Consider the following 288,358-nt stretch of genomic DNA (forward strand, 5'->3'; position numbering starts at 1 on the left):
GAATTAAATAAGCATGTTTCTTCTTCTGGGTGAAATAAGATTTATGCTCAAAAGTACTGTCTTAACCACAAATCACCCTGCTCTACTCAGACTAAAATTAGTATTCATAATCTTTTACTAAACCACTGATCTCTCTGAGTTATTCATTCCAAGAAGCAGGAAGGGGAACTAGAATAATTGTTTTGCAGAAGAAAATACCCTGTTCTGTTGACTGAGGATAATTCTTCCTTTGGTCATTGTAAGTGAATTAGGATGCACATAGGATATGTGAATTAGAATTCATTGCCTTTCTGAACACCAGCCCTTAGGGGGAGTTTTAAATTTAAAGCTGGGACGACAACAATACATATCCACATAAGGCTATGTAAGGCTATGTGGCTATACCCTGCATACGTCTAGACTGCTATGGTTTTAAAGTGTGGTGACTTAAATCCAGACAGCAATGACTCTATGACTTCCATTTCCCTGAGCTGATGACTAAATGTGGTAGGAGACGAGTGGGAGGCAGAATGCTGAATCAGCAAAACAATGGCCTTCCTTTACTCAGCTGCTTCTCCTCTAAAGCACAAGGAGGAGGAAAAATAATTGTTAGGGAACAATTTTTAAAACAAAACAAAACACAAAGCTGGGGGGGGGGTCTGAGGAAGATAGAGGAACAAATCTGGTAATAATTAACTGGCTACATTTTCCTGAATCTGGTATGCTTTTCTGCTTCATTAACTTCGTAAAAAAAAAAAAGTGTGACACTGAACACTGTACCAAACAACAACTTGATAGAAAACATGCTAGTTAAAACTGATAAAGCAGCTTCTTTGAAATGCAGCCTTCTCAGGTGGATTTAAACAGACAGGAGAATTTAAAAACACAGCAGTCAGGTTCAAATGTCACACTAAATCATGGCTTAATTATGGCTTAGCGTAATGATCACGAGCCTCAGCTTGCCCGATGGAATCCCCTTTCATTATTATTATTATTATTATTATTATTATTAATAATAATAATAATTTAGTACATTTATATACTGCCCCATTCAACAAAACCTCTGTGGTGGTTCACCATATAAAACTAGTAAAACATTAACATAATTAAAACAATTTAAAATACAATAAAAACACTAAAATGGAAGCTATAAAATTATAAACTAAAAGCCTGACTAAACAGGTATGTTTTTAGGTCCTTCTTAAAAACATTCAAAGCGGAAATTCTCATTTCATTAGGAAGTGCTTTCCAGAGGACTGGGGCAACTCTAGAAAAGGCCCAGTTCCGAGTTGTCAGCAACCGAGCTAGTGGCAAAAGCAACCGGACCTCCCCAGCTGATCTTAGCAGGTGGTGGGGTTGATGAAGAAGAAGCTGTTCTCTTAAATACCTCAGACCTAAGCCATTTAGAAATTTAAAAAATTAAATCTGAGTTTCATAAAACTCATGGAGCTTATTCAAAAATTGTGGTTAGAAAAAGCTGGGTTTTGCCAGACTTGAATGCAGCAACAACTCCCGACGTTCTAAGTCAGGATTGGAAGCTGTGAATGTCTTCCTTATGTGAGTAAGCTCAAGACCCACGACAGTTATGCTAAACCATGATTAAACTGTGGTTCAGTCAGTGTGTACTGTCTGAACCGGGACTATGTCACTTTAGTTTGCTGCTGCTGTCGTACACACTGTTAACACAGCTGGCTTCCTGTACAATGTCTGGCATGGACAAGATCTTATAGGCAGTAGTAGTACATATGATTACTAATCTTAAGACTTGACTTCTGTAATGCACTTTACGTGGGGCTGCTTTTGTACGTAGTCCGGAAACTTCAGTTGATTCAGAATGCGGCCGCCAGGTTGGTCTCTGGGTCATCTTGGAGAGACCACATCCTTTGTTGATGGAGTTACACTGGCTGCTGATAGGTTTCCGGGCAAAAGTGCTAGTTATAACTTATAAAGCCCTAAATGGCTTAGGTTCTGGGTATTTAAGAGAGCATCTTCTTCGCTACGAACCCCACTGCCCATTGAGGTCATCTGAGGAGGTCCGTCTCCAGTTACCGCCAACTCGTTTGGTGGTCACACAGAGATGGGCCTTCTTGGCTGCTGCCCCGAGATTGTGGAATGCGCTCCCTGCTGAGTTACGATCCTCCCCATCTCTGGCTATTTTTTTTTTTTTGAAAACCCTTTTTTTTACCCAAGCCTTCTCAGGTTTTTAAAATACTGTTTGTTAATGTTATGGTTTTTAAATTATTGTATTGTTTTAACTTTTATATGTGTTATGTGTTGAACAGTTTTAGCTTGTATATGTGTTTTAATTGTTGTTAGCCACAAATAACTAACTAACTAACTAACTAACTAAATTAAAACAATCCTGTAACTTCTGTCTGCCTTTTTCCATTTGCCTTAAAAGAGTGGGCAGGTTCACACAGACGGCAGCATCTGAGGTCTACGTGAGCTCCCACAGCCTCACAATCACACACACCCTCCCAACCCTGTGTGAGCCTCTGTTTCTGCTCCAGCTTCTGATCTGCCAAGACTGGTCACAATGTTGTCCACTCCAAACCCAACAGTTTGGGCATATCCTGCCCTACGTCCATCAGGGAACCCGAAATTTGTAACTGAGATTTGAAATAAGGTACAAATGTTGGGTTCCCTGATGGAAATATGGCAGGATATACTGAGATTGGTGGGTTTGGACATCATGACCAGTCTTGGCATTTCAGAAGTTGGAGTGGAAGTAGAGGATGGCTTGGGGACGGGGAGAGTGCCCATTCCTGGGGTTGCAGGAGCTCACATGAACCTCAGGTGCTGCCGTACCTGCTCAACGTGTCCTATGAGGAAGGCCACTACATGGCTCAGAGATAATGCTAGGAGGGCCCCTAATACAGTAACCCTGGAAGCAAAGCAGATCTAGTCAGTACCTGGATGGGCGATTACCCCCAAAGTCTCCGTATGTGCTACCTTGAGCTCCTGGGAGAAAAGGCAGGATATAAATAGAGAATAGTCAAGGCTTGATTCTCTGCAGTTGGCAGGTGGAGGGCTGTAATGGAATTTCTCTGTCCACATTCATGTCAATGAAGAAGGCAGCCTTCTTCATTGGGATGGGTCTGGGAAGGCATCCTGCACTGAATGGAGAAGCTCTTTCTCTTGCTGGTGGAGGAACTCTGTGTGAACATCTGACATTTTCATTTTTCTTTATTACAGAAGCAGGAAGATAGAAAAGTACTGGGTCAGTTTAGAGACGAAGTTGTTTATTCTTGCCCAAACTTCTGAATGTAAAAGTACGGAGCACAAAGAGTCAGTAAGGAGTTTACCACTCAGTGGCTGCATCATGAGGCAATTATTTATTACATTTCTAACCCTTGCTTCAGTGGAGCTTGCTTCAGAGCAAGTATAGTTAAGAGAAAACTCAACAGCACTTTTTATTTTCCAGACTATACCTGCCAACCTTTTCACTATCTCATTTTCATTTTCCAATTTGAAAATAGTTTTACCACAAATATAGAAAGCACCTGATCATAATTGGACCTCTAGGGCAAATTATGCCTAATAAATAAGAAAGCAGAAAGCAGTGTTATCAGCTTCTTGATCAATCGTGATACCATTTATGGACATTCGCAGAGCTGGATTTTGTAAATATTTAAGCTTTTTAAGGAGACATACGTGAGTCATACTTTGTACAAAAGTTTTAAAGTTAAGCACTGGAATTTGGCAGAGATCGGATTGGACCCTGAGTGGCTGGGCCACAAAGCTCTACGAAACCAGCATCAGCTGTATTTTCTGCAGGCATCATCTGCTCAAATTTCTAGCTTCTTCATCACATATAGGCAGGCAGGCACGGCGTTCAGTAGGGCTTTCTCCTTTCTCTGAAGGAAGTGTGCCTCGCATCGTTCGCAGCCCCGATTTAATTGCCCCGTGTCATCTGAAAACGCTTGTTCCTTCACTTCCGTGTCCAGAAGGGGTCTTGCAGTGTTTGTTTACAATATGCCCAGGAAAATGATTCGCAATATGGTTCACAACTCAAAAAATTAAAAATTAAAAACGCATACAAAGCAACACAAAGCAAAATCGCCGTTTTAAAGAACATCTCGTTCTCATAGGAAAGCCCTATGAAGGAGATTACAAGTATTACTCCCATTTTACAGAGGGGCCACTGAGGCTACTCAACCAGAATCGGGAATCTTAATCTACGAGATCCCAATGCCAACAACGCGACCACGCTGCTTACAAAAAAACCACACTGAAGGCTCCTTGTCCAGTCCTCCTGGCCGCTGACCCCAGTGCCTCCTGGTGTGAACGGCCAAAGCCGAAGACACCTCCTCAGTGCGGATCAAGGAGGAATGCAGCTTCCGAGGTCGGCTGGCCCTCCCGGCCTTCCCCTCTGCTCTGCTTAGGCGGACGCTCCTCCTCTTCGGGCTGTCTGTATCGTGAAAGCTGATGGCGATGGGGGCGGTTCTAAAGCGCAAGGCTGGCGGCGGCTGCGATCTCCCCGCCCACGTCCCAGTACTACCCGTCCCGGGGAACAAAACAAAAAGGAAGTGAGATCGCCGGGTTAGGGGAGTCCTTTGCCGCCCGGTAGAGAAGAGCGCCGTCTTTTCTTCCCCCGTCCCCGCTGGAATCCTGCCACACTTTCTTTGCTGCGCATCAGGTTGGGGGGCAGTGGCCGAAAATCCCGAGGGGAACTTAGACGGACGTTTTCGGGGGGCAGCATCAGCTGGGCATCGCTTTGTGCATTCGCTGGCTATGGCTAGGCTCTGCTTGCTTTTATTCGTGGGCCGCCTATTGGCGCCGGGCAGCGCCTTCAATCTGGATGTGGAGAGCCCTACTGTTTACTCCGGTTCAGAGGGGAGTTACTTCGGTTTCGCTGTGGATTTCTTCGCTCCGGATGCTTCCTCGTAAGTATCTGCCAGATGCATCCCCCGAGCAGAGAATCGCTCCTTCTCAGACGCGGGAGCCTGAAATCTCTGCAGGCTTCCGCCGCTTCCAAAAAGTTCATTATTAGATGCCAGCGACTGTTGGATATGTCCCAGGAAAGTTGTTGATGGAGCCTTGGTTGGAAGGGAAACTGAAACGCGCCTGTTCTGATCTCTATTCTGAACACAGCCCCGCTTTTGAAGTAAGATTCATTGACATGAATGGAACTTGACTTCCGAGTAAATGTGTCCAGAATTGGGATGTAGGTCTTCCCTTCCCCTGCGCAGCTGCGCTTGGATCATATTCCCGCTCCTAGCGATATTATTTTGATCTGTTTCAGCCAGATGATGATCCATAGCAAAATCTCATTGATTTCCGTGGAACGCCCTTCGGTCCTGAGGAGATCTGTAGCCCGATCGTATATACCTGTTCACTCAAAACTAAGTCCCACGCTGCTTTCAGCTCTGTGGATAGGACTGCCTTCCTGATTTCAGAAGAAATTCTGTTGAAATCATTGAGAGATGGACGCACATATAAGAGGTATTTAGGAAGCAACCTGCCTAGAGAGCAGGAGGAGGCTGTTGGTTCGAATCCCTGCTGGTGTGTTTCCCAGAATATGGGAAACTCCTATATTGGGCAGCAGCAATATAGGAAGGTGCTGAAAGGCATCATCTCATACTGTGCAGGAGAGGCAATGGTAAACCCCTCCTGTATTCTACCAAAGACAACCTCAGTGCTCTGTGGTCTCCAGGAGTTGACACCAACTTGATGGCACAACTTTATCACAGGCAGCTTACCAAACCATAGGGATGTTGTTGGGTATCATTGAAATATAATGGTGCTTTGTGGGGAGCTTTTCTAATGATGTAAATAAGGAAGAGGATTATTATTATTATTATTAATAACAATAACAATAATAATTTTATATTCCCCTCTTCCTCCAAGGAGCCCAGAGCGGTGTACTACATACTTAAGTTTCTCCTCACAACAACCTTGTGAAGTAGATTAGGCTGAGAGAGAAGTGACTGGCCCAGAGTCACCCAGCAAGTACCGTGGCTGAATGGGGATTTGAACTCAGGTTTCCCCGGTCCTAGTCCAGCACTCTAACCACTACCACCACTATTTATTTTAAATTCTGTTCATACTTTATGTTCATCACATGTATAGTTTTGTACATGTATGCAAGCAGATATGCGGACTTATTCATATCATAGTACTCTTCCTGTATGTAACCTGCATATACCTTCACGTTTCAAATGAACAGCCTTTCACACAAAGACAAATACATGTCCATTTTTAAAATTTATTTTTGCATTTATATCCCACTCTTCCTCTGAGGAGCTCAGAGTGGTATATGTGGTTATGTTTATCCTCACAACAACCCTAGGAGGTAGGGTAGGTTGAGAGATAAGTGACTGGGCCAGTATCGTGATTCCATTGAAATCAACCACTGTGTTTCTTGGCTGAATGGGGATTTGAACTCAGGTCTCCCCAGTGCTAGTCCAACACTCTAACCACAACACCACACTGACGTATACGCTGAGGTAATTCACACAAGCAAAAACTGTGTCCTGCACAGGTTTGGGAGCTGTGTGTTTCCCCAATTTTCAGTTGTGCGGGTGCAAACATCTAGGCAGGAGGAGGGAGGAGGGATTGTGTGGAAGCAAAGTAAGAGGAAAAGCTACCCAGGTTTTCCTCCTCCCTTGCTTCCACACAATCCCTTCTCCCTCCTCCCACCTAGATGTTTGCACCTACAGCTCCCAAACCTGGGTAGAACACAGTTTTCACTTGTGGGAATGACCTCACTGTGTACAGACAGAAACCTGAATACACATAACAGCATAATGCTTGAATAGGGCTACAAACACACACATATATGGTACAGACGCCTATACACTCATACAAATAAATCTGATAGATAGATAGATACAGCGCAATGCCTGAAGAGGGCTTATTTCATTATGTGCATTGTTACCATCTTTTCTTGAATGCGAGGGGGGCAGTTTGGGCCATACGTCATCCATCAGCCTGACTCCATGAGATAAGAACATGTGTGCGCCATAAGTGCACACGTCCTTTCCCCCTCTTGGTATGCAGGGGTGCCATTCATTAATCATATCGGGGGCGGTTTGTCCAAACAGTTCCTCTGCAGATGACCCTGGGCTGTGGTTTGCATGTATTGTCCCTCCCTGTGATTAGGGAATGGTGCCCCTGTGGAATGGGAGGAAAGGAGGATGTGCAGGCTCACACTGCACATGTCTTTATCCTGTGGAGTTGGGCTGGTGCCTCAAGTATGGTCTGAATTGGCCCAGGGTAATCTGACGTGGCTAATAATAGAATATATTTTTGGATCCTGTGTTTTGGAGGACCCTCAAAACATACTTATATAAACAGAATGATATGTACAAATGCTGTGTGTACTGGTTATATAATAATATTAACAAAATTCCTGAACATAAAATGATAGATGTCTCTTAAACTACAAATGCCCTCATAATCCAAACCCTAAGCAATACCTGCAGGAATATCTGGCCTGTTTTTCGGAGTGACACAAACTGTGTCAGAGAATATTTTCAGCCCACAAGCCAATATTGTAGTGTGGCTTGGCTACTTAACATTGATCCAGTTAAAAGAATGTTTGTCTTAAGTGCTTTAATTTGTTCTGGCAATTCTTCACTTTGATCGGGTGGGGGGGCAGGATCATTAGGATTGTAGGCTCTTTGTATTAGGTCTCACAGAAGAAAGCAGAAAGCCTGCTAATGAGAGATTACTAGCCTCAGGCATGTTTGTTTCTGTAATTGCTCAACTTACTACTCTGAAGTGCATTCCACTGATTTTGACGGGATTTTCTTCTTAGTGAAGTATGTATGATAGCGAGTGGATATAGCTCAGAGGCAAATTTTGAATTTGCCATGCACTGACGTGCTCTTTGCAAGATAGAACAAGTGGGTGAGATCACAGAGTCCGGCTGTCACCAGCAATACCCAGGGCAGTTCCAGGCATAGTTCTGCTTCACAGTTCTGTTTCCCAGAACACTTTTTTACAATTAAAAAGTGAAACTCTTAGAATGGAAGTATGACACGCACAAGGGCTTTTAAGAATAAGAACACAGGAGTTGCCTTTTCGAATCAAAGCATAGGCCCACCATAGCTAGCGCTCTGCCCACAGATGGCCAAAGACCTTTTGGTGACTAGAGCAGGAAATCCAAACACCCCTGATGGTATAAATATAATAATAAAATAACAGAGCAATCCTAATTGGGTTTCCTCAAAAGTGAATCCTGTGGTGCTTATTCCCAGGCAATTGTGTTTAGGATTGCAGCCTAAATAACTGGTAACTTGCTGCTCTTTAATGGCATTCCAAAATCAGGTGTCTGAAGTGGTTTGTGTCCACCTAATCCTGTTTAATGCTTTGAATCTGGCTTTAGTAGTGCCCAGTCCGTTCCCCTAGGAAACTCACAAGCAGGGCATTATGGACATAGCCACCCCCTACTGTTTGTCTTCAGTATTTGATAGTCAGAGGTATACTGCCCCTGGACATGGGGGCTTCATGCCTAGCTATCATTGCTAATAGCATGTCATCATAATTTCTCTCTGAAAAGTTTAAAACAAAAAGGAGTAATCCATCCCCACTGCATAGGTTCCTTCCCCTTGCAACTGGAACCCCAAAACTCAGCCTGCCTAGTGTGACGGTACTGCCATGTAACAAAAAGGAAGATGGTAGGGATCTATCCATCTAACTGGCTGGCCTTTAATTAAAGAAATCTTTGTTGAGGTAACTGTGAATTTTAATGGATAAATTAATTAAATTAAATTTGCATATCTTTAAAACCAATCATTCTGAAGGAAAAAAAGACTAGGTTTTCTCTACTGGGCTGCTTGCAAGCCTCATTGGTTTCATTGGGACTTATTCGCAAGGAGATCTGTGGAAGGCCAGCCTTAAAGCCTAAGCAGAAGTGCCTGTTGTAAGGTCTTGCTTTGGTAGTGAGGTGGGCTGTTTTCCTTTGTCAAGCTGACTCCTACACAGGGACAGCCCAAGGTATTGTGGTGCCCAGGGGTGTAGCTAGGAGAGAGGGGGCCCCAGTGTTCACCCCTCTCTCTGGCGGCCCCTGAGAGTGAGGGAGATGATAAAGAAAATAGGGAGGGGTGGAGCTGGGGGGCCCTCAGGTAGGCCTGGGTTCTTTGAACCCTTTCATTTAATTATAGCAGGGCTGCACAACTCCAATGCCCTGGTGGGCCGGAACCATCCACAACTTGGAGTGCAGGGGCCGAGGTCAACTTTTTAGCACATTATTACATTAAAATTAAAAATATTATTAGTTACTTGTGGATCTATTCTCTCTGTCAATGGACCCATAGTTTTAACCAAGGATAGTGTCCAGAGAATTGGTCCTGTCCCTGCTCCATCAGTGGGGCCCCTAGAGTGCATGCTAGCCCCAAACAAATGCCAAGTCCTCTCCTCTCCCTAAATTGTTGTTGCTAGTTTCAGGCTGCAGTGCTAGGCATGCTTACATGGGAGTAAGCCTCACTGGGCACATTTCTGTGCATGGAGCATATTTCTGAGAAAGCATGCACAGGATGAGGCTATAAGGCAGTTTCCAGCACCTGTGTTGCTGCAGGATTCCTGGGGGCCAGTAAAATAGTCCCTGCGGGCCAAATCCGGCCCCCGGGCCCTATGTTGTGCAGGCCTGAATTATAGCTACACCCCTGGTGGTGCCTGAAGCAAGGCTCCAAATGCTGCCTTGCCTCACGCCCCAGGTGGGGGCCAGCCTCTTTTCACAATGGACCTTTGCAAGTTTTGAAAGTGGCTAGGAGGAGGGGGGAAGGTTGCCAGCCTGCCTGCTCCTCTTTCCTCATGCTTCTGGCAAGCCTTGCTAGGAATGTGAAAGGCCCTCCTTGCAAAGCTTGCAGACTTCAAAGAGCTGCTCTGATGGCGGCAGTAGGGGGCTTCTTGCTGCCCTGCTGCTGCCCCAGTGATCTGCTGCTGGAGGCCTCGCCTCGCCTCATGAAAGGGCCACCCCTGCTCCTGCATGAGGGAAGGTGAGGGCTACTATGCCGAGAGAGCTCCCAAACTGCCCCTGACTCTTCCTCCTTGTCCAGTTGCCTAAGCAGGGGCAGAGAAGAGAAATGGCAAGCATCAGTTTAGAGTGAGGAGGAGGAAAGAAAAGGGAATACTTCTGAAACAGCTGATTAACCAGGGGCGCTTTTGAAAGATCATTTAGTAAGTCTGAGTTATCAGTCCTCTTAATCAGTGTTACAGCACTACATTCCTTCCTTACGAGGCAAGGCTACCACACCTGGGGCTTTTAGTTTAAGTGACTGAGGGGAGACATGATAAAAGTAAAGATAAAGTGTGCTGCCGGGTCGGTGTCGACTCCTGGCGACCACAGAGCCCTGTGGTTTTCTTTGGTAGAATACAGGAGGGGTTTACCATTGCCTCCTCCCTGGCAGTATGAGATGATGCCTCTCAGCATCTTCCTGTATCGCTGCTGCCTGATGTAGGTGTTTCCCATAGTCTGGGAAACATATCAGTGAGGATTCGAACCAGCAACCTCTGGCTTGCTAGTTAAGTCATTTCCCCACTGTGCCATTAGGTGGCTAGAGATGTGATAGAGGTTTATACAGAGGTTTATAAAATTATGCATGGTGTGGAGAGAGAATTTTTTTCTCCCTCCTGCATAACACTAAAAACAGGGGTCATCCCATGAACTGATTTCCAAGAAATTTAGGACCAACGAAAGGAAGTACTTTTGACACAACACATAATTAACCTATGGAATACTCTGCGACAAGATGTGGTGACAGCCAACAGCCTGGATAGCTTTAAGAAGGGTTTAGATAAATTCATGGAGGAAGGTCTATCAATGGCTACTAGTCTGAGGGCTATAGGCCACCTCCAGCCTCAGAGGCAAGATGCCTCTAAATACCAGTTGCAGGGGAGCAGCAGCCTCAGCTCCTGCCTGTGGGCTTCCCAGAGGCATCTGGTGGGCCACTATGTGAAACAGGATGCTGGACTTTTCCAGCAGGGCTGTTTTTATATTCTTATGTTCATTCATTCCCTCATTCTCTGTCTTCTTCCATTGATCTGGCTAATTCTCACACTGCTTTTTTCCACCTATGGGATGACTCAAGCCTGCCATTCCCACACTTGCACACAGGTGTGCACCACTTGTGTGGATGAATGATACACATAAGCTTTCCCCTGTCATACAGTTGCTGTGTGTGTGTGTGTGTGTATAAAATTTTGTTCCCATCAAAGACCATAAGCCTGTAGTATTCTGTCGATATTTCCTTCCTCAACGTAAATTCTCCAGCACCAAAACGCTTATATTTGTTCAGATGTGTCATAAATAGATTTACCCTCCTACAAGTGTCAGCTAGTAGTTTCTAAATATTTCACCAAGCAAAACTATCAAAGGAATTTTGTATTAATTTGGGACCAACCTATCTCCCTTTCCATCTTCCAATGCCCTGTGTTGCTATTCCACTTACAAGTCTTGTGTGACCAATTAGTGATGCGTGACCACTTGTTTGATTTCCCAAGAGGGGGCATCACACTGTAACCTAAACCCTATTCCGACATTATGTTGAACACTCATACAACGAGTGTATAGTGTACACAGGCACAAATCAATTGAACTATTTGCGTTATGTTGAATGTAGAACAGCAGTACACTTCCTGTTTGTATCTGTGTTTGAGAAAGTCTGTACCCAGGTTCACTTTAAACATGAATGCAGGCACAGTCATTCACACAAAAACATATACGCGTATACAGACATAATGGGCTCTGCTGAAAAGACTTTCTGCATCTCATTGGCTTGCTAGCATCCCATCTGATGCTAACATACAAGAATTAGTTTCACTGGCTGATATCCACACTAGAATTATGCTGATGCAACAGTGCTGACATCCAGACTAACATTATGCTGTTGTGAGGGGGGAAAGGGGTGATTTTTGCAAATTTCGCCTTCCCTCTGAAGCCCACTGTCTCCTGAAAATATGTCCCTGAGGGCTGTGCTGCCCTCAGGGACATATTTTTGAGAGGCACAGTTGGCTTCAGAGGGAAAGGAAGATTTGTAAAAAGTTGCAACAGCACATTATTAGGCTAGATGTCAGCACTGTTACATTAGCACAGTGCTAGTCTGGATATGAGCCTATTTTATTTTATTTCATTTCATTTTTTTATTTTTAAAAAATATTTATACGCCGCCCTTCCAGTGCACTACTGCTCGGGGTGGCAATTTAAACAATGTAATCAGTTTAATCTGTCATTTAAATCCATATGTAGGAGAGGTGTATGTCTATGTGTGCATACACCTATTTATATATTTGTGTGCTGTCAAATACACTCAAAGGGTAGTGGTTAGAGCGTTGGACTAGGGAGGCCTGAGTTCAAATCCCCATTCAGCCATAAAACTCACGGGGTGATTCTGGGACAATCATTTATCTCTCAGTCTAACCTACTTCACAGGATTGTTGTGAGAATAAACATAACTGTGTACACTGCTCTGGACTTCTTAGAAGAAGAGTGGAAAATAAATGTAGTAAATACGTATTTATTTATTGTTTATATTTATTGTTAAATTTATATACCGCCTTTCATTAAAAACAATCCCAAGGCAGTTTACAAAAGTTAAAAAAACATATAATAAAAATGACAGTTAAAAGTATTAAGCTAAAAATATGAACAAATCTGATTTAAAATATATAAAATACACAAAGTGTCAGTCAAACTATAATAAAATAGCCAGCTAAAGCTTAAGTAACTCATATCTATAAGTAACTAACTAAAAGGAACCGCAGCAGTCTAAAATGCATCCAGGCAACCAGCAAGAAACAAGAAACTCAAGTTTTTAGCTTGTGGTGGAAGATCATATGTTCCATATCGTGGATCAGGCAATTCTGACTAAGGTCATTCCACAATATGGGCACAACAACCAAAGATAACTTTTTGTTGAAATGAAATAGCATAACACAAGTAAAAATTATAACAATATCTCATTATAAATGTGTCTAAAATTTGAAAAACATATCTAAAATGGTAAATTTTAATACTGCATGCAGCATGGATAGAATTGCATGCTTGGATTGAAATGCATGTTACAGAGCACAGCACTCTTTTGCTTTGTAACATTCCAAGTCAACTGGAAATGATACAGCTCCTCTTTTGTGCTTTAATTCCCTTGCATCAAGAGTGAAAGCTTAGTTTTATGTTATTCTTGAATACCAGCAAACACCAGTCCTCTGCCTGCTGCTGTTAAGTTACCTAATAGTCACATATAATAGGTGGAGATATGTGTGTATATGACTGCACCTATATCATTAAAATGCATATTATTCTTATAATATGTTGGCTAACTAAAAGGAATATGGTGGCTGAAAACACTTCCTGAGTTAGTCTGATATACTGGTTCAGGAGACAGACATGTCTGAAGAACACGAGCTGCCTACTCTTGAGGAGCTGCCCCCAATCCCCTCCATTAACATGTGGGGGCCGAACCAAGATTCCCTCTAATGGGTTCCCAGATGTTGACTACAACTCCCAGAATTCCCAGCTACAATGGTTTTTGCTTGGGGATTATGGGAGTTGTAGTCAACAACATCTGGGAATCCCTGTTAGAGGGAAAACTGGGCCCAACTCTCACCCCTCTGCACTGCCCCCTGTCTTGGCTTGACTTGCGGCTGACTTCTCCTGCCCACCTCATGGCAGCTTCTGCCGGCGAGAGGATGGATTGCTTGTTTCCTCTCTCATGTGAGTGAGAGAAGAAGGAACCAGTTTGCCCACTCACCAGCAGGAACTGGTGCAGAGAGACAGGTAGGCAGCAGAGGCCGGAGGAGGAGGCTGCAGGGAAGGTGGCTGGTTGGCGGCAGCAGTGGTGATGAAAGAGGAGGTGGCAAAAGAGGAGGCAGCAAGGCAGGGGGCAGTGCAGAGGACCAGCTCTGGGCCCCCACATAATGATAGAGGGGAGCGGGGTGTTTGATGGGGCAATGCAGTGGGGTTGGGCTCATGCGGTCTGGAATGCTGGCTGCTTTAGGGCTTCCCACACCACTGTCCTGGTTTGCTGACTAACTTTCGTTTGCACAAACCACAGCTTCACACATGTGGATGAAACATAAAATCATGGCTGGTTTGTTATGAACCATACTACACATGCTCAAAGGAGGAAGCAAAGGGAGGTGTGTGTGTGTGTGTGCGTGCGCGCCTGAGGCTTGCTCTGGTGTGTTTTTGAAACACTCAATGAATCTTTAGCATGGTTTAGGTGTGATTTAGCCTTCATCTCCAGCTTGTGACCTTTACAGAGGGACCTTATGGACCACTGTTGGAAACAGGATGCTGGACTAGAAAGGTGTTAGGCCTGATCCAGCAGGCTCTTAAAAAAAATAATTTTATATATCTCTGTCTCTATCTCTCTATCTCTCTATCTCTCTATCTATCTATCTATCTATCTATCTGAAATGTGTGCACCAGGCCTTTGTGAATGTTGTTATGGTTATAGTTAAATTGCTTTAGTTATATAGCATTATTTGTTGCTTTAGTTGCATAACATGATTTAGGAATGGGGCCGTAGTTGGGGATGGGGCTGTAGCTCAGTGGTGGAGCATCTGCTTTGCATGCAGAAAGTCCCTGGCATCTCCAGGCATCTCCCTGGCCTCCATCCCTGGCATCTCCAGGAAAGGCTGGAAGAGACTCCTCCCTGAAACCCTGCAGAGCTGTTGCCAGTTTGCGTAGACAGTGCTGAGCTGAGTAGACCAGTGGTCTGCCTCGGTATAAGGCAGCTTCCTATGTCCCGATGCCTAGTTTTTTGTGGAGAATAATAGGGGATTCTTCACACGTGCTGAAATTCTTCTTGGAAAAGAATAGCAATGGACCCAAGTCTAGGAATGGACCCAAGTGTTTTCAACGCCTGTTTAATTCACTGTGATCTGGGAAGCTGTCATAGGTCATGGCTTTTCATCATGTTGTACACACAGTGAGAGAAGCAGCACATCTTAACAAGCTTGGGGAGGAGATGCCAAAGGAGGCACAGCTGCCTCTTCTTCTTGGAGCTCTGGAGCTCTGTTTGCTCTTCTCTCTCCCATCCCACCCTGCCCCAACATTAATGAGAGCCGAATTGCCTGCAGGCCAGCCATTCGTCAATGATTAACCAATTTGTGGGCTCTGTCGCCCAGAGAGCAATTTGTTATGGGGTGGCTAACAAATAAAGTTTGTTTATTCATTATCATTATCACCACCACCAGTCTATTGGCCAGTCTATAGGCAGCAGGGCGCTCATGAATGCTTGTTTCCACCAAACCAAACGTTGCTCCACAACATAACAGACTTTTTTTTTTTTTTGGGTGCTGCCAGGCACTTGGCAACTTGCCATGACAGACAACAAAACCTGGAGGCTTATTGAACCACTAGTGGGCTGCCTTATGTTGCACACTGGGAAAAGTGGGGAAATAGTAATCAAAAAGATAATGAGAGAATGCAAAACCATCACTATAAAGAAGCACTCTATATAACTAGATTATAAACCAGCATATAAGCTTGTGTTATTTTTAAAAAATAATAAGTGTGGCACCTAGCAGTTTCAGGCAACTTTGTAAACAATAATGATAGAAAAATAATTATATGAAGTGAACAGCTGCCTTTATATATAATCAAGCAATCACTGAGTCAGACCATTGGTCCTTTCAGCCCAGTATTGCCTATACTGAGTACACTTGGGTAGTATTATATCTGTTTCTCATAGGGATGTGCATGAAATGGATTTTGCTTTTTTTTTTTGAGCTTGAGCCAAAATGTTTTGTCGAAACAGTGGTCAGACTGGTTGTTTCGATGGATCAAACCTTGAAATGGTTTGAGTGTTTCGGCCATAGGGAACAATGGGGAAAGTTGAAGCTCAAATGGGGAAGTTGAAGCACCCCTTTGTTTCCCATGGGTAGCTCTTAGAGACACCAAAGTGGGTTGGGTGGTAGGGCATGATGAGTGCTACCTACCACTTAACCTACAAAAGAAATGGGCACACAGGCAATTTGTAACTATTTTAACCTTTCCCCCAAACCACCATAGGATGCAGCCACATTTTAGAAACTCTCCAGGATTTTAGACAGGGGGGGCCTTTCCCAGCCCTACGTGAGGATTCCAGGATCAGACATATTCCCTTCCATTATGTTCATTCCAAAGTCAAACTGAGGAAACTGAAATTCTAATTAGGATTCAAGTACTGATATGGGCGGGGGGGGGGGAATCAAGTTATCATTCTATGATATGCCTCTCTCTCTCTCGAGGGAAAACACAATAGATTGCTTTATTTACAGGAATTATTATTATTATCATTATTATTACATTTATATCCCGCTCTTCCTCCAAGGAGCCCAGAGCGATGTACTACATACTTGAGTTTCTCTTTCACAACAACCCTGTGAAGTAGGCTAGGCTGAGAGAGAAGTGACTGGCCCAGAGTCACCCAGCTAGTTTCATGGCTGAATGGGGATTTGAACTCAGGTCTCCCCAGTCCTAGTCCAGCACTCTAATCACTACACCACGCTGGCTCTTCCTGTGCTGAGGAAGGGGTTTGCTGAGCAATCTATCCAGGCTGTCAGCATTTCTTGGTATAATCCTGATTTCCCGCAAATATATCTGTGGAAGTGTCACCATAGAGGATATCCTGTGCTGATTTCAGAAAGAAATTATTGCCTCACCTAATTTGACAATGGAGTGGTTTTATAGAGGATGAAATAATCATAAAATGCTTGGCAGACAAGACTCTTACGTCACTTGACAAACTGCAAAGTTTGATATGGCTGCTAGAAAACAATGTGTTGGGTTGTTTGACTAAGATCACAGTGGTCCGTAAAGGTGATGTTCAAATACCATTTAGTTTTTCTCTCCTGCTTCTGAACCAGGGTGTCTTGAGCTTGGTGGGTTACCAGTTGTTCAGGTCTATCTTGGGTAAACTTTGGAACCTAGTCTATATATATATTTCAAAACAACCCTAAAAATGTGGATCTGGAAAGAACTGTGGACTTGATGACTCTTTGAGAAATAACAGTTACAAAATGTTAACCAGCTGGTATGTTGTCTAGTTGTAAATAAGATGAACAAAGCTTATAGCAATAATTGTTCGAGACACGACAATAATTATAGTAATTTTTTCCTAATTGGTGGAATTGTCATTTGGCTGAACAGCATTGTAGAAAACTAAGAATTCTGAAGGGGAAGAAATAATCTATGGTATGCAATCCAATTAAATCTATTATTGTTCCAGCAAACATATTTTAATATATTAGTTCTTGATAAATATGGAAAATTAACCTTCTATATGATTATCACTACTGCTAGTGTGTTGTATATTAAATATTGAAGGCAGACCTTAGTTCTGAATATGGAAGGATGGTCTTTGAAACATGGGACTTCATTCTGATGGCCATGTAAGAATTATGGTAAAAAGACAAAGATGGGATGTGTTTATTAATAACTGGGCTCCATTTATTCTTATTTTCAATTTTTTTTAAAAAGGGAGGAAATGCAACAAGTCTTTCACTTTTGGTATGGAATAAGTCATTGTAGTAAAGAGAAGCAAGAGTGCAGAGAGAGAGGCTCCTCTGTGACTGAGCCATGTGTGAGAAATGTCTACAAAGTAGATTGGATGCCTACAAAGTGGATATTTCTCAAGTGATCTTTTGGTTCAAGCCCTATCACACTATGGTGTAAAGTCATAGTAGCATAGTACAGGTGCAGCTACAGCTGGACCTTGACTGAACTGTTGTTCCGCCTTCATTGACTTTGGAACACTGATTTTTCACCCTGGTACATTACTCTCTCAAGGTGCTTGACCCCCCCCCCCCAGTCTACAGAACTTGTGACCTGCCCACTAAGGAGAATACACAGAGAACCCATATATGCAGCCCACCAGAGGCTCAATAAAGCTCCTGTGTTTCCTGCTTATGCTAGGAAAACAGGATGGTTGTCAAGTATCTGATGGCGGCCCACAGTACATATGGACTGTGTTTGACTCGAGAAGTTGTGCAAGCCGGCTTTATATGTAATCAGAACCACTCCCACTTTTTGAAACTACCAGATATAGTAATTTTATCATCTCTTTGACAAGCTAACCACCCATCTTCACCATCATCTTGAGCTGTATGAATCATTCAACAAGAACGGAGCTCTTAAGAGATGTTATTTCTCTTTCCCACAGTTCTTTTGGCTTGCTAAACAGTGATTGTCGGTTTTGCTCCTGTTTCCCATTTGTAGATGTTCGTGCTCCCATTAGCTGTGTGGCTCTTCAGATTAATTTTGCTGCAGTCAAAGCTGAATCATTGCTCTTAGAACTGTTGACTCTTCTCTTTATTTTTAGTACAGCGTGACTCATTTCATATATCATTTCTCTTGATTCTTATGTATTTGATTCTGATGCCAGGAGTCAAAGGTTGGGAAGTAAATTCTGTTAAAATAATTGGGAGTAATTTAAAAAGAAATCTGCTAGGAAGGAGGTGCCAGTTTTAGGCAATGGAAGTCAAGGGTAAATCCAGACCTTTTGGTGTGTCAGATTGAAAATTAAAGTGGCACTCCCCTTTGCTAATTAACATTAGCATGAGTAATTAATGTTATCATGTTCTTGTGCAATCCTGCACAGTTCAATACTAAAGTCTGAGCAATTGAACTTCCTAGTACAGTGTTTCTCAACCACCGGTCCATGGACCGGTGCCGGTCCATGAGGAGTTGAGTCCTGGTCCATGAGGAATTAATCCCCCCACCAAACAATTTCAAGCCGGTGTGGGCCACTGCTGCTGGGAGCTCTCCGGAGCTCATTTCTAGGCTTGCAGGCCTCATTGTTGGGATAACGTTCATTCCGAGGAACCTAAATTAGTATTGTTGCAGCAGCGAGGGCTGCCTGCCTAGAAATGAGCTCTGGAGAGCTCCCAGCAGTGGTGCCCCCCCGCTTGAAATTTTTTTGGGGGGTGCCTCGGGGTGGGGGCAAGGGCGGGGCGACCCCTTTACTAACTGCTGGTCCTGGAAACTGCGCACAGAGGATGTACCAGTCCATGACTCCAAAAACGTTGAGAAACACTTTCCTAGTAGATTGTGCCTTGTGAATCAGATCTGTCTGCCTCCCACCCTGTTGCTCATAATGGCACCAAAAATCCATCACATGAGGCACCTCACCTTGCCTCATAGTAAGGCCACCTCTGACAGCAATAAAAAGGATGCTGATATCTCCCTTTCCCTTCCCCCACTCTCAACCTGAAAAAAATTATCTCTTTATGGACCTTTAACTTTCTTTCCTTTTTATTCCATCCTTCCTCTGAGGAGCTCAGGGTGATGTACATGGTTCTCTTTCCCATTCTATTTTTGCAACAACCACATACAGTTCACTAGACTGAGAGAGGGTGCCTGGCCCAAGATCACCCAGTGAGCTTCATGGGTGAGTGAGAATTCGAACCCACATCTCTTAGTCCTAATATGACCCTAAACTTCACACATTTTTAATTTTATGTATTTTTTAAAAAAATGGTATTTTGAGCTAATTCCATTGTCCGTTGTTTTGAGCCACTTTGAAGACTTGGGAGCAGAGTGCAAACATTTTAAATAAATAAATAGACAGGCCTGGTGAAATGCTTCAGGTTTATTCCAATATCACCTGAACAATCTTGCAGTAATGACTATGGACTCGTCCATTCCAAGACAGGGACATAACTTAACATTAGTGTTAAGTTATACACTCCAGTTGCAGATAAAACAAGCAATGACTGCAGCTGTCTGAAACTGGATTTCTTTTTTCTATAGCAGTTTCCATAGCCATGGGTTCAGTTGCACAAGAAGCAGCATAGAAGCATACAAAGATTAATTCTGGGGCAAATATAAAACAACATGAAATCTGGTAGGAGCACAGGTGTAGACCTCGTTTTCCAGGTGCATTTCTTTGCACAACTATCACATGGTGATAAGTAAGGTGTACCTGTGAGACTTCTGTCTTCCTCCCACCACTAAGGGAGACAAAAGCGTTGCTCATTTTTTGAATTCGGTAATCTGTGTTGGCCACACCACACCCTTCGGCTTACTATTGCAGCAGTCATATCTGTAGGATCAACATATAACACTTCAATCCTAAACATTTGTGTTGGCCAGCATCAATGTCCCTGGCAGAATGTTGTGCTTGAGATGCAGTATCGGTGGAGCAGTTGATACACCATATGTTTTGCATTTATTTTCTGGCATCGCAGGTATTAGAATCAGGATATTATGTTTTTTGCTTGGCTGTTCCTTTTCTTTTCTTTGCTGAACTGTCACTTAAATCCTGACAGGGCCAGGATTTGTCAAATCAAAGCCTCAAAATTAAGTGAAACTGAAGAGCTGGGTTATCTGTTCTATGGAGTTTAATGGAATGATGATGTTGTGAATTTGCAGCGCTGAATTGCTCTGGTGGGGAAAGGGGACCTCCCTTAGTAAAAGGAATATGATATAAGGAAATGACTGCCAAAGGCCATTTATTTTATTTTTGGAGGAGATTTGTTTGCACATAGGCATGTTTGCTGGGTGAGGAGCTGAAGGCCAAAATAGCTTTATAATATGTTGAATGAAATGGAATTTAAAGACTAATTCCCATAGGGTTAGACAGTTACTAACCCTCACATGCAGCTTTTTTGGCTCTGGCACTAAATATACTGCTGGTTACTCAAACACGACACATGGAAACATCTGAGTTTCTGGAAGATGCAACTGTCATGCTGAGTTCTGCCTTGTGTTTTCTGTCCCCTCCCCGCCTCCCCGGTCTTGCAGCCCAACAGCTCTATAAAATTCAGTGGTTTCCCAACCTGGGGGCCTCCAGATGTTGCTGAACTACAACTCCACCCCCCCCCCCAGCTAAAATGTATTATAGCTGGGGATGATGGGAGTTGTAGTTCAGCAACATTTGGAGGCTCCCAGGTTGAGAACCACTGTTATAGATTGATGCTAGTTTAAGTGATGTGCAAGTGGCAGCTTTTGCCATTCCAGCTGAATTTAATCCTAGGCCAGCAGAGCTGGCAAGTTGTGAAGAGTCAAAAAACTAAATCAGGCTTCACAGTCTAGAGACCAGCCAGCCTTTGCTTGCCCATCAGCCTCTCACTTCCCGTATTTACTACCCAATATTACTGGCAAAAGGTTATAGTGGCTTCTACAACTTCTATAGATACATATTTATTCATAAATGATCTAGAAGTTGGGGTAAGCAGTGAGGTGGCCAAATTTGCAGATGACACCAAACTATTTAGGGTAATGAAATCCAAAACAGATTGTGAGGAGCTCCAAAAGGATCTCTCCAAACTGAGGGAGTGGGTGACAAAATGGCAAATGTGGTTCAGTGTAAGCAAGTGCAAAGTGATGTATATTGGGGCAAAAAACCCCAACCTCACATATATGCTGATGGGATCTGAGCTGTTGGTGACTGAACAGGAGAGGGATATTGGGGTCATTGTGGACAGCTCATTGCAAGTGTCGACTCAGTGAGCAGCAGCTGTGAAAAAGGTCAATTCCATGCTAGGGATCATTAGGAAGGAGATTGGAAATAAAACTGCTAATATTATAATGCCCTTCTACAAAACTATGATGTGGCCAAACTTGGAGTACTGCATACAATTCTGGTGACCATACCTGGAAAAGGGCATTGTAGAACTGGAAAAGTTGCAGAAGAGGTAAACCAAGATGATCAGGGGCCTAGAGTACTTTCCTTATGATAGAGGTCTATGAAATCATGCATGGTGTGGAGAGAGTGGAGAGAGAGAAATTTTTCTCCCTCTCGCATAACACTAGAACTAGGGGTCACCCTATGAAATTAATTGCCAAGAAATTTACGACCAACAAAAGGAAGTACTTTTTCACACAAGACATAATCAACTTGTGAAATTCTATAGCCAGTAATCTGGATGGCATTAAGAGGGGTTTGGATAACTTCATGGAGGAGAGGTCTGTCAACGGCTACTAGTCAGAGGGCTATAGGCCACCTCCAGCCTCAGAGGCAGGATGCCTCTGAATACCAGTTGCAGGGGAGTAACAGCAGGAGAGACGGCATGCCCTCAACTCCTGCCTGTGGGCTTCCCAGAGGCATCTCATGGGCCACTGTGTAAAACAGGATGCTGGACTAGATGGGCCTTGGGCCTGATTCAGCAGGGCTGTTCTTATATTCTTATGTCCTTATATGTTCTGTATGGCTAGAACAAGGGTGGCCAACCTGAGGCTCTCCAGCTGTTGTTGAGCTACAGCTCCCATCATTCCCAGGCACAATAAGTTGCAACTAGGGATGATGGAAGTTGTAGTCCAATGACAGCTGGAGACCCTCAGGTTGGCCACTTTTGGACTAGACAAACTCATGGGACAGTTGAAAGCAGCCCATTACCCATCTGTTGTTGTGGGACCCTTTATTTACTCTAAGTCCTCTAGCACTGCACGGCCCAACAACAAGGCAGCCCCAGGAAAACGGACACAGACACCAGCTGGTTTTAGTCAATCAGTTATTCATGTTTATTATAGTCAGTTAAACAGCAAGCTAGCTCCTAATTCACACACACAAACACACTCACTCATACTCACCAGCCCCACTCCAAAGATGATCAGTCTTTGAAAGGGGTGTTGGAAGAAGCATGGAGGCCTCACTCTGGGTGGTGATGCTTCTCAGGGATCTTCTGGTTTCCTGCCTGACTTATAAAGGGATGTTTCCACTCCGGCTGGTACATCTGCAGTCCACTTCCATTTCCGTGATCACAAGATGTACTCATCTTATCTTTTTGTTCTATTCCCAGTTCTTTCTCCTTTACAATGTCTTTGGCAGTTCTCCCCAGTTTTCACCAATTTTCCCTGGTTTTCTCCCCGGTTTTCACAGAGCAGAGGTAGGAATTGTATACAGCAGCAAGTAAGTAGCAGCATAAAACAGAAAGCTAAGAAGCCCAGTAGGAGCGAGCAAAACCAAGTGGGACTAGGGAGCCAAGAGGTCAGCCATGACCACCAGTTACCAGGTCCCTCGATATTATGTTGAATTGAAACATCCAGCTAATGCAATTGAGACTCTAAAGTTGCATTCAAATCATGAAATACAAGTTTACAACCATTTTTAATCACTTTACAATAACCCCCCTCTCTGGCTAAGAGGTAGTCCAAAGCCACACGGTGTTGCATCAGTTCTTGATTCAATTCTTCGACCTCTGCTTGGATGGAACGAACAATGATGCCAGTAGCATTAACCATTTTTTCTACACGACAATTCAAACCCAAAATGCTCTTTCTGTTTTTCTGGGTAAGGACCCCAGGGTAGGTTCCCAAGGTCAGAAGACTAGTAAATACACCTCCCGCCACCCTGGAACCCTCAGAGGCAGACAATTGCTTTCCCACAATAACCTCATCATTACAATTAGAACCCATATAGTGTCCACAAATTGGGATCCCGCATCTGCCAACCACCACAAATGGAACCCTCACCCAAATAAGGGAAGAGCAAGGGATAGGTGGGATACAAATCTATAAATGAGGTTTCATTGAATAAGACATCATAAACATGAGAAGCATTCTGAGAACCCCACAGCCAGAAATAGTTAGAGCAGTAAGTGTAGTTCCCCAACTTATCCAACAGAGGCTTAGCCTCCATGTAACCCTGTATTTTGGAATTCCAAGCACCAGTACTGTGACAACAAAAACATAGGCCTTTGGTATCAGTGTTAAAGCGCATACGGCGCCACGGGACACTATTAAGTTTAGCTGGAGTTTCACTGAAGAGGGTGCCTTCATGAGTCAATCCACCAACGATCGCTGAAGGCTCTGAAAACAAAGAAGGGATGAAAGCAAAAGAGGAGACAGAAAGAAGAGATTCATAATAAATCTCAGCAGTAGGTCCATAAAGATCAAACAAGGTCTGTGCATGTCGAAGCCACCAATTGCTGAGCATTGTGTTCTTATCATGCATAATATAAAGCAAAGCGGGATCATCTTTCTCGGGTTCATCTGAAAAATAAATCACAAGGTTTTGCATGCGCATAGATCACACAATTGATCTGGGGGAGTTCATTCTCTTTGCAGGGTATCCATATGCCTTGGCTTTTATAGATACTCCCTCTTGCTCATTACCTTATCAATAACCAAAAAGTCTGATGACATCATCACAGATAAGACAATACCAAAACCCAAAATAAACAAGAGATCAATTTAAACGGGTTCAGCTGTGTTACATTGGGACCTTAGAATCCTTTCCTAATTTTCTACTACTATTATAAATAAACACTGAGATATGCAACATCTTTATACATGAACATTGCTAATCCAGTATTCCTGGTTCTACTTGTAGACTGTTCAAGGGTTAATTCACCCTATTTCAACTTTAAGAGAAGCACAATCATTTACAGAAGAATTATTCAGTATATGACAAAGTGTTACCCATCTTCAGAACATAAAAGCTCCCTTTTGCTTCCTAATGAAAGTGCTTCCAAAGAAACAACCTCATACAAAAAATTACAAACAAAAATCCTGAGTGTTTACAGAAAATGGCCATAAACATACACTGCATGGTATTAAACTATTTTCAGCAGCTAGTTATCTTACATTTAATCTTAATAGTAAAATATGCTTTAAATCTCTTGATAAAAAGTTCAGTGAATTAGAATAGGTTGCAAACTGGAGTTCTCAATTAGCTATTCCTCTGACTGGCTGATATCTAACTAGAAGTTTTGGCTGGGTTCCCAGCAGATTTTTTATTGAAAAGGGGGGAGAGGAAAAGACTCCTACTTTCCCCAAGACTCACATACCATGGTTAAAGCACAGGAATTACACTTTTTACATTTAGCTACAATAAGAAAAAAAAACATAGTGGTCAAAGATCCCTTTTCTTTCCAATTTCCAAAATCAAATACACCTTAAACGTGTCTAAAACCCATATTCAGGAGTTAATGGAATAAACAGCTACCCATTATAAACTGCATGTGGTACGCAAGGCAAAGGGTGCCCATGTTTGCTCACAAGCACGCTTAAGTCTTAGCACAGGGTATCAGCCTATGAGCAAACAACTAAATTCTACAGGCTTTTTCTCAACTGCCTTTTTCCTCTGCCTGTCTGAGACCATTTTAACTCTTTCTTTGCGCTTAACACTTCATAGAAGCTATTTTTTTCCCCAGATCTGGTTTCCCTCTCTCTCTCTCTCTCTCTCTCTCTCTCTCTCTCTCTCTCCCAATCTTTTCTTCAACTTGCCAAGTTTCCTTCCTTTCCACATACTGTCTCTCCTTCCATTTAAATTTATTCCACATAAAAACCACTGTTACATTTCTCATACTTTTATCTGCTAAATTTCCCAGGACTCCTAAGACATCTTTTAGGGCTGTATGTAATAAAGCTACTAGCACAGTCTTCTGCTGGACTAACTTGGCTCCTGTGATCTCTGGCTTTGCAAAATGTGCCCAAATGTCCTGCAGGAGGAGTATGCCTTACTCAGTTCCTCCTGGATCAATCGGTTTTTTATTTACACTACAGTTACTTCCTCCAAAAATCTCTGGAATGGATCTTCCAGGTTTGTTTCCCTTCTCTGCTAATTTAGTGAATTCATTTCTCTGACATAACTCTCTTGGGCAAAGCATAATCTGACTACTGCTGTGTCTGAGAGGTTCTGCCTGTACTTTTGTATTTCTCAAATAGCTGTGTTCTGCGGGGGTGTCCAATTGAACCCCTACCACCTTATCAACCTCCTTTTGCGATTAGGCCTGGACCAATTGGTCTTCTTCAAGCTTCTGGATTCCTGCCAGTCTGTCAACTGGGGATTCCTGTCACCAAATTGTTGTGTGTACCCACAAGATTTAGCTGATCTGTCTAACTCCAATACTGGCAACACTCTTTGCTGCAAACATTCCACAGTGGCAAGTGCTGCCTCTGCCTCTTGCAGAAGCCAGTTTGCAGTTCAACTCTGAACTGACCTCAAAAACCTGACTTTTACAGGATTCCTCTTCCTCTGCTCACAGGGCAGAGACACCTTAGCTGGTGTGCCAATCTATAAATTTCTGCTCTGATTCCCTACTGTCTTTCCTGCCAACTCTACACTATACCAGTCTATGGCTTTTTCCAAGGACTCAATTTCTTCCTGTAAACTCTTGCAAACAGAGTCCTCAGTTTCTTTTATTTATCTTTATGCCAGTAACTGTCAAATTACTGAACATTCTACATCCATCCTCCATATCCTTTGGAGGAGGAAAGTCTTCTAGGAGACTCAATGTCGGAGTTCCCTCCCATATGTGCAACTCAATTCAAAACCAGCGGGTTCCCCCACTTTCTCTTGGATCCTAGTCCGTCTGTTTAATTTTGACTGTGTACCCCACCAATTTTTCCCCTTTCTCAATCAAATCCTGTCTCATAAGCAAGTTTCCCTGTGCTGTTGCAAAACTTTCACATATCCTGCATTCTTCTCTACTAAGCTCCCCAAAATTTCCATCACATCTTTCAAAGTAGAATGCATCAAGGCTATTTAAACAGATTTCTGCTGTGACGTAGTCTCTAGGTTATGTCCTATAACCATTTCCCTGTACCCCTCATAGATACGGGAATCTACAGCCTGCTGAGCGACATCCAAGCTACAGGCGTCCAAAGTACACTGGAGGGTTTCTAATTCATCTTTTATACCCTTACAGACAGCGTCTCTCGTATCTTTCATCTCACGCTTCACAAGAAGCTCCTTCTCCAGCAAGAAGGTCAAGTCACCAAGCATTTTGTGGCCATCCGCTTTGTCCCTGGGAGCAGGATAGTGCTCCCGCAAAGAAAGCGATGGTGTGTCCTCTTTCTTGTTAAAGAAAGTCATAATGGGTACCCACAGTCAAGTCTGTTCCGTAAGCCCTGCTAACACTTGCTTGGTCAGCGCAGTCGCACAAGGACAGATTAGAGTGCCCGCATTTCTCCACCAAATATGTGGGACCCTTTATTTACTCTAAGTCCTCTAGCACTGCACGGCCCAACAACAAGGCAGCCCCAGGAAAACGGACACAGACACCAGCTGGTTTTAGTCAATCAATGATTCATGTTTATTATAGTCAGTTAAACAGCAAGCTAGCTCCTAATTCACACACACAAACACACTCACTCATACTCACCAGCCCCACTCCAAAGATGATCAGTCTTTGAAAGGGGTGTTGGAAGAAGCGTGGAGGCCTCACTCTGGGTGGTGATGCTTCTCAGGGATCTTCTGGTTTCCCGCCTGACTTATAAAGGGATGTTTCCACTCCGGCTGGTACATCTGCAGTCCAGTTCCATTTCCGTGATCACAAGATGTACTCATCTTATCTTTTTGTTCTATTCCCAGTTCTTTCTCCTTTACAATGTCTTTGGCAGTTCTCCCCGGTTTTCACCGATTCTTCAGGCCTTTGGCATCTTTCCCAACATGGTTTGTGTTCGAGAGAAAGTGGGGCTGGGGCACACTTGATGTTGCTCACTCATGCATTCCTCCATACATACTGTTTGTAAGCACTACCTACGTTTCTTAATTTGTCAAGATCACATGGCTCATAGGGTTACAGAAATGAGCTATTACAAATTAGTATATTGTTTCTTATCTCTAGATCATTATAAGCTTGCGATTCAGCCAAGTATTTCACTGTTACAAATTAATATATTGTTTCTTATTTCTGGATCTTTATAAACTTGCGAGTTAGCCAAGTACTTTATGCATCACTACGATCACAAAGCTAGCATAATTCTACATTGTGTCCTGTTAGATGCTTAACATGCCATCCCCACTTTTGCAGTCAGTCAAAATCTGGAAGATTTTCACACCCAGTTTTTAGTTCACCATCTTTTCAAGAATGGAGGTGTGCATTCACATATTGGCCAAAGTCCCTGAGAGCTATCAGGGAGCACTTGACACACAATTTGGGTTTTTCATTGTGCATTAGAGTGTAGCCTGATTTATATCCAGGGTAAAAAAAATCCACTTTTTGCATCAGTTTTTTTTGGGGGGGGGGCAACTTTGAACTCTCAGTAAAGTCTCGCAGAAAGCCCGCGGTAAAGCCTGCTGTCTGGGAAATCTCCTGGGCCCTCATGACTGGTCATGGGCTCTATCTGGCCTCTTGAGTCACAGGTTATGCAGGACTAAGCTATGCAGCAAATTTAACTATAGAAAATGTATGGGGGCCTCCAATAATATTACCTCAGTGATAAGAACCAGGCTGTCAGTCTCTTGGCTGTTACACTTCAGTAGCTCTTATTCTACGACAAGATTCTACTGCACGTCATATTGCTTTATCCAGTTTTGCCATTTGTGCACTTAACCTCTTGCCTTCAGTGAAATAATCCACATTCTTGAACTTCTTTTGTTGTGGTTCCTTTTGTTTTCTGCAGGATGTTTCTCCTTGTGGGTGCTCCTAAGGCAAACACAACACAACCTGGCATTGTACAAGGAGGCCAGGTTCTCAAGTGTAATTGGAATTCCAGAAGAAACTGCCAGCCCATCATATTTGACTCTACAGGTAATGTCTGATATCATGCTGGTGTTTTCCTTCCCATAAAGTCTGAAGAGATGGCCAAGGTGAAAGCAAATCAATATACCTGTTAAAGGTTTGAGCTGATATGAACCACCATAACCCATGGCTTTATTATGCTGGCCTGTCCGAATGCCATAGACATTTGGCCAGGAGGCCCAAATTTATATTTATGTTGTGGGCTACTTTGAGGGTCTTGGTAGTACAGTGATGCCTTGAGGCTGTTCTCACATGCAGCCTAACCCATGCTAGGGAAGTCCAGCCTGGATTAGGCTGTGCGTGAGAACTGCCGGGGTTGGGCCCGATCCCAGTGGGACAGTGCCACCTAGCCTGGCTTTTTAGCTGGAGTTAAAGGGGCCAACGTGCCATTAACCCCTGCTCCCTGATTGTGTGCGAGCTTGGGCTGCTTCCAGTCTCACCGCACACCTGTTGAGAGTCTCTCAATACACTGCACTTGGTGCATGGTGTATTGTGGGATACCTGGAGGTCGGTATGCATCATACACAGTGGCACAGCGCTGCTCATCACTCCCGGTAACATATGTGTGATCATCTGGGGGAAAGGTAATATGTGCACAGCCTTACTCCCGTCTACCCACTTCCCTGCCCACCCAGTCATGTGAATAGCCTTCTTGTGTGGTAGGCCTGCATGCATCCAGGGATACTGAATGTGTCCGAATGATTGTGAGGTATAATTATGCCAGGCAGTTAACCAGTAAAGTGAGAGCAAGTGATGGTTAGAGTGTCAGACTAGGAGGCCCAGGTTCAAATCTCCACTCAGCCATAAAAATTCACTGGGTGACCCTGGTCTAATCACTTTTGCCCTCAGCCTAATCTACTTTATAGGATTGTTGTGAGGATAAAAAGTTGGGTGACCACATATTTATTTATTTATTTATTTATTTATTTATTTATTTATTTATTTATTTATTTAAGATATTTCTATACCACCCAAAACTTGCGTCTCTGGGCGGTTTACAATAAAAACAATTTAAAACATCAAATCAATTAACAATTGAAATCATTTAAAACATTAAAAACATTTAAAACCCAGTACTAAATATTAGAACTATAAATCTGATTAAAAGCCTGGGTGAATAAATGTGTCTTCAGTGCCTTTTTAAAAGCTGCCGGAGATGGGGAGGCTCTTATTTCAACAGGGAGCCCATTCCAAAGTCCAGGGGCAGCAACAGAGAAGGCCCACTCCTGAGTAGCTGAGTAGCTTGTCTGAGTAGCCAGACAAGTTGGTGGCAACGACAGATTAATCTCTCCCGATGATCTTAACAGGAAGTGGGGCTCATGGCAGAGAAGATGTTCTCTTAAATACCCAGGGCCTCAGCTGTTTACGGCTTTATAGGTAATAACCAGCATATGTACCACTGTTTTGAGGTTGTTCATCTCAAGAAACAGACGAAGCTGGTGTATCAGCCGAAGCCGATAAAAAGCGCCTCCAGCCACTGCCTCAACCTGGGATACCAGGAAGAAGTTCAGATCCAGAAGCACCCCCAGACTGTGTACCTGTTCCTTCTGGGGGAGTGTGACACCATCCAGAACAAGCAGATCAAAATGGTCTTCCAAGTTCCATCCCCACACAATAAGTACCTCCATTTTGTCTGGATTCAGCCTCACTTTCTTATCTCTCATCCAGCCCATTACCACCTCTAGGCAGGCATTTAGGGAGGTTATGCCTTCTTCCAATGATGTTGACATGGAGAAGTAGATTTGGGTGTCATCAGCATACTGATAACACCCTGCACCAAATCTGATGATCTCTCTCAGCAGTTTCATGTAGATGTTAAACAATATCGGAGACAATATGAAGCCCTGAGGGACACCATACGAAAGTTCAGATTTTGAAGAACAGCAGTCTCCAAAGGACACCATCTGGAATCTGCCCATGAGGTAGGAGCGGAACCACTGCAAAGCAGTGCCTTCCACCTCCAGTCCCCTCAGACGTTCCAGAAGTCAATAGTATCAAAAGCCGCCGAGAGATCCAAAAGGACCAACAGAGTCACACTCTCTGTCAATTCCCAATTGAAGATCATCCATCAAAGGCAGTCTCCACCACATAGCCCAACCAAAAGCCAGTTTGAAATGGGTCTAGATAATCAGTTTCCTACAAGACCGCCTGGAGCTGGGAGGCCGCCACCTTCTCAATCACCTTGCCCAGCCATGGAAGATTGGAGACAGGCCTGTAATTGCTTAACTCTGAGGGATCCAAGGCAGGCTTCTTCAGAAGCGGTCTAATGATTGCCTCCTTAAACAAGGAGGCTCCCTGCCCTCCCTCAGAGAAGAATTTTATGATTGCTACCAGGCCCTCTACAACAGCCTCCCTGCCAGATATTATAAGCCATGTCGGGCAAGGATCAAGAGGGCAGGTGGTAGGCTGCACCATTCCAAGCAACTTGTCCACATCCTCAGGAGTCACGAACTGAAACTGATCCAGGGTCATCACATAAGAGGAGCTGCTGGACACCTCGGCATCAGACTCTGTAACAATTGTGGAGTTTGAATCTAAGTTGGCCCTAATATGAGAGATTTTGTCCACAAAAAACTCATTAAACAGGGCACAGTGAGTAATTGTTGGTTCCAAGTACGATTGAAGGGGGAAGGGGCGCACATTAGCCCCTTCATGACCCTGAACAACTCCACCGGATGTGAACTTGCAGACGCGATACGGGAGGAAGAGAATCGCTTCTTTGCCACACGTATCGCCTGAGCATAGATCTTCAAATGCTCTCTATGTAATAATCTGTCAAATTTGAGTCGAGTCTTTCTCCACTTGTGCTCTAGTCGTCTACCTTGCTGCTTCAGCCCCCATAGTTCTTCTGTATACCAAGGGGCCAGTTTCGAAGCAGGTCAAAGAGGATGCTTAGGAGCGATCGTGTCCACTGCCCGGGTGAGTTGATTATTCCAATTCTCCATCAGAGTGTCGACACGGTCACCAGCAGAGCAAACACTAAATCCCTCCAAGGCTTTCTGGAATCCTATTGGATTCAATCACCTTCTTGGGCAGACCATCCTAATGGGCCGTCTGCCCCTGCAGAGGTGGGGCGTGGTCTTGAGTCCAACCTTAACCAGATAGTGGTCCATCCATGACAATGGGGAAATCACTGGAGTCCCCACCCATGGAACGCCACCCTGTTCAGAGTGAAAGACCAGCTCAAGCATGTGACCAGCAATATGCGTTGGTCATATTGTCATGACCGCTATGAACTCCTGAGCTGCCCTGGACAAATTGATCCCAAAGTGAACTTTGAAGTGTCTGAGCACCACAAGCCTGGGAGACTCCAACGCCAAGCCCGAGACCAAGTCTGTCAGCTCAGTTAGGGACTCCATCAGGCAGATAAGCGATCGGTACACCAACAGAAGTCCAAATCTATCCCTGTTTCCCAAACTTAGGTACACACATTCAATATGATCAGACACTTCAACAGGGATCCTTGCAAGGGAGATATTGTTCTTATAGACCACAGCCACTCCACCTCCCTGCCCACATCCCCTCCCCTGCTCTTCAACAGAGTACCCTGGAGGGAGAAGCTGGGACCAGACTGAGCCACCAGCCTCCCCTAACCAACTCTCTGTAATACATACCAGATCGGCCTCTTCATCCAGAATCATATCAGGGATGATTTCAGGTTTATTCTGGATCAACCTGGCATTACAAAGGAGCAAGATGAGGTTTTATGGGTGGTTGGCATTGCTTCCCAAGGTCAAAGAGCTGGCAGGACAGCCAGAAGGGGAAACAGCAATTAAGTTTCTGATCTCCCTTTCCCTGCAACGGCCTGCTGACCTGTCAACATTACTTCTTCTATTCCCCACCACCACTGGAATAGTTGCTCCATAATCAGTGGATGCACCCGCTCTCTCCCCATCTCCAGACAGACCCAGACACATTAAAACTAAACTCACCCAGGATTTTAGACAGAAGCCGAATTAAAATACCCCCCACCTTCACACACCACAAGGGCTCCTGAGTCAGCCTGGCCCTCATCCTTGTTATCCCCCCAAAGTGGCTCCCCCAAAGGGGTTACTGGCAGTGTTCCTATAAAGGTCCAGAGCTGGGCAGCTGACCCCAGGAACTGCTGAGTCACCCACTCCTGGCCCCAGTCCTGCACACACTCCCCAGATGTTATCCAGAGGCAGCAGGCTGCAGTCTCACGGGGGAAGCAGAAGCAGGCAGGCAGTAGCAGAAGGAGCTAACAGCACACACACTTGGTCTCTCACCATTCCCCGAGTAGCACTGAAGGGGAAACAGATGGGCTCTTCCTCTCTCCTCTGCTGGGCTTCTGTCTGTCTGTGTGTGTGTGTGTGTGTATATATATATATATATATTTTTTTTTTTTCTTGGAGAAAGGGTAGGATAAAAATAAATGCAGTAACTATGGTAAGCAATGTGGGTTTTGGTGCAACTATCAGCGCAATGGAATGGTGTGGCCTTCTGGAATCTTGTAATGTCTGGAACCCATTTCTGCCATCTTCTAATCTGGGATTTGATTCTGGTAGCCTCTAAAGGAAATTGCAATCCCCATAGATAAGTTTTCTGTCTTAGAGGAAGCACAGAGAAATAATGTTGTGTAAAGAAGTTGTGATATAAGCCAATTACACCTTAACCATTTAATGTTCTCTGTGAAAAACTGGGGGCATCTCCATACCTTGTGTGGCAAACATGGTCTCTGCATACAGTATATGCTGGTGTTAACAACAGCAACAACAAATATTTATATACCGCTTTTAAACAAAAGTGCCCAAAGCAGTTTACCTAGAGAAATAATAAATAAATAAGATGGATCCCTGTCCCTAAAGGGCTCACAGTCTAAAAAGAAACATAAGATAGACACCAGCAGCAGTCACTGGAGGGCTGTCTTTAAATATTCATATTCATGCATCTGAGAATCTTGATCAGCTGGGGTTCTCGGACATGGACATATTTAAGGACACCTGTATGGCATCCACACTTTATGTGTTGTCTGAGGCTTTCTGCAGGCACTCAGAAATTTGGTACATTGTACCCAGATACAGGGAAGAACAAGAACATGCAGGCTTGCCATGCCCCAAGTGCTGATGCACTCCATAGGCATGTCCCCTGCTGGCTCTGTGATCAGCATTTGTCTGTAGGCAAGCACTCAACTTGTGAAGAGCTTCTCCCCATTGTTTTAGGATGGGAGGCAGCCAACATTCCAGATCACAGGAAACAGCTCTACCTAGGTTCAGCAAGGGGTGTGGCTACAAAGCATATCAGTCCTGGGGGTGTGACTAGCCAGCATGTTCCCACTCCCCCTGTAGCTCATTGTACTGTACCCAGTTTTTGAAAGCCTGAAGAGGGCTTGGGGGCAATGGTGACATAAATCTAGTAGATACACTGCAATTGGGTGTGGGTGTGGGGAGTACCTTTTCTTGAGAATAAGAGGACTTTTCCAGACAATTGCACAGATCCGAAGGGCTCCTTGCATGAGCAGATGACATGTCCCTTTGTGCAAGAGAGAGTCTCAGGTTTCTGCCAGCTCTCCTGGGATGGCCCCCCAACTCTTAGAAGTGGCTTTATGGGGAACACAAAGGGCTGCAGTGGGAAGAAGACAGGAAAGCCACATTGTGTGATCAGAATTCTTCCTGTAGTTCCTAGCATGCAAACTAGTGAGGTACATTTTAAATTCAATGAGCTTCATTGGTTACTTGGGAAGGACATATTTACATGGATCTTCATTCTGTCTGTTCAATTTTATAAGAAGTTTTATTGTAATGTTGTTTTAATACAATTAAATATTCACATTATAGTTTGTATATTGAGCTGTGTTGCATATTTTGATATTTCTGGGATTCTTTGTTTTGTTTGGTTAAATTGGTGGAGCCCTATAGGACTTTGTGTTGTGTGTTTTTACGGTGTGGTCGTCATTATAATTCTATCACTTATTCTTATTTATTCCTAAGAATTGCATTTCTGCCCTGCCTTTGTGCTGCATGTTGCAAAATCCACTTGTTAGCTGTTCAATGGTGAGCAATAATCTGCTGCATGTGTCTCCAGACTGGGGTCCATCTTGGTGTTGCTGAATCCCATCTCTCACAGCTTGGTTTTAGGAGCACATGGAGAAGTCTTTGTATGTCATGTGGAGATTAACGTTGCAAGGTCTTAGTGAGCTCAACCATTGCTTTTGTTTTGAGTCGTGACCTCTCTCTCTCTTTAAAAGCTGGAACATAGCTGAATAGTGAAATTATGAACGGTACAAAACCATTCAAAAAGTGGATTTAGAGGCCTGGCCAGGATCCAAAGCTCTTTGTGCATGTGCTTAATAGGGTTGCCAGGCCAAGATGGTGAAAAAAGTTTATATCCATCACCAAAATGTGGAAATAGAGGATGCTTCTCACCCACAAAGTATCCAAAACGTCTCCAATTTGCATAAAATTTGTGTGTGTTGGTATATATGCATATTTTGATAAAAATTGGATACTTTGAGAATAAATACAGCTCACCACTGTAAAGCTGATGACCAAGTGATCTGTATGTCTACTCAGTGTGCTGTCTAGTTATAGAGTTCTCAAGGCCCCTGCTTCTCAGCTATAAATTCCTCCCCTGGTTAGGTTTGCCCCCCCCACACACACACACAGATGCATCTCCTTCCCCACAGGGCACCCACTCTGCTCTCCCCAGCCCAGCCAGCAACTTCACCCCTTGGTTAAAGGCAGGGCAGGCAGCTAGATACCGAGCCAGCCTCTTTACATGCTGGCACAGCGGTGCATGCACGGTCTCCCACTCGCTTGCTGTTCTCTACGACTGCAAACATTTATATACCGCTTTTCAAAAGAAGGTTTCACAGTGGTTTTCAAAGAAAAAATAAATAATAAGATGCTGCCCTGTCTCCAAAGGGCTCACAATCTAAAAAGAAACGCAAAATAACACCAGCATCAGCTATTGAAGGAATGCTGTGCTGGGGCTGGATAGGACCAGTTGCCCGCCCCCCCCCGTGATAAATAGAAGAGATTCACCACTTTAAAAGGTGCCAGGGTAACTGCTAAGTGAGTAAAGTGCACCTGGCAAGGTGCACTTGCCAGGCCCAACTATCCGTGCTCCTGCATCATATGGATCTGTAACCTGCCACTGCAGCATAGGGATGTGCACAAAACCAGTTTGTCTGGTTTGGTTTGAATTCGAACTGGGTTCAAACTGGGGTGGGGAGGTTCCGTTTTGGTTTTACTCGAACCCCCCTTTGGTTCGGTTTGAATTCGTAACGGGTTTGAGCCTCCAAAACTGGATTGGGTGGTAGGCACTCATGAGTGCCAACTACCACCCAAACCCCAAAGCAATCAGACACTCCTATGATTTTTAATGAATTTTTGAATTTATTATTGTTATTGCCCATTATTCTCTATGTGGAGTACCTAGGGGCAAAAAACGGGGGTGGGTGGTAGGCACCGAACAGCAAAGCAATTGGAGACTCCTGCAGTAATTTGTGAAATTTTGAAGTTTTTTTTAGTTTTTTTATTCCTCCCATAGGGAATAATGGGGGTTCCAGCAAATGTATTGCTTCACGTTGGGGGGAAAGGGGTGGCCCAGAGTGGCGTATGGTGGGTGGTAGTGCCCAAGGGGGGCAAGGAAGCTACCAGAATTATTTCAAAGGAATTTGGCAAAGGGCTGATTTTTTTGTGTGATTTGTTGAAGTTTACGTGTATGCGATTGAGTCTCAGGCTCATGGACCTCTTCTCTCCCATACTTCGAAGGCAGAACTTGAGCCTGAATATTCTGTATTTATTTGAACAAGTTGCTTCTCCTTGTCTGTGATATAGGAAAATATTCATCCAAGAGCTGTTCCCAGCCTCATCATGTGTAGATGTTAGTATGGAGAGAAAGACTGTACAGATATGAGCAATTTTTTTTTTTTTATGGAAAAGAAACAGCACTGCTTCCACAGAAATCACATGCCACTTCCTTGCACATCTGTTGCCCCATAGTAGTGAGAATAATCCTCTTGAATTAGGAATTCTGCTGACCTTTTTTTTTTAACCATCAATTGTATCCCTTTCGGGATCCGTAAATCAATATTTTGCATAAAGTAAATACAAATTCTGCACCAGGAAAAAAATATATATATTTCTGAGATTAATACAATTTGTCAAGGTTTTCCTTTTCTGGAAAAGCATTCGCACATTGCAAACTTTATTTGTGAACCTTATGTTTGAGTTTTTACAGAATTCAAAAAGGAGTGGCATGCTAGCAAATTAGGAACATATCAAGGTGCCGAATATTGAGTCAGAACATTGGTCCATCAAGGTCAGTAATTGTCTCTGCACTGACTGTCAGTGACAAGAGGGGTCTTGCCCAGTCCTACCTAGTGATGCCAGATCTGGAACCTTTTGCGTGTAAAGCATGTGCTCTTCCTTTGAACTATTACCACTCTGTAGGACAAGGAAGGGTGGTTTGTATCACCACTGTGAAATGGTGGTTGCACCCCACTTATGGAAAAGCCTCCCTCACTTTGTTCTTTTAGAAGCCAGATAAAGACCTTTTTGTTCACTCAGGTGGAAAAAATTTGATTTTTTTAAATTGATCTGATTGTAACTGATTTTTTAAAAAATGGAATTATTTTTATATTGTATTTTGTATTCCCCCCCCTTTTTTTTTTGGTCTGTTATGATTTATTGTGTGTTTTTATCTCATGTTTTAATGTTGTGCTGTAAGCCGCCCAGAGGACAATTTGTTATGGGGAGGCTAACAAATAAAGATGATGAAGATGATTATAGTGCTTGTGGTGAGAAATCCTGTAGGCAGACTGGTGTGAATTTGACTGTGTGGGTTTGTCCCATCTCTGCCGGGAGATGGAGGCTAAGGAGGTATATAAAGCAGCAAGTAAGTGGGCCAAAGGGGACTCAGCCAACAATAAATTTATATTGCCACAGGTGTTGCTCAGAAAAGTGAAGTAGTTTGTTGCTCTCACCTCCATAGTGAAGATCCACATGACAGAGATACATGGGGGTGGGTGTGTAGGTGGGAAGCAGTATGGATTTCAGACTGTGTCCTTTGCTCCTAGCAGAAGGTGAATGAAAGTATGGGAGCATGAGCTAAGATGATAAGAGGAAAGACAGATTGCCATGCAGGCTACAGTCTCCTGTCCCTTATCTCACTCCAGACCCTTGAACCCTTTACAGACAGTGGGGTCATTCACACAACCTTCTGGGCAGAGGGCAGGTGGCGGGGGAGAGACTTCGCAAACCTTGCTTTCCCCCCAAATGAGCATTGTTTGCTTGGTGGGAGTGTCCCAGCCTCTGGGTATCCTACAGTGCACTGTTTGCTGAGCACGGTGCACTGGCGGATTCCCCCAGGGGACGGGTGCTCTAGGCCCCCATCTCTGTGTAAGCACGAGCTGCAAGCAGCCCATGATGATGCATGATGCCAGCAGCTGGTATAAGGGCATGCTTGGGTGTGGTTCCCGGCGGTTCTTAGGGGCAGCTAAGCCTGGGCTTGAGTGCTTATGAGAACAGCCTCAGCGTGATTCAGCAGCACTTTGCGCATTACCAGATTTCTACAGGCAATGCTCTTCTGTGTAGGAATTTGCAGGAAATGTCAAGTACAGTATAGATAGGAACACAGGAAGCTGCCTTACAATGAGTCAGACCACTGCCATTGCCACTGCTGGCAATGTCTACACCAGGGGTCCTCAACAACCTGTTCTTTGTGTATGTTCTGCAAAACTCCTGAATTCTCTTATCTTTCGGATATAAATCAATTTTTGTGAACAGAGTTTTTTGTAGCTAGTGTAGCATACAACGTTTTATGACTTTTACAGTCATAAAAGTATATTAGCTTCTCTGGCTGTACAGGAGTGAGTTATTGGCTTACTGGGTTGTTATACGTTTTTATTCATATTAATTTACATTTGTTATTTCATAAATCTGGATTCTGCACTGATTGGCAGCAGCCACAACTCTCCAAGGTTACCTGGAGATGTCAGAGATTGAATCTGGGACCTTCTGCATGCAAAGCAGATGCTCTGCCACTGACCTATGGCCTCACCATGTGGCAACTAATACTTGCATGGGTGATCATGACGCATTATTGTTTTCGCATCGTACATGGAAGTGCTTTCTGTAATATCGCTCTATATTAGTGCAACTGCTGCGAAGGCAAGAACATTCCTGTTTAAAAGTTCCCCACCCAAGGAATTGGATTCTGTATAGAATTCCACATATAGAGAATCATAGGATGGGACCACCTCACTGCATAAAGCTTGCCGCTGCCAGGAGAGAGAAGAAAGTGGCAAAACTTCCTTCTTTGTTTGAAAGCATGTTATCCGCTAGTAGCTGCTGCCATGAAGAAGGCTAAATGGAGAAATATAGTTGTTTAGATTGTGCAAGTCCTTGTGTGATGCAAGGAGCTTGCAAAAATACTTCCTTTGGATTAATTCTTCGGATTCCATCCTGGTCAAATGCTTAGAACAGTGTGACAAAAGGCAAGAGGTTCCAGAGGGTCTGAGAAGTCAGATCTGCTCATGAAACTAGACGTGAATTCCTGTGCTTATGAGTTACAGATTTCTCTTTTGCAGTGCCCCAAACCAAAGCACTGCGCATAGAACTGTCTTCCCTTCCCTCTCCTGAACAGATGAGTGGCCAGACGTTTGCTGTTTTGGAAGTGTGTGCAGCACTTCATCAGAAAGTGTTCTTATAATGCCCCCATAGGTGGGATCTTCATCTCCCAGTGGGGGTTGGACACCCACACAGCCAAATCCTCTGGAATGAGCTGCTCCTTTCCTTCTAGGTTACGCAGCACACTAATTGCTGACTAATCAGTGTGTTTGCGTGTGTGTTTATGTAAGCTTACAGCCCCAGTACTTTGATAGCTGGATTGATTAGGGCTTCAGGCTTTACTGTTTCATTTATTAGTTTACCTGATTAATCAGGTAAGATTCTATTTGATGTAGGGACTGAGAGTTAAGGGCTTTCTTGCCTGCATATTTGTTTTTGAGGCTGTTTTATATCAGATCCATTACTCTAACATGGATTGAAAAAGAAATGGTTAAAGACAGCCTTTTCCTCCTCACAATGAGTGTGAGTGTTAGTTTATTAAATTGTAAAGCCTCTCAAGAAGGCACCTTTTGGCAATATGTAGGTTTATGATGATTAATCCCCTAAAATTATTTAAATGGCTGACAGGCCCAACTATGCAGCATATGAGGGGGATCCCAAGAGTTCCTGGTCCCAAGATTATGGCACATGCAAGGAGCTTAGGAACCTTCCCTGGCCTCCCCCCTTTAAACTGCAGAGCTCACTTCCATACCATCAACTATCTTTGAAACTCCTCACTTCCAGGGAGTTTGGTAGGTGATGTCAGGCTGGGGCAGCTCCTATTTCTGAAACACAAGCTCAAAGTAGAATTGGGTCTATGGAATATTTCATCATTTCCCTTTTTTAGTTGTTGTTTTTTTTGCAAACACAAACATTATTTTTACACTTCAGTTTTCATGTCAATGTCGGGTTTTAATTCATTTTTCCAGAAAAAAGAGTGTCTTTGGACCCTTTCCTTTTCATATCACCTCCATCCTGAAACCGGGAAATGATGCAGTTACAGAAACAGTTAATAAGGAATCAAGGCTAAAATTCCTGTCCCGCTTCAAAGAAACATGTCATCTAACCCCAGCGTTATCCTGGCAGCTCCGAAAAGCATTGTATAGGCTGAGGGGCAGGGGGCACAAGTCCAATTGGTTCCACTTCTCTTGATCTGAGTTTTGATTTATATGGAAAGAGCAATTTTGTAGCTCAGTTTCCATTTCTAATCAGAGTTAACTGGGGAAAATGGCTTTAAAAGGATTTCCTCCTTAGTGCAACGCATAGTCACAGTCCCTTCTGGCTGCTGTGTGAGCGGCCTCTGAGCCAACAATAGAAAGCTTTGTTTGAGAGCCCACGCTATCAGTCTGGCATGGACGCTTCTGTGACCCATTTAATGCCTGGCATATTTGGAGCTCATGCAGCTCCATGTAGCTCCATCCTTTCAGCATTCTCCAGCCCAGAAGCTGCTGCTGCTGCTGCTGCTATTGAGAAGTCATGCAGAAAATGTGTGTCAGGGGTTCTGGGAAAAGGAGAATGGGTGAGGAGCTGTGCTCAGACTTCCCTCATCATATGGTGGAATAAGCTGGCAAAAAGGAAGCTGAGAAAATCAAGTGTGTCATTCTTTAAAAGACTGTGTTTGGGGTCACTTGAAGGTCCTTTTCTATTTATAGTTTTTTTAAAAAATTATCCTGCCAACCAGCCCACCAAATGTTTTTGTGGTGACTAACAGCAATCTAACATATAAAAACCCAGTGATAAAATCTACAACATTAAAGCACAAGAAATGTAAAGAGCAAGCCAATTGAACCAGCCCAGTCATAATAAAATAATAATGAGATTTGTTTATTAGCCGCCCCATAACAAATTGTTCTCTGAGAGGCTCACAACACAACATTAAAACATGAAATAAAAACACACAACAAATTGAATCATAACAGACCAAAAGGGAAAACTAGAAAATACAAAATACAATATAAAGTAATTTAAGAAGTCTTTAAAAATCAGTTAAAAACTAAATGTAAAAATCAAAATTTAAAAGGCCTGAGTGAACAAAAAGGTCTTTACCTGGCATCTAAAAGAACAAAGTGAGGAAGCCAGGCGAACTTCACTGGGGAGACTATTCCAGTAATGGGGTGCAACCACTGAAAAGGCTTTCTCCCCGTTTGGCAAGGGCACTCGGAAGAGGGACTCTGAAGAAGATCTTAAGGTCCAGGTTGGGACATATGCGCCTAGATGCTCTCTCAGGTAAACCGGTCCCAAGCCATTTAGGGCTTCAGATGTTAAAACCAGCACTTTGAACTGGGCCCGGAAACAGACTGGGAGCCAGAGCAGCTGACATTTTCAATTGAAATAATATCAACAATATCCACTTCAACCAAAAGCCTCCTAAAATAGAAAAGTGTCTGTTTCCTTCCTGAAGGCATCTGGTGAGCCTAGAGAAATCTAGTTAACTCTATAGGGCCTCCAAGGAGAAAGCTCTGTCCCTCATTATCATCCACCTTAGACAGTGGTAGCACCCAAAACAAAACCTCTTCTGAAGATCTGAAAGCCTGGAAGGACACACCAAGAATGAGGTGTTCCTTCAAGTATCTTGGAATCAGACTGTTTATTTACCATAGCAGAATTAATAATCTTTATTATGTAGAAGGCAGGGCAGGTACAGTGTTGCCTTTAATAGTGTGACTTATAATTTCTTCATTGTGAAGAAACAGTTTTTATTTTTTCCCAAATTCCTGCCAAAAATTCTGCTGACAAAAATATGTAAGAAAACAGAAATTATTGTTAAGATCGAAATTTCCAGAAACAAGAATAAACAGGATATGGTAGGAGGAATCCAGATGGAGTCTGTATAGTGAACATGTCTCTTGCAAAATTCTCAGAATATATTGTGTTACTAATGATGAAATGCATAATGGGCAGCATCCATACTAATAGGTGAAGATTAAGCACCCTCCCTCACTTGATGAATGGATGTGTCAGGAGGGTGTTGAGATGGATGGCCATCCGCTTGGTGCATCCTCTTCCTAATTGCATGGGCAGGGACAATATTGTCCAAACTGGCCTAGTGGTATCCTTTAGTGCTCTCGATACTTAGATTCCCCCCACCTCCAAGTCCTGCCATGCTGCCTCATTGTTGCAGGGGGGTGTTCCTGGGAGGGATGAGCGAATTACGCCAGGATATATACTCCCAGTAGGGTCACCCAAAGTACGAAGGTCATCCCAGCAGCCCAGCTAAAGCAAGCAGGCACCTATATTGAGCAGCAGTGATATAGGAAGGTATTGGAGGTGGACGTTCATTTCAGTGACAACAACAAAGGCATCATTTCATACTGCGCAGGAGAAGGCAATGGTAAACCACTCCTGTATTTTACCAAGAAAACCACATGGATAGAAAATAGGAATGATTGTCAATGTAGTGCTGGATGATGGGCCCATCAGGTTGGATGGTACTCAACATGCTACTGAGGAAGAGCTGAGGATCTCTCAGAGTACCAATGGTATTTATGACTCGGTTAGACTACGCCTTTTGGATGTCTAACAGCTGATGTTGTTGTGCGGGAAAAGAAAATCCGAAGCTGCAAAGACAGTATTACAATGAGAATGTGGAATGTAAGAAGCATGAATATGGTGAAGTTGGAGGAAGAAACATCAATAACCTGCGCTATGCTGATGACACTAGGGATGTGCACAGAACTGGTTTGATTCAAATAGAATCTTACCTGATTAATCAGGTAAACTAATAAATGAAACAGTAAAGCCTGAAGCCGTAATCAATCCAGCTATCAAAGTACTGGGGCTGTAAGCTTACATAAACACACTCGCAAACACAATTAGCCAGCAATTGGTGTGCTATGTAACCTGGAAGGAAAGGAGCAGCTCATTCCAGAGGATTTGGCTGTGTGGGTGTCCAACCCCCACCGTTTCGAATTCGAACCGGATTCGAACCAGGAGGGGGAGGTTCAGTTTTAGTTTTGCTTGGAACCACCCACCCCCCGTTCGGTTCGAACCGGTGCCAGCTACCACGCCACTCACTTTTGGAGGTTCAAACTAGTTCGAACTGGTTCGAATCAAACCATTCTCAGTTTGGTTTGAATTCAAATCTGCAGTTTGAACCTGATGGCTGGTTCTGGTTCGAACTTGAACCATTGAACTGGTTTGCGCATCTCTAGATGACACCACTCTATAACTGAGAATGTGGATGATCTGCAAGTTCTGGTAATGAAGGTTGAGGGGCACAGTGAAAAAATGGTACTACAATTAAATGTAAAGAAGACTAAACGAATGACAATGACTACAGCAACCAGCCTCAGTTTTGACAATGAAGACATTGAAGTGGTGGGTAGCTTCTGCCTTTTGAGACTGACTGTCAACAGTAAAGAATCCAGCAGTCAAGAAGTACGCTACAGACTAACACTTGGTAAGGTTGCAATGAAGACCTTGGAAAGGATATTTAGATGCCGTGACATGCCTACACCTACAAAGATTAGAATTGTTCGGACCATGGTTTTTCCCATGACACTGTATGGATGTGAATGCTGGACTTTGAAAAAGCAAGATAGAAAAATATTGAGTCTTTTGAACTATGGTGCTGGAGAAGACTTTTGAGGATACCATGGACAGCCAGGAAAACAAACAAATGGATCATAGAACAAATCAATCCAGAATTTTCACTCAAGGCACAAATGACCAGGCTCAAACTATCATACCTTGGAAACACTATGTGAAGACCCAGATCCCTTGAGAAGTCCATAATCCTGGGAAAAGTTGAAGGAATGAGAAGCGGAAGACCAGCAGCAAGGTGGATGGACTTGATCACGACAGCAATGAATGCACCACTGAGAGACCTCAAAGGCCAAGTTGAAGACAGATCATCCTGGAGAGAATCTGTCTATGTGGTCGCTAAGAGTTGACACTGACTTGATAGCACTTAATCAATCAAGCAAAAATATGTAGATGAGAGACATATAACTGATCATTGTCAGAAGCAGAATACAAGAAAATGACAGATCTGGAGTGACCCAGTAAATCTGTTCTTTTGTTTAAAATTCCTAAAAAACGAAAACAGTGGGCAGCTAATTGGGCAGCTAATTCATCATGATTAAGCAGCATTGGAATCAATGAGGCAAGTTAGTCATGACTAACTGAAGTCCCATTGATTTGAATGGCACTTATTCATGACTAATGTAGTCTGGATGCTTCCCAATAATTTGATATATTTCATTCTCTGGCGTGTTTCAGTAGAAAAACATCCTGGGTTCATTTGGGTTCAAACAAGCAGTGATTTATACAGGTGCATTTATGATTTATACTGATGTAAACAGATTTTCAATCAGACTCTAGTTAAATCTAGTGTAGCTAAGCAAAGTTGCAATGACATAAAGTCTGCCTCTCCTTCTTCCCCACCACAATGTGCAATTCCGAGCACTGGTAGCATTAATCATTGAACATGCGGTTAGGTAAATTCTTGTGTGGATAGTTTTAACTGGTTTTATGTGGGCCATAACTAGATGGAGGATAAATTGCTTTGCTGACACAGGAGAGGATATAATCCCTTTAAAAGAAACATCTTGCTGGAGAAAGCAAGTTTGCCTTGTCCTCCCAATGAGAGCTGATTTTCACATTAGTTGCTGCTGGAAAATCCTGCATGTGACATCTCCCTGCACATGGTCAGCTGGTTATATGTAGCTTAGAGCCATTCTGGCAGTAATCGAAAGATGTGTGATAATTTCCAAGCCTTCAGATAAGTCTTTGGATTTCAAATAATGAAAAAGTGTCACCGGTGGGCAGCATCCCAACTAGTACTTCTGCAAGAGGAAGATGTGCTAACCCCTGCTAACTGAGCAATGAGACTCCTTTTAAAGTGGTGATTCTAGTATATTTAGCAGGGGAAGAACAACTGACCCTATCCAACCACAGCACAGCATCCCTCCAGTGGCTGTTGTTGGTGTCTACCTTATGTTTCTTTTAAAGTTGTGAGCTCTTCGGGGACAACGATCCATCTTTATTAATGTATTCTTTATTTTTCTATGTAAACTGCTTTGAGAACTTTGGTTGAAGAGCGGTATATTAATAGTATTCATAGTAGTATTAGTGTAAAGGTGGGAAGGGGTGACTTTTTTGGTGCCCCCCCCACCTCTGCACTCCACTTAAAATATATGCTTCTGAAGCTCCTTCAGCCTTCAGGGACATATTTTCAGGGAGCACAGAAGTCTGCAGAGAGGAGGAGGAGATTGGTACAATTAGGTCCCCCGCTTGCATAAGCAGAGCTAGTCAGGATGTTGTCCTCTGGATATAATGATAAGTCATAGCTTGCGGTGTATTTAATATGGGGAAGACTTTCTAAAAAGGTTTGATCTTAAGGCAGGTCCAGTCAATGTGAAATATATCTGCTCTCATCTTTAAATGTGGCTGTAAATATTCAATATGTCTTTAAATGTGGGTCTGGCCCAATCATGTCTAAACCAGAGGGTGCAACTTAAAGCACAAAAAGAGGCGGGGGAGCATGCTGAATTCTCTTCCTGCTTGTGGAGCCCCTCTTTAGCTGCTCTTCTCCTCAGCGTACTTTCTTCCATTATTGGAGGGGAAATTATCTTGGGAGATGGACTGAGTGGGTAGCAGACAGGAGGAGGGCTAAGAAAAGAGGTCTCTTCATGGTCTTGTGAAACTGTGCTATTTCTTAATCCTCTTTCCCTGTGGAAGATCACATGGCTCAAAATGTGCTGGGATGTTACAATGAGTGTATACATCTATTTTGTGCCGGTCAATCTCTTCATTTTCTGGTTCAGCTTTCCCTGCTCACTCACCCTTTCAAATGGAAACTCCATCCCTGATTCACATTTGACCGTGGGCAGACCCATGTTTAAAGGCTCAGATCTGCCACGTCACATGCAGTTTTGACCCTGAAGACTGGCATTTGCTTCAGTTTAGTTTGTGTACATTGTGGCTACTCCTACTCTAAACAATGTGCTCTGGAAACATTAACATTTGGAGCACTCTGAAGAAAGTGCTAAGGAGGCCATTGCAATGCTGTTCTTGCTCTCAACACTAAAGCAGATGAAGCATCTGTGCAAATAAATGATCCAGATTGAATGTAGTCTACCTGTAATTTATCTCTGGCCAGGCTTCTTGTACCACACTGCCTATTTCTTTTTTATTTCCCATCCAACCTGCTTGCTCCCATTTCCTCTCTATTTGTTCCCTCCCATGGGAGCTTTAAACTGTCATGATTTGTGGTTTTTGTTTTTTTTTTAAAATAGTGAAATAAGTCCTTTGGATTATATTTAATACATCTCCTGGTGTATGAAATTTTAACCATCATTATGTATTTTCTCCCAAGTCTTTCTGCTGTAGTCGCAAAGGCAGTAAACATAGCATTTTACAAAATTTATTCTCTTTAAGTCTTTAGAGGAGACTTATGTCCGCTAATGGTGCAGCAGGGAAATGCTTGACTAACAAGCAGAAGGTTGCTGGTTCGAATCCTTGCTGGTGTGTTTCCCAGACTATGGGAAACACCTATATTGGGCAGCAGCAATATAGGAAGATGCTGAAAGGCATCATCTCATACTGCATGGAAGATGGCAATGGTAAACCCTTCTTCTATTCTACCAGAGAAAACCACAGGGCTCTGTAGGCTCCAGGAGTTGAAATCGACTTGACAACACACTTTACCTTTACCTTTACAGTAAGTCAGATAATCAAAAGGCTTAAATTCCCTCCTCCCCCAAATAATCTTGATTCAAATGGCTTCCCCACATGGCTGGGTTTTTTTTTTTTAAATGAAAAATCTATCTAGAGTTCCCATCATAGATCTCCCTTGTCATGTTTACTTTGTCCCTTAGTGTGTCTTATAAAAACTCTTTTCCACAGGCAACTTAGGTTTCTTTAATGTGGTCTGACCTGCCTAAGAGCTGCTTCGCAGTTTACATGTCACATTTGCTGCAACTATACTGGTGTTAGCGGTAGTATTTCTGATGGTAAACATCTGGAGCAGAGCCTAGTCATCTGGTCCACTTGCTTCCCAAAGTATTTAAAAGTAAACATGAAAGGTGCGAAGTGCAGTTACCCTTAAATACTCAGGGACCACCTGCACTAGGGAGTACAGCGTAGTTGGTTGCAGCAGCGCCCAAGTTGGTGTCTACTGCCCAGTTAGGGACATGCATGCACCAGCCCTCATACTCTGCATGTTTACTGCAGTCACGCCCAGTGTTGTCACAGCATGCAAAATCGGAAACAACCATTTTCAAAGCCATGGGAGAGAACTGATTTGAACCCAGTTATTTTTACATGTGAACCTCCATACTCAAAAGCCAGATAGATTAGATTAGATATAGTGTTGGAGACCACTGTACGAAACAATGTGGTATGAATATTTTAATCTTTGAAGCACTTTTAATGTTGCGATGGAGGCAGTTCCAATGCATGCCATTCTCCTTTCCCAGCTGTGGAGCAGATGAAAGGTTTTTACTTGAGAAGACAGGTCAAGTCTTGTTTTCCCTTTAGCGGATCTGCTGCCTATAAAGGAGCACTTCTGTTGTTGCTCAATAATTTTCCAAAGTGCTGCTCCAGGGAACCTTGGAGTTCCTCAAAAACGTGTTGGGGGCTCTTCACTGAGAAGGCGAATGGTGGAAAAGTTTCCCTAAAAGGCAGATTACACGCCACTACTAATCATCCTTGAGATATGTGGCCACAGGAGAGTGTGTTATGGGATATACAAGGCAACAGTGACGCCTCAGGGGCATGAGACTAGTGTTCCATGCAAACGGAATGCTTATGCTGCCGAATATGCTTAAGAATCCTCTGCAACATGCCCAGAGTTTCCATGACAGGGCTGCAAGGGTTGAAAGGGTTCTCTGAAGGTTTAGCTTCCACAGCTTTCAACATGTTTCTGTTGCACTTCCTGTTAACTCCTGGTCTGAGGCCCAGAGTAAAAAGTAATAAGATCTTAAAAGTGAAGGCTAATGTGGGGCGGGGTGGGGGGGCAACCTTTAAAGACTAAGGGATGCTGCTTCGAGTCCTGACATGTAGAAGAGGCATGGAAATCTTATGGTAGCATATATGCATCTGTTAAGTAGCTGCACAACTGGCTGTGATTTCCCAGTGTGTTTATATAATCGACTAGCAAGCGAGAGGTTGCCGGTTCTAATCCCCACTGGTACTGTATATTTCCCAGACTGTGAGAAACACCTATATTGGGCAGCAGCGATACAGGAAGAGGCTGAAAGGCATCATCTCATACTGTGTGGGAGATGGCAATGGTAAACCCCTCCTGTATTCTATCAAAGACAGCCACAGGGCTCTGTGGTTGCCAGGAGTCGACAATGACTCGACGACACACTTTACCTTTACCTTTACATGTGCCGTTGTCTCACTTGTCAGTCTGCATGAGGTTTTCATGTGTTTTCCTTTACAGGAATGTAGGATGTGTAGTATAGTGTAGTGGTGTAGTGGCTAGAGTGCCAGACTAGGACCAAGGAGACCCGAGTTCAAATCCCCATTCAGCCACAATACTTGCTGGGTGACTCTGGGCCAGTCACTTCTCTCTCAGCCTAACCTACTTCACAGGGTTGTTGTGAGGAGAAACCTAAGTATGTAGTACACCGCTCTGGGCTCCTTGAAGGAAGGGTGGGATATACAATGTAAAAATAAAATAAAATAAAAAAATGTGTCACTCTTGCAGTGGGGATGGCTGCACCAAGTGAATTTCATTGTTAACTGCACAAAAGCCTTTCCATAAGATGGCAGCTGTAGCCATATTTTGGACTTCAGTAGCCTTTAGTTTGTAACAAGAAAGGGAATATTTTTTTCGTTGGAATTTTGCATATTAATCATATTTTTGCTATTTGCCCACAGTTAATGAAGTAGATTGTTCTCTTTTATTTTATTTCAGGCTATCGGGATATTATTTAAATTTAGAAAAAAGGTCAGCTATGGTGTTGTGTTAGTTTATTTCTGCAACCAAGTCCTGGACTAAAACCGAAATAGTTAGGCAGGCAGTCAAATCCTACTGTATTGGGTGCTCAAAGCCATCACATATCCAGGCAAAACAGTCAGGGACATGTATCAGGGAAACAATAATAAGGAATATCCTGGCCTGTGCCAGATCATACCAACACATTACCCTTGCAATTTAACAAATTAAGACCTGCAGGTTCTTTTCTGATCTTTGCAGTTTGTACAATAAATTGTGCAACCTTAGAAGGAACTTATTAACCCATTTTAAAAGAATCAAACCTTTGATGAGCCCTGTATCCTTTGAGAAGTGAGGGGCAGGGAGGGGCTAACTTCAAAATCCTTCTAGAGATTTTGTACAAATGATAGTGTAGAACATACTGCAGGAATATACAGTGTAAATCTTCAGTCTCTGCTATGCCACATGGGCATAAATTCAAAGCGATGCTTTCAACTAGTTGTTCTTTGTTTTGACTGCAGGCAGGGACAGGAATCTGCTTCTTTAGGATTTCCCAAACAGGAAGCAATAATGTGACTAAAGAGGCAGAGATTTCCTTCCAAGGTGGATAGCATACAAAGAGGTTTAGATTATACAGAAGCAGCATCCTGAATAACAAAGGAGCTGCTGATTCGCAAGAATGGTTATTTTTCTGGACTCGCAAAAGAAAGGGTATTTTCTGCTGTCTGTAATTGTCCTCTGCTTAAGAAGAGCAATATTTTGCAGTGTTTGTATAATCTTTGGAATTGGCCTTGCCATACATACTGTACCAAGAACCTGTTCTACAAATAATCTAAAGTTGTGAAGCCCTATAACATTTACTGACTTAATTCAGTGGCTTGGATCCAGAGAAGTGTGTGTGTGGAGAACGATTCATGCAATGGGGCTTTCTTGCTTTCTTCTTCTTGCTCCTTGCACACCTCCAAAAGCTGCTTCTGAGAATCAGGGGACCCCTCAGAGCAGTGTGCAATACGCTACAGCTAGAGGGGGACATCTGCAGAATTGGGGACGCCATGTGCAAATGTTCATGCAATGGAATCACTGGTTCTCACTTAACATGATTTATTTATTTATTTATTTATCTAACCCAAGGTCTCAGGGCGGTTGACAACAACAAATACTAAAAACAATTTAAAACAAATAATAAACAATCAAAAGTTTAAAAATTTAAAAGTTAAAAGTTAAAGCTAAAAAGTTAAAAAGCTTGGGTAAAAAGATGAGTCTTTAAATCTCTTTTAAAAGCCACTAGAGATGGGGAGACTCTTATTCTCACGGGAAGTGCGTTCCAAAGTCTCGGGGCGACAACAGAGAAGGCCCGTCCCTGGGTGGCCACCAAACGACATGAAGGTAGCCACAGACGAGCCTCCCCTGATGAACGTAGTGGACGATGGGGATCATGCAGAAGACGATGCTCTCTTAAATACCGTGGGCCTAAGCTGTTTAGGGCTTTATAGGTTATAACCAGCACTTTGTATTTTGCCTGGAAACCTATCGGCAGCCAGTGCAACTCCTGTAATATAGGCGTAATATGGTCTCTTCGAGATGACCCGGAGACCAACCTGGCTGCCGCATTTTGTACTAATTGTAGTTTCCGGACTACGTACAAAGGCAGCCCCACATAGAGCGCATTGCAGTAATCAAGTCTGGAGGTTACCAGCAAGTGTACTACTGTTTTAAGATCATGAACTTCAAGAAACGGACGCAGCTGGCGTATCAACCGAAACTGATGGAAAGCGCTTCTGGCCACTGCCTCAACCTGGGAAACCAGGGAGAGGTGTGGATCCAGAAGCACTCCCAGACTGCGTACCTGTTCCTTCTGAGGAAGTGTGACCCCATCTAGAACAGGTAGATCAATATCGCTTCCCGAGTGACGACCGCGCACAATAAGTACCTCCGTCTTGTCTGGATTCAGTCTCAGTTTGTTATCCCTCATCCATCCCATTACTGCTTCCAAGCAGGCATTCAGGGAGGATATGCCTTCTCCTGATGATGTTGACATGGAGAAATAGATTTGGGTGTCATCAGCATACTGATAACACCCAGCACCAAATCTCCGGATGATCTCTCCCAACGGTTTCATGTAGATATTAAAGAGCATTGGAGACAATATGGAGCCCTGAGGGGCTCCATATAAAAGCTCAGATTTTGAAGAGCAACAGTCTCCAAGCGACACCATCTGGAATCTGCCAGAAAGGTAGGAGCAGAACCACTGCAAAGCAGTGCCTCCCACCCCCAACACGCTCAGACGTTCCAGAAGGATACTATGGTCGATAGTATCGAAAGCCACCGAGAGATCCAAAAGGACCAACAGAGTCACACTTCCTCTGTCCATTCCCAATTGGAGATCATCCATCAGGCCGACCAAGGCAGTCTCCACCCCATAGCCCGCCCGAAAACCAGTTTGAAATGGGTCTAGATAATCAGTTTCCTCCAAGACCGCCTGGAGCTGGGAGGCCACCACCCTCTCAATCACCTTGCCCAACCATGGGAGGTTGGAGATAGACCTGTAGCTATTAAACTCTGAGGGGTCCAAGGCAGGCTTTTTAAGAATAGGTCTAATAATTGCCTCCTTTAAACAAGGAGACATCCTGCCCTCCCCCAGAGAGGCATTTATAATTGCCACCAGGCTCTCCACAACAACCCCCTTGCCAGATAGTATAAGCCACGTCGGGCAAGGATCAAGCAGACAGGTGGTAGAACGTACCATTCCGAGCAGCTTGTCCACATCCTCAGGAGTCACAAACTGAAATTGATCCAGTCTAACCACACAAGAGGAGTTGCTGGATACCTCTGCATCTGACACTGCGATAACTGTGGAGTCTAAATCGACCCGAATACGAGAGACTTTGTCCACAAAAAACTCATTAAAAGCATCACAGCGGGCAACTGATGGTTCCAAAGATGGATTCAGGGGAGTAGGGGGCCCTACTAGACCCCTCACAACCCTGAATAGCTCCGCCGGACGAGAGCCTGCGGAAGCAATACGGGCAGAAAAGAAACCGCTCTAGTCGCCTACCTTGCCGCTTCAGCTCCCGTAGATCTTCCGTATACCAAGGAGCCATTTTTGAAGCGGGTCGGAGAGGACACTTAGGAGCGATCATGTCTACTGCCCTGGTGAGCTGATTATTCCAATTCTCCACCAGGGCATCAACCGGATCGCCGGCAGGGCCAACATTAAATCCTTCCAAGGCTTCTTGGAATCCTATTGGATCCAATAACCTTTTTGGACGGACCATTCTAATAGGTCCCTCACCCCTGCAGAGGTGGGACGCAAGTGTGAGTCCGACCTTAACCAGATGGTGGTCCGTCCATGACGATGGGGAGATCACAGGAGTCCCCACCCACGGAACACCACCCTGATCAGAATGAAAGATCAGATCAAGAGTATGACCAGCAACATGTGTCGGTCCAGAGACCACTTGGGATAGGCCCATAGTTGTCATGGCCGCTATGAACTCCTGAGCTGCACCAGACAACCCAATCCCAAAGTGGATATTGAAGTCCCCCAGCACCATAAGCCTGGGGGACTCCAACACCAAACCCGAGATCAAGTCCGTGAGCTCAGTTAGGGACTCTGTTGGGCAGCGGGGTGATCGGTATACCAACAGAAGTCCCAATCTATCCCTGGTCCCCAAACGTACATACACACATTCAATATGATCAGACACTCTGATAGGGATCCTGGTAAGGGAGATATTATCCTTAAAGACCACAGCTACTCCACCTCCCCACCCACACTCCCTTACCTGCTCCTCTACAGAGTACCCTGGAGGGAGAAGCTGGGCCCAAACTGGGCCCCCAGCCTCCCCCAACCAAGTCTCTGTGATACACACCAGGTCAGCCCCTTCATCCCTGATCAAATCATTTACTTCTGAGTAAACAAAGAATCTTAACTATTCAATCCATAACACATTTTCTTGGAAACCAGTTGCATTGATTCCAGCCTGTTCACTCAGAATTAAGCCCCATTTTTTCCCCAATGGGCTTATTTCCATATAAGTATACTTAATAATTATGGCCGAAATTTCATACGTCTGTATGAAAGTTGGAGGATCACTAAAGTATGGAATTAAGGCAGGAACCTGGCCAAAAAAGGAAGTGACAAACCTATCTTGGAGGAAAGCGGAGGAAAGCAACCCTATTAGGGCAAATAAGTTTACTCAAAATGCACCTTGGCCACCTCTGGGCAGTTGTGTCAGCAACCACTTGCATTCATGGTTAAAGGATGCACATGTGCGCATAAGCCCCCATATATCATACCAGGTTCCTGTGCCTTGAACAGCAGCATAATACGTAGAAATTAACTCTGATGCAGAGATATGGAAAGCTCTGGCCTGCCAGAAAAAAGGTAGCAACCCTACTCCAAGAGCATGACATGGAGAAGGGCATGGAAGGGATCATAAAGGGGCTTGTGCATATGCATTTGCCAGGTATAGCTTTGCCCATGGGGGGGGGACATTATTCAAGTGAATCCTTTAATCAAAGAAAAGGTGCTTGTGTTTTTTTGCCATGTAGTCCTCTCTCCACCTCACATGTTTCCATTGCTTACAACCACAATATGGATCTATTATCAGGATTCTTTTGACACAGTAAACTCTAGGAATGTACTTAATAATGGACAAGTATTAGGCCCATCTATTTTTCTCCAAATGTTGCAATTGCATAAGTGAAATTCAGTTTTTTAGTTGGTACTCAGCAAACTTATCCTCCTTTTTTGTCATTGTCATAGATGTCATTTTGTCATTGTCATAGATGTTGAGAGTGTATGTGTGTGGGGGGGGCAGGTCTTGCATGGGTACCTTGGGCTTGCCAACAAAATACATGGTTTCACTTAATCTGGGGGCAAGCACATGCATGCATGTTTAATGAATAGTTACTTTGAATATATGAATGAACCATCACTAATCAAACACAAACAGAAGTTTCATATAATCTCACATCACCTCAAACAGCACTTTTCAGGAGCAATATTTCACATACTCATCTTGCAAGCCCTCAGATGTTCAGATGGTGTGGCATTAAGATATAATCTCTATATATAATTCTTTAAGGCATACCCGTGGCTAATCCTTTGTGTGGCAGCTCTCGTGAGAGTTCTGGTGAGAGAGAGTTGCCGGAAGGGCAGCTGCTGCCAAGGAGGGAGAGAGGTTGAGGAGGAGGCGAAGAAAGAAAGAAGACACATTGAGCAACAGCATCCGCTGCCATCAAGTCTCCTCATGAGGAGGACTGCAGAGCCGAGGTGTAGGAGGGCTATCTGTGCAGACTGGAAGGGAAGCCCCAGCTTGACTTGGCGGTGACGGATGCTGTTGCTCAATGTCTATGGGGAGATGACTGGGTGAGGTGAGACTGGCTGAGGGGAGATGGGCTGAGGGGGTCAGAGGAGACTGGCTAAGGGGAGATGACTGGCTGAGGGGGTGTGGGGAGACTGGCTGAGGGAAGACTGGCTGAGGGGAGATGATTGGCTGAGGGGAGACTGGCTGAGGGGGTGAGTGAGCAATAAATTCCTAGAGCACAGATGCTCTGCATGGGATAAGCTAGTTATTATAGTTTCCTGACTGTATTATTTGTCATCTTCTAGGCAACAGAGATTTTTTGCCCAATGATCCATTGGAATTCAAATCACATCAATGGTTTGGAGCATCTGTGAAATCCAAAAATGACAAAATTCTGGTAAGCTTTCACTTGTAATCCTGAGGACACAACATCATATTTAAATTTTATGAATTCTGACCCAAACAGTAGTGTATGGAGAAAAAACATCTCTTGAAGATTGCATGCAGTGACATGGCCGCCATTGGACAAGGGGAAACAAATGTCCCTGGGGCACCAGGGTCGGGAGGGCCTCCACATAACCCTATTGTCCCTACCTCAGGGCACCTTTCTCTTCCTTCTGCATGGAAGTACTTGCCAGGTGGTAGTATGAGGCATGACCCCTCGTCCATTCTTTCCCAACGGGTGTACGAAGAGCTCGTTGGGTGCTTTCTTTCTCTCCCTTGTTCCGAGCAAGGGAGAAGAAGCAAGCACCCAGATGACCCTTTGCTTACTGGCTAAGAAGAAGTGGCAGAGGGGACGTGTGGCCATCTCCCAGAAGCAGACCAACACAGCCTGTCTCTTGCTCTTTCCCAGCCACTGCTTTGTTGCTGGTTGGGTGCTTTTTCTCTCCCTTGATCCAAATGAAAGAATGAAAGCACCCAGCCAGCAATGACGTGCTAGCTGGTAAAGAGCAGGAGAAAGGCTGTGCAGCCTCTTCCAGGAGCTGGCCGGCCACACCCTTTGTGTGTGATGTCAGGTGCAAGTAGGGTTGCCAACATTCCATTGCCCAAATAAGGGACACAAGTGTGTGTGTGTGTGGGGGGGGTCCTCAGGGGCCATCTCAGGGGCCATTCATACAAACCAAGAGCAACACACAGCATTTTTAGAGGGGGGGGTATTTACACCACACACCTGGACCATTCACACACACACCAAGTGCAACACAGAGCATTTCCAGGGAAATAACTGCACAATCCCCAATGAATCCACACACCTTTTTGATCTTTCACCACAAACCCACAGGTCTGGGAGAGAGTGCATTTGTTTAAAAACAAACAAAAAAACTCAGTTTCCCATAGCCTTTTACTGAGTCAGACCATTGGTCCATCTAGCTCCAAGGTTTTGGAAAGAAGACCTGCCTAGAGATGCCAGGGATTGAACCTGGGGCCTTGCCTTTTACATGCATGGCTCCACCTTGTTCTACCATCCCCAAAGGTCAGTTCAAAAGCATTCTGGTCATACGAAATATACAAATACTGTAGTTAAGCATGATATTCAGAGGTAGAGTTGTTTAATAATATCTTTATTTGCCCCAGGCAGTTCTAAGTATGTTACATTCTGTTCTAAGTATGTTACATTGTAGTGGAAATTCCCCGGGTTCTGAGACAGAGATTGACACCAAAGGTGAGAGAACGCAGATTTATTTATTTGCCGGCAAATGGACCCAGCGGAATAATTTCCAAAGGCTGAGACCCTGATCACACTGCGGCCTCACCTTTTATACACATAACAATTTACATATAGTGGGTACAATTCTCATTGGTAAGCATCACTTAATCATCATCTTAACAATTCTACCAATCAGACAATTTCTCTACTAAACTATAACTTAAGCATCCCCCCCCCTTCTCCCTGCATATCACTACAACTATTTCACTCCCTACAGCTGTGGCCTTGAGCAAGTGTCTACCAGCAGTTTGTCATCTACAGATAGGAAGGGGCCCCCTGCCTGCATACCAACAGTGGACAGGAGTTTATTATGCTGCCGGCAAGTTGCAATTAGAGCAGCTTGGTTTATGCAGACCTTCTTTAACCATTTCTTGACCATAAAACTGAGTCTGCCTCAACATGTCAAGGGGAAAACGAGAAGCCCATTTCCTCTTCCCCTCCATATTGTCTGTTACTAAGTCCAGTAGGTTTGTCAAGTGTCCATTGTTTGGCTCCCAAATTCTTGAGCTGCCTCCTAGATCCAAAGAAAAATTTGTTAAGGTCTAATGGAATCATAGGAAGGATAGCTCTTTGGTCCTTGTAAAATCTTGAAGCTAAAATGTTCTGTGGAATTCTGCAATAACAGCAACATTCTGTGAGAACTTCAAACTTGGCAACAGAGCTTGTTTTATCCGGGGGTTAGATCAGCAGTGAAGGGCCCAAAGTCAAATGCAGGCCTCTGAGATGTACTGTCTGCCCCTCCCCCCACTCCAGTTTCCCAATTCGGAGGTAAGCAAATGGTGTGGAACATCTTATGGGTGTGGAACAGGAGACCATGATTGCCCACAGTGAGGCTATAGTCCTCCATCCTCACCCCTCACGCAAAGTGACTTTCTGATTAAAAAACTAGTTGCAGACCATGCAGGACTAATGGCCGTGGGTGCCCTGACTGAAATCCTATCATTGACACAACTGGCTGGCCTTGAGCAATGCACGGCCTTTTATCCTGTGTTCCTGATAACAGTTGTATTGACCTAACGCAGGGTTTCTTAACCTTGGGCCCCCAGATGTTGTTGGACTACAACTCCCAGAATCCCCAGCCACAAAGGCCATGTCTGGGGATTCTGGGAGTTGTAGTCCAACATCTGGGGGCCCAAGGTTAAGAAACCCTGAGCTAGCGCATAAATTTGGTATAAGGACAAGTGAGATAAAGATGAGTGATTTGCTTTTAGCCTTTGGGTGTTTCTGCACTTCTAGTGGCTCGTGCATTGACCTGACAAGAACGGGAGTCATCTGGCCTCATGATTGCATCTTTGAAGGCAGAAATGCTGCAGTGCATCAGGAACTTAATATTACAAATACTTTGGGACCTGTGGAGATTTCAGTGGCATGATTGCAACAACAAACATGACAGTCTGGTGTGGTGTAGTATGTGCTGTGAACTCCCCATTTCAAGTCTTACCTCAGCCATAAACTTGCCAGGTGACACCCAGGAGCCAGCCCAAGTATTAAGAGCTGCTGGAAAGGCTTCGCTCCACATGCCACCAACATCTGATGTACATTTGGCTGGAGTATGGAGGAGGGCCTTCTCTGTGGCCACACCTGGGCTGTGGAATTCCTGCCTTATCTGGGGCCATGGAATTCCTTTCCTAAAGAAAGAACTCCTGGAAAGTATGCCTTGCTCCCTCTTTTGTGGCTTTTTACCACCAGGTTATGGCTTTTCCTGTTCCAGCAGGCTTTTAATGTATCAATTGTTTGACTGCCATTATGATTTCTGTAGCGCTTGAACATCTCTTGGTTTTTTAAATATGTTATAAGCCATCTTGGGCATTTTAACAAAATGGAAGGGCAGGGTTTAAATATTTCTAAAAAGTAAATTCAATAAATATCGCCCATACATGGTGCAGATGTAACACTAACTAATCTCCACCATGCTTATGTACTCCTTTCACTTCCATTCTCCCCTCCGCACATGCTCATGTATTCCTTTCCCCTTTCTCCTCCTCCCCTCTTATGCATGAATCCGCCCCCTTTTCATTTTCTGAGCAAAGCCTGGGGAAGTTCTAGATATACGCTGCTGTTTTCATTAACTGTGGTTTGCTAAAACCGCAATATGCAAACCCATTTCAAACCATAATTGGAAACTAGTTTGGAGTTGACTATGGTTGTGTGTTGGTGTTTTTGTTTTGTTTTTTGTTTTATGTGCTACAGTATGATGGAATGTTGGGAACTGACTTCTAGATATTCCTGGTGGCACTGCACGTTTTTACGTATTTGTTGCACATGCACTCCTCTGTGAGATATAAAGTGCTTGGAGCATTTATATACTAACATGTAGTAGCTGCTCAGCTGAGCTGCAGATTAAAAGCAGTTGCTGACACAGGCTTGGTGGTTGGGTGGTGCCAACAAGTTAATTAATAGAGTGCACTGAAAATCAGCTGACATTAGGAATTTTACTTGTGTGTATGGCGGGTATTTTGTTTGTTTGGGTTTTTTTGGAACTTCCAGCCCAATTCCTTTATAAAGCAATAATTTATGAGAGCTTTCACCAAGCTAAGTAACTTTTCTCAAATTGCAAACAATGCAAAGCATGTTCTCTCTCTCTCTCTCTCTCTCTGCATAGTTGCTCTCTATATAGATAAAGTAAAGGCACAGTGTTGGGTGCCGCCCTGCCCCCTTCCTGTCTATCTCATAACCATCATTTTCTGTGAAGACTGTAATACTTCTGAGGAGCTTTCTAAATGCTGCCATTTTGCTTCATCCACAGGCGTGTGCACCATTGTATCACTGGAGAACTGAACAGAAAGCAGAGAGAGAACCTGTGGGAACTTGTTATCTTCATGACGGGTCTAAAGTTGTTGAATATGCTCCCTGCAGGTCAAGTATGTGGAGAATGTCTTGCTCTTGTAATTACAGCTCTGACTCTGTTTTCTGCCTCCCATCACATTTTATGTACCACATGAAGAGATGTATCTCCTATTCCCCCTCTTTCCTGCAACAGTGGTTTATCCATTGAGTCACAATGGGAAAGGTTGTCCTATTAGCCAAGCATAGAATATTGCTGTAACTGTTGCTATAGTAAAGCCCGTATGCTGCATCACTACTGTTCATACAAACTGGACCTTGCTATTCACATAGGAGCAATAACAAGGGCAGATTTTACTTGTGGGTCCATACAGCAGAGTCCCCAGGTTCTGAACCCTGTTGTTGTGACCCTAACTGGCTATGGGTCTCATACACAAGTGGGTCATATACATAAGTGGGAACAGATCTTTGCTAGCTTTCAGAATGCCTTGCTTATAAAAAGGCTGTTCCATAAGGTTTTAAAATTCTGCTTTAAAGAGGTGGAAACACATCATTGGTCTTTACAAACCCTTCTCAAGAAGGCTTATGAAGAGGGATGGAGCTAAACAGAGAGACGTTATGGATGATGATTATATTCTTTGACCTGGCTTCTTTAAAAGCAATGTGCTGTCATTATTTTGCCTAAGGGGCTGAAGGATCTCGCACATGGCATCTTCTTGCCAGCCCAGTTGCACCCCTCAAGTGTGTCGGAGAATAAAGACATTTTTTCAAAATGCACCCATAGGCTTTTTATCCACTCACTGATGGTTGAAGGGACTGACGTATTTGTGACTGAGCTCCTAAGACAACTGTCCTCACTGTCAGAAATCAGGGAGGCCCATAAAGGCATTGAGAGAGCGAGTAGGGGGATATAATGGCTAGAGCACTGGATTTGAGGACATTTTACAACTTGAGAGGCTGGAGCTTTTTTGCTTTTTTCCTGCTGCCATCTTCTGGAATGTAATTGGGAAATCTGCACTGTCTAGAATGTGCAATTGCATTATTTGCTTTGTTTCCTCCTACAACAACTACCACATCTGATGGAAATATCATGCAAGAGGCCCAACTGCGTTTTTGTTTGCATCCAAAAATGCTCTCAGACTGAGGAGACCTGGGTTCAGTTCTCCATTCAGCTCACTGTATAGTCTTAGGCAAGTTACTTTCTCTCACCCTAACTTGCTCCACAGATTTGTTGTAAGATGAAACAAATCATAATTAAATCAGAGGAAGAATGGGGAAATAATGTATGTCAGATTTTGCTCCTTGGGAAAAGGGCAATATAAAAATGAGCTAAAAACATTAAAAAGTAGAAATAAACAAGAGGGCAACTAACAGCACTATGTAGAAGATACCCGACTGGACTGGAAAGCTGAGAGAAACAGGCTTTATAGGTGAAGTGTCAGATGTGTGAGTGCACTCATACCACCTCATTTTGTAATCTAGAAAAAAGGAACTATTGCTTGGTCCCAGGGGCGTAGCAAGGTTGGAGGGGGCCCAGAGACAAGATTTTAAAATGGGCCCCTCACTGATATACACACACAAACACACTTCACAATATATAGTGCACTCACACTCACATCCCCATTATGAATACGGTGAAAATCTAGTTCACATTTAATCTAGTTTTTTCTCTCTCTGCTCCTGCCGATCTCCAAGAGACTCAACATAATTCATAGGGGGGTGCAACATGAGCTGGTGTTGCTTGGAGACTGCTGTTCTGTTAAGCGAAAACTGAAGTGTGGAGTTCCACAAGGCTCCATACTGTCCCCAATGTTCTTTAATATCTATATGAAACCACTGGAAGAGATTCATCATCATACATAATCATGATTGTTTCTGGCCCACTGGGACATCTGAGTTGTTCACCTCTGATATAGACCACGGCTGAACAATTTTATTTTGTGACTTTATGTTGCACAAACAAATTCACAAACTGGTTGGGGACATCACTTTTGTATCTGTGGCTTGAAAACCTCACTTAGTTAACTAACTAACTAACTAACTAACTAACTAACTAACTAATTGCCTGACACGAGAGGCTGCAGGTGGTTCACAAAAACAAAACAAAATAACAGTTATTAAAACAAGAATTAAAAATCTAACACATTCAAAAATTTCAGGGATTGAAAAATCCAAATAGCTTTTTTTTTTTTTAAGATTCAAACATGACAGCAATTACATCTAAAATGGAGCTAGGCAGCTGTTTTGTACATATTTCTCCTATAGCAGCCTTTTCACAAGAGAGGACTAGGAGCTCGTTTAGTTTTTGGAGCTGTTGCTTTAACTTTCACATTGTAACAGATAAGGAAGTTTGTGTGTATTGGGTGGTTGCTCCTTGCATTTCTCCCTGTTTTCTCCTCTTGGCCCTGACAAGACTGCAGGTTCTGCATCGGGCACTGAGTATGCTGCTGGAGAGAAGGGGCCCCCCAAGAATGTTCCTAAAGAAATGGGGGCTCTTTGTCCAAGCTTCACTACTAGACCCAGAGGCTCGCTTCCACCCTTGCTAACGCTAGAAAGGAGGGAGAGGGGTGTAGTGAGCTCTATGGAGAAAGCCAACCTGGCCAGTCAGCAGCTCAGGTGGTGCCCGAGAAAGGGGGAGGATGTGAGGCTTTTGCACTTTGACACCATGTAGCTGCGATGCCTGTAGAGAAAGGTGGGTAAAGATCTTTAAAGCAATCTTCCTGCTCAGCTTCCTGAATGTTTCATAGCCAGGATGACACTCTTCCTACATCCTGGGCAGGACGTCCAATTCCCGAACTGTCCAGGCCAATCCTGGACATGTAACCACTCTGGACATCTGACCAGGGCCAGCCCAAGGCTCAAGGGTACCCCCTGGGGAAGTCTGCGTGGGGCGGGGCGTGCACACTTTCCCAGGCATGGAGAAGCTGGGAGCGCCAGCCAGCCAATAGTAAAATACTAATTTGCATGGCACTCAAAACCTTTGGGGAACAGGGGGTGGTCTGCGCGGGCGGGCGGGAGAGACACTGTATTTCTTTCGTTTCACAGTCACCTGTTCTGTTTCTCCCGTGTTTTTCTTTGCAGTAGCAATTTAGGAGTCAGTCATAGCCTAGGTTAGACGTACACTTCCAGCAGCACCCCGATGATACTCCCTTGCAATCGCCTTTACTGCTGAGAGGGAGTGCCCGAGGCTGCCCGGCTGGCGGCAAGTGAGGGGGGGAAGTGTGGCTCAGAAAGCTGATTTCCCTCCCAGTGGTTGAGAACGAGTGGCTTAAAATGGACAAGCAGAAAAGAGCGCACAGACTTAACAAAGTAAAGTGTATACTTTATTTTTACTTGGTAAGTGCCTGTGCGCAGAGTTAGTCAGAGGTAAAGGACCATTTCCAGATGTGTGTGTCCCTGAACAGCTGAGGAGGAACACAAAACGATGATGACCATCCAGTCCGGAGTTGGCGGAGCGCCTGCAGACAACGCGGATGGGGCGCGCACACAACCACAGCCCCAAGTGTTTGAAGGCTCGAGCCCAGGCTCTACCTTCATTGGTTCTTCGCAATCAGAACCAGCGCTTGTTGCTTCCATTGGTTCTTCTTGATCCGCGGCTGGCACAGAGGCAGAGCTGTCCTTTTCCCGAGGAAGGGGGTTCTTCACTCTCCTCCTCCGCAGCCTCCTCAGGAAGGGTTGGGAGGGCAGAAGCCGATCGGTGCTTCGCACGCCAACCTGGCGGTGGCTTATGTTTCTGTACCTCCCGGGTAGAGCAAGGGACTGGACGCGCTTAGCAGGGGGGTGCTGCTTTTTCTCAATCGGCACATGAGGATTGTTTTTTTTATATATAAAAAAATCAAATAATTCAAATTGAAGGAGCTGCGGCAGGCGCTGGGTGGGGGGAGGCACGTGACATGTCTCTGGAGGGCCCCCCCAGAGGCCAGGGCCCCTAGACAGCTGCCTCCCCTTGCCCGATCATAGTTACGCCCCTGCTTGGTCCTTCTGAGGAGAGATGCAAATTCCCACAAAACATTCCCACAAGCAACAACAACAAAATGTGTGCACTCACACAACCATTTGTTGGCATTTCTTAGTGTGTAATGATGGACCACTGAGAGGAGTTCTGGCAGGGACCAGAAAATAGGTTGCCATGATCTCCTTTGAAAGCGAGAGATATAAACATAAGCCCTCACATCCACATAGAAGTGGCATATGCTGAAGATACAAAGCAGTGTTGAATTAGAACAGAGAAATCACTAGGGAAAGATCAGGCTACTCAGAAGAAACTATCTGTTTTGCCTTTACGTGAAATAGCTCTGCCTACATTCGAGACAGACCTGGAGAATTGTTGTTTGCTTTGAAAAGGATGGATATTTGAGACAAAACATATTGGCTGCTATCCTCACTAAGGAAGTGGCTATATGCCAGGAAGATGTGCCCACGCTGTAGGGAGCTTTCTTAGCTACCCAGCATGGAAGGCAAGGAACAGTAGCAGCCTGTACTAACAAGCTGGAGGGGGCAGAAAGTGAACCACAGCTGCTTGGGTACCAGCAGCCACTCTCTTGCTACTTTCTGGTCCCACCCTGGCTGTAATTGAGCCATGTGGCTGCTCATTCACCCAGTGGGATGGGGAAATCTCCAACCCTGGCCATTCACTTGGTTGGGGATTTCTCTCCCCTATGGGGAGAATGACCAACCTACAGGGCTCAATTAAGCCAGGGCGGGGCCAGAAGGGAGTGAGAGAGTGACTGTCAGTACCAGAACAGCCGTGGCTTGTTTTCTGTCCTTCCAGCTTGTTAGTACAGGTTGATGCTGGTAAGGAGCTGATTTTCTCCCATCTCTGTTTCCCCTGGAAATGCCCTGCACCACCTGAAAACATGCCCCTGAGGGTTGCACAGCCTTCAGGGACATATGTTCATGTTCACATGGCATTTCTGGAGTAAGCAGAGATTGGAGATAATCATCGGTCCCTTCATATCGAAGCATAGAGTGGGAGGGGTCCTGACAGGCCATCTAGTCCAAACCCCTGCTTGATGCAGGAAATCCAGAGCTATAGATGAAAACAAGCATATCATGGGAAAGGTTAGGTTTTAAAAGTTCTTCCTGACATGCTATCCTGACAGGCATATAGAAGATGCTTTTTCTATATGCTATAGAGAGCATTCAAGTAACTGCTCCCCCCATTTGCAGTTTGATATGTTCCAGTAATAAATACACTGACTCTTCCTAACTGCAGATACCTATGGCTTTTGCATCATGCCCACTTTCTCTATTCTCCTGCTGTTTTGCTTAACATCCAGCCTGAAGAAGAGTTCCTATTTAACAATTTTTACAAAATCTACTGGATGTCCAGTTTGTTATTCCAGCTTATAACTTTGCTATCTAAACCGATTTGAGAATTTTTTTTCTGCTGAAAAGCAGTATATAAATATGCTCAATGATGGTGATTATAACATGGCAACCTCCATTTATTTTTAATCATGAAAGATCTCAGATAATCTAACTTGACTCCAACAGCCAAGCTGCATTATCGTTTTCTGTTCAACTTGCTAGAACCTCTGTGACCAAGTAGAATCAGAGTCTTGTTTTCCTCAAGCTGAGCTGGAATAACAAACTGGACATCCAGCAGATTTTATTTTAAAAAACCAGTACAGTAAGTCTGAATTTGTGAACGACAACAGACAGATTTCCCCCATTATTAATAGGGAGTTAAAAAGAGGGAGTCAAAGATCCATTTTGGAACGACTGGCCTGTTTTCCCCACCCTCTCTATTTAAATAGCAAAACTGGGAGTGCATTCCAGAATCATCCCCAGGGGCCTAAAAATGTACTGAACTAAATGGCCATTTCATTGTATGCAGTAATAACGCTAAGACACTGTTAGCATTTCTGTCCTAAAGCTCTGTATTCAGAGGATTAACCACATCATAAAAAGCCTTCTTGGACTCACTTATGGCATGCGAGGCATCAGCACTGGAATGCCCTTTCCCTTCCTGTTTTAAAGACAAGCAATGTCACTGAGCTGTGTGTGGCTTGTTGGCCTGCAAATGCAGAAAAACGGGAATGCATCTGGACCCATGTGTGCCAGTGCCACGCTTTGTAATGGTCTGCACTGGCATACTGCCATCCCGCCTTGCCTTATGAGCATCCAGTCCTTTCTTCCCCTGCCCTGCCCCACACCTACGGTTTCTCATCCATTCACATTGGTTGGTTTGTGTTGCATTTGTGGAGTGGTGCGGGGGGAGGGGTGGAAAGAGACATAAAAAGCCAATGTAACTAGATTTTTTTTTTTTTAAGGGAGGAGTAGACACTTTCCTTTTTAGATTTTCCACTTCCATATTTCAAAGCAGGCAATAAGTCAGTAGTGTTATTTGCAGTACAAAAACCAAAAGAAAATAGCTGTCTATTTTCACCAGCATAATGTCCCCCATTGCTTAAAGTCTACACAACTTGTAACCCATGAAGCCCCTCAGCCAAATATGGCCGCCTACTAGGACAATATTCTTTATTGCAAGGCTTCCATCAACTCCTCAGTGTGGCTGTGTAATTTCAGCTTTGCCTGAAGGTTATGATTGTGTGAAGTTTCTGCCAAAGTGGAATAATCAGCCCCCCAGCACCGAGCAGAGATGGCTGTTCTCACTGCACAGTGCTGTGCTTTGCTCAGCACCAGTGGGTCTCCTTTAAGAGAAACAAAGCTCTCTCTCAGTGCCACTTTGAAAGTCATACACAGAGCATTGGTAAATTAGTCCATCCTCAAATACTCCTGCTAACTTGGCAGAGGCACCTTTTAACGTGGCGATTCTCTTTATTTAGCAGGGGGAGAGTAACTGGCCCTATCCACCCCCAGCACAGGACCTCCAGTGGCTGCTGCTGGTGTCTTTCTTATGTTTCTTTTTTGATTGTGAGCCCTTTGGGGATAGGGAGCCATCTTATTTATTTATTTCTCTGTGTAAACCACCCTGAGCCATTTTTGGAAAGGCAGTTTATAAATTGAATGAATGAGTGAATGAATAAATAAAGTAAATAGAATAAATACTTTCCCCATAGATCTCTACAGAGAAAGCACTAGGAGGGGCTACACTTCCCAGAGCTCCAATCATGCCTTCCAAGGTGGTGCTGGGGTTGACAGGGGTCTTTTTCTCTTAAAGGGTCTCTTGGCACTGGGAAAAGTGCAGTAGTATGAAAGTGCAATAGGAAATAGCTCGTATATTGAAGGATTTTTGCCAAGGGGAATTGGCAAAAATCCCCCAATTCAAAAATAGTGGATTACTGCACTAGAGGCTTATCAAGCCTCCTGTTTTGGCTGCCTACCTGGCACTGCAAAACAGAAAGATTTTTAAGTACCTGGCAAGCTTCAGTGCATGACTTGGAGGTCATATTCCCATAGGTGGATTACAAGTTGAATAGGTCTGTTGCGGTTGTAGTATGCAGTAGGGCCCTGTAGCACTAGCATGAGGCTGCACTGAGACTGAGTTCTCACAGAGAGCAGATGAAGTGGGAAACCTACTTGAGGGTTGTGCCACTTCTGACTGCAGGGTGTTTTTCACATAGCAGGCTTTACCATGAGATCATTGCGAGGCTTTACTGTGAGTTCAAAGTTGCCCCCCCAAACCCATGCAAAAAGTGGGTTTTTTACACTGGATATAAATCAGGCTACACTCTAATGTGCAATTAAAAACCTGAATCATGTGTGAAGTGCTCCCCAATAGCTCGCAGGGACTTTGGGGTAAATCTGGCCAATATGTGAATGCACACCCTCATTCTGGAGGAGATACGAGCTAAAAGCCCTCTCTGAAAAATGCCAAGGTGAGGGCTAACATGACTGGATATTCCTCCATACAAAAAATTCCCTGCACATGGAAAATTGGCATCTCAGAGAGAAAGAGATGCTATGCTAAATTAATGGCTGCTTCCCTCTTGCACATTGTTAGGAAGCAGAGTGGGAAAGGCTTAGGTTTTTGCAAGAGAGCAAAGACGAGGGAATCTTGCAGAGATTAGTCATGAGGGACAGCCGTTAGGCCTGGGTCATTGCTGCCGGAAGTGAGAAACTGCTGAGGAACATCACAGCTCTGTTCCTTGAAGGTACTTTTGAGGTAAAGTGGCTTATGGTGCTATTGTAGGAGAGATTAAGACTGGATTCCCCCGCCCTTCTCTGTCTCTACCTTCCCCAAGTACAAAAGCTCTGTTCAGAAACTAAAAATGTTGAGGCTGTGATAACAACGTTTGAGAATGATCTGTCAACACTTAAAAGGCTTCCGTTATCATTTCCGCCACAATGCCCCCTGGCACCCTGTTTCAAAGAGCACATATGCAGTTTCCCCACAGAACAGCTTTTAACAATGCCCCCCCTTCTCCACACACAAGGGGGCTGTTTACACCACTGTGTGTGTGGACGGATGGTGGGGGGAAGGCAGGGTTCAACCTACCTCCCGTAGTCGATCTGATCTTGGTCCTTTTGGCCCGCATGCCATGCACCCACACTACCCGCACTGCCAGGATCAACAGAGGCTGGGACATGTTTCCCCAGTCTCCACATATCCTACAAGGCACCATGTGACTAGCACAGTGCCTGGGGGGATTCCCCCATCAGACGGGTGCTCTAGGTGTCCTCTTCTATGTACAGAGACACACAAGTCTAGCAGCCAGGTTACGGGTTCAGAAACGAAAAACGTTGCTCCCTCGCTTAACTTTGGCTAAGAGCCGGGCTTAGGAGTGGGGTTAAGTTGGGCAGGAGTGCCGGGATCCACACGGAGCCCAGGCTAGGCTTCCCTAGGCTGTCTAGGCTGCTCGTGAGAACAGCCTCCAAGGCTTTATACCATTTCCCTGGAGTTTGCATTATGCATCCTTACAACTGATTTTTCACTTTCCTCTTGTTTCCCTAGCAAACATTGATGCCGAAGGACAGGGCTTTTGTCAAGGTGGATTCAGCATTGACTTTACTCAGGTATGGAAAGCTATGACAGTGTGTCTTCCTTTCACAGAGAGAGAAATAAAAGCACATAGAAATCAGTTCTATGAGGGTTTGTCTGTCAGAGCAGCTTTGCAAAGATCTTCTTATCACTTTGCTTCTGTTGTTTTATATTTATACTTTTGGAAGTAGCTGCTAAACTGAAAAGATTTATTCAGTTCAGAATTTAAAAGAGGGGAAACGAAGGAAGAAAATAAATTAATAAAAAGGAGACATTATCTCCTCTGCTCGTTAATCCAATTATAGAAGATAAAAGCACGTTTCAAGAATTTCCTTTTGCTTTTGTCTTTTAAAAAGCCTGATTAAACTAAAATTGTAATTAAAAAATGCTGTGGCAAAAAAGTATGTTGGTCACTGTAATAATTTGACAGTACCACAAAACGTACATGTTCTTAACTATGATAGCTGAGTATGGAACCTCCCTGTCCAGAAGCAGTGTACCTCTGATTACCAGATGCTGGAGACAAACAGGGAAAGGCTGTTTCCATCATGACCTGCTTGTGAGATGCTCAGGGACATTTGACTGGGCTGCTGCTGAAGACAAAGTGCTGAACCTGATGGCCTTTTGGTCTGAGCACAACAATTCTTACATTTTTGTGTTGGAACATCCATAGTATTGTATTATTTTGTTGTAAATTTGCTTTCATACTTCACAACTGTTGACAGTGGCTAAATGTGGAGTTTGGTCAGCAAGGAAACTCACTGGTAGCCTTGAGGAGGTGACCCTCTCTTTGCCTAGCCTCCCTTCCTTGACTCTTGTAAAGATACTCTAGAAATGGTTACTGATAACAGTGCCTTTAGCTTATCTTTAGGGAGCTCAAACTGCTTCAAATATATATTGTGTAATCCTCACAATCATGTAAACCTTACAATAAACCTGTAAGGCAGACCTGCTCAACTTTGGCCCCCTCAGCTGTTTTTGGACTACAACTCCCATAATCCCCAGCCATAGTGGCCAATAGCCAAGGATTGTGGGAGTTGTAGGCCAACATCTGCAGGAGGGCTGAAGTTGAGCAGGCCTGCTGTAAGGTATATCAGAATCATTATCCCCCTCCCCCATTGCAGCTGGAGGGATGAGGCTAACTCACTTACTTGCCTCAGGCCACCTACTTTACAGAGCTAAGATTTGACCCATGAATTTCCTGGTTCACAGCTCACCCTCTTGGCCACTAATCTACATATATATGAACTTTTAAGTATTTTATCCTTTCTTAAGCTTTCTCTCAAGTCAAATCGTTCAAAGAGCAGCAATATGACAACAAGTAAAAGTAGCATATAATATATTCAGGTAGCTAGTAATTTGCTTTAATACAATATTTTTTATCTGCCTTCAAAAAATATGCTGGACTCTGCTGGGATTCTCTTTGGGGGGAATTCTCCAAAATTGAGACTGAGGTTAAGGAGGCTCTGCCCTGAGCCCCAGTGGTGCTAAACATAAAGATGTAATCCAAAAGAATAAATTGGGCCTCAATGATCTCAACAGGCAAGAGGGCTTATGCTGAGATACATGCTCATTAATATATTACAACACTTTCTCTCTCTCCATAGGGAGACAGAGTACTTCTTGGAGGACCTGGAAGTTTTTATTGGCAAGGTGAGACAAAACTGGCAAAATAATGAAAATCTAGGGGCAGTTTCCCCATGAGGCAAGGTGAGGCAATGACCTCAGATGGCAAATGTGCTACAGGGGGGCAAATATTGACATCTTGCCCCCACCTTTCCCTGCCACAGGCATCGCCCACCTGCCTGAGGTCACTGTCCCAACCTCATCTCCACTGCCCCCCTCCCTGTAATTTGCCCCCCCTCACACAGGGCCAGCGTTGACATCATCCCAGCCCCTCACTGTCCCTGCCTCCTGCTTCAGTAGCCTAGCCACCACCCCTCTTCCCCCTGTGCCAGCTTCCCTTTCTGGGTATCATCTGCCCTCCAGCACACCAACATTTGTTTGCTGGTCCCACTGGCCCTTCCCAATTCTTGCTGCAGCTGCTGCTCCTAACATTGGTACTATCTTTCTCTCCTGCTCTGTCTCTTTAGCAACTTTGGTGCTGAAGAAACCGCGGAACTCTCTTTCCCACTGAAGCTGTTCTCACGACCACAGGAAAGCAGGTTAAGAGAGCTCAGCCCGCTATCCTGTGGTCATGGGAACCACCAGGAGCTGTGCAGCTCCCAGCGGCTAGCCTGCTTAGGCTCCCCCACTTAAATTAGGAACATAGGAAGCTGCCATATACTGAGTGAGAACATAGGTCCATCTAGCTCAGTATTGTCTTCACAGACTGGCAGCGGCTTCTCCAAGGTTGCAGGCAGGAATCTCTCTCAGCCCTGTCTTGGAGATGCTGCCAGGGAGGGAACCTGAAACCTTCTGCTCTTCCCAGAGCGGCTCCATCCCCTAAGAGGAATATCTTACAGTGCTCACACATCAAGTCTCCCATTCATATGCAACCAGGGCAGACGAGCGCTCCACTAACCCCATTTTTACTGAGCGTGTGCTGCCATGGTGTCGCTTCGAGCCATGACGACACATGAGTAGACCCCCGAACGGGAGGCTACAAGCAGCCTCCCGGCCTCAGGGGTCTCCAGAATGCTCCACGCACTTGCACAGGACATCCTGGAACTTCCGGCCCCTGATGGTGGCCCCTGATCCCCGCCTTCCCTACTGGCTCTGTGATGGAGCCGGTAGTCACGTGGGCGGCCGATCCGGCTGCCCAGGGATGGCTCCCTACTTGTCTGTGGGGAGAGTGGGCTTAGCTCTCACTGCTCATGTGGAGAGCCACACTGCCGCTTAAGAAGCAAAGCTGGTACTGAAGAGACAGAGCAGGATTGAAAGCAAGCACCAGTGTTTGAAGCAGCAGTTGTAGCAACAACTGGGAGAGGCCAGTGGGACTCTGCAGCAACAAAGGGTGATGCGCCAGAGGGCAGAGTGTGCCTGGAAGGCAAGACTGGCGTAGTGGGGAAGATGGTGGCATCTGGGCAGCTGAGGAGGGTGGGGCAACATAAGCTCTGGCTCTAGGTGAGAGGGGTGGGCCTGGTTAGACAGCTAGCCCTTCTAAACCTCTTCTTAGTGCTTAGCTAAATCTGACAAGTACATCTACATCAGAGCTATATTACTAGATTTTTTTTCTAGAAAATGTGTCTCAAGACAGGGCAACTTTGGACAGAGAAGCGGCAGATGGCTGTTTTCCCACTGGCTTCAAGGTTTCTTTTATTTGATATGGATTGTAAATTTGATCAAAGATCACAATAAAACTGAACTGATTTTCCCACTGGCTAGTTATCAGATTTTCCCCTCCAAGCCTCTCCACTCCACATAGCACTGGAGCGGAGAAGCCATGAGTGGGAAAAGAGTTAGGTTATACATGTTATACAAGACTTAGTTATACGTGTTTGCATGTGACATGAAGTTAGGCTCTTGACCTTCATGCAGCTAATAAACAGAATCCTTGCCAATGAATTTTATGAATTTTTAAAGTGCCACTCAGCTCTCTATTGCTTTTGTTGCCAGAGATTAGTATGGCTACTTTTCTAGAATCTTACCCACCAATACCTATCCAGTTTCCTGTCACAAAGTGAGGCTATTCACACACGTGTGCAAAACCAGGCCAAGGGACCCCAGCCCAGTTGTGCACATGCGTGCAAACCACTGGGATCGGGCTCGATCCCCGCGGCACCATGGTGGCAAACTCACCGCCCTTCAAAAGGAGGTCAAGGGAGCGAGCACTTCCTTAACCTCGGGGTTTTTTGGGGGGGGGGGGTTGCTTGTGCGTCAGCCACGGCTGCAAGCAGCTGTGGCTGGCAGACTCAGGGAGGGGGAGGGGGAATACCCATAATGCACCGTGCACTCATGCAGTGCATTATTGGAGCTCCGAGGGGCGGGGTGATGCGTCCTGGTACCCCGACCCTCGGAGCTACCGGCAGCAGCTAATGTTCATGTGGGCAGGTGATCCGCATGCCCAGGGATGGCAGAATGATAATCTGAGAGGAGCTAAGCTGTTTAGGGCTTCCTTCTCGCAAACCTGGTAGCCCTTTATCACTGCTTGTGAGAAAGGGCTCAGTATTTCTTTAAGCTCTGAAATCATTACTTTTACTCTAGCCCCAGCATAATAATAAAGAAGACATATTAGGGAGTTATTTGAGCTCTTGTTCCCATCTTAATTTTTATTTCTTTTATTATTGTTATTGTTATTGTTATTACTAATTCAGTTTCTATACCGCCCTTCCAAAAATGGTTAAGGGCGGTTTACACAGAGAAATAACAAACAAATAAGATGGAACCCTGTCCCCAAAGGGCTCACAATCTAAAAAGAAACATAAGATAGACACCAGCAGCAGTCACTGGAGGTACTGTGCTGGGGGTGGATAGGGCCAGTTACTCTCCCCCTGCTAAATAAAGAGAATCACCACATTAAAAGGTGCCTCTTTGCCAAGTTAGCAGGGGTCAATTAAACAACTGAGGAGACTTTTCTCATCTGTGTTTCTATATCCTTCCCTCCACTTCTCTCCAGGTCAACTCATTTCTGATCAAGTGGCTGAGATTGTGTCCAAATACAAACCCACGGTCTACACCACCAAGTATGACAACCAGTTAACAACGCGGCCAGCAAGTCCTGCTTTCGACGACAGCTACTTGGGTGGGTTGCTTGAAAATAAAACATTAGCCATTTGCATTAAATGTAAAATCAAACTTTGAGTTCTTCATCCCACATCCAATGACATGTATGAAACAAGTTATACTTGTTCATGGATTTCTTATAATAGTTTGTGTGCACCGAGTACAAAAATTGATACATTTTAACCATGATTTACATTTTTTGTGTCTGATTAACAGGTTACTCAGTAGCTGTGGGGGATTTCAATGGTGATGGCACAGAAGGTAAGATGTATTAATTTTTATATAAAATAACTTTCAGGAATTACAACTTCTGTTCAGCATGGAGCAGATTTGAGGAAGCACATACTCAAGTTCACCCAGGCTAGCATTTTGTATCCAGTTTTGTATATTTGGTCCTACAGTATTTATTTCAGTGGAATTATGTGTATAAGTGGGTGCAAGATTTCCACTTTATTGTGTATGTTTATATATCTTATTGTAGACACATTGGTACTCATCTGGGTTGTTAAATAGTAATAACTGAATAAAAATTTCCAGCTCTTTGCAGGAGTGGACTTTAGGTTCACATCCATGGTGATTACAGAATTCAGTCAAATTTGGACACTAAAGCTTCAGTTGTGAGCTGAACAATTCAGATTGCAGGCAGTGTTCCCTCTAAGGTGTGCATGCATGTTCACATGTTTTTTGATGTCCATTCAGTTAATTTTAGATCCCACTCAGGTCGAATCAGGAAGGCCCCACTCTGAATGCATGTGCTCACACACTGTCTTGATACTGCCAACCATAACAAAATTCATTCTGCACACAGATGGAAAAAATTAGACAGAACACAGATTGCAGGTACAGCCCAAATGGAAGCAACATGGCCAAACAGGGCTGATTCACTTCCTAATGTATTTGGTCACTTTTGCCCTTCCTCTGCTGACTCCCGTAGGTGTTTTCTGGGCACATGGAAGGAGACAGGCTGAATAAATCTTTATTTTCATCCTAGTACAGTGAGGTAGCAGCATTGTGTCATTTTAGAAGACCTTCAGAAATGCCAGCTTCTTCTCCTGCAGTCCTAGAAATATGTAGCCTCTTCCAGGAGGAGAGTTGGTCTTGTAATAGCAAGCATGTATTGTCTGCTTTGCTAAGCAGTGTTTGCCCTGGTTTGCATTTGAATGGGAGACTACATGTGTGAGCACTGTAAGATATTCCCCTTAGGGGATGGGGCCACTCTGGGAAGAGCACCTGCATGCTTGTATGCAGAAGGTCCAAAGTTCCCTCCCTGTCATCACCAGATAGGGCTGAGAGAGCTCCCAACTGTAACCTTGGAGAAGCCATTGCCTGTCTGTGCAGAAAATACTGAACTAGATGGACCAATGGTCTGATTCAATATAAGGCAGTTTCTTACGTTCCTAACCAGGGCTACAATTCCCAGTATTCGCATTTGCAGCACAACTGGTTCTCTAGGGAAGAGGGACTCTGATATGGAATGGGAACTTCCCACTCAATTCACCTGTTCATTATGCTTCTGTTAGTAAAATATTATTTGAACAACATAAAATCCAACAATTGAGAAATGAGAATTGTACCTCTGGTAACATATTAATTTGGCTAACAGACTAAAACTGATCCTAAAGCCACATCTAGTAATACTTTTTTAGGATGAAGCAAAATGTTGCTCAGTCTTAAAGAAGCGTTTGAGTTCTCTAGGACTCTTTCTCAGGCTGGATAGAGAAAGGCAAAGCCAAAAGGAAGTGGTAGAACTGAGCATGTTGTAGGAGTCCTGAAGTCTCCAGTTTAATGGCCTTAAGATAGAGTGTACGAGAAGCTATGTAGGTTTAATTGGATTAGCCTGACAAGGTGCCAGAAGCTGAATTCAGGATGTACACTAGTCTTCTGGGACCACTCCCCCCCCCATTTTTAGAATATATACAATCTAGCAGTTACTCTGATTTTGTCTCTAGCACTAATCAACAATGCCAGTGCAAGACTGCAGGAGTGAGGATTTTATGGCTGAGGCACAGCCCTGGCCTGGGCTCACAGATGGCACTTCCCCCTGCTCCCAGCACACACCTCCTGGTGTTCTCCCCAGTGTGTCCATTTCAAGTTTTCCAGCAAACAGGAATGGCAACATGGTGACAGACAAGGGTTCCTGCTGCCCTGTGAATGTGGGGAGGTGAATGTACGGAGCAGAGGTGGGGAGGTGAATGTGGGGAGGTGAATGTACGGAGCGAATGTGGGGAGGTGAATGTACATAGGGATATGCACAAAATCAGCTGGCCTGGTTCAGTTCGAGTCAGAACTGGATCTGAACTAGACTGGGCCAGTTTGATTTTGCCCCCAATCAAACCCTCCCGGTTCTGTTTGGGGGTGGTGGTTGGCCAACATTTTTTGTTTTAAAAAAAGTTTTTGTGTATGTGTGTACTTACCCCCTCCAAGGGGCTTCTCTGAGGATGCAGGGGGTCCACTGAAGTTCCCCCTCCCCCTGCCAGCCTTCTGAATGTCAAAAAGTGCCTAGTTAGAGTGACCTTTGGCCGGTTCTGGGCCTTCCTCCCTCACCGTGGCCATTTTGGAGGCTGCCGCACGTGCGCAATGGGCCTCTGTGTGGCCTGGGTCATTACCTGGCCGTGCAGGGGCCCAGTGCACATGCACGGTGGCCTGCAAAATGGCCGCTGCGATGGGTGAAATGCCTGGAATGGGTCAAAGAATGTCTGGATGGAGACCGGAGTGGGCAGGGGAACATCCGCGGACCACCACCCCCATGGCCTCAGAGAAGCCCCCTGGAGGGGCTAAGTACTAACCCACCCCCCAAACCACTTGTGAACCCTTCGAATGGCTGGGGAGGGGTTCGGTCTGGGGTCGAGCCGAACCGGGGATGGTTCAGCTCAACCCCGAACTGTAGAATCGAACCAGCTTGCACATCCCTAGTGGGACATGCTGCTGGCATGTGCTGACGGGGGAAGAAACCACAGGGGATTCTGGGAAGAAGAAGAAGGCAGGAGGGTAGGAGACTCACTGCCCTCCTTCTACCTCCTGGCACCTCTCTGGAGACTTGGCTGTGAGCAAGGGTGCCCACTTTGGCTGACCCCTGATGCTGATCCTGCTAAGCAAGGCACGTAGGCCCTTTATAAGTCAGAGAACAGAAATAAGAGAAAAGGATGGTAGCCTTTCTATTAGCAAAGCTGGGGATTAATTTTAGGTGATGCACCAGGAGGGTTTATGTGAAATTCCTGGTTCTCAAACCTAAAAAAGTACTGAGGCGGATATGTTAGCAAATCTAACTGCAAAGGTTAGTGGAAACATGTTGCACTTGTTTCACAGGGCCTTCCCTGAATGCTGATCCTTAACTTTCAGTTTGCTTTCTTTCTCATTAGTAAGATTCTCCCTTCTCCATTGCCACACATGGATTGCCATTGTCTGACCTCTGGCCCCATTGCTACTTTGTGTGTCTGTTGTAAATCATAAGCAATCTAGGTAGCAAATGTGAAACTTCTGTCAAGTGCTTCCTGTTAGAGCTAGTAAAGGCTACAGTCTTAGAGCTCATTATTAATGTATAAATTCTACTGAAATCAGCAGGATGTACTCCTGTGTAACTAATGGCAGGCATATGGCCTAAGGCTGCAAACATACGTACACCTACCTGGTACTAACCCCCACGTCCCGCCACATAAATATGCATAGGATTGTTTTGCAAATGGGAAAGCCATCTGGATGGCATTTGCTCCTATCCAGACAGATAACGGAAGACAACATCCCTTTTATTTTCAGATTTTGTCTCTGGAGTCCCAAGAGCAGCAAGAACTTTGGGCATGGTAGGAGACTTTAAATGAGATTTAAATATGCCCAAGAGTGGATTTTTCAAACAGTCACTAACATTTGCAACAACACATTTCTCAATATCTTTGTGTAGGTGTCAATTTACAATGGAAAAACGATGGCATCCATGTATAACTTTACCGGAGAACAGGTATGTTTTTCTCTGTGTAAGAGGACAAAGTTTTGGCATGCATGTCTGTCTTTCAGCAACCTAGAATGTAGGTATTACGATCACAGAAAAGAACCTAAAGCCAAATGGGAGTGGGTAGATAACACTGCAGTCCTAAACACACTGGGTCTCATGTTCTGCAGCATTAGCAGTGTGGAATGGGAGATGTGGAATAGGAGATGCATCGGTGCAAGAGGCTGTTTTGTTGTTTAGCGAGGTTGTTGCTGAGCAACCTAATGTGCATGGAAGGGGAGGGAGGAGCAATTTTTACTTATCTCTCCTCCCTCTAAAAGTGCAATTTGGCTGCCAGGAATATGTCCCTGAGGGCTGCAAGACACCAGCAACAGCCACTGGGAGGAACACTATGCTCAGCTGAATAGGGACAGTTATTCTCCCCCCACCCTGCTAATACAAGAGAGCACAAGGTACCACTCTGAAGAGTATTTTCACTTAGTTAGCAGGGGTAATATGGAACGGTACTCCACATGGGCTAATTCAGAAAATACATCCAAGCACTTCAGCAGCCCCACTGAATCATATGGGGATGCATATGGGTGCATGCACTTCCTCCCTACTCAGCACATAATCTTCCTATCAGATAATTGCGGTGTGGGTGTGGACCATCCAGAGCTCCCCTGATTATGTTATTTTAATACTTTGTGTAGTGTGGTGAAAGGAGATTTAGATATTCCACCCACACACAATTATATGTAGATGGGGCAACACACTCATTGGGGAGGAAATGTGCATACCCACATTTCTCTCCACATGATTCAGTGGTCAGACATACCATCCAAACCAGCCCAGTGTGAATCAGAACCATCACATAGTAAGTTTCTTTTACCTTGCTCCATGTTAACAGCAGCTGGTGGTGCTGGTGAGTAAGCTCTTACTACTTGATGGTCCCGAACAAGAAAGCGAATGCTGTTCTTGCACCAACTTGCGATGTTGGTGTGGCTTTCTGTGGCATCATACGGTCAGAACCGTGGCTATACAAAACCTTATAGGGTCTCAGTAAGAATATACTGAACTAAAAGAGCCCCCCTAAAATCCAATATATATTCTATACCTTTATCTATATTAGTTTTAATCCATGATGTAAATATATGGAACTGTCAGGATCCACAATCTATATTCTTGCTTTGTAAAAGAGAAGTACCATCCGGACATAAAAGTAATCTAATCAAAACCAGTCTGTTTTTAGGGGAGTTCTTTTCATTCACCATTGTATGGTGAGAGTAATAGGAGATTGGCTGTCAGTGGTCTGAGAGCTAACAGCTTATAACGCACTCAACAGAGAAGTCCCTCTAAGAGTTTCCTAATGAGCTTCTGTAAATCCAGAAATTAGATACTGAAGCCTCTCCCCACTATGACTGAGGAGGTAGACTTATGTTTTATGAATATTCAATACTACATTTAGAACTACATCCTGTACCTAGTTGGAAAACTCACTGGCACCCACCTATGTCCTTTAGACCAACTTGTTATATACTACTGCTTTTCAATACATATGCCCCCAAAGCAGTTTACGTAGAAACATATATGAAGATGGTTTCTTGTTCCCAAAGAGCTCACAATCTTCCTCTTCTTCCTCTTCCTCCTCCTCCTCCTCCTCCTCCTCCTCTTCTTCTTCTTCTTCTTCTTCTTCTTCTTCTTCTTCTTCTTCTTGAGAGGAGAGGAGAGCTGGTCTTGTGGTAGCAAGCATGACTTGTCCCCATAGCTAAGCAGGGTCTGCCCTGGTTGCATCTGAATGGGAGACTTGATGTGTGAGCACTGCAAGATATTCCCCTCAGGGGATGAAGCTGCTCTGGGAAGAGCAGAAGGTTTCAAGTTCCCTCCCTGGCTTCTCCAAGATAGGGCTGAGAGAGATTCCTCCCTGCAACCTTGGAGACGCCGCTGCCAGTCTGTGAAGACAATATTGAGCTAGATAGACCAATGGTCTGACTCAGTATATGGCAGTTTCCTATGTTCCTATGTTACTACTACGTATATTTATATACCACTCTTCAACCAAAGTTGGAACCAAACTGGGCAAACCGGTATTGTGCACACCCCTACTGAAGGGTCACTTTGCTGGGGCTAAATAGTGCCAGTTGCGATCCCCACACTCAAATATAAAGAGAATCACCACCGTGGAAAGTGCCTCTTTGTCCAGTTAGCATGGGTTATTATATAGGAATGAATGGTGCAGGATGCACTTTCATTTCACTAGGAGGAAATTTTGACTTGTTCTTGTTGTCACACAAAAGTAACAGATTTTGCACAGGAAGTAAGAAAGAGAAAAGGGAAAGTTATTGGTTTAGCAACCCTAAACCTTTGAATTATGCATGTCAAGGCAGCTTTTACTGCCTTGACAAAAATGAATGTCTTTACTGTAGTCTTTATATAAAATGCAACATTTTTTTTGTTTCCTCCTTTCTCCCAGATGGCTGCATATTTTGGATATTCTGTAGCTGCCACAGATATCAATGGAGATTAGTAAGTAATGCTTTTTAATTCTGGATGAGCTGTATGCTTTTTTTACATCTTGGCTAGGATAAAAATAGAACCTTTGAAAAAGAAAGAGAAACTGAAAGCCAGTGCCATTCATGTTTAGCTTCTTCTGCTGCTGGTTTGTTTTCTGCTGTGGTTCATACACAACATCTTATTCAAAATGTTTTGAAGAAATCCTTGAACATGTCACACGTTTCTTATTTGTCTTCTGAAGACATCATATACAAGGAACTGGAGTTCATTTATTTGTTTGTACGTTCAGAGGTTCTCAAATACTAATCTTCTTTCATTATCTATTTCTCTGATCTAATGCCATAATTCTCATCATCTTTTAGTGTCCTGCTTCCTACCAACTCCCCATTCCCTGAATCAGATGCATCTGACAGCTGCAGTTTCCTGGCTAAATGATAGCTTGTTTCATTAGAGATGTCAGTTGATGTCATATTGTGATTCCATGAGGGTTGCGATGGAGGAAAAGCAGGATGCACTTGTAAATAAATAAAATAATTACTGACTGGCAACTAAAGGGCCACATACCTCAAGAAACCATCCCTGGGAGAAAAACCCCAGAGTGGCATTTGTGAAGCATGAGGGCCTGCAGCCCTCCCCAACCTGTATGTGTTTTGCACATTGAACATTTTGGATCCCAGCTATTATAAATAATCAATCACTCATTAATTAAGCAATTAATTGCTTAACTGATATCACTAAATTGTATCCATACACTTGAGATTGTACTCTATATAGAGAGAGAGTGAAATTTTTTATATATATAGAGAGAGAGAGGGCTCCTTGGAGGAAGAGTGAATTTTTTTATATATATATATATAAAAACTATGTATGCCACTCTGGGCTCCTTGGAGGAAGAGTGAAATTTTTTTATATATATATATATATATATATATATATATATATATATATATATATATATAAAAAAAATAAAAATTTCACTCTTCCTCCAAGGAGCCCAGAGTGGCATACATAGTTATGTTTATCATCACAACCCCCGTTGTGAGGATACATTAGGCTTAGAGAGAAGTGAATGGCCCAGAGTCATCCAGTGTGTTTCATAGTTAAACAGGGATTTGACTCATACTCATACACATATTTTTATTTCTTGAACTTAAAGCATAAAACAGAAACCTTTCCTCATAAAAATAAGTAAGTAAGTTGTAACCACAGGTCACAGCATAACTATTAAAGCTTAATAAATAATATGTATGATCCTGTCAGGGTTAAGTGTTTTGAAGCTCCATAGAATTCAATGTTCTAGTAAGAAAAATCTGCCTACTTTCCTTTCACTATCTCTGCAACTGTACTAAATTTGGTCCAAGTTGGTTAGGTAGTTCACAAGTTAGCCAACTTGCACCTCAAATGTTCATGCATCCGCCATCTTGAATTGGGGTAGGTGACATCATCACAAACTGGGTGTTTGAGGTGTCCCTACAACTGTACCAAATTTGGTCCAAAGCAGTTCCCAATTGCACCTCAGACATTCACATGTCCTGAATCAGGGTGGAAGACATCATTATAAACTATGCCCTTGAGCAGTCCACATGTGTTCCTACCACTGTAGCAAATTTGGTTTAAATTGGTTCGGCGGGCCACAAGTTAGCTTTCTTGTGCCTAAAACGTTCACTCATCTGCCATCTTGGATCAGGGTGGATGAAATCATCACAAACTATGCCACTGAGCTGTCCCTATGTGTCATTCACTACAGCTGTACCCAATTTGATGCAAATCAGTTAGACGGTCCACAAGTTAGCCCACTTGCACATCAAATATTTATGTGCCCGCCATTGTGAATCATGGTGGATGGCGTCATCACATACTATGCCATTGAGGTGTCCCTGTGCGACCCTACAGCTGCACGAAATTTGATTCAAATTGGTTAAATGGTTCACAAGTTAGGTCACTTGTGCTTCAAGTGTTTACGCATCCACCATCTTGGATCAGGGTGGATGACATCATCACAAACTACGCTGATGAGGTATCCCTGTGTGTCACTCAATATAACTATACCAAATTTGGCTCAAATTGGTTAGACCAGGCGTGGAGCCAGCTGAACGGTGACCTGTGTCTGGCCCCTCTCAGCAGCACCTCTAGAGATGCCCCATGTGCATGATGTCACGTGCATGGGGGCGTGGCCCAGGCTCCAGAGAGCCCAAGCGAGCTCTCCCACTTCCATTTCAGGCAGAATTTGCTGTATGACAGCATTTATTTCTCTTTCGCTCCCTCACTGGAGGTTGCAAAAACAGGAGTTGTTGAAATACCTTTTTTTCATCTTGCTTTACAGTTATATGGATTTGCTTATAGGAGCCCCACTCTTTATGGATCGTGGCTCTGATGGCAAACTTCTAGAAGTGGGCCAGGTGTCTGTTTATTTTCAACAAGCCTCTGGAGGCTTTCAGGGTCAGAGCATGAAGCTGAATGGCTTTGAGGTCTTTGCAAGATTCAGCAGTTCTATTGCACCTTTGGGAGATCTTGACCAGGATGGCTTCAATGGTAAGGCATCAAATCATTATGTTTGCACTGATTTTAAATGTTCACTATTGTAGAAAATGTGAGCATTGTAGTTGTTTCTTTGTTATACTGTAGAGTTCAGGCTGGCTGCTGCTATCTGCTCTGGTAAATAGAATGGCAGAATAGTTGGATCTTGTTCTGAACCATCAAGGCAGTTGTTATGTTACTATTTCAGGGCCAGACTGGGGGCAGTGAGACAGCTGTAGAATGTATGTGGGGAGGTCACTGGGTTTTGAGCAGAATGGGTACTTAAGGGTGGGAGTATTCACTGCTGCTGAGTGTGGCGGGACGCAGGGGCGCCCCACGGGTGGAGCACACCAGGAATATGTCCTGTTGCCCTGTGGGCCAGTCCAAGCCTGTACTATTTAAAACACTTTGTTTATAATGTTGATAAACACTGGCCATGTACAAATTTTGAAACCCCGTTCCAAGCTTATAGGACATCAGAGAAAAACATCCGTATAGCAAGGCAGTCTTGATTTTAAGCACTAAGTGAGCAAATTGCTGTACTAGTCTGTTCAGGCACCTTTTAAAAGAAACATTGCTTATCTAATTGACAGAGCTCCAGATTAAGCCCTTTACACTTGCAAATATTCTTTAAAGCATATTCTGTTTGCCTGATGAGGGCTTCTAAGACAAGCTGAGACTTACTGAGAAAGTTCAAACTCTCATTGACGAATACTGTATTTTGTTTCTCATTTTCCCCCAAGTCCATTGAAATCAACAAAGTTGCTATTTTGGTTTCCAAACCAAGCTGGCAGCTCTCCACACTCAGGAGAGCCAATGTTTCCTGTAACAGGGATTCCCAGATCTTGTTGACTATAACTCCCATAATTCCCAGCCAAAGAATTCCCAGCCATTGTAGCTGCAGGAGATGGGAATTGTAGTCAACATCATATGGTAATCCCTGTTGCACTGGAACCTAGGGATGTGAATAAGTTACGGAGCTCCCACTGATACAAATGAGTTGCTAGAGAATCACTTTGTTTTGTTCCACACTTATATTTGTTTTATTTTTGTTTGTGATCTCCAAATATTCTCCTTTCATCTTTTAGACATTGCAGTTGCTGCTCCTTATGGTGGAGAAGATAAGAAAGGGCTTGTTTACATCTACAATGGAAGAGCCACAGGCTTGAATGGAGTGCCATCTCAGGTCCTTGAAGGACAGTGGGCCTCTGAGACAATGCCACCAAGCTTTGGATACTCACTGAAAGGAGCTACAGATGTGGACAAAAATGGCTACCCAGGTGATGATTCAGTAATGACAATGTGTCAATGACTTGTCAATTGATACAGCATGTTATTCCATAGAGGGTTTGATACCAAGTTGCATAGCAAAAGAAAGAGTACAGTGGGTTTGGATCTTCACTTTTTCACACTCAATTTAAATATTGATCAGCATACTATTTACAGTGAAAAGCACCTGTTTACTTCATGCAAGGGAGACCTGTTGGATGATCAGAATAGTGCACTTTAAGATTCAGTAAAATCTATATTATTGTACTCTGTTTCCAGACTTGATCGTAGGAGCTTTTGGCGTTGACAGAGTTGTCTTGTACAGGTAAGGGCTCCAGAAACGTAAGCGTGAAAGGCCTAGTGGTCTTCATTTAAACAAAAGCAGCAATGCATTCTTCACTCTGACAGACAATGCCCTAGCATGTGAGAAAAGCAAGGAGGCCCTCGCCATGCCAGGCTGCTTTACTTGTTGCCACAGGAAGATTATGGTGGGGCTGGTTTTCTCTCTTGCTTCTTCCGCCACAGCAGTATTGCAGCCAATAGTGACTGCAGGTATGGGAGGCAATGAGGGCATGAACATGAGCAGCCCTACCTGGGCTTCTTGCACAGCCCTATTCTAGTAGGTCTGCTCGTGTGGAGTGCCAGGGTCCAGCCCAATCCCACCCCTGCCCTGCCCTGCTGGGTAGCCCGCATTATCTACCCGGGCTTTTACTGAGGTAGAAGGGTACAAACGCCTTTCTGGGCACAATCCCAGTCCCTGGTTAAGTGGCTGGAGCGCCCAGCAGCAGGGAAATCCCTCAATGCACCATGCTCCTTGCACAGTGCATTGTGGGATTTGGGAGGCCACAGTCTGCTCTCCCCCCTCCCACTCACTGCTTATTGATCACTTGCACCCCGGTTGTGTAGGCGTGCGGTACGAGTGATCACATAGCACTGTGGACTGTGTGGGAGGAAGGTAGGTTGTATCCTGCCATCCTCCACTACGCTCCCCAGCTCTGCCCAGAATGGTCATGAGAATGACCTAATGTGTCTCTGGGCAACTGTTATATCCTTTGTCTTTCATACGGCTGGCTCATTATGTGTATGCTTCATACAGTAGTTAGAAGCTACTGTTCTGAGGTGCATCCATGAGCATCAGTTCTTACTCACAAGGTGTGAGTTTGTTTTGGAAGAGCAGCTCTGAGCCTTGTAGTACTTGGCAGTTGTGGGAGTGCATGCTGCAGAAGTGGGAAAGTCAAGGAGGGCACAGTGGGGAACTTTAGGGCTCAAATGAGCAAGGAAAGAACTCTTAACAGTCTGAAAGAGCTGTTCAGACAGTACAAGAATCATAGAAAGAAGTCCAACCAGTGTTCCCTCTAAGAGGGAATCCAGATGCTGTTGACTACAACTCCCATAATCCCCAAGCAGAGGCTCTTGCAGCTGGGGATGCTGGGAATTGTAGTCGACAACATCTGGGAATCCCTGTTAGAGGGAACACTGAGTCCAACCATGTATAAGTGCTCTTGAGTTTCATGAGGCTTTCCCCCAAATTCTTATGCTTAGTATTGTGCCCCAAATGTCGTCTTCTGCACTGCTTCTGTACTTTCTCCACTTGTTAATTTCTTCTCCATATTTGATAGGACATGACTGACTAGCTTCTGAAGCTGTTCTCATGACCAGCAGGGACAGGGCTTAAGGAGCCCAGTTTCTGCAGCTTGTGAAAACCAACAGGCTTGAGGGCAAGCCTGGCGGCTCCACGGTGGCAAGCCCGCTTGTGTAACCACCCTCTTAAACGAGATTAACGGAGTGAGCGCTCCATTAACCTCACATTTTTGGTTGTCTGTCTGCCGCGGCTGCTTGCAGCCACGGCAGACACACTTGTGGGGGTGGGGGTGGGGTGTGTTCCAGGAACTCATGTGGTGCATTACAGGGGCTCCGGGGGGCGGAGTGCTGCGCAGCGGCGCTTTCCTTTACCTGACCCCCAGAGCTGTCGGGCGAGATGTGGTGAGGTGCGGAGGCACTGGAGTCCAGCCGCCACTCGTCTCAACTGGTACGTGGTTGTCTGCGGGGAGAGCGGGTCAAAGCCACTCACCCCGCACACCTCCTCCCAGCGCTTCACACTGCTTAAGGTCATCCTGCTTTCAGTGATACAACTATTTTGAGGTAAACTGCATAGAGGAGAGGAGAGTAAGAATCCTTTATGCAGGCTTTATGTCCCTGTACTCATTGTTTGTTCTTTTTTAAAGGGCACGGCCTGTTATTACTGTACACGCTGAACTAGAAGTTACCCCAACCATTTTAAATCCAGAGAACAAAACTTGTAAACTGAATGAAAACAGCCAGAAAGTTTCGTGGTAAGAAGACTTGTTATTTTAAAATTGATATGAAAGACTATCAAATGGATTGGAAGCCTCTTCAGGTGGTTAAGAGAAGCAATGAGAGAGGAAGTGCAGGTGGCCTGTTCTTCTCCTTCCCACTCTCCCTGTCCATATACAAAGCGGGGAAATGCATACTTCTCTCATGGAGATATGCATGCTCGGTCTATTTCTTGGGAGTAGAGATGCTTCTAAATTTCCCTCCCTCTGAATTTCCCACCAGCATTTCACAGTCCTGATTTACTTGTCCTGTATTTACAGTACAATCCTGATTTTCTTGTCCTGGTTGTGGAACAGCACACGTATATAGAAATCCTTCTTCATTTTCTAAACCTGTAAAAGACTGTTCAAGGGAGTCTTTAGCTTAATTGTACACAAGGCTGGACTCCCTTAAAGGCTCATCAGCTGACTAGCACTTCAGGCCCTGTCCGGAAGACGTGGATCAGAATGCAGGGCAGAACCAACTTGTGGAGAAATTATGAAATTGAATGGGAGAAATCCATCTACTCCTACTTGGGAGGGTATGCATCTCACATGGGGAAAATACTGTATTCATCTTTTTCCAGAGTGGAGATAAAACCTTTACAATTAAGGAACAGATGTAAGAGTCCCGCCTCTCTTTCCCCACATCTCCAACATTTATCAGCCCACATTCATGGAGTCTAATAATTCATGGAGTCCAATAAGAATGAAAGACTATATTTTGTTGAACTAATGTAAGGCTCATATCATAAGCTACTTTGGCAATTTCAGCCAAAATCACATTATTATTATTATTATTATTATTATTATTATTATTATTATTATTATTATTCATTTTATATCCTGCTCTTCCTCCAAGAAGCCCAGAGCAGTGTACTACATACTTAAGTTTCTCCTCACAACAACCCCCTGAAGTAGGTTAGGCTGAGAGAGAAGTGACAGGCCCAGAGTCACCCAGCTAGTATCATGGCTGAATGGGGATTTGAACTCGGGTCTCCCCGGTCCTAGTCCAACACTTTCGCCACTACACCATGCTGGCTCCCATGGATGCTGTGAAATTGGAACATTCAATTCCAAGCTCCATTTAAAGATTTCTGATAATTCATGAGTTTGCAATGTGGAGTATATATGTTTTGAATTATTATAGCAATGGTAGATTTGTATAGCTAATATGAACCGTGCAGACTGGTAAGCGGGAAGTCAATATTTACTTAATTAAATGTAATATTGTAATAATGTAATAATTAAATGTGATGTTAAGATATTGTAAAAACCAATAAAATTTTAAAATGCAAAAATAATTCACTGTATAGCCTGATAAGGTCCCAAACTTAGACATTAAAGCAGTCAAGGGAGGCAGGGATGTTATAGGATTAGACCAAAAAAAAGCAAGGCATCATCTGCATATAAAGCAAGTTTGAGTTCCTCACCACCCATCTGAATACCGGAAATCGTTTGGTCTTGCCTAATAGCAATAACTAAAGGTTCAAGAGATAAGTTAAAGAGCAGAGGAGAAAGAGGACAACCTTGTCTAGTACCACTAAGTAAATTAAAACTAGAAGATAAAACCCCATTAATTAATACTCTTGACTTAGGCAACTTATAGAAAATATCAATCCATTTGATAAAAGTTTGAGGAAAATCAAAATACTGGAGAGATAATTTAAGAAGACGAATCTTCACTTTATCAAAAGCTTTCTCCGCATCCAAGGACAAAAGTAGATGGTAGTGGGGAGACATACCCTCTGAGGATGCCACTGCATTTGGGGCCAACCTAAGATGTTCTGATTCCTTTCGACCTCTAATAAAACCAGCCTGAGAGGGATGAATAATTGTAGAAATGCATAGGTTACGCCGTTGTGCCAAGATGGATGAAAGTACCTTGGCATCAACATTGATCAGAGAAACAGGTCTATAATTGCAACATAATTGGTGATCTCTATCTGGTTTTGGAAAAGTTAAAATTGTTGCTTCCTACATTGACTGAATGGAACCACATTTGAAAGAGGTTTATAAAACTTCCCATAGCAATGGATCCAGTCCCTCTGAAAATGTTTGATACCACTTTCAAGAGTAGCCATTCGGCCCTTATCATTGTAAATGCTAGCAATGTTTACATAATACCTATTTTTAATTGTTCTGGCCTGGTGTGATTGGATTTAGAATTGTCACTATAATTTAGAAAAGGAATCCACCTTTCCAGAAAGTAACATTTGTAATTTACACTCAAAAGGAGCTTGAAATCCCATTACACGGATCCAGCAACCTGCACATGTATGTATGCATGCATGTATTTAGCAAATTTCTATACTGCCCAAAACTCTGGGTGGTTTACAATAAAAAATACAATTAAAATATTAAAAATTTAAGACACGTTAAAAGACATTCAGTAGGGTCTTGTTGATCATTATGAAGGGCAAGATGTGGGAGCATACAAGCCACTCCAATAGTGGCAGAGTCCCTGGTGTGCTTGCAGTAATCGGTGCTTGCATCTTGGATCTTCTTCACTAAAATGTGTTATTCATTTTGTTAACTGTTCTTTAATTCTCCCCAACAGCTTTGAAGTAAAATTCTGCTTAAAAGCTGATGGCAAAGGAAGTCTCCCCAGGGACCTCAGTAAGTTTTGTTGACTTGCTTCCTCGACATTTCTGCTCATATTGCCAGCAGGCCTGCAAGTGCCAGTCATGTAATGATTAAGCTTCTTTGACTTCAGTCCTGTTCACACTTGTGTATGCTCAGCTTAAAGCTTCACTAATATGTGCACACCCTTTAAACCTCCCTTTTCAGAACTCACACCAGTCTTGTCCTCAGATCATGGGAGAAAGCTTTGTGTTGCTCTCCTGACTTTAAAAAAACTCCACTACAACTCTGAGGAATCAATCAAAGAATGCTGGGAAGTAGTGCCCTACTAGATTCACATGGTGTCAGTGTGGGAAAGGATGTATCATGGACCCCAGCATTGCGTGACTGGCTAGCAGAGTTGTTGGAACTGGTGCAGAGGTGGGCATGAGGGGACAGGAGCAGGTGGAGTTGAAGAAGGCCAAGTAATATTATGAGTGGTTGCCAGTCGTAGCTGCTATAATTCACACACAAACAGCAGATGAGATGGTAAACCTGTGTCTTGGTTGTGCCACCTCAGACTGCTCACATGGCTGAACAGACAAAATATTTTCTGAATGTAGAAAATTGGTGTGTTATAAAAGACTATGCTGGAGCCCTCCTCCCTGAGCTGCTGAGAAACAGGTTTACAGCCTCCTCTGCTATTTGTGAGAACAAGGCCTAAGAGTAGCCACCATTAAAATTCCTGTCACACAAGACCGGGAGGTAATTCAGAGGTAGGAAGCTGCCCCTGCTGAGTGACGGCAGAGGGGGAGGTGGACCTGATAACCACCTCACTGGTGGGAAACATGAGGTGGCAGAGGGCAACCGGAGTTAGCACTGTGCTAGGAACTCTGGAGGCAAGGTGTAAGCAGCTTGTGCAGGCATGTTTAGCTAGTCAGCAGCCACACACTTACATTGTACTTGTACTTCACTGGCCACCACTGTAGGGCAACACAGACGTCAAGGTTGCCTAACTAAAACGCTTTTGCATTCGGTGATAGTTTTCCATGTGGAGCTGCTGTTGGACAAACTGAAACAAAAAGGCGCCATAAGGAGAGCCCTGTTTCTCCACAACAGACAACCTGTTCACTCTAAGAACATGACTGTCTCAAAAGGGGGCCGAGTGAGTTGTGAAGAACTTCAAGCTTTCTTAAGGGTAAGAAAGACAACCTCCTCCTCCTCCTCCTCCTCCTCCTCATATATATGGGCTTAACCAGGGACCAGGAACGTAAGGCTTATAGTTCAGGTTTGGCTTGCAAAGGCTTTTACCTAGCCTTTGCAAATACTAGAAGAGTATTTCCGCATTTAAACCTGATGGCCTAAACCTGAAGAATCCAGCTGTAAATGAGGTTGGAAAATGAGGGAAGTCAGACAACTGAAAGTAATTTTGATTTCTTTGCTATCTCATGTACTGGATCGAGATGTGCAAATTGGCTCAGTCTCATGCTACTTTGAGCTTGAGCGAGTTCAGCTTGAGGTAGAGGTTGAGCCAAACCCCCTGGGCCGGTTCGGGCCCAATACTGGGTGCTGTTAAATTGTCTTTAAAAAAAGTTTGACATGACTGCTGAGGACTTCAGAGGCCTCGGGGGGTGCCATGGAAGGTGTGTCTCTCTGGCAGCTCCTCCTCCCCCCACCGGCCTCCCCCCAAGTCTCCCTGAGACAGTTTGGCCCTGTTTGTGTGCACGGCAGCCATTTTTGCAATCTGATTGAGGATGGGGGATAGCAACTGATTGAGGATCGCAACCAGTTTTGTGCACATCCCTAATACTGGAGGCCATGAAAACAGATTTTTCTTCACCAAATGGCTTGGGACATGGCTTTGAATTCGAGCTTGTCACTGTGGGCTTACAGTTTTGGATTGCTAGTGGTAATCCACCAAATAAATGTTAGCACTTCACTTGAAAATATAATTGCCCTTCACATACTTTCTTGCAGTTTATATATTTTTTTCAGATGCAATCTAGGGAGAGCTAAATGTTATAGTGGTCAACATCCATGCTCCAAAATGCCAGCATTGGGGACCTGCCAGAGTTGCTCTGCCATGTGAAAGGCATGGTGTTGCAGAGTGGTTGGTGTTGGTGTTGCAGAGGCAGGCAGTTGTGTGACCTAAAACAGAGCACAGACACTTCTGCAGCATTACTTCCTTTGGAAAGTAATTTTACTGCATTCTGTAGGCCACTGAAAACACATACTTAAACATACTGTATGCTTTTAGCACATACTTACATGTGTGCCATACTGATGTTGAAAAGACAGAAGTATGGCTAATTTTTTGTGCATTCTCATATCTCTTTTTTCTTAAAAAATATCTTAATCTTAAATAATAAAACGACTGACTTCTATTCTGTTTATTTCATCCTTTAAAATAGTTACCATTCCCCTTTCCAATGTTGTGTCCGTTAAAATTGTGGGTAGTTCTAAGGAGCATATTTACGAATATGTTGAATATTTATATACTGCTTTTCAACAAAAGATCCCAAGGCGGTTCACATAGATATGAATAAATAAATTAATAGAATGGCTCCCTGTCCCCAAAGAGCTCACAATCTAAAAAAGAAACATAAAATAAGCACCAGCAACAGCCACTAGAGGGACACTGTGCTGGGGATAGATAGGGCCAGTTGCTCTCCCCCTGCTAAATAAAGAGAATCACCATTTTTAAAAGGTGCCTTTTTGCTCAGTTAGCAGATGTATCTAGGAGCAGCAGTATAATGTTTTGACAGAATGTCTAAATTGGCTATCACTGTGCAATTCTGATTCTTCTATTGTAAAAATAACCTCATTTGTATTCTTTTTTAGGATGAATCTGAATTTAGAGACAAGCTTACTCCAATCACCATATTCATGGAATATCAGCTGGATTATAAAACAGCATCAGATTCTACTGGTTTACAGCCCATTCTCAATCAGTTTACTCCTGCAAACATTAGCAGACAGGTACAATAATGACAGATTTAATGACAAAATTACTGGCTTGCACTTGGCACCAGCAAGTTCTCCTAAAGTTAATTCTAATTTCTTAGAAAGTTGACGATTTTGTCTGAATCATAGGGTCGAAACAAAATTTCTTGTTTCTTGGATGTAATATTGGGGTGAAGATAGACATCTTGGAAGAAGGTGATCCTTAACAAATCCCAGTAAGGATTTCCACAAATCCTTACTGTATAACCTTATAAACCCCAAAGTATGCTGCCATAACTTCCTTGGAAGTTATGGCAGTGTGAGATAGGTTCCCTCCTCTTGTCTTCTCAACAACTTCAAAAACCAAAACCAAAACAGAGGTTTCTGGTTGAGCACTGTAGCACTGAAAGGAAGAGTGCACATGTACACTGTTATTTAAAACAAGCAAGCTGTAAATTGGCATATTGTTATTTCTTCCTTCTGTAAGGCTCCTTCCCTCCCATGGCAAAAAGGTTTCCCATGGCAAAAAGTCCTTCCCTCCCATGGCAAAAAGTCCTAACTTCAAATGTGGGTAAAAAAGAGAGGTTTTACATCATTCAGCCTATTAAATCCTCAAGCACTTTTTCCCCTTCTTCCTCTAAATCTAGGCTCATATTCTTCTGGACTGTGGTGAAGACAACGTCTGCAGTCCCGATTTGCGAGTGACAGTTGCCAGGTAACACTAATAATTGCATGCAGAAAATTGTGATTGTGACTGTGAAGAGAATAGAGACTGAATTTGGTAATAACATTTGCTGTGTCTGTGTAAACACACTGTGATGCTGTGTTAGCTAAGCCTGTGATACAAGTGCAGGGGGAGCGGGGACTGAATTTGGGATATCGCATTCCAATGCATTAGGGGCAGAGTACATATTGTTTACTAATATATACAATATGTACATGTTAGGAAGAATCAGTCCCTCCCTCCCTCCCTCCCTCCCTCCTTCCTTCCTTCCTTCCTTCCTTCCTTCCTTCCTTCCTTCCTTCCTTCCTTCCCTGCCATTTCTCCACTCTAAATTCCACTCTCCCAAAGTGTCTTTGTTATGGGGCACTGTTATATACATTTGCATGTGACATGTAAAGTTGTGCCGTTGAGTCGGTGTCGACTCCTGATGCCTACAAAGCCCTGTGGTTTTCTTTGGTAGAATACAGGAGGGGTTTACCATTGCCATCTCTCGCGCAGTATGAGATAATGCCTTCCAGGATCTTCCTATATTGCTACTGCCCGATATAGTACCAGCAGGAATTCGAACCAGCAACCTCTTGCTCGCTAGGCAAGTTACTTCCCCGCTGTGCCATTAGGTCCTATGTGACATGTAAAGTAAAGTACAGTGTGCCGTCAATTCGATTTCGACTCCTGGCGCCCACAGAGCCCTGTGGTTTTCTTTTGGTAGTATACAGGAGGGGTTTACCATTGCTTCCTTCCGCACAGTATGAGATGATGATGCCTTTCAGCATCTTCCTGTGTCGCTGCTGCCCGATATAGTATCAACAGGGATACTAACAGGCAACCTTCTGCTCGTTAGTCAAGCATTTCCCTGCTGCGCCATTAGGTGGCTATGTGACACATAGTATCCCCTTATACCATAGCTTCATTCCTTACTTTATACTGCTATTAAATATGGGATGGTGCATAATTTTATCCAGTAGAGGGCAGTGCTGTTTGCATGTGTATGTTTTATTATTCTTTCTAAGCACTTTAAACCTAGGCTGCTATACAAGTAAGAGCTCCTGTTCTTTGACAAGCTGCATTTACCTACATTCCCTCTTCTACACAGGCAAAGTCCATCATTTTTATGCCCAGTGTGGGCTCTCCCAGGGACATCTGGCTGCTTGCTGTTGGATTCAGAAAGCTAGGCCTTGGTGTGGCTGTAGCCTAGATAAGCAAGGCAGTTTTCTGGTTGTTATTGAAATGTACAGCTGCATTTAGACATCACACTGTTTTGTGAATTGCTGTGATGTGTAAAGTCACCTGAAGTTTGCATATGGAGTTATTTCTGGGATCCTCTAGGGTAAAAATTGCCACTGTGTACTCAGCATGTAGACCCTCTAGTATGGCAAGGATTTTCTCCTTCAGTACATTCCCTTATACCTTGACTATCTGCTGAGGGAAGAAGCTGTCACTCTTCACGCAGAAATAAGGCCTATTGAATTAGGGTGCAAGACTGTCAGTTTTCTCTTAGAAATTTTTGGACAAATGCCATGGCCTTCTGTCATATCTTACTAGGAGCTCCTTTCCTGTTCTTTCTCCCCCCCCCACCCCCCACTTCATACCTATGTATGTAGAACCCACCAAAGAGGGCTTGCCTCAAAGAGAGAGAAAACAATTCATTGCCAAGAATATATTTGCTCTCCATGCCTGGTGTGATCACTACTTGCACAGCAGCTTCCTTGCATAGTCAGTTTCTTGTATTCTTTCTTGAAGTCCTGTATGTCTCATTTATGGGGGAGTGCCGTGTTGCGACATTACCAAAGCATTCCTCCTTACCTGCTGTGTTATGTGGGGTTCCCTGTCAAAGCAATGTGTTTCTGTTTTAATGGAAGAATGGGTCTTTCAAGATGGCATATAGCATTCAGTTTAACATTGTTTCCGATTTCTCTGTCTGTCTTGACGTACATCCATTCTGCTCCTGAGCTTCAAACTACTCCTGAAAGGAAATTACATGATCTAGTGCCTTTAACAGGCCTCCGCTTCCCTTCTGGTGGCTAAATGCATTATTCTACAAAATTGGAAATGTACCTTCCAGATATTGAAAAATGGATCTTTGATTTACTTACTTTAGCAGCCCATGAACGTTCTTTGTTAAAGACTAGATCTTGTTTTTCTCAGTATGAGGGGATTTGGTCTGAGTTTTTGGCACTATTTGCATTGTAAGTGCAATTTATGTAATTTAATAAAAACTTTAAAAAAAAAACACAAAAAAACCCCCAGGCCCTGCCACTGTTGTTGGACTTCAGCTCCCATCATCACTGCCGCAGTGGTCAATAGTTAGGGATGATGAGAGTTGTAGTCCAACAACAATTGGAGGGCCAAAGTTCTGCAAACCCCTGCAAAGTTCAGCACCCTGTAATCCCAGGGTGATGCTAAGATATGAGTTTAATATAACAATGGAAACACATCAGCCTAGACTGCAGTGGACACAAACTAGATCAGGGTCTACTGGTAGATCTCTAGGAGATTTTCAGTAGGTTAGGAGGGGTTCTGACTCAGTTGTTTGACAATAGCAACAGCAAAAAGGCTTAAAAATAAAATCAGATTGATGAATGAAAAGTTTGTGGGTGGGGGTGGGGGACAGGAGCAGGTTTTTGTGCGAAAGGACGGTGAGCTTTTTTCTAGTCCTGAAAACAAATTCCAGGGTTGAGCATCTGGAATTAAGGAACCAGTTGCTCGGAGGTACCTGACCCCTTAATTATAAAGTCTATGTGTGCTCTATTGAGACACTATTTGACACATGCCTCCAGTCAGGGGACCTTACAGTTCTAGTTAAAAAAAAACCAACCTGAAGTGGATCTTGCAAGCCCAAAGGCTGCTGCCCCTTAATCTAGAGGGCTCAGTTTTGTTCCATGTTGTCCTTGTGCAGCAATCAGAAGCAGATCTATATTGGGGATGACAATCCTTTAACCCTGATCGTCAATGCCCAGAATGTGGGAGAGGGAGCCTACGAAGCTGAACTCTTTGTGACTCTTCCACCTCAAGCAGACTTCATTGGCATTGTCCGTAACAATGAGGTAAGTCTCAGAAATGCCAAATACGTAAGCTAATGGTCAGCATCCAGATCTTCAACAAAGTGATGCTCTGTGGGAGAAAGCCCTTTTCTCGAGTAGAAGGAGAGCTGCTTTCACACGAGGGGTCCTTCTGTTGGGTGGGAAAAGAGGAAGCCTCCTTCTGTTCATGGAAAAAGCTTCCATCTAGTATTCAGAGGCATCCTGCCTACAGTGTGTGGGAGAGCACACTACCTGTGAACTTGCAAAGGCATCTGAAGGGGCCACTGTAGAAAACAGCATGTTGGGCTAAATAAGCCCTGGCCCTGATCCAGCAGGGTTCTTCTTATGTCCACCAGTAGTGAACCAGTCTTGAGCATTGTCTTGAGCATTTCAGTCTAAAGGCTGAAGTTTGGGATGCTACCCAATAATATTTTCTATTTCAATTACTTTGCTTATATGACATTTAAGGGAAGGAGATTGTGACGGCAAAGTGAATCAATGCTCCTTAAAGTGTCACTAGTTCTGCCTTCAGCTGTCACAGCTATTTTGCTTCATCCCTTTAGTTGGTCATATGGTGTCCATGACTAGTATGAAGCTGCCAGCTGGAACAATAAAGCTGGATGATCCGCACCCTAAACTGGGAGAGAGGTGTCTGTCTAGCAACAAAGAACAGCCTGCCTAGACCAAGCCAAGCTGCTAAGACAAAGCTATTTCTGTTGAGGAGCTTAGAATCACACATTTGGTAATTAAATTAATTCAGGCTCATCCTCTTACAGTTTGGAAAATGAGCAACGCAGTCCAAAGAGACTGGCACCAGTGTCTCGTAATGGCTGTTCTCTGCCATCCATGGCAATAATTAATGTTGCTTTTAAAACCCAGTGAATTCCGCAGAAAATGTTACCACTGTAGAGGCTCCTCCCCATGATGCATTCAGAGTTAATGATTGACCATATGACTGTGTTAAACATGTTAAACCCCCGGACTCAGGAACTCTCTCCCTAGGGAAGCTCATCTTGTTCTCTTCTTGTTTATCTTCCACTGTTGTCTGAAAACATTTTGTTATTGTTAAAATATTTTACCCTGCCAAAGAATTCAATCTCTACTGTTGCTGTTTTAACTGTCTTTGAAGTAATGTTCTCAACTGTGGTTTATTTTGTTTTAATATTTTCTTGTGCAGACAGGTGAGGCATATAAATATGTATTGTAAATAACAGGAAAATACATGAGATTTAGGAAATAACTTTATGTATGATATAATCAGCATATTCTTTTCTCTGTGATGTTGGCAATACTGTTGCCTGATTCATGGAACTGAGCTGTTGTTATATGAAATGTCTTTGTCATAAAAAGGATTGGGCGGTTTATGAACTTGGTTACGGTCAGCAAACTCATGCATCAGGTGAAGCTTTTAAATTGCATGACATTTTATGCAAGTGACATTTTATGAACCAGATGGTGGATTTGGCTTATTCACACTCCTCTGGTAGCCCATTTGAGGGTGGTGACAATGCTGGGTTTCAATCTGGGTCCAAATCCCTTCTTAGTCATATGTACAATATATAGCCTTAGGCAAATCTCTCCTCTATCTCTTAGCATCAGCCCTCCATCTGTAAAATAAAGATAACTAGCAACCCGCCATACAGGGGATGGATGGATGAGATAAGAATAAGTGCTCTGTAATACTTGGCACTCTAGAAGAAGACTTAAGACAGAGAAATCATTTATTAGTCAAGAGACCAGATATAAAACAAGACAAAAACAGAGGTATCCAGACAGAAAACTTGACAGAGTTCAATTCTGATCACAAATAGTTGCATAGATAACCCAATCCTGGAATGCCCCAAAAATGCATTACTTACACAATCATATTGCCTTTCTGACATCACACTTAAAGGGCTATAGCAATGATGAATTACAATATTTTTTATTCTTTTTTTTTTTACTTGTGGCTATGAAGCCTTGCTACAAATAGCACTTACATCAAGGAGGAAGGGAAGAAAGAAAGACCAGCAGCTCTCTGATTGGCTGGACTCTCCTCTTCCTCCGCTTTTTCTCTCCACTGTCAGTGCTGCCACTGCCTCCTACTTTCAGTGTTTTTGCTGTGGGCACATATAGGCAAGCCAGCCGCCTCAGAGTCTGTACCACCACATCCCTATTCCATGTCCATCTGCAGCCACAGGCTTTGTTGTTGCTGCTTCCTCCTTCTCAAGCTCAGAGTCTGGGTTGTTCTGGTTTAATGCCTGTCTCACGCAAGATAAAGGTGGTTGTGCTGGGGACCAAGAAGAAGAGCTTTTGCTGTTTGTGGAGCCCCCTCCTGTCCGGGCCCCACTGGATGCCCCTCAGCTGCCTCAGGGCTTGGCCTCAGAAGCTATGCGCTGGAGAGGGGAGGTCACTTCACCTCTGGCCCCCTTCTCCTCCACAGCTTGGTCACCTCTAGTTCCCTGGGCGATCCTCACCCTTCGCCCTCCTCGGGGGTCTGCCCCCCATCATTGGCCAGCACTCCTTTATATAGCCAGGCCCAGCCTTTGTAAGTCTTGTGGGACCCGAGACTTCACCCAGATCCCAATCTTGGGCCTCACAAGAGCAGTGAGGCTTGTCACTCTTCTTCCTTCCAACCTGGTTCCCTTGGAAGCAGGGCCGTCATGTCCATGCCGATCCCCTGTGCAGGGTATCGGAAGGGTGCCTGAGGCGCGCATGGGTGGCAGTGGGCCTGGCTGCCAATCAGGACACCTGCCACCACCGCCTCTATACCGGTAGCATTCATGCCCTGACACTGTCATTCCCCAATGGATCCTACAGCCACCACCATAGCTCAGTGGCGACTGGGCGTCAGCTCAGTGGTAGAACATATGCCTTGCATGCAGAAAATCCCAGGTTCAATCCCTGGCATCTCTAAGTAGGGCTGGGAAAGACTCTTGCCTGGAACCTTGGAGAGCTGCTAACAATCAGTATAGACAATACTGAGCTAAATGGACCAATGGTCTGACTTGGTATAAGGCAGCTTCCTATGTTGTCCCTTAACAATTGACCTTAGCCCAATGAGAGTTGAGGTGGAAAATGAATGCAATCATCTGATGCAATCATAGTGGTCTCTATCCCGACCCACAGCGCCTCAGCAGCAAGGTAACCAGCCAGAAGGGATCTACATTGACTGGGCTGTGCATGGGTAACTATGAGGGGAAGAAAGAGACTGATTTCTTCCAAACTTTGGGGTTGAGGGCCATACCGCCCATTACTTTAAATTAGTATTTTGCCCGTCCATGTGTGTTTTTTTCTTTTAAAACAGCAGCTATTGGAAGGTCCACTTGGAATCACGCATTGAAGAGATTGTAATCATTTGCCCTGCACTGCAGTCCTTACCACACACACACACACACACACACACACACACACACCTACTTGCTCTTTGCTCCAAGAAGGAAGTGCCATTGGCACTAATGTTTCACAGAGGACCATTCATAAATATTCAGAAGTATTGAAATTGCTTGAGAATTTAGTTTCTCGAAAATATGTTACTATATTTATACTATTATAGTGGCTTCTACAACTTTATTTATGTCTGCAGAGATCATTTTGTATCCAGACTGGGCAATAACAAGGTTGAAAATTTCTGAGTGGAGGGTGTATACTTAGAACTCCTTGGTGATGGAAAGTATCGAATGCTCTTTGAAAAGATTCAACTTTGTTTCCCTCCAGGCTTTAGCAAGGCTCTCGTGTGCATTCAAAACTGAAAATCAAACTCGGCTGGTTGTCTGTGACCTTGGAAATCCTATGAAAGGGGGAACAAAAGTAAGAACTTGTGAGCTCCTTGTTTGCTTCTAGTAACAGAATAAAGGAAAACCTTGTGCATATGTAGGGGCTTGCTAGACTGGGGCCAGTATCAAGTAAAGAGAGACAGCATCATATACTGAGGATAAGCTACACACTTGGTTTAAGCTGGCCTCTCTTGGCCTATGAGATATTAAATCTTGAACATCTTCTTTTGTGTTAAAGCTTTCAGCTGGTCTTCATTTCAGCGTTCATCAAGAGTCTGAGATGGACACCTTTGTGAAGTTTGATCTACAGATACGTAGGTAGGGAGCACTTCTGTTGTCTAGCTATCTGCTTCTTAACTATGAATTAGCAAGGGGGGAGAAATGGAGGATTGGTGGTGGTGGTGGGAAACATTAACCTGATGAATGGATAACATAGAGAATTTAAAGATGCAACAAAGTAATGCTTTGAAGTTAATATTTTACTTTTAAAGAAGAGTAGTATCATATTTTGAATTTAGTACCTTTGACTTCACTTTGCTGCCATTCCCCCCCCCAAACTGAGATAATTTTAAAGCATTTTCTTGTACCCATAGACTTTGATGGCCTTTGGGTTTGAAGGTTTGGCAGCTGTACCTCTTCTAAAGCCGTAATAACTAAACTGACACTTTACTGCCCTTTTGATGGTAGCTCTAAATCTGATGCCTGAGACAGGCCACCTCACTCTGCCTAGTGGTAGGTCTAGCTCTGCTTGACACATGGAGGCTGCTTTAAATGACCCTACATGAGATCTGTCTTCATGCAGCAAACTGTCATTGTATAGCATATCTCCATGGGGTCCAATATTTTCTCCACACCACTCTAAATGTTTTGGGGAAATGTTTGAAGTTGTGTGAAGAGGCTTCTGGTTCCTTTGCAGCTGCTGTGCACAGATTACTTGCCGTGTAAGACCACAGAGGAACAATTTATAGAGGCCGCCATATTGTAGTGATTTCATGAGGACCAGTATTCCCTGTAACAGGGATTCCCAGATGTTGTTGACTACAGCTCCCAGCATTCCCAGATGTTGTTGACTACAGCTCCCAGGCCATTGCAGCTGGGACTCTGGGAGTTGTAGTCAACAACATCTGGGAATCCCTATGCAGGGATCATTGATGAGGACCCTAACGATCATGAAGCAAAAAACCCCACACAAACTGCCTGAAGGCCTACCTGCACATTGCATTAAGGAGCAGACCTGCATGTTTCCAAGAGGTATCTGCTTCACATAATATCTAACATAATTTGGAGAACCTCTGCTTTGCATTCAGAAGTTCTCAGGTTCAATCCCTGACTTCTCTAGTTGGATCTGTGAAAGACCCCTGTGTGAAACCTTGGAAAGTCACTGCCTGTCAGAGTAGACAGTCCTGAGCTGGATGGACCAATGTCTAACTCGATGTAAGCAGCTTCCTATGTATCTATTTGATCCCTGTCCACACTACAGTCAGTGGAGTATGAGGCAGGATATGATGGTTGGATTCTCATAAAACAATAATGGTATAAAGGAAAGAATTTTTCAGAAATGAGCCTTTCTTCAGGCATCACAGGAATAATAACTCCCTTGAAACACCTGAGATACTCGTAGGCTGTTAGAGCACACCCTTTATAGGTAAATAACTGCTTCTTCCTTTTGATGACAGTTGAGTACATGATGGGAGACTTGATGTGTGAGCACTGTAAGATATTCCCCTCAGGGGATGGAGCCTCTCTGGGAAGAGCCGAAGGTTCCAAGTTCCCTCCCTGGCATCTCCAAGATAGGGTTGAGAGAGATTCCTGCCTGCAACCTTGGAGAAGCCACTGCCAGTCTGTGAAGACAATACTGAGCTATATGGACCTATAGTCTGACTCCAGTATATGGCAGGTTCCTATGTGAATCTTAAAGCTCTCTCTGTGTCATTGCCTTCTTTTACAGCTCTAACCTGTTTAACAATCTAAGCCCAATGGCATCTTATCAAGTGGACTTAGCCATCCTAGCAGCTGTTGAAATCAGAGGGTGAGTGCTGAGCCTGATATCATTTCAGCCAGTGCCTTTTCTTATTCTTTTAAATGTTGTAACTTTATCTTACCTTGAATCTTCAGTGTCTGATCATTCCTGTGTGCTCCACCCACAATTTAGGGTCTCTTCTCCTGATCACATCTTTCTCCCAATACCTAACTGGGAACCCAAGGAAAATCCTGAAACAGAAGATGACATAGGGCCTCTAGTGCAACACATCTATGAGGTAAATCTGTGCTCCAAGCAATACATGTAAGCAATAAATGATGCCTGCTAGAAAGGCAGAAGGGTTTTCTCTTTCCTTTTGTAACAGCACTGAGGGGTGCAGATTACTTTGTAAGTTGAAATCCTGCCTTTCAAGGCTATGCAGACATAGCAAGGCCCACTAGGCATTTACCCCTCTTCCTACTGTGTGTTGCAGCATCATAGCGTGCTGTCATTGTGCCCTTAAGGTTCAGAGGTCACCCTTCTGCCCTTCATTCTCTCCCCCAAAGGGAACAGGGAGCCTTAAAACTCTTAAAGCAGGCCTGCTATAATTTGTGACCTGCCAAGCCAGTGTATTATGGGTTGTGGCTTTCCAGGTGTTAGCAACCTGCATGTTTCTGCTTTCCCAGACAGGCCATTAAAACAAGAGGCCTATCAAGCCTCTGCTGGTCTGCCATGCAGAGCTGTTGGTCTTTTAAATACTATTTTGGAACCCCTTCCCCTTACTTTTTTTTTAACCCTTTCCAGAAAAATATTTAGGAAACTGATAAACTGATAACTTTGATTTTCATTTATTGTGATGCACAGTTTATGGTGTGTGTGTGTGTGTGTGTGTGTGTGTGTGTGTGTGTGTGTGTGTGAGAGAGAGAGAGAGAGAATGTTGACACAAGTACTGGTTGCATTGACAATGAGAAATATTTCCTTTTCACATCCCTCAGGTTCCTCAGAGCACCAGACTCCCCAGAGAGCCACTAAAACCCACCTGTATGCTTTGCACAACAATATGGTCTCCTAGCATATCTGAGTGGGACCCTTCACCTTAAGCACCTGTTAATCTGGGAAGGCAATGGGAGCCATACAGAAGCAGCAGCCATTCGTCCGGGCAGGGATCAGTTTGAGCCATCAAAGTGCTATGCAGGAACTTTTGCACAGGGGATGGACATGGGAAGAATCCCCCTTTCTATGGCCTCTAGAGTTGGGAGAGCAGAACTTTTAATGCCACGCAGCCTTGTATTAGCTAGGAGCTACAGCAAGAGAGCTTTCCTCTTGCTTTTAGAGGTAAACAGGGCAGCACTGGCCAGCTGCATACACAGACAAGCTGTTGGGACATAAGAAAAGACTTGTGCCACAACGGCCATAGGATGGTTCTGATGCAAGAGTGAAAAGAGAATCATCCTTAATGGTTATTTTGTTTTTTCTTCTTTTCACTAGCTCAGAAACAATGGCCCAAGTGCCTTCAGCAAGGTGATGCTTAATCTTCAGTGGCCTTATAAATATAACAATAACACACTGTTGTATATTGTCAAATATGAAATTGAAGGTCCTATGAACTGCACTTCTGATATGGAGATTAACCCACTAAAAATTAAGGTAAGAGGATTCTCTCTCCAGGCTGATGCTGTATTGAGCAGTCTGTTTTCCCCATATGTCTAGAACAATTACACATATTATTACACAGAATACAAAACATACATACCCATCACAGAATGAAAAATGTAGACATTTTTATGGGGTGTCAATTTGTGCAGCTCTAGCACCGAGTTCCCTGATCATGTTCCCATGTGAATAAATGAATGAATGAATGAATGTGCATTCTTCATCCATTAGTACCAAGTGACTGAGGGAAGCAGAAGATGTATTCCATCTTCCCCTGATTGGTTGGGATCTTGGGCTGCACTTTTCATTTCCATGCACTCCACTTGCTTCCTTTCACCTCCTCATAGTAGGTGGTCCAAACCTAATGGGATGGAGGATAAACTTCAGTGGAGTACAAGCTGGACTGAGAATATTGAAAAATAAATACCAAAATATGGCAACCCTACCCTTTAGCAAGCAACTTCAAAATGATGTTGCATGTGAATGAAATTGCACGATGTTTCAGTTTCAAATGATGATGTTGATGTTACATGATGATGTTGATTGTTATTCGTATGCTGCTCATCACTTCACAAAGAGTTGTAAGCTAACTATTTTCCACGAATGGAAGGCCGTTCTGTTTGCACAAGAGGGATTATTTTGGCTGCTCTTTCTCAGGCCCAGTGGCGGCCCATGAACGCACCTCTGGGGGGCAGTGGGAGCTACCTTTAAGAGTAAATGAATTCTGTGCTTACCTCCACTCCCGCCACACCTGAATACTGTTCGGCGAAGCAGCGTGCCGCCCAGCAACCCCTGCGGCGGGGAATCGCCTCCGCCACTCACCTGGCTGCTGGCGGGGGCTCCGCTTCGTGGAAGCCAGGTGAGTGGCGGAGGCGATTCCCTTCGCAGGGGCTGCTGGGCGGCACATTGCAGCTCCGAACAGTGTCCAGGTGCCGCGGCGGCAGAGGTGAGCACCAAATTAATTTACTCTTAAAGGTGTCTCCTGCTGCCCCACCCCCCACCCTGGAGGTGTGTTCATGGGCTGCCACTGCCTTACATTTAGGTCCAAGCGTTTGTCTCTAGAGTTGCTTCAGGATGAATACGAAAAACTGAATGTTTCTTGATGCTACCCATAGATGGCGACTCCTCAGCAAGATGAAAAGAATGAAACAATTACAGAAGATAACCGTGATCACCATATCAACCGGAGGGACCTAACTCTTGCTGGAGGAGATGTACAAACTTTGGTACAGTCTTTCTGCTGATTTCTTTGCAAATATTTATTTTAGGAAAGGCTTGAGAATTTTAGACATATTTACAGTTTCACAAGGAATTGCTTTATAAATAATGTACTGGTACAGAATTGTTGGCCTGGTTGACTGAGAGATGGGTTAGAGAAGTTATGAAAACAAGTAGGAGGACTGGATGGAGGAGAGCTGGTCTTGTGGTAGCACACATGAATTGTCTGCTTTGCTAAGCAGGGTCTGCCCTGCTTGGCATTTGAATGGGAGACTACATGTGTAAGCACTGTAAGCTATTCCCCTCAGGGGATGGGGCCACTCTGGGAAGAGCATCTGCATGCTTGCATGCAGAAGGTTCCAAGTTCCCTTCCTCCCTGGCATCTCCAAGATAGGGCTGAGAGAGACTCCTGCCTGCAACCTTGGTGAAACTGCTACCAGTCTGTGTAGACAATACTGAGCTAGATGGACCAATGGTCTCCCTCGGTACAAGGCAGCTTCCTATGTTCTGTTGTGGCAGAGCAAGCTACTGGAATGACTGTCCAAGCCTCGGGAATGACTGTCTGTCTCTTTGAGGGCCAGACTAGATATGACAGGCTTCATGTTTAGAACTTCCAGCCTATTTTTCTTTTTTCAAAAAGTGGTCCCAGGAATGAGGGTGATATGAATCAAAGTAGGGTGGGGTGAGGGGGAATCTAACCCCTTTCCCCATTACATGGCCCCAATTCAAATCAAACCCCAAAGTTGCTGTTTGTCATAGAGGGGGGAAACTTATGGCCAAAAAAATTGTTCCTATACATTCTCCCACCTGCAGCTAGTAAAAACATTGAGAGGGAGTGTCTCTGTGTACATGATTTTTATTTGGAGAAGTACTGAGGAGGAGAAAGCAAAGGGTTAAACCTCCTCCACTGGGCCATGGCCCCACTCCCCCCACCAGCTGATAATTTGAGAAAGTGGGGTGGGGGAGCATTTGGAGCTTCAAACATGGAACTGGCTGTCACGTGTGCCCCCCTTTTTTCCGTTTAAGCCAGCTAGATAGCTAGCTGACTCACTTTCTCACACACAGGAGATTGAAATTGTGAAGGTAGTTGCCAAAGAGTGAGAACTCTGACATTTGATCCATATATTGTCCAATATCCTCTGACTGCTAAAATAAAAAATAATTTAAAAAGAGAGATTTCTGAGGGCCCGTTTGTAGTGATGTTAACATATATTGCCTACTATGCTGCATTTCTCCAGCTCAAAATCCCTTCAGCCCTGAAGTGCTCCTACTAGTGATCACATGACACAAAACAAGCTTTTGCAGAATAATTTATAACCAAGTCTACTTTCTGAGTTAAACTGGACATGCTAAGCCGCTTTTGACTTCTCAGGGGGGAAAAACCCAGTGTACTTTATGATTCTACGTGTTTGTGAATACTTTGCACAGTACAAATTTCATCATACAAAGGACTGAATATGTGTGAACAACAGCAGCCACATCCTAATGACACATGTTTGTCATCCAGTTCTAGAGCACATTGTCTCCTTAGTCTCTGGCATGTCCTCCTTTCTCTCTGTATTCTGGGTGACAACTATGGCAATTTGGAATGCCATATGCATGCCTGTCTCACTGCAGCTACCTCAGCGTTTCTCCCTGATCAGGAGGAGGAGGAGGAGGAATGACATTGCCTCAGCCAGTGCAGTGTAGCAAGTATTGGGCTTTAATAGCCCTTGCTAGAGATGATTTAATGTCACATGTTGATTGCACTTCAGATGCCTGTGATATATGATGCGCAAGCTACTACCACTGATTTGCCAGTTTGACAAATAACTCATTGTTCCAAGCATTTACCGAAATGGAATAGCCACGGATGCTGGGATTCTAAAAGAATGTGCTGATGACTTCTCATTTCTGCTCTCTTAATTCAAGGGTAATGCCTCCTGGGTTCAAAAACGGCTTTATTACTGTAGAAGTGATTAAAGGGAAAGCGCAGGACAGAGGCAGCCTTATTTCTCTCTCTCCCCTCTCTTTTAATTTTGTTGGGGGGAAATGTAATGCATAATGTCTCAGAGCATGCATGCTAACTTAGGGTGGAAAAGGGACACAATCAATCTGTATTCTCAACAGTCACAGTATCTCTTGCAAGCATTGTTTGACTCTGTACAAAACACACATAAGCATGGGTGAGTTGTGCTTCATCTTCCTGTGTTTCAAGGTCTTATCCAAAGTGAGGAGTTCTGTCCTTGTATAATTAGATACTCCCTGGAATCACAGGGAGAGGAAGTGCAACTAATTTGCTGTAAACCACTCAGAGATGGAAGTATATAACAAACAACAAACAAATAAATATATAAATAAAGCACATGTCGTCTCCAACTCCTTCCTTGAAATATCCAGAGCCGCTCTGAAAGAACATCAGGCAGAAATGTTGTTTGATGCTAGTCAATTTGTCTAGAAACAACTGAGGCCTTGCAAAAATGAACTGATTTTGTCCCTAGATGTTTTGGTCTCTCCATTATGGAATTGTAGGTAAATTTCCTATAGTTGCAGAGATTCCAACCCTAAAAATGGTTCAGTAATTTTCCTGTTCTCAGGCCACTGTTTCTGCTTTTCACCAGGCCTTTTCCCTTGAAGCCGCTGTCATCTGAGGGGAGTACATTAGTCCTCCTCCTCCTAATACACATATTACTCATTCAATCAGGCCTAAATAATTTTTTTTATTTACTCATTTGATCTATAGCCTGCTTTGTACCATAGGCTCAGCGTGGCTTATAGTGTTTTTTTCCTAAATGTTACTATTCCTGTCCCTAAGTGCTCACAATCCACATGGGATGCACATTTTTCTTTTGGAGATCCCACTCATTTACCACATATGACTGATTTCTGCTGGAGAAACTGGCTTCCGTCTGATATCAACATACACACGTCATGCTTCCAAATTATTGTTTAGAAGATGGTGCTGTACAAGGAGCTGAATTTGTAGAATGCACAAAATCTGGTAGCTCTCCATATCATAGATCTGATCTTAACCTACCCATCATAAATATGGATGGAAGTCATTTCAGAAGTCATTTAATGTGTGGGATTCTGTGTTGCCAGACTTGCCAGGAGATGAAATGTGAAAATTAATGTGTAACCATTCCTCTCTTATTTTTAATCTTAGGGCTGTGGAACTGCAGAATGTTTAAAGATATTCTGTCAAGTCGGTCGCCTGGAGAGGGGGAAAAGTGCAATTCTGTATTTAAAATCTCGACTTTGGACTCAGACCTTCATGAATGTGAGCATCCATTTACTAGTTCACAACTTCTGCTTGCTTGTGAGGCAAAAGGGTTCTGCTCTGACATGCCTTCCCTATTCTTCCCATCACAGAAAGAAAACCAAAACCATTCATATTCTCTCAAATCCTCGGCTTCCTTCAGCGTTATAGAGTTCCCTTACAAGAACCTTTCCTTTCCTGAAGACGTCCACAATTCTACAATAGTAAGCTGTTTCACATTCAAAATCAGTTTGACCCAGGGCAGCATAATTAAGCTGAAAAGAGTAGTCAACATGAAATGCTCATGTGATTAGCTTCCATCATTTTTAGCAGGCACTAATAAATAGTTGATGTTTCAGCTTATTCAGTTTTGATTGCATGCTTCTTAAGCTTTTAATTAAATGTTAGCCTTCAATTAAAAGCTTTAGATGTAGAGCTTGGTCTTCCAACTGCTGCACTACATAGGAGTCGGTTGCTTCGGCAGGACCTGTGCACAGAATAGCATTGATACAGAGTTCTGACAGCCAGACAATGCTATCTGCAAATCACATGCTGCCCAATCCTATGCCAGAGTATGGGGCTTTAAGTGGCTTCTGGGTGATCTTTCTCATGCCAATGTAGCGACAGCACCATCTTGTACTTGACAAACAAGGCAGGGCCATCTTATGTTGCAGGGATTCTCAATGTTGGGTCCCTAGATGTTATTGGACTCCCATAATCCCCAACCAAAGGCTACCGGGGCAGGGAATTATGGGAGTTGAAGCCCAATAACTTTTGGAGACCCAGCGTTGAGAACCCCTGTTATGTTGCATGCCAAAATTTGCTTTTATGTAATGATCCACAACAGGCAAAACATGTGGTGTCTTGGCAAGTGGTAAAGCCTTGTTCTGAATGCATCCTAATGCAGACCTGAGGAAAGTTTCAGGGTTACCATTAGAATTTTCTAGCATCTGACAGACCAATGTTCCTGAATCTCCTGTAGTATTATGCTTTGTACACAAACCTTTTTTAGCAGACACAAATCTAGTTTGGCTTTGAAGATCAACTTTTTAGGGCTTCAGTTCTGTGGACACTTACCTGGGAATAAGCCCATTGAACACAGTGAGATATATCTCTGCATAGGCTTGCACTGCAGCAGCTATACATTGAGATACTATTTATCCTGAACCTGTAAAAGTCTATAATACAGATCGGGGGCTTATTTCTTGGGAAATAAAAACGGACAAAGTTTAGGTCTTATTTTAATGCAGTGAAGTAAATGGAGAAGTATTTATTTTTAATTCTTCTCTGCCCATTTTGCTAGTTAACTTCTACCTGGATTGCTTCTAACCTATCAAATCCTAGGTAGACTACCTTTAAAGTTCATTTCAGAATGATATTCTTTAAAGTTCCTTTCCGTAGGTATATGGGTTATTCATTTTATTTATTGTACAAACGTTTCTATACACTTAAATCCTGCACCAAGGCAATCCAAGTCCTGTGTCAAAAAAGCAGAAATCTGCAACCCATACAGAGCATATCTTCCATTTTTGCCTAATTTATTTGATCATTCGTAGTGTTTCACGTAATGCTGATATTGCATTATTCAGATACATGGAAAGGGGCAAGGAGTGATGCAGAGCTGAGAAGTCAGCAGGTATAGCCCATAGCCTTCCGGGTGCATCTTCACAACCATAGAAGCCAGAAGAATGAGGGCTTTTAAAACCTGAAAGCGGAAATTCTCAGAAAATGGAATTCTTTGTCAGTACCAGATTCTGCAAGTTTCCTGTGCTCCAGTAGAACACACAACCTTAAACATAGGCAGGGCCTGCTCTGGGATTCAGGAGGTCATTGATAAGCTGCCCCTATGGGCTTCCTCCTGCCTAGATGACTACTAGTGACTCCTGAGAGAGTCACTCCACTCTCAGCACATGAAGGGATGCCTCAGGGATCAACAGTGGGCCTGTCCAAGTGTCCAGAGGCTCTGGCAGCTACAATGATGCTGACTCCTGAAGCTGCTACTGGGGGTGGCACAGTGAAAACTTCTTCCTTCTCTTTCATTATAGAATTTTGTTTTTACCTCCTAATACACCCTAACCAATAAATCTTGCACTGGGTTGTGATGAAACTTCAGAACTTGTCAGTGATAGAAGAATACACTTACATTGCTACTTTCTAGCCTGTGTTTTCGTTTTTCCTTCAGGTGACTACAAATATCCTGTGGGGTATTCAACCAGCACCTATGCAAGTTCAAGTATGGGTCATTATAGCAGCTGTCCTAGCAGGATTATTACTTTTGGGTTTTCTAGTCTTTGTCATGCACAGGGTAAGTGCTGTGTTAGTGCTGTGTATAGTGTGTGTGTGTGAAAAATCACAGTATGGATGTACTAGTAAAAAAAGGTAGTGGGGTGGGGTGGGGGTGGGAATCCCTCAACCCCCAAATCAAACCAGGGGCTGGGGGGTTGGGGTGAATTGCCAGGGCAACCCCTGAATTAAATGGGGAAGGCTTCACATAGCCCTAGTAGGGTCCCTATTGAAGGTCAATTGGTAGTCTGTGTATGTGACTGTTGTGCTATACTAACAATATCCCCCCAGATCACTATATTCCCTCTTCCAGTTATGTAGCAATGAAGTGTTCAGGTTTAGGGCTATCAGGTGAGTGGGAGATAACAGTATCCTCTGTGAGCCTCCAAAAGCACTGGGTGGAGGCATTTGGAACTCAGAATGGGGCTGTGCAACTGTCCTTTCAGGGCCAACTAGGCATGCTCTCCTCTGCTGTGCTGGCCACAATGGTGAGACAGGCTTCCTGTCCTGACTTTTGAGAGAGTGTAGTAAAAACGTCCCCGACAGTTTTGAACTGAGATTATTGAATTCTGTACATGCATACCAAATTTCAGATTTCTAACTATGATGAAAGTGCCTTAGATATTCTAATATTCCTGTTAGTGAGGCCCAGGTGTATTAACATAAAGAGATATTTAACTTTTGGAGATGACATGTTCTTCTCAATAAGAACTGTGAGGTTTGTTTCCTCCCCCACCCCTTCTCTTTCTATGATACAGATGGGTTTCTTCAAACGCGTGCGGCCACCTCAGGAAGAACAAGAAAGGGAACAGCTGCAGCCTCATGAAAACGGGGAAGGGACATCAGATGCTTAAGCAGTGTTTTAGCTGTGTCACTTACCCAAAGGTTTAGAATTGCCAGAATCTTCCTTTAAAGATGTATATTTCTCTCTTGAGAGACAGACAATCCAGAACCTCACTGCTAATGTATTTTGGCATTGGGAATTGTCTTAAGGTAACTACAGAATGAGAGCAATACATTTTAGCTTCCCTCATATTAACCATGTTCACATATGTGACTGATACATGTGCACTGATGAGCATATTTAAGTCCCACAATTCACTAATCACAGCTCCAAAAGACAAACATTTTTTATTTTTATTTGGTACAACCTGATCTGCTACAGAGATAGCATTTAAAGTCTGTAAACCTACAGCTACTGCATTTGTTTAATGAACTACATGGACACTAACTGAGGACCTCCCATTGAATTTTTCCAGCTGGACTTTCCTAAGGTACTCACCCGTTATTTGAAGTACTGTACGGTACTCACTTTCCACTACATTTTATTTTCAAACTAGAAAGCTCTAACTCTAAGAAACATACAATGGATTACTGCACAGGTCTACTTCAGTTGTCTCTTTGCTGATGATTCCACAATAGAAGAGGACTAGTGTATCTCAGTAGTATGTGATCAGTTCCGGGAGTTACTTTCTACTTCTTTGTGTGCCAAGTCTTTAACATGGAAGATGCACTTTAGTTTCCTGATTTTGAAAGGAGATCATTACACTCTTTTCTAGATAATAATATCCCCATTTTCTGGGGCAATGGGGGATTGGTATATTAATGGGATAATTTTCTGATAACTTTCTAGATTCCGTAGGGCATTTTCCATAGGTCAGTATGTAGGAAGAAGTGTTTTCTGCATTTTAAAAATGTAAATTCTATCTGAGGAGATCCAAATTCTGTGTTCAGAGTAAATTATACAAATTAAATATAGTGGCCCACATTTTCTGCAACACTATAGGTGTGGAAGAAGGGCTCTGCCCTCACAGAACAGCTGGAGAATAGTTATGTTGAAGTTTTGTTTTGCAGCCCAGTGTGGGCAGAGGGGGAGGGGGAAAGCTATTTTAACTTCTCTTCTCAAACCCCATTTTTTGCTTTCAAGATTATGTCCCTGAGGGCTATACGACCCTCAGGGGTATATTCTCTGCAGAAGAAAGGGCTCCTTGAGGGAGGGGAAAGAAACAAAACTTGCTTCTCCCTCTCCCACCCCCACCTGCTGTGGAGCAAGGCTTCAGTGCAGCTAGGCTCTGTCACTCTGTGGGGCAGAGCCCTTTTTCTGCTTTTGTAGTGCTGTGGAAGATGTGGACCACTGTTTACTTTGTATAATTAAATTCTGCTTTCAAAAGCCAGGTTTTCAAATAAAACACAATTAAAAAATAGATTGTCAGGGGACAAGCAAAAGGAGGACGTTAGAGAACATGGTCTATAGGATTAGAGAATTGTTACTATGGAAAATGTTAGAAAGCTGTACAGAGCAATAATACCCTACCAAGTACCCACTTAACAGCTCAAAGGCCAACCAGATCCAACTTATGAGCCTTCCCACAATGTTCACAGCTTTTCTCCACAACCATGAGGGTAGAAAACTTTCTTCTTCTTCTAGGAAGGAAGGAAGGAAGGAAGGAATGTGAGTTATCTGGCAGGGACAAATCCAGTATAAGACAACCAGATTTTGCATTCAAAGAACAAAATGTGCAGCATCCCATTTGTAGACTTTGTGGGAAAAGTGAGTAGACTGTGGTGGTCATATGGCCTCATCCTCTAACAGAGCCCTGCTCTGTTCTGTCATGACTACACACTGGCTCTGCTCCTAGATTTCCCAACAGGTCCTCACTAGTGAGATCATAATGTAGAGCCCAACTATGCATTACAAAGAATATGTTATTAAGAGGTATGCTTAAGACCAGAAATGCCTCTTATTTAAGAAAAAACAATTCAGTTTGTGTGTGGAGTGGAGAGGAATCCAGATGGCTAACTGAGGGAGACACTCATCACTATTTTCCTGCCAGAAACATACCCCCTTGCAGCCGCAAAGGTGCTAGTTGCTTCTAAAGTTCTATTTGCTGCAAATAGCTGTTTTTTTTGGGGGGGGGGGAATGGGAGAATGGTGCAAGTGGAGAATTGCACTTGCTGGGAGAATGGTGCAAGTGGAAAGCGTTAACCTCCCCTCCTGACATGCTACAGTCCCAACCTAGTACCCACGGCTGCTTTTTGTTAATTAACACACATACAAAAAGAAAAAGTGGGGGATGGGGTGGGGTTTCTGGTCTTAAGCATGCTTGTTAATAATGCATTCCTCATAACATAAAGTTTGCTCCATAGAGTTTAGGCAAAATACTGATGGTTCTTCACAAAGTTTTAAAATCTTCAATAGCTGAATGCAGTGGAGATATTGGAGTGATGGAGGAAAAGGGCTCCCCCTACCAGCACCTCAATACTTGCTGGATGCATATAGATGTGAAGCTCATTTGACTGCTACCAACAAAGAGTGTTAAAGATTGATTTATAATCATTACACTGACTGGGAGTATTGCCACTGACCAGAGGGATATACATTGTAGTCTTGAGGCTTCTTAGATCATTGCCAGAATTTACTGTATGTAAGGAAGCCTGTGGTCACCTAATGGCGCAGAGGGGAAGTAACCTGCCTAGAGAGCAGGAGGCTGTTGGTTCAAATCCCCACTGGTGTGTTTCCCAAACTATGGGAAACTCCTATATCAAGCAGCAGTGATATAGGAAGATGCTGAAAGGCATCATCTTATACTGCATGGGAGAAGGCAATGGTAAACCCCTCCTGTATTCTACCAAGCAAACCACATGGCTCTGTGGTCGCCAGGAGTTGACACCGACTCGATGGCACAACCGTTCCTTTCCTTTATTGAAGCCTGCACCTGAGTAGAGATAGTTTACCAGGAATTTGAGCGCTTTCATGAAACGTTTGTCTGTGGAAAGAGGACATGAGGCCAGGCCCATAAGGGTGAATTTTAATGCTTGGTGTTAGGCACTTGATCTTTTCATCCAGTTGTAATACTGCTATAAAATTGTAAGGATATGCATTTCTATAGAACTAGAACAATGATTAAGGGAACGATAAAAACAGTTGAGCGCCAAGTAAATGAGGATATGGTTTTGGCATTGTTAAAATTCACAAGGCCTTCTTATAAAGGTTGTGTGATTTTGAATCATTGAATCATTTAACCTGCTTTCTTAATATTCTTAAGAGGAAAGCACAAGGAAGCTGAGCTGCTGTGCTTATCTTCTGCCTGGTTCACACACGTAAATACGTCACTTGATTTTTCTGCTATTAATTACTAGATATACCAGCAGCTGAATATGTGAATTAACACCAGTGAAAAGCATTGGGTTTGATATGGAGGTTCTGTTTGTGGTATCAGTTCTGTGATATTTGCAAGTCATCTTGATATTGATTCGCTGATGAACGTGCGTGTATGAAACAGCCATAAAGCAATAAGGAGAACTGTTCACTTCTGTGAGGTTCAACCTTTCCTATAAAAAGCGTACTGATGATATTATCATACTAATCTTCATTACGGATATTTATATATTGCTTTTCAACAACAACAATAACAACAACACAGTTCTCAAGATAATTTATGTAGCAAAAGGAATGAGAAGATAGTTTCCTGTCCCAAAAGGGGTTCACAGGTTAAAATTAAACACAAGGGAGACTCCACATCAGCCACTGGGAGGAATGTTGCGCTAGCTGAATTGGGACATTTGTTATTCCTCTGTTTTATTGTAAATTTTCTATAAAATAATTGTAAGCCCCTCTGCATTTTGAAGAATAGCTGGATACAAATTCATTAAACGAATTAGTGAATACGAGAGCCACCACATATTGGTGGCTCTTTGTCCAAATAGTAGCCTGTTTGGTAGTAGCTTATACTTCAACTGCAGAATGCAGTGGAGCCCACTATTTGAGTTCCTTGGTTGTCTGATACTTTTGGTAGGTCACATTCACACTGTATCCTTCCATATAGGCCAATGACACTGTAACTTTATGTAAATAGTATGTAAATAATTTTGAGAAGTAAAAAAGGTAGGTACCATTGAAAATATTGTCTTTTATACTTATTTTTAATAAAGAATATATATATTGTACACCATATAAGCCAGCCTACCAACAGATACAAAGAACACCATTCCTCCAAAAACAAAACAAAACCCATCCCTAAATTTCTTACTTGGAAGGAAAGTACAAGCAAATAGGATCAGGATGGAAGTATTCTTTTGCCTCATAACTCCTTCAGTCTGTATCTGAATAAAGGCGTCAGTGAAGTTACCATTTTAAGAATGAGTTATCAGTCAAATCAGAAGTTATTAAATGTGCACAGCATTATGTAGTCTATTTCAAAAAGAATATGTGTATACATTTTCAGAATGGTTTATCTAATAGCCCTATTGTATTAGTCACAATTAGGTGTTTTTCTAGAGATGTAAATTTATTTTTACAGTTACATTCTTGTACTCAATGGATAGTTGCCCATCTACAAGATAATTCTCCAGTCATTCAACCAGTGCAAATGCTGTTTCTTTAAGTCTATTTTCTGGGAGATGTTAAAGCAGTAGGATAAATAAGTACTATATAGTATTGTCTGGCAGGTGCCCCTGCCGGCCTTACCAGCTCTGACATTCATTCATTCAGCAGCCAAGGTCAGAGGCAGGGCCACGAGATGAGCAGCCAGCCAGAGATGAGCAGCTAGCCATGATGCTGTGAGATCAAGGAGCTGGGCTAAAGGGGCCAGGGGAAGAGCTGGGGTGAGGGAGGGAGGAGGCAGCAGCAGCAGACCAAGGCACAGCTGAGAGGGATAAGGGTGAGAGCAGCCTGACATGGCAGGGCAGAGGTCCAATTAGCGGGGGCGTGGGATGCATCAGTTGTCAGGAGGGATTTAAGGCAGGCTTGGCTAGTGATGAGAGTTTTGGAGAGTGAGCAGTGGAGGTCTCCGGAGAGAGACCACCACAGCAACCCCAAGGAGCCTGGAGGAGGACGGCTCGGGTGAACCAAACCTCCTCCCCTAAAAAAAACTGAGGCACTGCCTGGGGGAGGCAAGAGGGAGAGGTAAAACAGCTGCGGAGAGACCAGTGGCAAGACCAGTATGAATAAGTATATCAGCATTATAATAATGTAGTAATACATAATACCTTCCATAAATTTTATAGAATGAATATGAGAAATAGTTCACATTCCACATCTATTCAGTTTCCATAAAAGTCAGATACTGAGATGTGAAACTATTTGCCACTTCTTCAGTGACATATATGAGCATGTCACTACATGAAGAGATGCCTCCATTCAATATGAATGTTTTCTTATGGAATTAGGCCAAAATTGAGAGAGCTATTCTAGGTGTGCCAAGAGGAGCATTTGACAGTTTCCTGGGAACAGGAGGCCCTCAAACCATACCAAGAGATGCATTTGACACTCTTCCAATTCTGCAGTGGGAGTGATCATGGCCTTGAGTTGATTCCCCACCACCACCTTCTTTAAAAGATCTAAGGAGGTTTTAAGCTCTTGGTAGTTTGGAAATATTTATGCAAGTTTATCTATCTATCTTTCTATCTTCCTGCTTTACAAAATAGTTTTCATATGAAGGTTAAATAGAAGAGAAACACTTCAGCATTTGTGCTAAATCTCTGTGACCATTGACATGAAGTCTCACTGATTTCTAAGACTAGTCCTTACAGCTGTAATCCATAGGGGCTGGAGTTTTCCAGTTTTCATTTGCCCTGGAAATAATGCAATTTAGGAAGCCCAACAAAAGTTATATCAGAGTCATAAATGCTGCTGCACTGTGACTTCACTGCAGGGTTTTGAACATTTGAAGCTGCCTTATAGTGTCAGACCATGTATCTAGCCCTGTTTCACTGGCAGTGGCTCCCTAAGGTCTCAGGCTGAGGTCTTTCCCATCTCTGGAGATACTTTTAACTGGAGATGCCAGGGACTGACATTGGGACCTTAGGCATGCAAAACATGTGCTCTGTCATTGATCTGTGATGGCCTCTCTCTGTTAAGATGGTGTGTAAAAGAGATTTTGCCATTCGGGAATGCATGATGTTGTAAAATCAATATAGCTGTCGCTAGTGAGAGACTCACAGATGCTCCAAGGAACTGGGTATGGGTAGTAGATTTTCAGAAACATGGCAGTATGATAGATTCATTGTTGCTGCAGAACTTTTTTTGTTGGTGGTGGTAGTCCTCCTGTCATCTTTGGCTAAACAAGTTTAACTGGTTTTTGAAGCACTATAAAAGCCTAAAAATCTGTATGACAAGAGACCATAGCAGAAATGTTTTCTGTAGGTATCTGTGGCTCTATCAGTCCACTTTCAAATCACTGAGGAGCTACTGTCTGTACAGTTAGATCATACCAAGGCAAATGTGTGAGCTTTCCACAAAAGTGCCCTAGCTAATCCATAAGACATTAACATGCAAACTGCAGATATGAGTGTTGTCTGTCTGTTGATAATTAGTTTTTATTTTAATGTAAGTGCACCATTGCTTCATTTTCATAGAATAGTCTGAGAGGTACTGAGTTAATTCAATTCCCATTGACCCCAACAGAATTTAATATTATTGGAACTGAATCAACGGATAGGAAAAGGTCAACTTCCTGAGGTTTTATGAAAAGTGCAGTACATCTTTTATAGGCAATTCTAACTAATTACTTGTGAAATTACCATTAACACTCTCAAGCCTAACTAAGGAACAGTGAGTTCCTATCATTCTGCTGGGGCACTTTCTCCCAGAGAGGCAGCAATTCTGCATAGCCTCCAGTCACTTAAAGTTGAATCAGATATGCAGTTGAATTGTATAATTTCACAGGGTATCCATTTTAAAAGCATTTTTTGGTGAGGTGAGATGAAAACCTGTCTGTCATGTATTATCTATGGCAGGCATTTCAAAGGCAATACCAAGTCATTGCTTAATATTGATGTTGCATGTATGAACTTGCTGTAGAATGTGTATATGTGGATACATCTGAGGGGCATATGTGAACTCTGGATGTATGAACTGCCTCAGTTGAAAATTACTGGGTAGAAGTGTTAAGAAAGCTCTGTTCTGTCTGTGTGTGGTGTCTGCTTTGGTAATGTAACTCACCACTGATGCTGAACATGCATGTTTGAAGTCACACTATGAAGGGTTGTGAGGGCATAAAGAGTTCTAGGGTCCCAGAGGAAATCATACACTTCAGTGCTCCTCATGGAGTCCTAGATAACTTTATGCTGCTGGAAGCACTTTTGACTGTCAATCTATCTTGCCCACATAGCCTTTCTCCTATTCCTCCCTGCCACAGAATACTTTTGAGTGGGGAAACATTTACCAGTGCTAGAGTTTTAACTTTCTAATTCAATGCTGGTGTGACATGATGCCAAAGCCAAGCCCAGGAAAAGCATGAAATGCGGTACAGCCTACTGAGTTTGGCCTGACACTGATGTAGAATTTATTATCTCCTGGAGGCCAATACCTCTAAGGATAGTGAGCAAAAATACTAAACTGATTTTCTGTGCAATAGCTGTTGAAAGTGTTAAGATCACCCATATTGGGTGAGACACAATGTATGTTAAAAGTTTAACTGATTTATATTGCAGTGCTACTTTTGTGTCAAAATGTATTCCCATAATGTATTTTTGTAAAAAATTAGGTTCCATGTCATTCAGCTTAAATTAAGGCCATCATTAAAAGCAATAGAACAAGCCTTTTCTAACCTGCAGTGGTCAAAGATCTGTTCAACTAGTGCACTGTGGGTTTTTTTACTTGTATGTTTCAATCAGCAAACTTTCCTCCCACCCCATAATGCTGCATGGCTAAAAACTTTTCAAATTTAACGATTAACGAGAAATAGAGCTGTTACCTCTCTTCCTCTTAACATCTCAATAAACACAACAGATTTCAGGACGTTATCATGCTATGAGGTGTAGGATCACTGTGAGCAAAAGCCAGTGATATGAGTAATAGACGGGACAACACATAAAGATTGTGCCCATGACTCGTTTACATGGGTGTCAGGAGGGCATGCGGGGAGGCAGGCTCCTCCCTGCAGATTCCTCGAAACTCCACTGCTCATGCACCCATACGAGCATCAGGCGGTGAGCAGCAGAGCGCCTGCAGGAGGGAGAAAGTTTGCACTGGGGACTTCCAGAATGCAGTGCTCGAGCAGCAGAGTGGCTGCACTCAGTATTGCAGCTGCTCCACTCCACTTTGCATGGTCTCTCCTTCCCCCTGGTTCACTGCCTAATACAGCAGCAGTCTGATCGGGAGCCCATCTACCTGGGCATTCGTTCACACAATCGCCTACCAAGGCCGAACGAATGGTAGATTTGTTCTACCTTGGTAAAGACCTGGATAGAGGACCTGGGCTACCCAGCTCTGGAGCAGTGTTCCAGACGACACAAGATGTTATTCATGTTGAGTGAATAACGTCATAGTGTGATAAAGTCATGTAGTGCATTGTGTTTACCAAGACATCATGATGAAAAGAAGGAAAGAGACACCAGACAGCACTCAGACTAAGGTATAACTATCCCATTTAGATGAATGAGACTTATGACTGACTAGTCTCATTTATTTCAGTGGTGCTTAGTCATGACTATGACTAACTAGTCTGGATGCTGTCCTTAGAGTCCTCTTAGAAAGGAACAATATATTTAAACATCAAGCTTAAACATTGGCTTTTATTTTGCATAAACAGAACAGTATAATGGTAATGCTCTGGATTAAAAAAATCACATAGGGAAAGCAGTGACCCAAATCCACCAGCACTTAAACTTACCATTTAAATTGTGTGAATAGTCTTTTAATTGATGATAGCAAATAACATAAACCTATGTTGTAGCACACACAGCAGTGGTCAAGATAGCCTACTGAAATAGATGAGCTTCATCAATTGTCTTTTTAAATTGGTCATTCCTTTAATCTCACAAATCCATCAATGTTAAAACTTCTATGCTGGGCAAGAAAGTCAAATATATTTTTTAACTGTTCATGTAAATCAATTAAGCAATCTTTATTGTAAATAGTAGAATAACTAATATTTAAAGTTGTGAATAAAATACCTTTCACACACAGTTCTTTGGAGTTATTTGTTGGGCATGTATTACAAAGGTCAACATTTCAGGATAAATACGATGAAGTTCACAAGGTCACTGGCTATCATTCTGATTAAAGAAGCACCGGTGCTTCTGCAAAGTTCAGCTAGCTCAGCTAAACTGCTGGCTTGTGGTACGGGACAATTTAGATGACCTTCCCTTCCACAGAAAGTGCTCTGTGCCTCTCAGAAATATGTCCCTGAGGAGATTGTAGATTATGTAACATCACCTGCCTCCACACCTCCACCTTACTGTTTGTGGGATCCATTGCCTCTTGTCACAGCTCACTACAATGAACAAGTATTCCCCCAAATTTATGTAGGTGAATACAGATGAGCATCTACTGAGCATTAACTTGCTACATTTGTTAAGTCAGCTGTTTGTGCTGTCCTAAATTGTAAGTGGCAAAGAAAACATCAGATAGAGAAGTGTGATAAAATTAGGTCACTGTTTGCGGGGATGATACAGATGTAGAAATCTTTATCCAAGGGAGGCTGTGCCTGTGTGCCTCTCATTTGCATTCTGTCCAAAACCTGTACCCTAAAACTGTCAGAGTATATCTCCCTTTTCTGTGTCTGAGGTTTAAAACATCTGTGCTTGCTTTGCGGGAAGAATGTTGTTGCCTCCTTAAACTTAAAGCTGCACTCTTGAAAAACTCTAATTACTTGAGTTCTAAAAAAGCATCACTCAAAATACTTAACGCGAATGGCTGGGTTATGGGGCCATTAGTGGCCAACAGACAGATGGCTTAAAGGATGCAGACTAATGCTCAGGGTATCCTTAACCTCTAAGTGCCAATCAAAAAGAATTGAACAACCTAAGTGCTTATGTCTTCATCACTGCATAATTGCCAAGTCCATTCTGATACAGTCTCAGGGAAGAGTCTTAATACTGACCAGGTCTGGGGCAGTACCTTAAACCAGAGGAATCACCTAGCCCCATTCACGTGTTATGTTCAACAAGTGTACAAGAGTACAGTTACACGGGTACAGATCTGTACACAGGCACAGTTCTTCACGTGTTATATTGAACACAGGCACAGCCGTACACCTCTCTGTACCATGCATTTGAAGAGCCTGTACTCGGGTTCACTTTTAATATGAGCGCAGGTACAGTCATTCACACAAACACATGTACGAGATGAGTATACACAGACATCTGCGCGCACACACACACTCTCCTAAAACACAATATCTGAACAGGGCTCCTGATTGTTCTGTAAGATGTTTTGCGGGGTTCCATTGTCGTTCGCCAGCGCTTCCTACAATAGTCGAAGAGGCCTGTGCGCCACCAAAAATGTCGGCTGCAGAGCAGACCCCACCGTGCCACTGTCGGAGGAGGAGCCATCCTGTCAGCCCCGCCCAACCGTCGCGCCACTCTCGTCCCTGAAACTTCATGCCACAGTACACTGGTTAGTTTTTTAAGGTACCGCCAGACACTGGGCCAGGTGGGGTGGTGGTGGTGTCGGGACGGGGAGCTTGATCGCTATTGCAGGCGAAGGAGCTCAGCCAGAGCAAAGCGCCACCCCCCCCCCCCAGCCTCCGACCACCCAGGCCATCTCTGGCTTTGGAATTGGAAAGGCGGAGAGGGGCGGCGGCACACTGTTGGGAGCGCACGCCCGGAAGGGAGTCTCCGTGTGTCCTCTGCGCTGGTGGGCATCTCCAGGGAAAGTAGTGTAGCCAGGTGAGGGAAGACTGGAGCTGTGGGTTGGCGGCTCCCTCCTCCCCCTCTCGAATCACGTGGGCGTGTGGGGGCCGCCTCCTGCTGCCCCACCGTGTGTGTGGGTGAGAGCGGGCGAGAGAGACCTGCTTGCTGCCGTGAAGGCTCAGCTGCTGCTGCTGGGAGCCGCCGGCCTGGGCGTCCGCGCTCCCTCCTCCTTGCCGCTCTTCCTGGCCCGCAATATGCCTCCGCTGCCCTCTGGCTGGTCGCCATGCCGGGGATTTGCGGGCGCTTGCCGTTCTCCTGGCTGCGAGGAGGACTAGCCGCCGCGTTACTTTGGCTGCTGCTGTTGCTGAAGAGCCTCCCGGGCTCCGCAGCCTCCACCAGCGCCGTCGACGTGAGCTTCGGCAGCCGCCCTCAACAGCAGCCCCAGCAGCAGCAGCAGCAGCAAGCCGCGCTGCTTGGGACTTCCTCCTCCTCCTCTGCTGCGCCAGGTACGTCTCCTCTTTCTGCGCTGCACGGCTTGCAAACTGACACCGAGACCCAAATGCACCCTCAAATTATCTCTGTTTCTTATTGCACCGCACTTCATTTCTCCCCTACTTGGGGTGCACTTTTAGACCTCTTTGGTGGTTGTAATGGGGGGGGGGGCTCACACTCCTTCCAGGGAGGCAAACAAACTGTTCTCTTTTCCTTCTGATCTAGTTGTTGTTGATGATGATGATGATTATTATGCAACGTGCTTTACCGTCCTGATTTCAGTCATCCGTCCTATTCACTTTCACATGGAGGACTTGCGCTGTTAGAGCCTCCATCGATTGCTACTGCATCTTTTAGCATTGGGAAGGTTTGTCGCGGCAGAGCCCGTACTGTACTATGTGGCGTGCATATAGCCCTGTTTCCCTTGGAAAGCTTTCAAGTTGTATCGAGAGGCTGCCCAATTGTGTACTGCCTCATTTCTCACAGAGTTAATAGCAACCACAGATCTGTTTCCTTCCCGGCTGCACCACCACTGTCTATTTTTATTTTTATTTTTGATTTATTTCTCCTTTCACGACTTCCTATCATTCGATCCATCTCTTCTGTTCCATCCAGATGGCTGAGTGCCATCAGGATGGTGAAACATATTTGCGTGAACTAAACAGGCAATATAAAAGCCTGATGACTATGGTTCAGGAGGAGGGCTGTGTTTTCTCTCCAAGGAAAACGCGGGTCCGGTTGCAGTGGGAGGGATCTAAACGTGCGCTTGCACAATCCCTTCAAATATTGCCTCACGCTCGATGCAGTCTATTACTTCTTCATCTAGCCTGCCGCATTAATGTCCTAATTCAGTTTCCCCTCTGCCTGCATCATCACCCCATTCCTCTCAAAGCTGCACCTGGACACTGATGCTTCCCTCTGTTTTTATCAGTTGGTAGACTCCCTTATTGCTTTGAACGCCTTGTGGCTTCATACACTTTCCCTTTAAATCCTGCAGTTTCCCCTTTTCCCAGAGGACTGCCCCAGACAGGCATGTGCTGCTTGTTATTTATGGGTAGTGTTGCTGGGGAAGGGTCTTGGATACTGTGTGTTTAATGAAGTGGGTTTCATGCCTCTTGGGGATGTGAATTAGCTCTCCAGTTGCTCTTCTTTTCCCACTGTGGGATTTAATAGCTCCCCTAGAGTAGCAGCTGTTAGACTTCAGAGCTGATATGAAAGCAGCTCCTTTGGAATAATGTGCATAGATTTCCCCTTCTATCCACAGAAAAGAAAATACCTTATTTTATTCATGGCAGCCACATCTGGATTGAAAAAGGCAGACATGCTATTTTAGCAGGGAGAGGAAAGAATCCTTAATTTCCTGCAGCTCAACCTGCATTGTGCATGATTTTGCCCCCCACCCCACCTCTGGCCAAACATTCTTAGCATTTTACATTGGGTAAAATATTGCCACAGTTTAAATTCAACATGGTTGTCTTACGGCTTGTGTTTTGACATCTATCCAGATATACGTAGTGTATGACGCATCCAACAAGGAACGTGCACATCGGGTGATTTGTGACACATCATTGGTGATCTAATTTGAAAAATGAAGCTCTAGCTTCTAACAGATCTGCTTGTATTTTCTAAAGCCAAATTCATGCTTTGTTTTGATTTCTAATAGAATTCATGTCTTAATGCACTGCTGGCTGTCTTTTTACTATACAGATGCTGCAGTGTTTATTGGGGAAAATAGGTCAAGACCTGGAGGGACTTGCTATAGGTCAGTTGGAGGGTGGTTCATAGCTTGCAGGATAACACTATCTAGTAAGCATGGCTCAGCACATCCATGAATGTAATCACTAGGTGACTGTAATGGCTAGTGCACGTCTAAATCCCTTCGATGACTGGCAAAATGTATGAGCTCACTTGTTTTTCAGTGTGCTGAGCAAGGAAATTTGTCTTCCTCTCTCCCCGTGATAATATATACAGAAATGTTTCAAGATTGAATCAGTCTTGCACTGCAAATGCCCCACATTAGAGAAGTGGTGCATAAGCTGTTTGAAATAATCTAGTTTTAGATTGCTTCAAATTCAAAAATTACAATTCTCCTAATGTTTTGCAACAGGAATAGCTAAGTCAATATCAAAACGCTTTGCAGTGCATTTGGAGTGTTTACTTATTTAAGCTTTGAAGCACTTTAGCCCTAATTCAACAAAGCATGTAAGCCAAGTCTTAATTCCATCCCCTTCACAAGAGGCTCAAAGCGGTGCTTTTGCCCCCTGCTAAAGTCATGGCTGCATCCTTAAGCAAGTGCGTGGAGAAAATGGTACCCTTGTGAAAGATATAATTGTATGACTAAATGTGGCCAGGTACTCAATGATGATACATTGCTTTACATAGTGGAAAGCTTCCCCTTCCCTTTTTAAAAAAACAGATATTTGGAAAATTTAGATAAAATAGAGGACCAAAACTGTTTACTCTTGATATCATGCTTGACACCCTATAAGTCAAATAGCTGACAACCACCAATTAAGCAGAGGTTATTTAAAGGCTTTTTTCAACACGTATGGCTTTGTTTATAGTCTGTCATCCTCATAAATTATGTTGTTGTTTTATTGTTACCAACCTTATGTGTGGGACATAAAAAGTGGTGCTCTTCAGGGTGCTTGGGGATTATTTAAAATAGTGATTATGGAGCTGAGAATGTATGCCACTGATTAGGAAAGATGTAAACAAACTCAAGAAGATGCCGACATGGTTAGTGAGAACGGTCAAGGAAACTCTAAAATGCGAACATAGAAGACTTAGCTAAATGAGAAGGATAAAAGAGGAGTACCAGTTATGGAAAAAGATGTAAACCAAAAATACAAAAAGTGATCAAATATGAGGAACATTATTGCAAAAATCATAGACAATAGCAGTGTTTTTAAATACATTAAAAGCTGGAAATCAGCTAGGCAGGCTGGTTGATGGTTGAACAACAAAGGTTAGTGAAAGAAGATAGAAAGATGGAGGAGAAGCTGAATTAATTATTTGAGTCTGTCTTCATTGTGGGAGATGCTGGACAGTTACATATGCCTCAGCCACTTTTTTTTCAGGGAGGGCATCCAAGGAAGTAAGTCAAATAGAAGTGACCAGACAATATTTCAGTTAACCCTGGAACTCTAAAAAAATTCCTGTTTCCTCATAAAATTTTTGATCTTCTAACAAAAGAATGCAACTTGTTACTAGAGTCAAACTCCTGGAAGATTCTCCATATAATACTAGTTTAAAATAAAAAGATTGGGGAAGCACCAGGAAATTAACATGCCCACTAACCTTATGTCTGATCCAGGTAAATGATGGAAAGCATTAGTAAATGCATAGAAGGAGGGCGGGGGGAACCTAATTTGAGGACATATCAGCATGGTTTCTGCAAAGGGAACTTCTGCTAGTGGTGAGTCCGAACCGGTCCGGCGGCCATTCTAAGGAATGGCCGAACTGCCGGACCGGTTCGGCTCTTGGTGGTTCGGGTCCGGGTGGGGGGTATGACTTTAAGGGCGGGAGGGCTTGCTTACCCCTCCCGCCTCTTCGGCCCCCTCCAGCGCCCGTATTTAACTTAAAAGCGGGGCGCTGGAAACCAGCCGCCCCCGCCGCCGCCCCCCCCGAGCAGATTAGCAATTAAGGGTGCCCCTGCCGGTCTACCCGGCCCTTTCCCGGCGGGTAGACCGGGCCTCCGGCGTCCTTTGCGGCGTGCGCATGCGCGCGCGCAAAGCGCCTTCAGTCTTCTGGAGGCCTTGCTAACGAGAGGAGCTCCGTTCGGTAGCTCCTCTCGTTTACTTAAAGCATTAGGTAAGGACACACTCGGGCGGGCGGGCAGCTGGGAGGGAGGGCTGGCGGGCTGGCTGGCGGGCGGGCGACGGCAGGGGCACCCTTAATTGCTAATCTGCTCGGGGGGGGCGGCGGTAGCGGCGGCGGAGGCGGCTGGTTTCCAGTGCCCCGCTTTTAAGTTAAATACGGGCGCTGGAGGGGGCCGAAGAGGCGGGAGGGGTAAGCAAGCCCTCCCGCCCTAAAAGAAAGGGCCCCCCGTCGGTGCCGGTCCGGACTGGGCCGGACCGTGCACATCCCTAACTTCTGCCACATCTAGAATTATTTGAGAGTTGTCAACCATAGGGATGATCTAGTAGACATTGAAGCTATTCCCATGAGCCTAGGCCTCTTTCTACTGATCATGGGAACCACCAGACGGGCCCACTTTCCCGGGCAGGCCCAGTGGTTCTAAGGCGGCTAGCCTGCCTAATTCCCCCTCCACTTAAATGAGGTTAACAAGAGTGAGCGCTCTGTTAACCTCATTTCATTGCTTGTGTGCCGCTGCAGTGCACGGCAACACACGAGTAGACCACCCAAAAAGGAGGCTGCAGCCACCCTCCTGGTTATGGGGGTCCCCCCAGAATGGGACTTCCGGGGGCCATGAGGCCCCCAATCCCCACAGCCTCCACCTACCAGAGCGGTAGTAAACTGAGTGCCACCCAGGGCTGCAGGCATAATCATCTGCGGAGAGTGGGCTACACCCGCTCTCCCCGCAGACCCACCAGAAGCTCTTCTAACTGATTGTGAGAAGAACTTCTGTTGAGTCTGTTCTCACAAGCAGCCAAGCCCGGGCTTAGGCAGCCAAGAGCTCGGGCTTGGCTGCCTGTGAGAATTAGCACGATCCCAATGGATCCTGGTGGTGCCTTGGTGGCAGACCCTGCGCCAATGCCTGGCTCTTAGCCGAGGTTAAGGGCACCCTTAACCTGGCTGCCCAGATCGTGTGTCAGTGCAAGCTGCTTTCAGCTCGTGCTGACACAGAGATGGGTGCCTATAGTGCTTGTCCCCTGGTGGGAATCTCCCAGTGTACTGTGCTTGGCACATGGTGCACTGTGGGATATCCAGTGGCTGGGACAATGAGTCCCAGCCTCAGAGTGATCCACCCTGCTCTGTGCTGCACAGAGCACTGGGGATCATGTGGGAGAGCAGAGTGCTCTCCCACCCAGCAAACAGTGCTCATTGAGGGGAAGGCAAGGATTGCAAAGCATTCCCACTGCCTTATAGATCATGTGAATGGCCCCATTATATACTTGGTCTTCCAAAAAGCTTTTGACAAGGCTTCTCACCAGAAGCTCATGAATAAATCGAACAAGTTATGGGGTTGTGGATAACTCCTAAAAAGCCAACTCTCTGTGCAGCAGCTATGAAAAGGGTAAGTTCAGTGCTAGAGATGATTAGGATAGGGGCTGAAAATGAAACTGCCACTGTTGTAAAGCTTTTGTCCAGATACAGGGTGCAGCCACATTTATAATACTGTGTACAGATCTGCTCACCCCTCATCAAAAAGGATATCGCAGAGCTGGAAAAGGTGCAGAAGAGAACAGTCGAAGCAATCAAGTGGTTGTGGCACCTTCCTTGCAAGGAAAGGTTAAAGTGTGTGGGGCTCCTTAATTTAGACAAAAGACAAACAGGGACATTATTTTATTTCATTGGTAACATTTTTATTCTGTCTTTCTCTTAAGGAGCTCAGACTGGTGTATGTATTTCTGTCTCTCCCCCTCATCTTATCCTTACAACAATACTGTGAAGTAGATTAGGCTGAGATACCTACATGCCCAAGGTAACCCATTGAGATTTTTGGATGAGGCAGTTTTTGAACCCAGACTATGGGTCTCCCCTCCTGCCCCAACTATGTTTAGGGAAGCCCCCCATTACTGGTAAAGGGGAATCCTTACCAGATTCCCCTTTATCAGTAGGTTTCCAAGCCGGCTTGGCTCGAACTGGGTCCGGTTCAGTTATAATCGAGCCCTTTAAGCTGAGCTGGTTTGATCCAATCCAGCTCGCACACCTCTACTAGTTGTTCTCAGCTGTGAGAAAAGGTTCTTTCCCCTCTCTGGAACATTTATTGAGCCTTGTATGTTTCTCTTTGTTTTGCTTCTTGGTTCTTATTTTGGAGTAGTTTGAAAATGTAATAAATATGTAACTAAAGCCTGGGTGCCTAATTGTTGGACAATAATCCCAATGGGTAGTGTCATATTTTTTCTTGTTATACAGTATACAGTAGTAGTTTGTTGTCATTCCAAGGGAAAACAGTTACAGGCCTCAAGGTAAGGTGGGGGGAGGGGCAAGATTGCCTGGCTCTTTGTGGCCAGCTGGCTTTTAGGGAAATCACATGAAAGCAGATAGAAACCTGTCTTGTCCTTGTAAAATGCCTAGTGGGAGCATTTTAGCCATGCTGGTCCATCTGGAACACAGGACAGGTGCATACACTCTACTGGAAGCCCAGTGTGACCAAGGAACAGAAGTCATGAGGTTAAATATGTGTGATTTTTAAAAAAGTAGCTTGTGTCATGGCCTTAGCCCATCTACAATACAGAGGGAACCTTCAACTATCTTACATGATCTTTATAAGGATCACAACATAATTATGCGAAGCACTTTGAACACTTGCATAAGTGCATAAGAGATTCACATTTAAGAGAACGTCTTTTTCGCCATGAGCCCCACTGCCTGTTAAGATCTTCTGGAGAGGTTCATCTGTGGTTGCTGCCAATTCATCTGGCTGCTACTCAGGAGCGGGCCTTCTCCTTTGCTGTCCTTGAACTTTGGAATGTGGTCCCTGTTGAAATAAGAGCCTCTCCATCTCTGGCCATTTTTTAAAAGGCACTGAAGACACATTTATTCACCCAGGCTTTTAATTAGATTTATAGTTCTAGAATTTTTAATACTGGGTTTTAAATGTTTTTAATGTTTTAAATGATTCTGTTTGTTAATGGATTTGATGTTTTAAATGATTTTAATTGTAAACTGCCCAAAGATAAAAGTTTTGGGCGGTATAGAGAAATTTTAAATAAATAAATAAGTGCTATGGATTATTTTATGCAGAAGCCACAGTATCTATGATACAGCCAATTACTTATTCAAGAATTAATATTAAGAATGCAAGTTGTTCCTCACTTATTAGAATGTGAGTTGTTCCTCACTAAAATCAGTGGATCTCTTCAGTGTCTTACTCATGTGTACATCTGACACCATAGGAATCTGGAAAATATAACTTTAGATCGCTCCTCCCATAAACTTGATGCTTCTAAAGGGAGGGATCCTAAGCCTATTTTGTTTCAAATGCAACTTGATGCATTTCTTCTCACTCTAATAAGACAGAGGCTTTGGAGCAATGTTGTATTGTGAAAGTTGACTCTCTCTGTAAAAACTGTAACTGTGGATTTTTATACTGTTCAGCTTTCTGGATTGTTACAGCAGAGATTTTAGTGGTGGTTTTTGGGTGACCTTGCTGATAATTTAAACCAGTTTAAAGAGTGCTTCAGTGTTAGAAATATCAAGAGAAGATAAGGTGACCCATTCATTGAAAATTGCTACAAGGTAGTGTATGACTGGGAAAGGAACACTAAAGCTTGGTGAAGATAGGAAGCTAGCGCAATAAAGTAAGATACAGTATTATGAAACTCAGATAAAGGGAGAGAAATTGTGCGGTAATGTTGCCCAGTGGAATAATAGAGAGAAATTGGAATCTAATAATAATAGAGAGAATTTGGAATAGTTGAGTATTATGCCATGCAGGTGTATGTGTTGCTTTTTTTTTAGAAGTAAGCACTTGCCTTTCAAAACCTTCTTGATGGTAAGAATGTTAATCTATGCAATCCCATGAATGTATAACATTTTAAAATTATTTCTTGTTTTCATTGTGGATTCATAAGCTTATGTTTCTTCTCAACATAGGCACAGGTAGACAAGATCCTCCTTTTGTAGAAGGCTGGAATCCTATGTATACTTACAAGAAAGTAAATCCCATTGAACACAGTGGAACTTACTTTCAAGGATACATTATAAATTATTTTTTAAAACCGTATATTATTCATTTCAACAACAACAAAGATCTGAATGTAGCTTACATAGTGAAATATTTTAAGAAAATAATTCCCTGATCCAAAAAGGCTCACAATCTAAACATCCAGACAGGAGACACCAGCAAAAGCCAATGAAGAGATGCTACGTTGGGCTGAATAGGGATATTGTAGTTTTTCTCCCCAGCAAGAGATGAGAGTCACCACTTTAAAATGTGTCTCGTTGTACACTTAGCATAGGATTGCAATCATGTCAATCTGTTTGGAAATCCATAGGCTATGCACCACACCAGCTAGTTTTTTATGTCCTGTCCAGATAAACACGCTCGAAGACATAACCTAGTCAATAACACTTGTTTTTGTCAAAGACAAATAGAACCTGTGAAACCTGTGTCATCTCATAATGTCATTTGACAATTTATGGAAGGGGATGGGCTCAAGTTCAACACTTGAATTGTTCCGTGTAAATGTTAAGTACGAGTAATCTAGTACTGGAGCATAGAACTGGGTGTCATGGGACCATTATTTTTCCTTGGCCTTCACTTCTTGCTTCACCTTCCTTCTAGAGATGCTGCACTTATCTCACCCTGCCTCTGTGCAGATCACTGCAGTGACTAACAATACTCTTCAGCAGCTTGACCCGAGAGTCTAAAAAGAGCACCTCCACTGTGTCCCTTTCCTTCAGATTCTAAATTGGCGGCTTCCATGCATGCTGTTGAAATCTGAGGCTAAACTAAGGGCTGGTTCACGTTGCCAGAAGTCCCAGTGCAAGTGCCTTGCAAGTGCATAGGACTGTTCCTAAGGCTTAGCCTGCTCTCTCCGCAGACAAGCAGCTGCTCATAGCTGGGTGACCAGATTGGCTGCCCACACGACTGCCGGCTCTGTCATGGAGCCAACAGGGGCAGTGGGGATCGGGGGCCATATGGCCCCCAGAAGTTCCAGGATGCCCCGTGAGCACGCAGGGCTTCCTGGAGAGACCTCCCAACCTGGGAGGCTGCTTGTAGCCTCCTGGCAGGGGTCTTCTCATGTGTCGCCATGGCGCGGAGCCACGCAGTGGCAGCACATGATCAGAAAACCCAGGTTAGTGGAGCACTCGCTCCGCTAACCTGGGCTAAAGGGAGGGCTGCTTTGGCGAGCTAGCCACCAGGGAACCACCAGGCTCACCCACAAGCCCACTGGTTCTCACGATGGGGAAAAACCGGGCTGGGCTTCTTTAGCCCGGTTTCCCCCCATCATGAGAATAGCCTCAAAGTTAACATCCTTAAAGAATTTGAAAGAATAACCTTGACATTGTTTTATTGAGCTTAAGACAAAGTATTTTAATATTCTTTTTCTTTCTTCCTCTTTGTCTCATCTTCATCACTAAATGATTTTAAGGGCAATTGCTTCAAAACTAAGCAATATATATTTGTAATAGCAGATTTGAAGAGAGCTAAGATATGAATTTTCTGTTTAAAACCTTCAGTGTCTGCAGTTAAGGTTCAGATGCATTTATTTTCAATAGATTTCACAAATTCTAATATCAAACTTTGCTCACTAAATAATCTCAGCTGCCCAGCTATGAAATTAACCTGTCTAGCAAACAAATATGCTGTCTTCACTGGTATTAATGCAATACTGTAAACTGCTGGCTTCAGAAATCATTTAAGGTAACAGAATATGTTCTGCGCTCTAAATAAATTAATCCTATGACAGAGCTTAAAGTTCCATGAGTTGATATTTCACTCTTGCCCTTTGACTTATGGTTTTTGTTCTTAGGAATGAGAATCTTTTGGCTGTCACACCCAAGATTGTTGATCATCGTTCACCTCACTATCCAACAGTTGAATTTTAGAATTGTATCCAGAGTTGCTATGACATAAGAACATTGCTGTATTCTAACTAGTTAACTTTATTGTTTTGTTGTTTGGATGTTTGTACCAATGGGGATCCTGTAGAATGTGTGTGTGGGGGACAGAGGGCCTGGGGAGTGGAGTCAAAAAGGAAAAGGGAGGGAGACAGAATTTATTTATTTTATTGCTAATTTTGTATATCGCCTTTCATCAAAACAATCTCAAGGTGGTTCACACAGAAAAATTAAAACAAGACTATAAAAAATACACAATTGAAATATTAAGCTAGAATATAAAAACATAGATCTGACTAAAAAGATTTAAAATACAAGCACAATATAACCATACAAAATACAAAGAAGCAGCAGCAGAGAAAATTGAGTTGTTGCTGAATAAACCTTTAATTAAATCTATCTAGTTTTCTTTATGTGCATGAGGGAAGTGGCTATAAAACATTTGGTGATGAGATTTTGAACCAGCTAAGCATGTGTGCCTGCATATCTTAAGAATGTTCCTTCCACCTCCTTTTATTGCATTACTGGGCCTACATTTCTGAACAGCTTTCTATGGTCACTGCTGATGCTTGTTTCTCCAGCTTCCTGACTTGCACAACCCCTGAAGGTTATTTTTCCTTATCCATCCTGAACTCTGTTGTTCACTGGATGCCCACTACAGCATAGCTCAGATCCCACCACCATCTTTTTTTTCTTGTCCACCACAGGAGAACCTGCTCTTCCCTAGAAACAATGGAGGTCCTATTTCTGCAATTACTTCCTCCCTATACAGAGCCCTGATTTTGCTCCAGCAAAGCAGAAGGCTATGTTGCTTCACTTCCTGGGCCCTGAACAACAGATAATATATAATCATTTGCTCTTTCCTGCCACCTTGGAAGGGGATGCCAATTCTCATGAAGCTGCTCTTTAAGCCTTGGATGATAATTTCAAGTTAAAAGTTATATTTTAGATCCCAACTGCCTGGTGAATTTATCAATCAGTATGTCACAGCATTGTGTGTCTTAAGTGTAACCTGTGAGTTGGCCAGCTTTACTGATGAAATGATCAGGGATCAGATTGTTATGAAAATAAACTGTTCCAAACTGCATGAAGAACTGCTATTGCAGCAGAAACTTACCTTGGAAAAGGTAGTAGCTAGAAGGGTGGAAAATACTCTTCACTGTGCTAGAGCGCTATTTTTTCTACCCCAAAACCAACTTCCTGAAATCCAGGCTGTTCAGTCTAAATGCTTCCAAACCTAATCTTCTCATATGGTACTGCCCTAAAAAGCGGCATCACAGGAAAAGAGGAGCTAACACTGCTACTGATGTGGAGACTCTGCCCACAAAGCCAATTTTGCTCACTGTCCTGCACAAAAGGTCACTTGCAACTGGAGTGAGAAAAGGGGACACTTTGCTCAGGTTTGCAGGTCTGCTGCCCACTCCATTACTAATTCACTATATGATATGGATGAGGCAGATGAACTGCTTCCTGCTGCTTACTCTTAAGGATGTGCACAAACCAAAGTTCAGCACAGTGGGGAGGGGAGCAGGAGTTTTAAGAAAGAGGAGAGCAGGTTTTTACCTGCTCTCAGCCACCCCATTCAGCTTCCTGCTAGGGTGGTGCTCGTCCCAAGAAACCACACATGGCACCAGCACATACATGGGGCCCGCAATTTGCGGATGCCTTGTGCATGCTGGTGCCGCGTGTGGGTTCTTTGAATGAGCTGGTGTGGGTTCTTTGGATGAGCACCACCCCAACCGGAAGCTGGAGACCTGCTCTCCTCTTAAATCTCCTGCTCCCATTCCCTGCTCTCCTCTTTCTTAAAGCTCCTGCTTCTCTCCCTGCAGCACCGAACCGGTTCAGACCTCGTCCTTTGGCACCAAACCATGCACATGTTCATGCACATCCTTACTTCCTCTGAAAGAGGCCTCAGTGTTCACAGCTTTGGATTTGTCTTTGGCCTATCATCAAATTCCTCTGCTCAAAAGCTTTTGCAAATGCACAGCCTTCATTACCCCAGAGGGTCTGTTTCAATAAAAAAAGACTGCCCTTTGGATTAGCCTCGGCAGCTTTGGTATTTAAATAAATGATGCATGCCGTTTTTGAGACTATGGATGGCATCACTTACTTTCAGGATGACATTTTAGTGTATGGCAAAACCATTGAGAAGCATGATGCTAAACTGACAGGAATCATTAAAAACAACAACCCTTAAACACTTATTTGCTTATTGTACTACTCCTCATTCTGCTACTGGAAAATCACCTTTTGAACTGCTGAGGATGCAAAGCTATCACCAAACTTAAACAATGGCAATAATTGATAGGGCTTTATGTGCCATCTCACCCTGTGGATACAGAGATTCATAATTGGGTAAGGGAGAAGCATCAAAAATATAAACTGTATGTAGATAAGAAATGGGGTGCAAAACAGTGAACATTTCAGGTGGGGGACTTTGTTTGAATATGGCTGCCTTTATAAAATGAGAAAGGGATGTTCCCAATATTCTGGACCAAAACAAATAATCAAAATCCAAGGAGATTCTGTCATATTGGATGATGGAAAGATATGGAACAGTTTGAGACTTTCCAGCATGCTTACTGATCTCAAAAGAAGAAGAGAGTCTTATCTCAAGAGAAGAACTGAAGAGGAATATGATCTTGCCTCTAGTTTTGACCTCACAGATGAGGCAGATGAAAGTGATGGACAATCCTCAGTACCAGAAGAACAAACAGCTCCTGTGCCAGAGAACTCAAGAGTTAGGAGAGGTGTGCATGTCAGGAGACATCCTAAAAAACTTCAATATTTTGTTACTACATTTTAAATCAATTCAGTTTTGGTTGTTATAAAGGGGAGGGATGTGTTCTATCTAGTTATCTTTTATGTTTTGTTTGGATGTTTGTCCCAGTGGGGATCCTGTAGAGACTGAGAGGGTGGGGAGTGGAGTCAGAAAGGAAAATGGAGGGAAAGGGAAGTAGAAAATGGAGGTGTTGCTGAAAAAAACCTTTAGTTAAATCTATCTAGTTTTCTTTATGTGTATGAAGGAAGCAGTTACAAAACAAACATAAGAAGAGCCCTGCTGGATCAGGCCAAAGGCCTATCTAGTCCAGCATCCTGTTCCACACAGTAGCCCACCAGATGCCTCTGAGAAGCCCACAGGCAAGAGGTGAAGGCATGGCAGCTAGGATACTTGGGATACAGTGATTTTTATTGCCCAAGTACATATATTTTCACAAGATTCCTACTCTCATTGACAATGGACATTTGGCAGAATTACTGGTCTTAGCAAGGGGCATTGCAAGTGTGGTGGCAGTAGTGAATGGGCTTATCTTTATTGTCTTTACAAGTAACGCAATTGGGACAGAAACAGGCCTGCCTGGGACAATTAAATATTTTATTCAATAATTCTACATAGTCTAGTCTTGGCACTATGGTTAAATTTTTAGGTACCATGGTTCCCTAGTGCCTGGGATTTGTCAAACCCTGATGTGAGAAAATACAGCTTGTAGTGTAAGCTTGTAGTGACCAGTCTCCCCTCCCTAAAGAGTTAACTGGAAGTGAACCCTTGTCTTGACTGATAGGCTGGTGTCCTCCAGAGATCACCCAATCAGTCTACCAGGGTGGTGGCACCTAGACAGCTTTTGCTGGGAATTCAGGGAACAAGAAAGGAAGTTATGTGCTGGAGGACGAGGAGAACATGTGACAATGGAGTTTGCTGCAACAGGATGACTGAAGCTCTTAGAAGATAGAACTGCAGGGGCTTGATTCTCATCGGGAGTTTGGTGAGTTCAAGGATAGGAAGCCTGGGCTTTGGCTTTGGGAAGATTAATTTAGGGAAAAGTCTGTTTAGTCAGACTTTGTGTTAGAAACTTATATTTCTTTGTGTGTGTGCTTTGTATATCCCTGATACTGTTCTGTTATTATTGTTTACCTGCAACATAATTAAAATAAGAAACACTAGCCTATGCTTAACCCACCTAGGGCATTGCAAAAGACTGTAAACATCTAAGCATGCCTAAATGCAACCTAAAACTGAAGCCTAAGACAACCTATTTTTGTAACCTACTAAGTATTTCTGCGTGTATCTAAAGCTAAAAGCCTCAGATGGAAGCAGACTGTAGTAATTGAATAAAATTGTTTTTTGTTGTGTTATTTTTACAAGCTTCTCAGAGTTGGCTTTTAACTTAGGAAAAGGGGATTTCTCTGGTGCAAAAGCATCCTCAACTGCTCAGCAGCTATCAGTTTCCTCATCCCATGTAGGCATACATGTGGAAGGTTTTATTTGTACTTGTCAAATAGCAAAATTAAGATTATGTTATTCCACCCCAAATCTCAGGGAAGTTCAGGCTCTGTCAATAATGGGGTGGTGGCATCATTTTAAATCTACCGGAAATACAGAATTGATTCATGAGAAGCCCACCCAGGCAGCTCAGCAGGAATGACTTGCCATTTTCTTTCCCTCATGTGAGCTAGCTCTGAGACAAGGGCTGCTTAAGCTTGGTTACAGCTACAAATGAGGATGAAGAGGTTGAAGCCCCCCTCCCCCCATAAGAAGTGGATTTTGAAGTGGGATGCAGAGGAATAGAGAAAAGTAGCACTGCATATATATTAAGGGAGGAAATTCCATGCATAAAGGGGAATGCTAATTGAGCAAACAGACACCTTTTCAAAGTGGTGATTACTGGACTTGTCCAATCCCTGCACAGCATCCCTCCAGTGGCTGTTGCTGGTATCTACTGTCTTATGTTTCTTTTTAGATTGTGAGCCCTTTGGAGTCAGGGGACCATCTTATTTAAGAATTTATTTTTCTATGTAAACCACTTTGAGAATTTTGGTTGAAGATTGGTATATAAATATTTTTAAGAGTTATAGTAGAATGGGTAGAGATATATTTGTAAGCATAACATTTTTGGACAGTTGAGTAGTTGAGTTAGAGTAACAAAATTAACAGGCAGGGACATAGCAGGAGATGACCAAAAATAAAGCCAGTTTGGATGGTCCTAGATGGGGTAGGACAAGTGTCCTACCCAACTTTGGAAGCTGTGCACACTCTTGATTTTTCGATCATGTGCTTGTAAAAAACCTAGGTTGGAGGAGGGAGGAGTGATTGTCTGAGGCAGGAGCTGGGGAGACCTCCTGTCTCATTAGAATGCTGGGTACAGGTGGTAAGTAGGACAGTGCCATCCTACCCAGCTCGAGGTTCACAAATGATCACTTTCCCCTCCTCCTACCTAGGTTTTTACAAGCACATGATTGAAAATCGGGTGTGTGCATAGCTTCCAAAACTGAGGAGGATACTTGTCCTACCCTATCTAGAATTATGTGAACTGGCTTATAGTGTAGTAATACCATAATGTTTGCTTGTTTAATTGTTTTTAAAGATGTTTTTAAATTGGTGTTTATATTTGTATTTCTGTTTTAATTGTTTTTAATGATTTCTGTTTTTTAATTGTAAACCGCCCTGAGCCAGCTTGGCAGGGCGGTATAAAAATCGAATGAATAAATGAATAAATAAATAAATAATAAAGTTCATGTCCACAAGTTCATGTCCAGTTGAGTTGTTCAAGGTTGTGAGAGGCTAATAAGTGCCCCTCCTCCCTTGAATCAGAACTTGGAACCATCTGTTACCCTCTGTGACATGTTTATTGATTCTTTGTGGCAGGGTGGATTTGATTTAAATCAAACTGATTTAAATCACGATTTAAATCACGATTTAAATCACTAGCAGGGTGGATAAAAATAAAAAAAATCCGATTTAAATCAAAAAAATCCAATTTAAATAAAAAAAATCCGATTTTTTGATTAAAATCGGATTTTTTTTATTTCAATTGGATTTTTTTGATTTTTATCCACCCTGCTAGTGATTTAAATCGTGATTTAAATCAGTTTGATTTAAATCAAATCCACCCTGCTTTGTGGATAAAATCTCTTGTATTCGGGCCGACTTGGATTTAGACCCAACAGTTACTTCAGTATCTGAATTGGAGGTGTCCAGTGACTCCTCCGATGTGGTCAGGATGGATCAGTTTCAGTTTGTGACTCATGAGGATGGGGACAAGCTACTTGGAGCAGTGCAGCCTACCACCTGTTCTATTGACCCTTGCCTGACATGGCTTATACTTTCTTGCAGGGAAGTTGTTGTAGGAGGCCTAGTAGAGATCATAAATGCTTCTCTGAGGGAGGGCAGGGTGCCTTATTACCTTAAGGAAGCAATTATTAGACCTCTTTTGAAGAAGCCTGCATTGGATCCCTCCAAGTTAAGCAACTATAGGCCTGTCTCCAACCTTCCGTGGTTGGACAAGGTAATTCAGAGGGTGGTGGCCTCCCAACTCCAGGCAGTCTTGGATGAAACTGATTATCTAAATCCATTTGTGACCGGCTTTCAGGTGGGTTCTAGGGTGGACACTGCCTAGGTCAGCCTGATGGATGATCTCCAGTTGGGAATTGACAGAGGGATTGTGACTCTGTTGGTCCTTTTGGACCTCTTGGCGGCTTTTGATACTATTGACAATAGTATCTTTCTGGAGCGTCTGAAGGGGTTGTAGGTAGGAGGCACTGCTTTGCTATGGTTCCACTCTTACCTCTTGGGCAGATTCCAGATGGTATCCCTTGGGGACTGTTGTTCTTCAAAATCTGAACTTTGTATTCCTCAGGGCTCCGTATTGTCTCCAATGTTGTTTAACATCTATATGAAACCGCTGGGAGAGATCATCAGGAGATTTGGTGCAGGGTGTTATCAGTATGCTGATGACACCCAAATCTTTTTCTCCATGTCAATATCATCGGGAGAAGGCATAATCTCCCTAAATGCCTGCCTAGAGGCAGTGATGGGCTGGATGAGAGATAACAAGCTGAGGCTGAATCCTGATAAATTGGAGGTACTTATTGTGCGGGGTCAGAACTCGGGAGATGATTTTGATCTGCCAGTTCTGGATGTGATCACACTTCCCCAGAAGGAAGAGGTACACAGCCTGGGGGTGCTTCTGGATCCAAACCTCTCCCTGGTGTCCCAGGTTGAGGCAGTGGCCAGAGGTGCCTTTTATCAGCTTCGGCTGATACACCAGCTGTGTCCGTTTCTTGAGATAAAGGACCTCAGAACAGTAGTACATCTGCTAGTCACCTCCAGACTTGACTACTGCAATGCGCTCTATGTGGGGTTGCCTTTGTATGTAGTCCAGAAACTGCAGTTGGTCCAGAATGTGGGAGTCAAGTTGGTCTCAGGGTCATCTCGGAGAGACCATATCACTCCTGTCTTAAAAGATCTACACTGGTTGCCGATAAGTTTCCGAGCAAAATACAAGGTCTTGGTTATAACCTATAAAGCCCTAAATAGTTTGGGCCCTGGGTATTTAAGAGAACATTTTCTTCACTATGAACCCCACCACCCATTGAGATAATCAGGAAAGGCTTGTCTGCAGTTGCCACCAGCTCGTCTGTTGGCTACTCGGGGATGGGCCTTCTCCTTTGCTGCCCCTAGGCTTTGGAATGCACTTCCTGTTGAGATAAGAGCCTCCCCATCTCTTACAAGTTTTTAAAAGGTAGTCAAGACAAACTTGTTCACCCAGGCTTTTAATTAGATACTGTTTTAATTGTGTTTTGCTTTAACATTTTAAATTTTAAATTCTTGTAACCTTTTTATTTGCTTTTATTGTTTGGTTGTAAACCACCCAGAGACTTGCATTTTAGGTGGTATACAAATGTGAGTGAGAAAGAAAGAAAGAAAGAGGAAAAGAGAGGGAGAGAGAGAAAGATTCTGCTCTCTGGCAGGGAGTTTGTGTGTGACATGGAAAGTTATGGGAAACTAAGGGAAGGGATTTGCGGAAGAGATGTCGTGGTCTGAGCACAAGAAGAGGTGAACAATGCATTTTTGATAGAGAGCATAAGAAATGCCCTGCTGGATTGGGCCCATGGCCCATCTAGTCCAGCATCCTGTTTCACACAGTGGCCCAACAGATGCCACTTGAAACCTACAGCAGGAGTTGAGGGCATGCCCCCTCTCCTGCTATTACTCCCCTGCAACTGGTACTCGGAGGCATCCTGTCTTTGAGGCTGGAGGTTGTCTATAGCCCTCTGACTAGTAGCCGTTGATAGACCTCTCCTCCATGAAGTTATCCAAGCTCCACTTAAAGCCATCCAGGTTGTTGGCTGTTACCACATCTTGTGGCAGAGAATTCCACAAGTTGATTATGTGTTATGTGAAAAAATACTTCCTTTTCCTGGCAATCAATTTCATGAGATGACCCCTGGTTCTAGTGTTATGTGAGAGGGAGAAGAATTTATCTCTGTTAGCTTTCTCCACTCCATGCATGATTTTATAGAGCTCTATCATGTCTCCCCGCAGTCGTCTTTTTTTCTCAAATCAATAGCCCCAGGTGTTGAGTTGTTTAATGATGACTTGAGGGAGGGAGGGAAGGCCTCAGTTCATGCTTTTTGGCAAATGTTGTTCTCCATTGGTAACCAGGGTTCAGTTCCAGAAATCTGGCAAGTACCTAACAGCAATAAACAAATACAGCCCATTTTATCCTCCAACAACCCTGAGAGATAATATGTGTCCATATAGTACGTTTCATAGTTAAAGAGGGTTTTGAACCCAGGTCTCCCTGACAAAGCCCAGCACTAACTGCTACATTGTACTGGCTCTTGCTTTTCTGCAGGTACAAAATACAAAACTTTAGATGGTCAGAAAATTTGCTATCTTGTGGATGGAAGTGCACAATGGAAGATATCTCCATGGAAGATATCTGGAGCTTTCAGAACAAATAAGTAATAGCTAACAATTGTGTGGGAAAGCCCTTGGTTTCTTGATTGTTTATCTGATGTCATTACAATCCTCTGCTAGGAATTGTTTTTAAAATATTTTTATGTGTTCAGATAATATTTACTGTATTTAAGGCAGCCTCCAAAGGTTCATGAGTTTAATTCATCATTTTCCTCGAATTATTTTTTTAAATGCCCATTTCACAATTATGCTAAAGAAGGAGAAATGGCAATGAATTATCTCTGCTAGTTCTGAGAAGCTTATTGGTCACTTGCCCTTTCTGTTTGCCTCCGTTGATTATTCTTCTATAAAAAATTTAGTGAACAATGTTGAAAGAAAACACTGTTTCCACAAATTAGCCCGCTTTCATGTAAATATCAACTTTGGCCTCTAAATATTTTATTAGAGATCTATTATTTATTGTAATGGATGTAGCTTTTAAGTTCCATGGGCAGTGTCTGAATTAATTTGACAGTGGGTATCTCACACATAACATTCCTGAAACAGAAAAAGGAATGTCAAGAAATAGCAAATATTTCTTAGAGATTTGCAGTTTTCATGCAGTTTTCATTGTCTAATTTCTGCTACAGCCTCTTTGTTCTGTGCTGGCCACCCAAGCTTGTCATATTGCTAAAAATAAAGCAACCCGTTGCTTCGTAGGCCATTAACCTGATGCCAAGAGATAAAAGCTCCTTTATGGAGCCATGATTGAGGGCTGAGTGTCTTGGGTATATGTGGATGTTCAATACCATTCTGGAGTTGCTGATGTGTTAATGGTACATATAGATATTCCATGGTAATTCTTAACTCTGGGGAGGCTATTTAATTTCTCCTGAATAAATTACATCAGAAGGCATATTATGCAAGCACTCTAGTTATTATAATGACTGAGATGGAAATACTTAAAAAATGGCAGTACTTTATTCCATTGTTACATAGTGACCTCTACTCACATGCAGTCTGCACCACTGCAACTGGATTGGAGTCTGTGTGTGCATGCATATATGCACACTGACTCATGAATGAGATGTGAAAGTGACCAAGGAAGCCCCATGTTCCTGGGCATTGTCCAAAGATTGGGTGTGTGAGAGTGAAAATAGAGGCCTACATCCCCTGCAATGAGATGTGCATTTTGCCCACACAGATATATTGTCACAGGGGATATACACATCACTTCCCTGCCTCTCCCTTTATAGATTCTGTTCAAGACTTTAAATTCATAGAATCCGCTCCAGAGCAGCAGTGCCCAAAATGAATCTGAAATTAGGCTGAGAAGTAATGTTGACATAAATACTTCTGGCATATCATCATCTGTTGGGTAGGCATTTGACTATGTTTAAGCTTCCAGTAACTGTTATCTTTTTGTTTTTGGAGTGTGACTATTTAAGTAAAAACATTTAAAAAGCCCTTCATACATGTGCTTGAATTTAATTAATTAGGGGACCCAAGATATCTTTAGTATGTGTGTTCCTCATCATATAAATGTAGATAAATCTCTCAGGTGGCAATCTGAAACATGGCTACTGGGGAGTAAGTCTCATATATCCAAGTAAAGATGCATAGGATTGTGTTGCATGTCATAGATACTGAAGTAGTGTACACAAATGGATCAGTGTTGTTGGAATAATGAAGGGCCATGTGCTAGCACAAAGCTGTTGTGCTAAGTCTGGCACTTGCCTTCTAGACTAGTGTTTGTACCCATGGCACATCTCATTTGTTTTAATGTGAACTTTTCTGCAAGAGTGCTATAGTATATTTTATTTGTTTATTTTTTTAGTACATTTCTGCAAATCCTCAGTTTTTAGCATAGCTTAAGCCAGCCTCTTCCAGTGGCACAGGTTTGCTTGTTCTGCATGTGATTTGTTGCTCTGGGAGTCAGCAAGCAATTTTTAGATTGGCTAATGCTCAAACACAGAGAAGGTTTTGCTATACCTGGCTGTGAAAAAAAAGTTTTGTTTTTCTTTTATAGTTATGCCACAAAATTGTATTGCCCATATCAACTGGGCAGTTGTCAAATGTGCCTTAGAGAGGAGGATAATTGAAATTTGTGAATGTCTGTTTTCTTCTACACTTACGCCACCTCCCAAGTCAAGCTCCTTACACAATAGGAGTCAAAGTGGCATTTTTCTCAGTGGCCTGAATGGCATGACATTTGGGGAATTGGAAGACAAAAGAAGCTATCTGAAACATAGACTTTCATATTGACATCCATTTCCTTGTATTTGTGTTCTTGTTCTTAGAACACCCAATTCTAACTGCTGAACACTGTATCTCTTCTAATTAACCATGTACCATTACTGGATGTAATTTAATGTTCAGACTTGCGTTTTCAAATGCTTAGCAGCTTCTACTATAGTGTAAGGTCTAATCTGACCATTCACTTTTAGCCAGATCAAAATCTGATTAACTCCTGATTATTTCCCCTCTGTGTGTGTGTGTGTGTGTGTGTGTGTGTGTATTGGTGCAAATATCTACTGGGTGACTAATTTGTCTGTTGAATGGTGTTTTATGTGAATGGTGTTTATATAATTCACGGGAGGCATGGTCAGTTGGGAGTGGGTGGTGGGGAATATGGGTTTGTCAATTTTTCAATCCTTCAATGAAGAATGAACATTCTTCAATGTTGGTTGAGATACTAGTAAAAAACAACCCTCAATAAATAACATGGAGGGAGTCTGTTAATAGGTTAGTCTTTATGACCGTAAAAACTTATGATGCATAAATGTCATCCAGTGGTCCCTCTTAATTTTTTTAATCTCTGTGCGGAATGAGTTTTGTTTTGGGCAGCAGTATCAAGGCACTGTGTGCACACATGCATTCAGAGTGGTGCCTTCATAATTCAGCCTGAGTGGGATCTAAAATAAACTGAGCGGACATCAGAAAACTTGTGAATGCACACTTGTGTGCACGCCGATGTCATCTAGTAATGTGTAAACCTGGAAAATGTGTTCAGACTTGGGGGGGGAAATGTGGTAAACTTCTTACTGCTGCATCTGCTTGAATTAGTGATGAAATTATGCAGTTTCTTTTATTCACATATCTAGTTTTCTGTATTATCATATGTTCCCTTCCCCCAAATTTAACTAAAAGATTGAGTCCCTATTTGCTATTCAGCTTATACTGGTATTGTTATGTACTTCACATGTACCATCTGTCAGGCAGAATCTTCTTTGCTTCCTGCTTTTGCAGTGGAAGCTGAAAGTAGCTGCCTCAGTGTGTGTAAACTAGGGATGGACAGAACATTTTGCCGGCAAAACGTTCTGACTTGAAACAGGCTGTTCTGAGTATTTCAAGCTTGAAACAGAACACCCTCTTTTAAAAGGGCCTGTTTCGAGCTTGGAGCAGAATAGCCCCAATTTCGATCGAAACTTGTTGACTTTCCAAGCGCCACTTTGGAGGTCTGTTTTCCCCTCGCTGGTTGGTTTTCTGACATTGGCTTTTGATTGGTTTCTGATCTCCTGGCATCTTGGTTGGCTTGTGCAGCTAGTGTGCAGAGGAGTGCATCTGCCATATTAAAAAATGTTCACCCTAGAAGGGGCCATTTCATTCTGGTGGCTGTCAAGCTATACAAGGCCAGAGTATCAGCACAAATGCTATACGGAGTCCAGATTTGTTCCATTTGCAACTACAAACCTATGCAAGTGGTCCTATCTGGATTCCTTTGTGCAATATTTCAGGGACCCAGATATGTTTGAAATGCCACTTTACTCCTGGAGGTGGATTTAACCAGAGTTGAAGCCCAGGGGTGGTGTCACACATTTAGCTACTGGCTCAAATTACACTTTTGCCACCAGGGCCTTGCCTCCCTGCTACTGAAATATGAGTTCCAATGCAACTGGGGTAAGGACCTTCATGATAAACCAGCTGGGCCAGGCACAGAGCATCTGCACCTCTAGTTCTCTCCCCTCTTCCCTCCCCCTCTTGGTTTTCCTTCTATTCTCAGCCCCCACCTCCACCATTTTCTATTCCCCTGCCACTGTTTTCTTTCCCCCCTCGCCCACAAACCTGTCCATCGGCACCGCCACTTTCCTCTGCCCCTGCCGGCAGCTCACTCACAAGCTCTCGCGAGAACTACCACACATGGGATTAGCTACGGGTACACCTTAGGGAAACAGATAGATTGATAGATTGGGCAGATATGGCCTCTCACCACAATATTTATTTTCATTGGGATATGATGCCAGCAAAGAGACTATCAACTTACGCATTGTGGATATAGAGAAGCAATCTGATTTGAGTCTTGTTACCCTTCGTAGTCTTTCAGGTGGCTTCTCAAACTACCCTCCTCCGGCTGTGTACCTTATGAATTTAACTACCTTAAATCGGAGGAGAGCTTTTTTGTTGGCGTGGGTCAATGCCTGGCCTTCTGCCATTCTGGAAGGCAGATTCAAGAGAATACCTCTCAGGAACTGGTAATGTCCATGGAATTCAGGCAAATATTGAGTCGATTTATTTATTTATTTATTTTATTCGATTTCTATACTGCCCTTCCAAAAATGGGTCAGGGCGGTTTACACAGAGAAATAATAAATAAATAAGATGGATCCTTGTCCCCAAACGGCTCATAATCTATTACACATGTTCGTTTATATTGTTTATATTGTATAGATATTTGCACTATGATTGAACCGCTTCTAAAGAATATGCGAGGCAGGTCAGATGAGCACTATGTTTCTTTCCTTCTGGCAGACAATCACAGCTGGATTGGCAAGATTTTGTGCCGTAGCATGGAAGCTGAGATGGGAGTTAGTGGACTAATTGTAATTGAGATTGAGAGCCCTTCAGGGACAGGGTTCCATCTTATCTGTTTGTTATTTCTCCGTGTAAACTGCCCTGAGCCATTTTTGGAAGGGTGGTATAGAAATTGAATGAATGAATGAATGATTTCTGCATGTATATGTTGTGATACTCTACTACCCAGCCCTGTTGTTTTTAATTTTTATTTTTAATTGTTGGTCGCTGACTGTAATAAAGTTTCATTCATTGGTATCATAGAAATCAAGTGTTGACATGGGCAACTGTGGCCCCATTGGCTGCAGGGAGGGACGGGGAAACACTTTTGAAAGGAATTCCAAAATGTATTCAAAGGGACTGGGAGACAGAGAAAGCCCTTATGCCCCTCTTGAAGAGGATACATCAGGAGCAGTCTTTCCTCTAACAGGGATTCCCAGATGTTGTTGACTAAAACTCCCAGAATCCCCAGCCGCAATGACATTTGCTTGGGGATTATGTGTGTTGTAGTCAACAACATCTGGGAATCCCTGTTAGAGGGAACACTGATCAGGAGTGGAGGAAGGTAGGTTTTATTTTTTGGTTTACTTTTGCAGCACTGAGTATAAAATGTTGAGCTATTGCTGCTATAACTCTCTCTGGTTTGGCTGGATCTCAGATTGACAAAGACAGAACTTGGGTGCCTGCTTTGAACATTCCTTGAGTTGTGGTTTGTGGTTTTGTGAAATAGTGTTTTGATGAGAAATGGACAGTGGCAACCCTCCCCCGCCCCCTCTGAGATATTTCTTGGTGATTGCTGTGATGAGCACCATGTCTGGTCTTGAGACTGACTTGAGTTTCTGCTCTGCAATTTGCATTGCAAGGTGTACTCAGTGAAAATGTGGCTGAAGTTGCCCTAGCTGAGCTTGTGGCTAATTTGCATTGCAAGATGTACTCAGTGAAAATGTGGCTGAAGTTGCCCTAGCTGAGCTTGTGGCTATGCTTGCTGCTAGGTAAGGGTGCTGCTGTGGGAGCAGTTGCAATGCTAGGAAGTAACATAAGGAGTCTAAATTGTGTGTGAGAGAGCAACTTGAGTCAGTTATGTTACTGCAGCATAGGGACTGTGGCTGGCAGTGGATTATGTGTCAGTGATTCTTCTTTGTCATTTTTGGACTGGTTTTTTTTAAATAGTGTGTTCTGTGTTGGGAGGGCCAGATTCCCTTGTACTGTGTGCTTCTGCAGTGTCTTTTTCAAGACAGGGTTGCAAAATGCATTGCAAATTGCAATGCAAAATTTGTGTCCAGTGCACTCTGTGAGTGCAGCTTGTTCTGGCCATAGGGAATAATGGGGAAATTGAAACACCATAGGACCATAGGAGAAAGGTTAAAAATTTGTTCAAAATTGCTCATTTGCCCATTTCTTTTGTGGGTTGGGTGGTAGGTAGCACCCATCATGCCCTACCACCCAACCCACACTGGTGTCCCTAGCAGCTACCCATGGAGAACAATGGGGTATTTCTAGTTCCCCATTGTTCCCTATGGCCAAAACATTTGAAACGTTTTGAGTTTGTTCCGTTGAAACAGCCAGCTTGACTGCAGTTTCAACAGAATGTTTTGGGCATTTTAATTTTGTTTCAAGCTCAAAACAGAATGCTAAATGTGCTTCGTGCACATACCTTGTGTAAAGCACATTAGTTCAGATGCCTGATACTTGAAAGCCATGCAGGGGCTCCTGTGTTGACCTCTGTTGGACCCCAAGCCTACCATTTGGGATGTTAGATTTAGCAAAGGAGACACAGCCCAAAACAGAGTTTGTGGTAAAGATGTAATAGTACTTACTATTGGATCCAATAGTATTTGTCAATAGCTACTATTGGATCCAGTAACCTTCTCAGGCAGACCATTCTCAGCACTGCAGAGGTGGGACATGATTGTGAGTCCAACCTTAACCAGACAGTGGTCCATCCATGACAGAGGGGAAATCACAGGAGTCCCCACCCATGGAATGCCACTCTGATCAGAGAAAAATAACAGATCAAGCATGTGACCAGCAACATGTATTGTTCCCAAGACCACTTGGGGTAGGCCCATAGTTGTCATGGCCACTCTGAACTAGTGAGCCACCATGGACAAACTGGTCTCAAAGGGAACATTGAATCCCCCCACTACCATAAGCCTGGGAGACTCCAATGCCAAACCCAACACCAAGTCTGTTAGCTCAGTTAGGGACTCTGTTGGGCAGCAAGGTAATTGGCACACCAACAGAAGTCCCAGTGTATCCCTGGTCCCCAATCTATCCATTTGATATATTCAGATACTTCGACAGGGATCCAGTAAGAGAGATGTTATTCTTGTAGACCACAGCCACTCCACCTCCCTGCCCATGTCCTCTCACCTGCTCCTGATCAGAGTATGATGGGTCCTTCCCTTGTTCTTCAGCCCCCCCATCTGTTATAGGGGGGGAAGAGTACCCTGGAGGGAGAAGCTGGGACCAGACTGGGCCATCAGCCTCCCCCAACCAAGTCTCTGTGAAACATACCAGGTCGGCCCCTCATCCATAATCAGATCATGGATGATTTCTGATTTTTTTCTGGCCCAACCTGGCCCAACCAAGGAGTAGGTTGAGGCTCTGTGGATGGTTGGCACTGCTCCCCAAGGTCAAAGAGCTGGCAGGACAGCCAGAAGGGAAAAACAGCTATTAGATTTCTGATTTCCCTTCCCCTGTAATAGCCTGCTGACCTGCCAACATTACTACTTCTATTCCCCACCACAACCAGAATAGCTGCCCCATAATCAGTGGACACACACTGTGTCTCCCCATCTGCAGACAAGCCTAGGCACATGGTAGACTAAGCTCACCCAAGACTCAGGCAACAGAAGCTTTCTAAACAACAGCTTCAGTTCCTAAAGCAAGCATACAAGAAAGTATTCTGCCCCAGCCCTCAGTCCCACACCGAAGGCCGGGCACCAAAGTCTGGCCCCTTTTGGCAGCCGCCTACAGACTGGTTGCACCCTCCTTCCTTATAAGCCCCAGAAACCTACAGCCTCCTCTCTCATGAGAGTGTCTGAGACTTGGCTGGTAGTAAGTAACAACCGCCGGTGCAGCTAATCAGGGAAGAAGGCCACAGCTCCAACAAAAAAGTCAAGCAAGAGCAGAGCAAAGCCAGTCCTCTGGCCGGGCAGGAGGGGTGGGAGGCAGCAACCAATCTCCCAGTCTGAATGAAGGAGACTAGCTGGCAAAGTTCAAGACTCTTTCCTTGCCCTCTCCAGTCAAGCAAGGGACAAAGTAAGAGGCTTGACTGATTGATTGATTAAGTGCCGTCAAGTTGGTGTCGACTCTTAGCGACCACATAGATAGATTCTCTCCAGCATGATCTGTCTTCAACTTGGCCTTTAAGGTCTCTCAATGGTGCATTCATTGCTGTCATAATTGAGTCCATCCACCTTGCTGCTGGTTGTTCTCTTCTTCTCTTTTCTCCAACTTTTCCCAGCATTATGGATTTCTCAAGGGAGCTGAGTCTTCACCTAATGTGTCCGAATTATGATAGTTTGAGCCTGGTCATTTGTACTTCGAGTAAAAATTCAGGAAATGATTTGATCTATGATCCATTTGTTTGTTTTCCTGACTGTCCATGGTATCCACAAAAGCCTTCTCCAGGACCAAAATTCAAAAGGGTTAATACTCTTTCTCTCTTGCTTCTTCAAATTCCAGCATTCTCATCCATAGAGTGTCAAGGGAAAAACCATTGTCCAAACGATTCTAATCTTTGTAGGTACAGACATGTCACAGCATCTAAATATCCTTTTCAAGGCCTTCATTGCAACCCTACCAAGTGCTAGTCTGTGGCGTATTTCTTGACTGCTGGATCCTTTACTGTTGATGGTCTATCCTTAAAGGCAGAAGCTATCCAACACTTCAGTGTTTTCATTGTCAATTCTGAGGCTGGTTGCTGTACCCGTTGTCATTAGTTTAGTCTTCTTTACATTTAATTGTAGTCTCAGTTTTTCACTCTGCTCCTTGACTTTCATTACTAGAGCTTGCAGATCACCCACATTCTCAGCTGTCAGAGTGGTGTCATCAGCATAGCACAGGTTATTGATTTTTCTTCCTCCAACTTTAAAACCACACTCGTCTTCTTCCAATCCATCTTCTCTCAGTATATGTTCAGAATATAAGTTGAATAAATAAGGAAAATGTATACAGCCTTGTCTTACTCTCTTTCCAATCTGGAACCAGTCTGTTTCACCATGTTCTGTCTTGACTGTGGCTTCCTGTCCTGTGTATAGGTTTCTCATGAGAACAGTGAGATGTTCTTCGATGCCCATTTTCCTAAGGATATTCCACAACTTGACATGGTTGATGCAATCAATGGCTTTTCTGTAGTCAATAAAGCACATATTGACTACTTTTTGGTATTCTTTTGCTTTCTCAGTTATCCAGCATGCATCGGCAATGATGTCTCTTGTTCATTGGCCTTTTCTGAAACCAGCTTGAACATCTGGCATTTCACTTTCCATGTAGGCCTCTAATCTGCGTTAGATGATCCTGAGCATTATTTTGCTAGCATGTGAAATTAAGGATATCGTGTGGTGGTTTGAGCAGTGTGTTAGGTCTCCTTTCTTTGGAAGAGGCTTACCTCTTGTTAAATCCATATTTATTTATTTTTAAATAAAATAAAGTCAGGCAACTCACCAGAATATAATTTGGTTGAAAAGCGGTATATAGATATTTGTCATATTCGTATAAATGTGAGAACCCCTACCCTAAATTTTGAATGTAATCACAGGGGAGGGCATTCTGTGATCCACATCTTGACACAGCTTGACATTTTAGCTTTCCATGGTGCTTTGGCCCTGGGCTAGTATTTTGGCAGGAAAAGACCTTGGTATGACAGGTTGCATCTGTCTCCTACTGTTGGTTAAAAACAGGGTAAATGTAACGTAATGTTCAAATTGCCCAGTATCTTCAAGATTTCCATATTTTATCTTATTTTTATTTTATTTTTTGGGCGGTATACATTTGTATACCGCCCAAAACTGACTTCTCAGGCTGGTTTACAACAAAACAATACAAATTAAAACAAAATAAAAAGGTTAAAACTGCAGGGTTTTTTTGCAATTAAATGCAAAAACAGATTCAGAACTCTATCTCAGAATGTTTATTGTATCATTACAATATGTTTGTTGAAAGACTGTGTCATTACAATATAAATTGCAAATTTTGCTACTGCAAAAGTCTCATACTTTCACACACTATCCTCATAACAGTTAGTAATTTTATATTCCTTTACTTCTGAGTTGACTTGACATTGAATAATCTAATTCTTATTTATAAACATGACAATTAAAATAGCTCCCCCTAAAATGTGGTAGCAAACACCAGTATAATAGAACAACTCCTTTTACAATGGAAACATTAATTTGGTTCACTCATCTAACATCATCATTATTATTATTATTATTATTAATAAAGCAAGCTAAAGAATACAGGATGGCAGGTGGTTAGCAATGTATTGTCATGTCTGAGCTGGTTAACTGTTTGGTTTAAATCCACACCATCAGTTAACTTGCATGTTGAATTTGAGTATTTTCTACTTTGTTGCCTCCACATGATATTATACTTGCCAGATTAATGCATAGGAAGGCCTGATATCCTCAGAACAACTGATGTTTTCTTCATAGGTCAGTGCACCTTTCATCTCTCTAATAAGCCTGAACAGGAAATAGCATGTTCTACTAAGGCAAGACTGAACTGTGGAAAATGATGGTTGTTCATTCAGCTAAGACCAAACAAATCACCCAGCATGGGTGCTCACAGCTGCTTAGCATGTGAGATGGAAATATATGTTGGAGACAGCCTCTGGAAAATAAATCTTAAGTATATGCCTGGTATTTTCAAAATCAGGTATAATAATAATCATCATCATCATCTAATAAGCCACCTTAAGTGACGCAGTGGGGAAATGCTTGACTAAGAAACAGAAAGTTGCAGGTTCGAATCCCCGCTGCTACTATATCGGACAGCAGCGATATAGGAAGATGTTGAAAGACATCATCTCATACTGAGTGGGAGGAGGAAATGGTAAACTCCTCCTGTATTCTACCAAAGACAACCACAGGGCTCTGTGGTTGCCAGGAGTCGACACCGACTCAACGACACACCTTTGCCCCCAGTTTTGCATGCCATGTGAATAGCCTCATAGCATATGTAATCTGATAGGTGTTGGGCTGTCATTATGGGTGCTATTGCATCCCACTTAATTTATATTACTATTTCAAGGAAGATTATAACACAGACATGCAAGGGAACCAGTGAACAACTCAAGGAAGCTACTGATGCAAGGGAACAGCATGTCTTAAAGAGCACAGCACTGTTAGTAAATTACTACGAAATGATGTTTTTGGAGGCAAATCTAACAGTGGTTGACACCCTGACTAAACCATCATCGGTGTGCTGAGCAGCTGAACCCACACTGTGGAGAATTATCTTAGCTCCGTAGCTCAGAGCACAGGAAGGGGGTACAATGTTTGTCAATCTCTGCTTTCTTTGGAGGTGTGCTGCGCCACGGAAAAAAACTTGTTTGTGAGGGTTACATATATTTTTGGGTGGTGCAATGCATTTTTGGGAGAAGCAGAGATTGATCAATTCCCACCCCATCCCACTGTGTGCTCTGTGCTACAAAATTGTGGAAGCCTTCCACAACATGGGTATGGTTTCCTAGTGCACTGATGCTGACTTAGGATGTCAGCCACTGTCAGTGTATAGCAGCTATGTATGAGCCATAAGAGAGTTCACATTGGCTGACATCTAGACTAACAAAGTGTTGATGCATTGAACATGCAGTAGGACTGTGGAGAGCGTTCTGAGCTTGGAACATTCCAAACTTGGAATGAGCCGTTTTGAGTGTTCTGAGCTCAGAACAGAATGCCGTCCAAATGAAGGGCCTGTTCTGAGCTCAGAACACAACAACCCCATTCCGAGTCAGAATGTTTTGAGCATTCCAATCACGATTGATTGATTGATTGATTGGATTCCAAAATGGTGCTCAGAACATTTCAAGTATTCCGAGCTTGTTCCATCAGAACAATGGGCTTGACTGGTTCCAACGGAACATTCCAGGCATTTACAGTCTGTTCTGAGCTCGGAACAGAACACAAATGGTGTTCTGTGCATATCCCTGGCATGCAGTATCGGGGAAGGGCAATTTTAATCAGTCTCTCCTTCCCTCTGAAGTCCACTGTGACTTCTGAAAATATGTCCCTGAAGGCTGCACAGCCCGTAGGGACATATTTTCAGAAGCCACCATGGGCTTTAGTGTACATGCTGCACATTTGCTGCACCACCACTTAGTTACTATTATGAATATTTATATAGCACTTTTCAACTAAGTTATTAAGTGGTTTACATAGAAAAATAAATAAGATGCCTCCTTGTCCCATAAAGGCTTGCATCAGTAGACATCATCAAAACTACTGAAGGAATTCTCTGCTGGGGTTGGGTAGGGACAGTTGCTCTCACATTGCTGAATAAGATAATCATTACTTTAAAAGTTGCCTCTTTGCTCATTTAGCAGTTAGCTCACTATGGTGAGCACATTGATGGCTGTGAGATGGAGTCATTCATAGACAATGAAGTGAATGGCTCAGTCTTCACTTATAGGAACCCTATGGTGAATGCATCTCTATGTGCTGAACATTCAGAGATCCATTGCTCTTCCCAAAGTTCACTGAAAAATATGTCTTCAGTATATATTCACACACACACATACTTACTTTAATGAGTGTTTAATTTATAAGTAAAGAACACCTGAATTATCTAACAGTCACTAACTTTCCTGGTGTTCTCTGCTCCATGAGACAGTCTTGTTGGGAACCTCTAAATTTATAATTGCGGGTACCACATGTTCCTTATATCCTACTTCCTGTTGTAGCTAACTGGACCTTGCTTCCAAAAATGGTGTTGGGGAAACTTGCAGTCCAAGGTCTATTCAGTCAACCTAGATGACTGCTGCCATCGTGGTCTCAAATGATCTTTAAAAGTAACTAATGTTCTAGACAAGTTAACACAACAGACTCATCCCCAGCAAAGGAAGCAGATAATAGATCACTTCATGGATCTATTAGCTTTATGACTTGAGTTAAATCAAACAAATATAAACTATACATTAAGTATTCTAAATAAATATATATATACATACACACACACACACACCCCTGAAATTTTTAACCTTAAAAGGGTGAGATATGGGGAATGAGAGGAATTTATTTTATTACTGTTATTGAAGGGTGTGGTTGGTTTGTTTTAAGAAAAATACCTGCAGAAATTTAAAAAATAATTAAAAAGTAGCTAATGGTCATGTGGAATGTTCAGTAATAACCAGAACAGAAATCTGACCCAACTTGAAATTTAGTCTAGCCGTTTGTTCAAAGTTGTAATGCATTAAGTCAGCATTTCAGAATTAAAGCTTAGCTTTGCCCTTTAAGAACAATTGAATATTAAGCCTACACGTAAGCTTTTTGAAACTGTGTCCCTGGTCAAGAACATATTGTTGCCACCCCCACCCCCAGGTTCAGATGAAGTATTATCTGGCTGAACTGATCTCTTACAAACATTGTTTCTCCTGACTGCCTGTTGGGAAAGCCAAGATTGTCTTCATCCTTGAATATGCTGAGCTAGAATATCTCCTCTTGCTGTCTTTCAATAGGAGTTGGTAGAATTATGAAGGAAGTGAAATGAATCTGCTAAACTGGCGTATCTTTGTACACATGGGACTACTGTCCACTTTGTTTAGTGCTGAAATGAACAGGACAAGGAAACTGTTCTAAGAATTTTAAAGTATTATGACAAGCTGGGGCAATTGTTTTTTGTAAATTCCAAATGACTCTTCAATAATAGTTCACTGAAGGCCTTTCTGTTTTGGAGGATCATATTGGATATAATTCATATGTATGTATTGTAACGGAATGTAACAGCGGAAACAGGCTTGTAGAGTTAATTGAATAAAGTTACTAAGATTTATTACTTAACTATTACCAAATCATAAACAGCAGCCCTTCTCTGAGTGAAAGATCACCCGAACAGGAAACTAACAGTCTCAAGTGTCCAGTAAGAATTACAACTGACCAATCAGTCTACAGAACTGATGATTGACACGAGCATTCTACACTATACACAGATATACCTACATCAGTGGGCAAGAGCAAAGACAATGTATGGAAACATACATTCCAGCAGTCCCCTTCTCATTGTTTTGTTCCTTAGTTTATGAGCCCAATTGCCATCCACAGATTTTGAAACTGTTCCCTAACTGTTAATGGTTTTTTCATTATGTCTGCAACTGTTTCTTCTGAAGCACAATATTTTTCATTTATTTATTTATTTATTTATTTATTTATTTACATATTTTTATACCCCCCAAAACTTGTCTCTGGGCGGTTTACAACAGATAAAAACAACATTAAAACATTAGTTAAAAACAAAAACATGAAATTTAAAACACAATTTAAAAACAATTAAAACAATGCTCCAAAACAGGAGTGTCAAACTGTGGCCCTCTAGCTGCTGTTGGCCTACAACTCCCATCATCCCCAGTCACAGTGGCTAGTAGCCAGGGATGATGGGAGTTGTAGGCCAATAGCAGCTGGAGGGCCACAGTTTGACACCCCTGCTCTAAAACAACATTAAAACAATCAAAACAATATCAGTTAAAAGCCTGGGTGAGGAAACCTTGATAGGAGTGAGTGACAAGTGCGCTGGGTCGCGACTCGCAGCTGTTTCGCATCCCATCCTCGGTTTTGCAGGCACTGACAATGGGAGACATTGAGAAGGGCGAGAAGATCTTTGTCCAGAAGTGTGCACAATGCTACACAGTTGAAAAGGGAGGCAAACACAAGACTGGCCCTAATCTGCACGGTCTCTTTGGCCGAAAGACTGGTCAAGGTGCTGGTTTCTCTTGCACAGAAGCTAACAAAAGCAAAGGTATAATCTGGGGAGAAGATACACTGATGGAATACTTGGAAAACCCTAAGAAGTATATACCAGGAACTAAGATGATCTTTGCTGGCATTAAGAAGAAGGGGGAAAGAGCAGACTTAATAGCATCCACTTCTAATTAATGGCTTTCTGCTGCCTTATTTATTTTACCAAACAAATAGAAATGACTCTCTGTGATAAGATTGGGTTTTAAACTTTCTATTTTTACATACATGATATTTAACACTTCAAAAATCTTTCTCATCAGTCAGAAAACTTTGATCATAGATGGTTGTTAAACACCTGTACTTGTGTGTTAATTTATAGAAATGTGTAATTGGACTTCAGTGAATACAACCAGGATGACTGTAGTGTTTCCTGATCATGTAATTAAAAAAACCACCCTCAAAAAAAAATAAGAATAAAATTAAAGCCTGGGTGAACAGATGCATCTTTAAAGACCTTTTAAAAGCTGAGCTGGGGCTTCTGCCACTATATAGGGCAGGCTGGCCCAGGGGCTTGGAGAAGAAGGAAGAAGGGAACAGCTTGGGTTGGGCACTGACTGTCTTTTTGCTTCTGCCCCACCTCTTCTCCAGGTGTGTAACATCTCCTGGGCTGTTGCTGAGCTGGGGCTTCTGCCACTATATAGGGCAGGCTGGCCCAGGGGCGCGAGCCTCTTGGCGTGAGCCGAAGGGCGAGAGCACAAGGGCTCTCGTCCTTGTGGCTCTCAGCCGTGGGGCAAGCTGCCTGGGGACCCAGAAGATCTCTCTCCTTCCGCCTGAAGATCTGTCTTCCCGTAATCAAGAAGCTAGCAGGAGTTTATATAAGCCTGGTTATGGTTTTATTAAGCCAAGAGGCCGTGGTGGGTTAGTCTGGGGAGATGTGTCTGGGAGAGCCAAAAAGTAGGTCTGGAGTGGGGGCAGCAATATCACGGGTAGCGGGCAGAGGGAGGTATGGCGGTGAGAGTTGGGCGGGCCGTTACAGGGGAAATCGGTCCAGGCAATTGAGGCCTGTTCCTTTTTCCGGCCCTTCTCCCAACCCTCTGACCCTAGGGAGCTCTGAGAACACTCCTTCGAGGATTAGGGTGCTGCTGCTGAATGCCAGGTCAGTTAACGCAAAAACCTCTCTCATCCACGATTTGATTGTGGATGAGCATGCTGACCTGGTATGTGTGACGGAGACCTGGTTGGATGCGCTGGGCAGGGTTGGTCTCTCTCAGCTTTGTCCTCCAGGTTTCCAGATCGTGCAGCAGCCCCGCCTCGAGGGTCGGGGAGGAGGCGTTGCAGTCATCTTTCAAGAGACTCTCCCCGTTTCCAGCTGCCCGGTCAGGCAATCTCAGAATTTCGAGTGTTTGTCCTTGAGGGTGGGCCTCCGAGATAGGCTGGGGATTCTGCTGGTGTACCGACCACCCCGCTGCACTTCAGTCTCCCTACCTGAGCTGGCGGGGGTGGTCTCTGAGGTGGCCTTGGGTTCCCCAAGGCTTATTGTTTTGGGGGATTTCAATGTCCACGCTGAGGCCCCCCTAGTGGGTGCGGCTCAGGACTTCATGGCCTCCATGGCAACCATGGGCCTGTCTCAATTGGTATCGGGCCCTACCCACGTGGCGGGACACACTCTGGATCTGGTTTTTGCCGACCGGGAAATAAGTGATCTGGAGGTGGGGGAATTTGAGACCACTCCCTTGTCATGGACAGATCATCACCTGGTGGGGTCTAGTTTGACTGCTCCGTCTGCCCTCTGCAGGGGTGGTGGGCCGATTAAGATGGTCTGCCCCCGGAGGCTTATGGATCCGCTTGGATTTCAGACGGCCCTTGGGGAGTTTCCAGTGTCCAGAGCTGGTGACCCTGTTGAGGCCTTGGTTGATCTCTGGAATGGAGAGATGGCCCGGGCTGTTGACACGGTTGCCCCCAAGCGCCCTCTCCGGCTTGGTGGAGCCCATTCTGCTCCTTGGTTTTCCTCGGAGCTTAGGGTGATGAAGCAACTCGGGCGACGGCTGGAGCGACGCTGGAGGAAGAGTCGTCACGAATCCGACCGAACACGGGCTAGAGCCCATTTTAGGGACTACGCCGTGGCGGTGGGGGCGGCGAAGAAATGCTTTTTCTCCGCCTCCATTGTGTCTGCTCAGTGCAGACAAACAGAGCTGTTTCATGTGGTGAAAACCTTGCTCCACACATCCCCCCGGACAATGGGGGAGGAGTCATCTACGGCTCTTTGTGATCAGTTTGCGTGTCACTTTGCAGATAAAGTTGCTTGCATCCGTGCTGACCTGGACTCCAGAGTTTTGGCAGTTCCGGCAGATGTGCCTTTGGTACCATCTGGTCCCGTTGTGTTGGATTCTTTTCGGTTGGTGCGGCCTGAGGATGTGGACAAGATCCTGGGCAGTGTGCAGGCGACTTCGTGCGCTCTTGACCCTTGCCCTTCATTGCTAATAAAAGCTGCCAAGGAGGGGACAGGCAGATGGCTGGAGGTGATCGTTAATGCTTCATTGAGGGAGGGCAGGATGCCATCGTGCCTCAAGGAGGTGGTGGTAAGACCACTATTAAAAAAGCCCTCCCTTGATCCCTCCAACATGGACAACTATAGACCTGTGTCTAACCTTCCCTTTCTGGGCAAGGTGATGGAGCGTTTGGTGGCGTCCCAGCTGCAGAGGGTCTTGGATGATACGGATTATCTGGACCCTTTTCAATCTGGCTTCCGCCCCGGGTATGGGACTGAGACTGCCTTGGTCGCTCTAGTGGATGACCTACGCCGGGAACTAGACAGGGGGAGTGCGTCCCTGTTGGTTCTGCTGGACCTCTTGGTGGCGTTCGATACCATCGACCATGGTATCCTCCTGGGCCACCTCTCGAGTATGGGGATCGGAGGCACTGCGTTGCAGTGGTTCCGGTCCTTTCTTGAGGGGAGGGTCCAGAAGGTGGTGCTGGGGGACTACTGCTCGGCCCCGTGGCTGTTGGCCTGTGGGGTCCCGCAGGGATCGGTCTTGTCCCCCATGCTGTTTAACATCTACATGAAGCCGCTGGGAGAGGTCATCTGGGGATTTGGACTGAGTTGTCAGCAATATGTGGATGACACTCATCTCTATCTCTCCTCGTCATCTGATCCTAGGGAGGCGGTGGATGTCCTGAATCGGGGACTGGAGGCCGTGATGGGTTGGATGTGGGCTAACAAACTGAAATTGAATCCGGATAAGACGGAGGTACTGTTGGTCAGTAGGAGAGCCGATCGGGATGAGGCGATTCTACCGTTCTGGATGGGGTTGCACTCCCCTTGAAAGAGCAAGTACGCAGCTTGGGGGTACTGCTGGACCCGGCTCTGCTTTTGGAAGCTCAGGTGGAGGCGATGGCCAAGGGTGCCTTTGCACGGCTTCGGCTGGTGCGCCAGCTGTGTCCCTTTCTCGAGAAGGTAGATCTGGCCACAGTTATCCACGCCTTAGTCATGTCGCGGCTGGATTACTGTAACGCGCTCTACGTGGGGCTGCCCTTGAAGAATATCCAGAAACTGCAGCTAGTGCAAAACGCGGCAGCGAGGGTGTTATCCGGAGCTGCCCGTTGGGAACATATCACCCCCATTTTGAAAGAGCTGCACTGGCTGCCGGTTCGTTTCCAGGTCCAATTCAAGGTGCTGGTTTTGGCCTTTAAAGCCCTTAACGGTTTGGGCCCGGTGTATTTGAGGGACCGCCTGCTCCCAAGGGTTGCTGCCCGCTTGACAAGGACATCTGAGGGGGCCCTGCTCCGGGTGCTGACAATGAGGGAGGCCCGGCTGTCGTGCACTCGGGACAGGGCCTTCTCTGTTGCTGCCCCCAGACTCTGGAATGCTCTCCCAGTGGCCATTCGTTCCTCAGACGCCATCATGGCTTTTAGAAAGCTTTTAAAGACTTGGCTTTTTACCCAGGCTTTTACATAATCGTTTTTACTGCAGCTTCTCTGTGTTTTTATCTGTTATTTGCTGTTCTATTTTTATGCTTGTTTTATATGTTTTTAGCTTGATGTTTTTATTGCTTTTATTGTATGTTTTAATTTTTGTAAACCGCCTTGGGGTTTTCTTTTAACGAAAGGCGGTATAGAAATATAAAAATAAATAAATAAATAAATAAAATAAAAAATAAAAGCTGCCAGAGATGGGAAGGCTCTTATTTCACTAGGGAGCGCATTCTAAAGCCTCGGGGCAGCAATAGAGAAGGTCCGTCCCTGAGTAGCCACCAGATGAGGTGGTGGCAAATGCAGACAGACCTCTCCTGATGATCTCAATAATATTATATCAATAATATTTTTCTCTTTTATTTACAAAATGATATTTCACATAAATATGCTTACCACTCTGTGTAACCTCTCACATTGTGACAAAATAATGCAGCTTTGATTGCATGTATACATTATAGTAGGCTTCAATGCAACTACAGGTGGACCTTGCGATACGCAGATTCACCACCTGCGGTTTCATGTATCTGTGGCCGGGTGTTTGACACCCGACTTTGGCATATGCATTTTAAAAACCAGCCCACAAGTGGTTAATTCCACGTATGCATGGGTGAGAGGCAGATGGAAATTACCATGCAGGTTATTTCCAGCCACCATTTTGTGAAACGTAGGCATTTTATGGCTCATTTACTTGAAAATTCCCACAATGAATCATGGGGAAATGCTAAAAGAAGAGGACTATTTCCGACTTCTGGGGGGCATTGCTGAATTGTTGGGGGGCATTGCTGAATGGTAGGGCACTATTTTACTTTTTAAAAATTCTCCCCCCATTTTTTTGGCAATTTGAAAGCTTTTGGTAACCTTACCCCTGCGATCCCATTGCCCAAATGACTCCATATTCAGTTTCCATATCAGCAGTAATTGTAGAAAATTGAAACCCCAGGAATACCGAGATTCTCCTGTACTAAAAAAATGTTCTAGAAGTTTATGCAACCAAATGACCTCTTGACAAGCTTGTGCCATGGATATATACTCAGCTTTGGTTGAAGATAAAGTTACAATAGATTGTTTCTTGCCCAGCCATGAGATTGCTCCTCCTCCATAGGAAAAATTCATTACCACTAGTTGACTTCCTGTCATCTCTGTCTTCAGCCCAGTTGGCATCCATGATTCTTACCAACTTGGGTTACTCACATGCTGGCAGTGCTAATTCCAGATCTGTTGTGCCCTTTAAATACTGTGCAATTCTTTAAAGTACAATCCAGCCCTTCTTTGTTAGTGAATTCATTTTCCTACACAATATTCCAACTGCTGCTGCAATATGTAATGAATAGTAACTTTCCAATTTCCATTCTGTAGTTTTCATTGCTTTGCAGAGACTCATTGGATTCCTTCTCCTAAGAAACTGACTTCCATTGGAGTACTCATCTCCTTTGCCTCTGTTAAACAAAAATACTCAATTAATTTTATTATTATTTGCCTCTGACTGAGTGCAAAACTTCCATCATCTAATCTTTTTATTTGTATCCCAAGATAAGATATTTCACCCAAATCTTTAATTTATGTTCATAGTTTTGCTGGTTGCATTTCAAAAACAACCAAGGAACCTTGCTAGGAATACTGTGACGTCCACACTCGGGTTGATGGTGTGGTGAAAGTTATTGAAGTTCTGAAGGAATTTCGCAAGGGCTCATGTGTCCAAATGATGAAGATGTCATTGATGTATCTTGGGTAGAGTAGTGGCTTTTGGGGACAGGAGCTGGCTTGTTCTAAGTCAGCTATGAATAAGTTTGCTAAAATATATGCTTTCAGTTTATCTGTTGCCTACTCTTTCCCTAGGGAAAAAGAAAGAGGGAAGAGGATAGTGAAAAACTGCCTTTTCCATAGACAGATAATGTGGAGAATTGCTATAGCTTCTTTCAATAGATGTGAAACTGTGAAAAATAAATCACAGTTCTATATCCTGCATTTTTTATTTCCCACTTGGTGTTACAAGGATGCCATCTTTGATGTCAGGCGTCTACCTATAATCTTTATCGGCTGCTCTTATATTGTAATGTGATGAAGTCTGCCTGTTGAGGGGAGGAGAGAGATAAAAGAGAAATGTTCTCCCTCTCTAAGTTTACCTTCTTGACACTTGATGTTCTTTTAACTTGGAAAAGAATGAAAGGAAAGTGAACCCCTCCTCTTCCAATGTAATTATTCCAGTGTTTACTTTCTCCTATCTTCTGGATTCTGCTTTTGATCTACAGGCAGCCCTTTAAATCTTGTAAGCCTATTGACATTTAAAATGGGCTGGAATTTTTTAGGTTGGTAAGAACGTTTTCACCACATACCGCACAACCATTTTTTAAAATTATTATTATTATTATTATTATTATTATTATTATTATTATTATTAATATTATTAATATTATTAATATTATTATTAATATTATTATTAATATTATTATTAATATTATTATTATTATTATTATTATTATTATTATTATTATTATTATTAATATTAATATTATTATTATTTCGATTTCTATACCGCCCTTCCAAAAATGGCTCAGGGCGGTTTACAAAGAGAAATAAAACAAATAAGATGGCTCCCTGTCCCCAAAGGGCTCACATTCTAAAAAGAAACATAGGACACACACCAGCAACAGTCACTGGAAGTACTGTGCTGGGGGGTGGATAGGGCCAGTTACTCTCCCCCTGCTAAATAAAGAGAATCACCATGGTAAAAGGTGCCTCTTTGCCCAGTTAGCAGTTACCAAGTGTCTACTTGGCATACACTGTCCTGTTGCAAAGAGCTTCATCCGTTCCATTCAGAGCAAAACACTAGAGATAAAAGGCCCGTAGGAGGGCCTTTTCGGTGGCCGCCCCTCTTCTTTGGAATACTCCCTCCCTCAATTCATTCAGCCCCCTCCCTGGCTGCTTTTTGGCCCTTCTTAGACCCACCTGTTTCACCAGGCATTTGCCCTATCATCTTCTTCTTCTTCTTCTTCTTCTTCTTCTTGTTGTTATTGTTATTGTTGTTGTTATTGTTGTTGTTATTGTTATTATTTTACACAGTCAGACAGGTGTTATTCACTGGTTTGTTTTATCCAGACATCGAGTCCTTCCCAAGGACCTGGGATGGCTGAATTTCATTGTCAATGTTGTTGCTGTTGTTATAGATATCGTCGCAAAATATAGGCTGTTCCCAGTAAAGCTGCTTTTAGTAATTGGCTGATGGTGATTTCTGTGGCCCCTATGGTGTTGAGGTGCTCTTCAAGGTCTTTTGGAACTGCACCCAGGGCGCCAATTACCACTGGGATTATTTTGGTCTTTTTCTGCCACAGCCTTTCAATTTCAATTTGTAGATCTTTGTATTTGGTGATTTTTTCTATTTCTTTTTCTTCTGTTCTGCTATCCCCTGGTATTGCTATGTCGATTATTTTGACTTGTTTTTCTTTCTTCTCGACTACAGTGATATCTGGTGTATTGTGTGGCAGATGTTTGTCTGTTTGTAGTCGGAAGTCCCATAATATTTTTACATCTTCATTTTCTTCAACTTCTTCAATTGTATGGTCCCACCAATTTTTGGCTACAGGTAGCTTGTATTTTTTGCAGATGTTCCAGTGTATCATCCCTGCTACTTTGTCATGCCTTTAGTATTATTATTTTTTTCTTGTTTACACAGTCAGACAGGTGTTATTGACTGGTTTGTTTTATCCAGACATCGAGTCCTTCCCAAGGACCTGGGATGGCTGAATTTTATTGTCAGTTGTTATAGATATTGTCGCAGAATATAGACTAAGAGAGTCACACTTCCTCTGTCAATTCCCAATTGGAGATCATCCATCAGGCCAACCAAGGCAGTCTCCACCTCATAGCCTGCCTGAAAGCCAGTTTGAAATGGGTCAGGATAATCAGTTTTCTCCAAGACTGTCTGGAGCTGGGAGGCCACCACCCTCTCAATCACCTTGCCCAACCACTTGGAAGGTTGGAGACAGGCCTGTAATTATTTAACTCTGAGGGATCCAGGGCAGGCTTCTTCAGAAGTGGTCTAATAATTGCCTCCTTAAGGCATGGAAGCATCCTGCCCTCCCTCAGAGAAGCATTTATAATCTCTACCAGGCCTTCTACAACAACCCCCCTGCCAGATAGTATAAGCCATGTCAGGCAAGGGTCAAGAGGACAGGTGGTGGGCTGCACCATTCTGATCAGCTTGTCCACATCCTCAGGAGTCACAAACTGGAACTGCTCCAACCTAACCACATGAGGAGTTGCTGGACATCTCCACATCAGACACTGAAGTAATTGTGTATGCATGCAGAGGCCCATTAGGCATCCATGGCGGCCTCCAAAATGGCCACCGCAATGGGAGTGAGGCCCAGAATGGACAGAAGAGCGCCTGGAATGCGGGGGGGGGGGATTTGGAGGAGGCACCTCTAAAGGTCCCCTGCAGCCATGCTAGTGACCCCCGGAGGGGATACGTAACTAAAAAACAAAACAGCTTTTTAAATTCATGAACAACCTTGAACAGCCGGGGGTGTTTGATCCAGTGCTGAACCAAACCTGGGGGTGCTTGGTCCGGCACCAGACTGTAGAACTGCGCAGGCAGCCTGTTTTAAAGAGCAATCCAGCAGCAATTGGGATATATTAGAAAGCAGTGAGCCAATAAGAACTAGGGATCTGCGAACAATTCGAGGGGGGTTCGGTTCTATGTCAAACTGGTTCAGTTCAATGGTTTGACGGTTCCAGGGTAGAACCAAAACACACACACACCCTGCTTGGTCTGACCTTGGACTGAACCACCCCCCAACAGTTTGGGGGGTTTTGTGGTTTTTTGGGGGGGGGAATGTGTGTGTGTGTGTGTGTGTGTGTGTACACACACACACACACACCCGTGGGGGGGGGATCTGTGACATCACTGCCACGGCCCGTTCGGCCGTATGGTGGTGCGGCTGCCATTTGGTCCACTTCACACATGCACAAGTGTTTTTAAAAAAATAAAATGGCCACCGCACATGCATGAATGGACTCTGTGAGGCCCTGGGCCATGCCAAGTCTTGCAGAGGCCATTTGTGCATGCGTGGCGGCAGGCAAAATGGTCACCGCGCCACCATATGGAGGCCCAAACAGGTCAGAAAGTGTGGCCAAATGGGCCATGGTGGTGATGTCCAAGGCCACCAGGGGAGGGGGAACCTTTGTGGACACCCCCATGGCCTAGAGGAAGCCCCCCCGAAGGGGCTAAAGGTAAAAAATAAAAATAAAATTTTTTAACCTAGCTGGGGGGCGGGGTTCTAAGCAGTGCTGGACCAAACTGGTCTAGTCAGATTCGAGACCAGTCCAGACTCGAACTGAATCGGGCCAGCTGGTTCTGTGCACATTCCTAGTAAGAACCTTAGAGAAGCAAAAAGGAGACCAAGTCTCACGGTGCTGTGAATCATTTATTGAAGCCCAACGTGTTTCAGACTCAGAGGCCTTCTTCGGGGCAATAATTTGTAATATTTCAAAGAGACCTTGAGCAAGTAGTTTTTGCATTCTTACAAGCAGTGTGTTTTAATTGTTCTAGCAGCCAGCAAGTATGCATAATTCTTCAGGAAATTTATGAATTACAAAATAGAAAGCTTGACTGAAATCAGTTCCTTTTGCATGTGATAGAGTGGGCATGTGCCTTCCCTTCTCCCTCTTGTGTTGTGTGAAATAAAATGCCGATTATTACAGATGGTATGTGGTGGGAAGGAAGGTTATGTGCCTCATAAGAAGCGACATGACACCCCAGGAATGTGTGGATGGTACCTTTCTTTTTTTAGGGCAGTTTCACATAATCGCTGTCAAGTCAGTAAGCTAGGAACCAGAATGCCAAGGACCTTTACACACAGCAGGGTTTACCATGAGTTTACTGGGAGGCTTTACTGCAAACTTAAAGTTGTCCCCCAAAAAGACACTGGATATAAATTGGGCTACACTCTCAACGCACAGTGAAAAACCTGGATTGTGTGTGAACTACTCCTTGATAACTCACAGGGACTTTGGGGTAAATCTGGCTGATGTGTGTATGCACTCCCTCCATTCTGGAGGATATGCAAGTTAAAGGGCTTTAAAAGTCCCATGTAAAAAACTTCCTGGTGAATTTGGTACAGGAACCAGACTTGAACAGGTTCAGACATTACACCTCCTGGGCTTACTGACTTGGTCGTATTTGTGTGAAGCTTCCCTTAGTTAAACAATTCTATCGAGGGTTTAAGCCATTTTTCCTGTTGAATTAGGGAAGCCTTCCACTAACAAGTTAGATATCCACTAAAGCATATGTTTCAATATAACTAAAACAATTGCAATGTTGTGATGTTTCTCTCCCTCCTCCCTTACAGGATCTATGTTTACTCTTAAAGTGCAAGTCAATGATATCATCAGTCATCAATATCTACGCCAAGCAGTTGTGGAAGTCTTCGTCAACTACACAAAAACAAATTCCACTCTAACTGGAAATAATGGAGCAGTATTGATTCAGGTTCCCTATCAACTAGGTCTAAGTTTAACAATTGCATCTTATAAAGATGGTTATATGTTAACACCTTTGCCTTGGAAGACAGGAAGAATGCCAAGTAAGTAAGCCTTCTTTTAAAAAAAATCGATAGTTGAACAATTGCACTTGAACTTTCTCCTTTCCTTGACTAATCCATCAAAAGAATGTGACTTAATGAAGCTATTCAAAGTAGGTCATGCCTGTACAGGAGTGTAAAGTTGAATGCAAGATGTTTTGAAATTGAAATAAAGTTATCTCAAATGAAACTCAGAAAATGTTTTAATTATTGAGATCTACAGTGAGTATATGCAAATTATCTTGAAAGAGGCCTGAAAAGCTACTGCAGCATCTAAGAATCAAAATGAATGATGTAATATCTTAAATTGTGATCATGTTTTCCATGGTTCAGGAAAGTTACAGTTCTTGTCCTGTACTCCTGCTAAGAATATTGGCTTTAGCCCCTTATTTGTTGTTATCTTAAACTTTGTAGATCTTATTTTTGAATAAATGAAAAACATATGTATGCCTTATTTCTCTTCCGTTTCTATGGCTTTTCAACATAACAAGGTAAGTAAGCTAAAATAAAAATCCATAACATAAATTGATACATAAGAAAGAGCAACTCGGAGGGGGGATGGGTAAGGGGGCACAAACATACAATTCTGATATGTAGGCTTCCAAGAATTTAACAAAATCCACACCAGTGTTGCCACATTGCTAATATCTATCCAGAGTTCTCTGATAATTGTTCTTAATTGAGGCATGTACACAACTATAGATAAAAACTATACAAACTGAAGTTGAAAAATTTGTAAACTGTGTTTTCAATAGTGTCCCACTAGCCATGAAACACCTCAAAGTGGGTTCTGAAAAGTTTGTTTGTGTATTATTGCATTTCTATACTGCCTAAATGTTTGGTGTCTAGGCAGAGTACAAAATAAACAATAAAAAAAAGTTATAGAAGTAGCAGAATAATAGTCCCCAGAACACCATCCCACCAGTGGCTGTTGCTGGTGCCTATCTTATGTTTCTTTTTCAGATTGTGAGCCCTTTGGGGACAGGAGGCCATTTTATTTCTTTTTCTTTTTTTGTTACTTTGTTAATTTGTTTATATCTATGTAAACTACTTTGGAACGTTTTATTGAAAAGCAGTATATTAGTTGCATTAGACATAATAGTAATGTGTGCAAGGATTCAGCTCTCTAATGATTCAAATAATAGAGAGTGAAAGAAATGGAATATCATCCACACTGAATCCAAATATGTAAAATTGATTCTTTTTCCAGATAAAATACTTGGTTCACCTTTGTTTCCACCTGTTTTCCTTCTGTGCCTAAAATTACCACTCTCCCAAATAGTAGCCTTGTTCCTAGCTTTTTTCCTTGCGATATGTACCTGTATAGTAATATATCTTTTGTTTTATCTCCCACAGTATATTCATCTGTCACACTTTCACTGTTCCCCCAAAGCCAAGCAAATATATGGCTATTTGATGATACAATTTTAATAACTGGGAAACTATCTGGTAAGTAGCAAGAGTAAATAGATTGTAAATCATTTTCTCTTAAGGCAATGTGTGGTGGTTGTTTGGATGCATACAGTTTCATCTTTGTGTCATTGTGAGTAGTACCAAGAGTTACTGGGTATTTTGTAAGAGACTTTTCAATCTAACACAAAATAACTGAGATGCTATTGGGGATGCACAGACTGGATTCTGATGCTGAAGATAAATTTTGCACAAGTTGGCTGTCAGAATTAAAAGTGGTCATAGTACCAAAAACAGATTAAATTATTTCCCATACAGTAGTTCCTTAAGTTAATTTGTCATATTCTAGATTCTGACTCCCCCCCCCATTAAATTCACTTCATGTATAGCAACAGTACCTGAATATTCCAAAATATAAATGACTCATAGGTGGTGGGAGGTTGTGTTTCTTGTTTGAACATGAGTTTCTCAAGGATGCTGCCAAGCAAAAGTGCTAATTATCTGAATGATTTAACTTCTTCAGCTAAATCGCAGACTTAGTATTTTTCCTCTCTTTCAGATGCCAAATCTCAACCAAGTGTTCAGTTTCCAAAATATTTAATTAAACTTCCTCTGAACCATCATATTACAAATGTAACAGCCTACCTTACAGTGCCACAACAGTTTTTGAAAGTGGACCATTTTCTCTATACAACAGGAATTCTTCTAAATAAGTCAGGTATGTTTGATTTACCACTAGCTTATGAGGATGCATAATTCTTACTTGGTGTGCCTAGAAAAGACCTGCTGCACCTGGGATGCAAGAATTCACCTTAGCACGAATCCCTCAAATGGGTCCTTTGAAGCATGTGTGCCAGGTGTTGCTCATTTTTTATGGGAGTCTTAAGTGACTCCCATCAAAAATGAGCAACACCTGGCACACATGCTTCAAATAATATAATATATATATATTCACATATAATCTTGTTTGTAGCTGAGCAATGCTTGAGTGAGATGTTCAGCAGAGTGTAATGTGCCATTCTCCATGGGACTTGGTACCACGTCAGATATTCTCCGTTTGTGAACACATGTGTGACTGCTCTCCACATTGTAGTCTCTTTGCACCTGTAAATTGGAATCATTCTCTCTGATTTGCTAGCAAACATGTGAAGGGACATGCAAATATGGCATCTGTGTAGGGCACATAGAAATCAGGGAGCCAGTGTGGGCTAGTGGTTAGGCCACCAGACTAAGACCAGGAAGACCCAAGTTCAAATCCCCATTCAGCCATGACAGTAAACTTAATCATGGGCTTAATCTGGGCTCTTAGATGTGCATGAACTGTGGTTCGATCTGCAGTTCAAGCACTTTAAGCAAAATTGGGCTGGGAACTTTGAGAAAAAGGAGAGCAGCTCATGCATATTCCTGCTGGGGTGGCGTGCATCCCAGTAACCCGCCACCCCCCGCATGCGCTGTTCACGCAGGCGCCATTTGCATGATCAGCAACAGTGTGTGCTGGCATCATGTGGGGGGTTATTGGGATGCACACCACCCTAGCAGGAATATGCATGAAGAGGACCTGCTCTCCTTTTTCTTAAAGTTCCCGGCCCAATTTTCCTAAAAGAGCTCAAACCGCAGTTTGTGCACATCCCTACTCAGAGGAGGAGCAGGATATAAATCAAGTAAATAAATGAATATCTGACGCAGGACTGTGCATGAAAGCTCTGCCAGTTGCCCTTCTGTGCATTCCGCTGAGTACGCCATCTCTTTCGGAAAGCCCGTCTGGGCTACCCATGCCCGTCTGCCTCTGCATCCCCCACCAAAGTGTCCTGGGAATGGTCCTTTGAGGGAGGTGGTCAGAATTTTGTATTGGAGAGCCCAGTGCCCCTTACAGAACATTGTTTCCGGAATCCCTTGGGAAGAAGGGATGCCAGTTAAACCACTTCAAGACTCTGCTTTAGATGTGCCCAGTGAGCACTCCCTCACTGATACAAAACCGCTGTGGTTTTTGCTTAATTTGCTACAGGATGCAAGTCCTTGAGTTTCTTCAGCTGCCCAGCTGTATATCAAACCCAGGCCAGGGCATTGTCATCTTAGATGTGTTGATATGAAGACTTCAAGTGATAATTTCTCCATCTCCTTATTTACTGGTCTGAACCAGTTGTTAATCCTTAGTTCCATGGGTGGTGGTGGTGGTGTTAGTAGTAGTAATAATAATGTCGATTGAGGCCTTTGGAATAAATATTATTTTACGGTAATGAGTCTTTGAGTATGGTCAGAAACGGCACCTGCAACATTGCCTGACATAGAGGAGGCACTGCAGCCGTCCACTAGCATGTCTTGGAGAGCCAGGGGCCCAGTATGCAGCACTGGAGACCAACCGTTGCCACTAGATTAAAGGATCTTGAGTTTTCAGCAGTTGGAATAAACTATGCCCTGGAACCATGTTACGAGGTGTGACTGCAGTCCTACAGAATTGTAGTTGCCTGAGGTTGTCCTTTGTCAACTCTAAAGGCATAGGGGAAGCATGTTGACCCCCATCTCTTTTGCCTTCTCCTAAACTGGGCATTATAGAATAGACTTTCAAAGATTTGCCTTTAGCATTAGCTACAGGGCCATTGTATACAATCTTATGCTAAAAATTCAAGATCCCAGAATAATTGTAAAGTGAAAGAAGAGTAGTACTGATACAGAGCATAAGAAGTTGCCATATACTGAGTCAAACCATTAGCCCATCTCGCTCAGTATTGTCTAGACTGAATGGCAGCGGCTTGTCCAAGGTTGCAGGCAGGAATCTCTCTCAGCCCTATCTTGGAGAAGCTGCCAGGGAGGGAACTTGCTCTTCCCAGAGTGGCTCCATCCCCTAATGGGACTATCTTACAGTGCTCACACTTCTTTCTAGTCTCCCATTCAGATGCAACCAGGGCAAACCCTGCTTAGCTAAGAGGACAAGTCATGCTTGCTACTACAAGACCAGCTCTCCTCCATCAAAGCAGATCAGCTTTGTTCTTGGTATTCTGGAACGCCATAACAAATGTTTCAGACTGCATTCTCCCTTGTCCTCAATCAGTCTGCTTGCCACAATATCCAGGGAAATATGATTTTGCTAATGAGTAATACTCATATGTTCACTGAAGCATTGGTGTCATTAGAATGGAACATTTTTCGTTTGTTTAAATACAGCTGTCCCCGCTCCTCCTTTTCCATCTCTTGCACGGACCAGCGCCATATTAACATTCAGGCAGTTTAACACACTGCGAGACCGAGAGATTAATAATGTATGCCCGCACCTTTTGCATTTGAAGAATCAGCAAATAAAGCAGCTTTCTATCTCCCCCCCGCCCCACCGAGATTTTCTTGAAATCTCTCTGATGTGTTCTTCAATTATGTATGTGTTCCTGAGAAAACAGCTTCTATCCTAGGGCAGGTGGAAATTAATTGGTACATGATTCTTGACAGATGTCTAGCAACCAACATCTGTCTGCAAAAGTTGAGTAGGATTAATAATTCTGTTTTAGTCTTTCTTTGGTGACCTCTCAGACAAGCATTAGCCCTGTGGCACAGGTGCTGAAAGCTTGTAGAAAAGGAGGACGTCTGTGTGGCAGTTTGGTAACACGACACCATAAATCACAGCATGTTCACAACATGTTGGTAAGGCATATGAGTTAGGGTTTTTTTATGGTTAAGCACAGAAGCCGTGTGTGTGTGTGTGTGTGTGTGTGTGTGTGTGTGTGGCTAATGAATATTTTAATGGATATAGTTACAATTTTTTAAATTGCATTCAGAATGTTGGGAAGGGGATGCATATTACCAAAGTGTTGTTTGGGTGTTTTACTCAACAAAATTGAAATGAGGGGTTATTTTTGCTGTTTGTAGGTCATCTCGTGTCTAAAACTTAACTGTGCAAAATGTGACCACAAATGTGAGAGAAAGATATGGGACTGTGGGTGATGCTCAGCCTCTCTAAGACCTGTGTGCATGTGTGTATGCATGCTAACCTTGTTTCATTGATCCACCCTTCCCACTTAGTGTTTCAGACAAAAATGGTAATAGTGTGGTCATTTCTGTGTTGCCAGCTTTCGAAGGTGGAAAGCCTTCTCTTTTGCATCAACAGTGCTTTCCAAGATCTTTACAATTAGTTTTTAGTGGTCCTCTGTGTCCTCTATATTGGATTTGTTTGGGAAACTGTTTCTTAATATTGTTCAGTGTGCTGTTGATCATGCACTTACCATGTTGTGTGTTCTAAAACACAAGAACAGACACCACACTGTCTTTATATAGGGATGTGTACAGTTGTATCCTGTGATTTTTCTAACATATCTTTGCCTTTGACAAATGCTGCTGCACTATTCAATTACTAAAATGTAGAGCTTGTTTTGGGTGCCTCATACCACCATCTAGTGGTGCATTTCTGTATTGCATTCACTGCTAATTGCTCTTTCTATTAGAGGCTCTGAACTTGTGGTGCAGTGACATCATGTTTGTTGAGTTATTTCTCCATTACTGTTTGTTTATAGTGGTGATTATAGTACCAGTCTGTATCAGTAGCTGGATAGTCAGAAAAATGTAATGATTTTGAAAAGCTAATTGTATCTGGATCTATGTTTGCCAGGCATTTCATCCTTTCTATATGTTTCTTTACTTGCACTTATAATTGGAGTGCTCTCCTAACCACCTTTATATCCATAATGAAAGAGAAATTTTCTTTGAAACTTCTTAATTTTCAAATTGAGCCATACACATCTTTAAAACAATGAGGTTGGATTTTTAAAGGGGGGGGGAAATAAAAGGAAAATGTAATTAAGGGATATTCAATGGAATACTGTATAAGCTGCAGTATTGATTGTAGCTGCAGGGAGGAATGTGTATGTGCTCCTTAAAAAAAAATATCTTAGAAGTCTAGAGATTTTAGTTCTGTTGAGGGAGAATGCATCTGTTTAGTGCAGGCAATAAATTGTGGCTTGGGATGCTGGGAGTTGTAGTTCAGCAACATCTGGAGGGCCGCAGTTTGAGGAAGCCTGGTTTAGTGAAACGTGATTTCTTAAAAACCATCTTGAACATTGTAGAGCATTGCTGTAGGGATGGAGGAGGACAAAGATATCTGGCACTATTTTTTTTTTTAAAGAGCCTTCTGTGTATTGATGTGCAAGTGCAACTATTATTCACCTTTTACTGTTATGCACTAGGCTTCACTCTCCACTCTTCCATTTACCAAATAGCTGCTTCCCGCTGGGTTACCTTGACTGTCTGCCACCTGTCTGTCATGGTTGGACTGCCACCACTCTGTCTTCTTGGGCTGTAGCCAGAGGCTGTAAAAGCCCACAAGAATTGTGCAGCTTCCAAGGACTTCAGAGATGCCCAGTTAAACCATAAGGCTCTAGACCAATGGATGTGGGATTGAAGATGTGAGGGTTTGATGAGAAGATGGGGTGTTTGATGCTGGGGTGCGGGGATGCTGCAACATAGGAGAGGGAGAAGATGCATGTTCTGGACCTGCCCTCTGAGAGTTGGGTCTGGAGCCTGCTGGTTTTATATTCTTCTTAGTCCTTGACTGCTCTTGGTCAGTCTTCACATCCATCAAAACTTACGTTTATAACAACCACCACCTGTCTGGGCTTGAGCCTTCAGATGTTCTCCTTTCATCCTCCCATCCTTTCAGGAGACACAGCCACTTATTTTCTGCATCCCAGGACGTTCAGATAAGTGGTTGTCACCTTTCTCTTAAGTCTTCGGGCTTGGTGGTTAGACACTTAATTGTGGAACAGCCATCACTTTTCCTTTCTGGTCTTTTGGTCACAAAGTCTGTATCAGTCTTTCGGTTTGAGGAAGGAGGGGGTCTGGGACAAGATTACAATTCTGCCGAATTGCTATATGGAACACATATGCCAGGTGTCCTGAGAAAAATGCAGTAATACATCTATCATAAGTACAAGGTTTCAGACTTCAGCTCATTATTTATCTCCATGGGGCTAATACATAAAAGTGGCTAACAAGATATCTGGAACCCTGCTAATCGAGCACTCTCATCAGGGCTTTTCACCCAGCAAAGCGATTCATAAATGTGTCAGCACGTTCAGCATCTGGTGTCCGTCATGTAGCGTAGTTGCTGAAACAGTAGTTCTGCTTTTCTCCTTTGGCATACACATTCCTCTATTCACATTTAGCATGGATAGAAGAGAGCTGTAGTCAGAGAAATGATGAAAATAAAGCTGCAAAAACTTGTGAAACCTGGGGTAGAGCATACAACGGTGGCAGCATAGCCATGAAGCCTGGGCTATGCCTAAGATTACCTTTTTAAAAAAAATCAAAAGCAAGGCATTTCATACATATCTGCAATATTAGCTTTTGTCTCCCTTCCGGGAAGAGGAAGACAAATTGGATTTTCCCAAGATCACCTTGAAAACCAGTTATGAGTACCTCCCATGGCAGGACAGAAGAACCACAGACAGCAATGGTAGTCTCAGACTGTTCCCATGTATCTGTACACAGTCTCTATAGTCTATTTTGGTGGCCCAGAGGCAGTTCAGCAAGCCATGTACCCGAGAGGGATGTGGGCTCTCTTGCACCATGGCTCTCCATCTCAGCAGCCCATCTGCCCTTCTAGCGCTGGTTAGGGAGGCTGGGGCTGAGAGTCGGGTGCAGTAGCAGCCCCATAAATCCCCATTCCCATTGAGCCTCTCTTCCTGGCGCTAGAAGCACCGATGGGCTGCAGAGAGCCATGGAGCCAGCGAGCCCAGAGCCCTCTTGGTTGTGCAGCGTGCTGTGCTGCATCTAGCCCAGCATCTTTCATTGTGTTTACTACCAATAAAGCGGAAATCCTCTCTCCCGTCTGTGTGTTAGGTTTTAAAAGTATTGAATTGACCCCTCTCGCTGCGATATGTGTCAACCTCTTCTCGGCTGGGAAAGAACTGAAGGTGGATGGCTCCATTCATATCACGCTGCCTCTTCTACCCACAAGAGCGGTAAAAGCAGGAGACCCTCTCCCAGCGTGGACCTTTGATATGAAAACTGGTAGGTGTTCTCTCTCCTGCAACAACCCAGTCAGAAGGCAAAGCAGCTTTAAGACCAGCTGAGCACAAAAACAAAAAAGGACTCTGGCCCTTTGGGGGTCTGCAGCCTGACCCTTCATGTTTGCTCAGAAGAGAGTGCCAAATAAGTGTGCATAGGATTGCCGCTTAATTGGCTAATGGTGGTATAAACCTCTCTGAGTTAGAGCTTGCTTCTTGCCTGCAAAATAAAAGGATAAAATAGCATTGCCAGCGTTTACGCCATAAGGAGTCCCCAGTTATAAACTGCTCACTTCAGTAGGCTTTATGTGCATTTAAAGTTGCTAGAATTAAAGGTAAATTTTGTCCTAAAGGAACACAGACTCTTGTGCCAAGTAACTAATTTGATGCTAGGAAATCTGTACTTTCCCATTCAAGAGCCCCACGGTGGATTTGGATTAGTCATAGTCCTAGGAGCTAAATTCCAGTTGGCATACTCCATGGTGCATGCTCTTCCCACCAACTGCCTTTTCACATTATATCTCTGAAGTGCCCGTGGTGCTTCTATGCAGAAAAGAGTTTCTCCCCTCATTGTAGTGTCTGAGATGCCTTCACATGCACTTCCCATTTTGCTGCCACCCAAACTGAGGTGGAAGAGAAACCTCTTTCACCTAAATGTGGCCGTAGCCACAAGCTTAGTTGACTGTCGAGAACGGATCAGACACATTGATGGTGGCTGTTAATCAAGACTAGGGGTGTGCACGGAACCAGTTTGGCTGGTTCAGTTTGAACTGGAACTGGCCTGGTCCGGTTCTGGCAATGCCAGTGGGGTGGGCTGGGCCAGTGAGGATTCCCCTTTGCAAGCACAAGGGGTGGGGGCCCTTCAGGAAGTAAGGGGTGGCAGGGTGGGGGCGGAGAGAGACGTAAAGAGCTGCTTACCCTGCGGCATCACTGCTGGCCACCCCAAGCGTGCTCCCTCCTCCTTTTATCAAGCTGCTGGCTCGGCGGCAGCTCGGTTCTGGCCTCTGTGCATGCGTAGAGGCCATTTGCATGGCCACACAAATGGCCTCCGCGCATGCATGGAGGCTAGAACCAAGCCAATGTGGCTTGGTAAAAGGAGGGAGGCGCATGCTTGGGGCGGCCAGCAGCTGCACCAGCAGGGTAAGCAGCTCTATATCTCTCGCCACTCCTACCCGACCGCCCCTTACCTTGCAGAACATCTCTTGCCCGATTATAACCTGGCCTACTTCAGCAAGGCAATTGTTCAGTTCTTTAAAGCACTGGCCCACGTGAAGCACAATGCAACACTGGCATTGCCGACTGGTGGCTGCAGCTCTGCATGTGCAGGCAGTGCCAATGATGTTGCACAAGAGGGCAGTTGTGCAGTAGCTTAAATACAGTGCACCCACAGTTGCCCAGCACAATTTTCAATGTAAGTGTTGCTACGCAACTGCAGGTGCCCTCTTTCAAGTTCCTGCACAACTTGCCGCCTTCTGTGATGCTACCAGGACGGCCTACAGTGTGCCCAGCAGCGCCTGCCAATCAGCCATGTCAGCACATCATGTGGGCCACCATGTGATTACGGGAGAACTTTGGACCTGCTTGTGCTTAAAGGGTATTTGTCTCTCTGAAAGATTCTATGGTTTATCTTTCTCCCCAGGTGCCTGGGTCAATCGTGGGTTAGGCATGGTAAAGGATGCAGGTGATCATCTAGTGTGGACGTATACTGCTCCAAGTCTAGGGTATTGGATAGCAGCCCCCCTGCCTGGAACAAGAGGTATACCATGGAAACATGATTTTTGAATGCAACTTGTTTTCGGGGCAATAGTTATTGTGTTGGAAGTCAGAATGTGGAGGGGAAATGTGCTCCCCACCCCACCCCCGGCAACTTTGAAATGGAATTTTGAGCAGCTGCCTGCTCATTTGCGCAATGGAGATGTATATATTTTTTCAGCCAAGAGAAATGTTGCACAGAACTTTATAGCATCAGAAATAGGATATATAAAAATCTGTACTTGTATATGTAATTAAATTAAGTTGTGGTAGCTTCTGGGTGGGGGCACAGAATGAATCTAGGAGACACAAGGATGTGGGCACCATTGTGTGGTTCCCGGGAAAACGGTACCTTCAGAAGGAGCCTTACAGTAGGAGGAAAATACCCTTGTACCATTCATCCTACAAAACATATTGGGGCTATTCTGACGATCTGCAAAAATCGGGCTAGGAGAGCCCAACCCAATTTTTGCAGATCGTCAGAACCACCGGGCTCGGCTGTGAGCCCGGTGGTTCTAGAGCGGGTAACCTGCTCAAGAACCTCTGCCCCCAAACCAGGTTTGCGGAGCGAGCGCTCCGCAAACCTGGTTTTCAAAATTGTCAGTCACTCACGCAGGGCATACTGGGGCTTCCGGGGGCCGCATGGTCCCCGAGCTCCCCAGCCCCTGCCGGCTCCGTCTCGGAGCTGGCAATCATGTGGGCAGCCGATCCGGCCGCCCAGGGCTTCCTTCCCGCTCACCACCCCAAACCGGGTCTCACGGATCGTGAGACCGGTCCATTGTGTAATACTATTCACTACTTTTCTCTAATTAAATGCTGTAAATGTTTCCTACTATTACATGCCACCTTCACTTTGGAATGGGTGCTGTTTTGTGGTGGGATTCATTGCTGCTGAAAAGGCACATTTCTTTCCGCCTCGCCCCCCCCCCAATCATTTTTTTCCCCAGTCAAGGATACTTATATACCACTTTTCAACAAAAAGTGCAACAACCTTTTTTGTTGTGGAACCCAGAGACTCTAGATAGGGTGGTATAAAAATGTAAGAAATAATAAAATAAATAGATAAACTGAATAAAACAAAGCAGTTGGCATTGCAAAAGGGAATGGAAGAATGAGAAAATGTCTTCCCAACCCAAAAGGGTTCACAATCTGAAAGGAGTACAAGGGAGACACCAGCCGTAACCACCAAGTGCGGCGGGGGGAGGCTCCCAGTGTGTTGGGCTGAATAGGAACAGTTATTCTGTCCCTGGGCACTTTCCAGATTAGACCCTGCATTGGGGTCGCGTCGTATCTCGGAAGTGTCCTTCCACACTTCCTGCATTGTGACACCACAGTCCCTGCGCTGACAGCAGGGTGCCGTTCACATTTCCAGTGCCTTGTTTTGAATCTAATCGCTGCGTTATAGAGTTAGGACATTGTATATCCGGTGTAAAAAAGTTGCTTTTTTTCCGGGTTGTTAGTTTCCACGAGACTGTTCCCCCTGCTGTTTACGTTTCGAATGCGACTTACATTCAAAAGGAGGCATTTTCCTGCTGTTGAGCAAGTAGGCTGGAAAGCGCCCTGGTAAATGTAAGGGCCACTGCTTGGAAAGGGCCCTCGGTTGGCAGTGTCATGCTTCAAGAGAGTTTTTTTCTTTTCTTCGTGTTGCCATTCACTTCCCTTTCTTGTACTTGTCCACCTTTGCCTATCCAGGCATCTTTTAGATGGGCTTGGTTGAAAGGTGTCCCGTGAATATTGTTGGAATAAACAATATTTGGACCATGAACCCTAGGTTTATGTGCAGCCGACAGCCATGCCTAAGTCCCATTGCAAAGCATTTAAAACATTTCTAGCGTAGGGCAGTTGGAAACTGTAGACACTGTCCCCACCCATGTGAGCCACCACTGTTTCACTGGAATTGGAAAAATACTTCTGCAGATCCCCTTTCTCTGAAATATCTAACAACAAAATGTAAAGGAGGATGCAGCAGAGTGACAGAAAGAAGGGAAGCCACAATACTGGAAAACATTTTTGTATAAGAAATCAATCAATCTCTCTCTCATATTCAAAATGCAGATTCCATCTTCGCAACAGTTACAAATGATATAACTGCATACCACACAGTGTTCCTCACAGCCATCTTGGGAGGTACCATCATAATTATCATTGGGTTCTTTGCAGTTCTCATTTGCTACTGCAGGTAAGGAAGTAAAACCTAGCACAAAGTATTTGATCTTGTATTTTGTAGATTTTGATGTTTGATTAATTTAAACAGGGTGGATAAAAGTTGATTTTTTTAAAAAATATTTATTTTTGTTTAAATCAGATTTTTAAAATTAAATCAAATTTTTAATTTTTTAAACTAAATTTTATATTATCATGTAAAAAATAACACAGCTAAAACTCAATATCACAAGCATTCCACTACACCAACACTTAGAGTCTCCTAAAAATGAATTAATGACTTTCTATCACACACATTGAGTTACCTACCAATCAAACACGGGCATTGATTTCAGTTTCATCTCATGAAAAGAATTCTGATCTGCCCAGCAACTACACGCTTTTGGAAATTTCTAGACTTTCATTTCTGTTTCTAAGCAAACTAAGGTCACATGTGCAAAGACACAAGCTGGATAGCATAATGGTGGGGCTGAGCCAAGGTAGAGGAAATAAGGCAAAGAAGAAAAACAGTGGAAAGAAGAAGGGAAGGCATTATTCAGTATACAGCCTTTTATATTGCACCACACTTTGCGACAGAAAAACTGCCATAGCTTCTAGGCATAAGAGCCCTCCCCTTGCCCCTCCCAATCTGGGAATATTTGAAGAAATGCTTTTCCTGGGCAAAAAGGAAAATGTGTCAAGTGTATGCAAGGCAACCAGAAGATGCAGGGCAGCTGGAGGAAGTCATGATTCAAGGTATCCATACCAGAGGCGTAACTACGATTAGGCAAGGGGAGGCAGTCGTCTTGGGGCCCCCCCAGAGGCACGTCACATGACTCCCCACCCGCCCATGTTGCACCCCCTATGAATTATGTTGAGTCTCTTGGAGATCGGCAGGAGCAGAGAGTAAAAAAAACTAGATTCAGTGTGAACTAGATATTCACCGTATTCATAATGGGATGTGAGTGTGAGCGCACTATATATTGTGAAGTGTGTTAGTGTGTCTATATCAGTGAGGTTGTCTCTGGGCCCACTCCAACCTTGCTACGCCCCTGATCCACACCATTAAAAACTAAGTATTACATACTGTTTTGTCAATGAATAAACATCAAGTTATCGTAACAAATTATACAAAGTATACCCTCCTAGATGTTGTAAATGCTATACTGAGCTGTAAATTAACATGTTTTAATGGCTGAATTTGTTCTATAGTTTAAGAAATATGTGAGGTATCAGTGGGAAACTTGATTTAAATTAATGATTTAAACTGAGGTTTTCTCTTGGTGATTTAAATCACCTTGATTTAAATAAATCTGCCCTGAGTTGAAATAATCTTTCTTGGTAACAGCCTTTTTACTTTGCCTTTCAAAATCAGGGAAACATTTTAAAAATGCCAGAGGTGCCAGAGAATACATCTCCATGGGATGCATGTATCTTGAAGGTTGCATGTTCCAGTCTTAAACTATTCAACATTCTTACCAATTGGCTTGAGATGCCTTGTACTTTTTGAGCCTCTTCTTAAGTGTTAGGAGATTACTCTAAAGTTTCAAAGGAAAGAGTTGCATTCAGTACAGCAGTCTTGGCGATTAGGCACAAGCTGCTTCAAGGTAGTGGTGATGTGCAATTTAAACACAACTGATGAATGTGTGTGTTTCTAACCAATTGGAGTTTTGAAATTCCTGTTCAGTTTTGTTTTCAAAAGGTTGATTAAGCTATGGGTTATGCACATGCATATGTAATAAACCACTCACTAGATGTAAGATAGTCTAGGTTTGTTCCTTGATATTTGGTTTTCTAAGCAATCTGATTTATAAATAGATAAAGGGTACATGCCTCTCTCTCTCACTCACACACACCCCACCCCATTTGGTAGCACCCAAAACAAAATGGATGCTATATATCTATGGGGTGCTTACAAAATCCACTGCTATCAGATTCCAATCCAGATTTCATTGTCCCTGTATTCTGCATTAGAACTCTGCCAGTTGGAACCAATTTTTGATTTGGAGTTAGAGGACATATTTCCTGAATTTATTCTTGCTCCAAAAGTGTTCACAGGGTATCCTAAGAGGGGCTTTTTGGAGTGCAGATTCTTTCTCCCTATGCAATATAATAAGGGCATTAATTTCTCTATTTCATCAATTTTTTTGAAGTTATTTTCTGAAAAACCCTCATGGTACATCAGTTTCCCCCAGTGAAGACCCCAGGGCAATAAAGTTTTCACTGTGGGGTGAGACCATGTACAAGAAAAAAGGAAGGGAACCTCCAAAGTGCTATGGAAGTAATTGCAAAATGTATTCTTTCGAGAATCCATTCATTTAAGAATCTTGCCTTGTACATTTCAAGTTAAAAGCTTGGAGGCAAAAAAACCCCAAACCCCTTGAATTAATATCCTTTTAAAATAATATATCTCTCTTGTCAATGGAAGACAATTTTTCATTGAATTTATTTATCACATTTATATACTGTCCCACATAAAATATCTGAGTGGTTTACTAATTAGAACACAGCAAGAATTAAAACCTTAAATCATATAAAACAAATTAAAATAGCGATCAATAAAACTTTATAAACTGAAAGCCTGATAGAATAGGTGTGTCTTTAAGGGTCACTTAAAAACAACCAGAGATGGGGAGGTTCTGATTTCATTGGGTGTGTCTTCCAGAGCCCTGGGGCAACCCTAGAGAAGGCCCATGTTCGGGTCATGACCAAACAAGCTGGTGGTAACTGCAACTAGACTTCCCTTCATGATCTTAATAGGCAGCGGGGTTCATGAAGCCTCTGAGGAAGCTCAAAATATGTTAAGCAAGATTCAAAATGAATGGATTCACAAACAAATGAATAAACTTGGCAGTTAATTCCATAGCTCCTTGGTTTTCCCCCTGGTTATTTTTTAAATTGGGTTTATTGGGTTTACTGGTAATTCCCCCATATCTGTTTGTGAGCACATGCCCCCCCCCGAAGGATTTTCAGTAGGATTTGCATGGAACCGGGTGTGTGTGTGAGGGGGGGTTGCATCTTTAAGGGCAAGGGAGGATGCACTTATCCCTCCCTCTGCTTTCCCCCCACCGGTGCTCCAGTTTAAAAAGTCCATCGGGGCAATAGCGTACCTCCCTGCCGCCCCATTGCTCCCTTTACTAGAAGTCTCCAATGAGCCTGCACCCACTGTATGCGCACCGGCACGCCGGATACTTCCGGTAAAGGGGGCAATGGGGCGGCAGGGAGTTACGCTGCCGCCCTGATAGACTTTTTAAAAAATGGAGTGCTTGCGGAGGGAGGGGTAAGTGCACTCTTCCCCACCCTTAAAGATGCACCCCCCACCTTTGAACCAGTTGAACTGCCTGCTGTTCGAACCGGTTCAGAGGTCCATAAAGGGCCTCCAAACCAGTTCTGTGCACATCCCTAATTTTCAGAGCTGCTGTTTCTTTCTCTCCCTCCACCCTGGCCATTGCAACCCAGTGAAGATGGAGTGAAATAGGAGGTTCCCCTGAAAACCTTTAGTTGGGGGGGACCCTCTCCACTGAGCTGCTCTCCCTTGCAGCCAAAGTTAGTGGAGCTTGGAGCCTCGCGGTCTTTGGCTGCAAGTGACAGCTGCACACAGCCCAGCAAAGGCCTGGTTAGACCTCTCCTGATGCACAGAGCTGGGACTGGCTGAATCTGAGTTATTCTGCCACCAGCATTCCGAAATCTGTATTCCATGCTAGAATTTAACTGGAGATGAAGCAAAGGGATGTTGGAAACTCTGATTACAAAAAATGGGACTAAAGGAATAGACTCATCCCTAGTATTTAGGCTGCAATCCCAAATCCAGACAGCTTAGACCCCAGTGATGCCAGCCCAACTGTAGTTTAGGATTGCAACTCTAAATATCTTTCCATCTTCTTCTGTGTGAGGTTCAGCTCTGAAGTCCTTCCCCCCTGCCCTCTTTTTCTTTTTGGTAGGGATAAATGTGGTCAGTCAAACAGACGAAGAAATGTGACTAAACTGGACATCTTAAAAAAAGATCAGACGACGTCAACATCAACATCTCACATCAATCACCTTGGTATTGTCAAGGGGTCACTAAAGCCTGAGGAGAAATCTCAGTTGTATTCGCCCGGGATGTCATCTTATAGCCCCCAGAGAGGGGCTTCAGCAGAAGTGGAAGAGAGGAAATCCCGTGACAGTTTTAAAATATACACAGAAGGTGGATCATACCAATCCTCCAGCAACACCACTCACTGTAGGAGCTCACCTCAATCCTTGGGACCTAGTATGGGAATGAGACATTTACAGCCAACCCAACATATCAGCGGAACTATTTCCCCTTCCAGAGACTCACAAGAACAGAACCAGTATCTCTCCATGGGTGAGAAAATGTATGGGCTCTCTCCCCTTCCAGAGCAGTTGATGCATCTCTATAGTCAGCCTATTGCTATCCTTCAAACATCTGACCTTTTCCATTCTCCAGAGCAAATGCATGCTGCCAAGTCAGCTACTTTGCCACGAAAGGGACAATTAGTCTACAGCCCAATGATGGAACCTATGAGTCGGGAAAGTTATACCCAGACATTACCCAAAATGCCAATGCACTCTCACCTGCAGCCACCCACTTCCAGAGATGAAACCACTGCATTAGATGGCCAACAAGGCTTATCTCCTCAAACTGCAAACTGGGGGTGCTACACCAATAGCCTGCTTGAGTCTGTTTCTGTCCCTGGAACACTAAACGAAGCTGTAGTCATGACACCATTTTCGTCTGAACTTCAAGGCATTTCAGAGCAAACATTATTGGAGCTTTCAAAAGGCAAACAGTCTCCACACCCAAGAGCATGGTTTGTGTCACTGGATGGCAAGCCAATAGCTCAAGTGAGGCATTCATTCATAGATCTCAAGAAGGGCAGGAAGACCGAGAGCAATGATACTAGCTTGGACTCTGGCGTGGACATGAATGAGCATAACCTCAGTCGAAAACTGGAGAGGGAGAAGACCTTCATCAAAAGCATGCAGCACTCCAAGATCCTGTATCTGGAAGACTTAGATCTCAGTAGCAGTGAAAGTGGGACCACTGTTTGCACCCCTGAAGATCAGACTGTGAAGCAGATGCCGGATGGAGGGAGTGATCTGGTCATAGAAGAGCACACTGAGGAAAGTCTGCCCAGGAGGAAAAACACCACAGAAGAGCATGAGGCGAGCCCTCCTCCAGCTAAGAAACGAGGGAGGCCACCTCTGACAAAGAAAGACAGCAAAACCAATATCTGGAAGAAGAGAGAAGAGAGGCCACTCATTCCCATAAATTAAATTGCAGCTATGGCTGTCTTTTGGTCTGCCTTTTGTCCTGTATACTTCCCCCCCGCCCCCTCTCTGATTCTTATTTGTAAACTTGCAGTGTTCACTTACTATGAGACAATTTGAATCGGGTAATGGTTCTTAAATCTCAGAGCAGATTACACTTTCATCAGTGATGTCTATCTGAGCAAAGGGAATCTCTATGATGTGCCAGAGGGTGTACCTAGCGTGTCTTTTGAGACCAGCTCTTGTTTTCAGCAGTTGCTTGAGCAACACTTCTGCTTTTCTTAAATGTGCGAAACAATTCTGGGATTCATCTATGGGGATGTATATATGTCTTCTAAAAGAAGCCAGAATGTAACCTAGTTTATCTGGTGTGGAAGGCAAGGAAGCACTGTTCATACTGGATTGCATTGCCATGGGGATGGGAGTACACTGTAGAGGGAACGTTTCTAGTTTTTGCTTCTAACTACTAGCTTCCAGGAATGGAGATCCGGCCATATAGGGTTTGATGTAGATGTCTAAGTAGCAGGATGGAGACTGGCATTTTTCATCTAAAATGCGAGACCAGAAGTATCTCATTTCACAGACATTGCTTCCTGGTGCTCTGTCCTTTCTCTTGGCTATCTTGTATTACATTATACTATGTTGTTCTTTGTATATTCTTGGAGGCGGGGGTGGGGGAATATCAGGGATTTCTTATCTATTCCAGATGGTAGCTCAAGTGTGCAGACTTCTCCTTGTCATGTGTGACTCCAGTATGTATTGAGCCAAATTGTGCTCCGTTTTTAGGATAACGAGATTTATACTAATGTAATGAGGGCAGTGTTTGGCCCTCAAAGTCAAAGATATATATTATTGCAAATGTGGCCAAAAGGATGGCTTTATAGAAAGGATTCCCTGCAGAAACCTTTTGCTTTGCTGTTGTATAGCCTTTTAAAAACAAACTGTAATACTTAAGCAATGTGACTCTGTGCCTCCTTTTTTGCTAGCTTTGAATGACTTTAGCCCCCGTCTTCAAGTCCATCATTGCTTATGAGAAATTCCATATGAAGTCTGTGGGACTTAACTGTGATTCAAAATAAGCTTAGCCATCGCCACAAAGGTACTTTTTGCATGGGCAAACTGGCCTTAAGGGACCACTCCAGAGATGATTTTGTAGCACGTGTATTCCCTGTCCCAGTAGCAAACCTGTCAAATGGTGACATGATTTACATAACCTTTTGGCACAGAATTGATATTGGAGGGAAACCATATTTGGCTCATTTGATGTTGACCTGTCTCTGTAGAAGTATCTGACACCGTAATTAAAGTCTAAGGGTGCATACAGACTTACCTGAAACCAAGAGTCACAGCTTTCTCCCTACATGGCAATTTTGGCTTTCTACTGCCTTCACGATGCAAACGACAGTTGTACTTTATCAGCAGTTTGAATACTGATACATGTGTCTTTGCCCCTTCTCCTTGTGTTCCAGACAAGCTGTCTTTCCCCCCCCCACTGTAGCATGAACATTCATTCTCTCGAACATTTGCCTTATTTTTTAAAAAAATGCAATTTGAAAGAGTTGAAAAACTGCTCTAGGAACCCAGAGCAGGGGAAATAAGCTTGTGATATCACAGAGACTAACAAATTGGCATTCAGCATAGCCAGTTACTGCTGCAAACAAGAAGAAACTTGAAGAAGGGGGATTCCTCTAAGCTCACTCCTAGATGTACAAAACATGATGAATGAATTTCCACAGTGGACTCACCGTTTACATTCTGTATGTCTGTACGCACCCTAAGTGTGTCCTAAAGCAAGTTGTGCACTATGAACATGTTCATCAGTCATTCAGGGACTGTCGATTGATACTTCCAATTATGAAGAAGGTAAGCTGTGAGCCTGGCCTATAGGACAACAGCCATCCTTGGGAACAGAATATATTGTAGAGTTGAAAACAGTTACCAAAAGAAATGATTGCATGAAATGTAACTAAGAAAATATATAAAGGAAAGGAAAGTCCATAAAGGCACTTTTTCTGTTTTAAATTGTCATTTTGTCAAAATGTTGGATCTTGTTTTGGCTAACAGAAACGTGGATATATGAGAGAAGCATGTTGTTCTCACCTTAAAATCTTATGTCGCAGCTCTTTTATTTCAGCAATTTGATTAGAACGTAATGGTGCTATCATTTCTGTTTTCAGAAGAGCTATTTAGACTCAAGGCAGCATTAAAGCCATGCTATAGAGACTATGAAGTTTCCCTTATTGTCCCTTTCACCAGTCCGGTTCTGTCATTTGGGCACTGGACTCTTTGGAGTCCTCTTTAAATTACCAAACATATTTACAATGAAACTCCCTCTTTGTGACAGTGAAGCACCAAAAAAGCAGGACACTGGCTCTTGTTGCCCAAGTGCCTTAGCACTGCCTGCTGGAAGCACCCTGTACTATTGGGGCGATTCTGCTGACCCTCAGCGACACATTTCCAGGACACACTTCCGGAGCTCAGGCAGTGCTTGGAAGTATTTGCCTTTGCTCCCAGCACCACGTGTGCAGGACTGAGGGAGTTGCACGGGGGCAAATGGATGTCAGCCACAGCTAGGTTTTAGAAGTACAAGATGGAAGTCTGACGTGGGAAAATATTATCTTTGACAAACATACCCTGAACTGTAGAAAAGCAATGGGCTTGAAAACTTAAATAACTTCTCTTGTTAAATAGTTTACATGCCAAAGATTGGATATTTTAGCTTTGCAAATTATATAGACAATTGCCCTGCATCTGCAATGACTAGGATCAGCAAGATTATTCTTTTTCACACTATTTGGTATGTATGTGGCATACCAAAAATGAATAAGAAATAGCAATTTGTCTTCATAATTTTGTAGCTGTTGCAAATTTTTGAGGAAGCAGCATATTCTTATATGTTTAAAACGGGGGTGGGGGTGGGGCGGGTTACACACATTTTCTGTTAGCCAAACAGGATTGTTGCTAAGATTTCTTACTTCTCTCTTCTTTTTTGGAAACAAACAACAACAACAAAACCCAAATCCAGGTCATCTAGTTTCATTGTTGGAATATTGCATGCAGGTAATATTTCAATTGTTAAAATATTTTTTAAAAAAACCTTTTAACCACTGGCAAAAATTTGCCAGAAGAAAGATCTCTCAACCACAACAAATAGTGTATTAATTTATTGTAAACTGCCCATAGCTGCTAGATGGAGTGTTAAAATGTGATAAGTAAATAAAACAAATATATATGACAGCGTTATGGCCAGGATCCAGAGAACTGTGTGCCCATGGCAGCATATTTTGTGGTAATATTTTTCAAACATCCACCATGGGAACCCTCTTTTGAGATGGAGAGCAGCTTTGAAAACAGCATATGATGTGGCCTGGGGATCTACCATTCAAATGGCGGGGGTGGGAGGGGGGGGAGATTCTGAGTCTGCCTCAAGCCCTGGGACCCGCCAAAAGCAGCTCTTTGGATCATGGCCCAGATGCAGTAAATCAGGAGAAAATTAGATATAATATATGCAGAGATTTATTTCTGTGCATGCGTTACCTTTGTTGGACTAGGATAGTGGCTTATAAATCAAAATCTGGAATTATATGTTTAGTATCTCAAGGAAATGTGCATGTACTTACAGAACAGAACTTAGTCTATATAGGGATTCTCTTTTGGGTTCTGGGATAAAATGGGCCAAACACTAGTTGGCAGCATAGTAATAGGAAGCTCATAGCTTATTACCCCATTCTTGGGTTTGATTCTATAGTGCTAGTATACTCAAAGGCTTCCTTTTTGATTTCACAGAAGCAGTTTATACATTTAGCAGAATGAAATGATAAAATAATTTCTGGGCTGCACCACTTTGGGCTACATACAGGTGGTTGCATTTTTGCAAAAACTGCATTTTTTAATCCCTACTCCACCATTATAAACCCCCCTGAAGATAGAAAAATAGCATGACAGGAAGATTTGGGTGAACATTTTCTCTTTGATGTGCTAATTTTTCAACATAAATGGGTGTGTGCAAACACACTAACACATGCAGTCTGAAGTAGTACAGTCCAAGGAAAACTTCACCACTTGATCACTGAATGCATAAATTAGCCCTCAATCACTGAGTTTTGAATATGTACAAAAGTTAAGACAAGGCACTCTCAACCTTATCCTAAACACGTTTCAGTGGGAAACAATTCCAGTGATTTAAATGGAATTTATAGCCAAATAATTTTAGGATTCAGCCTTAGTATGAATGCCTTCCCTAAAATTGCATGAAATTTGGATGTGTTGGATTCAGTTCTATTGAGCATTCTGAATAGTTGAGATGCTAAAAAACCTTTTCAAAAACATTTAAACTGCCGTTTTATATCGTTTAGATCTTTAAAGCCTTTGAAGCCATCCTATCCCTTTATAGTAAGTTATTTCATAATCAACATTTTCTGAAATAATTCTGATTGTTCTTAGCATTTTGAAATTTTATATCCATTTTACCAGCTGAAGCATAGAATAACTTTACAAATAATAGATTTGTCAAATATTTGTACATTTTCCACTTGCTGATACAATATTCCTCAACTGAACTTTAAAGCACAACAGTTTATTGTACTTCAGCAAATTCAGAGTATTTGTATAAAAGTATTTTTGTGTTAGCAGTTTGGTTGGGAAGTCTCTATTCTGTGCACACGAAAAGCACACATTGAATCAAGAACCCAGTTCTAGGAGCTGCAGTTTTGGGAACGGAGGCTGGAACGGGACATTAGCGAAGCAGTGTGGCTACCAATAAAAGTCTCAGGCCTTGCATCACCTCCTCTCCCCTAAGATCTAGTACTACAAAATGTGTGGTCAGATGATGTCATCTGGGATAGGATGTAGCTTCCCGTTCAACTGCCACACACCTACATGGTGCTGCCCCACCTGGCCCCTGCCTATATTACCTCCCAGTAATGCCCATGTCTGCTGCTCATCAGCAACAGCTCAGCACCAAGTTCCACCCACATGAACCACCACTGTTTGTACTGCCGGATGTCGGGAGGCAATGCAGAGCTTTGCCATACAGCTCCTATGATGTCTGTTTCCAGCCTGTGTTCTCAAGGTATTATGGGGCACCGCTTTCTGATTAAGCTGTAAATATTGAGAACAAGCACTCCATTGCCACAGTGTCGATGATTTGAGAGACACTTATAATTCATTTTAGTTTTCATTCCAGTTTTATGACATTCTGTAGTTCACCCACTCTTTTACAAAGTGTTTCTACATTTTCTATTTTTCTGTCGGGATGGTTTACCACGTCTGTGTAACTGTTAGGATACCAATGGATCAACTGCTATAGTGTATCTTAAAATTTATAAAATGTTTAAAGATTCATGCAATATAATAAAATAGTTTTTAAAACTTACTGCTAGCTTTTATGATTCTTGATCCCCTTTAAAAAAAAAATTCTGGATTGTCATGAATGTCTTTCATTCCACTTTCATTAGCAATGGGCTCTCCTGTTCTTCTACAATATCAATGTCATTTGTTTAAATATACTAATAGCATAATTCCATATATTCTTACACTGAAGTCCCCCAGATCAATGGGGCTTATTCCCACCTAAGGGGTGCATAATTGCAGCCTCTGTGTGTGTGTGTGTGTGTGTGTGTGTGTGTGTGTGTGTGTGTGTGTGTGTGTGTCATCCAGAGTTATGTGCTGGCACACAAGGAGGATAGTAGTAATTTTAGCTGAGCTCCCCTCTCCTCTGAAGCCCACTGTCTTCCAAAAATGACCCTGAGAATTACACAGCCCTCTGGGACATATTTTTGGGAGGTACAATGGACTTCAGAGAGAACAAGGTTGACAAAAACCACTCCTTTTCCATGCAGTGACTCAGCACTACTCTGGATGCCCACACTCTTGCACTAGCACAGTTCCAGGCTGGAAGTCATTCATAAAAAGCAAAAATGTATTATGTCCATGTCTTTATTGATATTTCAAGAGAAAACTGGATTCTTGAAATTCATGAACAGAAAAATTGGGTTTTTATGCTTCACCGACTAAATAAAATGTATGGCTTTGGAAACTGAACACATGTGAATCTTAAGTATTTGATGTTGAACTTATTTGGTAACTCCTTTTCAACAAACATGCACTATCCTTATGAGCATTTAAAAAACCTAATAATTTGGCAACATGAAGCATGCTTCTAGTATTTATTTCAGTAGATGCATAATGAATACTTGTACCTCAGGACCAGTCCATATTGCCAAATCCCTCTACTTGATTGTGTACATAAATAGGTTAGGGTGAACTGGACATACAGGAAGCTGGCAGCTAATTCCATGCCCTGTCTGCAGTTTTCCTGGCATCTGCAGTCAGATGTTAACTTTCCTCCAGACAGTTGTTTACCTGGATATGGTACAATTGTGTCCCATGGTGGAATGTGGCAGCGTGAATTGACTCTCACAACACATTTCTTTGGCTCTGAAGCAACATGGCATGTATAAGGTGCTCCAGGAGCAGGGATGGGATTTAGGGCAAAAGCTCTCCTATAAATTGAACTACTATTTCAAAGTATTTGATGTTGATGTAACTTGTGAAAGACAAGTCTTCAGTGCCAAGGCTCACAAGGGAGTCTTCACTTGTTGAAACACTAGCCTACCTTTCTGGTTTACATCTTGTGTTACATTTATGGATACCTTTTCTCCAGAGTAAAGTGTGACATGAAGCAATTAATCAAATGTGATATGGGAATTGGTACCCTGTGATCACCTGTTGCGATGGAAATAAGTCAGGAAATCATGACAAGAGATCAAACTCAAATGGTGGAACAGCTGCTTCTGCTCACAACTGCTTTTCTGAAACCAGCAACAGTATATACCTTAGAACTCATACAAAAAAACAACACAGCACTGGTAGTGATAAGGAAGAATACTGGTGGTAGCTCTTCAGTGTCCTATTCAGAGGTATTGTTTTACTCATTTGGGCAGCAGCGATATAGGAAGATGCTGAAAGGCATCATCTCATACTGTGTGGGAGGAGGCAATCGTAAACCCCTCCTGTATTCTACCAAAGAAAGCCACAGGGATCTGTGGGCTCCTGGAGTCGAAATCAACTTGATGGCACACTTTACCTTTAATGTCAATAAATTGGACATAACAATATGGAGATACTTGTCTTGCACAGAAGTCTCCCATATATATGTTGAATACCTCTGCAAGTCTGGATGTTTATAATACTTTTGCGTCTGAAGGAAAGAGCTAATCTTGTTGACACAGGAAGCTGCCACATACTGAGTCAGACCATTGGTCTATCTAGCTCAGCATTGTCTTCACAGACTGGCAGTGGCTTCTCCAAGGCTGCAGGCAGGGGTCTCTCTCAGCCCTATCTCGGAGAAGCCAGGGAGGGAGCTTGAAACCTGCTCTTCCCAGAGCAGCTCCATTCCCCTATGAGAAATATCTTACAGTGCTCACACTTCTAGTCTCCCATTCATATGCAACCAGGGCAGACCCTGCTTAGCTAAGGGGACAAGGCATGCTTGTTACCACAAGTACATCTAAATTTAGATATCTATACAGAATTTGCTATTGATTGCTCAAGCTGGCTAAGCTGATATCAAAACAGGAAGGTTTCAAGTGTGTTGCATTTCTCTGGTTCATACAAAGACTATCATCCATAATTCAATACAATGCATTCCTTTTACTACTCCAGTGCCATTAAATCTGACTATAAATTAGAATTGCTGCTTCTCTCTTTGCAGGAGATAAAATTTTAATTCATTTTATATCCACTTGTTTGAACAAAAGAGACTTGTGATTTTCTGAAGAGATTTTATATCATTTCATGGACTGCATTTACGGGTAGAAATACATGCACATGCAGTTTGGTGTAAACGTTTAAAATTAACATTGCTGAATAAATGAGTTGCATCAGTAAAACACTATAACAAGAAATATATTTATCAGCTAAGCTTGACCCCAGTTCCCAGAAATGGTGTCCAGCAGCTCATGTACCTAAAACAATCATACAAGTTTAGAAATTAATCACACCTACTACCATTCAGGTAAGGGGATCAAGTATAAATGCATCCTACTTCAGTAATCTTTTCTTATGCAATAACGGATTCTCTGTGATGAGCTCTGCATCTTTGCTGGAAATATCTTGGCTTTCATCCAACTCAGTTCATTCAGCCACAACACATTACATGTTTTGTATTAGTATTTATTTACAGAGAAATGCTGTTTAAGCAGCGGCTCCAATTCAGCGGAGCGCACACACATCCTTTTGGAATAGCTGAAGATACCTGTTCCTTTTTTGTAGGCACAATGACTCCAGCTCCCTACTCCTCATGGACATCTGCTCTGTGAGATTTCTGATTTATTTTTTTTAAACCCAGGTACAGCACCAGCTGCTAGAAGAGGCTGCAGCTGGCATCAGATCAGGCTGGGGTTACATATGCATAGCAGCCATTCCTTTCCCTCCAGCTCAGAACTGGATCAAACAGATTTAATATAATGCGTAAGATCTGAAATGCCAAATCGATTTGTTTCTTACCATGTTTATATATCAATGGAAATAAGTTAAACATTCCAGAATTGTATCTGCATAGTGTAGACTGACATAATTTCTATACAAATAACATGTATATTAAAATAAAAGCAACTAGTAGTGGGGAGGTTTTTAACATGTTGAAAAACATTCAAGGAGTATCCCCACATTTTAATCTCCCTTGAGATATCCAAAAATAATTAGAAACTGAACCAAGAGTTGCATGGTGATCCCATGCACATTTCCCCAGAACTTGCACCGAGTGCAACAGGATTTATGCCTAAATGTGTTCAGCACTTCAAACCTAATTTGCACTTCTGTTTACAGATACACCTCTTAAGTCAGTGATAGCGGCCTTCTGTGTAACCATATGAGCACGAGACTTTGGAACAAGAGTGAGACCTTTGCAATACCTAGAAAACTTCAGATTTCTGGTATTGGGTGTGCTGTTCTGGCTAGAGTCAGTGCCTCTCATATGAATGTAGTTGAAACTTTTCAGAGTTAAATTCTGCTGAAACTCCAAAGGACTTGTCGTCTTGTTACAAAACCTCTGAAGACTACTTTGAGGTTTCTCAAGGAGACAGCCAGGTTTCATTTGCTTGACTATCAGTCCAGTTCCTGGTATAAAAAGCTCCTGTTCAATCTGCTTTGTAAGCATATTCTTTGCTAGAGACTCTAACAGATTTACTTTGCCTTTTTTCGGGGCATCCTCCCAGGTTAATGGATTATACACAACGTGTCCATCAATAGGGCATGCATTTTCTTTGTGCAACCAATGGTCAATGCATTTCCTGTGGAACTAAAAGATAATGCCATGTAAGGGACTCTGTTCTGAACTCCCCACCAAAAGACTATTCATTTCTCAACTGAATCTAATCTTACTAAACAGGCAACAGCAACAACAAATTATTTGCAAAGTGGCCAGATTAACTTCCCAGATTAGAGAAAATGAGAAATTTAAATGGTCTTATTAGACTTTATACTGATCCAAATCTACTTATCTCAAGAGTATTAAGCCCAAGCACACTAATTTACCATAAAAAATGCATTATCTTAAATGGGATTGACTGTTGTAAATCAATACACTTAAATACCCATGACGTTCTTAACACAGAGAGATCCCATGACTGTACAAATGCTCTCTGAAATCCACTACCGCCATCCACATGCTATTTTGGCTTACAGGCCAATACTTTCCCATCTACTCTATTCTCCATCCTTTCAAGTAAACTATTGCATGTTTTTATGCTTGAGTATGAGTTTGCTCGAGAGGGCAGTGCAAACTGATATGAAACAAAAGTTAAAGCTGGAGTGTAATGCTACATCGGGGCTTGACAAATCTCCGGCTCCAGGGAGCCGTGGCGCCTACACTAGGGCAGCCAGAGAGGCAGAGTTACTTAAAATCTTTATTTGTCTTGTGGAGGCCTGTTTCTGTTCCAACTATGTTACTTGAGCAAAGTATAAAGAGAAGCCCATTTACCCTTCCTGGGAGCTATCTACGCTCAACTACTGTAGCTCTGATGCCCATGGATACTACAGCAAACATTGAGTGGGGGGTGGGCGGGGGGGAGGAAGCGCTCTGCTATGGCACCTGCTAGTCTTTAGGTTGTACATATATATCTGCTTTTTCACAACTCGAGACAACACTTGATGGTCCACAGCTTAATATGTGACGGACTCTGAGAAGCATTTTGTTTCAGCTGACATGAGTGATTGTGAGAGGAAGATGTTTTTTTGGCGGCGGGGGTGGGGGTGGGGATGGCAGCTGCTCAGCCAGACGTATCTTAGTTACCTTGTGATTACATGGCAAGAACCTTGCAACCTGACCCAGATGAAAGGTCTTCAAACAGAGTCTACATTGCAAACCTGGATCAAGTAAACTGCTACATTTTCTAACCAGGACAGTTGCTAATGTGTTCATTACGTGCTTTGGGATGCAAATGAACCTGAAAAGCAAATGACATAATACATTATACCTGGCTTATCAGTTTTGTTTTTCCTTTCCTAAACTCTTTCTAAATGGTGCAAACAATGTTATAGTTTCAAGAAGAGGTCTTAAAACAGAAGGTAATATTTATAATGGAACTCTTGTTCATTCCACAGTCTTGCAGTGAAGACTGGATACCAACCAAATAGTGTAAGTCGTAATACTATAGTGGTCATTTCAGCAAGACCTCAGAACTGATCAGTATCCCTTTTAAACAATGTATATAAATGACAATCCCTATTATTAAAGTTAAATGCATTAAATCACTCATCTTACTTCTCCTTGTCCTTTCCCTCTTTAGAATTCTCTTCTGGATTAATGCTCTTCAGGTTTTCTCCTGAACTTGATAGTTGTACTACCTGTTCAACTGATCTCCATCTCTGATTTCTTTTCTAAAGAATGGGCAAAGAGCTAATGAAAAGTAAGCAACAGTAGTAATTGCTAGAAGAGAATTGCCAGGATATTTAATTTCAAATTTGGTGGCTGACATCCTAATGAGGTGTGCACACTTTGAGGGCTGCAGGGCACAATGGGAGCCCTTGTGCAACTCCCCCTTTCCCCCTGCACACACGCTGTTGAGCCAGAGCCATTATTTTATTTATTTATTTTTACATTTATATCCCGCTCTTCCTCCAAGGAGCCCAGAGCGGTGTACTACATACTTAGGTTTCTCCTCACAACAACCCTCTGAAGTAGGTTAGGCTGAGAGAGAGAAGTGACTGGCCCAGAGTCACCCAGCTAGTATCATGGCTGAATGGGGATTTGAACTCGGGTCTCCCCGGTCCTAGTCCAGCACTCTAACCACTACACCACACTGGCTCTCATTCGCCTTCTGAGCACTGCTCACACTCCAGAAGGGCTCTGCAGGATCACTGCTGACCCTGAAGTGCCCCTATGTTCCCTCAAGGTATGCATGGGATACCAGCCACTGCCAAGAGATCTTTAGCCCTAAAAAACAAATAGATCAAATTGTCGTAAAAGCAATAAGGCTGGGGTGTGGAGGCCTAAACCCAAGAGAAAGAAAGATTTCCCTATTAGATGCAAAGAACTTTGAAGAAACTTTAGCTCAGACTGTGGTCTTAAAACACAACACAACACCTTGATGAACATGTGAGATCACAAGGCAGTGCCTAGTCTGTACAAACAAACCTGGTTCGGAATAAGTAGCTGTAGGTTACAAATGGAGTTGAGCCCAACAACCTGGGCTCAGGTGGGTCTCATTATTTTGATGACCTGCAAAACGATTACTCTAAGCTCATGGACAATTATTTTTCAGAGGTTGCTGCAAACAAAGGTTATCAGAATGACAAGCAAGTGACATTCATAGCAAAGGTAAAGTATGACCTGGCTTCATTTGGCAATCACCTTAGGCAAAGCCCAAGAGAGACACAAGATTTGATCTTTGGGATGTCCCAAACTGCCACTTCTACAGAAGTGCCTTTTACAGATTTTGGAGGTGCTGCATTTCTCAAAGCTGTTTCCAGATGCTTCTCAAGTCCATTTCTCCGAAATACATCAAGCTACTACCAGAACAGCAAGTAGTCAAAAGGTTTACTGAAAGGAAAAATCACACTACTGAAAAGCAAAGCAATGGAGGGCAGAGACATTCAAGGCACTCATGCTCTTTGATTCTGTTTTGATCCCAGGTTCATCTTTAGGATAATCTTTCCCCATGTCAAAATAAGACATGAGAAAAATATACCACAGATTTTTCTGCCATGGGTATGATTTGAAGGTGGACCCATTTTAGGATGACTTACCTGTTCCCTGTATAAGTGTCTGCTTGTTTAATTTTTGTGTTAAAATTTCAAATCAACTTTTTAAACTGTACCTCTCGGAAAACGAAAGTATGTGCAGAATGACAAAAGCTCCTAAAGCACTGATGGCAGAGGTGGTATTCGCTGCACTCGGTACACCTTGAAACAAGAAGGATTGTGAAGTTAGAGTATCCTAATTTTAGTAAATTATTTTATTTGGGTATAAACAAGCTTTCAATCTTAGATTAAAACTGACTGATATAGTCCTCTCAGCATTCTCGTCAAACACCTTTCTCACATTCTTTCTGTGTGCTATAGTCAAGTCCGCAGCATGCACCACATTTGTCAGTGAAAGAGTTAAGCATCTTCAACTGGCTGGAAACTCTGCTACCTATCCATAAAAGATTAAGCAGTCACAGTGGGAGCGTGTGCATTTGCTTTTCAAAGCTGAAGGACTCTTACACTGTTTTCTCAGTGTTCAAAACCAGTAGTTCTCAAAGGCTTTCTGTGATACAAATCTGCTTGTCACTGGAAATAGTGTTGGCCATGTAAAGTGAAAAGATTCTGGGTAAGGTCAGACAAAGCACACAAGACTGATAATTCAAAATACAACACACTGTCTAAGGCATTATATTAGGCCTCCTTAATGTGGGGGAAAGTGCAACTTGTCCTTGTTTACATGCAAAGAGCAGAGGGGGGAAAATTCCTCACCTCAAATGAACACAAGATGGAGAAAGCAGTTCCCCACCCCCACCCCCGCCCACTGCCTTAGCAGTTCACTGAAATAATGAAACAGATAGTTAGGCTATTCAGAACCAGGCTAAGAGAATCCAGTCCAGTTTTGCACACTCATGTGAACCACTGGGATCAAGCCCGATCCTGGTGGCTGCACAGCAGCAAACCCGCCTGTGAAGTCTCCTGCTCAAATGAGGTTAAGGGAGCAAGAGCTCTCTTGACATCATTTGTTTTAATTGTGTGTCTGACGTGGCTGATTGCAGGCACACTCAGGGTGGGGGTGGTGGATCCAGAGGCGTAACTGGGGAAAACGGCGCCCAGGGCAAGCTCTGCCACTGAAATTGCGCTCCCCCCCCCAACCCTAGGGTGCTTATACCTATGCCCTGGCCGCCGATGGAGTCGTCTTGTGCCCCCTGGGATGGCTTGTGGGGAGTGTGAGCGCGGCGGTGGCGGGTGGCGGCGGATCGCCTGCTCAGCCATGGCGCCCAGCGGAGGAGGCGGCCGCGGGGAGCGAGAAGACGACGGCAGTGCGGACGACGAGGAGAGCTGTGGGTGGCAGAGTCAGTCCCCTGTGGGTGGGAGAGAGCAGCCCGGCTGCTACCAGAGCCACCCAAGGGCAGGAGGCGGCGGCAATCCCGCCCGGGATGGCCCGGGAGTGAGCGCGGTGGTGGCGGCCGGCGGCGCGGCGGATCGCCCAGTACAGAGCAACGCCGAGGCCTGCCGTCTGGCCCGGCGTCGCTTCCCAACTGCGAGGCGCACCTGCGCAGTTGGGAAGCGACGCCGGGCCAGACAGCAGGCCTCGGCGTCGCTCTGTACTCGGCTCGGCGATCCGCCGCACCGCCGCCCACCACCGCCGCGCTCACTCCCGGGCCATCCTGGGTGGGACTGCCGCCGCCTCCTGCCCTTGGGTGGCTCTGGTAGCAGCTGGGCTGCTCTCTCCCACCCACAGCGCTCCTCGTCGTCCGCACTACCGTCGTCTTCTCGCTCCCCGCGGCTGCCTCCTCCGCTGGTCGCCATGGTTGAGCAGGCAATCCGCCGCCGCCTGCCACCGCCGCGCTCACACTCCCCACAAGCCATCCCAGGGGGCACCAGACGACTCCGTCGTCCTGAAAAAACATTTTTTTGTGGGGAAGGGGGGGATCGGGTGGGGGGGTCATGGCACTTTTTGGCGCCCCCCCACGTGACCCACCAGAGTGGTGCCCAGGGCACGTGCCCCGCCTGCCCCCCATATAGTTACGCATCTGGGTGGATCCCAGTAATGCACTGTGCACTTGCCCGGTGCATTATAGTGACTCCTGGTGGCAGGGTGACACGTGGCAGCACGTCCCTGCACCCCCAACTCCCAGAGCTGCCGGGCGAACCACAGAACCGCTGCTCGACTAGGTGGGGAATCCGCCTGCCCAAGGACTGATCGAAGATCGTCTGTGGGGAAGGTAAGTTTAACCCTCCTTCCCCACAGACAGCCCGCAAGCTCTTCTCACTGATCGTGAGAAGAGCTCTAGTGCCTCCCTCTTCCTTCCAAGATAACTAACCAAATTTCATTGAGGAAATTCGAAAGAATGAAACTACCATCACAGGTAATTTAGAAGAAAACCTAATGGCTTATCACACAAATAACTGACATATACTAACAATATATTAATCTCGCATTGTATTAATGTGCCTTATGATGTGTAAAGTTCATTTTAACTTTTCTTCAGAAATGAAAATGCTTCAAATATCTCAGTAGGGAAGTAAACGTTGCGTTGCTTTAAAGGCTTACTTGTAGCAATTTCCCTCAATGGGGTATATTCTGCAATTATTGCAAGGGATTCCAAGGTGTTTGTCGAGATGTTCTCTCTCTGCTGAAGTCATGAGTCTTTTGCAGTTTCTGTATTCCTCCAAAATGAGCTTCAGCGGTGCAAAATCTTCCCTACACAGGGGACACTTCACCAAAGAATCTTTCTCTAGCTCTTTCTGGTGATCCGCCCAAATCTTCATACACACTATGTGTATGTTGTTACCACAACCAAACCTATCAAAAATTGTATCGGTTATATCTTCACTTCTCAAATAAATTCATAGACAAAATGTTCTATAAAACTGTAAAAACTGTAACCATACAGCCGTCTAGACTCAAACCCACAAGAGCAAGCAAGAATTTCAAACCTTTATAGTGCCTATCCTGTTGGCACACAGGGCCTCCTTAGTTTATAGGCAGTACCAAAATAAACAGTAATGTGGTTTACCTGTAACTAGTAATCCTTGAGTGATCCACTGGAATTCAGTGTGCCTGCATCTTTCAGTCTAGCAGGACTCACCTAAAGTCCACATGACACTCTGATATCACCCACACACAGGTAGTGTTTCTGTTGTGCTTGACGGTTAGTGTGTCCAACCCTTAGTTCCAGGACGACCACCGAGATCAAGATGATCATCCATCAACTAAGGTAGATAAGGTAAGTGAGAGAGTAATTTCACAGATATGCACACGCAGTGGGGTAGCTAGGCAGGTAGAATGAATTCAAGAGGATCACTCAAGAATCACTAATTACAGGTAAGCAACTTGTTTATCCTTGTTGTGATCCTCTGAGAATCCATACATAATGGAGAGTACCCCAAAGGATGGTGGGTGCAGGTACCTCACAGAAGCACTTGTTTCAAGATTGACCTACCAAATGCTGCATCCTCTGCCAAGCTAATGTCCAGTGCATAATGCTTTACAAATAGAATCTCAGAGGACCAAGTGGCTGCTTTGCAGATATCAGTGATGTTTACACCTGCTAAGTAGGCCGCTGAAGAGCCAATGGACCTCGCAGAGTGTGCCTTAATTAACTCAGGTACTTTTAGGTTCTGTTTCTCATATGATAATGGAATAGTCTCTACCAGCCAGTGTAATAACTTTCCCCCTGTTATTCCTCATAAGGAGATGAAGAGGTTTTTGTCTGCTTTGAAGCTTTTCGTTCTATCCAAATAGAAGGCCAATGCCCTCTTGACATCCAAGGTATGTGATGCTATCTCCAATGGCGTCTTTGCCTCACAGGGGGGAAACTGGTAGTACAACGTTCTGATCTATATGATAATCTGTTGTGATTTGGGGGTGGAATCACATCTGTTCACAGAACAACTTTTTCTCTACGAAATCTAACGTAACACAGATCATATCTCAGTGCTGCCATTTCACTTATCCCTCTTGCTGTTGTTATTGCGACTAGAAATAATGCTTTAAGTGACAGCATTTTGAGATGTGCCGCAGCCATGGTACAAGGGGAACCCTTTGTCGAGGGGAAACACTCAATGAAGCTCTTCTCACAATCAGTGATAAAAGCTTCCTCAAGGTTTGTGTGGAGAGCGGGTTTGCCCGACCCTCCCCGCAGATGATCTCTTACCCTGCGCTGGGTGGGCGGAGTGCACAGTGCATTACTGGGAGTCCCCTTTCTCCCACTACTAGTGTGTCCGCCGTGGCTGCAAGCAGCCATGGCAGACACACGATCCCATAGCCCGGTTTTGGGACGCACTCACACTCCAAACCTTGGTTAAGTGGCAGGTTACTTTAGAGGGCTTGCCTAACCGCCACCGCCGCCAGGAGTCACATGCCTCCCAGTAATTCTCACGTGCAACAAAAAACAGGCTGGGCCTCCCTAGCCCAGTTTTTCTCTGCTAGTGAGAATAATTTCAGTGTCTCAGACTTCTTTTTCTTTTTTAGCCTACTTTCCAGGAGGGTTATGAGTTCACTCATCATTATGTGTGTACCCCGCCATCAACTTTCTAATGCCTGGACCAATATGAACCAAATCGGGTACAGTTGTAGGGACTCTCAGGGACACCTTAATGGCGTAGTTTGTGATGATGTCATCCATTCCAATTCAAGATGGCCGACACGTAAACTTTTGAGGCACAAGTAGCCTCAATTGTGGACCACCTACCGTATTTTACGGACTATAAGACGCTACGGACTATAAGACGCACCTTAATTTTAATCCGGTTTTTCAGAGTTTTAACATATTAAACTGTTAAAACATATAAGACGCACCTGAATTTTGGCGGATATTTTTTGAGGAAAAAAGTGAGTCTTATAGTCCATAAAATACGACCGATTTGAACCAAATTTGCTACAACTGAAGTGAGTGACACATAGGGACTCACTACACTGAGGGACACCTCAATGGTGTAGTTTGTAATAATGTCATCCACCCTAATCCAAAATGGCAGACATGTGGACATTTGAGTTGCAAGAGGTCTAACTTGTGGACCGCCTAACTGTTTTGAACCAAATTTAGTTCTTGTGGAGACAGTGAAAGGAAATTAGGCAGATTAATTCTTACTAGAACAACTTGTTATCTTTTCAGTTTGCTTGTGTTTATGTGTTATTTTCCTTGAACACTTCTGAAAAACACAGTGATCTTCATGAGTCTAGTCAATGTTGATGGCATCGGCTTAGAATGCTGTGCATCTGATGTTGTGTCCTCCGCTGATCATACAGGAGTTCAGCTCAGACTATTGTCTTGTAAGACTTTTTCTGGTAATACTTCTGCTGATACCAAAATCTCAGATATTGAAGATGTAGTCGCTGTTGACATTGTAGGTGTTGTTTCTGATATAGGTGCTAAATTTGAGGAGCAGAGAGCCTGGTTGTATAGGGCAACTTTTAATCTTAGTTTCTGGCATTTCCCTACCTGCTTTAAAAAGTGTTGGCAGATATTACAATTACTTTATGCTGTTCACTAAGACAGGATAAGTACAGTTCATGCTTATTGGAAGTCAGTAGCTTAACCCCGAAACTTAAACACTTTTTGAAGGACTTGGTAGTCCTCATGAATATTTTAATTTTACTAACGCTTCTCTCACTTGTTCTTCTAGCTTTGTTGCTCTCAGTCTGGAGCAATAAGAATCCCAATATGTCTGGTAGACAGTCGAAGAACTAAGGGTTGAATGCTCTAGCCATCAATCATAACAGACATGCTGCCCCCGTGTAGTGATGTCAGAGCATCACATGGAGCTTTAGAAGAGTGCAGAGAGCCTTAAAGGTATAGTCATATTCCATTATGAATGGGTTCTCAAAGGATCATGACAAGGATCCAAAATCAACATATTGCAACTTTAACCTCTATTCATCTTACTAAACGGCATACCATGATCTAACACAATTAGCTGTAGTCATTGTAAGAGGCCTAATGAAGTTTGTTTCAAAATTAAACTTATTATATATGCAAGGAAAGAAACGACATGCTGCTGTGGTGGTGATGTGGTTTATCTAATGGCATGGGGATCTTCCTAATAACCATGTTGTAGAAGGTTATCTTTAGTGCAAAGAAGCTTAAGATCTGGAGTTCAGATAAAGCGGGAGACTTTCTTATAGAGCAGGGCTGCACAACTTCAGCCCTCCTGCAGGTTTTGGACTACAATTCATTAATGACAGACTGTGGGAGTGTTCACAAGACTGTGCATGTGATCAGGCGGAGGGTTGTGGGGGGAGAGAGAAAGAAGAGGGAAGGGAAGGAAGGGTTCAACCTACCGAAGGCGTGCAAGCCATGCACCCACACGACCCGTGCTGTCAGCAGCAGCATGAATGAATCTCTGCATTGCTCCTGGCAGCATGGGTTAACGGAGGCTGGGACTCGTTGTCCTGCCCTCTGGAGATCACACAATGCACCATGCATCACACGCGATGCGTTGGAGGATTCCCTCAAGAGACGAGCACTCTAGGCCAGGCTGGAAGCAGCCCGGCTCACACACGAGCAATTAGCCCAGGTTAAAGGAGCACTCTCTCCCTTAACCTTGGCTAGCAGCCGGGCGAAAAAGCCGGGCTAGGCTGCACTGGCCCATCGGAATCAAAGCTGGGCATCCCCAGTCTGGGTTAGGTAGTGCATGAGAACAGCTTTTATTCATAGGTAAGGATGAAACGCATCCTTACCCATGAGGCAGTCATAATACAGCTTTAAGCACTCCTCCAGAAACCTCCAGAACCTCTTTGAACAGAGACCATTGCCAAAAATATGATGATGTCACTATAGAATTTGAAGGTTCTGCCATACTGCTTCCAGGCTGTCATCTCTAAGTACCATTAAACAGATATGAGCTAGAGATTCACATTATTGTAAAAATCCTATAAATCAAATATTAAGGACAGGAACTTCTTATTAACCTTTGTCTCTGACTACTTAAAAATAAAAACACTTATGAAAATGCACATAACAGTTTTCTCTTCCCAACCAACATACATGACTCACCTGCAGTAAGTCACAGGAAGCATTTTCTTGAGCAGTATGTCCTGACAAATAGGGCATATATCTTCATTGTCAATTTCTTTTTGTTTAATGTATGCATCATCACCTGTCTGCCACTCCTTAGTTAAAGTGGTAACTACTCTTGGTTGTGAAGCAATGTGTCGACCCTGAAGCACATAGTTAATTTCTCTTTCCACAAGACCCAGCTTTAATGCATCTATAGAAAAAATCCAAATTGAAACTCTCTGAGAAAATATTCTAATAGGTTTAAAATGGAAATAAATGTAGTAAAATAAACAGCAACTTACCCCCATACTCTTTAATATTAAACTCATGCTCATTAGGAAGCAGTTTCCCAGACAATAGATGTACATGGAAGTATGACCTAGATTTGGTGAGCCACAAACTACTACTATGAATATTTATATACCACTTTTTAACCAAGTATTTATATACCGCTTTTCAACAAAAAGTTTTCTAATAATAAGATTGTTTCCTGTCCCCAAAGGGTTCACACACCGCCTAAGAAGAAATATAAGGGAGACACAAGCAACAATTACTGCAGGGATGCTGTGCTAGGACTGAACAGGACCAGTTGTTCTCCCCCTGCTAAACAGAAGAGAATCACTACTTTGAAGGATGTCTTTTTGCCTAGTTAGCAGGGGGGCGTCATTTGAGGTGAATATAGTGAGCCAATCACTAGAATAGATTCCATGCAAATCTCAGCTTTAAAATGGCCATCAAAGTGATCTTGTGTGGAAAAAATGGGGGGAAATGATATTTTCTTACTTACTATTCAATCCATCACAAGGAAACAAAAGCATGAGACTAGTCAGTACTTACATTCATTATAGAGCTAAAGCCAGCTCCATATTTAAATAGTGACTTGATACCAAAGTTCAGGTGAGCCCTTACCCTCGCCTGACTAAATGCTCTACCTACAGCGGTCCTATTTGGAAGATTCGCAGGCACGTCAAGTGTATCTAGAGTGTGTCCATGTGGATCTGGCCATATTGAAACAACCGCTCATGTCCTGTTGTATTGCGATTATTATAGAGGAGCAAGATGTAAATTAATAGCCCCGCTTTTGAATAATTTCCCTGGTCATCAAGATGAATTTTATTTAAATTACTTGCTTACCAATCCAAATTCTGATGTTGTATATACGGTGGTTAAATTTTGCTATATAATATGTCAAATGTGGAATCACATGGTGTAATGAACTTTTATTGCTGTTTTTATCCTATTATTTATTTATTTATTTATCTATCTATCTATCTGTTTTTATCTTATTGAACTGGTCTATGACCGAAATAAATAAATAAATAGATTGATTGATTGATACTTACATTCATGGTCTCTTGGAAGTTTGAATTTTTTCAGCAATAACCTAATAATAGCAAAAAGGATATAGTGATTCAGTAACTGATAATCTAGCAAAACTTCACTCTTCAATTTCACATTTGTAGGAAAGTGAGTGCAAATATTTTTTGCTATAGCAAGTTCTGTATTAGGAACATAGGAACCTGTCCTGTACAGAGTCAGACCATTGATCCATCTAGCTCAGTATTATCTACACTGACCGGCAATGACTCTCCAAGGGTTCATGCCAAGCATTGAACCTGGAACTTTCTGCATGCAAAGCAGATGCTCTACCACTAAGCTACGAACCTATGTTTTGATTATGAAAAAATAACACATCTCTTTAAGGCTGCAGTGCTATACTTGTATGTAGTGGTATGCATGGAACTGGTCCAGCACTGGGGAGGGGGGCTCTTTAACAGCGGGCGATGGTGTACTTACCCCTCCTGCTGCTTTCCCCCTCCAGCGCTCCCCGCTTTGTAAGCATTTGGGGTGGCAGGGTACCTTCCTGCTGCCCCTACCCCCATTCCTCGTCAAAAGGCTTCAAAAGCCTCACTGCACGTGTGCACGGCGCACGCGACGCAGGATGTGATGCGCGCACACGACGTGTGCGCGCACAGTGAGGCTTTTGAAGCCTTTTGACAAGGAACGGGGGTAGGGACGGCAGGAAGGTACCCTGCCGCCTCAAATGTTTACAAAGTGGGGAGCGCTGGAGGGGGGAAAGCGGCAAAAGGGATTATACCCTCCCCCACCCTTAAAGATCCACCACCCCCGGCGTCAAACCACCCCCAGGTCCAGACCAGTCCAGAGGCCCTTAGAATGGGCTCCGGACCGGTCTGTGCACATCCGTACTTGTATATCTCATTTTTTTAAAAAATCGGTTTTGATTCTGTAGAACTCATAGTTTGCTGTCTGATCACCAATCACTCTCCTTCATCCTCAAATAAATGGCACCTGATTCTGAAGGCATTAACTTGAAAGTAATTAGCTTTAATTTCAGTGTCACCTACCCTCTTAGATACAGTATGTTCAGGATTGCAGCCCCTACTCATATTTTGGATCTTTCCCTCCTCTTTAACTCTATAGACTTTGCCTCCTTTCCTAAGTTCTCCTACTATCCTTCCTTCTTGGGTCACTCTGCCTGTCCAGCCCCTCTGTGACAACAGAAAGGTACCCAATTTTGTTTTGTTTAAGCTGAATAGTGTGTCCTTGAGAGAGACTGCACTAAGATGCTGTACACCAAATTTAGCATAATATAATACTTTTATGACTTGATATGAGAACACCAATTTACCAGCAGATATGTTTGCAGAGGTCCTTCTCTTTCACGAATACTAAACAGCTGCACGAGTGAGGGTTCCCCAAGGAAACCTTATACCAAAGTAATAGAAAACAATTTAATAAATTACGACGGGTCATAAAACAAAGGAGAGAAATGACGCTTAAGGCAGGATGGGATACATATGTAACTAGAGTGTCTGCTAAAATCGTGCTATTCTGCCTTTCATTTTACTGTCACAACATCTCTAAAGCACAGCCCCAGCTTACAAACCCTCATTCATTCATTTATTGGCCAAATGTATATTCTGCCTTTCCACTCACAGCATTCAAAACAACTTGCAATGTACATAAAAATAATAAATACATAAAATACATAAAATCGTGGAAATTAAATGACAAAAAAGTAGAAAAGAAAACAAATAAACAACTCAGGGGATTAAGCCATGAACCCAAATCAAAAGATTAATAAAACCAAGAGATTAATCCATAGAACCAGCACAACAACAAAACATGGCAGAAAATAATAAACCCAGGAAACTCGTCCATCAGAGAAGGCAAGCCGAATGCTTGTCTCAACAGCAATTATTTAACTTGGTGGGATGTCAAGTGGTGGAGGGGACCCAACATTAGCAATATGGTGGGTTTGGACAACATGGGAAAAGTCGGAAGTAGATGCTTGCCCTGGGAGGACACACACTCTACTTGCATCAGGTCATCTGAACCCACCCACAATCTAAGTGCCACTATGGAGAAGACCCACCCATTTCCTTGTTCCTAACCATGCCTCGGTGGTATCCACAGCAGCAACTCTCCAGCTGACCACAGAGGACGGGCAGGATCATATAGAGGGAGATGGTCTTTCACATTAAACCGTTTAGGGCTTTTGTGTAACAGCTGTGCAGAAGGATCTCTGCATGTGTAGCCACAGACGATATGACTGTGGATATATATGTAGAAGAGCGGGATATAAATGTAAAAATAATAACAAAGATAATAATAATAATTAATAATGACTGATGTTCTCAACTCTGATAGTGCTAATCACCTTTGGGACAGGATCAAGAAAATGGGGTGGGTGGGTATGTATGGATTCAGGTGATCAGCAGTATTGAACAGCAGTAAAATTCTGTCAAAAGATGGACACAAGGACCTGATTTAAAGATGACTATCCCCACAGAACTTTAGGTACTGGAAGCATCAGGGGTTTGCTCTGCTCCAAGCCTTGACAAGTTTTCTTTGGATTTAGGAGCCGGACAATGAAGCCATTCACACACAGAGGCAAAACTGGGCTAAGGAAGCGCAGCCCGGTTTTGCCTGCATGTGTACTGCCGGAATTGGGCCCAAATCCAGCAGCACCTCAATGGCAAATCCACCTCCACAGCCACCCTGTAAAACAAAGTTAGGAGAGCGAGCACCAAGCAATCGCAATCGTGTAATGCATTATGGGCGCTCTGGGGTGTGGGGCAACGCATCCAGGAAACCTCACACACACACACACACACACACACACACACACACACACACACACACAAGCTACCAGCAGCAGCCAGTAATCATCTGAGCAGGCACTGCACCTGCTGAAGATAGAGCCCTTGAGTGTCTGTGGGGGGGTGAGGGCAGGGTAAGCTTTTAAGGCTTCCTCCCTGCAAACCCTCTTGCCCTTTCTCACTGCTCATGAGAAAGGGCTCAGTGGGTATTTAACAAAGTAACTGGATTTAGTGACATTGTGACAGGATGGGGGTGGGGGTAAATGGGCTTCTCTTTATTCCCTTTGCAAGTAACATACTCAGAGCAGAAACAGAACTGCCTGGAACAAATAAAGATTTAATTAAATAACTGTATTGCACAGCTTTGGCGCCCAGACTAAGATAAATTTCTAGGTATCATGGCTCCCTGGCACCTGTGATTTGTTAAGCCCTGCTCTGTACAGTACTCTTTTGTGTGAATGAATGGAGCACAATCAGCATGATAATCCGTGCGTACATTTCCCACAGGAAGATTTTCCTTTCTGGATTGGGCACCTTAATGAAATGTCATACAAACACAACTTCCAGTTGAAAAGCAGTGCTCCTTACATCCTTGTCTTGCTCTGTAGGCACAGAATACAACCATCTCTCCTTTTCTTGGAAGCACTACATCCTATAATTCTACAGTTATGGAACTTATTTCATGCTTGTGGCTAAGCTTTTATCTAATATTCAAAAGGCTTCAAAAAGGGGCTTGAGCTTATTCAAGTTCTAGGAACCCAGAAGATGACTAATGGAAAAATACAAATGCTTTTTATTTTATTTTGGAAACTCTTTAAGTCAGCCATATGCCTCTACTTGAGAAGTCTGATTTATGACTGGAATTTACAATACAAGATTTGTGGCTTAACCCCTTTGTGGGTATGGGGGGTGGGGGTCACTGTGTAATAAAGATGTTGTGTCTGAAGAGGGGAAAAAGAGTTGGCAGTGTATATTTACTACAGTGGGGAAAGGATCTTTAGAAACCATATTGAAACAGGGTCCTAATGTGGTCTTTGAGTGTTGCATGGATAGGAGAACTGCATGCATTTAGGAGGGAAAAAGAATTCTGAAATGAGCTCAGCTGAGTAGTATTGTTGGAGAACAAGCCACAGATTTAGAGCATAAATACAAGAGGAAGTTTTATATGTGCAAGCAGCAATTCCAAGTAGCTTACTACACACAAACCTCTGTCACCTACAGCTGAATGTGGGCATGTAGGCAAGTAAACTATAGTGTTGCTGGTAAAGTTTGACTAGGATCCTAAAGGAAAGACTCATTTTTTAGGATGCGTGTGAGTTAGTGTCACAGGACACAGGTCTGGTTATGGGGGGGTGGTGGTGGTGGTGGCATAGAGGGGTGAAAAGGAAAGGCTTTGTGGGAAAGGACTCCGTATATCAGCAGAATGGCAGTAGATGGTCAGTTGCATTCTGAAGAGAGATAGATGTGAAGTAAAGCTGTAAGGTTGGATCTAGGGACAAATAGCAGGACGGCAACAAGCTCAGTTTGTTGGCAATGGGGAAGCCCACAGACTGTTACACTTTAATAGACTAAGAATGTTTTCACATCTGGAAGTTTTTCACACAGAGCTTTTAAAGCCCTTTAGCTCGCATCTAGATCCTCCAGTATGGAGGGTATGTGTTATCATATCGGCCAGATTTACCCTGAAGTCCCTGCAAGCTATTGGGAAGCACTTCACACACAATTTGGGTTTTTCACTGCGCGTTAAAGTGCAGCCCGATTTATATTCAGGGTAAAAATAATCCATGTTTTGTGTCTGGTTTTTGGGGAAACTTTGAGTTTGCAGTAAAGCCTTGCAGAAATCTCGCAGTAAAGCCTGCCATCTGGAAAACTTCATGAGGTTTAAATTTGTTCTTGCTATGTGTAATGTGTATTATATTTATAATGTACATGTAAGATCTGCATTGGGCATCTGCATTATAAATGCCTCTATTCAGTGGAGAAAGCAATCAAGAAAGCTTTCAAAAATATTTCAGATAAAAATGTAAAATCAAATGGACATTCACATAGTGGCTGATGTCCTGGACTTGGCTACTCAATAGTACTACTCATGAGTTACTTTAAAGAACTACTAAATTAATTAGGACTTCCTCTAGTAAATTAGTCAGGATGTCAGCCAGTGTGAGAGGCTCAAAAATTATTTCACTCTCACACATGAAGATGCTCCAATTTGTTCACTGTAGCATGAGGTTTCAGAGAGCATACCATACTTCAACAGAAACATGAAATGGACTGCAGTACACTGGAGCTAGGCCTGACTGTGCTGTGCCTGTTCTCCAGGGCAGTGACAGCCTTACTGTGCCGAGATTTAAGAAATATATAGCAACAGAATCGTGTTAGCTAGGACTTTGGCTTTCCACAACAAATAGGAATGTACAGCCTTCTATGTGAAAGGAAAGTAGGGAAACGGAAAGGAAGTATTTGAAGGATGTGTGTACTGGAATAGAGGTCAATGTTTAATTTCTAATCTGATCAGAAACCATCACACTTTGACCTAGAAACATTGAATTTGAATGGGGAGGGTTGTAAAGGTTACATTCAATTGTGAGAGAAATGCATTTTGCACATGTTCAGAAGCATTTCTCTTTATTATTTATTTCCAACCCATTTACCTTGTCTTTCCATATAATAATATAAAATCAAGGCTAATCAGAGGATATTGCAGAACTGGAAAAGGTGCAGAAAACCAAAATAATCAGGAAGCCAGAACACCTTCCTTACAAGGTAAGGCTACAACATTTGGGTCTTTTTAATTTAGAAAAAAGATAACTAAGGGAAGGCAGGATAAAAGATTATAAAATTATGCATGGTGTGGAGAGCAGGGGCAGAACTATAATAGAGGTTACAGTTGTCTGTCAGTTGTACAGTTGTTATAATAGGGGAGACAGTTATCTGAGGGCCCATTGCCTTGGCAGGGCCTTCAGAGGCAAGTCACATAACTGACTCCCTCAGCCACACGCCCGCCCAGGCTTCTTTCAGTTGTATTCATTCTCCAAAACTTATGTGAGTGTTAAGACCTGGAGCTACCAGAACAGCATGTCTTTCTCTAGTACCATTAAATGACTTGCATCATCCACAACATACAAAACCTTTTAAAAAATAGTTTAGGATGGTGTTCTATTGTGGCACATAGTAGATAGATAGATAGACTATGCTTTTTGTTATCACTATTCAGCCTCATGTAAGATTTCTTTACTTCATGAGCTGAGCTTCAGTGAGGGGGGGGCATTTTAAAATCTTGTCTCTGGGCCCACTCCAACCTTGCTACGTCCCTGGTGGAGAGAGTGGATAGGGAGAGGTTTTTCCTTCTCTCAACACTAGCACCAGGGATCATCCCATAAAACCTATGGCCAGGAAATCTAGGACCAACAAAAGAAAGTAATTTTTCAGACAGTGCCTAATTAATCTATGCAGTTCTCTGCCATGAGATGTGGTGATGGTCACCAGCTTGGATGGCTTTAAATGGGGTCTAGACAAATCCATGGAGGGCAGATCTGTCATCGATGGCTACTAGTCTTGATGGGTGCAGCCTACTAGTTGCAGGGGAACAACAGCAAGAGAAGGGATGTGCCTTCATCTTCTGCTTGTGGCTGATGGAGCTGGTGGGCATCGCGCGGAGCATAGGGCAGTGGTTAGATTGTTGGACTAGGACCGGGAAGACTGGCGTTAGATTCCTCATTCAACCACAAAACTCACTGGGTGACTTTGGGTTGGTCATGTATCTCTCAGCCTAACCTACCTCACAGGGTTGTTGTGAGGATAAACATAACCATGTATGTTTATCTGAGCTCTGAGCTCCTAGGAGGAAAAAGCGGGATATAAATGTTTTGTGTTTTTTTTTAAAGTCTTTATATGTTCCAACAACGCAGTTTGAAGAGAGACTTCTAATCAAAGCATATAACCCCAAACAGTTTTTAAAAAGGCAACCTCACTTAAAACAGCAGCCGATTAAAAGATTACTCAGAGACATGGTCCTCTTCACTGCCCATCATGTAAAGGCAGCAGGCAATGACGGGGGCAGACACTTCTTTGGGAGGAGGCCATCCCACAACATGTCGTGGCAGCCACAACACTATGGAATAGCGAAGGTTCTGGACTGTCTTCTAGGCCGCCCTACCAACAGGAATCCCGTCCAGAGGAGCCGCTGCCTGTGGCGTGGTGCACCAGAGACAGCAGGCGTCATCGCGAAGAGGGAGGCGGCGTGATGAGCCAAGGCAGGCCAACCATTCAGCACGGGGAGAGGGGGCGTGCCCACGGCTGTCCTGAAAGGCGGAGTGGAGACGCCTGCCCGCCTTCCTCACAATCAGGAGCAACGAGGGCGCTCCAGGGGAATCCGCGCCACGCGTGACTCGGCTTGGGATCTCCCACCACCACCCACCACCACTCCCGCGTCATTTTTAGGCGAGAGCGTGGCGAGGGGTGGGTGGGTGGGAGAAAAAGGAGCAGCTCTTCCCTCTAGCCCGGCCCGCCCGTCTCCTACCCTGTGCTCGGCAGCCCGCTGCTCCTCCTCCTCCTCCTCCTGCAGGACGAAAGCGGTGGGCCCCAGTTCCCGCACGATGCGCATGGTAGTGCCCAACGCTTGGTCCTGTCGCCAGCTCAGCGCCGGGTTGGCCACGCACCGCCCCAGCCCCAGCCGCCAGCGCCTCCACCCCGACATGGAGGCTGTTGCTGGCTCCGACCAACTGTCAACCGCCTCTCCTGCCACGAACCCCGGGCTGGAGCCGGAGCGCCTTCGGACTCGGAGGACTCAGCTCGGTTTCCATGGAGAAGAAATAAGGAGCCTATGAGGGAGACCTCGGAGGAAGGAGGCGGCGCCCGAGTGGTTTCCATGGAGACAGCAGTGCGCGCGGGGATGCAAGTGCGTTCGCAGCGTCCCGCTCCGCCTCGGGGATTGTGTAGGGTCTGCCTCGCAGTTCTGCTTTGCGCCTCTTGCAAGGAAAATGCCTACACTTGTTTATATCTGGCGGGTGTGAGGGCATGATCTTCTGGGTCGTCGTCCCCCCCCCCCCACGCACCCACTACATTTATTTTTAAGGGTTGTGTTGGCGAAGAACACAAAACCAAGCTTAGTTACTTGGGGAAAGTCTCGGATTTCTTCATCGATCAGTAGCTGTCAGTTTTGCCCCGAGGGAGAACGGGCCCGGGGGACGTGGAGTCAACAGTAAGCAGGCAGGAAATCCCGGCTGCAAATCATGAAAGGGGGAGGAATGGATTTGGAAGACAGCGCAGATTAGCTGGCAGCTGTAATGGGCTGTGGTGGGGGCGGGGGCGGGTTGAGACTGTCTTGGTCAGCCTGATGGATGATCTCCAATTGGCTTTTGAGAGGGAGTGTGACTTTGCTGATCCCTTTGGATCTCTTGGCAGCTTCCGATACCATTGACCATGGTGTCCTGCCGGGTCATTTGAAGGAGATGGGGTTGGGTGCACACATGCTGGTTTTACAGTGGTTCCATTCCTATCTCTGGCAGATTCCAGATGGTGTCACTTGGAGACTGCTGTTCTGCAAAGTGTGAGCTAAAGTGTGGAGTTCTGTGCTGACTCCAAAGTTTTTTAACATAGGAAACTGCCACATACTGAGTCAGACCATTGGTCTATCTAACTCAGTATCGTCTTCACAGACTGGCAGCGGCTTCTCCAAGGTTGCAGGCAGGAATCTCTCTCAGCCCTATCTTGGAGAAGCTGCCAGGGAGGGAACTTGAAACCTTCTGCTCTTCCCAGAGAGCGGCTTCATCCCCTGAGGGGCATATCTTGCAGTGCTCACACATCAAGTCTCCCATTCAGATGCAACCAGGGCAGACCCTGCTTAGCTATGGGGACAAGTCATGCTTGCTACCACAAGACCAGCTCTCCTCTCCTCTCATAACATCTTTATGAAACTGATGGGAAGGATAATCTCGGGGTTTACCCGAAGAGACCACATAACACCAGTTTTGAAAGAACTGTACTGGCTGTGGATATGTTTCCAAATGAAATACAAAGTGCTGGTTATTACCCATAAAGCCCTCAACAGCTTGGGTCCAGAGTACTTAAGAGAGCGCCTTCTCTGTCGTGAACCTTATTGCCTATTATCTGGACTGGAGAGGTCCAGTCCAGATAATAATGTTCACGACAGAGAAGGCGCTCTCTTAAGTACCCTGGACCCAAGCCGTTGAGGGCTTTATGGGTAATTACTGCTGAATCGTTTGGTGGGACTGGGTCTTCTCTGTGGCTGCCCCTGGGGCTTTGGAATACATTCCCTGCTGAAATAATAGAATCTCCTTCTCTGTTTGCTTTTAGGAAGATCCTGAAGACGTACCTATTTTCCCAGACTTTTAATTGAAATTGAAATTTTGTATGTTTTTATTCATTGATATTTTTATCTGATTTATGAATTTTAACTGTTTTATATTGTTTTTATATAATGTTTTAACTTGTACACTGCCTGGAGATTTTTCTATCAGGTAGGATAGAAATTTGATAGATAAATAAATAATAGTGCTGTGATGTTCTGAGGACTATTGCCAAATTGGCCAAGTTTCCTTAGAACCACTAGACAATGTTTCCATGACTCTGATGCAGTAAATTGTCAAAGCCCCTGTGTTGTAGTAGCTAAATCTGATGTTACATTTGCTGCACACTAAGGGGGGAAAAGTATAGGATTATACATAGATTATCCTGAGGAATGCATGAGGATCACAGACTTTGGTAGTGGAGACAACCAGTTCTGCATGGGCAAGGGCAGAGGAGTAGCAGGATTGGAGTGGGTCTTGGGGCAAAGCCAGCGTGGTGTAGTGGTTAGAGTGCTGGACTAGGACCGGGGAGACCCGAGTTCAAATCCCCATTCAGCCTTGATACTAGCTGGGTGACTCTGGGCCAGTCACTTCTCTCTCAGCTTAGCCTACTTCACAGGGTTGTTGTGAGGAGAAACCTAAGTATGCAGTACACCGCTCTGGGCTCCTTGGAGGAAGAGCGGGATATAAAATGTAAAAATAAATTAATAAATAAATAAAAATTTAAAAAGATGAGCTCCTGCTTCACCCTTCCCCTTCTTCTTTAGAGACGCAGGAGGGGGAGAGGGAAGAATAAGCTGTCACTAAGTTGGTGGGACCCCTCTCCATGAAGGGCCCAGGAACATCCCCCCCCCCCGCCGCAACCTTGTTCAATTATAGCTACGACCCCAAAACGGGATTGCATACTCGAAGCAAGAGTACTCCCTTTTCTTTTGGTAAGCCCCTTCACAAGTCTCACTGAAAATGTCCTGAACTGTAATCCTGGTTTGCAGTGCAAAGAAGCTGCACATGCTGATAGACACATCTATATTTTAGGTTCATGCTCCTTTAGTCTACTGGACAGTCCTCCTTTTTATCTACCTCTCTGTAGATAGATAGCATAATAACCCCTCATTTTTTAGCACCTGAAGTCTTCTCTCTAACAGTATCTTGTAAGTTACTAGCATATTATTGATACAGTTACCATAATATAAAAAATAACTACTGCAAACTCAATCAATATGATCTAAATATGTATGTTCCTTTAGTGCATATCTTGTGTTTTCTTTTTGCTATATACTTGATTTATCTACAAACTGGATATTTATGTGGTTAGCATAACAAATAACATTATATTTATAGTGGTTACTATAATATAGTATAATATAGTGGTTACTATGGAAATGCGAAGTTTCACTGGGACAGTGTTTGCAAAATTTATTAGCGCTTTTGCATATTAGCATATGGAAGAATGTTAGCAGCTTTATAGTCCACACAAATACATAAAATCTCTCATTTAGCTTCATACTGCAAATCGATGGATTTTCAACTCAATGTTATTACCAGTATTGCTCCAGTGTTGCCCATCTATCTTACATCTTGTAAGCCATTGTAGCCTACTGCCTATCAAATATGTGCTAAAGCTGTCAATGTACGCATTCCTGCTATGTTGAACAACTCACACTCTCTAATTGGGTGGATCATATAACATGATCTTTGGAGACAGTAGTCGTGTCCACTATCTTTTTAAAAAAATGGAAGAGAACTAAGATAATTTCAGCTGTAATTGACAGCATGTCCCTAGGCAGATAAGTTCAGAATTTTACTCAAGTATGGGGAAGCAACCTGCCTGGAGAGCAGGAGGCTGTTGGTTCAAATCCTCGCTGGTGTTTCCCATAGTTTCCCAGACTATGGGAAACTCCTATATTGGGCAGCAGCTATATAGGAAGTTGCTGAAAGGCATCATCTCATACTGCTTGGGAGAAGGCAATGGTAAACCCCTCCAGTATTCTACCAAGAAAAACCACATGGCTCTGTGGTCGCCAGGAGTTGACCACAGCACAACCACAGCACGGACGACGGCACAACCTTTACCTTTACTACTTTTATAAGGTTGCGCACACACACACCCCGGATAAAAGAAACCTACATTTCAGTGATGTAACAAGTTCTGAAGAGACCTCTGTGCAAGAATTGAATGTGGACCCAATCAGATAATTTCCCCATAGGGATCAATGGGAAATACAAAGAGATTCATACCTCCTGAATGACTGGGCAGAAAGCTAAAACTCCCAGGACAGGACTGGTATAAAACACATATATGTTTGTAGTGTAGACAGGTGTCCACCAGCTACATCTCCCCCCAGTGCTGAAGGATGACCCACCTTTGATCCCACCTTTGCATGTGGCAATTATGACATCATCTGTAGTTTCTCTGTTTTGAAGTATTCTTTGTCTCCTTGGTGATGGTTAAAGCTCCAAAGTCAAGCTCACTTCTGTGGATGATGCAGCAGAAACAGCAGCATTTTACAGGGGCAGCACAGTTATCCTGAGAACAGATGGGATAATCATAGCAAAGCAGTTGTGCTCCTTTTAAATATACAAATGAATAGTAAGAAGCTGTCAGGTAAGATGTATCTTTCTGTTCTAGAACAGGAATTTGTAATGGATCAAGGCAGTTTAGGAACATAGGAAGCTGCCATATACTGAGTCAGACTATTGTTCTATCTAGCTCAGTATTGTCTACACAGACTGGCAGCGGCTTCTCCAAAGCTGCAGGCAGGAATCAGTCCTATCTTGGAGAAGCTGCCAGGGAGGGAACTTGAAACCTTCTGCTCTACCCAGAGAAGCTCCATTTCCTAAGGGGAATATGCTGCAGTGCTCACACATCAAAGTCTCCCATTCATATGCAACCAGAGTGGGCCCTGCTTAGCTAAGGGGATAAGTCAAGTTTGCTACCACAAGACCAGCTCTCCTCTTGGTTTGAAACCAAGCAATCCAGCAGGTGAGGCAAGTATTTCAGCATCTCTAAATACCAAATTCTTTTATTTCCTTCCTTTCTTTGCATCTGAAAATAATCTGCCAAGGCTTAATTCTGGAGATGGTAGGGGAAAAGATACTACATTGACTGGATAATAGACCAACTTGAATAGGAAACTACAGACAAATGGAGAACAATAAGACAACTTTCATTTTGGGAATCATCTGGAAAAGCTAAAAATAAACAGATTCCGGCAAGTTTAACAAAATAAAATAATTTTAAAAATTGTTACTCAAGGTAAGGAATGATGCAAGGTAAGGAACATAAATTGTTGCACTGTTTCAGAAAAAGGGGAGTGAAGAAACTTCATATACTAACATCAGCAACACAGAGGTAAGTGCTTTACTACTAAAGAAAGCAACTATTTGGTTTCTTTCCTAGAGAATGAGAGGCAACACCATCACAACAGGTTTTATTAGCAGTTTGCAAGACGTTAGTAAATGGTGTGGCTTGAACTCCATGTTTTCCAATCAGTTTAAGAAAGCATCAAACATAAGAACAAGTCCAGTGATACACATAGTTGTTTCACACATTTTTTTAAGTTTCTAAAACTGATTAAAAGTGTCATAACTGCTTTGTTTCATGGCAAAAAGTTACAAAAAGTTCTGGAGTTTAATCACCCACTCTGTTCATCATCCAAGACTCGTTTGAAGGAAACTGCTCCCTGCCTTGATATAAAAGCAGTAATACCCAATTTTTTGCACCCCATTTCATAACTCCAGAATGGCTCGGTAGAACATTAACAGCATTCATATGGGAGTAGCACATGATGGTAGTATTAAATATATGGAAGTTCAAGGACATCCATCTATTAGTTGATTTTTAATGCATTTTAAAAAAAGTTTTTTAAAAAAAAAATCATTAAAAATCAATGGGTGGCTTGATCTCCCTGAACATCCACACATTCAGTGTTATAATCATGTAGGAACACCACGTGAAATTTCAGGGCTAGTGCCCCTAGTGATGGCCCATGTTCATTGCACACATTTGCACAACTGGAGATCTGTTCCTCCTACATTTCAAATTGTTTTAATTAGTATTTAACTTTTCCCCTTTTTTCTACATCTTGTTTAGCATCAAAAGAACCACCTTTGTAGTGCAGCTTATTGAGTTATGTGTAGATATTTGATCCCCCCCCCGCCCAAAGTTATGGATAGTGATAAAAAAGTTCCAAGATTCCATGTTAATGTCCCCTCATATTAATCTTCCTTGTAGTAGTGCTTCACTTGTCCAGTACTTCACAAGTGCTGCACTTGAGGCATGGCTGCAGTCCTGCATACAGAAGTTCCTTAAATATCACTGAAGTCTATGGTTTGCATTCACAATTTCCTTTCCTCTGGAACAAGGATTCTTCCTCCAGAATTGTCATGTTCTCTTAGGAATGTACACAAAACTGGAAAACCCAATTTGGTACAAGTCAAAATGGACTCAGACCAAACCTAATGAAGTCTGGTTCCATGCACATTCTAACCAGGCCATTTTGGCTTAGATTCAAGCCTAGGGTGGTTGTTGTTGGGGTTTTTTTTGGGGGGGGGGGTGTTAGGGACTGTACTAGTAAAGGGAAATCTGGTAAGGATCTGGGAAGTGGGCGGCTGGGTGCCTAAAACAGAAGAGCTGGTGTGGGAGGGAAGGGTGGTCAGGGGTAGCAGTGGGGACCCTCCCCCACCGCTGGAATGGCAAGGCCCAGTTTGGGCCCCATTTTTGTAAACCACTGTGCAAGTGCAGAGGCCCAATCAGGGCTTGGCCACTCAGTCAGTCATGAGGGGGAGCCCCCACTGCCACTCCAACTCCCCCTGAGACCGCTGCAGCAGCAGCCGCCACCAGTGGCAGATCTAAGGTAATTTGGAACTTCCCTCCCACCCCAGCTCATTTGTTTTGAGCCCTCAGACACCCCCTGCTCCCCCCTTCACTGATAAATGGGAATCCCCTGGTCCCCTCTTCGCTGATAAAGGGGAATCCTTACCAGATTCCCTTTTACCAGTGTTTTTCGAGTGGAACAGGGCCTGGTTTGGCTTGACCCAAACCTTGTAGAGCCGAACAGCTTGAAGTCAAGCTGGTTGAAAATCAAGCCAGCTTGCACACCCCTATGCTTGATCTTGAGGGAGATTTCTTATTCTAGAGGAAGGGAAACTGTGGATGCGGGTGGGTGGAAGGTTTCCCAAGGCTTGCTTTCCCCTCAGATGATCATTGCTGTCCTAATGGGAGCATGCTTTGCACTCTCACATAATCAACCCTGCTTCGTGCAGTGCAGAGCAGAGCGGATCACTCTGAGGGTGGGAATAGGGACCCGTCCTGGCCCCTGGAACTCCCACAATGTACCACACAAGTGTGTGGTGCATTGTGGAGATCCCCCCCAATCGACACACCATCAGTGTTTCAGCACTGGCTGAAAGCAGCCAGCACCGAAACGCAGCCATTTGAACAAGGTTAACTCAACCTTGTTTAAGACCCGGCTTTTAGCCCGGCTCGCTGCCAAGGTGCTGCTAGCAGGGCCATCCTTAGGGCAGGGCAACCGGGGTGATTGCCCTGAGCCCCACGCTGGCACAAGTACCACTCTGGGCACACTACAGTGCCCTCCGCTCTCCCCCAGTCTCAGCTCCAGCCACTTATTTTCCCCTGTGCGTAGCCCAGCTGGAGACAATCTTTTGTGTGTATGTGTAGCACAGGCTTGAAAGGCTCCCAGGCAAGCTGGTAGAGCTCCTTCCCTCTCCACCTCTCAGCTGTTTGGCGGGTGGGCGGGGCTTCCAGAGAGGTCTCCATGCAGGCCTCGCTGAAGCCTGAAGCTCAGGAAGAAAGCAGGCAGGCAGGCAGGCAGGCAGGGTGTCCAGCCCTGGCTGCCCTTGACCTCCACAGCTCTCTGCAGACCCTCTGCCCAGCCCAGCCTTTGCCTGCTTAGTAATGGAAGTATGATGCAATTCCCTTTTTGTGGTTATCCCCACCACCACTTGAATAGTTACGTAATGACTTGGCATAGGGCTTTGGGATTGAGCAGAGATGTAGGGCAGGGTGGGAGGGATATGTATTTTTAAACTGAAGTGGATTGGACAAATTGTTTTGTTTTGTCTTTAATTGAATTTTTAAAAATCAAGAAGTCCTATAAGTGGCTTGTTTCATGGCAGAAAACTACAAAAACGTCTGGAACAAGCAAGATATAATTATATGTATTTATAAATGCGCTATGTCTTGCCTTTTATTTTTATTTTTATTTCTTTGGAATAATGCACTATATGTCCAAGTTGGTTGGACATGTCCAAAAACCTCACTCACACTACACTGTATGTCATCAAGCAGTATGTTTCTGTAATGATATGAAATCTTAAGGAGGCCCCACACATGCTGATTCGCCCCCCAGCCCCGCACCCCGCTAGGGACAGCCCTGGCTGCCGGGCTCCCAGCAGTTCGCACAGGCAGCCAAGCCCAGGCTTAGCTTCCCTAGCCTGGTCTTGGCTGCTTCCGAAAAAAACAGCCTCACTGGTTTTTAAATAACTTAACCATGCAGGATGAGCTCTCAAATACATAATCCTTTTCCTCATTTGCATTACAAAGTACCTTATCTGAGAACGTTGAAAAAGAATAATGGCAATGGCCTTGCATTTTTTAAAACTGCAAAATCCTTTTACTTTAAATCTATACTGTGTCACTTACTTAGGGTGATGCTAAATCCTGTATTTCATTGAAGATTTAAAAAATACTCCCTAAAGAGCCACCTTTTCAGGTGCTGACTTTGCTATATTTAGTGCTGGGAGCACAAGTGCGTCCCTGCTGAACCCAGCAGAGTATCTCTCCAGTGGGTGTTGCTGCTGTTTTCTTTTGGATTGTAAGCCCTGTTGTTTCATCAACCAGTTTGATAACTTTTGGTTGAAAAGTGGTATTTAAATATTACAAATAACATTTTTAAAGGGAGAGAGAAACTAAGAGGAAGATATGAAAGGGAGGTTATGCTCAGATGGACCCCATTCCAAGGAGCTGAAATGAGAAGGTGAGTAGGTAGCAAATTTATTCAGTGCTCTGCTTCCCATGAACTGAGGAAGGGGAGTGAGAGGAGCTTACTGAGATTTGGGGGGGGGGGAGGAAGCACACTCAATGGGCTCTTCTAGAGACTGTGCAACAGGGAGCCAGCAGAACCTTTCTTTCATTATGAAGGGAGGCAAAGAGGTTGCTAGGCTGGCAGAAAGTTGCCTCTTACCATGCCAAGGGAAAGACAAGCATTAGCATCAGACCTCTGCTGCCCCAATTCAACTTCACCTAATTGTCTGTTGGGCTCATAGGTAGTGCCAATGTAACATTGACTTTTAAAAAGGGATCCAGGGGAGAGCCAGGGAATTACAGACCAGTTCTGGGTACAATGGTAGCCAGCACAATTAAATATTGAACATACAGGCAGACCTCAATATTCAAGGATTCATTATCCACGGATTCGCGTATCCTCAGAATGGCTCTTTTTTTAAAAAATGAGGAAAACTATTCCAATGATTTTTGGCCTATTGGGGGGCATTCTGGGGCACAGCATGACTCAGGAGGAGCAGCAAAGCATGGTAAGGAGCTTTCCCCTGCACCCCCCCCCCACAAATTTAGCTGATTTTTTTTGGCAATTTTGACCATTTCCCTGACGACTGGGAACTTAATCCCCACAATCCCATAGTCACCAATGCCTCGATATTTGCAGCTTCTGCATTCATGGTTGCAGCCAGGAACAGAATCCCCGTGAATATTGAGGTCCTCCTGTACTGAAAAATAAGCCTTGCTGAGAAAGAATTAGCATGACTTCTGCAAATACCTTGAGAGTGTTGTAGCATCGGAGGATCTGCATTGGGACTGATGCTCATTAACAATCAGCAATCAGGGATGATCACTAGTAGTAGTAGCCAAGTTTGCAGATACCAAATTAATCAGGATGCTTGCCCAAGTGGACTCGTGCAAAGAGCTCCAAAAGCTTAAAAAAAAAAGCTTCGTGCAAAGAGCTCCAAACTGGGTAAAATGGCAACCAAATGGCTGATAAGTTTCATTGTAATTAGGTATAGTAAAGTGATACATATTGGGACAAAAAATCCTAACTTCAGCCCCCAGTAATGCACCTTTTGATTGGAATGTTTTGATTTAACAGATGTACCCCCTGCCTTTCTACCGTTTAAATCATTGGAGAAGATAGGGCTTCCACAAACTTCCTCACCCTACATCTGATGTCTGCTTAGGTTCTGCCTGTGTCTTTACTTCAGCAGTGGGGTAAAGAGCAAGCTGTCCCCAGAAGCACCTCCTCCCAAATCTGGGAGCAAAACTGGTAATAATATTTGGGTTGGGAACACCAGGTTGCTTCTATGAATGAATACAAGGCGTGGGAGCACGATGCAGTAGGCTTTTTAAAAAATAAACAGAATTGCAGTTTCACCTAACTATATTTATGACATTGAAGCTCTTCTCATGATCAGTGAGAAGAGCTTTGGGGCTAACTGCGGGAAGGGTTAACCTTCCCTTCCCACAGACAATCCTCCGTTGGTCTCTGCGCAGGCAGATCGCCTACCCAGATGAGCAGTAGCTTCCTTGAGGTGCTCCCACGCCTTGTGTGGGTGCTCTGGGGGTTGGGTTCTGGGAAGCACCACTGTGCGGTGCTCCCTGCCCCCGAGCACCAATAATGTACCGCACAAGAGTGCAGTGCATTACTGGGAGCCCCCCCCCCCCCCGAGTATGCCTACCACTTAGCCCGTTTTTTGAATGAACTCACGCCCCAAACCCGGATTAAGCAGCAGGCTTCTTAAGAGGGCTTGCTGCCACTCCCGGAAGTAGTGATGAGTCCGAACCGATTCGGAGGCCATTCTAAAGGCCTCCGAACTGTCCGGACCGGACCGGACCTGGCTGGTTTGGTTCGGGTGGAGGGGGTAGCTTTAAGGGCGGGGAGGGTTTACTTACCCCTCCCGCCGCTTTGCCCCCTCCAGCGCCCGTATTGCTTGTAAGAATTGGGGCAGCAGGATACCTCCCCGCCGCCCCTTCCTCCTCCTCCTCCTCAATGACGCCCGCCTCCAGGACGGGGTGGGCACGCGCTCAGCTTCCCTTTGAAAAGATCCAGAAGATGCTGAGGGACTCACGGTTTAATAATGCTGCCAATGTATTAAGCTGGAACAGAAGCTGGCACAGCACCGAGCTGGCCTCCGCTCCGGCGGCTCCCCCATCCTGAGCAGCAGCCACTGAAAAAAGCTCCATCAGTGAGGACGCGCCGCAGCGCCCAGGCAATCCTCACTTCCGGCTGCCACTCTGTATGCGGGGGGAAGTCGCATGGAGGAAGGGGCGGCGGGGAGGTATCCTGCTGCCCCAATTCTTACAAGCAATACGGGCGCTGGAGGGGGCAAAGCGGCGGGAGGGGTAAGTAAACCCTCCACGCCCTTAAAGGGAGACCCCCCTTCGGTGCCGGTCCGGACCGCTCTGGACCATGCACATCCCTACCCAGAAGTTCTCATGCACAGAAAAAACCAGGCTGGGCTTCCCTAGCCCGGTTTTTGCTGTTCGTGAGAATAGGCTTACTGTTTGTGTTTTCTAATTAATTCTTAAATGCTTTCATTGTAACACTATTAATATTGTATGTGGTAAGAGAATTCAGACTGTGCTTCCAATTAAAATCTAAACTGGTAAATTTACTCTTGAACACTGCAACACAAAATGGATGATTTTCTATTTTTGCCACAACTCATAAACATTTCCAGTTACTTTAAAAGATCTCCATTCAAAAGAAGACCTAACTTTTCCCTGTGGTCAGCATGTTTCCCATTTCCTTAATACAATCACCTTTGACTGTTGGCAAATAACGTTGAACATTAATTATGATGTTGTATTTGCTAAGTTCACTTTGCGTTCAGCTTTGGATGCATTACACACACGCACACACACACACGGCACTTTGGGAGCTCCTGTCTTTTTGTCCTATGGTTATTGTGTGTCTTTCTGGTTCTTGTGTCCAAAACATGAACTTTTCATGTGGCGTGCGACAGTAGTTCCAGCTGTTTTAAAGGCAGATATTCAAGTTATTGGAACCTTTCACATTTAGTCCCAGAAATGAAACAGACAACAGAATGCAGAATGACACAATGCAAAAAGAAAAAAGGGTAAAGTAGATTTACATTAATTTGCCTTATATGAACAGCAGAAAGCACATACTTAAAGATCTGGCAATAAACAAGCTAGGAAGCATGTTTTAAATCAATGAAGAATTTATAAATATATGCTATGCCATCATTCAATTGTCCTCTGGATCAAATGATATGTTATAGAGATGTTGGAAATTCATGGTGAGAGGAGGCAGGGAAATGGTTAAATACAGGAGAAATTGCAGAAACACGTAGGATTATTGAGAACACTTAAATTGCACTGACATTTTAAAAGTACTTTCCCAGCTTGTATTGCTGCAGGGTGTCCTGGTGCTTATTTCCAATGTCAAGTTCTAGATTTCTGGCATGACCAATGTCAGGTCTGATTATTTAAATTAGATCCAGTTCACTGCATGGTCAGAAATATCATGAGCTAACAGCCACATCAGATTGGGGACGGCATATTGATAATTACTATGTATACTTGAATGCACCTCCTTGCATATAGAAAACTAGCATCTCCTTGCATATAAAAACTCTCAATGAGGCGGTTCCCACGATCAGTGGGAGCTGCCTGAAGAGGGTTTGCAGGGAGAGCAGGCTAAGCCCGCTCTCCCTGCAGACGAGCAGACAGTCTGCTCCGGGCGGCTGCAGCGGCCACCCACACAACTGCCGGCTGTGTCAGGGAGCTGGCGGGGGCTTGGGAGTTCGGGGGCTGCGCAGGGCATGCTGGTGGCTTTTTGCCTCCCCTCTGGAGGTCTCCTTGTGAGTTGTTGTGGTGCGGAGCCGTACCGCAGCAACTCATGATCAGAAAAACCGGGTTTGCGGAGCGCTCGCTCTGCAAACCTGTTTTAAGTGCTGGGCTACTTAAGTGGGTGACCCGCTTAAGAACCACCAGGCTTGCAGCTGAGCCCAGTGGTTCTCACGATGGGAGAACCATCGTGTGAATAGCCTCAAAGTCTCGCAATGATGTGGGTCTGATATCCTGACACATCTTTGCTTATGACCTTCATTTCTCCAGATCTACTAACTTCAGCCATATCAAGGTATCCTTCTCCCTCAAACGACTCCATCCTTTCTCCCCTGCTTCCCCTTATGTCTGAATCTGCCTCACAGCAAACCTCTGTGATATCACCTCCCATTTTTCCTTTATATCTCTCTCCAAACTTACATTTTCCATGAAGTCTTTGGTTCAATTCCCTAGTTCCCATTAGGGATGTGCATGGAACCAGTTTGAAGGCCCTTTTATGGACCTCCAAACCGGTCCAAACATCCACCAGTTCTGCTGGTTTGAAGGTGGGGGCAATAGCTTTAAGGATTGGGGAGGATCCCCCCCCCTGCATTTCCCCTGCTGGCACTGTGTGCAAAATCGGTCCCACAGGGTGGTAGCATACCTCCTTGCCACCCCAGTGTGCCGCAGACCGGAAGTGCTTGGTGGTCCACGATGCACCAGGGTGGCAAGTGTTGGAAGTTAAAGGACTTTGCGCTGTCTCTTGTCTCAGACAGTGGAGGACAGACTAGTAAGTCAGAGGGCTAGAGGGTCAAGACATTGGTCATCCCTTCTCTACTGCTCTGACACTATCCCTTTGGATATGTAGATTGCTACTGTTAGGGATTAACTTCCTTCCTCTCTCTCTCTTTCCTACCTGCCCTTCTACCTTGCAACATGGCAAGCCTCTCTCCCTGCACCATGTGTGCAGAGAAGATTCAGAATCCGTCTGCATCCAGCTAGATAGATAGATTAAAGATCCTAACTCCTCACTTTCCTATCTAGAATGGAGTTCCTTAATAAATGCCTTATATATTGATTTGAAACTATGAATTGGCTCCAAGTTACTTTACTCTCAGCATACACGCATGCCTAACTAAATTCCGCTGTGTTGTGTCTCTGTGCACTCTGCTATAATTAGAAAGGGATTCTCTCACCACAGAGAATTTCCAACAGGTTATAGGCCCAGTATTTTGAGCTGCGTGTACTGCAACTAGGGAGTTAGGTTTGTTCCAGGAGATCCAGTGAGATCTAGCGTGGACACTTTGAACTGCTAACCTGCAGCAACTGCCTTTTGGAGCCAGTGAGGATGGCTACTTACCTAGAGGGAAAACTCAGGCTGACTATCCTGAATGCAGACAATTATTTGGAATAGAAAACCAGACTGAGGCTTGCATTGCGTGCTGAAGGACTTGAAAAAGTTACTAAGGAAGAGCCCCCCGCAGATGGAACCACAGCTGCTGAGAAAACTGCCAAAGAAAATTGGGTGCTCAAAGATGCTCAAGCTGGAGCTTTGATCGCAGCTTCTGTGAGTAAAAATTATCTTCACACGATATGTGATCTTGGAACCTCAAAGGAAATGCTAAGCAAGCTAGATTCCTTGCATATGAAGAAGGGGTGGGCATACACCTTTGACTTCAGCAAGAAAATGCAGGATCTTCAGTATAAAGATGGGGACTGTTTTTCTACATTTGTAGGATTTTTGGAAGATTTCTTTTTTCAATTTAGAGAGGCAGGGGAACAATTTACACAGAGTCAGAAGCTGGAAGCTCTGTTCCTAAGCATGCCCCCCAGCTATATCAGTATAATCGGCCAATTGGAAACCCACACCAATCTAAGCTTTGAGGAAGCAGTACAAACATTATCTTCTGAAGCAAACAGAAGGAAAGCTTTGAATTCATGCTATGAAAGTGAATTGGCAAGTAACTTTGCTCTTAAAGCAACAATTTATCATTCCAGAGGAAACCCAAGGTGGGGAGGGAATGCTGCAAGAGGAAATCGCATGGGGCCCCCACATTTACATACAAAGAGTTCTGGCTTTGTTGCCAAGGAAACTCAGTCCAGAGAGAGAGGTCACATGACCGCCAGCAGGGAGACTGCTCCTGAAATGAGGCCAACTGGGACTAATGCCTTTAGATGTTTTCTGTGTAACCAATTTGGCCACAAGGTGGCGAACTGTCCCAAGAATCAGACAAGAAGGACTGTTTTTACTGAGGGAAATTTAAATCAGGATTTTAAGTTTACAGAAAGACATTTGAACAAAAGCCTTAAGGTTTGCCTCATGCAAAGCGATGAAAAGTTCATTTTTTTGGATTCTGATTCTTCTGTTCATATATCAAATAATTTGGATTTCTATACTGAACTGTTTGATATTCCTGAAGAGACTGTTTATTTGGGCAATAATACTACAATTAAAGCCAAGAAGAAAGGCAAAGGAATTTTGTATTGTAAGTTACTGGATGGATCTGTTAAACCATTTTTTCTTAAAGATGTTTTGTATATCCCCGACTTCTCAAGCTCCTTGATTTCAATATCCAAGCTAGAGAAACAAGGCTGTGAACTGTATATTAAAAATGGACAATGTGTTGTTACCCAGAATGGAGAAGTTTGCCTTGTAGGCTCTAAATCCAAAGGTCTTTATCGTGTGGAGGAGCAATCTGTATTGAAGACACACAGAGAAAGACCAGCCCAGTCCAAACCTGAGGCATACCAGCCTAATGAAGTGAACCTTGCTAAGTCATGCCTGCATGAAAACTGCTTGCAACTGTGGCATAGATGCCTAGGACATAGGACCTATGAGTCAATCCAGAACATGAAGGAAAAGGGATTAGCTAATGGGATTGATTTTGTACCACGTGACATTTTAACTAACTGTGTTTGTTGTCTTGAGACCAAAGCAGTTAACAAGCCATTTCCTAAGCAGAGTGAAAGGAAGACCGGAAGACCCCTAGAGCTGATCCACAGCGATATATCTGGACCACTACGAGCAACCATAGGTGATCAAAAATATTTTCTAACAATAACAGATGATTTCTCATGATACAGGTGTGTATTTCTACTAAAGGAGAAATCACAGATGCTGGAGAAACTCCAGGACTATGTGGCCATGGCAAGCAACAAATTTGGCTGGAAGCCAAAGATCCTGCGCACAGACAATGGAGGAGAATATATGTCCAATGCCACACAGCAGTTCCTGAGAGAACATGGAATCGTGCATCAAACCACGGTGCCTTACTGCCCGTCCCAAAATGGAATCTCAGAAAGAAAGAACAAAAGTCTACTGGACATGATAAGATGCATGCTTGCTGACGCACACCTCCCACAGAAATTCTGGGGAGAAGGCATCATGACTGCTACATACATACAAAACAGAATGCACACAAAGCCTATAGGAACAACACCATATGAACTTTGGCATGGTCATAAGCCATCCATGATGCATCTGCATGTCTTTGGAAGCACAGCTTACTCATACATCCCAAAGGGGAAAAAGGACTAAGGGGCTAGGGCCATAAAAGGGATTTTTGTAGGCTACTCAGCACAATCCAAAGGCTACAGAATTCTGGATCCTGACACCAACAAGATAACCATAAGCAGAGTGGTGTATTTTGATGAGAATGAAAGAGCTACACCTTCAGAGGGGGCCTACACCGAAGCAAGCAACCAGACCAAACACCCTGATGACTGGATTATGCTTCCTGATCTCAGAGGAATTGAGGAGGAGGAGACAGCAGATCCAGAACCAACCACAGTTGACACAGAGACCCCCAGCGATCCACCAGATGCACCTGAGGTAATGGAAGAGACCACAGAGGGTGAGGTGAGGCGATCAACGCACTCAAACAGAGGTGTTCAAGCTCCATGACTGTCCTACCTCGCAAGAACGGCGGAACAACCAGAACCTTCATCATGGGAGGAAATATCCCAGCTACCACAACCAGAAGCCCAGAAGTGGGAAAAAAGCTGCAGTTGAAGAGCTTGAGGCTCTACAGAAAAATAAAACCTGGACTCTTACTAAGTTACCTCAAGGAAGGAAAGTTATAGGCTGCAAATGGGTTTTCAAACTCAAACATGATGCTGATGGTGAGATTCAGCGCTATAAAGCCAGATTATTAGCAAAAGGATATTTGCAGAAATATGGAGAAGATTATGATGAAACCTTTGCACCAGTAGTTAAACATACCACAGTAAGGACTCTGTTGAGTATTGCTGCTAGCAAAGGAATGCATGTTGAACACCTAGACGTGAAAACTGCATTCTTGCATGGCGAACTGGAAGAGGACATTTACATGCAACAACCACCAGGTTTCTTAGAGAAAGGCAAAGAGGACTATGTATGCAAACTTCAAAAGAGCATTTATGGTTTAAAACAGGCTGCCAGAGCAAGGAACATAAAACTAAATGATATGCTGCTTCAAACAAACTTCAAAAGAAGCAATGAGGATCCCTGTCTATACACGAGATGCATAGATTGCAAGTGGACTTACATTTTGGTGTATGTTGATGATTTGATTCTTGCCTATGAAAATCCAGATGACAGCAAGGAAATAATGCATCATCTGAACAGAGATGTGGAAGTCAAGCGACTTGGCAACATTGCACACTACTTGGGCATTCAAGTACAAAGCAAGACATAGTGGCATCATCAATCACTGAAGCGGAATATGTATCAGCTGCACAGGGCAGTCACGAGATACTGTGGCTGTGTCAACTACTGAAGGACCTAGGTACAGATGTACCACAGCCCTTACCAGTGTATGAAGACAACCAAAGCTGCATTCAACTCTCCAAACAAGAAGATGTAAAGGGGCGTACCAAACATATTGATGTGAAGTACCATGTAGTGAGAAGTCTGCAGAAGGATGGACTAATCAAGCTGATCTACTGCCCAACAAATGAAATGCTTGCAGACACACTCACTAAGCCACTACCAAGACCCTGCTTTGAAAAGCTGAGAGAGAAAATGAATCTTGTGAACTGAGTCACGAGACATTGAGAGGGGGTGTCGGAAGCAAGGAGGTACGCTGCCACCCCGCAGAGCTGATTTTGCACACAGCGCTGGCAGGGGAAACATGGGGGAGGGAAGCACCCTCTCCAGTCCTTATGGCTATTCCCTCACCAAAAAACTGGCAGTTGCTGGTTCTGTGCACATCCCTAGTCCCCACACTTTATTATAAGTAATCCTAAGTAAGTGCAAATGAAAGAACTGCATTTTCTTCCCCAGTTTATCCCTTCTTCCATTTCCTTCTCCTTCCCTATTTCCTTGTATCGGTTTTAGATTGTGAGCCTCCTGGGACAGGGATCTGTCTTCTTTGTAAAGTGCCATGCACATGCACATCAATGATATCATATAAATAACTAGTGATTTTAGGCCCGTTAAATAACGGGCGCTAGTAGAGTTGTGCGCTCCGGGCCCCCCGCCGCCATTCCCCCTCCCGCTGCCGCCAGCCTCCATGCTGCGGCCGGTCTCCCCGGCCTGGAAAGGGCCCCAAAGTCTCCCCCCCCACGCGGCTTCGGCGGCGCCACCAGGCCTCGGCGGCGGATCTGCCACCACCTCGGCCAGCTTCCCCTGCCGCCTCTTCCCCCTGCCCGGTTTCGGCGCCGCCGCCAGGCCTTGGCCATGGCTCCGCCGCCGCCTCGGCCGCGCCTCGGCCAGTTTGCCCCACCGCCTCTTCCCTGGCTTCCCTGGGTAACATTCTGGTACCCAGAATGTTGGGGGCAATATGCTAAATCATTGTAAACCGCTTAGAGAGCTCCGGCTATAGAGCGGTATATAAATGTAAGTGCTATTGCTATATTGCTATTGCTATTCCCCGGCTTCGCGGGGCTTCCCCGGCTTCACCTCTTCCCCGGCTTCGCGGCGGCCGCTTCTGGCCTTTCCGCAGCCGAGCAAACAACCGCCCAACATGGCCGCCTGGTGCTGGCGGTCGTGTCTCCCTCGGCGTGTTCTGGGCATGTGCTCCACGCATGCCCAGAACAGCCGAGGGAGACACGGACGCACGCCAGGCATTTGACACGGGCGCACACTTAACCTTTTATTATAAAGGATAATAACCGGGGAGAAGGCTGAAATAAATCATTTTTCATGTACTACATTTTAACATGGGGTGGGGTGACTCTAGAACAACTAGTTTGGGGTAGCACTGGGGTAGCAAAGAACATTATCAGGGGAGTGAGGATTTTGTTATACATTAAATACATGTAGTGGTAATGTAATTCATGTTCATTTATTTACTTTATTAATGAGGTTTGTGTGATATTTTCAGACTCATTCAGAAAATGGGCCAGATTCCCCTGTGTCTTTTTGGAACAGGCCAAACCTTCTAGTCTGCTTTCCAGGCTAGTATCATCTTCTTGGAATGAGCAAGTAGGGAGAGGCACTGATGTTGAATCATTAACATGATAAGAGGGATACACTCTGTTAGGAATGCAGATATAGGCTTTAGAAATCTATCTCCCCCCAACCCCGGTGGCTAGAAGGAAAACATGGAGGCATGAGATGTGAACCTGCACCAAAAGAAAACCCAAAAGCAGAGGGGAGGGGCTGCACTCCTCAATGCCACAAGTGTAATTCAAAGTGGCTTCACTCAACATTTACCTCGCAGCATGGAGCCATGTGTGAATAACTCCCAGCTGTAGAACATTTGGTCCCTACAACTGTACCTGATTTGGTTCATATTGGTCCAAGCATTGCGACATTGATGGGGGCAGGGAACACACATACGGACACACGGAATGCCGGGTGACCTCATAACGTGAGTTTTGGGTGGTATAGAAATGTGTTAAATAAATAAAATAATAAACAAACCTACTGGAAAGTAGGCTAAAATGTATAAAATATGCTGAGCATTTGAAGCCTTTGCTTATACAAACTATATTGTCTAGAAAGACTAGGGTCAAGTGTACAAAAGTGCTTATCTAATGGCATTATAATACTGAAGTGTGTGTATTATGTGGGGGTGCGTGTGGGTGCGTGCGTGCGTGCGTGTGTGTGTGTGTGTGTGTAAACACACATAACAGAGTAACTGAAGAAGGCAGATGCTGAAAGATATTTCTGTTTCTTAATATATTTCCTAGTTAAGATGAACCCTCCCAGTCAATTTCCCTCAGCAATGTCTGGAGAGGATCTGATAAGACATGGGTCACAGGGCACTGTCTTCTCCTTCACTCCTACAGCCAACAACAAAAGCCAGACATATGTTATCACCATCACAAAGGAAACAATGTGCCGGCTTGTGTTCAGCCAAGCACAAATACAGGAAGAGTCCCAGGTTAGTTAAAATCTAATGAAGCTTTGCTGGGAGATGCATAACTAATAATAAATAACTCAATCTATGTTATATAAGGCTTTACAGCTAACATTCTAGCCTACACACCTTTGGGTGACGGAAGCAGTTCCTCAAAGGAACAGTTGTGATGGATTACAATTTACTATTCTTATTTATTTAAAAATATATTTGTGGAGAAATGAGTATTTTTTACTTTGTATAAGTTGTATGTATGTTAAGTTGTGGCTTGTTTATGTATCAAGTCTTTAGAAGTATGGGTTGGTCACTTAAGAATTAACAGAATATAATGATTAACAGAATATAAGGTGTGTAGCCAGGGCTTTTTAGTCGCGCAGCCCCTGCATTGACTAGGAAACCCTGTATGGAATGTTGGGAGAAGGAGATAACAGTTAATAGGTCTTTTAGCTAGGGATGTGTGGATCAGTCTGGAGGTTCAGGGGTTAAAGGTTGAATTACCACCACCACCCCGGTTCCATCCGGACCGGAACTGAACCTCCAGACAGGTCCGCAATTATTATTTTTTAAAAAATAAAAATTAAAAATACCTGTAGCCCCTTTGGGGGGCCTCCTGTAGGCCGTGGGGAGGGGGTGTCTGCAAAGTTCCTCCCCCAGCCTCTGAAATCACTGCCGTGGCCGGGTAAATGGACTATTTTTGGCTGTTTGGGCCTCCATAACTGCACGTGGTGACTATTTTGGCCACCAATGTGCTTGCGTAAATGGTCTCTGTGAAGCCTGGCATGGCCCACAGCCTCACAGAGGTCATTTGCGCATGTGCAGTGGCCATTTTGTTTTTTCCAAACGCATAGTTTGAGATGATGTCATGCACCCCAAATCAAGAACCCTCCCTTTCAGCCTTTAAGATATTTCTCTCCCCCTCCCCCTCTCCTTCTCTCTCTCTCTTAAAATCTCAGATGCTGTTCTTGCCTTGTACACTGCCCTGTGTCTGTGGATTGGGTGGTATATTAAATCTTTTAATAAAATAAATAAGATGGCAGAAGCATGAACATTTGAGCCACAAGTGGGCTAACATGAAGTGCCTAACCGATTTGGACCAAATTTAGTCCAGTTGTAGGGATAGTGAAAGGAAAGTAGGCAGATTAGTTTTTTCTAGAACAACTTACTAAAACAACTAGAAAAGGAGAAGCTAGGTCTGCTAGGGCTGGAAATACCCTGGGGTTGGATTTCTGGCTGGCTGGCAGTGTTTTTGTCTTTGCCAGAGGATAAGCCTGAGTGGGGGATTCATTCATTCCAGGTGAGGGCTCCAGCTTGTGGGAGTCCCCACATTCTTTAGCTGAGTCAGTTTGACTGCTGGTGTTGAATACAAGGCTCAGACAAGAGGAACTTTGCTAACAGGAGTTTGCAAACAGATAACAAAGGAGTTTAGCAGGAGTTCAGCAGGAAATTGGCAGGAAAAGCTGTGGGAAGACATACAAGGCAAGAATAAGGTGAGTACTACTCAACCTTTGTAATTTTCTTGGAAGACAAAACTAAAAATCATTAATTAGCTGACAACTGTACCCAGAACCTAGCTTCAAACCTCATATACTCTAAATAGCCAATAAAACTAGTTATGAAGGTAGAATTCCAGCAGGGGAGGGGCTGCTTCCCTGTGTATTGCACAGAATGTCGCACGTATGGATGTGTGCTCGGTGCAAAGAGCTCTTGGCTCTCAAGGAACAAATTTGTTCCCTTGAAGCCAAAGTGGCTGATCTGGAGAAGCTCAGGGAGGCAGAGAGGTGTGTGGATGAGACCCTCAGGGATGTGGTAGAGGCATCCCACTCCCATGCTGACGGCGCTTCTGGGAGAATGAGGGTCTTGGAGCATAAGGACATTGGTCTGAGCAAGAGGGCAACACTCCCTTAGCAGGGACTTCTTCCTCAGGTGATGCACCCATATCTTCTCGCATAGAGGATACTCCTCTGGGGGGTGGGGGCCTCTTAGTAGTGGGTGATTTGATCATTAGGGGCATAGAGAGATGGGTCTGTGACACATGTGTGGACTGCACGGTTACTTGCCTGCCTGATGCAAAGGTTGCAGACGTCACGCTGCATCTAAGTAGGCTGTTGGGCAGTGCTGGAGAGGAGTCAGCTGTCATGGTGCATGCTGGCACCAACGATGTTGGGAAATGCAGTCGGGAGATCCTGCAAGCCAAATTTAGGCTGCTAGGTAGCATACTGAAGTCCAGGGCCCCCAGGGTAGCATTCTCTGAAGTGTTACCTGTTCCACATGCAGGGACAGTGAGACAGGCGGAGCTGAGGGGTCCCAATGCGTGGATAAGACGGTGGTGCCAGGAGGAGGGGTTTAGATTCGTTAGGCACTGGGATACAATTTGGGGAAAGCAAAGCCTGTACAAAAGGGACAGGCTCCACTTGAACCAAAATGGAACCAGACTGCTAGCACTACAAATCAATAAGGTCGCAGAGCAGCTTTTAAAATGACGTCTGGGAGATTGCTGGTGGGAACAGGGTGGTATCTGTTTCGGCCAGCAAAATCACCTAAGGTGTGAGGGTAAACATGTTTCAGATAAGCGGTAGTAGAGCCAGGAGCTGAGCAGAAGGAAACACAAGACAGCATGCCAAATAGGCCAAATGACGGTAAGGGGGATAGCACACGATAACACCAGGTGAGGGACCTGGCATATAGGTGTCTGTATACCAATGCCAGAAGCCTCTGAGCCAAGATGGGTGAGCTGGAGTACTTGGTTACTATGAAAACATAGATATAGTGGGTGAAACAGAAACCTGGTGGAATGGTGAGAACCAGTGGGACACAATTATTCCTGGATATAAACTCTATAGAAGGGACAGGGAGGGGAGGATTGGGGGAGGAGTGGCACTGTATATCAAAGAAGGGATAGATTCTAATAAGCTAGAAAACCTAGGTGGACCAGAGTGCTCCACAGAATCAAAGAAAAGAACAAAATATTGTCCTGTGTAACATATGTTTAAAATAGACCAGCTGTATGAGTTGTGGGGAGAAACAGTTTAAGATTGACATTTTACAAGTATATACCCAAACCAGTTTTGGCTGGTTCTTTTAGACTCCTGCCTGTAAGCTTCCAGTGGCATCTGGTGGACCACTGTGTGAAACAGGATGATGGACTAGATGGGCCTTGGGCCTGATCCAGTAGGGCTGTTCTTATGTTCTTAGGAACAAAGATTTTTATAAAAAGCTGTATATGCCTGAAGGGAATGAAAATATTCCATAAGAATCCTGTAACTAAGCAAGCAAACTACCCTACTTCCTAAGTAGATAACTAAGCTAACATCAGAACCTATAATTAATAATCTTCTATTTAATTCAACTCTAAAGAATCTGTGAATAACTTAGTTTGTACCCCCCCCACACACCTACAACACTGCATTACTTCAGCAGAAGACCTGTTCATGCTGAGATCCTGTATATTCATACCGATACTTTAAATGGTGCCAGCAAAATAAAGGAATGCTGAGTGGAATAAAAATAATAAAATAAATTCAGATAAATGCATTCTAGAATGCCGCCCCCCCCCCCATGGTGTTGTGTGGGGTTTTTTGTGTTTTAAAACCAATTGGCTTCAAATATGGGACATCACTATTTCACTGTTAGAGTGGGACATCTATTTCAATCTTAGTCTTGGTGTCCAACTTCTCTCCCAGGACAAATAGCAGCTTTGGAGCTTTTGTGTGTGTGTGTTGGGGGGTGTTTAAACAGAGTTACCATTGTGGAAAGAAAGGATTAACCCTCTTGCTCTGTACCATAGTTCTTATCTGGATCAGGGCCGTATGCAGCTTCTGTTAGGGGTCAAATACCAGGTTCAGGCAGGGGTGGATTTTTGTCAGGGCTGCAGCATGGGCAGAAAGTATGCAGCCCCCTTTCTCCACTCTGTGGATATTATCTGGATCAGGGCCACAGACAGTTGCTATTTTGAAAAAGAAAAAAAGAGAAGCCCAACAAGTTGTATTCTGTAGTTTGACCCTGAAACTAAATACTTCATAATTTCTTGATAATTATCCTAAAATGTGGTTACTCAAATGTGCTTGGGCATAATTGTTCCATAATGCATCTTCCGGGAAATCAGATTAGAAATTGATTGGAATATACATATTTTATAACCTCTTTAAAATCTACACATAATGAAATCAATTAATAGTTGTTGAGTTGGCCAATCATTATGTGGCAGGTTTTTTCAAAAAGCTAAAAGGTATAATTGTTCCTCAGGGACAGTTTATCCTTTTAGTTCAAATAAGGATTTTTAGTCTGTTTTGTGACAACTCACATGAGTCTTCTTGTATCTTTTGTTTATTGGATTATGCCCTAAAGCAGTGATGAGCTGTTGTTCTGTGTGCAGTTTGCTACTGTGACTAGAATAATTCTTCTTCTCTAGCTGGTTATGGGACATGTTCACAAGAACCAGACTGGTGACCCTCCCTTGCGAAGATACTCTCTAACTCTCTGCTGCCCTGATGAATTTCCTTCCTTCTGGTAGGTGATGTTTGGCATAGGCATGGTACCGATGAGAAATTAAATGTTGTTCATACTACAAGGTATTATTTGGGATAATTTAAAAATTAATTGGGCATAATTTTAAAATAATAAATATTTAAGTAGTGTGATTTGAAGATTAGATAGCTTTTGAAACAAGGAAATAAACTTAATGTCTGAAGAGTTTGTCTTAGGCTGAGCTTAATTAATTCCTACCAAAACCCTGGTTCAGATATTCTTTTTCCACCCCCAAAACACTCATGCACTGAGGCAGCCTGGTGACACACGCTTCAAAATGGAAGGGAGCTTTTTTCCTTCACTGTCTCCAATGGCTGTTGAGGCCGTTAGCCTTGGAATGTTAGGCCCCAAGTGTTCCATTGCAGAAGTACGCAGCTTGGGGGTACTACTGGACCCAGCTCTGCTTTTGGAAGCTCAGGTGGAGGCGGTGGCCAGGGGTGCCTTTGCACGGCTTCGGCTGGTGCGCCAGCTGCGTCCCTTTCTCGAGAAGGCAGATCTGGCCATGGGTACCCACGCCTTAGTCACGTCGCGGCTGGATTACTGTAATGCGCTCTACGTGGGGCTGCCCTTGAAGAATATCCGGAAACTACAGCTAGTGCAAAATGCGTCAGCGAGGGTTCTATCCGGAGCTGCCCGTTGGGAACATATCACTCCCATTTTGAAAGAGCTGCACTGGCTGCTGGTTTGTTTCCGGGTCCAATTCAAGGTGCTGGTTTTGACCTTTAAAGCCCTAAACGGTTTGGGCCCGGGATATTTGAGGGACCGCCTGCTCCCAAGGGTTGCTGCCCACTTGGCTAGGACATCTGAGGGGGCCCTGCTCCGGGTGCCGACAATGAGGGAGGCCTGGCTGTCGTGCACTCGGGACAGGGCCTTCTCTGTTGCTGCCCCTAGACTCTGGAATGCTCTCCTGGTGGCCATTCGTTCCTCAGACTCCATCACAGCTTTTAGAAAGCTTTTAAAGACTTGGCTTTTTACCCAGGCTTTTACATAATCGTCTTTTACTGCTGTTCTTGTGTGTTTTTATCTGTTGTCTTGTTTTTATGCTTGTTTTTAGCTTGATGTTTTTATTGCTTTTTGCTGTATGTTTTTAATTTTTGTAAACCGCCTTGGGGTTTTCTTTTAACGAAAGGTGGTATAAAAATGTAAAAATAAAAAATAAAATAAATAAATGTCCAACTACAGTTCAGGGTTGTGGCCTGAGTTTGCTGTCTCAGGCTCAGAGTCTTCAGTTGGTCCTCTACTCTGTTGCTGGCCAGTTAACTGCTTAGGTGCCAGGTTCCTGAAGGTGAAGTACCTTCACTAACCAACTGCTCAGTCTTGAAGGTACAATGGTGAAACTCCTTAGGTAAGGTGCTCATACCAGGCACTTTGTTCTTTTGAAGGTGTCTTGGATGGAATCATCCTTCCTGCTCCTTCTCAACCTTTCTTTTCAATGTCTGCCCTTCTGCTCAACTTCATGAGCTTCATTCTTTGTCCAGACCTCACTGTCTCACTCTGCAAGCCTGTTCAGACCCTCTATTTAAATTGCACTCTCTGAAATGTTCAGGAAGGTCTGTAGTTTTAGGCCAGCTGTCACTTTTTAAATTGATTGGCCAATGCTTCGGCCCTCCTACAGATGTTGGCCTACAACTCGCATAATCTCTGGTTATTGGCCACTGTGACTGGGGATTATGGCAGTTGCAGTCATAAAGTGAGAAGGTTACCCAGAGAAGTAAACATATTGATGTGAATGAAATATCATTTTGTAGTTATCTGTTAGGATGATCTTTCACTCAGAGTAGGGCTGTTGTTTATTATTTGGTAATAGTTACTGTAAGTAATAAACCTTAGTAACTTTGTTCAATAAACTTAACAGGCCTCAGTTCCCACTCCATTACACTCCGCTAAAATAGGATCACCACATATGATAAAAACAACCTATTTTCCCACAGTTTCTCCAAGATTAACCACCCAGAGACGGTATTATTATTATTATTATCTGACATCCTGACTAATGAAGCAGACATGTGCCAGAAAGAGGTGCCCATGCTGCAGAGTGCTGTGCAGCATAAAGAGTAGCAGAGCAATTTTCTTGAATCCATGCTTCCCCCAGAAATGCCTGTGCAACACAAAAATATGTTCCTGTCCTGCACAGTCTTCGGGGACCAATTTTTGTGTTGCATAGGGCACTTCCAGGGGAAGCAGGGAGTGGAGAAAATCACCCAGCCTCCATGCTGTGCTGTGATACTTTGGAAGCCTTTTACAGCACAGACAAGCCCATCTTCCTGGCATGTGTTCATTTTGTTAGTTGGGATGTCAGCCACTATGATTTGGGATATTTGTGCATGCTATGAATGTATTATATAACCTTTTTTAACAAGTTAGTAGTTTCACCTGAAGGAAATAATGAGTTTGATTATGTATTTTTTGAAAGACAGAACACATGTTAACTTATTTATTTTTCTTTCACTCTATCTATATTATTAATTCTCCAAGACTGGCCATGCATTGGTTGTGGTAGAAAGGAGGCGATTGGCTGACAGAGTTTGCAAACAGAAGCACCTGATTGGGCAGTGGGGATTCCATATGCAGATAGGGAGAAGGAACCTGTGAGAGCAGAAGCACCATGGTAATTGGGCAGTGGGGATTCCATATGCAGATAGGGAGGAGGAACCTGTGGCACTGTGATGATTGGGTAGTGGGGATTCCCTATGCAGATAAGGAGGAGGAGCCTGTGATGGTTAACGTCAGTTGCAATGCAACTTTTACTGGTCAGAAGATGTTCTTGATTGTAGAGGAGAGGAATCTATATATATAAAAGAATAGCAGGCAGGAGTCTGCAAAAAGACGGATGGTGAAGGAGGAAAGAGCCCCTTCAGGAGAAGGAGGATGCTGTTGTGTGAATTAGATAAGGAAACAAGATGAACAAAATCAGGGAGGGAGAGAGAGAAAAAACATGAAGGGAGGGGGAAGAAAGAGTGGGGAAGAGCGAGTGGAGGAGAGAGAAAGAGAAAAAGAAGGGAGGGGGAAGAGAGACAGAAGGAAGGGCAAGGGGCGGGCCTGAGCCTGTCAGAAGCCTGAGGGGAATGAGCGGCCATGGCAGCACTAGCAGCAAGGAAGGGCCCAGTCAACCACTGCTGCTGTTTGGGGCTACCGAGGCCATTGTCAGAGGGAGGCAGGCAGGCAAGGTATGGGCCCGGGCCTGTCAGTGGCCTGAGGGGAACGAGTGGCCATGGTGGTGGCAGGAGAGAGGAATGGCCCGGTCAACCACTGCTGCTGCTCCTGGAGGGAGGAGCAGGAGTGGGGTTCAAGTGAGGGTGGGGATGTCTCTGGGGATAAAGGGCTGCAGCTTGGCCAATAGGAGGCAGCAGTGCTGTAGCCACAACCAAGAAGAGTCAGGGGGATGGAAGCAACGGGATGGAGGAGGAGCAGGAGTGCAGGTCAGGTGAGGGTGGGGAGATCTCTGAGGTGAGGGGAGCAATCAAGTACTAACGTGTAGATGCTCTAGAGCAGTGATTCTCAAACTTGGGTCCTCAGGTGTTATTGGACTTCAACTCCCATAATCCCCAACCAAAGGCCACTGAGGCTGGGGATTATGGGAGTTGAAGTCCAATAACACCTGAGGACCCAAGTTTGAGAATCACTGCTCTAGAGGGTGCAAGAGTTCCAGCATTGAAGCGGAGAGAAATAATGGCAGTGGTCAGGATGTAGAGGTGGAGGGCCAGCAGGCGAAGCCCCTCCAGCCAGAAGAGGTGGGTGGATGGCGGGCGAAGGCCTGCCGGCCAGGAAGAAAAAGCAGTGGCAAGGAGAAATAATGGCGGTGGCGAGGAGGTGGGCAGACAGTGTGCAAAGCCCTACCAGCCGGGAGGAGGAGGTGGGAGGCAGCAGCGGGATGGCCTGGCCCTGACCTGCCCAATGGGGAAAGCTGCAGGGGGAGAGGGAGAGCAAGCGAGCTGCGGGGGGGAGATCGAGCGAGTGAGCAAGCTGCGGGGGGAAGATTGAGCGAGCGAGCTGCGGGGGGAAGATCGAGCGAGCGAGCGAGCTGCGGGGGGATGCCACAGGCTCAGTGCACAACTGCACAGATGATCTTTGTGGGGCAGGCTAGTTATGAATATTTTACTACATTCAATAACAGGGCAAGGTATCAGAGATCCATGCATACAAAACACAAAGCATAATCAGCAGCCCCTATCAACCCCCCTCCACCCTGGAAACCATTCTCTCTCTCTCTCTTTCTCTCTCTCCATGCATGTATTTTACAAGCTTTGGAAAACATCCACAATTTGGATGTGTTTCATTAATGCTGAAAGAGGAGGAGTCAATATCTCAGCTCAGTCCACCAAGAGATAAATTTATTACTCTATTAATAATAAATATGTCTCCAGCTGATGGAAGATTATTCCAAGAGCCCTCCCTAGATGAGATAATGTCATTGACAGGAACAACATGGCCACTTACACAATTTTAGTTCCCTATACATCAGCAAAATATTAAATGATTCCTTTTGTTTCTGAAGAGCAAAATCTATAGCAATTTGTTTCCACTGTTGTGGTCTCAATGGGTTGGTTTACACTGTGTGCCTATAGGTGTTCAAAACTGAGCTGTCAGCGAAAGCCCTTTTATTTGGCTGTACTTATGAATTATCTACCATTTATCAAAATATTTCCACAGATGTGTAGCACAACCTTTTCAAGTTCACTCAGAAGCAATCCCAGTATTCAATGTATGTGTGCAAAGAACTGAATAGTAAAATACGGTAAAGGGTTTTATGGTGTTTTGCTTTGTTTTATTTTAAAGAACTTGATTTGAGTGCTAATGATAGTACTTTCTTTGCATTTTTGGGGGGAATATATACAAAGTGATACACACAGAAGCAATCGTTCCGATCCAAGGATACTCATGCACAGAAGCAAATCACTGGGGCAGCAGTGGGGGGAGGGGTTGCTTGAATGTATGTTCCCCATCTCCAAACTAGTAATTAATTTTGTCAGAGTCTTATCTATCAGAATTTGGCCACCCTCCCAGCTTCTTTGGGGGGCACGCTCTTTGCCCCAGCCTCATAATGGGGCAAAGAGACCTATTAGGATGGTCTGCCCGAGAAGGTTATTGGATCCTATAGGATTTCAAGAAGCCTTCGAGGGATTTAGTGTTGGCTCTGTCGGCAATCCTGTTGATGCCCTAGTGGAGAATTGGAACAGCAAACTCACCAGGGTGGTAGACATGATTGCTCCTAAGCGTCCTCTCCGACCCGCTTCAAAATTGGCCCCTTGGTATACGGAAGTACTACGGGAGCTGAAGCGGCGAGGTAGACGACTGAAGCACAGGTGGAGAAAGATTTGGCTTGAATCCGACAGATTGCAACATAGAGCTCATTTGAAGACCTATGCTCAGGTGATACGTGGGGCAAAGAAGCTATTCTTTTGTGCCCTTATTGCATCTGCAAGTTCACGTCCAGCGGAGTTGTCCAGGGTTGTGAGAGGGCTAGTATGTGCCCCTCCTCCCTTGAATTGGAATCTGGAACCATCTACCACCCACTGTGATGTGTTCAATGAATTCTTTGTGGACAAAATCTCTGGTATTCGAGCCAACTTAGACTCCATCTCCACAATTACTTCAGTGTCTGATGTGGAGGTGTCCAGAAACTCCTTTTATGTGGTTAGGTTGGATCAGTTCCAATTTGTGACTCCTGAGGATGTGGACAAGCTGATTGGAATGGTGCAACCCACCACTTGTTCTCTTGATCCTTGCCTGACATGGCTTATATTATCTAGCAGGGGGGTTGTTGTAGAAGGCCTGGTAGAGATTATAAGTGCTTCTCTGAGGGAAGGTAGGATGCCTCCTAGTCTTAAGGAGGCAATTATTAGACCGCTTCTGAAGAAGCCTACTTTGGATCCCACAGAGTTGAGTAACTACAGGCCTGTCTCCAACCTTCCGTGGCTGGGCAAGGTAATTGAGAGGGTGGTGGCCTCCCAGCTCCAGACAATCTTGGAGGAAACGGATTATCTAGACCCATTTCAAACTGGCTTCCGGACTTGCTATGGGGTGGAGACTGCCTTGGTCGGCCTGATGGATGATCTCCAACTGGAAATTGACAGAGGAAGTGTGACACTGTTGGTCCTTTTGGACCTCTCAGCAGCTTTCAATACTATCAACTATAGTATCCTTCTGGAGCGTCTGAGGGGGTTGGGGGTGGGAGGCACTGCTCTGCAGTGGTTCTGCTCCTACCTCTCGGGCAGGTTCCAGATGGTGTCCCTTGGAGACTGTTGTTCTTCAAAATCTGAGCCTTTGTGTGGTGTCCCTCAAGGCTCCGTATTGTCTCTGATGTTGTTTAACATCTATATAAAACTGCTGGGAGAGATCATCAGGAGATTTGGTACTGGGTGCTATCAGTATGTTGATGACACCCAAATCTATTTCTCCATGTCGGCATCATCAGGAGAGGGCATAACCTCCCTAAATGCCTGTCTGGAGGCGGTAATAGGCTGGATGAGGCATAACAAACTGAGACTGAATCCAGATAATACAGAGGTACTCATTGTGCGGAGTCGAAACTCAAGAGATGATTTTGATCTGCCTGTTCTGGATGGGGTCACACTTCCCCAGAAGGAACAGGTATGCAGTCTAGGGGTACTTCTGGATCCAAGTCTCCCTCTGGCATCCCAGGTTGAGGCAGTGGCCAGAAGTGCCTTCTATCAGCTTCGGCTGATAACGCCAACTGCGTCCGTTTCTTGAGATAGACAATCTCAAAACGGTGGTACATCTGCTGATAACCTCCAGACTGGATTACTGTAATGCGCTCTATGTGGGGCTGCTCTTGTACATAGTCTGGACACTACAGTTGGTCCAGAATGCGGCAGCCAGGTTCGTCTCTGGGTCATCTAGGAGAGACCATATTACTCCCGTATTGAAGGAGTTACACTGGCTGCCGATACGTTTCCGGGCAAAATACAAGGTGCTGGTCATAATCTATAAAGCCCTAAACAGCTTGGGCCCTGAGTATTTAAGAGAACGTCTTCTTCATCATGAACCCCACCGCCCATTGAGATCATCAGGAGAGGTCTGCCTGCTTTTGCCACCGGCTCGTCTGGCGGCTACTCAGAGACGGGCCTTCTTCGTTGCTGCCCCGAGGCTTTGGAATGTGCTCCTTAGTGAAATAAGAGCCTCCCGATCTCTGACAATTTTTTAAAAGTCTTTAAAGACACAATCAACCTGGCTTTCAACTGATATTGTTTTAATTGTTTTAATGTTGTTTTTAGAATATCGTTTTTTAAAATTGTTTTAAATTGCTGTGATTAAATTTTGTTTTGTTTTGTTTTTAACTAATGTTTTATCTTTGTTTTTAATCTGGTTGTAAACCTCCCAGAGATGTAAGTTTTGGGCGGTATAAAGATATGTCAAACAAACAAACAAACAAACAAACAAACAAACAAACAATGAGGCGCAAGGCTGGGCTACTTATTGGCTAGTGGGCCATCAGGGTCATGGCAAGCATGGCTGTTGCTTAGGCTGTGCTCCAGCCCACTCAGTTTGCATTGGAGAAGTGACGAGAGCGGGACTCTATCATTGCTTCTCCCAGGCTTCCTCCTCTCCACAGCATCTCACTGCAGCAGTATCTGTGGCAGTGGGGCGATAGCGGTACGGTGCCTCAATCTCCCATGGTTGCAGGCCTTTCATTTGTGCTCCCTCTAGATCAGAGGGAGAGCTTTGCATTGATCATGGCATGTTCCTTCTCACCAGGCTAAGTGGGGCTTGGCACTGCCTCTCCTTTTTATCTTCCTCTTGGGCAGGCAGGGGGACTGGGGTGTGTGGGTGGCCCTTTCTCCAGGTGGGGGGGGGGGCCTGCAGGGGCCATCCACTCTCACCAACATTCCCCAAGCATTCCTTTTCTCTCTCTTCCAGTTGTATTATAGTGCCCATCTGGGGTAGGGGGACTTTCACTGCTTCCCTCATCATTGTGTGGGTTTCTCCTGTGGGGTTCCTTATGGTGTGTTTTGTAGTTTGATTCCCTATGTTTTGCTTTGGTTGTGTGGGTTTTGTGAAGGCAAACACCCCAGTACCACCTGTCCCAGGCTTGGGGGTTTCCAGAGCAGAAAGGAATCTGGACAGGGTAGGAAGGGTGGCAGTGGTGCTGCCCCAGCTACTGCTGGAAAAGGGACCTAACCCGGTTGCTGTTTCTGCTCTTCGGAAGCTTTTAGCTGATTATCTTTTGTGTAGTCAGGCTGCATATCTGCTAGTAGGATTCACAGCAGGTTTTAAGATACCTAGTATGTCTCCTAGGGAGCACATTTTCTCACAAAATTTGAGATCTGTTCAGGGAATGGAGGACATTGTCCTCCACAATATTCACAAGGAGGTGTCGTTGGGTAGGGCTTTTTGAGACCGTACCCCTGCCCAACTTCTGCATTTTGCCTTTGGAAGTTATTCCCAAGAAGGCCCCTGGGGCATTCCATCTGATCCATCATCTGTCATTCCCCAGGGGCTCCTCTGTTAACAATGAAATACCGCCTGAACAATGAAATACAGATTTGACGAGCCAGTCCTCTTCAAGCATGGTTATGGGCCGACAGTGCTGATGGCGAAATGTGTTACTGAGTCGTGTTTAGACTCTTGCCTGTTAACCCTGCAGATTTTGATTTGTGGCCAGGCATGTTCCAGGGCTTCAGAATGGTATTGCGGCTGCACTGTCTCACTTGCAGGAGGAGTGTTTCCGTCAGCTGGTCTTGGGGGCAAGACAAGAACCAGACAGGACGCCTGTGTGGCTGTGGAGCCTTGGTGAGTAGAAGCCTAGTGGGCTGGTTGGGTGTCGCTGGCTCCGAGCACTAGGGCAGCTTACAATAGGAAGGTTAGGGCTTTTTCAGTCCCATGGACTTCAGGTAGGGTTAGATGAAGTTTGGCCTGCTCCAGCGGCTCACTTGATACCATATCTGGTGCATCATAGATCTACTTGTCTTTCTGCTACTATGCTGGCCAGGCATCATGCAGCATTGGTGTTTTATTTCAAAGCACAGGGCCTGGAAGACTCTACCTTGGATTTCAGAGTGCGAAGGATGGTGGAAGGCTAGTCTCGTGAGTACTCACCCCAGCCTCAATCCAGGCAGCCCATTACACCAAACATTTTGGAGTCTGTATTGAGCCTCCTTCCTTCGCTGTGTAATCCATCCTATGAAGCAACCCTTTCCCATGCTGCGGAGCTGGTTGCATTTTTTGGTGCATCTAGGGCATCTGAGCTTCTTTCAAGGGTAAAGTATGGACTCATTTCCCAGCTGGTGCAGAGGGTAGATGTTCAGTTCCACCCTTAGCATGCGGCTATCATGCTTCATTTCCCCAAAAGGGACCAGACGGGTCAGGGTCAACTCATTATGCTCCATAGGGCTGAAGGCTCAGCCTTATGTCCTGTTCGGACCCTGGAACATTACCTTTCTGTGGCAGGGCTTTTTCAAGGGTGCCTGTTTCACCGTAAGGGTGAGTCTTTGTTGACCCAATAACAGTTCTGGTCAGTCATTCAGCGTGCTTTGCAGAGCAAGAGTTGGTCAGTGGGTGCCTTTTCCTTGCATTCTTTTCAGATTGGGACAGTGTCAGAGGCTGCACAGCTTGCTTTTTCAGAACAGGATGTCAAGAGGATTGGGTGATGGCATTCCAAGGCATATAAATGCCACGTGTGGTAAATAGAGTTGGCTAACTCTGATTTCTCTTGGCAGGTGGTCTTTCAATTGTCTTTTGGACTCTCAAGCCAGTGAGAGAATCCCGCTGCCTCCGCTTGAATAAGCGGAGCAGCTTCTTTGCCTGGCCCCCTTAGAGAAGCATGAGGCTTCCCTTGGCCCGATTGGCCAGAAAGCCCTGCAGGGGGCGGGGCTTATGCCCAGCGCCCTGCTTCTTACCGAGAGAGCTCATTCCGCTCTCAGAAGGCACCCACCCTCCCTTCCCTAGGTACAGTCAAGGTTTCAACTGGTCGCCTTTTGGGGCTGAGCAGGAATTTTTTGGGCGCTCACTTGATTGGCTGGTAGTGCGCGCCTTTTTTCGCCTGCTCTTGACTGTATCTCCTGTAGGTAGTAATACACTTGGTCACAATATGGCAGGTGCAGTGCGGTTGGAAAGATCTTATCAGGCTGGTGAACACCTTCGGGTAAGCGTTTGGCTATGGGTCAGAAAGGTGCAACTCCCTAGAGACTGCACGGCTCAGGGATGTCTGCCCTTGGTCAACCTACCCTGACTGGCTAAACCCCATGGAATGGCTGAACGGCTACCAGGCGGCGATGCTAGCTCAGGGGCCCGGCACTATGCTGGCTAGGATAGGCAGCCCCGGTTTCGGAGCTTTTGGGTTGCCTGGAGCCAAGGTGCATTGCCCTATGCCATAGGTTAAGCATGCCATGGCTGCGCATGCCTGTAGTACCGCACTGTAGGAGGGGATGAGCCTATCCCTGCTCTTTCATTGGTTGTTGAAGTTTAAATAAACTGTGGCCCTTATTTACACCAATACCTTGAGTCTCGTGTCTTCTTGGGTGTCGAGCAAACCAATTTTGGATTGCAGCTATGGCTGAGCCACTGTGTATTGACCTCATGGATCGTTAAAGGTTTTTTTGTGAAGCTTCTCCTTGCAATTTGGGAATGTTTAGAGACCAATCTACCTCTAGATATTATCTTTTTCCATTTGGGGGAGAATGACTTGGGACATAGTTTGGGCTGGCCGTGTCCCATCAGGCTATTGGTGATCTTAAAGTTATTCAGCGTTGGGTCCCGGGATATCCTACTTGTTAGAGAGCTTGGAGGGGAGATTTCTTTATCTACCCCAGCTGCAGCGGAAGTACACAGGTAAGGAGAGCACTGCTAATTAATATTGTCTGGAGATATGGAGTTAAAGCTCTAAATAAAGTAGTTTATTTAGGAAATCCACCAGGGTGAAAGCTAAAGCCTATATGTAATGCTGCTTGCTGCATACAGGGAGAGGCGAAGGAGAAGGAGGAAGTCTCTCTATCTAGGGGAGAGAGTGAAACTTGAGACTATCAGTCTAACAAAGGGGAAGTAGAGAAAGTATAGTATAACCTACCTCACAGGGTTGTTGTGAGGATACACAGCAGCATGTACACCGATCAGAGCTCCTTGGAGGAAGAGTGGGATATAAATGTAAAAATCAATCAATCAATCAATCAATCAGATAGTCAGAGAGGGGATTCCCTTGCACACTTTCCTTGCTCACTTCCCTTGTTCTCTATGCCTAGTGGTCAATAGGGTTTCTGGTACTAAGAGTCGATGCTGCATCTCCAACACTACTTTGGTATGACTTGTTACATCACCTAGTGTGGCAAGGCATCAGGCAGCTGGGTAAAATTGGATTGGCACATGAAAAGATTAATTGTGATTTCGGCAGATTTGTTTCAGCTTTTGTGGGGAGAAGTTTGTCCCTCATCTTGATATTGTTATGGACGCCAGAAGTATATGAAATATAGGCCTGTGTCTGATTTCATTTTATATTAAGAAATGAAATAATACCTGAACTCGAGGTGAACTGGCATACGAGATCTCCACTGCTCTGTGGAGCAGGAGACAATCTAGCATTGTATTGTAAAATAGGTGCTCAAGAAAACACAAAAGCCAGGCCTGAATGCTGAATGCTAATCAATATGCTAAAAATGTGACTCAGGCTGCTCTTCTGTTGCAAGAAACCTATGTGAATCCTTGTCAATGATGGCTCTTCTATGCCCAAGGGGGATAACTCAATTGCTCTCTATAGAGGTTCAACAGAGATCCACCTGTAGACTTTAAATCTTACCTCACTGATGCTACAAATGTATTGAACGTCTCACACACCTTTTCATGTTACTTTGAATATTCCCTTGTTATAATTACACGCTAGATAGAGGTACACAAGAAATAATGTAATTATTGTCTCACAACTAATTCTCTCACTAACTCCTGAGACTTTTAACACCTTTTGGGGGAAGATGCAATTTGCAGCTCTGAGATGCAGATCCTCCCCCCCCCCCCACTAAGCACCCAGTTTTCAGAAGATGAGATTGAGATCTCTCGCTGGACTGGCCAATATCCTGACATTGTCCAGAAGGTAGCAGCAAGTTGTCACCTTTTTTGGGGGCCCAGGAAAAGATGAGATTTGAATAGATTCTATTCAAAGATCAAAGGAAAATACACTATAAAGAGTGAGGCCAGAGACAGAGAGTCAGCAGACCTATGCCTTCGGGCAATCTTGCTCACACAAAGATCCCAGAGTTTGCTGCTAAACAGCGAGGCAACAAGCAGGAACTCTGCCCATGCACAGAGGCTGTCTGTGACTTCTACTGCGCAGTGAGAAGTCAAGACTCCCCAGCCATGGTGCTCCAGCTCTCAGCCATGATCTGAAGCAACTGCAACAACTCCTGTCTCCAGCCAAGCGCCTCACTCCTTCAGCTGACGAGATTCACCGTTCTCAAGTCTCTGGTCCTGGGTAAATATGCTGCTCCTACAAGCCTGGACTCCCCTCATCCCTTCCTCTTTTCCTGCTCCCTTCTCTCCCCCCCCCCAATTCCTCTACTAATCTCCCCAAACCATGCAAGCCCTCAGCCTTCCTTCCCCCTCCTTCTTTTCTGCCTGTATTTGAATTGTATTAGGCTCTAGGAAGATTTAATTGCACACACATATGGTAGTTAGGAACACTGGTTGTGGTTAGGAAATACTGTTGCTGATATTGATAGAGTGTTCTGCTTTCTGTTTTGCTAGATTATATTGTTAGTCTTTTATACTCAATAAAGCCCATTGAATCTTTGAGGATTGGTTTGATCTCCTTTCTTCCATGCGCCCAGATCACACATGGTCACTAATATAAAAGAACTTGGTCCAGACCTATTTTGTATACTAGCTAATGAGCATATTTAGTATATAAATCAGGCCTGGACTGTAACATAAATATAGATTCTATTCAAAGATCAAAGGAAAATACACTATAAAGAGTGAGGCCAGAGACAGAGAGTCAGCAGACTTATGCCTTCAGGCAATCTTGCTCACACAAAGATCCCAGAGTTTGCTGCTAAACCACGAGGCAACAAGCAGGAACTCTGCCCATGCACAGAGGCTGTCTGTGACTTCTACTGTGCAGTGAGAAGTCAAGACTCCCCAGCCATGGTGCTCCGGCTCTCAGCCATGATCTGAAGCAACTGCAATAACTCCTGTCTCCAGCCAAGCGCCTCACTCCTTCAGCTGGCGAGATTCACCGTTCTCTGGTCCTGGGTAAATATGCTGCTCCTACAAGCCTGGAATCCCCTCATCCCTTAAGAGCGCTTCATTTTTATCTATTAGTGTTCTAATTTTCCCATCTTTATGGTCATGATTCTCTAACTGCTTATATAGAAAAACTCTGAGGATGGTGACTGCTGCAGCCTTTTTGTCCTTTTTATTTGGGCCCTGTCTACTACAGTACTCCTTGAAGAGAGCCTTACAATCTTCAAGTTCTGAAAGTTTCTGCCTTACAAACTCTAAATTTGGAAAGGGTGAAGCTCCAAATTCCTCTAAAGCTGCCTCCCATTTCCCCTTCTTGGGTCCTGAAAAAGCGCCACTAAATTCACTTCCCTCCCGGGACTGAATTTTGGGTTTGCTCTCTTTCTCTCTGTGCTTCCAGAAAGCCATGGTGTCACCAAAATCCCACCACTGCCACAAATTTATGTTACAGACCAGGGCTTTTGTAGGGAGAGGTTTGTCCCTCATCTTGATATTGTATTAAACCATCCTGAATTGTTTTGGGCCATGATATTTATTTGTCTCCCTTAGGCTCTGATATTCTTTGGCTGGTATGAAGGGAGGATTAGCTGCCATTTTGGAAGGGTGGAGGAGGGGCCAAGCTAGGCTAGCCCCTCCTTGTGGCAGGTACAGCAGGGGCGGAGCCATCATTGGATGAATGGGTTCAAAGAACCCAGGCCACCCCGCCACAGGGGCCGTGCCTCATGGCCCTATACACACATCCCAGTCTGATGTCAGATGCAGGGCGGGGGTGTGTGTGTTATCTCACTCCCAAATGGGGCCTTTTAAAGGCAGGGAGAGCTGCTCCTGGCCTCACTGCCAACACAGTGGGGCTGATCTCCCTTCCAAATGGGGCTGCGTGGGCTGGTTTTGGAGGGAGATAGGCCCACGCTGTGTTGGCAGCACGACCGGAATGACTATTCCTGCCTTTAAAGGCAGGGAGAGTTGTTCCAGTCCGCACTGCCCAAGGTCAGATGGCTGGAGGAAGGAGCTTTGTGGGCCACATCTGGCCAATGGGCTAGGGGTTTGACAGCCCTGCCCTAGAGGCTTTGTGGCTCAGGTAGCACTGATTTACTCTAACCTGCTATGGAATCACCAGGCTTAAAGGCTTTGTGGCTTTAGGCAGGTGATCTCTTAGGTGACTAAGATGGGCAGCACCAGCCTTAGAATGGATGCTTCCTGAAGCCAAGGTGTATCCCCCTATAAGCTTAGGTTTGACTCATGTGGCAGCAGTAAGTCTTTAGCTTCTGCACCAATCCTCCTTCCTTAAACTGAATGTTAATCAACAAATTGTGGCTCATTTTACTCCATTATACTTGTCTCATGTCTTCATAGGGTTTGGGTGCAAAGAGAACAGTGTGTTTGGCAAAGCCTCCAGCCCCCATTTTCTAGAGCAAGCCCAGAAGCAGAAGAGAAAGCCATGATGTGGAAACATGTTTCTCATCACACCAAAAAACTAATACTTAACCAGGCATGTCCTGAGACATCCAAGTGGTGGGGAGAGTGAGTGACAACTCCTGAAATTTATTTCTAAGTTGTCATTGATGCTGCGTGTTCTGTCATTATTTCTAAGTTGTCATTGATGCTACATCTCCTGTGTGAATTTAAAAGATCATAAGAACATAAATAGCAGCCATGCTGGATCAGGCCCAAGGCCCATATAGTCCAGCATCCTGTTTCACACAGTGACCCACCAGAAGCCACTGGGAGCCTATAGGCAGGAACTGAGGGCATGCCCTCTCTCCTGCTGTTACTCCCCTGCAACTGGTATTCAGAGGCATCCTGCCTCTTAGGCTGGAGGTGGCCTATAGCACTCCAACTAGTAGTCGTTGATAGACCTCTCCTCCATGAATTTATCCAAAGCCCTCTTCAAGCCATCCAGGTTGTTGGCTGTCACCACATCTTGTGGCAGAGAATTCCACAAGTTGATTATGCGTTGTGTGAAAAAGTACTTCCATTTGTTGGTCCTAAATTTTGTGACAATCAATTTCATGGGATGACCCCTGGTTCCAGTGTTATGTGAGAGGGAGAAGAATTTCTCTCTATCCAATTTCTCTACAGCTTTCTCTGATTTTATAGACCTCTATCATGTCTCCCCATAGTTGCCTTTTTTCTAAACTAAAAAGCACCAGGTGTTGTAATCTTGCCTCATAAGGAAAGTGCTCTAGGCCCCTGATCATCTTGGTTGCCCTCTTCTGCACCTTTGCCAGTTCTACAATGTCCTTTAGATGTGGTGACCAGAATTGTATGCAGTACTCCAAGTGTGGCCACACCATAGTTTTGTATAAGGGTATTATAATATTAGCAGTTTTATTTTCCATTCCCTTTCTAATGATCCCTAGCATGCAATTGGCCTTTTTCACAGCTGACGCACATTGAGTTGACACTTTCAATGTGTCCACCACGACCCCAAGATCCCTCTCGTGGTCAGTCACCGACAGCTCAGATCCCATCAGCGTATACTTGAATTTGGGGTTTTTCGTCCCAATGTGCATCACTTTACACTTGCCAACATTGAACCGCATTTGCCATTTTGTCGCCCACTCACCCAGTTTGGAGAGAGCCTTTTGGAGCTCCTCACAATCATTTTGGATTTCACTCCCCAAAAGAGTTTGGTATCATCTGCAAATTTGGCCACCTCACTGCTTACCCCAACTTCTAGATCATTTATGAATAAATTAAAAAGCACCAGTCCCAGTACAGATCCATGGGGGACCCCACTTCTTACTTCTCTCCATTGTGAAAACTCTCCATTTATACCTACCCTCTGTTTCCTGTTCTTCAACCAGTTAGCAATCCACAAATGTACTTGTCCCCTTATCCCATGACTGCTAAGTTTCCTCAAGAGTCTTTGATGAGGAAAGCTTTTTGGAAGTCCAGGTATACTATGTCAACTGGATCACCTTGATCCACACACTTGTTTACACTCTCAAAGAACTCCAAAAGGTTTGTGAGGCAAGATTTCCCTTTGCAGAAGCCATGCTGGTTCTCCCCCATCAGGGCCTGTTCTTCTATGTGCTTTACAATTTTATCCTTGAGAATGCTTTCCATCAATTGGCCTGGGATGGACATTAAGCTAACCAGCCTGTAATTTCTCGGATCGCCCCTGGATCAGTTTTTGAAAATCCATGATACATTTGCTACTTTCCAGTCCTCTGGTACAGAGTCTGATTGTAGGGATAAGTTATAGCAAGGAGGTCAGCAGTTTTACATTTGAGTCATTTGAGGACTCTTGGATTAATGCTGTCTGGCCCTGGTGATTTGCTAGTCTTCAATTTTTCTAGAAAGTTTAGAACATCATCTCTTGTCACTTCTGTCTTACTCAGTTCTTTAGCCTCTGTCCCCAAAAAGCCTGGTTCAAGAACAGGAATATGCTCAGTATCCTCTGCTGTGAAGACAGATACAAAAAACTCATTTAGCTTCTCTGCAACCTCCTTATCCTCCTTAATAATCCCTTTCACTCCCTCATTGTCTAATGGTCCAACTGCCTCCTTGGCAGGTTTTCTGCTTCTGATCTATTTAAGGAAGTTTTTGTTATTCCCTTTGTGCTTTTAGCTAAATGTGCCTCACACTCTCTTTTTGCCTCCCTTATTGTCACCTTGCATTTCTTTTCCAAGAGTTTGTGTTCCTTTCTGTTCTCATATGAGCAGGCCTTCCAATTTTTGAAGCAAGTCTTCTTCTCCTTTATGGCTTCTTTGACGGTACCCGTGAACCATGCTGGCATCCTCTTGGACTTTAGTGATAACTTTCCTCCTTTTTGGTATACTTTCTTACTGGGCTTCTAGTATTCTGGTTTTGAGTAAACTCCATGCATTCTGGGCTTCTAGTATTCTGGTTTTGAGTAAACTCCATGCATTCTGGAGTGAAGTGATACTCCTGATTTTCCCTTTCAGCTTTCTTTTCATGATAGTCTTCATTTTGGAGAAGTTTCCTCTTCTGAAATTCAAAATGTCTGTGTTAGACTTCCTTGGTGATTCTCTCCCCGCATGTATGCTGAATTTGATTGCACTATGATCCCTCTTCCCTAAAGGGTCGATGACACTGACATCACGCACCAGGTCCTGGGTGCTACTCAGGATTAAGTTCAAGGTCGCCTTCTCTCTGGTTGGTTCCAAGACCAACTGTTCTAGGGCAGAGTCATTCAGCGTATCTAGAAATCTGACCTCTTTGTCATTACCTGACTGTGAATTTACCCAGTCTATATATGGGTAATTGAAGTCACCCATTATTACTGCCATGCCTCTCTGATTTCCTTCTGCAAGTTCCAGTCACGGTCAGTGTTTTGATCTGGAGGGTGATATCACGTTCCCAGCAGCACATTTCCTTTCATGCCTTGTATTGTCACCCACAGAGTTTCTGTGGAGGACCCCAGTCCTCCAAGGTTTTCTAGCTTGTTAGATTATATCCCTTCCTTAACGTACAGTGCTACTCCACCTCCAAGGTGCCCCTTCCTGTCCTTTGAACTGAAGACCTTTCCTGTATGTTGCTGTTCTGTTTTTTAAAGCCTGGAATCTGTACTGTCATTGACCCAGAATGTTTATACATTTTTCTGAGTGAGATAGATGACTCTCGATTACTATTATATGAACTGGGGAAGAAAAAGGAAAACAAAGTGAGCATCTTCACTTCTTCAGTCACAAGAGGGAGTCAGAGATCTTTGTAGTTTATAGAAAAGAGTTCATTTTGAGCATGTGGATATAAGTTCTCCTGCAGCATGTGAATATCTCTTTCCCCTCCTGTATACATTAGGCTCAACATGCTATATAGAGAATGGTCCTGAGCTGGATGCCCTGTTGTGGTGTCATGCCTATTATTGTTTTAAGCATTTGCATGGACTGCCTTGTGTGCTGTAGGACAGAGAGGATGGCCTAAAAATAATGGCTGACGTATTGACTAATTCTGCATGCATGCTTCAGTTATCAGCACTTATAGCACCCCCTCTGCTAGCCCTTGTGCTCCTGAAGCATGGGAGCTTTTGTGTAAGAATGCAAATACTTTGGAGCTTTCCCAGTGCTCCAGAAGTGCTGCTAGATCAGAAACAACCCCACCCCCCCCACCCCCCGATCCTCAGGGACATGTTTCTGGCCTAACAGTGTGCTTGAGTGCTGGAAGAGTACCCAAGTATTTGCGCTCTTTCACAAGAGTACCCATGTTTCAGGAGTGCATGGGCTAACGCTGCATGTGCATGATGTTTGAAGAATGCACATATTGTAGAACATTGGCCACGATCAGTAAACAAATAAATAATGGCAGTGAGGCAGAAGTATTAATTTGATGGAGATTGTATTGAAGCAGTCTCTTTGGGCACAGTATGTGCACTGAAGAACTTTGAACAAACTGCCGTATAAATGCTAAGTAGTGTATTGCTTGGAGAACAGGGCAAGACAATGTTGCAGCCTTCTTTTTAGTCACCTTCACTCTTTCTTTCCCCAAAGCAGTCCTTGCTGGATCAGTTTCCTCTGGAGGAGTGGAGATTGGAGATTTCATGCTGTGTTTTGGGGGAAAAAAATCTAGAAATCTACAGGTTGATAAGGAACTGCAGGAATGCATTAGCAGCAAACAAAGCAGGTGGGAATCAACTAGTCTGATGCAACACACCCGCGCGTCGTCACAACAGCTGCTCCCTTCCTTCCTTCCTCCAAAATTTAACAAGCTATATGCTTGCCAGCCCGGCATGCTTCTGTAAGCTTCAGTTTCCAAGCAACAAACACAGCCAGAATCAAAAGTACTGTGCCAGCCCCCCCTGCCACCTGCAGTCCCGTCTCAGGTTTATTTCAGGAAGGCCTTTGCATTCTGTCAGCTGGACAGTCAAACGGGCTTCAAAAGGCACTTTGCTTCTGTGGAAGATTGCTCACATTACCATACAAATCAGTTCGCTTGATTTGAACTGGGGCCTTGCTTCCAAGTTCCCACATTCCACATGGGATATGTATGCCTTACTTAACCAATAGGTTTCCAGCCTGTTTTATGGGTTACTAGGTGGCCCAGGCGCAGAGCATCTGCACTTCCAGTTCTCCATCATTCTCAGCCACTCATTCTCAGCTTTCCCCCCTCCTCTTTCCCCCTTCCCACCTCCAATGTTTTTTCTCTCTGGCCGGCTCCCTGGCCAGCTGCTTCTTCCAGCCAGCAGCCGCTGCTTTCTCTTCCCCCTCACCGCTGCCGCTTTCTCTTTCTCTCCCCTGCTGTTGCTTTCGCTTTCTCCCTCCCACTTCCGCTTTCTCTTCCCCCCTGCTGCTGCATTCACTCCCCCTGTCGCTTTCTCTCTCCCCTGCTGCCACTTTCACTTTCTCTTTCCCCATCTGCCCACCTGCCCGCCCACCTGCCCGTTTGCTGGTCTGTCCATTGGCCGTATGTTCCTCACTATCGTCACTTCCCTCTCCCCCTCCCCTCGCTTCCAAGGATGGCATTAGCTACGGTTATGTCTAAGAGTGTGCACACACAAACACACAGACACGGCGGGGGTGGGGGGAGATCGAGATCGAGAGAGATCCCTGTGGATACATCTCACTATGTTTTTAAGGGCACCTCCCTTATTTAAATAGGCAGACCCAGTGAAATGGACAGGCTTTTAGAGTAGATGCAAGTTCATCACCTTGTATAAATACATTTCACAATTTGGTCAATAAGACCTCCTGCAATCTCCTTTCACTAGAGATTATACAAACATGATATTGTATAGTTATAATTGTTATTTATTCATTTGTTACTGAAACAATTAGTTAGCCACTTTTACAGTTCTCAAAGCAGTATGAAGCAGATAAAAGCAACTGAATACAAAAAACAATTCAATAAAATTATCAAGGGTTAAAACAAAAGCCAACAAAATAAACCAACCTACTCAGCCAAAGGCCAAATGGAAGAAATGTGTTTTGCATCCCCAACAGAAGGTCAATAGGGAAAGGAAACTGTAGTCCTCAGCAGGGAGGTTATACCATTATAAGACACAGAAGGAGAAAAGGAGCTTATGACAGCCCAGTGTGAGCAGGAGGCTTTACAGACAGGGCTGTTACCCCGAATCTCCTCTGGAAGAGAGTGTGTGCGTTCACACACCAGCTAAGCTTACCCCAAGGTCCATTCAAGATCCTTGGAAGCACTCCGCACACAAATCGGGCTTTGTCTTCTGAATTCCAGCTTACCTGGATGTATTTCTGGGTTTTTAAAATGCAGGTTTTAAGCGGGGTTTTCTGAAAACACTGGAGCAAATAGGGAGAGGCACTGATGTAGAATCATTAACATGATAAGAGAGAAACCCCTCTATAGGAATGCAGATATAGGCTTTAGAACTCTCTCTCTCCCCACCCCCACATTGGCTAGAAGGAAAACATGGAAGCATACAATGTGAACCTGCATGCACGCGCACACACACAGACACACATCCCCGAGAGCAGAGGAGAGGGGCTGCTTCCCTCAATGCCACGAGTGTAATTTGAAGTGGCTTTGCTCAACATTTACCCTGCAGCATGAAGCCATGTGTGAATAACACCCAGGTAAAACAAATAGTGTGACAATAAATGTTCAGGGAGAGGGCAATTGTGTAGAATACACTTCTCAGTCCTCCTACACCCATTTATTTACATTGATACTGGTGATGAATACCTTCAAGCTAAAATTGGTTTAGACATAAAAAAACGATGAAAGATTGTGTCCAGAAATGCCATGTATATTTGTGAGGAAAGTTAAATCTCTCTGCCTCTTTGGAACCAGGAAGTGTTTATTCATGTCTCTTTGATGGGCTGCTTCTTAATCCCTAAGCCACACAGAGAGAACCTTCCAGAAGGGTTTGCACAGCCACATGTTTGTGATATTTTCATAAAGTTTTATACTCTAGTCTGTTTCCTGTACAGGAACAGACTTTCTCTCAAAATGAACTCAGCAGTTAGGACTGGTTCAAGTTCTTCATGTAGATGGCAGTTGTCCAACTCGTATAATCTTCAGAGGGACTCCTTAAATGTTTTCCCTGCAGAGTGACCTTAGGTCAGCTTTTCAGTTTAGGAGTTTCATCCCTAGAACCCTTTCCCACAGTTCAACACCCTGATTCATACTAGTGGTGTGCACAGACCAGTCTGCCCACAGACCGGTCTGCCACAAACTGAGTCGGTTCAAGTGGTTTGGTCACAAACCACGTTGAACCAGTTCGAACCAGTTTGGCGACCCAACTGGCCTAGCCAGTGGGTTCAACTGAACTGGTTTGGAGACCTGTGGTTTATTCTGAATTTGGTTTGGATTTGGACCAAACCACAGCAACCGGTCCATGCACATCCCTAATTCAGACAGTGACTTGGCTGGCCAATTTTTTAATTTTTTTTGGTGGAAGAGCAAGCGCATGCCATCACACACCTGAAGTTATGCATGATGCCAGCTCTGCACACAGAGGTTTGTTTGCAGGATACTAGGTATCACAGATTAATCCCAGAAAATCTGACTAGGATGAATAATTTCACTGTTACATTTTCTCTGAATATTCCACAAGATGATTTCTGAAAGCATCACAGTGAATTTGCTCCCGAAACCCAAACAGGGCACAGCAGGGAGAGCGTGAACTGTCACCATCAGAAATATGGGCTTCAATTGGAGTGGTAAAGGAGGCCAAGAACTATGGATGAATACAGGCTGTCTAGGGCAGAAAAATGACCAAGACTGCTCTTAATTCAAGACATTGGATTTCTTTTTGAATACACAAAAGCTATAGAGTACACATTAGTGTGTGTGGTGGGGGAAAGGAGTGTGGGAAAATCCAGAGAGTGCAGAGAGGTGACATAACTTAGTATGACCTCTGTTCAGCATTCCCAGAGACAAATTCAAAGTGTACTGTGACTCATAAAATTGGGGTATCTTTGTTCACGATCATATTTGATTTGTGAGTGCCACTATTTTAATAAAAACCCATACTATAAAGGGGAAAGATAGGATGTCTTTCCCAGTGCATGACAAATGCCATAAATGTAGAGAGAGAAACTTTTTAATACTGGCACTGCACTCACTTATGCAATTTCCCCTTGTGAACAGTTTCTCCACAGTAATGTTGTAACCATGAGATACAAGAAACAAAATCAAAGTTTAAGGTTCAGTTATATAATCACCCTTTTATTATGTTCTCCCACTCTCACTTTCATGCTCTCGGCCATACCTCTCCTCTGCTTGGAAAAGCCTTCCTTTTAATGTATATCTGACTCACTGCTTCTTATCTCACACATACCTCTCCAAAATCCTTTCTTCCTACAGCATGTGTTTCCTGGCCCATTTGCTCTCTGCTGTCTGCTACTGGCTGGCTGATCTTTATAGTGGTGGCGAAGTGAATTCATGGCCCTGCTCTTTATCACATACCCAGGGTAATGTGTGACATGGGAAGGATTGCAAATCCAGCACAGGAACATAGGAAGCTGCCTTATATCAAGTCAGACCAATCAGTATTGTCTACACTGACTGGTAGTTGCTCTCCAAGGTTCAGAAGGGAGTCTTTCCCAGCCCTAACTGGAGATGCCAAAGATTGAACTTTGGACCTTCTTCATGGTAAGCAGATGCTCTACCATTGAGCAATCATCCTATCCCCTCTTACACATAGCATATTTCCTGAATAACCCATGTGGCTGGCTGACTGACTTCAAGGAAAGCTAGCTCATAACTGGCCTCCTTCAATGCACAGGCACAAGGGGGTTTCACAGGGTTCTGGGTTGATTCATGTGGATAACTACTGGGCCCCAAAGGCTGGGAGTACCCTATATAATCTGAATAAGCAGCCTAAGACATGCTCCAGAATTCTTTGCACTGAATAGGTATTCCTTGGTGGGTTATCTTAAGGGTTCTTTGATGGAAAAGTCAATATTGAGACTTCCCTAAAGATAGAAATTTGAAAACCACTGTCCTATCACATTGTGGAAGCATGCCACTGTGACAGGTTGTTACATGATTATTCCAATGGCATTCAGAATTTCTGGGATCCAAACTAATTTTCCAAACTCAGAACTCCCTAAACCTATTCTGAATTGGGCCCAAATTTCTCTAGAGGTTGGGCTAGACTTGGAATGAGGCCAGTCAACACAATGCCTTCTTCCCATGGCCTGTTTGTGTGATGTGAAATTATGTCCCTGAGGGTGATGCAACCTGCATGGTCGATTTGAATTCCCCAGTCCTAGTCCAATGCTGTAACTACTACACCATGCTGGCTATTAAGTGTACAGTTTATTGAAACCTAAGACTACGGAAAATCTACATTATTAAATGGAGCAAATTGTCATAACATTAGATGTTGCAGATATAAATGATAACTTTCCACAGTATCTGTATTAAATTTAGGCTACGGTACTATTTAAGAACTGTATAAAGAGGTACTTCTGGTTTCTTGGCCACATGTCAACTCTTTTGTCTTCGGTGTGAATTAATAGACAGATTCTGTGCCCCTTAAATTTTTGCAGTCTTTGAGAACAGCTGCCAATATAAAGTGTCTTGAGGTCACCGTATTCCCATCGCAAACTCTCTGCACTGATCTTCAGCTGTTCAAATAATGTACTTTTTCTTATAGCCCTCCTGATGAGAGGACACTTCATGAGCTTAAAGGAACAAGTAGCATGTAGAAAACTCATACATCTTCAGACTCAAAACACTTTGCAAAATCGTCCAGCTGATTGTAGATTCTGTGGTTGTCTAAGAAGTTGTTCTCTTGATTGAGACCCTTCTGTGTGTGTCCTGATACATTAATAGAGAAACTAATCACATGTGTGTGCAAAACTGGGCTAAGGAAGCCTAGCCTGGTTTTGCATGTGCATGTGTACTGCTGTGATTGAGCCAGATACTGGTGGTGCTGTGGCGGCTAACCCGCCTGTGGAGCCACCCTCCAAAATCAGGTTAGGAGAATGAGCGCTCTCCTAACCCCGTTTCTGTGATTGTCTTGCAGCCAGGGCTGGCTGACTGCTGGGCTCCCGGTTGGCTTTGGGGAGGGGAGGAGGGATCCTCATAAAGCACAGTGCATGGAGCGACTCAGGGTGATGCATTCGGCATCCCGACCCTCGGAGCTACCAGCAGCAGCCAGTAATCATCTGGGCGGGTGATCTGCCCACCCAAAGGAAAGAACTAGATTGTCTGTGGGGAGGTAAGCTTTTCAAGACTTCCTCCCTGCTAGCCCTCTTGCCTTTTTCCACTGCTTGTGAGAAAGGGCTCTGAGTCTTATATCTGAAGACTTGCTCATTGACTTCAATGGAAACAACAATACTAGGCACATGGCATTCCTGTAAGTCTGAAGGTCTCCCTTTCAGTGAAGTGAATGATGAAGTCCTTGTAGATCTTGGTATGCCACATTCTTATGCCTGAAAGGAATCACTGGATTGAGAAGTTAATTGTCACAAAATGTGCATATACTAAGTAGTGGGTTGGACTAGCAGACTCCAAGGCCCCTTCCAACTCTGTGGTTCAGAAATCAAGATTTTATGATTAACAACATTTAACTTCTTTTTTTAAAAATTGTAAACCCATCTTTTTACTCAGGCTTTTTCAGCTTCTTAATAATGTATAGATTTTTAATTCTGTGCAGGGGCGTAGCAAGGTTGGAGTGGGCCCAGAGACAAGATTTTAAAATGGGGCCCCCCCACTCAAAGTCCAGGGCCTCCGCACACCCCAGGCCCCCAAGGATTTAAGTCTGATATTCCAAAATAAGTATGCTGCCTGGAAATACATTTCACTGAATACACACACGCACACCTCACAATATATAGTGATATACATTGAGTACTATACATTTGTTTTACTTTTAATGCCTAGAACACACTAGAAAGATGAATGATTAAAATGGGCCCCTCGCTGCAGATTAGCCAAGGAGACTTTCAACCATGCAGGGTGAGCCTATGTTTGTTTTCTCAGAATTCTGAACAAATTCAGTCAAGTTTGATTCCAGGAGGTTTTTCACAGGAGGCTTTTAAAGCCCTTTAACACACATCTCCTCTGGAATAGAGGTTCTGCATTCACATGTTGGCCAGATTTACCCTGAAGTCCCTGCAGGTTATTGGGGAGCAGTTCACACACAAGAAAAATAAAATAAAATAAAAGCAGAAGACATGCTTCACAGTTCTCACTCAGACCTTCTGGGTTGCAAAACAACTTGAACATAAGTGCATTTATAAATGAATGAATAAAATAAATATAATACTGTTTCTTCCAGAAGTTTTTGTAATTTTCTGCCATGAAACAAGCCACTTATAGGACTTTTTAGATAGTTTTTTTTAAGCCAGCAAATTTTCCAAGCTGTTTAAAAATAAATATTTCTCAGTCCCTCCCTCCCCCCCCCCCCATATCAAAGCCCTATGGCAAGCAGATCCCTATATATCCGGGACAGGGAAGGTAACCACAAAAAGGAGTTCACACTCTACCTGGCAGCAGGGGGTCTTCTGCTGCAAAGAACAGTGGTGGCCACTCTGGCTGCCTCCTCCTTCCTGGCTGGCTTGGGCCCTACTGGAGTTCAGGCTTCACAGAGGCCTACACAGAGGCCTCCGTGGAAGCCCCGCCCACCCGCCGATCAGCTGAGAGGCGGCAGAAAAGGAGCTCTTTGCAGCTTGTCTGCTCCCTCGATTGCCGGCCAGGAGAACAAGCTGGAGAGACGGCGAACAGGGCAAGTGGCTGAGGAGCCTTGGGGCTGGGCAGGGGGCAATGGGGAGTCATGTGAGGTGCCTCTGGGGGGCCCCTCCAGGCAGTGGGGCCCCCAGACAACTGTCTCCCCTTGCCCTATCGTTGTTACGCGCCTGATTCTGTGATTGATTTTTAAATCATTAGTTTTAGTTTTAATTGTTATTATGTGTTTTTATATGCGTTTTAACTGTTTTATCATTGTGAACTGCCCAGAGGCACGTGTGTGGGGCGGTATAAAAGTGTAATTAATAAATAAATAACAAATAAATAACTATGTTATCTAAAACTGAAATGATTTTGTTCAAATTCTCATGTGTGCATTTCAGTGTTAAATATACTCTGGTTCCCCTGTAGCTTGCACATTGCAGGGGGAAATGAATGTACCGTATTTTTCAGCAGAAACAGTGCAGTGCATATGTTCCTAAATGTTATTTTAAAGCACCTTTGCATTTACACCAATGCAGCGTTTATGCTGGAATTGGAGGCAATGGAAGGAGGTGCGACAGCAGCAAGGCAGGGCCATCTGGCCGACAATAGGCTCCATGCAGCCAAGAGGGCCTAGAAGGAATGGAGGTGGCAGAGGAGGAGCAGTGACCATGCAGCTGGGCCTTCCTGGACCTTCCCCCCATTTCTATTTAACATGGAACGCCATTTGCACTCCACATGGGGGCATTTCGGCCCCTTGCTCCCTCCCCCACTGATGGGCTTTGCTCAGGCAGGAGTGGCCAAGTTGTGCCCATGGCAAGGCCATGGCCATATTTAGCAGCCAGAGTTGGGGGTGGTGGGAGGCACCTTTAAGGGTAAATTAGAAGGTGCTTGCCTACCCTGTACCTCAGCGGAGTGGCAGAGCCAATCCTCCACCTTGCTGGGAAGAGCTTTCAGGGCCAGTGGTACAGGGAGGCAAGCACCTTCTAATTTACACTTAAAGGTGATGTGAAGCTATAAGTTTTCCAGAAAATTTTGAATTGGAAATTCTTCTGGAAGTATTTTCGGTGTCTTAAACCAATTTATCATGTCTGGATTATGTGTACTTTTAGTTTTAATTCTCCCCCATCTACCAAAGAGGCCTACCATGTGTATGTGTGTCTGTCTACGCACAGAGACACTAGATCTATTTATTTGTCAATGAGGAAAGAACTAAAACCAAAAGTACACAAAATTTGTGTGTGTGTGTGTGTGTGTGTGTGTGTGTGTGTGTGTGTGTGTATCCTCTGGAGTTCCTTGATTTGACTGGTATTGTATCCCTTGATTATTATTTTTTAATTTTGGGCAACATCTGGAGGACTAAGTTAGTCATAACTAAGTCCCATTGACATTAAGAGGAATGTTAGTCATGACAAAGTTGCCTCATTTATTTCAATGGTGTTTAGATATAATTAGCTAGTCTGGATGCTGCCTAATGCATTTTCACTATATAGAGAAGCAGCAACTATATACGATTCTAACACACCAGCAACAGTATAAGCCGGGGTGGGTGGGGGTGGGGGAATATCAGTTGCAAATAAGCTGCCTGAAGCTGTATGATCAATTCATCTGCCTGAAATCCAGTAGATTATAGTATGCCTAGATTCTAGTAAAAAAAGATTCTTTTTACATTGCTTTGTTGTAACTCTATAACCCAGTAATGCTGCCAAATATAACATTAAACAAAGACTGTTTAACTTTTATCTAAATAAGTATGTTATGCTTTCCTTATATTTGAGCTACGTTGTTATTTCCACTCACTGTGTACAGCTGATATTTTACTGAAGTCAGAGGAAAACTCCTCTTTTAGTAGGGGGCCAATTTAGAGGATACTTTCAATGCATGATTAGATTCCTCTACCTGTGGGCGAATAATCATCTGAATGGAAAACCACACATTCTCTACCTGGATTTAAACACTAAATGGAGGAACCATTCACATGACCAGGTGGACAGGGGATCCAGCACAAAGCTTACCTTCCCCCCAGATGATCCATGTTTTGTTTCTGGGAGCAGGCGGCCATTCACATGACCAAGTGGGCGAGGGATTGGGCACAAAGCTTACCTTCCCCCCAAGATGATCCATGTATTGTTGCTGGGAACATGAACCATGCTCAAAGATAGTCCTCTGCTGCACTAGGCAGTGCAGAGCTTTAGAGGCCGGGACATCACACATTGGGGGATTCCCCCAGGAGATGGGTGCTCTAGGAACTGGTCTCTGTCTCCACATGCTCAACAAGGCCCAAGGAGACACATGATCTAGGAGCCTGGGCTAACAGCATGTTGGCCGGGCTAAAAAGCTAGGCTAGGCGGTGCTGCCCTGCCAGGCTGGGCTTCCCTAGCCTGGGTTAGGCTGCGCATGAGAACTGTCTCATAATGTAGGATTTAGAATGTGGGGTAGGCGGGACTTACTTTTGGCACAATCTTTTTCTCCCTGCCTGAGGTGGAGAGTTGTGAGAGAGACCTTTTACTCTCTGCCACATTAACTGACATAGGTGGGATAAGTGCTGCTTACACGACAAACATGCTGTTTACAAATTTCACCCATTTTCTGGTATAAAATAAATGTCTGTGTGCCTGTGTGTTTGAGTTTCAAACATGAATTTTATTTTTTGCTGTGACAAGAAAGAAAGGTGGTTTTACCACCCAAGTCTTAAGGGTCACCCCTAGTTCCTTGTTGAAACTCTCCCACCTTCCAGAGCCCCACTTACAGCCTCTTCAGTCATTTCCCTACCCCCTGCATTTCTCCTTGCTGGGATCTAACAGAGCATTTTGCCCAGAAAGATCCTAGTCAGGTTGGGGGTGAAGAGGGGTTCCAAGAGGAGAGGGCCCAAGATGAGATGGGGGAAACCACACCACCAGGCAGGTCCCTTAAGGCATAGGGGTCAACCCATGTCCCTTGCTTTCTCTTCCAGCACCCAACTTACTGCTACAAAACTGTCATTTTATTATCCAGAAGAAATCTGGCGTTGTGGGTTTGGAAACTGTGAGGCTCCTTTCCTATAAATGATTTTTCCAATTTGGAGTTATCTATCACTGCCTGGGCCTCACTCACTCATTAACATGGAACTCCCAGACCCAGACCAACACAAAAAATAGAGATGTCTGTCTAGTTTTTGTAAGTAGGTCCCAGACCTTGCCCAGACTACCAAAAACAAACAACCAAATCCCACAAAAATGCATTACTTTCCCAGAAAATCCCGGGAAAATCTGATTGAAAAGCATGGAGAATGAAATCTCATAGAGATAGGAAAGGCTAGAGTCACAGAGAGAAGAATGCTATTTGGAGGAATGCTTGCAAACTGCAAGCCATTTTACAAATATATACTTGGGGTGCACCATAAGATCTCCATTTAATCTCTGTACTTCAAGCTAGCAGGGAGATCAGCATGTTTCCATAGAAGACAAAGGAGCCCAAGCTCTCAGTTCTGTCTTGGAAAAGAATTGCATCACAACAGGTGATCACTGTGCATGACTCTATTGTTTTATATAATTCTGTCTATGGGACACCCCCCTCCCAAGTCCTGCTATGCTGCCTCATCGTGGCAGGTGTGTTTGTGTGGGTTATTCCTGGGAGAGATGAGCGAAGTACGCCAGGAGGTATGCTCCCAGTAGGGTCACCCAAAGCGCGAAGGTCATCCCAGCTGCCCAGCAAAAGCAAACAGGCACCTATATTGGGCAACAGAGATACAGGAAGATGCTGGAGGCAGACAATCACTTCAGTGACAACGGCAAAGGCATCAGTTCATACTGTGCGGGAGAAGGCAATGGTAAACCACATGGATAGACAAAATGGAATGATTGTTGATGTAGTGCCGGATGATGGGCCCCTCAGGTCGGATGGTACTCAACATGCTACTGAGGAAGAGCTGAAGATCTCTCAGAGTACCGATGGTGTTTATGACGCGGTTAGACTAAAGCCTTTTGGATGTCTAGCAGCTAATGTTGCCGGGCGGGAAAAGAAAATCCGAAGCTGCAAAGACAGAATTACAATGGGAACATGGGACGTAAGAAGCAGAATATGGGAAAGCTCAACACAGTGAAAGATGAAATGAATCAACTACAGATTGACATCTTGGGCATCAGTGAATTAAAATGGACTGGAATGGGACATTTTCAGTCAGGAAATCATACAATTTACTACTCAGGACATGAAAACCAAAGGAGGAACGGTGTTGCTTTCATAGTCAGGAAGGATATAGCAATGACAGTATTTGGGTACAATGTGGCCAGTGATCGACTAATATCAATTAAATTTTGTGGACAACCCTTTAATATGACAGTTCTTCAAGTCTATGCCCAACAACTGATGCAGAAGAAGAGGAAGTTGATGAGTTTTATGCTCAAGTTCAGTCTGAAATTGACAGAATATGCAAGCAAGATGTGATGCTGGTGGTTGGAGACTGGAATGCCAAAGTTGGAAAAGGTGAGGAGGAAAACACAGTCAGCCTATATGGCCTAGGAAACAGAAATGAAGCAGAATGACTGATTAGTTTCTGCCAATCCAATGATCTCTTCATTGCTAACATATTCTTCAAACAACCAAAGAAGCACCTATACACATGGACATCACCAGATGGAATACAAAGAAATCAAATTGAATATATTATTTGTTCAAGGAGGTGGAAGAGCTCATTTATAACAGCAAAGACATTGCCAGGGTTGACTGTGAAACCAATCATGAACTGCTCATGGGCAAGTTCCAAGTCAAGCTAAATCAGAAAAACAAAGCTATCCAGTTTCCACAATATGATCTTGAGAATGTCCCCACCATTTTCAAGGAGAACATGAGGAACCACTTTGAAGTTTTGAACCTCACTGATAGGGAACCAGAGGAACTGTGGAATGAAATCAAAGAAGTTTTTAAGGATGAATGTGAAAAGAGACTGCCAAAGACCAAGAAAAAGAAGAAAGCAAAATGGATGTCAGAACAGATGGTGGAAATTGCCAAGAAGAGGAAAGAAGCCAAAGTCAAGAAAGATAAAGACCTCAGGAAGGAACTTAATAGGGAATTTCAGAAAGCTGTTAGAGGAGACAAGGAGCAGTACTACAATGACATCTGTAAAGACCTTGAGAGTAGTATAGGTACCCACCAGCTGTCAAACTCCGGGTGCTTTTGTTTTCAAACAGAAGCACATGACAGGGGAAAGACGTCATGGTGCCCACGTGGGTGCTGATGTCATAGGAGCTGTCAAAATATGCTTACATCACAGGAAATGGTCAGAGGAGACCCCTACATGACAAGAATGGGTCAGGAGTAGGGGTACACCCTCACCCCTAGAAGTTTGCCCCCCACTCCTACCGCAGAATATGCCAGGACATGCCCCAAAGGTGGGCATGTGACCCCTTTATGAACACGCCTAGCCATCCTGGACCAATACAAACAGGTTTCAGACCCCAGAATGGGCCGAGTGCATAGGCATGATAATAGTTGGGTGGCCATTTTGTGTAACTTTAATGGCTGAAATGGGGTCATGCGACCCCTCTACAAACAAGGCCCACCACCCTGGGTCTGTAGGAATACCTCCGCATCTCTCTGAGCCATCTTGTTTTTGCAGACTCACTGTTTGTGTGACCCAAGAGATCCTTGGAGACTATTGAACCACTCACCTTTTCAAATTACCCAAGGCCAACTGCGTACCTTACACATTTGCCTACACCCAGGCTGAGAAGGGTCTTCTCTCAGGCCCGTTTTAATGTCCTCCCTTCAGCTGTGTTGGAGGGCAGATTTCAAGGGATCCCCTTGGAGGAACGTATGTGCCCATGTGGAGCTGCTGAGGTGGAAACATTAATCCATACTTTGTTTAGCTGCCCTTTCTATGATATTGCCCATTCCATTCAGATCGCCCCCTATCAAAAGAAACATTTGGATTGGTCTGAGGAACATTTTATTGTTTATTTTTTAGGAGATAGGCATGAAGAAGTTACCCATAGGATTGCTTGCTTTTGCTCAGAGGCATGTAAAATAAGATGTCTGCAAACTGGTTTTTAAATTTGTACCTATGTTATTGTATTGTACTGTATTGCTCTTTCCTGTAGTGTTTATTTGATCGTTGACCGTAAATAAATGAGATCAGTTCATTGAACCACTGAGAGTTGTAAAACCTAGCCCAAGAAAGCATTCTATTAGCACAAGTTCTCATGATGAGAGTTTCCACCAAAGCCCACTAATTTCCTTTCTTCTCACAAATAAGCACATGCACACTTTTTTTAAAAGCAAGACTTTTTTTCTCTCTGTCTCCCAATATAAACATTTCTGGGATATATCCTTAGGTTGCATAATGTGTGAATGTACCAACAAGTTCACAGAATATAATTAAGAGTTATGATTAACACTCATGATCATGATATCTTTGACCTATGTTCTTTAAAAAAATTTGTTTAAGAAAAAATTAAAATCTAATTTAAATTTAAAAATCTGGATTAAAAAAAATATATATCATTGGTTTCTTTGCAACCCCGGCTGCAATTCTATGCAACATTTACTTTATCACTTTCAAAAAAATTAAACCATATAGATCACAGACCTGAAAGAGAATTTATGCGGAAGATCTCTCCTTTCAATACTACTATCAGTCAACAAAGTTTAAAAAACACACACACAAAATGTAAACCTGGTAAACCTGGCTCACAGTGCACTCCAGTTGATCCCCTGTGAAAAGCAATTAAAGATAGGATAAAGACTGTAAAACAGGATTTAATCCAGGGACCCTGAAGTGAAGATAAGAATCCACTGTCAGATGTGCAAATGTGAATCAGAGATTTACAACACAATTATTCTGGGTTCATTGTATAAAGAAGCTTTTCAGCTGTTAGGGAATCATGGAAGGGCCTCAATTTATTCTCATAATAAATAGGGATGCACAAACAGGTTCAATGTCAAACAGATTCGGCATAGAATCTGTTCAGTTCGATGGTCCGGTTTCAAACTTAACCCCCCATCCTTCGTGACCTTAAAAAAAAAAAAATCTCCAAGGAGATCCACCCTACCCCCACCGGCATCTATTACATTGTAAATTGCTCTGTTCAGTCAGCCCCGCTTCCATCACTGTGGCCATTTTGGAGGCCACCGCACAAGCCCAATGGGCCTCTGCAGGGCTTGGGTCATGAATATTGCCTGAACACTGAACAGGATGATTTACAACATAATGGAGGCCAGCGGGTGAAGGGGGACCTCCAGAGACCCCCCTGGTGGCCTTAGAGAAGCCACCCCGAGGGGATAAGTACAAAATAAATAAATATATCTATTTAAGACTGCAAACCCCTCTGGACCAGACTGAATAACAGCACCAACTAACTTTCACCAAGTTTCACCATGTTTCACCATTGTTTCACCAAGATTCACCATGTTTCACCAAGTTTCACCATGTTTCACCAAGTTTCACCATGTTTCAGCAAGGTTTCACCAAATGTCACCAAAGTTTCACTACAATTTCACCAAAGTTTCTTGGTGAAAAAACCTGATGAAATTTGGTGATACCTGGTGGAACTTTGGTGAAACTGGTAATACTTTGGTGAAACTTTGTGAAACTTTGTTGAAACCGGTGAAACTTGTTGAAACTGGAGAAACGTTGGTGAAACATGGTGAAACCTGGTGAATCTTGGTGAAACTTGGTGAAACACCAAAATCTTGCTAAGTTTCACCATAGTTTCACCAAGGTTTCACCAAAGTTTCATCATGTTTCACCAAGTTTAAATGATAAAAAAGTTTCTTGGTGAAAAAGTTGGTGAAACCTGGTAATACCTGGTGAAACCTTGGTGAAATATGGTGACACTTTGGTGAAACTGGTAATACTTTTGTGAAACTTGTGAAATGGTGAAACCTGGTGAAACAATGGTGAAACTGGTAATACTTTGGAGAAACCTTTACCAATTTTCACCAAAGTTTCACCAAGTTTCACCAAAGTTCCGCCACATTTCACCAAAGTTTCACCAAGGTTTTGCTGAGTTTTGCCAAATCTCACCAAAGTGTCACTGGTTTTGCCAAGTTTCACTAGTTTCACTTGGCGAAACCTTGGTGAAACTTGGTGAAGCTTGGTGAAACTTCACCAAGCTTTGGCCAAATGGTTGTAAACAAAATCACAAGGAGTTTGACAGCTGGTGGGTATGTATACTACTCTTGATGATGGAAATAGACACTGAATAACAAGGCAAGTTCTCCAAAAGATCTCTGAACTCAGAGGGAGATTCCAACCTCAAATTGGTATGTTAAGGGATGCCAAAGGACAGACAGTAACTGATTCAGAGAAGATCAAACAGAAATGGAAGGATTATACTGAAAATCTGTACAGCAGGGACATCAACATCCAAGATACTTGGGAGGGGGTGTGTGTGGAGCAAGCCATGGGAAAGATGGTGTGTTAGTTTGATCGCTCTCGCCATCTCAGCCCCTTTATTCGCCTTGGCCTTGAGAGTTGGGCAGCTGCATTTGCTCATTTCAACTGAGATTAAAAGCAAATGTCCAAGAAAGAGTGGAAGCGAAAAGGAAAAGGAATTAGAGCCTCCCTGGATTATTTGAAGCCAGCTGGTATGTCCCTGCCTCACGATGTAGAGGATGATGATGAAGAGATCCAGGAAGAAGCTCAACTCTAGTTACAAAAACAAGAAAAGCCTTTGGATACTCCTGGGTGAACACTGGAACTACAATCAATTGAACACCTGATAAGGCAGCTTAATAAATAAATGCAAGTGTAATGGAGTAAATCGTTTACAACGGACCATCAAGATTTGGCAAGTATAATTGATCAAATTAACAAGCAATTTAAGGACCCTGCAATGCAAATCTCTGATATTGGACAAACAGCTAGCAGTGCCTTTGATTTGGCTGATAAGAATGCCTTAGAATTATCTACTATTCAGAAAGAATTGGAGGAGCTAAGAGAGGATATGGTCTTTCTCCAAGATTGAGATTTTTTTTAAAATCAAAAATTCGAGGCATTAGCTTGAAGGTGCTAATGCAGATTTAAGGAGCTATGTCATTACCAAAATGAATGAGTTGTCTGCAGATTGAAGACAGACATTTGGAACAGGTCCATAGGATCTCATACAAGATTCCAATACAGAAACCAGGAGATGTCCTGGTTAGATTTGTGAATGCTGGCTCAAAAGACAGAGTGCTGTATCAATGGTGTCAAAAAGACGTAGTTATGGACAATGAGAAAATTTTGCTCTTTCAAGATATAAGTTCATCAAGATTGCAAATATGAAAGGAATTCAAGCCCCTGACGGAGGCTCTTCGTCCAAACGGGATTCAATACCGATTTAAAATAATCATCTTTAAACCTGAAGGGAAGCAAATAATTTCATCCCTGGAACAGATGCACGAAGCAGCAGCTGAGTTGAAACATCCAGCAGGGAACACAACACAACCTTGAACTAACTGGCTAATGGAAGAATGCGACTAAGACATGAGCTTCTGCCAGAAAAAAGACAGGGGGGAAAACCCTCTTTTCCTTCCCCCCTTTCTGTCTCGCCATCTCCCCCACCCCGCCTTTCTCTTTTTCCTAAATGTCTTCTTGGAAACTAGGCAATGTGACTGTGAAACTGTGAAATCAGCTGGAAGATTTGGTTAAACTTGTTAAACCTTCATATTAAGGGAATTTTAGGGGAGAGATGAGGAGGAAGGGAAGAGTATGCTGAGGTGATTAGCTGGGCTGGGGGATATTGACAAGGACTTAAAAATTAGGTAGATGCAGTGGTCTGGGAATGAGAGAGGGCGAACTGATGTTCCCCTCAACCCCCCCCCCCCCAAAGTTAGAGACTTTCTTCTGCAACAATGTTTGCTTTTGGTTTGAGTGGGCCAGGCAGGGAAGCGAGAGGGGAAGTGGGATAGGGAAGGGAGGGGATTGGGGGGAGTGGGGAAAGCATACCAAAAATAGAAACACTTAAACATACTTCATTTAGATAGACACTTTAAGACAGAAATTATAGTACCCGTAGATAGATATATTGTGATAGCAATAGGCGACCTGAGAGGATCTGAATTACTTGGTTTATGGAAAGTAAACCACTATCGTCAGCAAGGACTAAGAATTACAAATGAGTGACCAATGTACAATTGTTTCCTTAAATGTCAGAGGTTTGAGGGATCCAATTAAAAGGGCCAGGATATTGAAACATATTAAATCCTATAACCCAGTGGTGGTGTTTTTGCAAGAGACTTATAAGACAGATGCTATTGTTGGTAGATATTTTGGAAAATAGTTTTTTGCACAAGGGACAAATAAGGCTAGAGGGGTTGGTATTTTATTTAAAGCTAACATTGATCTTGTTATTGAAATTTTTTTGAAAGATAAGGAGGGAAGATTTAGTTTTATTAAGGGGAAGTTATACAATGAGGATATCACCTGGGCTTCTATCTGTGCTCCAGATCAGAGACAGATTGATTTATTGCAGAAAACAATGAGGAAAATGAAAAGGTTTGCTGGCACCAATATAGTGTATGTGTGTGTGGGACTTTAATATTGATGCTACTAAGTCATTTAATGAGAATAAGTCAAGATCTGCACAGCATAAGAAACAAGCTTCATTATCTTTGAGCCTTCAAACATTGATGAATAAATATGAGTTTTTTGATACTTGGCATCTGCTCAACTCCTCTGCAAAAAGTTTTACTTTTTTCTCTGGAAGACATCAGTCTTACTCTAGATTGGATTATATATGGGCAACTAATACCTTGTTAACTCAATTTCATAAGGGAGAAATTGGATCCATTTTGGTTTCAGATCATGCTCCAGTGATTTTTAAATTCAAATTAGAGGAGAAAATTTTATTTACCCTGTTGCAGCGATTTAAACCTAGATTACTTGTGGACCAGGTGGCAAAGCAACAATAGGCCCACACAAAGAAATTTTTTTTAATGAAAATTATACGGAACATACAACACTAGCAATGAGGTGGGATGCGATGAAAGCTCTTGTTAGAGGGGAGTGTATAAACCGGATGAGTAGGATTAAAAACCAATTAATATAAGTGAGCGAAAAATTTGAGTTGGAGATTAAACACCTATTCGCAATATTTAATAGAACAGGGTCAAATTGTATTTTTAAGCAAGTAGAGAAGAAAAGGAAGGATCTTGAGGCTTTGGAAATGACAAAAATCTCCACTCAACTTATGTATTTAAAAGAAATATATTATGAATATGATAACAAAAATACAAGATTGTTAGCCCATAAATTAAAGCAAGTCAAGGAGAAAAGGATTATAAAAGTAATAAAGGACGATAAAGGTTGAATCACTACTAATACTAAATATATTAGTGTTCCATCTGTTATAATTTTTAAACAATTATATAATTCTCATAATCCAACTCAAGGGAAAATTCTTAACTATTTAGATAAGATTAATGTTTTGCAGTTAACTCCAGAGGATATTAAAAATTGGGATGCACCCTTCACTGAGGCAGAAGTGTTTGAGAGTTTTAAAACAATACAGAGTCATAAATCTCCAGGACCGGATGGTTTGATAGGTGAATTTTTTAGGGAATTGAAAGAAATTATTATCCCAGAGTTTGTAATTCTAATTAATGCTTTACGCAAGGGAGTATGTCTCCCACCCTCATGGCATGATTCAAAAATAACATTTATTCCCAAAATAGGTAGAGATTTACAGGAAGTTAGTTCCTATAGACCAATCTCCCTACTCAATGTTGATTATAAATTATGCACAAAACTATTGGCTAGTCAAATTAATTATCGACAAAATTGTTAATAAAGTTCAATCAGGATTTATTCCTAGGATAAATATATTTAATTCTATAAGAAAGTTATTAAATATTATTTATGCCTTCAAAGTCAAGTCAACCTCCTTAGTGATATGCTTTTTGGACATACCTAAAGCTTTTGACTGTTTAGAGCCAATCTATTTAAAACATGTTTTAAAGAAATTCAAAATTGGCCCTGTTTTCTACAAGATGATTGATCAGGTTTATGGTCTAACTAAAGCCCAAATTAGAATTAACAACTTTGATTCTGAATGGTTCTCAGTGTCTAGGGGTACTAAACAAGGATGCCCCTTGTTACCTCTACTGTTTAACTTAGCATTAGAAACCTTAGCAGTTGCTTTGCAAATGAATAACCAAATTAAAAGTGCTAACCTAGGATATAACATATATCTGTTGAATTTATTTGCCGATGATATGGTATTAAGCCTTGCAGAACCTAGTCACTCTACTGAGTACCTAAAGAAAGAATTATATGAATTTGTGGAGGTATCAGGGCTATCCGTCAATTTTAATAAATCCCAATTGATGTGTTTTCATACACCCCCCAATATACAAAGGGAAGTTTCTAGGGATCTGGGGATCCCAATAACGTATAAATTGATTAAGTACTTAGACATTAATATAACTAAAAATATTAACAAACTATTTAATAGTAATTTTAAGCCAGTTTGGAAAAAACTTAATAAGGATAAGAACCACTGGAAAAGACTAAATCTTAACATATTGGGAAGAATAGCAGTAATAAAAATGAAAATTCTCTCTAAACTTAATTTTCTGTTTCAAGTCTTCCTGTGGAAATCCTGATAAAATATTTAGGTTATGGCAAAATAAAACTGAGAGGTTTTGTTTTAATACAAAAAAATTGAGATTAAATAGAAAAATAATTTATAGACATCAAAAACAGGCTGGATGGGGACTTCAATTTAAAACTGTGCTATCAAGCTGCCCAATTAAGTCATATGGTAGCATTTCTAATGGAGGACATATCAAAACAGTGGATACAAATAGAAGAGACACAGGAGCCAGAAGGAGTCTTGAGACAAATATTCTTCCATCCAAACAAATTCAAGGAGGCCAAGAAAATTAATAATATATTTACTAGAAATATTATCCAGATATTAAAAGAAAAATTTACAATATTGTTAGGAGACACCTCTCTTCTAACACCTTTATTAACTTATCTGATAAATACAGATTGGCCTTTTTGAAGAAGTTGAAATAAAATAATTTTTATAGAATAAGAGACTTTTACAGAAACAAAAGGTTGCTCAAGAAGGCGGAGACTGAGCAAGAAACTGGCTCTCAAATTCCCTGGCTAGTTTGGTTTCAAATTAGATCCATACTGATGGATACTAGTGTTGAGAACTTTGCTACCCGAGCACTTACTAAGTTTGAGAAATTAATACTTAGTTATTTGGATCTACCTAAAGGGATAAACTCTAAGATACACAAAATGTTAATACAAATAGAGATTGGAGACCCGACCCCACTGCCCAATAAGGAATGCATGGGAAATGGATTTAGGTAAAAAGAAACAGGAGCTGCACTGGATCTCCATATGGAACTCGGGGGGCTTTCTCTCAGCCTCCATTCAAGAACTCCATTGGAAAACACTACACCACTGGTATCTAATACCTTCAGCATTAGCTCGATTCTCTCAACAAAATTCTATACAGTGTTGGAGGGGTTGTAAATAGAAAGGTACATATTACCATATGTGGTGGACATGTGAGAAAAACCGTTTTTGGAGAAATTTTTTCTTGAAATTAGTAATATAATGAACCAAAGAGTAGAGTATTCTCCAGACTTGGCTTTATTACATATTTTTACAGGAAATAATACTAAAGTTGAAGGTAAAGAATTAGTTACTTTTTAATCCTGGTTGCTAAAGCAATTACGGCACAACAATGGAAACTACTAGACAACCTAAATGTGGAGAGATGGTACAATAAAGTATGGTCATGGGCAATTTTAGAAAAAAATTCAGATAAGCTAAAGATAATGAAGAACCAGAGAAAAGAATCACAATTTTATCGCATCTGGAAAAAATATATCTTTTATTTAGAGTGTAACCATGGCAATTCTGACCATATTCATGAAGCATGGAAGCTATGAGTACTTTGATATGTTTAAAATAGTAGTTTTACTTCTAGTAGTGGTCTTATAATATCTATATAGTTTTGTTGGCTCATATTATAAGTGTGCTATATTGATTTGTATTGAATTGTTGATCTGAATTAATAGGAATGAATATAGTTTGAAGTGTTTCAATTAATTAAAAAAACACACACCACATCCAAGATACTCTAGAAGATATTCCCTACTTGCAAGAAGCTCTAGTACAGGAAAATGAAGTTAGATCAGCACTCTGGCCATTACCAAGTTGGAAGGCTACAGAAATAAGGCAGGCAACAAAAGAAGAATCAGTCAAGGCTCTCACCAAATTATGCCAGCAAAATTGGAGAACGACGCAGTGGCCAATAGATTGGAAGAGGTCAGTCTACCTACCCATACCAAAGAAAGGAGATGACAGATTGCGCAAACCACCGCACAATATCCTTAATTTCACATGCTAGCAAAATAAGGCTCAGGACCATCCAATGCACATTAGAGCCCTACGTGGAAAGGGAAATGTCAGATGTTCAAGCTGGTTTCAGAAAAGGCCAAGGAACAAGAGACATCATTGCCGATGCACGCTGGATAATTGAGAAAGCCAAAGAATACCAGAAAGAAGTCAATATGCGCTTTATTGACTACAGAAAAGTCTTTGATTGCATCGACCATGTCAAGTTGTGGAATATCCTTAGGAAAATGGGCATCCCAGAACATCTAATTGTTCTCATGAGAAACCTATATACAGGTAAGGAAGCCACAGTCCAGACGGAACATGGTGAAACAGACATGGTTCCAGATCGGCAAAGGAGTAAGACAAGGCTGTATACTTTCTCCTTCTTTATTCAATTTATATGCTGAACATATACTGAGAGAAGCTGGATTGGAAGAAGAAGAGCGTAGTTTTAAAGTTGGAGGAAGAAACATCAATAATCTGAGCTACGCTGATGACACCACTCTATAGCTGAGAATCAGGATGATCTGCAAGCTCTAGCAATGAAAGTCAAGGAGCACAGTAAAAAAAATGGGACTACAATTAAATGTAAAGAAGAATAAACGAATGACAATGAGTACAGCAACCAGCCTCAGATTTGACAATGAAGACACTGAAGTGGTGGATAGCTTCTGCCTTTTAGGATTGGCTGTTAACAGTAAAGGATCCAGCAGTCAAGAAATACGTTGCAGACTAGCACTTGGTAGGGTTGCAACGAAGGCCTTGGAAAGGATATCTAGATGCCGTGAGGTGTCTACACCTACAAAGATTAGAATCGTTCAGACCATGGTCTTTCCTGTGACACTCTATGGATGTGAAAGCCGGACTTTGAAGAAGCAAGATAGAAAAAGCATTGATGCTTTTGAACTTTGGTGCCAGAGAAGACTTTTGAGGATACCATGGACAGCCAGGAAAACTAACAAATGGATCATAGAACAAATAATTCCATAATTTTCACTTGAGGCACAAATGACCAGGCTCAAACTATCATACTTGGGAAACATTATGTTAAGACCCAGTTCCCTTGAGAAGTCTATAATTCTGGGAAAAGTTGAAGGAAAGAGAAGAAGAGGACGACCAGCAGCAAGATGGATGGACTCGATTATGACAGCAATGAATACACCACTGCGAGACCTTAAAGGCAGATAATCCTGGAGAGAATCTATCTAGCTAGTCGCTAAGAGTCAACACTGACTTGAAAGCACTTAATCAATCATCAGTCAATCTATGGGAAGGTGCTGTGTTTGAAGCAGGAAGTACAACAAAGGAAGCCTTGGAACCATAGAGAGAGGGGGAGTGATAAGCCTGTGCGGAGGAATAGCTGTCTATTCCACCGCTTTGCCACCATGTGTAGAGCATCCACCCTGCTGCTAACATGAGACACGGATCTCCCCTAAAATTACAAGTTTAACCACTGCCACCAAGTAGACTGTTAGGCTTTTGGTTGAGTCTACGACAACAGCCTTTCAAACTTCTGTTGCAAAAACAAACTTTGGTAGAGTGGGAGGGCCGATAGGCATGGGGTGGAGAAAATAGAAGCTACAATTTTTCTTTTAAGATAAACAAATAATTTTACTTTGCAAATAGTTCAAATTTCAATCAAAAGTTGTTTACAAGTTTAGTTCAAAACACCATTAACCAAAAGAGCTTAAGGAGTAAACAAAATGTGGTCAAAAACATATCCACTAACCTGACTCTTGCTGAGCTCTAACAGAGTCCTTGATGAACAGATCCAGATTTTCTTTATTATTAGGGATGTGCGGTTCGGTTCGGATCCGGACCGGTTCGTCCGAACCGGTCCGGATCCGGCGGCTCGATCCCGGACCGAATCGGGCCCTTCCGGGACCGAGCCGGACCGAATTCGAGCCGGTTCGGTACCGAACCGGCTCGGGTTTCCCGAACCGGTTCGGGAATGAAATTGAGTCTCTGGAGTGTCTCTTTAATGTTCCAAGTCTGTCCTCCATTTTGTGTCTCCTTCCCGAAACTTTTGCTCCTCCTTGCATCCATTTTGTGATGCTATTTCCAGGCATTGTATTGGCTGCGCTATTGATCCTTGATTGGCCAGAATGAGTCCTTTGGTCTGGTAGGCTGCTTGGCTGTTGCACTGTTGAGAGCTGGCACCCTGTTGGCCGTGGGGGGAGTGCAAAGGTGGGGGCTCCCAAAGGAGGGAATTTCAAACCTATATAAACCCAAGCCTCTTCTCTGGAAACTTCTCTTGGCTGCAGTTGTGGGATCATCTCTGAGACCTGCTTGCCCTTTGCTGGCTGCTCTGGTGTCTCTGTGAGTCCTGACTGTGTCCTGTGTCTCTCTGTGTGTGCTCTGTCTAATCCTTTGTCCACCTGCCCTTTGTGACTCTCTGTGTGTCTCCTCTCTCTGTCTGTCTCTTGTCTGTATACTGTGTGTTACTTCACTTTACTTTCTTCTTAATTTCCCCCAATTTTCCCTGTTCCTTGTCTGTCTGCTTTTCTCCCCCCTCCCCCCCCTTTCCCTTCTCATCCTTTGGGCCTACCCTCCCCCTCCCCCACTCCCACCCACTGCATCCTCATTGCTTTAAATCTTCTTCCATTAATTATTGCTCTTTGTCCTGCCTTGTTGTTGTCCAACTTTTTGATTTTCACATTGCATTCCATTGGTTTCAGTTATATATTGCTTGCTGGTTTTGCTTAAATTATACCATTTTGTTTGTTTCTGCTGACTGCTGCTGCCCTGCGAGTTGGTTCCCTGAATCCCTCCCCCCCACCCCCAGAGGATTCTGTTGTTGTTTCTTGTTGTCCCATATAATCAGTTTTGGTTCCCTGCTCCAAACTTGCCCCTCCAAGTCCAACCACACCCCACCCCAACCCCACCCCATCCAGCCTTCTCCCAAGTTTGCTGCTGCCAAACCGAGTCCAGTTTTCTTTGCTTGGTTCCACTTATTCATTTGCTATTATTAATTTGCAGCAATTGTGGTTTCATTGTCTCTGTTCACTTAGTGGCCCCCCTCAGAGTCTGTGTTTGGTTCCCCCTCCCCACACCCCCACCCCCAAGTTTTTTCTGCTGGTTATAGTCTTATTTTAAATTTTTTTTTTAAACTTCTGGCTTGTGTTCTCTTGATATATATTGCTTTATATATTTTGCTACCCTCCTCCTCCTCCTCCCCCCCCTGCCTGCCCCCCCCCCACCCTCCCTCCTCCCAGACCCTACCCTAGCCCAGGCCCAGCTCCTCCCCCAACCACCCCATCCAGCCTAATCGCTGCTGCTGCCCGAGTTGTTCCAGTTTCTCCTTTGCTGTTTGTTGTTGCCCCCTCCCCTTCCCCCCAACACCCCTCTGCCACACACTAGCCCCCAACCACACACACCCTCTCTGCTCCCCCCACCCCACCTCTTTTTCTCCTTGCCCCTGACTCTCTCCACTCACCCCAGGCCCCCTGCCACACACTAGCCCCCAACCACACACACCCTCTCTGCTCCCCCCACCCCACCTCTTTTCCTCCTTGCCCCTGACTCTCTCCACTTACCCCAGGCCCCCTGCCACACACTAGCCCCCAACCACACACACCCTCTCTGCTCCCCCCACCCCACCTCTTTTCCTCCTTGCCCCCGACTCTCTCCACTTACCCCAGGCCCCCTGCCACACACTAGCCCCCAACCACACACACCCTCTCTGCTCCCCCCACCCCACCTCTTTTCCTCCTTGCCCCCGACTCTCTCCACTTACCCCAGGCCCCCTGCCACACACTAGCCCCCAACCAAACACACCCTCTCTGCTCCCCCCACCCCACCTCTTTTCCTCCTTGCCCCCGACTCTCTCCACTTACCCCAGGCCCCCTGCCACACACTAGCCCCCAACCACACACACCCTCTCTGCTCCCCCCACCCCACCTCTTTTCCTCCTTGCCCCCGACTCTCTCCACTTACCCCAGGCCCCCTGCCACACACTAGCCCCCAACCACACACACCCTCTCTGCTCCCCCCACCCCACCTCTTTTCCTCCTTGCCCCTGACTCTCTCCACTTACCCCAGGCCCCCTGCCACACACTAGCCCCAACCACACACACCCTCTCTGCTCCCCCCACCCCACCTCTTTTACTCCTTGCCCCCGACTCTCTCCACTTACCCCAGGCCCCCTGCCACACACTAGCCCCCAACCACACACACCCTCTCTGCTCCCCCCACCCCACCTCTTTTCCTCCTTGCCCCTGACTCTCTCCACTTACCCCAGGCCCCCTGCCACACACTAGCCCCCAACCACACACACCCTCTGCTCCCCCCACCCCACCTCTTTTCCTCCTTGCCCCTGACTCTCTCCACTTACCCCAGGCCCCCTGCCACACACTAGCCCCAACCACACACACCCTCTCTGCTCCCCCCACCCCACCTCTTTTACTCCTTGCCCCCGACTCTCTCCACTTACCCCAGGCCCCCTGCCACACACTAGCCCCCAACCAAACACACCCTCTCTGCTCCCCCCACCCCACCTCTTTTCCTCCTTGCCCCCGACTCTCTCCACTTACCCCAGGCCCCCTGCCACACACTAGCCCCCAAACACACACACCCTCTCTGCTCCCCCCACCTCTTTGGACCGCTGCTACTGCTGTGTCCTCCCCCCACACCTGAATCCCCCCTCCCTGCTGCGCTGCGCTTCTCCTCTCTTCTCTTTCTCTCTATCATCTCTCTTTCTCCTCTCTCTCTCTTTCTTTTCTCTCTCTCTCCTCTCTTTCTCTTTGTCCCTGCCCCCCCCCTCTTTTCTCTCTCTCTTAGTCTTTTCTCTCTCTGCTCCCCTTCACTTTCCACCTCCTCTCCCACAGCTGCAGCCACACACAGTAGCCTACCCATCTGGCGGCTGCCATCGGTTTTTTTTTTCTTTTTATAGTTTTTGGTTGATTTTGTCTCTGCTTGGGGGTGAGTTGAGCGACACAAATAGTGTTGTCTCCTCACTTCTGCCCCTCCATCGTTGTTGAACTACCCCGGTTGCCTGTGTGCCTCGTGCGGCCGCCCTGCTGTGTCTCAGCCCAGGGTGGCTGGCTGGCGGCGGCGAATCCGTGACCAGCAGTGAGCGGCAGGAGAAGGACCGGAAGAAGAGGGGTTAGTGCGTGTGCGATTGTGCACCTTTTGTTGCCCCTTTCTCTCCCTAGCTGGCGGTTTTAAATAGGGACACCCCTATTCTGAAATGCATTTGGGTGTGGGGAGGAGGGAGGGAACCTTGGAGAGGAGATGTACTGTTGTAAAACTTGTGTCTTCATGCCCATGCCCAGTAAAGAAATTGCTGCTGTGTGTTGCGTTGCATTGCATTCGTCTTGCAGGTGGTTTTTGAACAGGTGCCTTCCAGAGTGCTTCCTTGCCTCTGGGGCAGTCTGAGTGGGGTCCAGGGTTCTGATGCGATGCTGCCACTACATGCTGGGCCCATGCCATGCCAGAGTGCTTCCTTGCCTCTGGGGCAGTCTGAGTGGGGTCCTGGCTGGGCTCTGATGCTGCCACTACATGCTGGGCCCATGCCATGCCAGAGTGCTTCCTTGCCTCTGGGGCAGTCTGAGTGGGGTCCTGGCTGGGCTCTGATGCTGCCACTACATGCTGGGCCAATACACACGTATGATGATGATCATGATGTTCAATCCATGAGGCTGCCATCAAGTGTTTGCTGCTGCTTGCTTGCCATGGCATTGGGCAGGCAGAGTCACAGAGTGGGTGGGTTCGACCTCTGTGTTGGTGTGACTGGGTTCTGGTTTTGGTTGTGTGCAATTTAGAGTCACTAAATAGGCTGCATTGAGTTTGATGCTCCCCCCACAGGAGCATTACTTGAGAACCACCCCCCAGAACCCACACTTTGTGTTCCAGTTCACTAAATAAGGGTTTCCTCCTTTGATCTGCAGGTTCCCAAGCGTTGACTGCATCCCTCCCCCACCCCCGGTAGGTGCTGTGCCCTCCCCCCATCCACTCTCCCCCCCCAAAAAAGCTAAAAACTTGCCACCCACACCACAACTACTCCACCCAACTGCCCGTGCCACCCTCCCACACTGGGGTTCCACCCTTTAACCCCCTATTTTTCTAAAAAAAACCCCTCCCAGACCCATCTCCCCAATTGGCTTGGTGGTTGACTCCCAAATTCAAAAAGGACACCCTCCCCCTCACTTCGATTGGCTTCCCCCCCCATATCAAAAAGTCTTCCTTTCCCCCCAATTGGCTTCCTTTTTTGAAAACAAACTTCCCCCCCGCCGCCTCCAAATCAGCTGCCTTTTTTTTGGCCCCTAAGCCCCTCCAAATTATTTTTTTGACCCTGTCTGGCCTTCCTCCTAAAGTCTCCCTCCTTCTGACCTAGCAGCATGTCTGAGCGCCGTGTGGCGGGCAGGGCTCGCTCAAGGCTGGCAGGCAGAGGTGGGAGAGGCCAGGTGCGGGGTGCGCCTGCGGCACGGGGAGGGAGAGGACGCGGGGAGCCTGAGGACACCCCAGTTCTCCCCATTGGAGAATTCTTTGCTCCGGCCCCATCTTTGGTGCGCAGGATTCAGTTCCCCACGCCTGCTGCCGCCAATCGCGGCAGAGGCAGAGGCACTGTTAGGGCTGTGGCGGGTCCCTCCTCGCCGGCGGCACCAGGTGCTGCTGAGCTACCGCCAGTTGTTGAGGTGGAGGAGACTGTGGAGTTGGAAGAGCAGGTAGAGGGCGGTGAGGACCGTGCGGCTGGCAGCGATGCAGCCAGGTTCTCCCTCCCTCTGGGGCCCCTTCCCCCTATCCTTTCGCCGCTCAGTGGGGCCCCCCCTCGTGAAGCCCGACACTCTGGTGGGGAGCGGTCTGGCGAGGTGGTGGAGGAGAGGCCTGCCTCTCCGATGCCAGTTGAGCCGGGCCCTTCCTCCGCTGTGGAGGGCGGAAGGGGCGGGTTGGGTGGCAGCAGTGGGCAGGCAGCGGCGGCCGCCCTCCCCCTAGGACTGCAGCCACCCTGCGAGAAACGGCCTAGGACGGCGCCCAGGGCGCAGGAGGCCAAGGGCAGTGGTGCATGGGTGCATTTTGAGGTCCCTCAAGATGCCCCATTCCACGCCCGCTGTGTCCACTGCAGGATGCTTGTCAGCCGTGGAAGGGACCCTGCGCACCTGGGTACGACGCCTATGTGGAGACACCTAGAGCGTCACCACCCAGGTCTCAGGGGACAGGCTGGCAGCGCTAGTGCGCCTTGTGCATCTGCCACTAGGGCGGGCAGCGGCAGTGTGCCAGCCAGCAGGCAGGCTACACTGCCCGTCCAGCGGTGGACGCAGTCCTCGGGCAGCCAGCGTATTGTTCGCGTGGACCATCATCACCTCACCCGCCTCATAGGGGAGATGATTTCCACCGATGACCAGCCGTTTCAGGTGGTCGAGAACAACGGCTTCCGCCGTATTCTCCAATACCTGGCTCCCGAATACGTCATCCCCTCAAGGACGACGTTCAGCCGGAACGTGGTCCCCTCCCTGTACCGCCGGTGCAGGGAGCTCGTGTCGGCCGAGCTGCGTGCAGCTCCGGCCGGGACAAGCGTGCATTTCACGACTGACCTCTGGACCAGTGTCAGTGGGATGCACGCTTCTTTCCTGGCCCTCACTGCCCACTGGTGGGGACCGGAGAGTGAGGGGACCTCCGCGGGCGATGCTTCCGGGTCCGGCGCGGCTCCCGATGCACTACGGCACAGGTGGGCCGTCCTGCACGTGGAGACGATGGACACGAGGCACACCGCGGAGGAGGTGGCGGCCGTACTCGACCGCCAGATAGAGGAGTGGATTGGCGGGTGTCCACACCTCTCCCGCGGCTTCATTGTCACCGACAATGGAGCCAACGTTACCGCCGCTGTCGAGACAGTCATGGACTGTGTGAACATACGGTGTATGGCACACACGCTCCATCTGACCGTCAGGGACGCCCTTGGCCTTAAGGAGCTGAGGGCGTCCCAGGAGAAGGGGGCCCGCCCCATCGCAGGTGCTGTTGCTGCCACGGCCACGCTTGTGGATAAGTCCCGCAAGCTGGCCGCCCACTTCCACCGCAGCGAGAAGTCCAGGAGACTGCTTCGCCAGAAGCAGGATGACCTTGGCCTTCCTCGCCATCTCATCCCTACGGATGTGGAGACGCGGTGGAACTCCACCTTCCTCCTGTTCCAGCGCCTGTTGGAGCAGGAGAGAGCCCTTGTCGCCCTGGCGAGGGACGAGTCCTTGGATGTCTGCGACTTCTCGAACGCAGAGTGGAAGCAGATGTCCGAGGCGGTGTCGGCACTCGAGCCCTTCCAGCTTGCCACGAAGGGCTTGTGTGGCGACACCACTCCCTTGAGCCAGGCGCTGCCCACAGCTGTTGGTCTCGAGAAGCTGATGGGTGGACTCCATATCTCTCTGACCACGCCAGAGGGTCGTGCTCTGGCTGGGAGGCTGAGGTCTGGGGTTGACAAGCGGCTCGTTGATGTGCTGGGAGACAGGGAGGAGTATGTCCTCGCTTGTCTCTGTCACCCAGCCCTCAAGGGCAATGCCGTGAGTGCCGACGACTTGCCCAGGTGGAAGGGCATCCTGGTCGAGAAGGTTAGGGAGGAGGAGGCCGCTAGGGCCCGCAGAGACCAGGGTGTTGGTAGTGGTGCGGGGGCAGCCCTCGCGGCCCAACCCGCACCCAGCAGCAGCATGGGCGGCCAGCCGGCGTCAGCTTCCCCTTCCCCTCCCTCTTCCCAGTCCAGCAGCGCGGCATCCCAGGCGACGCCATCGCAGCAGCCATTTGCTACCGACTCGAGATCCGCCCAGTGGTTTCAGCGGTTCTGCTATGGCGCCATGCCTGGTATGCGGGAGGCTCGACCTGCCAGGCCCCCCTCCAGTGCTGAGCAATGCGTTGCGCAGTACTTGGAGGAGCCTGTGGAGGGAGACGGCGTGGACTGCGCACAGTTCTGGGCGAGCCGCCGCCAAGTCTGGCCGGACCTGGCGGTGGTGGCTGTGCACCTCCTCTCCTGCCCCCCAACCAGTGTCCAGAGCGAGCGGGTGTTTTCACGTGCCGGGGACGTGGTGACACCCTCTCGCTCCCGCTTGGACCCTGGTCTGGTGGAGCAGCTGGTCTTCCTTAAGGTGAACCTCCCCCTGTTGGGCTACCCCAAGCTGCAGTTTGAGACGGGCGAGTGATTACCGTGGGTTGCCCCATGGTTGGTCACCTGCCTGGCTCGACCTCTGCTTATCCCTACCCTCCCCCCTTCCACCTCTAGCTGAGCTGACGTGACAGATGCTGAGCCGTGCCAGCCAGTCGCAGCGTGTAGTGTGCCCACACAGAGATGCAGTTGTAGTAGTAGTTGTAGTGCTGCGACTGGCCAGATGTTTACAATGCCCACGCCCACCTAAAAAGAAACCCAATGCTGACCAGCACAGGCCCTTTATCTATCCACCTGTCAGCATTTGGGGACCTGGCGTGGGCACGGCACACCCCCCCAAAGTAGCACAGCCCACGGAGTACTAGACTTAGCGGCAGCGGCGGGTATACGTTCAAAAATGCAGTGTAGATATGTAAATACTGTATGTAAATAAACATGTAAATAATTTTTTCTTTAAAAACCCCATGTCAAAATCAAGCCTCAAAATTATGCAAAAGAAAGAAAAAAAGGTGACAAAGGGAGAACAAAATGATGAATGCCAAATGAATTGATTTTATTGAAAATGTCACCAGAAATCATGTGTGGGGGGCTTGGTTTACATGGAGAAGATGATTGGGTGATTTTTTGAAATGAAACGAATGAATTATTATCATCTTATGTTCATCTTGATTGTGGTCACTGTTGATGTTGGCTGATGGCAAAAAACCCAAAACCATCAGAATAGCAATGAACTGGCTGCCAACACAACATATTGATTGATAACTGTGCAGGGGGGGAATTGGGTCTGTGTGTGTGTGTGTGGTGCAGGCTCAGTCTGTCTCTTCCTGTTGTGTGTCTGTCTGTCTGTCTGTCTGTGTGAATGGATGCCTAGCACTGTCTCTGTGTGTGGATGCTTTCTGTGTGTAGTGTGGTGTGTGTCTGTCTACATGTTTTTTTTCCTCCCCCCCATGCCTCCCTCCATCCTTCCCCTCTCATCCTCTCCCCTTCCTCTTCACCACCTTCCATCCTCCCTCCCTTCCAGCCCACCACCGCCTCACCTGCCCCCAACCCCGGTCTGGCAGATGATGAGAGTCTGGTCTCTCCCACCGAAGCACACACGTGAGCACGTGTGTGCACAAATATGTGGCTGACCAACTCTGAGCCGGACCCTCCCCCCTTCAATCCCCTCTACATCCCTCTCCCCCTCCCCTTTCCTCCCCCCTGCCTCCCAGCCTCCCTCCCTGCCTCCCTCCCCCCTCCTAGCTAGCAGCGCACACATACACACACAAAACACCTGTGGTGGCAAACACCACCAGCACACATGCACTCACACTGGTGCCACCACCTCTGCCTTGGGCCTCTGTGTCCTTGAGCAGATATGTGGTGGTGGACCAGAGAAGCATTTCTTTCCAGCAAGGCAAAAGGCATGCACTCACTGCACACACACACACACACACACACACACACACACACACACGAAGAGGTGAAGACGAGAAGAGGCAACTTCTAGAACCAGCAGCAGCAGGTGAGTGTCGTGTAATTGTGTTGCTTCCCAAGGCCACTGCCCATGCTCAATGCTCAGTCTTCTGAAACTAAAGAACTAGCTACAATCACCCTTCCTCACATGCAGCTCAGCTCAGCTCAGCTCAGCTGCACAGCACACTGACTAACTAGACACTACAGCTGGTGGTAGAAAAAACAGAAGTCTAGATTCTAGAAGATGTCCTGGTGGATTTTAAACTTTCAAATCTGTGCTAGGATTGCCTTGCCTCCTCATCCTCCTCCTGCCTGTAATTGTGCCCTCTCCCCTTGCAGTTGCGCCGTCGTGATGGGTTGGTGATGTGCGTGCGCCGTCTACTTAGCTCTCTCCTCCTCATGTTGGCTGGGCTTGCCAGGCACTGGCTGGCAGCAGCTGTTGGCTGTGTGCTAGGCTCAGGCTGTGGCGCGCGTGACTGGACTGGGAATGTTATTGTAGCGGCAACACTGGTTGTGGTGGTAGCAGTAGTAGCTGTTGTTGTTGCTGGGCTGGTGGCTGCTGGCCTGTGCTGACTCTGCGCACTTGGTCTGGTCTGGTCTGGTCATTGGGATGCAGATGTAGGGTGTGTGTGCATCATCCATGGGGAGCATCAGAGCAGAGCAGAGCAGGTTGGCTGGCTTCTGTCTGTCGGGCCTAGTCAGTGGCAGGCACTGAGTGAGGCGGTGGTTTCTTTGGGCATCACGTCACCCATCATGCAGAGCGGCAGGTCTGCTGCTCCGCCTCCTGCTTCTTCTCTGTGTGTGCTGCTCTTGTGCTTAGTGTGCTGCTCCGCTGCTGCTGCTGTGCTGGCAGGCAGCACAGCAGTGGCCTTTTTGTTAGATCAGAGAGTGGGTGTTGTCTCTCTGAGTGTCCTCCTCTTACTTGCTTGGATAGGAGTGGTGGTAGTAGGTAGGCATTAAGATGGACTGACTAGGTGTTACGTGTTAGGGCGCCCAGAGAGAGGCGCCAAAAAGATGGGGTGGCAATTGTTGGGTTGCTCCTAGTATTATTGGTGAATTTCTGAAGAAAATTTTTTTTTCCATTGGCTAGAATGGGGGTTCGGGGCTGCCCCAGACCCGCCTCTGTGGGGTGGCAGCACCGCCAAAGTGGGTCCGGGGCCATGGCAAAAATGCCCTCAGTCCCTCCCAGCAATCCCCGTAGAGATAGGAGTGATGTTTCTGTTGTTTTTCTGAGGTGTTCTGAGTGAGTGTGGATTCTGTGATAGCAAATGAGAGTGGATTCATGGTGTCTCATTGGAAATCTCATAAGCTATCATAGAATCTACACTCAGAATACCTCAGAAAAACAACAGAACCATCACTCCTATCTCTACGGGGATTGCTGGGAGGGACTGAGGGCATTTTTGCCATGGCCCCGGACCCACTTTGGGGGTGCTGCCACCCCACAGAGGTGGGTCTGGGGCAGCCCCGAACCCCCATTCTAGCCAATGGAAAAAAAATTTTCTTCAGAAATTCACCAATAATACTAGGAGCCACCAATTGCCTTGGGATTTTTGGGGTGGAGGACACCCATGGGTGGCTACCACCCACCCCAGCTTTTTTGCCCCTAAGGGCTCCACATTGTGAGTTATGGGCAAAAATTTATTTTTTGAAAAAAATTTGTAAAAAATCAGAGGAAGGTCCAATCGACTTGAAATTTGGGTGGCAGGTAGAACACAATGTCCCCTTCAAAACCAGCCACTTTTTGTGATCCGAACCGGTTTGGTTCGGATCCGAACCGGTTCGAAACCGAACCGGACCGGGGGGGTGGTCTGGCAAAACCAAAACCGAACCACCCCGGTCCGGTCCGGACCCGGTTCGGACCCGAACCGAACCGGGAGAACCGGTTTTATGCACATCCCTATTTATTATGGCCTGAGGCCAGCAAAGGTTGATAAACACCTTTAGCAAGTCTGACTTTTCCTTCTGTGGTACAGGCCTGGGTTCAATCCAGCTTGATTTTTCTGTGATTTCTGCTGTTGCTACAGCCACAGCACTGATTCTCTCAGCTTGGGCTAGCAATTCTTCAGCTTTGACTGGCCTCAGCTCCTCCACTTGGACTGGACTTCAGCTTTCTGATCTCCAGCTGCACACTTCTTCTGACTTCTTCCAGGATTCCCCAACTCTGACTTCCAAAACTCAACTCTTGGACTCTGACTTCAGACTCTCCCCAGTCAGCTAAAGCTGACACATTTTTTTCTGCATCCATTTTTAAAACAACCCAATCAGTTCAATTTAAGTTCCTTCCATTTTATAAAATGCAACCAATTAAATCAAAGCTCCCTTTCCCTCCAAAATTAACTCAGTACATTGAATAATCTTTAAATGAATTTTGCTTGAGCAGAAGCCAGGAACTTTTGACCCTGCTAGCTTTTCTCTAACACAGGTACTTTGCAAGCATTTTATAATCACCATCTATTTACAATAATGATAAGGTTTTAGGAATACCAATGCAATAATAATACAGTTCATTTACAAGGGCTAATTTATGAAAAACCAAAAGGTCTAGGCCTTGTTCCTCCACAGCCTACATCTGTGAAAAGAAGGTACAGTAGGATTCTAAACATGTGATTGGAAATATACACTTCACCCACATTGGTCTGTTCATCTGATTCTGTTTTCAAAGTGGGAATAAAAAAAAAAAACCAAAGATATACTAAACATTTGTTTAAAAGTATCATCTGAACTGGCCCCACAATTATACTATGTTCAAAGTTTCCCCTGCTTAAAAAAAAGAAGAAAAGAAAAGGAGAAAACTGAATCCTTGCACGATAGACTTTTGCTGGCATGCAATAAGGTCTGCCCACAACAGGACTGCTTGTTCACATGGCCATTTGTGGGTGGGTTGAAGGATTAGAGGGCTCCTAACCCAGTAACAGCCCATGATCAAAACTTCTGTTTGGGTCAGCAGACCCAGGAAACACACAACTAAGCCAGGTGAGGCACCCACTGTTGAAATTGGGAGCTGCAAGCATGGAAAGTCCTCAGAACGGCCTAGCAGGCTTTCCCAGCATGCTGTGCAATGCCAGCAGTCTGGGAGCCTCAAGACATCAGCATCTCCCTCTGATTGGCCACAAAGGAGCAGGAGGCACCAGCGAACCCAGTCCTGCTGAAGTGCTCCAGCTACAGGATCATAGGGTGTACTTTGTAGAGTGGATGGTAGCCCTGGTAGCTGCAGCTCTCTATTGTTTCCATGCCTGCTGGATCCTGATAGCTGGATAGAAAAGGTAAGGGGATCCACATACCAGAAAAGCAAGATAGGAGAGCTCTCCTCTCCTCCTACCATGGTTAAGAGCAGGGTACGAAAGTGGGGTTACCCTGCTTTGAGCAATCTCGGCTGGAGAGATTTGCATGGATTGTCACACTCATGCAGAAAAAGGTAACCCAATTCCTACCCTGATTTTAATGGTTGTGTAACTGTTTATTGGAGGCAATTGTCAGTTATGATATTTCTTCAGTAAATAAATTTATTAGCATAACCAGTCTACTTCACTATAAAAAACACACTCTATCTACTGTTTGCTAATTTATCTAATGTTTTTGAAAACAAAAAATCAAATATCATTGCTGGAAAAAATCTAGGGGTGCCTGCTGCTATGAAATTTTAAAGAGGAGAGAGCCCAAGGTGAGATGGGAGAAGCCAGACCACCAGCAGGCCCCTTAAGGCATAGGGGTCACCCCATGTCCCTTGCTTTCTCTTCCAGAACCCAACTTACTGCTACAAAACTGTCTTTTCATTCTCCAACAGAAATCTGGGGTTGTGAAACTGTGAGGCTTCTTTTCTATAAAATGGTTTTCCCCAGTCTGGAGTTATCTGTCTGTCCATCTGTCTGCCTGTGTCTGTCTATCACTGCCTGGGCCTCACTCACTCATTGACATGGAACTCCCAGACCGACACACACAAAAATTAGAAACTTACAGAAAAATAGATGCACTTGCATCTTCCTTCCTACCATTGAAATTTTTGTGAGAAAGGCTTTTGTCAAACTATTTTTTGCCATTTACTTAGTTGTGCACTATCCTTGCCAGTGGGAACACCCTTTTGAATGTGGGAAATGAATATCCTTCTCGACAGCCTTTTGAGCATATTGATGCTATCTCTAGGATCTGCTGAACAATGTCTTTGCTCTTGGTTTTCTTTTTTTAAAGAGCCAAAGCAAAACCAG

At 44.2% G+C, this 288,358-nt stretch overlaps 4 protein-coding genes and 1 long non-coding RNA gene across 8 annotated transcripts; 4 read left to right on the forward strand and 1 right to left on the reverse strand.

Annotated features, from left to right (window-relative positions):
• The first annotated feature begins 4,060 nt into the window (after positions 1-4,060).
• On the forward strand, positions 4,061-117,956 carry ITGAV (integrin subunit alpha V). 3 transcript variants are annotated; one of them, XM_053271932.1, is made up of 31 exons: positions 4,769-4,865; positions 5,225-5,424; positions 28,202-28,329; positions 54,398-54,489; positions 58,547-58,661; positions 67,445-67,506; positions 69,079-69,124; positions 72,030-72,155; positions 72,353-72,397; positions 75,890-75,933; positions 76,032-76,088; positions 78,532-78,584; positions 80,896-81,104; positions 82,178-82,369; positions 82,638-82,683; positions 84,584-84,691; positions 87,252-87,310; positions 88,297-88,451; positions 90,095-90,232; positions 90,844-90,911; positions 93,817-93,964; positions 97,637-97,729; positions 97,934-98,013; positions 99,644-99,724; positions 99,848-99,953; positions 101,144-101,302; positions 102,424-102,534; positions 105,672-105,785; positions 105,878-105,988; positions 107,947-108,069; positions 108,806-117,956. In XM_053271932.1, exons 3-31 carry the CDS (start codon positions 28,203-28,205, stop codon positions 108,899-108,901), a joined length of 2,964 nt encoding a protein of 987 aa, XP_053127907.1. In that variant the 5' UTR covers positions 4,769-4,865; positions 5,225-5,424; position 28,202; the 3' UTR covers positions 108,902-117,956. The 3 variants fall into 3 exon arrangements, with proteins under 3 accessions (XP_053127896.1, XP_053127915.1, XP_053127907.1); XM_053271921.1 differs by lacking the exon at positions 5,225-5,424 and having other exon boundaries at positions 4,061-4,865; XM_053271940.1 differs by lacking the exons at positions 5,225-5,424; positions 28,202-28,329 and having other exon boundaries at positions 4,751-4,865.
• A 1,401-nt stretch (positions 117,957-119,357) lies between these two features.
• Positions 119,358-186,670, forward strand: FAM171B (family with sequence similarity 171 member B). Of its 2 annotated transcripts, none has more exons than XM_053271964.1 (8): positions 119,358-119,388; positions 163,502-163,735; positions 165,089-165,181; positions 165,702-165,860; positions 171,962-172,132; positions 173,768-173,884; positions 175,936-176,059; positions 179,964-186,670. In XM_053271964.1, exons 1-8 carry the CDS (start codon positions 119,373-119,375, stop codon positions 181,300-181,302), a joined length of 2,253 nt encoding a protein of 750 aa, XP_053127939.1. In that variant the 5' UTR covers positions 119,358-119,372; the 3' UTR covers positions 181,303-186,670. The 2 variants fall into 2 exon arrangements, with proteins under 2 accessions (XP_053127939.1, XP_053127928.1); XM_053271953.1 differs by having other exon boundaries at positions 119,359-120,130.
• Positions 153,054-153,377, forward strand: LOC128334788 (cytochrome c, somatic-like). The gene has a single exon (XM_053272008.1). It carries the CDS (start codon positions 153,072-153,074, stop codon positions 153,375-153,377), a length of 306 nt encoding a protein of 101 aa, XP_053127983.1. The 5' UTR covers positions 153,054-153,071.
• A 2,396-nt stretch (positions 186,671-189,066) lies between the features above and the next one.
• Positions 189,067-209,451, reverse strand: ZSWIM2 (zinc finger SWIM-type containing 2). Its single transcript, XM_053271979.1, has 9 exons — positions 209,133-209,451; positions 203,140-203,216; positions 201,833-201,873; positions 200,487-200,700; positions 196,040-196,291; positions 193,617-193,701; positions 192,062-192,177; positions 191,591-191,744; positions 189,067-190,597 (listed from the first exon to the last, which is right to left on the reverse strand). Exons 1-9 carry the CDS (start codon positions 209,307-209,309, stop codon positions 190,103-190,105), a joined length of 1,611 nt encoding a protein of 536 aa, XP_053127954.1. The 5' UTR covers positions 209,310-209,451; the 3' UTR covers positions 189,067-190,102.
• On the forward strand, positions 209,373-211,135 carry LOC128334792 (uncharacterized). Its single transcript, XR_008311400.1, has 2 exons — positions 209,373-209,510; positions 210,929-211,135. It is a non-coding gene; the product is annotated as an uncharacterized LOC128334792 (long non-coding RNA).
• Positions 211,136-288,358: the final 77,223 nt, after the last annotated feature.

This window comes from Hemicordylus capensis, chromosome 1 (assembly GCF_027244095.1).
Source record: "Hemicordylus capensis ecotype Gifberg chromosome 1, rHemCap1.1.pri, whole genome shotgun sequence".
NCBI classification, from domain to species: Eukaryota; Metazoa; Chordata; class Lepidosauria; order Squamata; family Cordylidae; genus Hemicordylus; species Hemicordylus capensis.

Excerpts from the sequence above, each read along its gene's own strand:
- ITGAV (XM_053271921.1), top strand. The coding sequence starts at position 4,714 with ATGGCTAGGCTCTGCTTGCTTTTATTCGTGGGCCGCCTATTGGCGCCG. Across the intron at positions 54,490-58,546 it reads CCAAAAATGACAAAATTCTG|GCGTGTGCACCATTGTATCA; the intron begins GTAAGCTTTCAC and ends CTTCATCCACAG. Across the intron at positions 98,014-99,643 it reads TTTGATCTACAGATACGTAG|CTCTAACCTGTTTAACAATC; the intron begins GTAGGGAGCACT and ends CTTCTTTTACAG.
- FAM171B (XM_053271953.1), top strand. The coding sequence starts at position 119,908 with ATGCCGGGGATTTGCGGGCGCTTGCCGTTCTCCTGGCTGCGAGGAGGA. Across the intron at positions 120,131-163,501 it reads CTCCTCCTCTGCTGCGCCAG|GATCTATGTTTACTCTTAAA; the intron begins GTACGTCTCCTC and ends CCTCCCTTACAG. Across the intron at positions 172,133-173,767 it reads GACCTTTGATATGAAAACTG|GTGCCTGGGTCAATCGTGGG; the intron begins GTAGGTGTTCTC and ends CTTTCTCCCCAG.
- LOC128334788 (XM_053272008.1), top strand. The coding sequence starts at position 153,072 with ATGGGAGACATTGAGAAGGGCGAGAAGATCTTTGTCCAGAAGTGTGCA.
- ZSWIM2 (XM_053271979.1), bottom strand. The coding sequence starts at position 209,309 with ATGTCGGGGTGGAGGCGCTGGCGGCTGGGGCTGGGGCGGTGCGTGGCC. Across the intron at positions 201,874-203,139 it reads CTCTGCAAACATATCTGCTG|GTTATTGCTGAAAAAATTCA; the intron begins GTAAATTGGTGT and ends TGCTATTATTAG. Across the intron at positions 193,702-196,039 it reads ATTGAGGGAAATTGCTACAA|GTGTACCGAGTGCAGCGAAT; the intron begins GTAAGCCTTTAA and ends TCTTGTTTCAAG.